The 288,358-nt window shown below is 37.3% G+C and overlaps 1 protein-coding gene across 1 annotated transcript; it reads right to left on the bottom strand.

Moving 5' to 3' along the window:
- Positions 1-92,971: 92,971 nt before the first annotated feature.
- On the bottom strand, positions 92,972-246,877 carry LOC131060196 (uncharacterized). Its single transcript, XM_057993343.2, has 10 exons — positions 246,509-246,877; positions 245,216-245,486; positions 233,053-233,135; positions 232,641-232,741; positions 231,908-232,003; positions 204,008-204,061; positions 147,355-147,503; positions 114,906-115,023; positions 93,643-93,730; positions 92,972-93,519 (listed from the first exon to the last, which is right to left on the bottom strand). The coding sequence occupies exons 1-10, from the start codon at positions 246,615-246,617 to the stop codon at positions 93,251-93,253; spliced, it is 1,338 nt and encodes a 445-aa protein (XP_057849326.1). The 5' UTR covers positions 246,618-246,877; the 3' UTR covers positions 92,972-93,250.
- Between the last annotated feature and the right edge of the window lie 41,481 nt (positions 246,878-288,358).

Raw genomic sequence — 288,358 nt, 5'->3', positions numbered from 1 at the left:
AGTTAACAGCTATATGTCCTAACTTATTGGAGGAAAAACACTTCAGAGGAATCTTACCTCTATATTTTCCAGTGCCTTTTGGAATTCTCTTGGCAAGAAGAGCTTCAAACTCCATTAGAATCTCCTCATCATCCATATCTTTGCTTGGCTTCAATTCATAACTAGTACTGACCTCTTTTCCTTTCTTGGTCGGTGCGGAGGAAACAGATGCTCTAAAGGTTGACTCGATCTTCTGAACACTACCATCATAGCTATTAAATTCATATGAAGACAACTTTGCAATAGTAGAGTCTAATGATACCTTGGTTTTGTCGATAGACCTTAGCTCCTGAATAGCGGCAACCCTGATTGCATAGACCGGTAAAAGTGATCTCAGAACTTTACTGACAACAGTGGCATCATCAATTGTTCCACCAGTGCTTTTTATCTCTCCAACCACTGTCTTGATTCTTATGCCATATTGTTGAATGGTCTCTCTTGTACATCAATTAACTCTACATCAGACAAGCTACTAATAAGGGCTTCCATGACTTGCCCATTTTCTTGTATCTCTCTTTTCTGATCATTGGTTAGAGTGCCAATAGGGATTACATGGGAATTCTCAACATAGCTCGAGTGTTGTGCACCCAAACTCCTGATGTATATCTTCATCGTGTCCTTTGATATTGTAAAGTTGTTCCTATTGAACTTAGGACCTTCCCTCTTCATCATTAAAACAGGATCTTTTGCCTCAAGCAATTAAGCTTATATCACCGAAGACCTAGATGAGCTCTAATACCAATTGATGAATAATGATGAACTACTAAGGTCCTAACCGATACTGAGAGGGGAGGTGAATCAGTACACACAAAAACTTTCTCAGATACTTTGACAAATCAAAACACAGATAACCGGTTGTCATATAGCGCTGGACTTAACCATGGCAATAACGGTTAAACATAAATACTTTAGACAATATTCAATAGATCTCAAATCTTGATGACTACTTCACTGATATAATCATGCATGAGTTGTATCAATAATATCACAGCCATTCAACACTGCATGCATATCTATCTTAACTATAATCACACAATCATCATATGAAAAACTCACAACCCATAACACACAGATTTTTCACGTGGAAACCCAAATGGGAAAAACCACAGTGGGAATGAATACCCACAAGCTTGTTTGTGAAATCTTTTGAAGTCCGCTCTGTTAAGAGCCTAGTCTAGTTAAAGACTTTACAATAAAGGTTCTATTAGGAAACGATCTTGTTAGGGATCACCCGGTTAAGGGATGGCTATATACCCTGTTACAGGTTGAAACCCTGTTAAGAGATACCTCGCTAGAGGATTTAAACAACTCAATGAACTTGAGCCGCCTGGTTAGAGGATTTACAGCAAAGCTTGTTAAAGCTAACCGATCAAGGGATTTACCTTCTGTTGAAATGATTAGAAGAAAATAGGTAAAACTCTGATCTGATAACAACACTCCTTGCTAAGGCAGATCCTTTTCAATTCCTCTCTTCTGCAATCACACTCTGCAGATTCCTCACTCAGGTTTGGCAAGTATCAAAACATGCGGACACAAACACAATTTTTGCCAACAACTATAGTAAGAAAACTCATCGACCTTATAGACAACAATTAGGTCCGTAGCATAAACCCTAAACCCTAAACATTTTAGGTTTACAATTACAAGAGGTTCAATCCTGATTGTAAAATACACTACATAGAATGAAATGATCTAAAACAAATCTCAAGTCATTCTACATCATCCAATCTTCACCGCATCTAGAAAATAGTACCCCATCATGCATTTTTCGCATACCTCTAAGAAAAACGCACATTCCTGAGGTAGACATTCAAAGCATTCGATCTTCACGCACAAGATCCTCGAAGAAATCCTTCACGTGCACATAGCTGGTGTGGCATCTTGATCCTTCTCCTTGTTCTTAACTATCTTGTCACAAAACATCATCGGTTGCACCGCACAAGACAAACCGGAAACCCTAGAGCTGAACTGAGACTACCAACTGGTAGTCACACTTAGTGAACCCTGACACCGGTCCACTCCATCCCAGTTGACCATAACCGCTTCCAATCTTCATACCAGTGCATATCGGTTCACCTGCTTGAGCACTTATTGACATCAATGACAACATACATTGTCAACGCTTCATCATATGCCAACAACATCATCATATCACTTTGACAAGGAGACACGTGAGTAGTTTTCAAAGACATCATAGACTCTTAGTTCATGGTTGTGTGTTGGATTCAAATTCTAAAACACCATAATCAAATAAAAATAGATGGGAATCCCACACAAAATTTGGTGTCGAAATCATTATATACCAATGGTGAACCTAGCGACTATCACCCATTGCAAATACCTTGTCAGATCTCCCAACATTACCCATTATAGGATGAGAAGTGGCCTACCTCTGACTACCTCTTGTAATTGATCTCTAATGACAATGAACGACTATGTTATCATGATGATTGCAAATGAAACATCCTCCTTTACCATATCCATGTCTTGGGGAAGGTGCACTAGATTAATGATAATTTCCTTCTTCTAGAAATATATGTGCATTCTAAGCAAGATGACTATGTTGCATGCATTTAGCACAATGTCAATTTTGGTCTCTAATGACTAGAGAGACTAAACCTTTCCTAGTTTAAGGAACTTGAGAATGCATCTACCTTTAATATCACTACTAACTTGACCTAGGAGGTAAAAAATGTACCCTAGATGATCTTACGAGTTGAGACTGAGTGCTTTGAGAATGCAATCATAATGGAGGTGGTTGCACTCTAAATCTAAACTCTTGTTTTACCTCCATACCCATAATCCAAGTTCTCCTCAATCAATCTCACCTTTTCAATGGTGACCTCCAATGTCTTAGGCTCAAATACCTGAACAAAATCACTAATTTGGGCATTTAAGCCTTGAACAAAATGTTGCACTGACATAGGCTCATTATCTACAGTGCTAGCAACGAATGATGAACATGTTCAAAGTTGGGAATAATATATGTTCCATTTGATAACCACATCAAAGAAGTGTTGACTATATCAAACCACAACCCTTAAAAAATATGACTATCATGCTTATTCAAATTTCCTGTTATATCCATGCAGGAAAAAACTTTACATATTTTGTGCCCCTTCAATGTGATAACCTTCAAGTAGCAAGGAAAAGTGAATCCATTGTGAAAAATTATGCCTAGTGTGGAGCTTGGATTCATAAGTGAAACCTCATGCTTAGCCATGTAATATTGAGCATTAGCAAAATGATACCTCAAATCAATGTCATCCTCATAGACTCTATTTGTCATCTCATGTCAAACAAAATCATGTGGACTATTGTTCACAAACATAAAAGTGTTTTCTTAATACCTTTTGTCAGTATCCTCATGCATCTCTTCTTCTATTTTTGGTTGCTCAACACAAGTTGTTGATCTATCAAGTATACCCCTTTAAAATCTGCCTCCAAAATTTATTATAACAACTATCTCATGGATGAAAACTACATCATCATGTAAAGATTGACCATCAAAATTTGAGAGTTCACTTTCTTATTGTACCTTTTGATCTTCATTAGCACATTGTCTCTCCTTAGTGCAAGTAATGTTGGAATCACTATGCAATATTTCATCCTTATGGATTTCCTCAATCCCTTCAACTGTTTGCTTAATCTTCATAATCCTTGTATTAGTTTCCTATTCTAGAAGTGTGGTTGTAGTAAATATTTGATTTTCTGCTACATATAGTGAGAAATGAGTCTTACTTAGTGTTACCTAATTTTGCTTTCAACTCAATCAAGTGGAGTTGGTAAAGTATTTGAAACTAAAAATATAAGGTACATGTCTAATTATGCTAAGTGCTTATATAAGAGATGATATCAGATGAACAATGGATTCAATGCAAATGTTTTACAAGAAACGAGAGTATGCATCTTTGCATAAAAGAATTTGTTTTCTTTATTCATGAATTCAAAAAGTATATTGTACCATACAAGCCATGGGAATATCTTTGATTAAATGTATCATAAAATAAAACTATACATTTGAAAATGAATAACATAAGAAAAGAATAGGGATTCATCATTGCTTGAATGATGAACCCCAAGGTTGAATTGTTGAATCTTTCTCCTTCCACTTGGATTGCTTTAGAAGTTGCTCTGCTGCCTCGAAATTTTCTGCAAGAGATGAAAAAGTGGTGTTAGATCTCAGGATGCCTAATCAGTTTATATGTAACATCAAAAAACATATAATTTACTCTCACAAGGCATTAGATCAGGTTATGCAGTCATTTCATGCATCAAAGAAAAGTAGAGAACCATCATCGTGATTCATCAATATCATATTTTCATTGATTTATGTAACATGTGTGTTCACTATGCAAGTACAGGCATGATATTCCTTATTGGAATACTTTACAGTCTACATTGGTATGTTAGATATCACAACATGTGGAGCAAAATGAGGCTCCCACAAGGGTTGAGCCCAACATGCTTCCATGTCACTATTGCTTCATCAAGCGAGAATTCACCATTCATAGTAGTGAATTGATGAGTTCAGTGTTATAAATAACAAACTTCTTCTCAATGGAACCATGTTGACATAAGAATGACCAAACAGTGATATTCACAAATGACAGTGGTATTCCAGCATGACAATCATGAGCATGAAAATGAATGAATCAGTCCCCTAAGATAGTGTTATTAAAATAAAAATCATTGTCAAAACCTTGAACATGAAAAGATTTAGATCTAAAAGGCATCATAAAGCAGTAAGAGTATTAGAGGACATTTTTTATAGACATAAAATGCCAAAAAGACAGTGATATATTACAATATTTGCAGCACTGCCAAAGACAATTTCTCAAATATAGTCATTATAAATTCAATAGGTCATAAAGGATAGTGGCCTATGGGTTCAGAAAGAAGAAGATAGCCTTAGTTCAGTTCATCAAACAGAATGAAGAATTCAGGGAAATCTTATTTCACGAGCACAAGCCAGATATAGGGACAATGAAGGTCCACAATCATATAAAAGCATACTAAAAGCTTATGAAATATAGAACATAGTCCATTGGAGTGAAAGGCATGCTACTAGCATCTAAAGATGGTCTTGTAGAGCATGACAAAAATACAATACAGTAAAAAAAAGATACAAAAGGCAATGATGATATTCTAGTGAGCAACATCTTCAATGGACAGAGAGCATGATACTCATGCCAAATATGCATAGGTTTATATTGAAGAACATTTAGGAGACAAAGAATCTTCATGGTACATAGAACACAAAGAAAACAATATCAAAATTCAGTCATGAGCATAGCAACCTTTCACAATAAAGGAAACAATCAAAAGATTTAATAACAGCTCTAATACACAAAGCCCTTAAATAATGTGTGACATTCAATGGAGGAAAGATGTATAGTCAAAAATATAAAATGTAGAAAGAAAAATACTTAGTGATGTAGAATTTATCAATTTGCTAAGTATTTTTTTTTCGCATATTCTATTAATTATTCAGTCAAAGGATGTAATCAAAGATCTATGAAAGTGCCAAGCATATAGAGGAGTTGAGGAGATTGGCCAACATATGGAGAGAATATAGGGGTTTCTTGAGTCAATTTAGGGAAGGTTAGTGCATTTTTAGTGTCTTTATGGTAATAAAGGATGCGGCTTGACCTTTTCTTCATGCACATGCCTTTTTGGAGTTGTTTGAGGAGCTTGAAAATAAGCTTTTTGAGTGCATTCAATCAAGGTGGTTTTTAGTTCCTATTTTCATGCAACTGCTTTGGAAGCATTAAGTATTGATCAAACTTCATTTTTGAAGGGGGTTCTTACTAGTTATTCCTCTTACAACTTGTAATTTTGAGAGTTCTTTTTGCAGAAGTGAAAAGTTTGTAACTCATTTTCAGAGATTAATCTACAATTGTAACACCTTTTTATCAGTAATAAAAAGTTTATGCCTTCTCATTTTTTTGATATTGTATGCTTAGTGTTGATGCAATTTCATGTGATTTCTCTTGTCCTTGTAATTCTATCTCATCTTTGCAGCTTTATACAGGAATACATACATATTTGCAGGTTATAAGTTGTGCAAATTATAAAATCAGTCTTAAGTTGTGAGAAAGAGTCTTTCTCCTATTAGGATTATGATTATTTAGCTTCTTATAAATTATTGATGCAAAGATTATGAATCACCGAGTTGTGAAAGAAAACCTTTGTGTTACTAGCTTTATTTTGTGTGTCTCAAATTATCATTTGGTGCATCACCTTAGGTTTAGAGTTTTAGTTTCATGTTCTCCTTCTTACCCTTTCCTCTACAAAAGATTAGTTTTAAGTAGTTTTAGGTGAAGTATCAAGAGGAAGCCGACCTTCTCCGGAGGTTCATTCTCACTGCAGGTTACCCACAAACTGAGAATGTTCCCATGCATCACTAGATTTTTGAGTTTACTTAGCAGGGTGCAAATCTGGGTGATAACATTTTTTGGCACACTCGGTGGGACTGTTTGAACTATCTTAGTTCAAAAATTTCCTTCTTATTGTTGATATTTGTTGTGTATGTCAACAAGTTTATCCTTTGGAGGCATTATTTCATACACTTGGTGACTCAGGAAAGAATATCTACCATTTTTAAGTAGATAAGTGTTGGTATGTACTTATTTTGAAAAATCAAAACTAATTTTTTTTCTTGCTATAGAAGAAGTTTCAATGAGTTTCCAATTCCTATGAATGCTTTATCATGTCTTTGTTTCATGGAAGCATGCCTTATCATCCTCCATTTCATAAAAAATGTTGCTCATACACTTTCTTTCCATCCATATGAAATTGAGCATAAAGTTGGTTTTAGCCCAAGTTCCTTAACAACAAATAACCAGCAGTTCAACATGCTTACCATCCACCAACCCTTGCACCAATATATCGGCAGCCAATATATGCCCAAAATCAATCTCAACAAGCATTTTCAATGCCAAGCCAATATTTTCACCTTCCTGATCAATCCCAAAGTTCTAAAATTTGGGGATTAGTGACATGAAGAACATATGGTAAAATTTCAAGGAGTAGCTGAATGATATTAAAAGACAATAAGAGTTTAACTTGCATTAGGATGAGTTGCTTTATTAAGTCCATCACCGTGAGAAAGAATTAGATGCAAAGGAGGAAATATGAGGAGGGTCTTGCAAGGGAGGTATCTAATGAAGAGGAAGATGGAGCTTTTACATGTCCAGAAGATAGAAGTCTCGTCAGCTCTTTACTTTTCAAATCCTTTTTTTTTGAAGAAGAGGTTCTCAAGTTTAAAATACCAAGCTTAAAACAAGGTAAGTTTCCTAAGTCTCCCAAGTTCAATATTCCAAGTTTCAAAAGGCATCCTTCATTACAAGAACCTATTCTTGAACAAGAACAACCTTTTGAAGAGGCTTTATTCTTTCAAGAAACCAAACCAATTCCTCAAGCTTCTTTGCCAAATCAGCCCTCTTGTCCTCCTATTTTTCTCCTTAGTGCAGATGGACCCATTGTTTACCAAGAAAGTTGGTTTAGCGAAATAAAAAATGAGGAGTTTTGAGGTTAAACAAGAGGATTCCTTTGTTGTTGGTATACCTTCACAGGAAGTAGAAGCAAAAAAATTGAACTTTTTAAAAGAAAATGATAAGCATGATGAGTCAGAACAATAGATTGAAGAACATGAAATAGGTGATAAGAATGAAATGCTAACTAGTTTTTTTGATGAGAATCTTGGGTTTGTGAATGAAAATGAAGAAAGTATGCTTGTATTAACATCAGTAACTAGTTTTGAACATCAAAAGGATGGAAAAGACTTTGATACAGTATTGGTTCATCAAAAGGAAAATGAAGACAATTTGAGTTTAAAGAATGAAAAGGCTAATACAAACAAGAAAAATGTCAAACCAAGCAAGATGGTAAAGAAGAGCCTATTTCTCAAAGTGTGGACCTAGATATCTTTTAAAACTTTCAAGAAAGTAATCATGAAATTGAAATAAAAAATGTTATGCACGTGGGAGCCAATGAAAAGTTGGATGAAGATATATTTTTCAATATCATAGAGGACTTTTGTGCTAGTCTTGATGCCAAGACAATTTTTCTTAAGGTAGAAAATTGTGAAGAACATAATGAAATGGAAAAATCAGTCATGGTTACACTTGAAAGATATGAACTACTTTCCAATCAGCAAGGCGAAGTTGAGGAAATGGATGATCAAATAGAGACCAAGAAAAAGAGTCCTATTGTTTTCCTATCAAAAGGATGCCCTATCAAGCATCTAGCCAAGATAGAGGCTGAAAAAAAAAATTCAATCATGCTTGCAATTAAGTATGAAGTTTCTACTGAAGAAGAGCTAACCCAGATCACTTGTTCACTTCAAAACAAGATTTTTTATGCTCAAATTTGTGAGGTAAGTAAACTTGTTTATGGTCTTGAAGATATATTTCATCTCTTTGTCAGTATTCTATCCAAAATTCATTTCTTCTTGGATGCTCATGACCATGTCAAACATTGTAAATTGAGAAGAATGGGCAACTATTTCAACCAGCCTGTGAATGGTTTTGTTTAAGTGATTTGGTATTTTGGTTAGTGTAGGTTAAGTTAGTTTTTCAAGTTAAATAAGTGTTTCCGCACATAGATTAGATGCACAGTTTTCTAAGTGTTGTTGTGCACAATTAGTTAGTTGTTTCTGAGTTCAGAAGGTGATAAGGAGGTGTTCTTGCTATTTCTTGCTTATAGTTCAATCAAGTAGATATATGTCATTCATAATAGTGAGTTTGTTAGTTCACTGTCACAAACAATACATGTCTATTCAATTGGACTATAAGAGATGACAGTAGTGCAAAAAGAAGTGTTTTTCAAGTTTTGTCAAGTCAGAATGACTATATGCCCAATGGATACGTTTGGGCAATTGGTCTAGGATTCTTAGCAAGCAAGCATTTAGCAAAAAACACCAAAAATGTTACCTAATTTTTCTTTCATCTCAATCAAGTAGAGTTGGTAAAGTATTTGCAACTAAAAAATATAAGGTACATGTATGATTATGTTAAGTGCTTATACAAGAGATGCTAACAGATGAACAATGGATTCAATGCAAATATTTTACAAGAAACAAGAGTATGCATCTTTGCATAAAAGAATTTACTTTCTTTATTCATGAATTCAAAAAGTATAGTGTCCCACACAAGCCATGGCAATAACTGATTCAATGTATCTTAAAAGAAAACTATACATTTGAAAATGAAGAACATAAGAAAAGAATAGGGATCCATCATTTCCTGAATGAAGAACCCCAAGGATGAATTGTTGAATCTTCATCTCCTTCCACTTGGATTGCTTCAGAAGTTTCTCTGTTGCCCCAAAATTGTCTGCAAGAGATGAAAAAGTAGTGTTAGAGCTCAGGATGCCAAATCAGTTAATATGTAACATCAACAAACATATAATTTACTCTCATAAGGCATTAGATTAGATTATGCAGTCATTTCATGCATCAAAGAAAAGCAAAGAAGCATCATCAAGATTCATCAAGATCAAAACATCATTGATTTATGTAACATGTTTGTTCACTATACAGGTACAGGTATGATATTCCTTATTGGGATACTTTACAGTCTACATCAATATGTCGGATATCACAACATGTGGATTAAAATGACGCTCCCAGAAGGGTTGATCCCAGCCTGCTTCCATGTCACTATTGCTTCATCAAGTAGGAATTCACCATTCATAGCAGTGAATTGATGAGTTCACTATTATAAATAACAAACTTCTACTCAATGGAACCACACTGACATAAGAATGACCAAATAATGATACTCAGAAATGACAGTGGTATTCCAACATGACAATCATGAGCATGGAAATGAATGAATCAGTCCCCTAAGATAGTGATAAGATCATAAAAGAAAAATCATTGTCAAAGCCAAGAGCATGAGAAGATTCAGATTTGAAAGGCATCATAAAGCAGTAAGAGTATTAGAGGACAATTTTGATAGTCATAAAATGCCAAAAAGACAGTGATATATTACTGTATTTGCAGCACTGCCAAACAGAATTCCTCAAATATAGTCATTAGACATTCAATAGGTCATAAAGGACAATGGCCTATGGGTTCATAAAGAGAAAGATAGCCTTAGTTCAGTTCATCAAACAAAAAAATGAAGAATTCAGGACAATCTTATTTCACGAGAAAAAGCCCGATACAGTGAAAATGAAGGTCCACAATCATATAAAAGAAGACTAAAAGCCTATGAAAGCTAGAACATAGTCCATTGGAGTCAAAGGCATGCTACTGGCATATAAAGATGGTCTTGTAGAGAATGACAAAAATACAATACAGTAAACAAAAGATACAAAAGGTAATGATGATATTCCAGTGAGCAATATCTTTGATGAACAAAGAGTACAATACTCATGCCAAATACGCATAGCTTTCTATTGAAGATCATTCAAGAGACAAAGCATCTTCATGGCACATAGAACATAGAGAAAGTGATATCACAGCCCAGTCATGAGCATAGTAGCCCTTCACGGTAAAGGAAACAGTCAAAATATTTAATAGCAACTCTAATACACAAAGCCCTTAAATGATGAGTAAGAAATTCAATGGAGGAATGATGTACAGTCATTAAGAAACTAGTAATTCATTTCACCTTGCTGTCATAAGGCCAGATCACAGTATTAAATAGAGATATCATTCTCAAAGGTTTCATAACAATAATGCATAGCAATAGAGGGTCATGAAGCTCACAAGACACCAAAAGAGACAAGAGATTCTTCAAAAATGATTAGGGCATACAAATAAGAAATATCTATTAAGGATTAAAGGAGTTTTTTTGTCAATCCCAAGGTTTGTTGACAAGTCAGTGAAAGAACAAAGACTCAAAGCAACATCAAGATTGCAGTGCAAAGAAAGATAGATATTGCTTGCAAATATATTTTGATAGTCATACATAATCAAAATAGAAGCTTCACAAAGATCAGAGTACCTGTGCAAAAGGATGTTAAGAGATTTATTGCAGACTAAAACCCTATGACAATGTATGGAGGTCATAACCAGAAGTCAAAAATGGAGTTTGAAGCAACATTATTATTCATTGTAACAAAGCTTACCTATAGCAGCATGAGTAGTGACAACTCTCTATCAAGGAAAGCCTCAAGAAACCCTGTGAAAATCTGAACATGGCAGTGCCTTCATCATGAAGAAAACAAAACTATAGAGCATCGAATGCAAAGATGAATGTGTGACTATGTTTTGTTTAGTGTTTGTTTTACCCTAGAATGATTGACAACATAAGGCATATTTTTGCCTTTGTTTTTGCTTCAAAACAAATACCTTTCTGTGCCTTTTTCTTTTGGCGTGAGTAAAAATGTAAAATGTAGAAAGAAAAATACTTAGTGATGTGTGAATTTATCACTTTACTAAGTCTTTTATTTTCACATATTCTATTTATTAGTGAGTCAATGGAAGTAATTGAAGATCTATGAAAGTGTCAAGCATATAGGGGAGTTGAGGAGATTGGAAAACATATGGAGGAAATATAGGGGTTGTTTGAGTCAATTTATGGAAGGTTAGTGCATTTTTTAGTGTCTTTATGGTAATAAAGAATGAGGCTTGACCTTTTCTTCATGCACATGCCTTTTTGGAGTTGTTTGAGGGCCTTGAAAATAGGCTTTTTGAGTGCATTTGACCAAGGTGGTTTTCAGTTCCTATTTTCATGCAACTACTTTGGAAGCATAAGTATTGATCAAACATCATTTTTGAAGGGATTTCTTACTAGTCATTCCTCTTGCAACATAATTTTTAGAGTTTTTTTTGCAGAAGTGAAGATTTTGTAACTCATTTTCAGAGATTAATCCAAGCATTGTAACACCTTTTTATCAATAATAAGCAGTTTATGCCTTCTCATTTTTCTGATATTGTATGCTTAGTGTTAATGCAGTTTCATGTGATGTCCCTTGTCCTTGTAAGTGTATCTCATATTGACAACTTTATACAGGAATACATACATTTTTGCAAGTTATAAGTTGTGCCAGTTATAAAATCAATCTTAAGTTGTGAGAAATAGTCTTTCTCCTATTAGGATTGTGATTATTTAGTCTTCTTATAAATTATTGATGCAAAGATTATGAATCACTGAGTTGTGCAAGAAAACCTTTGTGTTACTAGTTTTATTGTGTGTAAATCTGACATTATCATTTGGTGCATCACCTTAGGTTTAGAGTTTTAGTTTCATGTTCTCCTACTTACCCTTTCCTCTACAAAAGATTAGTTTTAAGTAGTTTTTAGGTGAAGTATCAAGAGGAATCTGGCCTTCTCCAGAGGTTCATTCTCATTGCAGGTTACCCACAACCTGAGAATGTTCCCATGTATCACTAGATTGTTGAGTTTACTCAGCAGGGTGCAAATCTAGGTGATAACACTTAGCTCATAACAAAGATCATCATCCTCTTTTTCTTTGTCTTTTGCAAACTTGATAGAAAGATCCCTATACATAAACAATTGCAAGTTATCAAATTTGATCTTTTCTAATGCTTCTTTAATAGTGTATAGTTGTGCACTAGCGACTCCACTTGCATCTCCTTTTTGTCTCTCCTTAATTTGAGTTTTCTAAATAAGATATTCAATATATTTATGAGAATCATCTACCCTTGTTAATAGTTGCACAATATTCCCCTTTGTAACAAATAATCGGTCCATCAAATATTGAAAAGCTAAAGGCCTTTTCTCAGTTTCATCAAAGTGACATGGGCTATCACACACTAAACTTTGATTTGTTTTCAAATTGTAGAAACATTAACACCATCAAACTCAACTATCTTAGTAGATGATGCCATGCACTCTTCATGTAGAAATAGTAGTACAACATTATGATCACACATTGATTCATCAAGGGAGTCCATGTCTTCACGAGATTTATCAATAATGATCTCTTGGTCACCAACAAAGAGTTTTTATACCCCTTACCTGTAGTAATTGATTCCTCCTCTATAATATCACTTTGCTATAAAATTGTGTTGGTTTTAACCTCTTTCCTACTTGCCCAAACTTATTTTGTTGACTTAATGAAATCCAGTTCTTTGATCTCATGAACATGAATGTATGAACATCTTCACTAGTGGAAGCATATGAAGAATTAGCCTCGTCCTTGATTTGAGAATCATTTGGACTAACATAAACAATTTCCTCTTTCTGAGCCTTGTGAAATGATGGCGTGAGAATACTGAAATTTTCAACATGCTCAACATTAATGTGCCTTAATTGAGATGTCTGGATTGTTAAAGGGACAATTTGTTTGATCCTATTTTCCAATGTCTCATAGAAACTTTTCCATTTTACTTATTCATTGGTGATTAGGCTTCCAAGGCCCTTTGAATGAAAAGAAAAGGTTGTCTTCTTATATTGTTCATGTTGCCTTCAAGATTTATGGCACTAGAAGAATTCTTTCCATTTAACTTTGCTTTCTTGAAGAAGAGCTATCGCAACTCCTCACGGTGGTCATACAATTCTCTTAAATTCTCATATTGTCTTTGATTATATTATTGCAATTCTAGAAGGCATTCAAAAAGATGCTTAAACTCCTCTATAGGCATTCCAAAAATGTTCATCTTTCTCACTAATATTACCAAGTCTCAACCTTAATTTATTGGAAGCAATTTTGAAATATGGTTTTGTTGATATCCCCTCAAGCTAGCAGTATGCACAACTTTGATACCATTGTAAAGACCTTTTCCATGTTTCTTCAACTTCTCACACCATTAAACCCCTTTTATCCTAGCTTATAAAGGTTTCAATATTGGTGCCCTATATGTTTAAGACTTACATCTTTTGATTATGAAATGATTCAACAAGGATAATAACAAGTTCTAATGCAGATTTTAAGGACAAGTAAGAGCATTATTACAAATAACCAAACACTTTAAGAATCAAGGGCATTCTGACCTATTTAAATAGCAGTGTGAAGGTTTGCATGAGTCTAAAAATGATTTCCTATAAGATATATAAATCAAATTACATTAATGCTCAAAGTTGTCAAGCGCTAGCATAAATTTCATTATGAAAATTTTAGAAGAATTGCATATGATAAGAAGAGAGTATGTTGTCACAAGATCGTTACAACATATAGCAAAGATCTGCTCCAAGAAAATGATGGTGCGAAGGAAGACTCACAACAACATTGCTTGCATTGGAATAGGAAGCCCACAACCCTGTAAAGGATTTCATGCCCACAGCTTTCCCATATCCGATTAAAGGAAATAAATAATCACACCTTAAATCAACTCCACAACTCCAATATCGATCAGATCAGCTCAAGTGCAAGAAAATGTGATTGAAGAGGCCTTCTCTAGTTTGTTTGTTATTCTTCTGGAGGTTAGAAACACACCAAATATTCATGTCCCACCTAATATCCACGAAAGAATCTACCCTCAAAATTAAAGTTGACTCCAAAAGTATTAAATTATTAGAGATTCATCAAATATCTTGTTTCTCCTTATTACGCCGAGAGGCGTTCTATACAATGTCAGCACATCGTGAAAGAAAAAAGAAATGGTTGATATTTCGAACAGTTACATATGTGAAATGGAGAATGCCAAATGACAGGTACAAACTCAAAGTGGTGGATGGAAAAGGTAGTTACAGACACATGACATTAATTGCATGTTATGCAGAATTTAAAACGTGTCAAAGTCCAGAATGGGAAGAGTGAGCTCGACACTTATAAAACAAACAAATATTACCATGACATTTCTATTCAACAGGGATAGCTGATGCAGATTATAACAGCAATAGCAGGTTTTCTTTTCAAATCTTCTCCAAACAACAAAATAATGTTTGTATAATTGCACTTTCTCTGCAAATCTAGAGTCACTGTAATTCATTCCGTAAGCAAATATATCAGTTTCAATTATTAATGTTACATCAGTGACTATTAGTTAGGTTTGCAAGGAAATCGATTTGCATGGTAAAAACTTGGGTTTGGTAAGCCCTTCATTTTATCTTCCAATGAGGAATTCCATTGATGACAGAAGATTTCGTTTACTCTTCATTTCAATGTTTATGCAGAAAATGGTGGAGTCATTTGTGTTAATTCTATCTGCCATGCAACTGATGTATATGGTTGCACTCACTCGCATTAACACCTCTAAGAGTCCGTTTTAATATAAGAGCCCACAGCACGAAGGTAAATTGTATTTCTTGTAGCCCAGAGTATTCTTGTATTCTGGATTTAAATTCTAAGGGATAAATCATCATTGCTAAGGATATTTGTTTGCACTTGGCACAACCATTTTGATTTTGAGGTAAAATGTCATTCAATCCAAGTTTTAATATTTACATTCAAATTTATGTATATATCATTTACTTGAAAAGATAAAAGGAAAATGAAATTATAAAATTACATATTTAGATTGTTAGAATTTGTGTTTGATTGGGCTTGTATTTTAATTTTACTTCATAGTGTGTACGCAGATTTATCATTTCAAATTTAGGTTTCTGGAATTTGATGTTGGTAATATGAGACATAAGTGTCTTTCTGGATATAGGTATTTACATATCTACAAGCTTCACTATTTTGGGCTTAGGATTTGAGACTTTAAAATTTAAAACGGAGGTTGGAAGATTGCGAGTTTTGAATTTAACATACAGATTGATAGAATGTACTCGGAATTTCGATACACGTGCCATATTGGGGTATGAAGATTCACTAAAGAATTTTGGAATGGAAGTTTTCTTGTGAGAAATACATGCAGCCATTCGAGTTTAGTGAATAAAGGTTGAGTAACGTTGTTGGCTCATTAGTAACGACCCATTACAAAGGGCCACAAATAACCAAAGAATTCTGCAAATCTAACTTTTATAGAAAAGTATTTTTGAATTAGATGCTTATCATTAATATATTTATTGTTTAAATTTATTTGCACATAGAAATTTTTAAAAAATCAATTGTTAATAAACTTATGTATTAATTTTTCACTCAAATAAAAAGGTTCAAGGTTCAACATTAATGTAATTTTAGCTTTCTTATTAAATTTGGTATCAACTTTAACATGAATAGATTTTTAAGGATAATAAAATATAACATGGAAATTTTAGAAAAAGCAAGTTAATTCTCAAAAAAATAGATGTTTCCATGTTTTGATTGAGTTAAGATCAAGAGTCTAGTAAAAATAAGAAATATATACAACTTAGTAAGTTTTACAAATAAATAAATAAATACAAAATTTAGTAAGTTTTAGGAAAAAATTATGGTAATAGGTTGTAGTTATCCCATGTTAATAGGGACTCATTACTCTGAGTAATTTAGAAAGAATGAGGAGTAAAGATCAAGAGTGTAGTAAAAATAGGAAATATATACAACTTAGTAAGTTTTACAAATAAATAAATAAATACAAAATTTAGTAAGTTTTAGGAAATAATTAGGGCAATAGGTTGTAGTTATCCCATATTAATAGGGACTCATTACTCTGAGTAATTTAGAAAGAATGAGGAGTAAAGATCAAGAGTGTAGTAAAAATAGGAAATATATACAACTTAGTAAGTTTTACAAATAAATAAATAAATACAAAATTTAGTAAGTTTTAGGAAATAATTAGGGTAATAGGTTGTAGTTATCCCATATTAATAGGGACTCATTACTCTGAGTAATTTAGAAAGAATGAGTAAAGATCAAGAGTGTAGTAAAAATAGGAAATATATACAACTTAGTAAGTTTTACAAATAAATAAATAAATACAAAATTTAGGAAATAATTATGGTAATAGGTTGTAGTTATCCCATATTAATAGGGACTCATTACTATGAGTAATTTAGAAAGAATGAGTATTTTATTATAATTAACAAAAGATCAAGTTAATTCTCAAAATAATAGATGTTTCCATGTTTTGATTGAGTAAAGATCAAGAGTGTAGTAAAAATAGGAAATATATACAACTTAGTAAGTTTTACAAATAAATAAATAAATACAAAATTTAGTAAGTTTTAGGAAATAATTATGGTAATAGGTTGTAGTTATCCCATATTAATAGGGACTCATTACTGTGAGTAATTTAGAAAGAATGAGTATTTTATTATAATTAACAAAAGATCACAATGTAGTAAAAAAAGGAAAGATGTAGAACTTAGTATGTCTTAAAAAAAAAGATACCAAACTTAAATAAGTTATAGAAAAAAATTGTGGTAACAAGTTGTAGTGATCTAGATTTATAGGAGTCATTACTATGAATAATTTGGAAAGAAAAAGAGTTTGTTATTACAAGTTGGAATTACCCTATTTATAAGGAGTCATTACTATGACTAATTTTGAAAGAATAATATTTTTTTATAAAAATTAATAAAAATGAAAACAAAATTATCTTTAAAATTGGATTTAATAATAGTAAAAAGAGTTCCCATTTCTTATTACCATTAAAGATGTAATTGACATGTGTTCTCATTATTAAAATCAATATAAATTATACATTAAAATTATTCAAATAAAATGATAAGAATAATAATATTTTAACTTAATAAGAAATAATAAACAATATGGGATATAATTAAAATAAATAAAAAATATTTATAAATTCAATTTTTTAAAAATTAGTTATATCTTTTATAATATTATGTATTCCATTACTTTTTTCTCTTGATAAAGATAAATAAAAAATGGACAAATTTCTCGAAACTTTTATTATTCTATTTTAACTTGATGGAAAATTGTAGATATTAAATGAAGGGGATACTTTTTTAGGTATAATTTTTTTACATCAATTTAATAGACATATTGACTCCTTTAACATAGATATTTAGGTTCATATGATTAAATTCCATACCCCTATCCCTAACCCTACCAATAATTCTAGCCATAACTCTTAACTCTTAACTATAATCTAAACTTTAACTCTAACCCTAATCCTATCCGTAATCCTAATTTAACCCTAACCCTAATGTAATTGAATCATAACCCTTCTTTTTAACCTAGATTAAAATATAATACTAACCCTAACTATAATATAATGCTTACCATCATCAAACCCTAGCCTTGACAATATCTATAATTTATACCTAATTGAACCCTACCAATAACCTAATCTTATCATAATTGAAACCTAACAATAGCGTAACCCTAAGCTTAATTATAACCCTAGAATTAAGCTTTATCTAAAACTTCAACCCTAATCTAAACATAATTAAATACTAGCCCTACTCCTAATTTAAACTTGGTCCTAATGTAATTGAATGATAGCCCTAATTGACCTCTAATCCTAACCCTAAATATGATTAAACCCTTTCAACAATTAAACACTAACTCTAATTAACTATAACCTTTAACCCGATTGTTCCCTAATATTAATTAAATTCTAGCCCAAATGTTAACCCTAATTATACTATAGTCATTGTAATTATAATCGTAAACCTAATCGTAACCCAAACCCTAATGCTAACAATGATGTAAACCCTAACTATGATCATAATTATAATCCTAAAGCCTATCTCAAACCATAATCCTAACCCTAACCATGATTTTAACCCTAAATCTAACCATAATCCTAAGCCCTAACCCTATCCATAATCCTAACAATAACCCTAAGCATGGTGTAAATCCTAACCAAAACCCTAACCCTAACTGTGATTTAAACACTAACATTAATCCTAATGCTAACCCTTAACCCTAGCCCTAACAATGATGTAAACCATAACCCTATCTATAATCCTAACCTTAACCCTAACCCTAAACAGAACCATGACATAAACCATAACCTTTAGTGTACTCCTAACTATAACTCTAAACCATTACCCTAATCATAATCCTAACCCTAAATCTAACCTAACCTAATCATAACCCTAAACCCTAACCCTAAAAATAGGGAATGACTATACAACCCTTAGGATGCACCAAACATCTATTACAATGTATTAATATTATATGAAGGGTATTAATAGCTTGCTACATCCTAAGGGTTGGGTAGCCATTTCCCTAAAAATAACCTTACAACTAACCCTAACCATGATGTCACCTTTACCCTATCCATAATCGTAACCATGATGTAAACCCTAATCCTAAACCTGATGTATATCCTAATCCTAACCATAACTATAATTATAAACCTAAACCTAACTATAACCTAAGCAATAAACCCTAACCCAAGCATAATCCTAGCCCAACCCTTAATCCTAATCCTAACCATAACTCTAAACCCTAACCCTAACCCTAACCCTAACCTAACATAACCTTAAACCCTAACCCTAACAACAATCCTTAGTCCTAACCTAAACCTAACTATAACCTAAGCACTAAACCCTAACCCAAGCATAATCCTAGCCCGACCCTTAACCCTAATCCTAACCATAACTCTAAACCCTAATCCTAACCCTAACCTAACCATAACCTTAAACCCTAACCCTAACAACAATCCTTAGTCCTAACCCTAAAACCTAATCCTAACCATAACCCTAACCCAAACCCTAATCCTAACCATAACCCATAACATATCCCTTATCCTAAGAGTAAATCCTATTCATAATCCTAATCCTAACCCTAAACCCTAACCTTAACCCTATTCTTAATCTTAAAACCCTGATCCTAACCATAATCCTCACCCTAACCCTGATCCTAAACCTTACTCTAACCATGATGTTAATCATGACCCTAACCTGAACCCAACCCTAAACTTAACCCTCTAGCTATGATGTAAAACCTAACCTTAACCATTATCCTAACTATGACCCTAACCCTAATCCTAAACCTAACCTTGACCCCAACCATGATGTAAACAATAAAATTAACTATAAACCCTAACCCTAACCCTAACCCTAATCATAATCCTAACCCTAACCCTAATCCTAATCCTAACGCTAACCTAACCATAATCCTAAAAATTAACCCTAACAATAATCTTGCCCTAAACTTAACCCTAACCCAAATTAAACTTTAATCCAAATCTATTCCTAACCTTAATCTAGCCCAAACCCTAATCCTAATTGATTTAAATAATACTAATTTAACCCTAACCTTAATGTTATTGAACCATAACCCTAATTCTAACCCTAACTTTGATGTAAACCCTAAACGTAATTGTAACCCTAACACTAAACCCTAACCATAAACTTAACCTTAACACTAAACCTTAACCTTAATTGCAATTGTAAACCCTAACCCTAACCATAATCTTGAACCAAAATCAAACCCTAACCTTGATGCTAACCCTAACCATGATGGTAACCCTAACCATGATATACACCCTAACCAAACCCTAACCCCATTCATAACACTAACCATGATATAAACCTTAATCGTGATAACCTTAACCCTGATCCAAAATATAATCATAAACCAAATCCTAATCCTAACCATATCCCCAATTATAATTCTAACCCTAACCCTAAATGTAATTATGCTTACTGTAACCCTATATTTACTATATAAACCCTAAACATAATTGTAACCTTGACACTAAACCCTAACGATAAATTTAATCGTAATAATAAACCATAACCATAACCATAATCGTAACTGTAAGCATAAACCCTAACCCTTACCATCATCCTAAACACAAACCGAAACCTAACATTGATGGTAATCCTAACCATTATCATAACCCTAATCATAATCCCTAACCCTAATCATAAACCTTACCCAAACCATGATGTGAACCGTAACCCTGATCATAACATTAACCTTAACCCTAACACTAACCATAGCCATAATACTCCTGATTAAATAATGTGTTATATCATCATTAAATAAACTTTAATAATCTTAGATTTTAGTATTTGCTTTGATCTTGCAACACATATATATTATAAAAATAGTCTAAATACATATATATAATTTCATATATCTCTATGTAATAATTTTATAATATTATAATATAATTTATTTTAACAAAAAGATACTATATAATTATATATTGATTTTTTTTATGATTCCCTTGTTGCGTCACACAATTGCCACTAGCATATATACCTTAAATTTTAATTTAATCTATATAAAATACGCCAAGAGATATCCTTCTCGAGACGCCTATTTTTAATGAAATTGCACCCTAGAGTCAAATAGGCACCTCTAAAAGGATATCTCTCGGCATATTTTATATAGATTAAATTAAATTAAAATTTAAGGTATATATGCTAGTTACTCCCAATAATAGCAAAATCCAGATAAAATATTCAACACAAACATTAAAACCCCCTTTATTAACTAACATAAACAAATCCTTAATTTTCTATCTCACGCCACATAATGGAAATTATAGCCAAAAACTAAACAAACCTTCACACCACAAATAGCTCTAAAATAAAACTCTTCCCACTATTAAAATGGCGTTTACTAGCAAGGCATACATAATTGATTAATCTCGTAATTATAACAAATCCACCTACAAACTTGTCTCTAAAAAGACTTCACAAATTTGATAAATACCACTAAACATTGCAAAATATCTGTGAGATATTTCTTGCAATTAGCTAGGGTCGATATCTCAATATTGAAACCAACAAACACTTAAGGTTTTCGTCCTAGGACACAAGCTTCAAGAAGCTCTCCGGATCAATATGAGAAATAAACCAACATGGCTTAAATGAACCTCTCATTGCTCTTTTATAGCCAACTAAAGAAACTATTCACATTCTTCTTTTAATTTCTTTCAAATTTCTCTTTTTTCTTTTAATTTCATCTTTAGCCTCATAAATAAATAGGCTATTAAATTTGGACGCAGCTATTCTTGCTCCAAAACGGACCTGTCGTACGAACGACATGCATCTGGAGCCCTATGTGCATACATCCCTCCCATGCCCATTTCTAGGATAGCGTGGAGGTGACAGACGTCGAAAAGTGATGACCGCAGACCGCATCGGGTAGGGGCTTGGTTAGGACCCGAAAGGCAGGAAAGGACAGTACTGCTAGTGGTGTGGGTCCCCCTGAAATCTGTCAACCTTTTGGCTCACCGCTCCCGTTCGCAGATGTCATCGTTCCTGTCCAAACAGTTATGACGTTAACGTTGCAATTCAAACAAATTCCCGCTCGAACCGATCACTTACCATCTTGAATTGAATTATATTATAGCATTATAATATTATTATATTATTATGTGGAGATATATGAAATTGTATATATCCATTTAGACTATTTTTAATAAATATTTATGTGTTACAAGATTAAAGCATATAAAAAATTGATATCTCTGATATACAAAATTGTAAGATATTTATTAGACTTTTATTTAATGATAGTTTAAAACATTATTTAATGCTCACTATTATGGTTACAGATAGGGTTAGGGTTAAGGTTAGTATTGTGGTTAGAGTTAAGGATTACATAATTGTTAGGGTTGTGGTTAGGGTTCACATTGAGGCTAGGGTTTGGTGTAGGTTTATAATTCTGTTTAGGGTTAGGATTTAGGATTAATGTTAGGATTAGGGTTAGGCTTAGTAGGGTTAAGTTTATGGTTAGGGTTAGGGTTAAGGTTACTATTGTGGTCAAGGATATGGTTTACATCATTGTTACAGTTAGGGTTAGGGTTAGGGTTAGGGTTAGGGTTGTGATGAAGGTTAGGTTTCAAGGTCAAGGTGATGATAATGGTTAGGGTTGGGATGAAGGTTAAGGTTTTGTTTAGCTTTCAGATTATGGTTAGAGTTAGAGTTAAGGATTCCAATTATGGTTATGGTTATGGTTATGGTTATGGTTATGGTTATGGTTATGGTTATGGTTATGGTTATGGTTATGGTTATGGTTATGGTTATGGTTATGGTTATGGTTATGGTTATGGTTATGGTTATGTTTCCATGTTAGGGTTAATTTTATGGTTAGGGTTAGGGTTTATTGTTAGTGTTTCAATTATGTTTAGAGTTTATATCAAATTTAGGGTTAGGGTTATGATTATAACTGGGGTTGGGTTAGGATTACAACTTGATTTATGATTATTTAATGTAGAGTTAGGGTTTAGTGTTAGGGTTAAGGTTAGTATTATGGCTAGGGTTAAGGTTTACATCATTATTAGGGCTAGGGTTAGGGTTAAGATAATGGGTAGGGTTAGCATCAAGGTTCGCTTTTGCTTTAGGTTTAGGATTATGGTTAGGGTTATGGTTGGGGTTAAGTTTATAGTTAGGGTTTTGGCTAGATTAGGGTTAATATTAGTCAAGGATTAGAGTTTAATTAAAATTGCATTTCAATTAGGGTTAGGGTTAAGTTTAGGAATATAGTTTAATAGGGTTTAATTCTAGGATTAGAGTGGAATTTAAGGTTAGGTTATAGTTAGGTTTCAATTATAGTAAGATGAAGTTTAGGGTCAAGTTTAGGGTTAGGATTATAATAGGGTTAGGGATAGGGATAGGGTTAAGGGTTAGGGTTATGATTATGGTTAGGATTAAGGTTAGGGTTAGGGATAAGTTATGGTTAGGATTTAAATAATGGGTAGGGTCAGGATTTACATCATGGTTAGGGTTGGGGTCAAGGTTAGGATCATGGTAGGATCATAGTTAGAAATATGGTTTTGATTAGGGTTAGGGTTTATGTCATATTTAGCAATAATTTAAGAGTTAAAGTTAGGTTTTGGTTGGTTTGGGTCATTGTTAGGATTATGATGAGGGTTAGGGTTTAGGGTTATGGTTATGGTTATGGTTTATGGATTATGTTTAGGGTCAAGGATTAGGATTATGGTTAGGGTTTACATCATGGTTAGGATTAGGGTTATGTTTAGTGTTTGGGTTACACTCACGTTTAGGGTTAGAATTATGGTTTAGGGTATGAGTTAGAGTTAATTTTAGGCTTATAATTTACATAGTAGTTAGGGTTACAATTACCATTTACATCATGGTTGGGGTTAGGGTTACATTTAGCATTTTGGTTATGGTTAAGGATAGGTTTTAATATAGTAGTTAGGGTTAGGGTTAACATCTAGGGTTGAGGCTAAGGAATATGCTTAGGTATATGGTTGGCTTAGGTTTACTTTATTGTTAGGGTTAGGGTTAGGGTTAGGGTTTAGGGCTAAGATATTGGTTTAGAGTTAAGATATAGGTTTAGGGTTAGGGATAGGGATAGGTTTTGGGTTATGGTTAGGGCTATGGTTAGGGTTAGGCTTTTGGTTTTGGACAAAGGATTATTGCTAGGGTTAGGGTTAATCTTTAGGGTTAGGACAAAGGATTGTTTCTATGGCTAGGGTTCAAGGTTACTATTAGGTTAGGGTTAGGATTAGGATTAGGGATATTGTTATTGTTATGATTGTGTTTAGGGTTAGGTTTACATCATGATTAGTGTTAGGGTTAAGATTAGGGATAATTTTAGGGCTGAGTTATGGTTAGGGTTCAATTAGGGTTATATTAGGGCCAGAGATAAGGCTATATTGAGGTTAGTGTTAAGGTTAGGTTATGATTAAGGTTAATATTCTAGGTTAATGTGTGGGGTTAGGGTGGGTGATCAGTTAGAATCAATGTTAAGATTAGGATTAGTATTCAATAAGGTTATACACATAATTTTTCATTTATGGTTAGGGTTTAATTAATTAGGGTTTTATTATGCTTCGAGTAAGTGTTAGGATTCAAATGTAGTCAGAGTTTAAGTATGAAGCATGATGTTTGGATTAGGCTCCTTCAATAAAGGTTGATTTTAATGTTAGAGTTACGGTTTAATTAGGGTTATAGTTATGTTAACCCAAAGGTTCAATTAGGGTTAGGATTCAATTTAATTTAGATTAGGGATACTATCAAGGCTAGCATTTGATTATGGTAAGTGTTTAACTATAGTCAGGGTTAGTATTAGAGTTCAATCAACATTAAAATTAGGGTTATGATTCAATTACATTAGGGTTAAGGTTAAATTAGGATTATACGTAATTGAGGGTTAGGGTTTGGGCTAGAATATGGTTCAATTAGGGTTAGGGCTTAGTTTATGGTTAGGGTTCAATTATGGTTAGATTATAGTTCAAATTATAGGTAGGGTTTAATTCTAGGATTAGAGTTAATTTTAGGCTTAGATTGAAATTATAGTAAGATTTTGTTTAGGCTTAGATTGAAATTGTATATTTTAGGACTACCTTTTAGTTTCTTTCCATTTAATGCTTCCTCTATTGCCATTTTTATTTTCTCCACCAGCATGAGATTTGACAGTGATGCTTCTTTGAAAATTATTATGTTCCTTTCCTTCCAAATGTGCCATACTATTATGGATGGTCTAGTCATCCATAGATCACTCCACTTTTAATTGTGTCTGGTTGGCCAAGAGAGAATGAAGTCAAAAAGTCTTTCATTTTTTACCGTAGCCCAATTTATTCTTTCAATGAACCAGTTCCAACAATATTTTGCCACCAGACAATTGAATAGAAGATGATTTGCCGATTCTTCATCTGCACAACACATAACACAACGATTGGGGCCCAAGATGCCAATAGTTTTGAGTCTATCACCCGTTAGGATTCTACTATGAAGAGAAATCCACAAAAAAGCCCCAACGTTTGGAAGTAGGTTGGTGCATTGATAAGGCACGGTGGACAAAAATATTTTGTATGCTTTCATTATATTAATTTTCTTTTGTTGTGGCTAAATTGCGTGTCCATGTGAGCTATATTGGTTAACTTCATGCTTTAATTGTCTATGCATAGTCACATTTTTGTGTATATAGCATGTATAATCCTAATCCTAAATATGCACAAATGGTTTAACATCAAAACTGATGGAATCTATCACACACACACACACAAAAAAAAAAAAAAAAAAAAATCATTTCTTATCTTTGATCACAATTGGACACACTAATATGTGCCCCAATATTCAATATCTTGGTGACAAATCTCCCCTCTAGTTAACATCACATGTTGTTGATAAGTGAATTCATTGTCTCATTTACACTCATCATGAATGTAAAAACTATAATCATGAGATTGATTTCTTTTGTTACATGGTGTTTTTATTTAAAGCTTTAGTATTATTTATTTTGAATAAGTCTTTCAATGACATAATCTACACTTGCTCTAGCCTACAAAATTTTATAGTTTTCCATAGACATAGCTAATAGAGATAACATGTAACCAATAAATAGAATCTAAACTTGTTATTTGACTCCTGAATGGATGCTATGACAATGTTCCTATGGTTTGTTTAAAGATCCTTCAATTTTGTCTCATTTAAGCATTTTCAAGGCAAGAAGTGTCATGTTAGTAGATGTTGTAAGTTTTGTTGAGTGTTTTGACAAGTTGAAGTTGTGAATACAATCATTTTCCTTCAAGCAATTATTGAATTTAAAACTTTCCTATGAATCAATTATATACTACATGTTTCTAATTTGAGTTGAGAATGAAATTTGATCTCCATTGAAGTTGATTGTGATTTTAGGATACCAAGTAGAATCTCAAAATTTTAGTGCATCACCTCCTAGGGCTAGTAGTTTTCAATTCAAAAGCAATCTTTCTATCATTTTCTCTTCTCAAGTGCAATAATTTTAGGAGGTTTTCCAAGGGAACTATCCCATAATATGGAGGTTCATCCTTATTTTAGGTCACTCATAGCTTGAGAAACTCATAGTTTTGAGGCAATATCTTCACATGCCTAGTGATCATATAGGTCCTATGGTGTGCTAAGGGATCATATAGTGTCCTATGACCCCTTATGACACCCTATGACCCCTTAGATGTCGTTAGGGGTCATATTGTGTCCTAAGGGTCATATGGTGTCCTATGACCCCTTAGGACACCATATGGTGTCATTATGTGTCTTATGTTGTCCTAGGACACCATATGAGAGGGAGGGGGAGGAGAGAGGGAGAGAATAAGAGAGATATACACCTGAGAGAAGGGGAGAGTGAGATAGAGAGGATGACAGGGAGAGACTTCATTATGTGTCCATGTGAGCTATATTGGTTACTTCATGCATTAATTGTCTATGTATAGTCACATTTTTGTGTATGTAGCATATATAATCTTAATCCTAAATATGCACAAATGGTTTAACATCAAAACTGATGGAATCTATCACACACACACACACAAAATCATTTCTTATCTTTGATCACAATTGGACACACTAATGTGTGCCCCAAGCTTCAATATATTTCTTTTGAATGAGTCTTTCAATGACATAATCTACACTTGCTCTAGCCTACAAAATTTTATAGTTTTCCATAGACGTAGCTAATAGAGATAACATGTAACCAATAAATAGAATCTAAACTTGTTATTTGACTCCTAAATGGATGATATGATGATGTTCCTATGGTTTGTTTAAAGATCCTTCAATTTTGTCTCATTTATGCATTTTCAAGGCAAGAAGTGTCATGTTAGTAGATGTTGTATGTTTTGTTGAGTGTTTTGACAAGTTGAAGTTGTGAATACAATCATTTTCCTTCAAGCAATTATTGAATTTATAACTTTCTTATGAATCAATTATATACTACATGTTTCTAATTTGAGTTGAGAATGAAATTTGATCTCCATTGAAGTTGATTGTGATTTCAGGATAGCAAGTAGAATCTCAAAATTTTAATGCATCACCTCCTAGGGCTAGTAGTTTTCAATTCAAAAGCAATCTTTCTATCGTTTTCTCTTCTCAAGTGCAATAATTTTAGGAGGTTTTCCAAGGGAAGTATCCCATAATATGGAGGTTCGTCCTTGTTTTAGGTCACTCATAGCTTGAGAAACTCCCCATGTTGTGCAAGATTACTGAGTTTTACATCTTAGCATTTGGGCACAATCCTTAGTAACAACAGCTTTTGGCACACCAAGTGGGATAGTTCGGATTGTTTTAGTCCAAGGATTTTCCATATATTGTTGATATTGGTATTTATATCAATGATATCTTCCTTTTGAGGCAATATCTTCACATGCCTACTGACTCTGAGTTCAAATCTATTGGTTCAATAGTCCAAGTGTTGGTATGTTTCAAAGAAAATCTATTTTAGTTTGATTCTCCGGCTCTTTGAATGAATAAATATGTCTATACTTTATCAAACCCTATTTCATGAGAGTGATATTCCTACACCATATTATCTATATTAGACCCACAACACTGCTAGTTTTATCCCAGCCAAACTTTCTACAACAAGCTATTAGCATATTCAATAAGCTTACCACCCACCGATCCCTACTCAAACCCCTTGGGAACTTGAATATAAGTGTACTTATCAAGGGAATTTGATTTGCAACAGGATGAGTGGGCTTATCAAGCCTATCATCATGAGAAAGATTTAGAGGCTCAAACGAAACAGTATGAATAATATCTTGCGGTGAGATAAAAACCAAGGAGAAGTAGATGAAGGTTTTTCTTGCTCAATTTTAGAGGTTGGAGACTTAATCGGCTCTTTCAATTCCTATCCTCAAACAAGCTACCTCAACTACAATAGATCATCTTATGAAAAAGAGGTTCGTAAGTAAAAATTTAAAAGTTTTGGGCAAGGTAAGCCTATTCAACCTTCAAGTGATTCTTCTAAAGTTGAAATCCCAAGATTTAGAAGCTTTCAACGCATGCAAGATGTTATATGTATGTAGAAAACTAGGTCATCATTCCCCAAGAGAAACCCTTTAAAGAGATGTCTCTACCTCAAGGAATCCCCAAATCTTATCAAAGTCCTTTTGCAAATCAACTTTCATTCCCTAGCATCATTTGCCTTTGTCCAAGAGGTCCTATTATATATCTAAAGAGCTATTTTGTTGAACAAAAGAGAGACTTTTTTGAGGTAGAAACAAAGTTATCTTTTGTCAATACACCTGCAAATGATGTAGAAATAGAAAAATTCAATTTATTGCAATAAAATGATATGTATGATGATATAGAACAATAGGTTAAAGAGCAAGGAAAAAGTGTTGATAACAAGTTTTTGATTGTTTTATTTAATGAGTTACCTAGTTATATTGAGCAAGATGATGAGATAATGCTTGTTTTGTTTAATGAGCTACCTTTGTATGTTATTGATGAAGAAGAAGATACATCTATAATAACTCAACAATGATTTTGAAACATCATCAGAATACAAATTATGTTGACCTCAAGGTGTTGATTCATCAATATTATGTTTTCTCTATCTCGGTCTCCCCTCCTCTCTCTCTCCATCTCTCTTTCTCTTATTTATCTCTTGTCTCTCCCTCTCAGTATCTATCTCTCTATACACTTGACTTAAGTGAAAAAGAGAAAGGGAAGGGGGGAGGTAGGGAGAGAGTGGGAAAAAGATACACTTGACAGAAGGAGGAGAGTGAGATAGAGAGATAGAGGTAGAGAGGGAGAGAGACTTAAGAAAGAAAGAATGGGAGAGAGAGGGAGAGAGAGAGATAGAGAGAGAGAGAGAGAGAAGATTCATGGAACATTGTTTAGGCACATAGCGTGTTGATGGAAGATTCGACTAACATAGCGTGTTAGTTGCTTTCACTGATTCGCGAACTGCGTGGCCGCCATTTCCTTTTGCCCCACGAAACAGCAAATTCGACTAACATAGCATGTTAGTAGATTTCGCTGATTCATGGGTTGTGTGGCCACCATTTTCTTTTGCCTTGTGAAACCTGTGAATTCGACTAACATGGCATGTTAGTCGCTTTCGCTGTTTCGCGGACTGCATGGCCGCTATTTCTTTTTCCTCGCGAAACAGTGAATTCGACTAACATAGCGTGTTAGTCACTTTCGCTGATTCGCGGGTTGCGTGACACAGACGAAGTGACTACATCAGGTAAGCATACGCCGATAAGACCGAAACAACCCGATAAGGAGAGTAAGGTTAGTCAATCGCGGTCATTCATTGCACCTTACAGTGACAAGTTAGTCAATCGTGTTAGCAACAAGTTAGTCAATCATGTTAGCGACAGGTTAGTACAGCGTGTTAGCGACAGGTTAGTCAATCGCAGCTCTTCATTGCAAAATTGACGGTGTAAACGTGCGACTAACACGCGTGTTAGTCGATCCGTACTGTCATTTTGGACCTAGAATAGACGCGTCCGATGCAAGAAGACTCATCGGGATATCTTACGCTATCGGAGAAACATTTTTAGAGTTGTGCCGATACTCGATGGGCAGAATGCCTCAAAGGTCAAATCTATCGGGGAGACTATAACTATCCGAAGCAAGGAAAATACGCTATGCCGACGCCCGATGAAGCAATCGGTGAAAGTTACGTCGATCAAAAATAAAGTTAGGGATGTCATCTAGCTTCAAAATGACAGTACGGATTGAGGAGTGACTAACACGCATGTTAGTCGCATGTTAGTCAATCCGTACTGTCACTTTGGAGCCAGATGACATCCCTAACTTTATTTTTGATCGGCGTAACTTTCACCGATTGCTTCATCGGGCGTTGACATAGCGTATTTTCCTTGCTTCCGATAGTTATAGTCTCCCTGATAGATCTGACCTCTGTGGTATTCTGCCCATCGGGTATCGGCACAACTCTAAAAATGTTTCTCCGATAGCGTAAGATATCCCGATGAGTCTTCTTGCACGGGACGCGTCTATTCTAGGTCCAAAATGACAGTACAGATCGACTAACACGCGTGTTAGTTGTGTATCTTACACCGTCAATTTTGCAATGAACGGTTGCAATTGACTAACCTGTCGCTAACACGTTGTACTAACCTATCGCTAACATGATTAACTAACCTATCGCTAACATGATTGACTAACTTGTCGCTATAAGGTGCAATGAACGACTGCGATTGACTAACCTTACTCTCCTTATCGGGTTGTTTTGGTCTTATCGGCGTATGCTTCCCCAATGTAGTCACTTCGTTTGTGTCACACAACCCACGAATCAGCGAAAGCGACTAACACGCTATGCTAGTCGAATTCGTTGTTTCGTGAGGAAAAAGAAATGGCGGGCCACGCAATCCGCGAAACAGCGAAAGCGACTAACATGCCATGCTAGTCGAATTCATAGGTTTCGCAAGGCAAAAGAAAATGGCGGCCACGCAACCCACGAATCAGCGAAATCTACTAACACACTATGTTAGTTGAATTTGTTGTTTCCGCGGGGCAAAAGGAAATGGCGGCCACGCAGTCCACGAATCAGTGAAAGCAACTAACATGCTATGTTAGTCGAATCTTCCATCAACATGCTATGTGCCTAAACAATGTTCCATGAATCTTCTCTCTCCTCTCTCTCCTCTCTCTCTCTCTCTCTCTCTCTCTCTCACTCTCTCTCTCTCCCATTCTTTCTTTCTTAAGTCTCTCTCCCTCTCTGCCTCTATCTCTCTATCTCACTCTCCTCCTTCTGTCAAGTGTATCTTTTTCCCACTCTCTCTCTCTCTCTCTCTCTCTCTCTCTCTCTCTCTCTCTCTCTCTCTCTCTCTCTCTCTCTCTCCCATTATTTCTCTCTTAAGTCTCTCTCCCTCTCTGCCTCTATCTCTCTATCTCACTCTCCTCCTCTGTCAAGTGTATCTCTTTCCCACTCTCTCCCTACCCCCCCTTCCCTTTCTCTTTTTCACTTAAGTCTCTCTCTCTCTCTCTCTCTCTCTCTCTCTCTCTCTCTCTCCTCTCTCTCTCTCTCTCTTTGAAGTCTCTCCCTCTCATCCTCTCTCTATCTCACTCTCCCCCTTCTCTCAGGTGTACCTCTCTCTTATTCTCTCCCTCTCTCCTCCCCCTCCCTCTCTCCCTTTCTCATTACCTCTCTCTCTCTCTCTCTCTCTCTCTCTCTCTCTCTCTCTCTCTCTCTCCTCTCTCTCTCTCTCTCTCCCTTTTTTTTCCCTTTTTCAAATTAGTTTTAGAAAATTTTGAAATGAATGATGAGATTCTTAATTCTTATTAATTGGAGCCATTGATGAAGAGGATTCAAATTGACTCACTTGAAGCTGATAATTATGAAGCATTGTGCATAAGTGTGTGAAAGAAGCATAATAAAAAAACAAAATCTTATCTCTAATATCATTTTGCAAATTATTAATGAAAAATATTTAAACATCACCATTAGTCATAGGATAAGCAATTTGTTAATGTAAATATTTGTATCTACCAATGAAATTAGTCACTGTTTATTTAACTCCTTTCTTACAATGCTTAAAATTAGTTGAAGTAATGTGAGGACCAGTATTTTTTTGAAAATGCTACACAAATGCATTAGACAATTTATGAAAATAATCAATTAATCGAGGCAAAGAACAAAACCATTACAAAGCTTTATACAGGTGAATAGTTCTTACATAATTCTATGATCATGAGAGAAATCACTAAACAAAGTTTGAAATGTTCTCACATGAGTTTAGAGGTCACCTTTTCCATTGTATAACTCAAAATAGGGAACATCCATGTATTGTGGGATAAGTGTGTGAACAATGTCATCAAAAAGTGGGCTAGCCATATCACATGTAGGAACATTGGATTTGGTCTGGATTAAAGAAGCTAATTATTATTGTAATGATAAAACACTTTGAGCCAAGTTATGTATAGTGGCTTCGATGGATGAGTTGGATTTGGACATATCTGATTGTGATGGAGGTGTGACATTGTGATAGGTAGGTGGATCGTTGGAGTAAGAAGGTGGAATATTATGGTAAGTGGGTAAAGGAGATGGTTGGGAAATAGAGGGAAGACTAATAGAAGATAGTATGCAGGAGTATTTATTTATAGGATTTCCCCCATGATTACATGTGTAGCATTAAGATTTTGTGTATAGGTAGCCATGATGGGAGATGTATATGTAGGTACATTAGACAAAGATGTGGGAATAAAATGTTCATCTTGATGTGGGAATAATCATGGAGGGGTTAGTATGCCTTCTCTTGGATCATTTTAAGCATATCTGGGCTATATCCTTGTTACAAGTGTGGTTGTCGTTATAAGGTACAAGATTGATGGTACATAGTTTAGGGAACATAGGGTTGAGGGTAGTGGTTGTATTGATTCCTCCCTCTATCTCTTCATCTTCCTCTTCGTAGTGGTCATATAGGATCTAGTCTCAAAATTAGTATATGACAATAGTAGGATAGGATAGGGCCCAAATAGGCTTAAAATGATCCAAGAGAAGGCATACTAAAGTAGGGGCCCAAGTAGAGTGTGAATCTTGTAAAGGATTACAATTTACAACACTATAGAATGATAGTAACATATCATACAAAAGTCTAATAAAACACTCAAATCAATAATTCTAATGATAGTAACTTAGGGATTAGCTAAGAAAGAAAACGCAAACAACAGGAGGATAATGAGGACCCAAGTCAAACTTTGTTACCACAAAACTAATGCGATTTATATCTCACAATCTAATTGACTCATCAAGAACCAAGGAAAACTAGAACATTTAAATATAAGATAACATTTGACAATAAATTTGAGTAGAAATAACTTGGGATTCATCGTTCTTTTTGGAAATATGGGGTGTGTATGCAAGGAACGCCATGTTTCTGTTGGAAATTGACACTCATTTGGTGGTTATCGATGCTTGATTAATGGTTTACTCTCCCTTTATTCTCTATATTTCTTCTCTCTCTCCCCTCTCTAGGTCTCTCCTATACTCTCTCCCTCTCTCTCTCACCTTCCCTCCTTATCTCCATATATATCCTTCCTTCCCTCCTCCATCTCTCTTCTCCTCCTATTGTTTCTCTCCACTCTCTCTTTGTTCTCTTGATCACTACCAATCCCTCCCAACATCTCTCTCCATACCTATTTTTATCTCTTATTTTCTTCTCTCTCTCCCTCGCCTATCTACCTCTTCCCTCTCTAGGTCTCTCAGTCACTACCTACCCACCTCTCCCTCTCTTCTTATATATCTCTTTCTCTTTATTCTTCCCTCTCTCTTCTTCTCTCTCCCTCCCCTCTCCGGGTAATCACCTCTCCCTCCTCGATATAGTATTTAGATAATAGGTTTTAGGATATAATATTTACAATATAAGGTACAAGATTGATGGTACATAGTTTAGGTAACATAGGGTTGAGGGTAGTGGTCATATTGATTCCTCCCTCTATCCCTCCATCTCTCTCTCTCTCTCTCTCTCTCTCTCTCTCTCTCTCTCTCTCTCTCTCTCTCTCTCTCTCTCTCTCTCTCTCTCTCTCTCTCTCTCTCTCTCTCTCTCTCTCTCTCTCACACACCTCTCTATCCATGAACCATGGTCTCTCCCTCCCTCTCTGTCTCCCCCTTCCTTACCCTCGTATATATCTTCCTCCCGCGCTCTCTCATACTCTCTCTCTCTCTCACTCCTCTCTCCATTGTCTATGTCATCACCTCTTCCTCCTAGCCTCTCTCTCCACCTCTATACCACTCCATATATGTCTCATTAGGCACCTCTATCTATGTCCTTGTATGTATGTGTCCCCTCTCTCTCCCATATAGGTATATAAGCTTGATGGAACATTGTTTAGGGTAGATAGGGTTGAGGGTAGCACGGTGGTATTGATACTTCTCTCTATCTCTCCATCTTCCTCTCTCTTTCTTCTCTATCACCTCTCTCTTTATTCTCTTTCACCTATCTCTCCCCTTCCTATGTCTCTCCATCCATCTCTATTTCCCCATTCCTTACCCTCATATATATCTTCCTCCCCTACTCTCTCATACTCTCTCTATTTCATCTATTCTAACACATGTTTTGCCTCTTATAAAGATACCTAGAGGGCAAGGGAGATTTTAGATAGCTAGATGAGAAGAGAGAGGTGAGATAGATAAAGGGGGATAGAAGAGGAGAGTTGATGAATTAGGAGAATGAGAGAGAAGATGAGGGAGAGAGAGAAAAGAGAAAGAGAGGGATAAGGAGGGGGAGAGGGAGAGGTATACATGGAGTTAGATACCTAGAGAGGTAGATAGGTGAGGGAGAAAGAGAAGGAAATGATAGAGAATTTAACGGAGAGACGGAGAGAGAGAGAGAGAGAGAGAGAGAGAGAGAGAGAGAGAGAGAGAGAGAGAGAGAGAGAACTAGAGATGGGTTATATAGAGATATAAGATACCTAGAGGGGGAGAGAGACATGAGAGACCTAGATAGGCAGAGGGAGGGAGGGTTGAGAAAGATGGAGGAGAATATAGAGAGGCTGGTAATGAGATATGGATGGATATGTACAGAGGTGGAGAGAGAAAGTGGGAGAAACCTAGAGAGGGGTAGAGAGGGTGTGATGGAAAGATGGTGATGTTGATGGTAAATAGAATAAGAATTAGTAGGGAAGGGGGAGAGAGATGTGGATAAGGGGTGAAATACATGAATCCTATATATACCCACTCCATTCCACTAGCACCAATAAAAAATATTTAAGATAAATTAAAATGACTCCTTCAACCCTAAATCTAGAACTTTATTGCATTTTATTTTCCCTAATTTAAACAATGTATACTTCATGATTTTGCCATGGATTATACTGAACAATATCATGTTTACTAACATGTGATAAACATGCAAGGATAATTACCTAACAATCTCATGTGTAAATGCCTCTATTACCTAACTTGAGGAACATTCTATTATATAAACATGTGATAAGCATGAAAGGTTTATACCAAATAATCTCATATGTAAATGCCTCTATTACCTAAAGAGGAACATTCTATTATATGAATCATCCATTTTGTATAACATCAAATGTGAAAAAAAAAAAAACACATCTTGCCAACCATGACCTAAGCTTGTGCATGTTTAAAAGATAGAATATGTAATTTAACCAATGACTTTGTGTTTACGATGTAATTTTATCACAAACCTACAAAAACATGAAATGAGGAATACACTTTTGTTGGGGTGCACATGCTTCTATTACCTGAAGAGGAATGTTATGGTGTCCAACCATTCATTTGAGATGACATCAAATGAGTTAACATTAAAATAAAATAAAACTATGAAGCCTTTGTTATTATTTTATTTGTGTAGACATTTTAAATTTAATTACATATATCTTGCATCTAGGTGTTCATAATTAGAATCATGATAGATTTTATCTTGAAATTTGTGAGAACTTTGTATCTCTCATGACTATTTCTCATTCTTTCTAGACTTTAATTTAGCATGTATTATATTTTTAGTAGTATCTCCTAGTCATCTTCATGATCTTATGTCTAATCTAACATACATGATTCCATCTTACCCTTCTAATACCTTCCTATAAATCATCTTGTCTTTGTGCATTTCTTTTAGAGAAGCGAGTTATCTAGTTCTTATCGTAATTTTCTTCTCTTCTCTTATTCTCTACTTTCTAATAATAGATCGTGAATTTAATCACAATCAAGCATAATGATCCAACTCAACCCGATCATAAAGAACAATAATAATAGAACCTCTTGGATTATAAAACTTGACATCAATTGTGAAACACAACCTAAGCATAATGCATAGCAAGAATATAAAACAAGAAAATCTCCAAAGGTGATTATAACACGATAATATTTGAAACAATCTTGTATTTCACAATAGTAAAAAATAATGAAAGCCGCTCTAGAATAGGGGCTACAGAACTTTTAAGCCTAAAGGATGTTATACCACTTAAATTTGATGTGGTAAACAACTCAAAATTCTCATTTAGAAATTTAATGTCTAAGCCCTCCCAAGAAAAAGTAACAATAGAAAGATTACCCATTTCGGAATTGTAAGAGTGGAACTGATAGGTTTTTGTCAACCATTGTCTAGTTGGTCTATGAATGACATAAAATATCGATTCTAGGTGAGAATTCTTGTAATGGGTATGTGCAAATGATGGGTCAAAAATGAGTGTGCGCCATCTCTTATGCACTGTGGACATCTTCAACACATCTCTAGTTGAAACCCTCAAAAGTATTTCAGTGATCAACTCATCATGACATTCCACTTGCTTTGCACTGCTTCCTACTTTCAGTCTGGGACTGCCCTCCATTTTCAACTCGCTCAAATAACCCTTCTTTTCTTTTCAATGCGGACCTTCTCCCTTGGAATAGAATAAAGAACTCTAAAAAATGTGTTATTCTTGGTAGAGCCCAAGCCCATGTAAGGGTTCGTTTAAGAGATCCATAATGTTTCTGAATCTGTGTTTAAAACAATTACTTTAGTCTAAACTATAACAATTATTAAAAAAGTTATGATCTAGTATAGACATTTTAGACAAGAAAAACTTATATAGAGACCCACCATTAATGTTTGATCTATATAAATGGGAAACTAACCAGCCGTTTACAACAGTGGTTTATGTGCCAGTGGAAGACATTTATGGTGGGTCGATGGTAAGTCCAATAAGTGGCGTTCACATAGACAAAGTCGCATGACGTTGGAGGCTTGCAACAACCGAACTGCAATATTCAATTCAAATTTCCCATGTTATTAGTACAGAAACATATCACAACTCTAATAGAGGCCGAAATCAAATTCTCCATAGTTACAATGTTTATTATAAAAAATGAGATTTTAGGCGTATTACCTGAATTGGGGATAAATTTTTTTTGTAGAACTGCTCTACAACTTGGTTGACTAAATCATTGGTGAAGTTTTTGCATACTTTGGCATCCTGAAGGCGACTCTTAATTTTGTTCCAGTTGTTGCTCTACTCCACTGCCCTCTCTCGTATATCTACGTATGGCCAAAGCTCATCTCTGTAAAATGAGAAAATAAAGACCAATTAATGATTCCATTGTCTTCGGCGTTTCAAATCTTGTTTCCCAATCATACAAGCCTTGCAAATGTAGTCTCCTGCTACAAAACCATTATCTGGAAAAGCCCTTGGTATCCCATCCACTCATTCGACGCTACACAATCCATGCCCGTTTCTTCCACACCATTAAAATAGCTCAATATGTTGGTCTGTGATCTCAACTTTGACCTGCAACATGGCTATGTTGGTCCGTGATCTCAACTTTGACCTACAACATGGCATAGACGAGTCATGCAATCTCACTGTTCCATCTAATGGAACTCCCGCTACATTATCAGTGCAAACGGCATGGGGAGCCATTTGGGGAGACATTCTCATAGTTGATCCGCGCCCACAATGCCACTTCCTATTACCCGCTCCTCATCCCTGGTCCTTTGACGATCGTGGACTATACAGTATTCCCTCACAGAGGAATTTCGTTGAACACGAGCAGGAACTTTTATTCTGCGAAAGAAATTCTGAGGATCATTAGGGCCATGAGCTACAACAAGCTCAACGTCTTCTACCGGCACATAACTTCTCTATCATTCAACCAAAACCTCCACCTCCAGATTATTTCTCTAAACCTTTTGGCTCTCTCTCGTCGGATGCAACTATTTTGGCAAAATGATCATTGAGGCGGGCATTTCAAACTGCATCCGGCATTTCAAATTGAGGTGGGCTTTTCAAATTGACGCGGGCATTTTCAAATTGACGGTGGGCATTTTAAATCTTTGGACATGTAGTCATGCTCGTGACCATGAGAGTGGCCGACAAATGTTAACGGCATTCAAATCTTTTCCGTCAACCGCAAAACGGCAACAAAACATGGCATCATGGCAGGGCATGCGATTTTGGAACTGCATCGTCACATGGCATGCCGTTTTGGAGCCAGAATAGCTACAACCATTAAATTTTCATGTTGATATAAAATTAAGTCTTTTAATAGCCTTATTAAATAATCAGAACAAGCCATCATTACATTTATTAATTTTTCAACAACTTAAATTCTAATCATTTAATTAAATTCTAAGATCCAAATAAAAGGGACTTCACATTTTCCAACACAAATGTGATATAGAGAAAATGATATTACACCATTTAGTGTACAACCTATAATGGCATTCAATATAACTTGAGTATGAATAACCTAATTGTCTTGTTCGAGGAGACAAGCTAATGGTTTCTTTTATCAAAATTAACATTAAAAAACCTAATACCAAAATAGATATAAATTTTTCATAAAGATTTTAAGGAGTCTTTATTTCTTGTGTTTGTGTATGCATAATACTCATTTGCTACTATTTTTAATATCATAAACTCCCTAATCTCATAAACATTACTAATGATTTTTTTTCATTCACTCGTAAATAATATAGTGCCATATAATACCACCACTTGTTTTCTCTACCTCTAACTTGTCACCCACTCTTCACATTCATATACAAGTCTATCAAAAAGAGAAGGAAAAAAGAGAAGAGAACAAGTCTATCAAAAAGAGAAGGAAGAAAGAGAAGAGAAGAAATTGTTGCATCTACTCACTTTGTTGGAAAGAAAATACAAATAGATCACACTAAAAATTATGAATATTAAGAAATTGAACTACTTTCTATATGGTGTACCAAGTTAAGTGGACATGAACTCTATGATTAAATAGATATAATTTAAAGTAGTTTGTGACTTCACCCAAAATCATAATAATTCACCCTTGTCAACATCATCTATATGCAAGTATGCTAAGTGAACCATTCATTTTTATGATAAATGTGTTCATGTGAACACTCATATGAATACATAAATTTAACTCAAAAACTGCACAATCAAATATTGATATAAATATCATAACCTTTCTAATTAATTGTGAGTTGCTCCCACTATATACTATTATATTCTCTAAATTCCCCTTCTAAAATCTATATATGCTAAATTTCTATAAAATATTGGACAATACATCCCATTTGTTAAAAGTCTTAATAAAAATTCTTAAGAAATTGAGGAAAAGATACGTGAGACTTCTTTTTAAATTGATTTCTTTATTTTAAGTTGTAACTTTAAAATTGTTGATGTTCCATGCCATCATCCCTTATAATGCCATTTGTCACATTGTCATCTTATGAAGAAGGTCCCATTGGTTTCGATTCAAATTTCATTATTTTCAATAGGTGTCAATTGTCTTCTACTAGTGTGTGCTCACAATTGCCAGATTTACCAACTACCATTTGTCATCTATTATATCAATATTTCTTAAATTTTTTGGTCAAATTGTTCACCAGCCGATATATTTATATCAGCAATACCTCAAAAAATGACAGTACAAATCCTACAAGGGACAATGGTACCTTAAATATATATGGAGTCAAAACATTAGATTATGGTAAGAACGTATAAACTATAATGATATCTAAATAGTTTTAAGAGATCAAAGCATCCACATCCTGCATCTGATGCACTAAAATAAGATTAGGTTCCTCGAAAAAATTTAAGAATTCAGATGGACAATAAATGTTGCCTCTCCAAAGGAGTTCATTTCCCTGACCAAAATAATGATAAGCATGCCAAGAGAGTCCTTACACAAAAAATCAATTGCCCTCCTACATAACTAAAATCCTCCCTATTTCAACGCTAATTGGAGATAAACGAGTTTTAATCATCCTACTTAAGAGTCATTTGGAAAGAAAAAGAATTTTGAAGTGGAAAATCATCTTTCCATCCTTCCTAGCATGGGACATAAGAAAAGGAGATTGGACTTAGAATTTTGGGCACCCTTAAAAAAAATTGTGAACAAAAGTGTATTGGCAACACCCCTAGAAAAAATAACTGGTGCTAATGGCTGAACTGCGGAATGAAATTGAAATCTCGGCTATATATTTTATTTTCCAATACATAAAAAAATTGCTAAAATTCCTCGAAAATTGGAAAAATATGTTTGAAAAAAAGGTACTGCACTTAGAGAGTATGGATTGACCAAGATAGCACAGTACAATCTTGAGATGTTTTACAAACTCAATCTGGACTGCTCATGATTAAAATAATAGCCATGTAATAAGATATGGAAAACCCAAGTGCATCCCAATGATAACCACCTTACAACTTGTTGGTTAATAGATTTTGTATCTTAAAATTTATAATCAAATGACTCTATTGTAAGGACACCCCCTGTTCTAGACCAATTTTTTGTGCCTTCCACCCACTGTAATTTTGTCAAACAAATTACTTGCAAGCTGATTACTGATTTTCTGATCTGATCTCAATTTGCAGATGTATATGTTTGTTTATTGCTACTCATTAAGATAGGACATAAGCGTATATAACAGTATAGGATCCAATGCACACATAAACTTATTTTATTACTGATAAACCTGAAGCTAACAGCAGATGTATCTATTATTCAAAACACCAGCAATTCTGAGAAATCATTAACAGCCAATGTCTAGTTCGATTCCATTAATAAGTAACAATAACACAATGTTTTGCATACCAATTTACTGCTCCAGTATGATAAAGATTATTAAGAATACAACAGCATATCTAAACCCTTGACTTTGCACCTCCAGCACTGTTAAGTGTATGGTACCCAGTCACTGCATTGCAGACTTGTATGGTTGCTCTCAGCTGCTGCTATGGCTGCTCTATGCTAGCACGGCAGATCACAGTCACTTCCAAACTTATATAATTCAGTTCTGATATGTTTTTTTTTACTGTTACAACACCTACATTGGGTTCACAGACCTGAATGGCAATCTCCAGTCATGCACAACACCCTAGTTGTGATTCCCAAACAGTAGGGCACTGCTGCAAGGAGTCCTGAACATGTACAGCAGTCTAGGGTTGCAATAAAACCAATGGAAATACTTAATCTCCAACAGCATATCAGACTTAACCCTTGGCACTCCTCATTTCAAACCCAAACCTCAGATTGAACCCTTTCCTGACAGCTGTAATATTGGCAAATGGAAGAAATTGATATCTCAAGCAATATGCTTTACCTTGAAACTCAATGCTCAGCAATCCTCCTCTGTTCACTGGAGATGATCACGTCACTGTAGCAGTTCACTGTTCACGCTACTATAGCGAATTCCCTGTGTGATTTGATAGCTGAGAGGGCTAAGATTATCTCCTCCAAACCAAACAAGTAATTTCATCATGCTGAAAGTGAGTGGTTCAATCTCTTTTATAACGTCCTCACGAGCTCTTACACTCGCTTAATCAATGTGAGATGAAACATCTCTTCATAAATAAGCCCCACAAAAGGACATAAAGGCCCTCCTTTTAAAATGACGTAAAATTAGGCCAAGGGGTACAATTCACTTAAGTCATAAAGTGATAATTGACTTAAGTAACTAAAATCAAAATATATTTCTTTTGAATATACCCCATCTTCTTTAATTAAATAAAGGCCACTTTTTACTTCCACTTTATTTATTTTCATTTGGCCTTTAATAGTCCCCTAATTAATAAATTAAAGTAACAATAAAGTTGAATATTTAATTTAACTTTATAAGTTAATAGCTTATCGTTACTTAATCAAATATTCTCGGACTATAGCAACAATTGAAATAATCATTAGAAACAATTTCATTGATAATGCTATAAATAGTAACTTGGCCAACTGATCCTGACGATACCCAGCACTAACTTACTAAAAATAGTATCTAAAAACCATACCAAATCATCTCGGAATCGCCTGAAACACAAATTGTCTAGGCCAAATATTCTTAAGATCCCTTTAATGTCCTAGTTAGCCTACGAGACCATGGAGAAACAGGCTAACGACAACATCAAACAACACATGCTAGAAAAGGGGACATTACAGTCCGCCCTTCCAAAAATTACTTGTCCTCAAGCAATTCCAATACTACCCCAAGATCACTACGCTGAACCAAACTGAAACTGAGTATGATCCCAGGGTCCCAAGTCAACCTAGGAAAACTGTAGCACCAACTACTATAGGCACTTTCCTGCAGGGTACCCGAACTAGAGACCTCTTGCCAACCTCCAACAAGAAAAGCAACCAAGCACTGCATAAACTCAGTCATCTCCTCACGAAACTTCTCTTCAAAAGGATCAAACTAAAAAACCATAGGAGTGAATTCCAGGATGTCAACATAAGTTGTCATATTCCTCTCAACTGTTGAGCTGCATAAGCTACTACCCAAAGTGATCTCAAGGTTCTGGATCAAACTCATAAGATAACCACCTTGCTGACACTGCGCTATTCTGAACATACTCAAATTTCACTCTCCTCTCTTGGAACCCCATAAATAAAACATCATCAAAACCAAAACTAAAATCCTTGAGAGAAGGTAACTTAGAAAAAACCACGTCAACAAACTCACTTGCAATCACAATATTGGGCAATTAAAAGAACATCGTGCTCAACCATATAACATAAACCCAGACATCGCTCCACATGACATGATGAAAATGAAGATCAATCACTATTACAATTTTGCAAACAGTCAACCAAGGAGTGCCTCTACTATCGCCAACTAAAAACATACCATCGACACAAAATCTCCAAGTATCAAGGGAAGGACCATGAAAACACCAGCCAACCCATCTCACTACGATCAACCAATCGTCATCTAAAAGATTGCCAACTAACACCATGAAATGATTGCAATGTCCCAAACTTCCCTAAGAGAAAGTGATGAATAACTGAACTATGCCCGGAGAATCTCCCATAGCTAGTTGTACTAAAGACTGCAAGTGCTCAAAACCAAACGGCCCCAAGACTGAGGTTGTCATAAATAGTGTGAAAAACATAAGACAACAACGAACAATCAAAAATCTCACTTAATAAGTAGGGGTCATGAGAATGTGCGTAGCTGAAAAGTCATCACCAATGAGAATATCTCCTCTACCATCAATTCTCAACCACATACTAATCATCTATTGGACTAGAAATACATACAAATTTATCTGCATGCCAAGAACCATAGTCCTGTAGGTGCTGATTGGAAAGTGAATAGCGGAACCTACACTGAAATTTTGCCCACAACTCCAATCCTGAATCAACAACTCACTGCTAGAATAATTGCACCTGGATCCCAAATCCTGTAATCAATCCCACTCTCATCACTATAATCAGGAAAAACTCCATCATCAAACTCGAAGAGTGGATTGACAAATGTCATATCAGCATCTACATCAAACAAGGGAGTATCAAACAGTTGATTACTATCATAGCCCTCATGCCTCCCCCAAACATTTTGCTGCTCCAAGCTCCTTATTTCAAATTTTATGCAACAATGTGCAAGATGATACTCCTTCTGAATGCAATCAAGCTCCTCCATTACTTGATTGATCTCCTTGGCCATTTCTCTATTCTCTTGTTCTCTAAAATGTTTGGTCTCATAGAGCTGGTCATTTACTTCAAGAAATGCCTTTGGGACACCTTTCAAAGCAAGCCCACTGGAATCAAGCTCAATGGTGAGATCACTAACCTCTTCCCTTAACTTCTTAGTCAGAGACAAAGTATCGTCTACAAACTTGGTGGCAACATCCCTATCATGTACCATATGGAAGTAAGTTGTCTTAATTTCTTCCATAGAGTTTTCATCATTTGCAAATCAATAAATGAAATATTAAGCTCATTTTGCCCTCTTGATGCACTATGGATTATGTTTTCAACTTGCCTATGTGTGCCATACAAACTCAATAAAACTTGCACTTCATTTTCAATGGATACCAAGAATGGTCTTTTCCAATCATGATCAAATAAAAGTGACAAATTGTTATTATGTTGCATGTTAAAATCAGAATTAGACTCATACCTATCATCAAGATCTTCAAAGTTGTCCCAAATCACCTGTGTGCCTCTCCCTTATCATTGTCAACAATCAACTGTGAATCCAAATCAACAAGGGCACTATGTCCATGCTCAAGATCAACATATTCCTCTGGATTGGTTGCCCCTGTGGATAGATTACTCCCCAACTCATAAGTACCTTACCATAAGCATCATACTGGAATAAGATATAGAATCATTACCATTATCTAGTTGGAGAGTATCAACATGCATTTTCTCACAATCTTTAGCTTCATTTGTTCCCATGTCTTCAAGACAACCTGGCTACCATGCTAGAAGCCTTTGTTCAAATTCATCTAGGGGTCTTAGGCTCTCACATATTAAATTTTCTGATTTTCCTCCATTTGTGGGAACAATCTTAGTATCTACATCACCTAATTCACTAGTTGAAACCATGCAATCTTCAAGTGAGAAAATTGTGACAGCATTATGATCAAACACAATATCAAGGGCATCATCTCATCATCATGATTATCAATAATGATCACTAAGTCTCCAACATAGAGGCTTGTGCAACCCATACCTGAAGAAACACGTGATTCCTTTTCTTTACAGGACATTATACCATTGAGATGAAAGGAAAAAACAACATTATTGTAGCCTACTATTCCTGCAGTTGTATCAACTTCATTGAATAGCTCTACATGTGCATTCAAAGTTCTTGTTTTGACGATTTCATTGCATTCATTTCCAATATGTATAGTGTTACCCTCCTCATTTTCCTGAGGCATTTTTGTTTTCACGGTATTAAAAAATAAGGAGTGTTTATTTAGTCTGGGTTTGTGTAATTCTTGATTTTTGTCTTGTTAAAGTTTTTCTTGAATTGAACCTCTCAGTTGAACCCCATCTAGGTTCAAGGTTCAATTTCAAATGAGTATGTTGTTGTTATCGGAAAATATGTATAGTTTAGTAATGTTAATCATTGATAGTTAGTTAGTCGACGGGTAGGTAGTTGGAGTCGTGACGGTTGTGTCGCACCCCTTCGGCTGTTATATATTGTACCACCTCCGGGTGTTGGAGACATGTAATGTTGACGACAGATTATACTATGAACATCTTTTGACATTAATGGAAAGCTTATTCTGGTACTTCTTTTGTATTTGCATTGTGCATTACTGTTCAGTTTCTGTATTCTTCTTGTTTACCCAGTGAGGTAAACATTTGGCGCCGCTGCCGAAATTATTCTGGGAGGGACGGGAATATACTACATGGCACAGGGATAATGGGACAACCATTGCCCGAGGGGATGAGCAGTAACCCTGACGAAGATCACCAAGAACTGTTTGAAGGAGAACGAGCACTCACAAAAGATTTCTCTTGCATCCTTCAGGCGGCCATCGAAACACACGTACGGAGGGAAGCCACCATTGAGGCTGTTCCAGAGGATGCTGTGTGGAGCGCGCTTGGTGTAAGCCCGGCGGTGAATCGGTTGATGAGCAATTTGCCTAACCTTTTGGCTCAAGCATTTTTGGCTCTTCAAAACCGTAGAGAAGACACCTACCGTGAGAACCGACAACAACAAATCTTACGAGAATTTCATGAGCGCCAGGATGACAGACGTAGAGAAGACTGACGAAGGACAAATAATCCTTAAATTGTGAAGGGAGAGAAATAAAGAACACTGTTAGAAGCAGAAGAATTATGTTGATTGTATACAAAAGAATGAATTAATAAGACGTGTTGTGTTTTGGTTTATGGGTTGTGAAATATGAAATTGTACAACAATTAATGCCCAATTTATTGAATAAAGATAGAAATAAGAAATTAGAAACCGACGAGTGGGAGGTTGCGCAGAAGGCTTTGATTCTGGAACAACGTGTAGAACGTAGACGGAGGCTGAGGCAACTTGCCGAAGGACGACCTGCCAAAGGGTTGCCCGAAGGGAACCAAGGAGGTGTCACGGAAGGTGCAGAAGACGAGGGGAATTTCTACGCGTCACCAGACTACTATAGAGCGAGAAGCCTCGAAGAGTTTCTAGAGGAAACTAGGTTACGGAGAGAACTAGTTGAAGAGACTCGAGATCGGTTCATAGACTTATCTCTCACGCCACAAAGGGAGGATCACCGAAGGGAGACGGGCACGAGTGACGACGAAGGGGAAGCTAACCTCACGGTAGGTACAAGGCAGAACACCATACCTTCGGTCACCACCACAAGAGACATCAGCGGCATCGGAGGGAGCAGCGCCGGAGGGCAGACACAGCCACAACCACCTCCAAGTGGACGACTTCCATCAATGGCAAGCAAACGGAAGTTGCCCAAATTCAACGGGGATAGCAAAGATGATCCCGCACGGCATTGCCATACATGCGAAACCATCTGGACAGCCAACGGGGTGACTGACCAGGATGAATGGATGAAGCAGTTCCCCGCCACACTGAGAGGAGTGGCTATTGACTGGTATTTAGACTTGGATAAAACTAGGGTAACTACATGGGATGAACTGAAGAAAGCATTCGAGAAGGAATTTTGGCTTCTCCGAGATGATAATGAGATAGTCTCCGAAATCTATGGAACAAAGCAAGGAAAGAAGGAGACCATACGGGCGTATGGCCGCCGGCTAAAGGAATTAGTCAGAAAGATGGAAAGCCAACTGGCTGATGACTTAAAGAAGCGGTGGTTTGTCGAGGGTTTGAACCCTAAGCTACGACGAAAGATGAAAATTGTGCCTCCGACATCCTACGATGATGCATACAACCGGGCCATGGACTTGGAAAGTGAAAATAAGACGGCCAAAAAGAAGAAGAATAGATCTTCGTCATCCTCTGAAGATGATACGTCGGAAGAAGAGAGTAGCAGTGATGAGAAGCCGAAGAAGAAAGTCACGGCCCTTCAGAAGGATATGGAACGGATGTTAAAAGAGTTTAAGACAATGAAGGGGACCACAAGCAAGGATGATGAACTGTGGTGCACAGATTGTAAGGAGAGCGGCCACACAAAGGGTGCCTGTCCCAAGAAGGCATTTTGTGACATCTGCCAGATCATGGGACATTCTATGAAGGAATGCCCATACAATCTGAAGGCACGTAACCAGCAAGTGCTCTTTACACATGAGCAGCCCTCCACATCGGATTCAAACAATAATGCATCTTCCGGAGGCTACAGAGGAAACCGACGAGGCGGACGGGGGAATAATAATAATTCCACTCGAAGCAGGGTCCAATACGATGCGAAGGGACGCCCGATGATTCAATGTAGGGCTTGCAATCAATGGGGTCATTTCGCACGAGAGTGTAATAACAATGACACCCCTCAAAAGCTATGTCGGTGGTGTGGCCCTGGTGACCATGAAGATGTTGATTGTCCGAAGTCTGGCCTAGCGGCCAATCTAATTGATATCGAAGGCAACACACGGGGAAAGAAGCCATCCGTGCTCTTACCCAAGGGCAAGCAAAGGAAAACTGATACCCCCATCCCCACACGAAGAAGCAGAGAATGGCGGAAGCAAGGGAGGAAATAGAAAGGGCCATGAAAGCCCAACGGGGAGAGACACACGAGTCATCTGGACCCTACTGCACAGACGCGGAGAGGAACATTGTACGGCAGATGCTCCAAATGGAGGTACCTGTGAAACTGGAAGACCTCCTACACACCATACCTCAATTGGGGACAGTGTTGTTGGGTACAAAGGTTGATAAACCCAAACCGAGACATACGGACGCTTCCATACTAGGAAGCTCGGCAACAAATCCAGCTGTACTTACCATCAACAACGGCCGACACCAAGCCGTGGTGGAAATGGGCATCTTGGGCACTATCCTGACGGATACTATAGTAGACGGAGGTTCCAGGGTAAATGTCCTTCCGGAGGACACATGGAAAAAGCTAGGAAAGCCCACTCTGTGGCCACCTACGTTTAATCTGTTGGGTGCAGACCAACATGGGATTAAACCCCTCGGCGTGTTGATGGCACAGCAAGTCACCGTGGGAGCACAACCTTTTGTGCTCGACTTCGTAGTCATTCCATTGAAATAGAAAGGGTATGACGCCATACTCGGAAGAGGATGGCTGGTGGCAGCGAAAGCAAATCACAACTGGAAACGGAATACACTCTCGATGGAGAGCGGAGGCAAGAAATTCACTATTGATCTCCGGACCCAGTTGGTGAGCGAGGAACTTGCCTCTTCCTCAGGATCTAAATCCGAAGGAGAGAATAACCCACAAGACGAAGGGAGAGAGGGGATGGACCCAAATGCCGAAGGCATATTAAAACTCGGAGGTTGCTGTTCGAAAGATGACACAGATTCACTAAATGGATTGTTCCATTGGCAGCAGGAGGACTATGAGATGTTCTCACCCTCCTGTAACGTATTAAGCGTCGAAAGAGAGGAGCCAGATCAATATCCTCCAAAATATGGGGAGTATAAGGAAGGAGAAGCTACAATGGACACTGTACCCGCACATCAATTTGGAAACAAGGAGGCCATGAAGTACGAAGAACCGACGGTGAAACCTTTGAATCTAGGTACGGAAATAGAAAAAAAAAAAATTCTGGTAGGAGAGGACTGGAACCCAGTGCTGAAAATGGCCGCATTCAAGATCTTCACCGAGTACAAGGATGTATTCGCGTGGACTTATAAGGATTTGAAGGGAGTCCCACCGGAGTTATGTGTTCACCGTATTCTGTTGGTACTAGGCGCAGTACCAGTACGGCAGCGACCGTATAGAATGAATAAAAACTATGCTGCAAAAGTACAAAAAGAGATTGAATGAATGCTAGAGGCCAAGATTATCTTTAGGGTGTAGAATAGTGAATGGGTATCCCCCATCGTAATATCTCTCAAAAAGGATGGTAACGAGATCCGGATTTGTGTCGACTTCCGGCGACTCAATGCAGTTACCATCAAAGATCCATTTCCCATACCATTCACGGACTCTATTCTTGAAGAGGTGGCCGGCCATGAAATCTATTATTTATGGATGGATTTTTCGGCTATAATCAGATATCAATAGCGGAGGAAGATACGCTGAAGACGACATTTGTGGTGGAGGACGGAGTATATGCTTACAACCGGATGCCCTTCGGTCTCTGCAATGCTCCGGCAACGTTCCAATGAATAATTCTCCACATTTTTGATAAGATGTCCGTGGGTAACTTCAAGGCGTTCCTAGATGATTGGTCCATCTACAGCGGGGAGGAGACGCATCTGAAGGCACTCGGAGAATGTATGGACAGGTGCCGGAGGGCACGACTCGCACTGAACCCTAAGAAATGCAGATTCATGGTACCTCAGAGTAGACTACTCGGACACATAGTGTGTAAAGCGGGACTTAAAACAGACCCGGATAAAGTTCGGGTGATTGTGGAGATGGAACCCCCACAGGATGTCTCAGGGGTAAAATCTTTTTTGGGACACATCGGATATTACCGAAGGTTTATAAAAAATTTCTCCCAGATATCTTACCCCCTGGATAACCTCACAAGAAAAGGGGAACCGTACGTATGGGGAACGGCGCAGTCGGAATCCTTCGACGAATTGAAATCACGACTGTTGGCGGCACCAATATTGGCCTACCCAAACTGGGACAGAGAATTTCATGTGCACGTCGACACCTCCAACTATGCAATAGGTGCAACATTAGCACAAGTTGGGGATCATGGGTTGGATCACCCGGTCTACTTCGCCAGTAGACTACTCTCGAAAGCTGAGAGGAATTACAGTACAACTGAACGGGAAGTGCTTGGCATGGTTTACGCAGTACAGAAGTTCCGACATTATTTGTTGGCGACACCCTTCACCTTCTATGTAGACCACCAAGCTTTGATGTACTTGGTGAATAAACCTATTATTCAAGGACGGGTGAGTCGGTGGTTGTTATTACTGCAAGAATTCACATTCAACATTATAGTACGGCCAGGGAAGAGCCATGTGATCGCTGACCAACTGTCACGAATCAAGTCTGGAGAACGAGCTGAGGGGGTGAATGATGATTTCCCGGATGTGCACTTATTCTGGATTGCGGTTTTACCATCCTGGTACACTCGTATTGGCGAGTACCTATCGACGTCCCAGTTCCCTCGAGACATGCCATCAGGGGAATGACGCAAACTGGTTCTGAGGAGCCGAACGTTCCAACTGATCAATGGACTCCTTTACAAAATGGGGACAGATCAAGTACTCCGCCAATGCGTGATGGAGGAAGAGATACCGGGGATTTTGAAGGAAGCACACGAAGGACCCGCAGGAGGTCATATGGGGCCGGACACGACGGCCAGGAAAGTACTGTTAGCCGGACTATGGTGGCCGACGCTACACAGCGACACCAGAGAATGGGTCGGAAGCTGTGATACATGCCAGAGGGTCGGAAAACCACTAAAACGAGACTTCATGCCATTAAACCCTTCAGTGGCACAAGAGTTATTCGAACGTTGGGGGCTTGATTTTGTGGGGCCTTTAAAAGTTAGCAGACCGCGGCGATGTACATACATTGTGGTAGCTGCGGAATACTTGACAAAATGGGTCGAAGCACGGGCCCTACCCGATAACACCGCTGTGAGTATAGCCAGATTTATTTATGAACAAATTATCACGAGATATGGAATTCCGCTTCAGATAACCAGTGACAGAGGAGGCCATTTTGTGAACCATGTGGTGAGACTCCTTACGACGAAGTTCAAAATTTTTCACTCCTTGTCCAGTCTGTATTACCCGAGGGCCAATGGTCAAGCGGAGGCGACCAACAAGATTCTGGTTTCGGTCATCTATAAGTCGTGCGGGGTAGAAAAGGAAGATTGGGAGGAGAAACTGTCGTCGGTGTTATGGGCATACCGCACCACTTACAAAGTGACGACAGGCCAGACACCCTTCCAACTAATGTACGGACAGGAAGCGGTAGTACCGATGGAGTTCATGGTACCAAGTCTCTGAATTGCTATCGAGAATAAACTTGGCGATATGGAGAGCCTGAGGGAGCGCCTATATGCCCTAAACAAGCTCGATGAATGAAGGCTGATGGCACAATGGGTGACAGATGTGGTCCAGCAACGAAGGAAACACTGGCACGACCAACACATTCGGCGGGTGAGGTTCACCCCGGGGCAGTTAGTCTTGAAATATAATGGACGGAACGAGATTAAGCCCGGCAAGTTCAAGGTCAAGTGGTTAGGCCCCTACATGGTCCGAGAGGTCGTAGCAAACGGATCCGTCAAACTCTGGACCCTCGACGGACAGGAAATTCCGGAGGTTGTCAATGGCTCAAAACTTAAAGTATATTCCAGACTCCACCGTGTGGTAAGTTTAAGACACGATTTTTTGATTTTTGCTTCCTTCAAACACGTCACATGCCGGTTACCAGAATCCCCCACGGACAGGCAGCGTGAAGCCACGAACAAAGTCTACCGTGCGGTGGGCACGTAGACATAAAACAAGTCCAAAGTGCAGTGGAAAACAGCGAATGCGAGAAGGGAACGCAGGGGGACAACAGCGACAAGTTTGGGTTTGCTCCTCCCGGTGTCTACCGCACGCCCAACGCACAGGCACATACAACAGTGGGATCACCTGAGGGGAATTACTTGGTAGGCATTTTCATTCATGGCCAACATTTTTTCAAAACGCGTATTTGCAATTGTGCTCCGGATTGTTTAAAACACGTATTCGCAATTTGAGGGCATGCAAATTGGAGGTGGATTTTAACCGTTCTGACCTACGCTTGTGTGTGGGAGTCATTGGCCATGGTCATCGCACAGCTAGAAGTGTAGCAAGTCTGCTTGGAAGTGGCAAAGTCATCTCGGTTAAGGGAAGTGTTTGATTGCTGAGCGTAATAGAACATTCTATGCCGACTCGTATTGGCGATTTGGGGGCCCCATTTATATTGATCTTTCAACGCGCGTCCTGGTTGGTACTGGTGGCGTTGGGCCATATATGGCCGCGTTGATAGTAGTTGGTTGGCAAGCGGAGTTATGACCACCTCCGCACGGTCTTAGCTGCCCGGAGGTAGTTAGCGGCTTTTGCAACGACACGGCTAAAATTAAGAATCAGTTAGAGGAGGAAATTAATGGAGTCTGCAGGAAAAAGGAATTAGAAAAAATAGTTGCAGGAGGGCAGCCACATGAATAAGGATAAGCGATTTCTCCCTTCGGGTGTACGCATAGCAGGTAGCACAATGGACGCCACGCAGAAGAGAAAGACACCACAGCAGCATGCCGCAAGAGGGAAGAACACATGGACTCCGCAGAATATCACCTTTGAGGGATTGAATGGGTCCGAATGCAGGAAGTGGTGGCAGGATACACCAGATGATGATTTGGTGAAGAAGAGCCTCTGGAAAGCAGGAGTGGAGTGGGCCATCCGAATGCCTGTGTTTGCTATCCGTGAGTACGAGGGAGCATTACGGTTCATGGTTGATACCTTTGATAGCCATTCACGGACGAGTACTTTTGAGTACCTTGGGAAGGATATCACAATATCCTTCAAACCTGCAGATTTCACTAGAGTGTTTGGCATCCCAGGCATACATGGCAAGAAAGTTGAATTGAAAGCTAAGAAGATGACGCGGGACGAAAAAGAATATTGGATTAAACTAGTGTCCCGCGACTTGACCAAGGCAGAATTGGATAGCATTATGGATGCCACGAAAAACCGTGGGATACGTAGGACCTTTGTTGCAGAGGGTCACTGGCGGTGTATAATGGATGTCATCAAGAGCAGGTTGATGGGGTCTGGTAGGGCATCCGACATCGCTCTCCCGCAGATCATATTGATGAATGAACTTCTGAATGGCGTTAGGTATGATTGGGCTACACTGTTATCAGCACGAATGTGTGAGTTCTTGATGATGGAGCATCGCACGTTTTACATGCCCCACTATGCCATAGGATTGTTTCTGGAGGCCACGCGGGAAGTAGTACCAGAGGCAGAATTGGAGATCCGACCGCAGGGACCATTGACAGACGGTGAGCCTCCTATCATGCATTGGAGACACCTTGACATTGGCCATTCTTCCGCGAAGCGGAAAAGGATAGCAGAGACACCCTCGGCAGAACCGGGTAGTGGGCGAGAGACTTCTAGCAGTGCAGAGGGTTCAGAGAATGAGGAGGATCACACGGATGATAGTAGCAGTCGGACCACGGAAGAGGGGAGGATGGAGCCCGCGAGGGAGCGAGTCTTGTTTGCGCCACCCTTGCTACCACTTGGCACACTTGTGAGGTCATCCACAGGAGTGGGAGGCACTTCGATTCCAGCTTTTGGGGAGGGCCGCACACCTGTTGTACTTGGCCCCATGGCATCACCTTCCACTGCACCACCTCCACAGGCTCGTGCACCGCCCACGGGACCGATTCTGGCCACGGAGGCACGTACAGAAGGCATGGCGGAGTCGTGTGGATCACCGCAGCGAGTAGTGGCAGAGGAGGAGCACAGGGAGGTGGTCGACGGAGAGCCTCAGGTGCAGTTGGACGTTGTGGGATCCGAGGCAATAGTGGTCGTGTCTGCCTCCTTGTTGGAGGAGCCCATGGATAGACACATTTTAGAGGTGGAGAGAGGCCCGAAGGTGATGAGTACAGATCCATCGGTGGTGGCTATGGGGAGTTGGCTGACCCGACGATTTCAGATGACGGTGATGCCACCAGTGGGAGCTGCTATATTCTCACCTCGGTGAGAGCCTCTGACGGAGGTGGTAGACTTAGAGGATTCATCGGGTGAGACACCGATACCAGCAGTAGGGCATAAGATAGGAGAAGTCGTCCCTGCTATCCAGGAGCAGGCGGGGGTAGAGGAGACACCTTTGTGCCAGCAGGATGCAGCAGTTTTGGTCCCACTCGAGCCTCCTGCACCTATATCGGGGTCCCAGCCTTCGGGGCAGGATGGGGAGGACATTGAGGCTTACTTAGTAGATATGGTGACGAGGGGTCGGCGAGTGGTGGCCACAGATCAGACGCGAGCTTTGCAGCAGGTTGTGGAGGAATTAGAGTAGGTCCTCCAGTTTATGCGGGTAGGTTGTTCGACAGCTTTTGCTACATGCTTTGAGTCACAGGGGTGGCCAGCTATTCAGACAGATGCGATGCTCGAGGCTTGGAGTGTGCCTCAGCCCGTCATGGAGAGTAGTGTGACGACTCTCGTCCGACAGATTGAGCAGGTTTACAGGGATGCCTACTATGCATTGCGGCAGATGCAGCATGAGTCTGCGGTCCGCGAGGCTGCTCGTGTAGAGATAGAGAGAGAGATCTCGCCAGACAGCAGGCTTCGTGGGTAGCCAAGAAGATGCAGTTGTTAGCACAGCTTGAGACAGCCCGTGCAGAGAAGGTTGCGGTTGACATCCGCCTGTCGGAGGAGCAGAGTGCGCGGAGCCTTGTACAGCATGAGTTGGATGTTGTTACTGCAGAGCGGGGTTTGTTGCAAACTCAGTTGGTTGGTATGACAGAGTCTGCGGATACCAAGGAGAAGGAGTTGTTGGAGGCTGCGCATATGGTGAAGACGGCTTTAGAGAAGGTGTTGGTGGTGGAGCGGGATGTGGCAGCACGCACTCAGCAGGTCTATGAGCTCTGCGCTCGTCTGGCAGCCCAGACACCGGCATCTCAGCCTTCCACTTCAGGGACGCTTCCTCAGCCCCCTCCTTGACTTTGTTTTGGCTGTCTATATTGTATGGGTTGCATTGTCTCCATTTTGTTGTTAGTCGTCGGAGACGACTTTCTTTTTGGGGGGGATGATGTTATCGGAAAATATGTATAGTTTAGTAATGTTAATCATTGATAGTTAGTTAGCCGACGGGTAGGTAGTTGGAGTCGCGACGGTTGTGTCGCACCCCTTCGGTTGTTATATATTGTACCATCTCCGGGTGTTGGAGACATGTAATGTTGACGACAGATTATACTATGAACATCTTTTGACATTAATGGAAAGCTTATTCTGGTACTTCTTTTGTATTTGCATTGTGCATTACTGTTCGGTTTCTATATTCTTCCTGTTTACCCAGTGAGGTAAACAGTTGTATCATGGCTTTGTTTTTAAAAGAGTTAAAGGTCTTTGTAACAATTGTCATTGAACTTGAACTATTGAACCTTTTCAAAAAGTTCAAGGTTCACGGTTCAAAGTTGAGAAAGTCGAGTCTTGTCTGAGTCATGTTCTTGTAACACGTAAGCTGCGACATTTTGGTGTCTTTGTCTTGGTTTGTCCTTGTTCTATTCTTTTGAACTTGAAATTTTGAACTACTTCTTGGAGGGTTCAAAGTTCAAAGTTCAAGGATTGTTAGCTTTGGACATAAAAGTGGTGAAGCATCAGCATGGAGGGAATATTCTGGTTTTAAAAGAACCTCGAGGGAATGAGTCACAATGAAGAGCCGTACTTGAGAATAATTATTTTAGGGAAGGATATGGAGGGAAAAGACTTGTAATTAATGAATTGTCAGAATTAAGTCTTTTCAGAGTAATTTGGCACGGATAAGCATGCAGTTACAATCATATCAAATCGTATGACCGATTTTTAAGCTTGTTCTCAAGATTTGCTTTATTTTTTTTTTTTTAAACAAAATACTTGCCTTCTTCATTTGCCTAGTTTGGTAAGTAAGGGATTTGCACAGACGATATTCTTTTTTCTTGTCTCTTTGGATTCCGAGCTCTGCATGAAAGGTGAGTTGAAAATCTTCTTCTCATCTTTGTGATTTCTTAAATTGGAAGTTGTGTTTGGTAGTTTAGTTGGTTCAGTTTGTCTCCCTTGTTGTTGTTTTTTTGTTGGTAAATCCAAAATGAGACCTAAATTTCCCAAGATAGACCAGAGGTCTTGGTTAGTTTGTACCTTGCCTGAGTTAGGGGATACTTTTTTCTCCTTAGTAGATCTAGATGAATTTCATGAAAGGGCACGAAATCCCATTGGTTCTCCCTTAATGCAGAAGATTCTAGATAGTGGGTTAGTGGAAGCGGCAACTTTCCCTTCAGTGGTGTCATGTCCTGAGTTGGTTCTAGAATGCATGAATAGATATGATCCTGTTGAGAGATATATAAGAGGTGCAGATGATGAGGTTCTACTTAGGGTTATTCAAGAGGTTGTTTTTGTCGTTATGAAAATACCTGAGAAGGAGCAATATGAGGATTTGACGGTGTGTAAGTCACGGGGACTTTTCTCAAAAAAGAAATCATTCTATAGGAATGTCATTGCTAGAAACTGGTTGTTAAAATTTCAAAGGGGAGGTTCCCGACTGCCAAGTCCATTGACCCGGGAACATCTAATCAAAGAAGTCATGGATATTGTCATTTTGTTACATAGAGTGAGGGGGAACCAAATTGCCTTTTATTGGGAAGATTGGATGTACTTTTTTCATACAGGTTATCTTTGGTGAGAGAAGATATATTGATTGCGCAGAATTGATTGCAGACAGGCTGCATGAGGGTTTGAGTTGCTTCGGTAACAAAAAACTTCTATACGTCATCATATCTCCTGTATTGCTTGGCATGTATTAGGATATGGTCTGGCTTGTATCATGAAGCATGGATGGATAATATGAAAATATTTGAATATCCCCCACATCTACAAACACAAAGGTCCTGTGAAAATTACCGTAAATTGCATGACATATTTCTAGGCAGAATGAATGGTGTACGAACTGAAGGGAAACATTCATAAAAGGTTGTCAGATGAAGCTATGCAATTGATTGGTACTTATGGCATCTTCTTCATACATTTTCCCAAGTTTACTTACCTAAGGGTAGGGGGTTTTGAAGGAGAACAATACAAGTTGCCTAGATATGCATTTGACAGGCAAATTTTAATGGAGATACGCAGGTAGCTGGCCTATATTGATACAAAGTACTAAGATAGACATCAAACAGGTGTCTCATTTCCAATTGAATTAACTTATTTCATTTGTAATAGTGTCTCTGATGCCTTGAATTTGGAATTAGAATTTAATAAATTAAATTTTCAATTATATGGTCCACAAGCAAATTTTGATGCCAAAGGATTCACCACTGCCCATCTGACATTGAGAAAGGATTTTATCCATGTTCCAAATATAGAGGATTTTTGGGTTGATTGTTGCGGTGAGTTTGAAGTTAGGAAGAGGACACATCAAAGGTTCACCCTACAGCAGGTCATGGCCTTTGAGTTGAAAATGAATATTGCTAATGTCAAAGATGATGAGAGTGAATTGATGGATCCTCAGTTTGTGGATGATAGGCAGAAGGGAGTCATTCCAGAAGTGGACTGGGAAAGAGATGAGGAGGACCAGATTCAAACAAGGACATTCCCAGTTATCAGAAGAATAGAGATATGACTAAGAGAGCGAAGAATGGGAAAGGGCTCCAAGAAAGGTTCAACCTTGTCCTTTGAAGTCCCATTGGCTAACTCCTATGATACATCTTGTGTTGTAGGATCATCCAAAACACAGACTAAAGTTAATCAGAGTGTTAGGCCGGTGGAAATAAAAAAGGAACCAGCTCCTACTAGGATCACCAGGGCCAGAACCAGAAGCGGAACTAAGAAATCTCATGTGTATTCAGTGGTAGTTGATTTGGAAGCCTCTCCTGATATGGATGATCCTTCAACTCATCCAGACTCAGAGGTGCTAAATGTTGATGATGCAAACGATGCTCAGCAAGTGGATAATTTGGTAAACACTGCTACCACATTGGTAGTAAGGAATGAAAAAGAAACCGAAGTTGGCTCTGATGAAACTTTTGTGCGCACTGGGCCCCTATGATTAAAAAATACTTTGTATAGAAAGAAAAGGATTGTAGTTCCAGTTTTGGTCCTGCTACTTCGACATGGTGAGCAAGTGCTTGGGGAAAGCTCCCAAAGTGAAGAAGCTGAAAACTATTTCAAAAATTGATTTTGATGCCGATAGTGGGAATTGGACTGCGGAGATAGCACACCCATTGACAGATGATAAAATAGAGGACCCTACAGCCCATGATTTTACTGTTGAAAAGGTGAATATTGGTACTGCTTCTCGGGCCACGGATGTTCTTCATCTTGAAGCTTCAATGAAAAATATCATAACTAGGACCTAGAAGGATGAAAAAGACAAAAAGGAACTAAAAGAAGCCTTAAGACAAATGGCATAATACATTGACACAATCCATGGACCAGATCCCCAACCATTGTCTGCACAACCAACACTCTTCAATCCTAAATCCCCTAGCAATCAGAAGTTGCTCACAGAAGTACAAAGTAATAAAATGGTGCATGGGGTGTTCCTTGAATGGTTGGATATGATCAGGAAAGAGGGAAAAGAATACATTTGGAATTTGAGCAAGGTGTATGATGATGCTAAAGTCATCTGAGAGTTGGGAAAGGAAAACACAACTTGGAAGAACAAAGAAGCCAAATGGGCCCAAACAATAGCTCACACAGAAGAAATTCAAAGGCATGGTGTAATGAAGTTCCTTGCAGAGAAGCCTTTACGGGGATTTGATGACAATGTTATGTACATCTGCAAAAAGAACATTGAATGCAGAAATTCGATAATAAAACAGGGCTATGAGGAATTTGTAAAACTCGGGCGAGAATTGTCTGAGTTGGTTCAAAACATGCTTAATGATCTGAAATGCATAGGGGTGAAATATATGAAGGAGGATGGACAAACTATTGACATTGTTGATGTCATAAGCAAATCCTTTGAAATGCAAATTGATATGGTTAAGAGTGCAACAATGGTCACCAAGAAAGATTTCTCCACCATTGCCAAAATTGAATCCTTACTATTTTTATGCATAGATCATTTGAACAATCATGTGGATAAAGTAAAATAGGTGTGTTGTGATAAGGAGGTTTGGCAACAACGGATTTTACATGTAGGCATTCTAAATGAACCTGTCATCCAGCAATTCACGGAGGCATTCACGGAGTGGAAGAAAGATCAAGTTGGTCGCCTGTTGCCATGAATGGATAACTATTCCTGTGTTTTCTTGTTCTCTGTTATGTTTAGTCAAGAAATGCTTTTATAAGTTAGTTTTTAAAACAAACTGTTTAACTTACCCTCGGGCAGAGTGGTGTAACTTTGTGGTTACCGAGTGGCTAAGGTAGGAATTTTAGCTATATATTTGGGGGAAAAGACTTAAAAAAGGTCCAATAAATTTTGAGAAAAAATAGTAGACTTTTGTTTTGGATATTGTGGATTTTCAATGAAGACATTTTATCAGTGAATAAAATTAGACATTTTCACCAACTTTCAAATCAGTGCGTTTGAATGTAGAAAGAAGAATCTCTGTGGGATATATATGTTTGTGTAGAATCTGTTGCTTCTTTAATTATCCACTTTTCATATGTCTATGAATGAATTTGATAAGTAATCCTTTCGTTAACTTTGTGTGGATGTTCAGATTCCCCTTGTCCTATGAGACATGAGAGAGACTCAATCAGAGTCCATGATTTTATTGTTTCTTTAATTAAAAATTCTGAGAAGTGAAGTTATTTTGATTGTAAACTGTGGGTTTACATATAGAATATTTATCGTCCTAGCATTCATGTGGTGTTGACTGATGAATGTGAAATGCCTTTTCTCACTTTCTGGTTAAAAGTGAAGTTAACATTTGTGTATGTTTAAAAATTCATTGAATATCATACGAGAAGTTGCACCCTTATGCAGAGGGTAAACTATTCATTGGATTACCCAACTGTTGGTTCAATTTGCCTTTCGCAAAACTAAGGGCATACATGAGTCATTCATTGTAAAATTAAGAAAGGCTAAATATGTTAACCAACATATAGATACATGTACATCTATGGAAACATCTTGGAATTCAGTCACATCTTTGTCATGAGACAAACTATTCTCTTCAAAATTTGAATTGATTCTCTCCTTTTCCACCAACTCTTCTTTATTCAAGAGAAGCTTCAATTTTCCTTCACATTTTTTATCACACTATTGACCAACCCAAACATGGCAATAGAAGGAACCCATTCTTGTTTGCAAACAACCAATATCATAGATACGATAGGCTGGGGTAAAAAATTACTTCCATTTATACACACAACCATAATAGTCTTCACAGCTGCGATAATCTCCTTTTCATGTTTGTTGCTAATCGTGACCAAGAAATGATGAAACATATTGTAGATCAGGTCATGCAATCCCAACTCTATCAAAAAGTTACTCAATCTGATTTTTGCAAAAAAATTCAATATAGCAACCCTTTGTGAATAATGAATATTGTTGAAGTCATCAAGATCTTCAAAACCATCCACGATTAGATACAATACTTCCTTCATTGTATCCTCATCACAAGGAACTTGAGGTGCCAAAATCCTCATGATTTCACTCAACAAGAAGTAACCATTAGTCTTATATCATCATTTGAATGTTTCAACCACTTTTATTGACTTAGGGAAGTTAGTGTTTGAACAAGAGTTGTCTGCAACGAATTTGAAGGTAGCTGCTCCACTAAACACAAACATCCATCTAACTCATTCAGGGTGTTGACAACCACATCTTTTGGTTGATGAGTATTGAGTGAAACTACTTCCCTCTTGTAGAACTTTCACCAACCAATGTCTCTCCTTCGATCCCATGTGTAGATCTGAATTTTTTTCCAATAGGATGGCAAGAACTTTAGCTCTGATACCACTGTAAGGACACCCCTTGTTCTAGACCAATTTTTGTACCTTCCATTCACTGTAATTTTATCAAACAGTTTACTTGCAAGCTAATTACTAATTTTGTGATTTGATCTCAATTTGCAGATGTATATGTTTGTTTCTTGCTAATTACTAAGATAGGACATAAGTGTATATAACAATATAGGATCCAATACACGCGTAAACTTATTTTATTTCTGATAAAACTAAAGCTAATAGTAGATGTATCTATTATTCAAAACACCAATAGTTCTGAGAAATCATTAACAGCCAATATCTAGTTCAATTCCATTAATAAGTAACAACACAATGTTTTGCATACCAATTTTCTGCTCCAGCATGATAAAGATTATTGAGAATACAACAACATATCTAAACCCTTGACTTTGCACCTCCAACATTGTATGGTACCTAGTCACTGCATTGTAGACTTCTATGGTTGCTCTCAACTGCTACTATGGCTCCTCTATGCTAGCACGACAGATCACAGTCACTTCCAGACTTATATAATTCAGTTCTAATATGTTTTATGGTTGTTACAACACCTACATTAGGTTGACAGACCTGAATGGCAAACTCTAGTCATGCACAACACCCTAGTTGTGATTCCCAAATAGTATGGCACTACTATAAGGAGTGCTGAACATGTACAACAATCTAGGGCTGCAATAAAACCAATGGAAATACTTAGTCTCCAATAGCAAATCAGACTTAATCCTTGGCACTCCTCAGATTGAACCCTTTCCTAGCAGCTGTAATATTGGCAAATGGAAGAAATCGATATCTCAAGCAATATGCTTTACCTTGAAACTCAAAGCTCAATAATCCTTTGTTCACTACTGTTGGAGATGATCACGCCATTGTAGCAGTTTACTGTTCACACTACTATAGCCAATTCACTATTCACGTTATTGTAGCTGATTACTATTCACACCATTGTAGCAATTCACTATTATTCACTGTGCATAATAGTCTTCTCTTATTTGCAAGCACCAAATAAACCCCCAGACTATATATTACAACAACATGGAGATTGATAGCTGAGAGGGATTTCGTCCTCAAAGCCCTAGGAAGATTATCTCCTCCAAACTAAACAAATAATTTCTTCAATCAACCAAGCATGTTGAAAGTGAGTAGTTCAATCTCTTTAATAACGTTCTCACAAGAGCTCTTTCACTTGCTTAACCAATGTGGGATAAAACATTTCTTCATAAATAAGCCCCACAAAAGGACATAAAGGCCCCCCTTTTAAAACAACGTTGTGAGACCAGGCCAAGGGGTACAATTCACTTAAGTCATAAAGTGATAATTGACTTAAGTAACTAAAATCAAAATATATTTCGTTTGAATATACCCATCTTCTTTAATTAAATAAAGGCCACTTTAAACTTACACTTTATTTATTTCATTTGGTATTTAATAGTCCCCTTATTAATAAATTAAAGTAACAATAAAGTTAAATATTTAATTTAACTTTATAAGTTAATACCTTATCGTAACTTAATCAAATATACCCAGACTATAGCAACAATTGAAATAATCATCAGAAACAATTCCACTAATAATTCTATAAATAGTAACTTGGCCAAATGATCCTAACAATTCCCAACACTTACTAAAAATAGTATCTAAAAACCATACCAAATCATCTCAAAATTGCCTGAAATAGAAACTGTAGAGGCCAAATATTCTTAAGATCCCTTTAATGTGTTGGTTATCCTATGAGACCATGGAGAAATAAGCTATTGACAACATCAAACAACACATGCTAGAAAAGGGGACATTACATCTATCACGCAAAACAGAGAAACACAATCTGACCAAAAGTTGGTCTAACAATGATCATTTTTGTTACCCTCTGAATTTTAATGTGGTACAACTCCCACTTATGAATTATATTTATGATTTTTAAATATATGAATTCGGGTATGCTTTTAACCGAAAAGCAGGTTAGGTGACTAATACTTGTCCATCACCATGTAAAAGGTACAAAATAATTTGAATGAACTAAAAATATCAAAATTGTTTTGAATATGTGGCATAGATAAATATTTCATTCCTCTTTCAATACACACATTGATGATTTCTAAGAGACTTCAAATGAAATCACTATCACCAATTTACAGCACATAGATCAAAAGTTCATAACAGTAATATGGAAATTATAATCAAAGATATAATGAACCTTGACAAATAAAATTTCTCCAATGAACTTAGCACACAAGATTAATCATTCGTAAAAGAGATTTTCTATCTCTTGCACACAGACAAAATATATCAGATTACACCATCAAAGCTTTCCTACTATATTACTTATCAGAATATTCCTGGAATTCAAATAACACAGTACCTACACTATTAGAAATTTGGACCCTTCAATAGTCCATTATGAGCATACAAATAGTCACCTAATCTTGTAATTGTTTAGATTATGCACCCAATTCTTTTAGACAATCGATTCTTAAAATAGTTTTTTTAATAAACATGAAACATTCCCTTTCAAAACATAAGGAACTTTTAAAATAAAACAAAGTCTTTAAAACACATTAAAACTTTTAAAAGAAGAGTTGCGATTGAGTTGGTGGTGGGACTACATTTGTTTGAGCTAGAGGTAGTGGTTGGGTAGCAACAACTCTATCCTTGAAATCTTTGTAGATCTTCAACACTAGAGACAATTTTGCATGTCCAGGGATCACTATGGACTTCAATCTAATATCACATGCCACCTTTTCAGCTTTAATTTTGTTTATCCTTTCTTGAAGAGTTGTAGGTTGCTCTGAGTTGCAATGGATGGTGGTGCTAATGTTTGCTAGCTTTTTGTAAATTTGCCTTTCCAAATGCATGTTTATCTGAAAGGGAATTGACAGTATTATGAAATTCTTCCTTGATCTCCAATACTATTTTTATTCTTCAACCTACAAGACATGCCATTAGATAATTTCATTATCTTTGCATAAACCTTATTCTCATCTTTCATATTTTTATTGATATCATAAACACATTGTTTGATCAATTGTCCTTTGAATTTTAGAGCTTTGGTCCACATACTACATCTAACATCATTTTGATCCACAAATCTTTTCAATAACAACACAAAAAGGATCTATAGCCATTATTTCAACTAGTTCAACAATTACCTTATACCATGAGGCATCATCTTGTTTCAACCCTATAATTTTAGAATGAATGTTCTTCATTAAGAGGACTAGACTATCATATACATTTTTCATTCCTTCTAAAAATGGAGGATCTTTGACACTAATATCTTCCATCCATTCTTTAGTAACTTTACCATAGGTTATATCCTCATGTACTTTACTGAGCATGGCTTGGACACTTGGAGAGGTAAGGTCCACACTTGTTTGAGCTTGATTGATTAGTGATACAGAAGGATCAATAAAATTATTTATGGAATTTGTCAAAACATCTATGTTCCCTTTAAGCTCTTTACCCATTTTATCTCTTTTTTATCTTTCCAAGATCCTACAAGAAATTGCCTAGAAATTGTGGTTCTCCCCTTCTCTGCTAAGTGGCCCTAGATCAACTCTTAAAATATCAAAGTCATCTAGTGTAACCTGGCTAGGATCTTTATCTTCTATTGGTTGGGTAATCTCCATGTAACACTTGCTGGTGTTCTCTTCCTCCATCATCCTATATATTTTTTTCATCTTTTTGATTGTAGGTATCTTTTGTAACAATTTTCCCACTATATTATCATCGGGCATCCTAAAAGGTACCATCTTCCCTTTCTTTGACAATGAAGGCTCCAACCAAGATGGAGCTTCTATGGAATATGTTGGGAGGATGTGCCAGGAGTTGAGAAATCTAGAGTTCTTCTTAGAGGAGGAAGTCTTATTAGTATTTTTTTTACTAAAGGGGAAACATGGAGGGGTCTCACGTTCTAGAGCTCCTGAGTGTGGCTCATCCTCTTCCATAGGATTCATATCTAGAATTTCCACATCAACATCTTGCTCTTTATTTTGAGTCACCGGAAGCTGGTAATGGGACAACCCCACATGGTTTTTTAGGTGTCTTATTTTTATTGGGGTCTTCTCCATCTCCTCTACCAACTCCTCCTGTTGTTATAGATTGCTATGAAGATAAACCTACAAGGGCAATCAGAGCCACAATACTTGTGGAAGGTTGTGAATCCACTGATACAATTCCTTTAGTATTTGTTTTAGTACCATCTCCCCTCTTCTTTGACAGTCACTCTTGTGTCCTCCTTAGAACAACAATGGTTCTAGTTTGCAGATCACTATGCTCTCTTAAACTCTAATATGTATGAACAATTGGTGAGCAATGAATTTGTGAATAATAGATAGTTTCAACTAAATCAGACTCACCATCATCAATGCCAGAAACATCCCAACCAAGTCTATATAATACAATTTGTCTAACACTAGATCTCATCCAACTCCTCTTTCTTACTTCATAGTCATATACACAATCTGCCCAAAAATCTTCAAGATGAGGAACATGATAGAAGGATGAGCTCAGGTGTGTGTTATTCTTGATGTAATTCTAACTGTCGAAAGGGGACCTTCTTTCATACTTGTTAATCAAAGTTTTAGCTTCAGGATAAATCCTCTTAGCAGTATCTACCTACAATTCCCTTACTAATCTCATAGTAAGCACATGGTCTATTATCCTAGTGTTCTTATAACTCTTTTATAATTGGAGATCTGGGTAGTAGTCATATATTTGGAAATCATCTTCAAATTATTGCACATGAGTTAATCCAAGCCATGGGCAGGTAGTAGCTAGGGCATAGAACAGATAAGAAGACATGTAGAAAGTTTTAAGGAAGTAAAAGCTTTATAGGATAGAATGCAACCTATATAAAATTAGATTGGCCCAATCCAAATATAGTTTCTCTAAACCAAATCACTTGCACAAAGAAAAACGTCCACTCTTCGAAATCATGTGCTTTCTCATTCCCACGCAACCTATGCAACAATACAACTATGTCTACAATTTCCTCTTTACGATGTGATTTATGTAGATTTCTAGGTAATTGGGATCCTCCTTTCTTTGGTGCCACCAACCAATCTTTCGCATTGATATTTTTGTATACCTTTTTCTTTTCAATGAAAAGACCATAAGACAAAGCAAAGTCCCAAACTGCATATTCTTCTCTCTCTGGCAATCTCAAACTAGCACTAATGGTTTCCCTATTTATTGTGATTAACAAGTGAATATTTGTCATCCTAATTTCTCTAGTCTCTAGATTATGATGGTTAACACACTCTAAAACTAGGTCTATGCATTGAATTGAGACTAGAAACCCAACTGCTTGCACGAGACCACTATCTATTAACTTTTGTGTGATTGGGTGCCTATTGGAACTCTTCCAAGTTAGTATGACCTAGTTTAGTATCCCCAGCCTCTAGCAATTGGCTTTCCAGGCTCGTTTATTACTCAGAGCCCTAATATTTATACTTCATTTTGTTTTGAGAAGGAAATTTTTTATATATTTTTTTTTAAAATTGGATTTCCTACCTTTCAAGTACGAGAGCTATAAAAATGCCTTAATTTATTTCTTAGTAGGGGTATATGAATTAGCTTACTGGTTTATCCACCAAACGGAAGTTGACAGTGCTCAAATTTGTCACTTTCCACTACTAAACTACGCTCTCTCATACTTCTGTTTGCAAAGCCCTAATTCAACTATGAATTTGTTTTGAGAAATGTGATTGAATTCACCCCAATTAACATATAAACCACAACATTAATTGGCTATCTACTCTTCTATGTTAGTCATCAATGCTTTGTACTTACAATAACGGTGTTGGCAATTCAAATCAAATTCCATTCTATTTTGGTTTTGGACTTCTTTACTTTATTTCTTTGAGTTTGTCGAGGCTTTCATTCATTTTGCGAACTGTCGTTGCTTATTATGGTTTTGCAAACCTCTTTTTCTCTAATGTTTTCATATTCTACACTTCTTCCATTTTTATGTTTCTCTTTGCTTTCCTCTTGTTGATAATTCTTTTGATTTTGAGAACTTCTCAAATTCTCAACCTTTTCATCTTGTTTCTTTCATTTGTCAATGATTTCTCCAATTTTGCTAACTTTAAAACCTTCTGATACTTTTTTACTTTCTTCTTTCAAACTTTTATTTCCTTATTTGCCCTTTTTACTTATGTTTGTCATGGTCTCTTTTAGCTCCATAAACTATGCCAACAATTTGGATAATTTGCGAGAACTCGTTTTACTGCCTTATCTTGCTTTTAGCCTTATCTTGCTTTTAGAAAGAAACGTTCATTCCCCTTTGCTTTACAAAACAAAACTTGAACCTTTGGCCCCTTCTCAACAAAATGACTCTTTATGCAAACTTTGTCAGTACTTTGTTGAGTTTTGAAAATTCTTTTAATTGCCAACATTAGAATGACTTTGCTTTAAGGTCATCGATGAAAAACTCTTCTTCATTAACTCGGTCGAAGGTTAGCAAGGTTTGTGAAACCTCATGGACAATGAAGGCTTTTAGGAGTTTAGGAAGTTACTAAACCTTCAGAAGTTACACATATAAAAAAGAATACCAACAAACGCAATTTATGAAGACCAAAGACTTGATGGATTTATTTAGGGCACTCGAATGTCTCGAAACATTATTTTTGCTAAAATAAGATGAAATTTTATGACCATCACAAAAATAATGTAACACAACTAGAATACAAAAATTGTATCCTTACACAACCACCTCTACAAAAGGGGATTCACAGATGAGAACACTTGACACCTCCTACATTGCAACTTCACCCCCAAAAAATTGATAAATGTTTATAAATTTTGGTATCTAACACATTGGGACATTCCAATGAGAGAGAATGATAATTATGCTCTCCTAGACACCAGATTAAGAGGCAAGAAGAGGTATTCATGGGAAGATTTAATAAAACAAATATAAAAAACATTATTTCCTTGGAAACACTCGATGGAAACAAATCATTAAAATACAAAAAGGTAATACGCTAATTAAGAATAATGTTTCTGCCAAATGTGCTTTTATCATGGATGTTATAGATAGAACATTGGTATGAGAAGATAAAAAAACAAAAGAATTTTCTCCTTTAGATTTCACGAAGCGAGGTGAAGTAAAATAAATTGATGTAGCCTTCAAAAGCAACCCTGTTAAATTGGGTTGAAGTATATATCAAGACTCATTGGGTAGAATCATCTTCACCTTTGCTAATGATATGGATAAAGCAATAAATAGTTTTTTTAAGGACCGTGTTACTAGCCCATGAAGTTGGGCATTATTTACAATTCCAATTATAAGATCATTCTGAGTGCGATCAATAAAGAAAGGTTACAGCTCCAGGGGCTCTTAAAAGAGACTCCAGCTCTGGAATTCCTTTCACTCTCCGCCTCCGAAAGGTTGATGTTAAGCAGAATAATAGATAAGAAGGGCCTTCCACGGTTGGCTTATCAGGGGAAATACCTGGGTGGGTTCTAGTAAATAGAGTTGGGAGGGTGTGAACATGTTACATCTAGAATCAAGTCTAGTTTCAAAAGGCAGGTATCAAATATAATTGTAATTGTGGTGTAGAAGTTCATCAAACATCAACTTCTATCGACCCAGCCAACGGACTAGACAATTTTTTTTTCTTAAATATATATAATGAGTTCTAGTTGTGTCTTGGGTTGCACGAGCACATTTGTGAACCATATATATTGAGTTTGACTTGTGTCTCTGGTTGGGCAGACACGTTTGTGTGCATGCACATGTACCCACACGTGCACGGGCAAGCAGGCCTGGGCAAGCAGGCCTGGAATTTGACAGGTTATATTACAACTAATAAAATTAGTGGACTGTAAGTATCGACTGGCTATTTTTTCCATAAACCGTATATATGACACTTAAAACTATTAATAAGCCGTAAAATATTATAATAGGTAATATATATTGATATATATTATTTTACAATGTTTATTATAAATATATGAATTTGTTTAGAATATTTAAAAATGGTAGGATTAAGATATAATTGTTTCTAATTTTATATTATTTTTATATGAATTTTTAGTATGTTTTTTTCTTATATAAATTTAGAAACTTTGTCAATTTAGTTTTTATTTTTTTTTAAATATCAATATAGAAACTTCTAACAATTGAAATGATAAGATATAATCATTTCTAATTTTTTAAAATATTGTAATAAAAAAATCTAAAATAGTTTCTATTTTTATAATAAACAAGATTTTTTGGTTGAATTTAGAAACTTACAAGTAAATTTAAGATTTTTTTTAGTGCATTACTAATTTATCATTGTTTTTTAAATTTTTACATTTTTATATGGAATTATTTCTTCACTTTAATTGAATTTTATTGGAACTTCAATTCTCTGAAGCTTAAAGAATTTATATTAAACTATTCACAAATTAAAAAACAATTGACACTTTACATTTTTTTTTAAACGTAAAATGAAAGGCATTAAAATTACTAAACCGTTATAAAAATTCATATGACAAGCAGGGGTGGCCGTCAGATTCCAGGCCTGCGAGCAAGTAATGAATAGTGTGGGTAGGCATGTGGGCATGTAGGTGGGTGGGTCACAAAATCTGCAACTCTGAATGGGAACAGAGAACAAGTCTCAACTTCAAGCCAACATTTATAATGGATACAAACCTCTCATGAAACCATTGAATTTCATAAAGCGGCGATAAGACCTAAAAAACAGATAAAACTAAACCAAAGAAATCAAGGCTCTTTAAATCTAAGTCATTCAGTAGGTGATTGCAGCTATGTGAGAGAGAACTGAATCAAGGAGCATCAATCCTGATTGTGGTACCAAATTAAAGGGTACAAATTCATAACCTTATAGTGGTGTGCATTCTATGAATGATCGCACCACATCATTCCAGAAGGTTGTTAACCGCATAATGTATCAGTTTCTATATGAGATGTGTTGGATCATTGAGAATATTATTGTTTCCTCAAAGAATAGAATGCAAACAACCCATTCAGGAAGCCATCTAAGGGTCCCAGGATGCAAGAACTCCTTATTCTGCCCAAAAATTTCAGTTTTGATAGTTTGACATTATGACAAACATTTGTCATGCAACCCTCTATTTTCTCATTTCTTGAGTTCTTAGTTCAATTTATGAGTTCTAATCTGAATTTTCTGATTTGACTTCTTGTTTGTTTGAAAGGGTTTTTGTGTGTTTCAATGCTTGCATGTTTTTGCAATGATGTAATGACAATATAGAAACATGATTGCAAGAAAACAAAATATATGTATGACTGAAAATATAAATCAGATTGTTGTTATTAACATGAAACAATCAACAAACCATTCCAAATTGAAGATTTGAATGACATTACATCATATCACATACCCAATAAACAAGGATGGTATCATATCAACCATGCACTTGGAGGAAGGTTGATTTCCATCATTATGTTTCTGGTTACAACCCAGTTCTAAGAATGAATGTTGATGAAGCCTTCAATGATCAATAAATTTCCCCCAAAGGGTTGCCATAATTCCTAGTGATTGCTACCCATATGATATTGATGTATAATGATATTTGAAAGGTATAAATGTTGCTCCAAACTCTGATTTCTGAACTGCAGACCTTGATATACAATCTGGTTATAACATGCTTGCCAAAACAAACCCTAAACACTTCCAAATGATGGCGGGTAGGCTAAGAATGGAGCATGGGAACCCCAAATGTGTCAATATAATGCCACAATATGTTGTCAAACCCTCTGATTATAGCTTGCAATGAATCTACAAAGGTCTGAAACACAAATCTGCACACAAATGAATGATACCCAATGTGTGCGGGAAATGAGGGCGACATAAATGTGAAAGTCTAGTTTTAAAGTGTCCACACACCAATGAGACTCTTGGTGCAAGTTATAGGAGCTATATTGAATAGATCAACTTCCCAAGGGGTGTCCCATTGTTCTCTATCTCACAGGATCCTTGAAGTCAATGTCTTTGCTCTCAGATCACTGAGTAAAGTGACTTAGGAATGACAACTCCAAGAACGAGTGATGTTTTCTTATAAGTATGAATGCATTCCTACAACATGTATAATATTGAAACTAGAATAATTTAAAGTAGTATGAATATGATGCTATGATAAAGATTAGTAATCCTATCCTAACAAGATATACTAGTCTAACATGGATATGCTATGATATTAAAAATGCTTCTAAATGTTTAATGTGTTTTAACAAAGAGAGGCTGGATGCTTAGTAAAAATGACTATAAGTTAGATGCATGAAACTTGGATATCTGAAAATGAGAGAATGAGAGCTCTACTAATAGGAAAAATAGGGCAATGGATGGTCAAGATTGGATAATCTTAACAAGGGCCAGGATTGAAAGTTATCAATCCATGTTTACAATTCTCACCAATGAAATGGTGACAATTGTCAACAAGAGACTCCTTGAGAGGAGATGAAAGAAGCATTAAATGCTTGAGAAGACATGAAGGTTACCTTAGGAGGTAAGGGTTAAGGCTAGGTTAGGGTTATCCATTGGATAAAGCTTTTACCCAAGGGATAAACTCTTGTGCAAGGGTTAATAGGATAACCAAGGTTAAAGCCATGAATGCTTGATGAGATCCTTGGGTTAGTTGAGGGTTGAGTTAGAGAGAAAGTCTCTAATCATGCAAAAAGGTTGAATTAACCATTAATGGTTATGTAAGAGTCTTTAATTGTTTGGAAGACTTTGAGGGTTAACTTGTTGAGGACATAAAGCCTTTTATGGTTTTCAAAGACTTTGAAGGCTTTGAGAAGTAACTTCCCTTTGCTTAGGGATGTGACAATATTTAGGAGATGGATTAGGCTAAACTAGAATTGATTAGAAGAATCTAGAAGGGGGTTTAGGAGGCAAGTGGGAGATGTAGGAAAATGCAAGTGGATGGAGGAGAATTTTAATTAAAATAAATTACTTTATTTCAACAAAAATAAAAGCAACTTGCATAAATACAAGTGGGGGGATTTAAATAAGTAAATTAGATTTATTTACTTGCAAGGATCAATTTAATTAAATGTAGATTTAATTAAAAAAGGGGAGAAAGGGGAATTAATTAAATATTTATTTAATTAAAGGTTAGAAAAGGCTTAGGTGAACTTAATTAAATAAATTGAGTAATTTATTTAATCAAATAGATGAATGCAAAGAAATTAATTAAATAGAGGAATGAAGTTAAAATGAATATTAAATATTCACTTAGGAAAGTGGTCAGATTTATACGTCTACATTTTGCCCCTCTTTGAAGTGACGTGTGTGCACATGTTGATTCAAAGAAAAATTGTCGGCTATGCTATCAAAATTTGATCGATATGATGTCATGTGTCGAGATGTTGATATGATACCCCAGATTTGATAAATGATATTGATGATGCCCCCTCGGGAGATGAATCAAGGATTTGAAAAATTTGTTGATTTGATGAGCGTTTTTAAATTAATTGCATTTTGAATTTTTTGACTGTGTTGAATGCACATTAATTGGCTCATCTCCCGAAAATGATGTTGATAAGGTAAAAAAATGAAAAAGTAAGGAAAATACATGCCCCACTTATTAACCTTGTTGACTTTTACCCTATAAAAAGGTAAAAAGTGATTTGATTCTTATCATTTGCACATTTGTCTCCTTGTGATTGTGACATTTTATCTCTGACGAAGATGTCAGTTCCATATGCTTCACACCGATTTGAGCGTGTTCATCACTACCGGAGGCCCGCCGTGTATGGCCCACCTGTAAGTGATCCAAAACTTTCCACGTTTTTGATTGATTTTTCCTGTTTTGATCATGTTTTTGATTTTTTGGTTTAAAATTTATCGTTTTAGCGCATAGGGGTTTTTACATAGCGCATACAATAGACAAGATAGCGCGTAGGGTAAACCTAGGTAGGTTAGCGTCCAAGTAGCTTTCTATAGTGCTTCAGTAGGTTAGGTTAGCACGTAGATCATTTTAGCGCATAGGGTTGATAGGTTAGCGCATGGGGTAGATAGAGTAGCGTGTCGAGTAGATTAGCGCATACGGTTAACAGGGTAGCGCAGTGGCAGAACCAGTTAGCACGTCGGGGGATTTAGCGCGTAGGGTAATGTTCCTAACACGTTGGAGGAAAAGGATAACGCATAAGTAGCAACTTAGCGCGTAGGAGCCCTGGTTTAGCGTGTAGGGTCCAAAATGGGTGAAAAGGGCTTGGAAGAATGCGTCGCGGGTCGAATAAATTAGGTAGATGGCTTAGGGGTTGATAGGTGCCTGTTGAGTGTTTTGAGATGGGTCTTGAGCCAATGTTTTGCCCGTTGTGATGATGTCCGATTTTTGATATGATGATTTGGAGTCTGTTGAAATTGCTTTCGATATGGAGTGTCAAGTTGATTGATTGTTTTGATGAGGATCCTGATTTTGATTTTGATGTGGATCTATGATTTTTGCCTTGCGATATGAATTTGATGTCCAATTTCTGATATGATGATTTTGGAGTCTTTTGAAAGTGCTTTCGATATGGAGTGCCAAGCTGATTGATTGTTTTGATGAGGATCCTGATTTTCGTTTGACATGGATCTGTGATTTTTGCCTTGCCATATGAATTTGATGTCCGCTATGAGTTCTGATTCTTGATTTCCGATATGATTCTTGATTTTCGATATGGTTCTTTTGATTTGCGATATGGTTCTTGATTTTTGATATGGGTCCTAATTTTCGATATGGGTCCTGATTTTCAATATGAATTTTGATTTTCGATATGGTTCTTTGATGTTGCGATATGAATTTTGATTTTTGATATGGTTCTGATTTTTCATATGGTTTTTATTTTATTTTTGATATGGTTCTTATTTGATTCTCGCGTTATGGGTCTTGAATTGCTTGCATTATGGATCTTGAGTTGCTTGTGTTATGGATCTTGAGTTGCTTGCGTTATGGATCTTGATTTTCGATATGGGTCAGATTTTTTATATGAGTTTTGATGTGATGCTTGCGTGATGGATCTTGATTTGATGTTTCGTTGTTTCAAGTTGATTTTGTTTTGATTGGATATATCAGATAGATGTGGGAACGGATGATGGACATTTGTTGCTTTGCAGGCATAGCTTGGCGCACTTCAATCGCGAGAGCGATTTTTGAGATTGTGGTCATTGATTACGCGTTTATCACAGGCTGATAGAGATGTGATTGAGAGATGTGGTTTATCATCCTTACTAGACATGCCTCGGTATATCATTAACTGGGGTTTGTTGACAACTTTGGTAGAGAGGTGGCATAGTGACACAAACACCTTCCACTTGGCTACGGGCGAGATAACAGTCACACCAGAGGACTGTTATCGCATTCTACGGATTCCTATCTTTGGGGCCTTGTTGCCATACGAGCAGACTGAGGAGGGTGGGACAAAGGCTCTCCGTCGCATCTTCCACGATAATCATATCAGTGGATATGAGATCCCCTGGCAGGAGTTTGTGGATTTTGATTATGCTTTGTTGCCCTTGGTACTAGCAGGTTTCATTGGTGGATTTTTGTGTCCCGACCGTAGGTCGAAGGGACTAACCATGAGATGGGGATTGGTGTTGGAGGATATGGTCACGCAGGGACGCATGTTCGCATGGGGGTCATGTATGTTAGCCCACCTTTAAAGAGAGCTTCACCAGGTGGTGTATCTAGGATACATTAGTTTATCAGCTGGGGTGACATTACTACAGGTGTGGGCATGGGAGCACATTCCTATAGCGAGGCCACTTGCAGATAGGTATAGGCCAGTTGGGCAAGTGTATGCTTATGGTTATACAGGTATAGTTGTCCAGCAGAAGCTGGTTAAACTAGAGCATTGGCAGAGGGTATTGGATGACATCGATACAGTCATTTGGAGACCATATATGGATTGTGAGGTGTGGGCTGAAGATGGGCTAGAGATGCCCTATGTTTATATGTCGAGATATCTAATCGGGCAGATGCCCTTTATCATCGAGCGATTTTTGCACAGTCGTGTTCAGTGACAGTATGGGAGACAATAGGGAATGCCATAGGGAGCATGTTTGTATGCTTGTCGAAGACAGGATGTGCCTGAGTAGGGACCCACTGTAGATAGTGTAGTGGTGGTAGAGGAGTATATGACACTGGTAGGCCTGATCTAGAATTGTTGGGGTCGTTGATGTTGGGATGACAGAGGAGTTCACAACGTACTTCGTGGCACATGCAGTGGCACGAATATTCGATCCTGCAGAGATGCTACCCGCTTCTGATGATGATGAGGATGAGCAGCCAGAGAGGTGAGAAGGAGTCAGACAGAAAGATGAGGAAGGAGAGGAGGTAGGAGATGGAGGTGGAGATGATGGAGGAGATGGTGGAGGAGGTGGTGGGAGAGGAGGAGATAGAGGGAGAGGAGGAGATAGAGGAGTTGGTGGATTAGATAGAGGACGAGGGGGAGATGGAGGGAGAGGAGGAGGAGGGCTCGTTCTTGGTACTGGTGGGGTTGGTAGGGTAGGTGCAGTACTAGTGGCGGTGGGTGGTATAGAGGATGTTAGGCGACCTGCCCAGAGGAGGAGATATAATGTTTTACCTCCATCGGTGCCTCAGACAGGGACAGGTATGGGTGGGACCACGACACAGGTACCCGTTCAGATTAGGGTACCCACCCATCAACATGATTCACATATTAGAGCCCTACAGGTCACAGTGCAGGAGCTACAGGCATAGGTGCTAGCATAGCAGCATCAGATTGCACAGATTATGGTAGAGCGGGATACAGAGAGAGAGCATCGAGGTCGGGCAGAGGATCTTGCTAAGAGATTGGAGAGAGCGACAGGTGGTGCCCCGATGTGAGACACGCTGAGGGAGATACAGTACACGGCCAAGGAGGTCGAGTACTACAGCCGTTTATATGAGGAGGTGGTCCCTAGAGATCACAGAGCTCCTAGCTATGTAGCTAGTCGATCTGCTCGCAGTCATATGGAGATAGAGAGTAGATGTGTTACGGGGCCTGCCCGACGTGATCCACCTGGTGGAGATCCAAGGGTTGGGACATCTGCTGTGAGACCGTTAGCCTCGGGACATATTCATACCTGAGAGACTTGTCTCTATTCTATTTTGATCATTTTGTTGTATTTTGACAAGCATGACATCCCTTGTACATTTCGACCATTTTTGAGATATATAATATATATGGCACCGATTTGCTCTGATCCACATGTGTTATTGATGATGATTGATGAGATGCATTGATATGATGATTCGATGATAATGATGTATGATTTATGATGAGAATGTGATGATGTGTGATTACTATGATTTATGAGATGTATCTTGAAAATGAGATGTATGATAATGATGATGATGTGAGATGTATCTTGAAAATGAGATGTATGATAATGATGTGATACTAATGCAAGATTTTTTTAAATGATATGCAGCTTAATGCAAGCTTAAAAATGATATGCAACTAATGCAAGCTTAAGAATGATATGTAGCTAACGATCAATCTAATTATGGCGATGTCATTCCTATTAGTCGCTTGTTTGTGCTCTATTTGTATTTGTCATCATTGAGCTTTTGATATGTTAAAAGTTTATACAAGCATAGTGGTATAATTGAACCATAATGACCTGAGTGAAACTTACATGGATTTTGATATTGCAAATGGCACAAGCATCGAGGTATAATTAAACCAAGATGACCTGAATGTTGCTTGTGTAAAACAGACAAGATTTAACCATTTGTATGCGCAAAGTGGAACAATGTCTTCACTAATATGTTTCCAATCATGTCTCGAGACAATATTTGCACCATACGAATGATTGCCTCACAAACAAAAAACTAAAAAAATATCAGATTCCTTTGTTGCTTTCTCTAGCCCAATGCATTTTCGAGTAGCTCAGGAGATCCAATGATTCAAAAATACAAAAGAGTCAAAACTACATGCTAGATGTAAACAAATAATAATTCAGAAAATCATCCATCATGTGTGTGTTTAAAGTTGTAGTTGGATAATGGTCTTGTTTTCTAGCCTGATGAGCAATTGTTGACATTGTTTCCTTAGCATGTCACGATCCTTGTTGTTTGTTGTCGGAAATATTGAAAGTGAGAGGAATGTTTCCCCTTAGTTACAGATATATATCAATGTGGATATATATATTGATCACCAAGCCATGATGGGGTATGATATGGATAATCTTTTCTGGATAATCAAGAATAGTGACTACGCTAAGTATGTCCGGGATAATGCTATGTGAATAAGTGTTGGGCGATGGCCATTAGCTGAGACTTGGATGGATGTAAAATATATGAGTACCGATAGATAAAGGAGCTAGTCTCTCACAAATAGCGCCTGTTGCCAGGTTTGCACTACTTGGTTTTATTGCACTTTTTTTTTTTTTTAACATTTTTCTGATTTTGGCCTTTTGTGTGCATTGGATGACTCAAGTGTAGAATTTCTTCATATGGATGTTGTTAGTTGGTTCATCAAGCACGTCCACTTCGGAGGTTGTTAACTGATAGGCACCTGATCTGTAGGCTGGTAGGATGACAAAAGGACCCAACCAATTAGGTTCAAACTTCCCCTTCTTTTCTCGATCCTGTTGATTTCTGGGATTTTCCTTTAGTACAAGATCACCGATTTTGAAATCCTTAGGGATGACTTTGTGGTTGTAGCTTCTACACATCTGCTGCTGGTATGCCTTGAGATGATCATAGCCATTTTATCATTTTTCATCCAGAAGCTCTAGTTCATGCAATCTGTTTACCCGATATTCCTCATCTGGTATGATGTCTTTCAAAGATACTCTGAGAGAGGGTATTTCTACCTCAAGAGGAAAAATTGCTTCTAATCCGTACACCAATGAATATGGCATAGCCCTTGTAGGTGTCTGAATGCTAGTCTTGTATGCCCAAAGTGCTGGATTGAGTTGTACATGTCAATCCTTACCCGCATCATTTATTGTTTTCTTGAGGATTTTTAGAATTGTTTTATTTGATGCTTCTGCTTGACCATTCCCCTGTGGGTAGTAAGTTGTAGAGAAGCGATGTTGGATTTTGAATCTTTCACATAGCTCTCGTACGTCTTGGTTTTTGAAAGGACGCCCATTGTCTGTGATGATGGAACTGGGAATGCCATATCTGTAAATGAGATAATTGAGAATAAATGAGGCGATCGGTTTTCCAGTTACTGTGGTCATCAGGACCGCTTCAATCCACTTTGTGAAATACTTTGTTGTAGTGACAATGAAATTCTGTCCATTTGAAGAGGAAGGATGGATTTTCCCTTCTAAATCAAGTTCCCACTGATAGAAAGGCCAAGATGTTGTAAACGGTTGCAGCTATTGTGCTAGTGCATGCATAAGATTGCCATGAATTTAGCACTTAGGACATTTCTTTGCAAATTGATACGAGTCTTTCTCCATTGTTGGCCAGTAATATCCTGTTCTCAGAAGTTTCTTGGCAAGAGTAGGACCACTTGAATGTGTACCACAGATACCCTCATGAAGCTCATGTAAGGCAGAGTCAGATTCATTATGATCAAGGCAACGAAGAAGAGTACCATCTAGACCTCGAAGGTAAAGGGTGTCAGCGGTTACAGTATAACAGGCGACTTGTCAGATGAAGCTGCACTTTTGGTTATGGGATAGATCGAGTGGAAGGGTATTGTTCTTAAGATATTCATAGATTATCTCGTATAGAGGGGAGTTTGAACCGGTTAAGGCATAGATAACCTAGGATACAGAATTGTCATAGGCTGGGGAAAACAATTGCTCTACCAAGAACTCATAACAACTCTGTTTCTCTAGAATTTGCAGCAATGAAGTGATTGTAGCGATTGCATCAGCCACTCGATTGTCCAACCTTGGTATTTACTCAAAGGTGATGTGTACAAAGTACTATTTGAAATCATCCACCATTCTCTTATAGAGAATTAGTTTATCATCCTTTGTCTGATATTCATCATTGATTTGATTGATGACTAATTGAGAATCCCCATAGACTCTCAATTTTGTGATTCTCCATTCCACAACCATTTTGATTCTTGTGACCAGGGCTTCATATTCAACGATGTTGTTGGTGCATGGAAACATCAGTCTATAAGATTGTGGAATTGTGTGCCCTTCGGGAGTGACGAACAAGATGTTGTCACCCGATCCATGTTGGGTATACGATCCATCAAAGTACATGGTCCATTGCTTGGTTGTGACAGTAAGGACATCCATGTCTAAAAATTCCACTTGCATTGGTTGTTTATCTGGTAGTGGTGCTTCAACTAGTTGATCTGCAATTACCTGTCCTTTGATAGCTCGATGCTCTGTGTACTGGATATCAAACTCACTGAGAATCATGACCCATTTAGCCAATCGGCCTGTAAGAGATGCTTTGTTGAGTAAATACTTGAGAGGATCATTTTTTGCTACTAGCTTGATTGTATGGGCTAGCATGTAGTGACAGAACTTTTGAGAGGCGAATACTACAGCTAAGAAAGCCTTCTCAATGAATGTATAGTTTATTTCATACCTAATTAATGTTCTGTTGATGTAATAAAATAGCTCATTCTTTGCCTTCTTGATCTTCTTGTGCTAGCAATGCCCCCAATGATACTTTAGTTGTTGATATATAGAGAATGAGTGGCTTCCCTGCCATTGGTGGTACCAAAACTGGTGAATTCATTAGATATTTCTTGAGTTGGTAGAATGATTCCGCACACTTGACTTCCCATCTGAAAAGTATGTTCTTATGTAGAAGATGATTGAATGGTAGACTTTTATCTACTAGTTGGGCTATGAATCGTTTGGTAGACTATAGCCGTCCTTGTAGAGATCTGAGTTGGCTAATGTTCCTGGGAGGTGGCATCTCCATGATGGCTTGTACCTTTGCTGGATCTACTTCAATGCCCTTTGCGGACACAATGTAGCCTAATAGTTTGCCTGATGTGACCCTGAAGACACACTTCTTAGGGTGTCTGACCTTGAATTGTTCCAATCTTTGAAAGATTTTATCTAATATGCCCAAATGTTCTGCCCAGGTGAATGATTTAGCCAGTAAATCATCCACATAGTCCTCCATGAAGGTATGCATCATATCATGGAAGATTGTAGTCATGGCTCTTTGATAAGTTGCCCTAGCATTCTTTAAGCCAAAAGGCATGACGTTCCAACAATACGTTCCCCATGGATAGGTGAACGCAGTTTTATCTTGATCCTCTGGGGCAATTTTGATTTGATTATAGCCAGAGAAAGCGTCCATTAATGATAACATTGTGTGACCTGCTGTTAGATCCACAATTATGTCGATGATGGGCAAAGGAAAGTCATCCATTGGACAGGCTTTGTTGACATCTCTAAAATCTGTGCATATTGTGATGCTTCCGTTAGGTTTTGAAACTGGGACAATCTTTGAAATCCATCCAACATAGTCTATAAGTCGAATGAATTCGACTTCTAATAACTTCTTTAGTTCATCTTTGACCAACAATGCCACATGTGGATTCATCTTTCTTAATTTCTGTTTGACCGGCTTAGCTCCTGGAGTGATGGATAAATGATGCATGATCAGGTTCGGATCTATCCCCGACATATCAGCATAGGACAAAGCAAAATTGATTTGCTTTTCCTTGAAGAAGTTGATTAAATCTGGTTTTTCTTCTTCTGACAGTGATTCGGCTAGGTGTATGGCTTTGACTGTTGTTTCTGTACCGATGTTTATTGATTGAGTGGGCTCGATCAATATGGGTGACCTCTCTTGGTAGTGTTCAGGAAGAGTGTCAAGTCTCCCATCTTTAGGTGCCTCAAAAAGGTTTTCACCTGCAGATGCGTCCTTTATTTTTACTTTTTTGTGATCTAATACTGTCATTGACTGGTTTTCAGTTTTAGACCCTTTGTTTCTTTCATTTTTGCGACTAAGAGACTTGGCACTCCCCTGATTGCATATATCGTTATTTTGTTCGTTGGTAGAGCACGTTTCTGGATAGACTGTACATAGTTACTGGACAATGGATTCATCAACTGGGAAAATGGGTATATCATGGTATTCAGGTTCTTCCCAGTCTATCAAATTAGGAAATATGAGCGGTAGAGAGTCATTTGGTGGGTGGAGATCGGTTGCGGTAAGTGCCATGATAGAGGTAGCATTATAGTTGTTTGGGATGCTGGTTAGGTTAATGATATTGTCAAGGTCTTCGATGGTATCATCTTTGATGTAGACTTGTTCTTATTGTTGTTGCTCGTTCTCCTTAGCCTCGTAGATATGTCGTGGTCCGAATTCAAGTGATCGAGACTTTGCGCCTAGTCCCTCCTGAGAAAGGGGTGTGTATGGATGGATAGTACCTACCTCGATATCCTCAGTAATATCTGCACAGCTACCCCATTCATATTCATTAGAATCAGTTTCAGAAGTACTATCCCAAAGTCTCTCACTGTTGTTGATAGGTACGTTGTAGGGTGAGAAAAGATCTTTAACAATTGATACCAGTTTTGTAGTTTTTTCCGATTCGAAATGAGAGCCTGTTTGTACCCTTTGCATTTGTTCATACACTGTTTCCCCTCGGGGACTAGGAATTTCTTCGGGTGGTGACTCTGCCTTGGTTTGAACAAGTTCTTGGACATGATGCACTTTCTTATAAGATGATTCTTCCCTTTGAATGGCCAGTTCCTCTTGTCGTTTCATTATTTCTTGCTCTTTTCTTGTCGTTTCAGTTGCTTGGTGTAGTGCTTCTTTCCATGAGTTTTCATTGTATTTCTTCTTTGTTTTCCACTGAGGTTTCTAATACTTATTTTGTTTTTGCCTATGTGGTATGTTGTGTCCATATCCCAGTCTTGTTTTGCCGCGTGAAAATTGTGAAGGAGGTTCTAGAGGTTTTCATAATGCCTTCCTGATGCTTGCCTATAGGTCCTTTGTCGTTGTATCCCATTTGTTGGATGATCTGGAATCCTTTTCCATATTGTTGTGTCGGTATGGCCACCTCTAGGGTAGCAGCTTTGACCTCTTCCTCATCCTTGTATAGCCAACTAAGGATGTCTTTCTCTTCTGATTCATTTGCTAGTGTGCCTAATTGGATAAATTTGCCATCAAATTTGGTGATGGGCTATGTTGCTTGATGTCTTGATGCCGAAGGTTGTCCATAAGATTTTGGCGATGTTGGCAATTTTGATAGACACATGGATTCAAAAGAGTATTCCCCCATGCCTTGATCTTTGAATTTTCATCTTTTGTTTGAAGTCTATGGATAAAGACTTGAGTTTTTCTTGATGATGATCGAATGTTGAGGAAGCTTGTGCCTGCCTGTTGTGTGGAACCAGACTGTCTTGAGCTGCCCCCATAGCATTGCAATGTTGAAAAGGGTTATTATCTGCAGATATGAAAATTTATTGTCCATTGTATGGGGATTTGATACACTGATGGTATGTCGAAGGCACTGCTTGCATTTCATGTATCCAAGGACGGCCCAATACAATATTGTATGTTAAGTCTATGTCCAAGACTTGGCATAGTGTCCTTTTGTATTGGTCCTACCTAAATAGGTAGTATTACTGTTCCTTTGGATGACATTTCTTCATCATCATAGGCCTTGATGGTGATCTTTTTGTTTGGATCAATAGACTGCTCGGAGAAGCCCAATGCATGAATAAGCTTTAAAGTACAGATATTTAGACCAGCTCCTTCATCTATTAACACTATTTAAACTTGATGTTTATAGACTAAGACTTCAATGTAGAGAGGAGTGTTATGCGGATGATTCGAGGAGACATCATCGTGTTCAGAAAATGTAAGGTTATGAGGCCCTATCATATGAGCCACCATGGCTTGGAATCTATCAATGGCCAGATCTTTAGGAACATTTGTTTCGACAAGTGCTTGCTCTAAGATGTCCTTATGTTTTGGCGAGAGTTTGAGTAACTCGAGTATGGATATTTGAGAAGGAGTTCTCCACAGTTGATCAACCAAATTATATTGAGTCATGGGGATAGTGGTGGATTTTGATGTATCCCCTTTCAAGACGTGTTTTTCAACTCTGGTGGTTACATTTATCGATGCATGGTCTTGTTTGTGCTTGATTTTGATGACATTTATTTGGTTGTCATATGTCGATATGTGATTGATGGTGTTATTGTATAGGTGATTTATACGAGCTCCTTCGGTATCATTTGATGATGAAGCTCCTCCCTTGTTGTAATTTGGAAGAGGATTTTTAAAGGCATCATTGTCACCATTTGTTTTGAGACCATCAACTGTCAAATCACCTCTATCGATCATGTCTTGAACGATGTTCTTAAGCCTCATGCAATCATTTGTGTGATGTCCTTTGTTTCGATGAAAATCACATAAATATGAGTCATTCCACCAAGGTGGTTTGACGTGGGGTTCAAAGTTGTTTATGGCTGGTAATGTGATGATCTTTTTCACCAAGAGTTCTCGAAACACTGATTCTAAGGTTTTCCCTAATGGTGTGTAGATGCGTGTATACGGGAAAGCATTGGTGTTACCTCTTTGGTTTGCATTATTCCCTCGGTTAGTGTTGTTGCCTTAGTTATTGGTGTTGCCTTGGTTATTGGTGTTGCCTTGGGTATTGTTGTTGGTGTTTGAAATTGAAGGTCCCTGATTGGTATTTTGTGAATAAGTGTTAGTGCCTTGAATAACACTTTTTTTATTTTTCCACCAAGGTGGTTTGACGTGGGGTTCAAAGTTGTTTATGGCTGGTAATGTGATGATCTTTTTCACCAAGAGTTCTCGAAACACTGGTTCTAAGGTTTTCCCTAATGGTGTGTAGATGCATGTATACGGGAAAGCGTTGGTGTTACCTCTTTGGTTTGCATTATTCCCTCGGTTAGTGTTGTTGCCTTAGTTATTGGTGTTGCCTTGGTTATTGGTGTTGCCCTGGGTATTGTTGTTGGTGTTTGAAATTGAAGGTCCCTGATTGGTATTTTGTGAATAAGTGTTAGTGCCTTGAATAACACTTTTTTTATTTTTATTAGATGGTGGGTTACCTGATAAGGCCAACACTGGTTGTTTGGACTTTACACTATTAGCATCAACTACCCCATCATTAACAATGTTTTTGTTTCTTGTCCAAAATCTGGATTTGTCTAAAGTGGTGTTGTTATTTGGATTGTTAAAGGGGTTAGAGTTTGACGAGTTAACTCCTTCCTTAAAGAACTTCAATGTTCCTTTCTTGATGCAGGCTTCCTCCACTTGGATTTCATTTTCTATAAACTTGGCAAAAGATGGGATGCATTGGAGTTTGAGTTGATAACTCATCTCACTATTTAGATTATCGATAAAGATCTCCATCTTTTTCTTTTCAGGCACGTCTCGAGGATATCTTGAAACCATGCGTCTCCAATGCTGAAGAAAAACCATGAATGTTTCATTGTTCTTTTGTTTGATGTTACATACATCCAACATGGTGATGGCATGTTGAATATTATAGGAGTATTGTGTGATAAATTTGTTTACCAACTCATCAAATGATCTGATGGGAGGTGTGAGTTTAGACAACCACTCCATTGTTTGCCCTCCTAAACTTCTTGGGAATAGTCCCATTAAGTAAGTGTCATCGTAAGAAAACTCTAGGCTTATGGTACAAAATTTCCGAACATGATCACGGGGATCACTTTTACCATCGTACTTGTCATACTTTGGTATATCTGTATTTGGAGGAAAAGGTACCATGTTCAATCTCCTATCAAAAGGATAAGGAAAGATCTCATCCAAGGAGTATCGAACCTTGGTTCCTTATTGCATGTCCTACATTTGCCTTTGCAACATTTGGATTTGTTGTGTAAGAGCAACCATGGGTGCATTTGTATTTCGAGGGAGAGCTTCCTCCCTTTCATTAAGATTGTCCCGATTGCGGGCATGGTTGTGTTCAGGGGTGTTGTTTTGCTCATGTATGATTTTCAGATCATGTGTTTCTTCTTCTCTTTGTTGGTCTTGATAGGAGTAATTTTTAGACCTTGTTCTAAAAATTATTTCGTCTACATTCCTTAAGTTTTCGATATCAAAATCTTCAGGAAGTCTTAACTCCTTTTCTAGTTAGCATGAGTAGATATTTTTCCTTGTCTGCTTCAATAAGTCTTTCCATGAGCCTTTGGAATGATGGGTTTTCTTGACACTCTTGGAGAAGTTCCTCAGTGATCTCTGTTTCGCCCATATTGGCATACTCATCAAAAGGGTTGGATAATCTACGACCCATACTTGATTCTGGTTGTGATTCTCTTTGTTTGTTTATCTGAGATTGAGTGACAACGAGCATTTAGTAAATTTCAACCGTGATGAATTCTTCGTTTTCTATGGGAGTTTTGGGTGGTGTTGGTAGTTCAGGTCGAGCTTCGTTATATGTGATACAGAATTGTGGGAATAAAGCAGGGTTGATCCTTGCTCCACGATTTAGGCATTGGTTGAATGTCGTTTTCTGAATATAAGCTCTGCTTCTTAAAGGTTTTTTGTCAAACTCGTTTGTTTTGCCTTGGATATATAATCGCATGTGACGCAAGAATGCACGATGCAATGCAAAAAGTTGGCGATGGATATAGAGAAATTTATTCCGTTTTGCAAGTGCCTTAGAACTGGGTTGTCTCTTCTTCAACTTAGTTTTGTGAAGAAGACTTGTTCTTCTCAAAATATGAGGAGTGGTCATACACGAATGATCAATGGTTGTCGTTGATGTTGGATTTGGATACTTCGTTTGAAAACTCAAGTTTACTTTATCGAGTAGAGGTTTAGTTAGATTTGCCTCCACGACAAAGTGTGTCAAATGATATGGAAACTTGATTTGACAACTTAAGGTTTAAACTTGGTATGTTGTTTGTGATAGAATCTGTTGGATGGTGAAACCTTGATCAATGTTATGATACTGCCTGATTTTGTTGGATGAAGTCTTATCTTGAGCTAGTTTAGGATTCGAAAAACTTTCTCTAAGGACGCCTTGTTGATTTTGGAATTTTTTTCTCCGATAATTTGATTCGGATTTTGACTGTTGAGTTAGACAAAAAACCTAAAAGGGTATTCAAGACTGTTGATGAAATTTTCCTAAAAGGCTTGATTTGCTCTCTGTTTTTCTTGGTTTTTGAAAATGCGCTAAAACAGAGACTGGATGCGCTAACAAATGTTCCAGATGCACCACAGAAGGTTCTCTATGCGGTAAGATGCCTTTCCTACGTGCTGACTCATATTGTTTGAAACTGACTCAGTTGGAAAAGTCACGCGCTAATGTCTCAATTACGCGCTACTGTTTAAGCTGAAAGCACTAAGGTATGTCTCTGATGTGCTAAGCTGGTGTTTAAATGCGCTAGACTGGTGTCGAAAAGCGCCACTGAAAGTTTTACTAGTGTGATACTGGTTATGTGCTAATGTGACTACTGAAAGCGCTATGTTTTGGTTGAAATACGCTACAGAATAGTTGAGACACGCTAGGAAGTTGCTCCTACACACTAAGCTGCCCTGATTTCTTTGCTTATCCTGTTTTTGGGGATTTTTTACTTCTGAAAAATAAATTGCAAACACAGCATGAAAGAACAAATTTTGCCTATGCTAGACAATTAGTGCATGTTCTATGAGGATGTGTTCAAATCCCCGATGTTTTCACTAGTTTAGATAACAAGTAATACAGATCAGGCAGACTCTTTATTCAAGGGTCATTAACAACATCATAGCCCACTAGTCTCGATACTCCATCAGCTCAAACAATCGTGTCACCCCGTAGAGAGCACCCATTTTTTTGTCTTTTGTCAAAAATTAACTCAAAGTGAATTGCTTCACAGTTGAGTAGCAGTTGAGTAGTTATCTTGGGAAATATATGGTGAGTGATCTTGGGGGCGGATTCTTCCCCACCTTTGCACTATGATGTTGAAAATGTTTGGATACTGACTCGGCTCAAAATTTCTAGTGCTAAGGTTCTTAATCAAGCTTTCGTTCAATCTTCGGTGATAAACTCTCTCGGGAAGCTTCCCAACCTTTAGAACAAAGGCTTTACGTATCTTAAAGATACTGGGGGAAAGCTAATCACTGAGCAAAACCGTTGAAGGGGACTTTCGTCAGACTCCACATTTGATTATAGTGGGTTGAAAAGCTTGGTGATAAAGTCATTTCCCACTTAAGTCGTTCCCCTCTCACCAGCCATTAATGGCACTCTAAGAGCAACTTGGGAGGGTAGGCCTGCTAAAGGATTTAAATGCTTGAAGTAAAGAAAGCATAAGAGTGATTTGGCTTTTTGGCCACCCAGTTAAGGGGAGAGCATATACCTTCCACTTTCGAGACAAAGCAAACAAGTTTTTTTTAGCTATCAAAGCAATGATTTCCTAACTTCTACTTGGAGATTTTGCTCCAAAAGGCATGGTGTTTTTTTTAACTTTGCATAGCAATGATTTTCTATCTAAGAATGGAAATCCTGGTCAACAAAAGAAATCGCGATTTTGATCAACAAAAGTAAAGTCGATAAGTGAAAATTATCCTTTTGCCCTTGCACAAAAACAAAGATGAGGTTCTTTTTATCCTTTGCAAAGAAAATCGAAAATGGATCATTTTATGCACCAAACAAAAGTGAAGTTCTTTTTACCTTTGCAAACTAAAAAAGGAAATTTGCTTGTTCTTTTTAAACCCAATTTTGAAGTGTTTTGGCCTAATCTTGCCAAAATGAAAAGGTTTGTTTTGTTGTTCTTTTTATCCAACAATGAAGTTCTTTTTAAAACCCAAAGAAAGATGTGGTAGATTTTTTAAACCCAAAAGAAAAATGAGATTCTTTTCAAACTTATAGAAAAGTGAATTATTTTTATCTAACTAGAAAGTTAGAGAGAATTAAAATTCCTATTTTTAACTTATTCTAAACCTGCAAGAAAATGGTTAGTTACCTGCAAGAAAAAAATTGGTGAAAACCAGAATCTAAGGTGGGGTCTTGCACAAGCCTAATTTTTTTTCCCTCGGTTACAATTTTGCATTTTCTCTGTTAAAGTCATGCGCTAAACTGTGGCGCAGATGCACTACAAGAAGTTATCGACGCGCTAATTAAAGGTCCCTAAGCGCTACATTGATTACCGGTTGCGATATGCTATTTGTTCTAATATGCAGGATAAAAACCATAACATTATGCACTAACAGAAAGTCTAGATGCACTAAGAAATGGGTCTTACGCGCTAAACAGTGTACCAGAAGTGCTAACAAAAGTTTCCAAAGCACTAATGAAAGGTTTCAACACGCTAAAACAGCTTTTCCGCGTGCTTGCAATCTTGATCCTGCATCAAAAACGATGTGATTAATGGGGTTGGGCCCCACGGTGGGCGCCATAAATGTGTGCGGGAAATGAGGGCAACATAAATGTGAAAGTCTAGTTTCAAAATGTCCACACACCAATGAGACTCTTGGTGCAAGTTATAGGAGCTATATTGAATAGCTCAACTTCCCAAGAGGTATCGCATTGTTCTCTATCTCACAGGATCCCTAAAGTCAATGTCTTTGCTCTCACATCACTGAACAAAGTGACTTAGGAATGACAACTCCAAGAACGAGTGATGTTTGCTTATAAGTATGAATGCATTCCTACAACATGTATAATATTGAAACTAGAATGATTTAAACTAGTATGAATATGATGCTATAATAAAGATTAGTAATCTTATCCTAACAAGATATACTAGTCTAACATGGATATGTTATGATAATAAAAATGCTTCTAAATGTTTAATGTGTTTCAACAAAGAGAGGCTAGATGCTTAGTAAAAATGACTATAAGTTAGATGCATGAAACTTGGATATCTGAAAATGAGAGGATGAGATTTCTATTTATAGGAAAAATAGGGCAATGGATGGTCAAGATTGAATAACCTTAATAAGGGTCAAGATTGGAAGTTATCAATCCATGTTTACAATTCTTGCCAGTGAAATGGTGATAATTGTCAACAAGAGACTACTTGAGAGGAGATGAAAGAAACATTAAATGCTTAAGAAGACATGAAGGTTACCTTAGGAGGTAAGGGTTAAAGTTAGGTTAGGGTTATCCATTGGATAAAGTTTTTACCCAAGGGATAAACTCTTGTGCAAGGGTTAATAGGATAACCAAGGTTAAAGCCATGAATGCTTGATGAGACCCTTGGGTTAGATGAGGGTTGAGTTAGAGAGAAAGTCTCTAATCATGCAAGAAGGTTGAATTAACCATTAATGGTTATGTAAGAGTCTTTAATTGTTTGGAAGACTTTGAGGGTTAACTTGTTGAGGACATAAAGCCTTTTATGGTTTTCAAAGACTTTGAAGGCTTTGAGAAGTAACTTCTCTTTGCTTAGGGATGTGACAATATTTAGGAGATGGATTAGGCTAAATTAGAATTGATTAGAAGAATCTAGAAGGGGGTTTAGGAGGCAAGTGGGAGATGTAGGACAATGCAAGTGGATGGAGGAAAATTTTAATTAAAATAAATTACTTTATTTCAACAAAAATAAAAGCAACTTGCATAAATACAAGTGGTGGGATTTAAATAAATAAATTAGATTTATTTACTTGCAAGGATCAATTTAATTAAATATAGATTTAATTTAAAAAGGGGAGAAAGGGGAATTAATTAAATAAAGTGATTTATTTAATTAAAGGTTAAAAAAGGCTTAGGTGAACTTAATTAAATAAATTGAGTAATTTATTTAATCAAATAGATGAATGCAAAGAAATTAATTAAATAGAGGAATGAGGTTAAAATGAATATTAAATATTCACTTAAGAAAGTGGTCAGATTTATACGTCCACACCCATCACCAAGTTGCTCTCCAAAACATGATGCTTAACCTCCAAAACCATAGCAATGTGTTTGTTGGTGAAAATATGTCAATTAAGCCTTCAAATTTGAATCAATTCGTCCTCCATCTACAAGATACTACAAATACTACAAACCCTAGCTAATATGACATTATCTTTTCAAAACCCTAGTTTGTTGTAGCCCATAAAACACCAAAAAGTACTGTAGCGAGTACCGTATCAACTACCGTAGCAGACACTGTAGTTGTACTATAGCAGCACTGTAGCAAATGTTTTATTGCAAAATATTCTTGAAGCTCCAATGTGAATTCTAAGTAAATCGACCTCAAGAAAGAAATGGGTTTTCATCCAATCTCCCAAAATTCTCCAAGAGAAAAATAATAAAACTAAGCGTATCCAAAAAGAACTCTTAAAGAGTCTTTTATAACTTTTCCAAAAGAGCTCACACACATCTTCAGCCAATGTGGGATAAATAAAACACTTCCCTTCTTAATATTCAAGTCTCCAAGTACTTTAAGTGAAAAGGAACTTTTAATTTTTAAATAACTTTTTCTCTTTACTCAAGTTCCACTTTAATAAAGTTAAATATTTTATTTATTTTTATAATTTAACTTTATTGATAAATAAATTAATAATCACAAACGATTATTAGAACTCTAGTAAAAAACAACAACTATCATCATCAAGATATTGTTTATGAGTTCACTCTCAATCAAGACCAAGCCCAACTGACTTACTATACATAGTAAGTATCTCACAAACACATCAAAATACATTAGAATCGCGAGTAGCTGAAATTGCCTAGCCAAATATCCTCAAGATCCCTTAAAAGTCTTGGTTAGCCTATGGGACCATGGAGAAATAGGCTAACAACAACCTTATACAACATGTGCTAGAAAGGGGACATTACACAGGAAAAGTTAATTTAAAAAATAGACCCTACACGTAAAGGTGGCTCATTGCATGCATCCATGGAGCTAGTTTTGGTTTGTCATTTCTTACTTTTTAGTTCAAGTTAACCAATCTCATGATGAAAGTACACATCACCTAAATGCTTGGGAAACATGCTTAGAAATGTGAATTTGAGAGAGTGATCTGTATGCCAACTTGAAGTTGCAAAGGTGGCATATTTTCTCTTTCAAAACCATCTCGATTTTTTGTAATATATACAATAAATTTATCTTAGCAAAATAACAATATTCACTTGGACTCTGACCTATAAGTACAAACTATTATTCACAAATTCTAGGATCGTACTTGTAAATAACATTTTCGTCTATCAGTTCTCTAGTCTTTTGCTTTCAAACTTCACCAAACATTCATGTCATTGCAATGAAGAATAAAATTTTTACCTTTTCTATTCTTGGTGAGAAGTATGAAATAGTATTGTCCAGCCATACATTGTTTCTTTCTGCATAACTTAATTATTATAACACTATCAACAAAGTTTAGCCTATTTTTCCAACTCATGAAGAGATAGTACTCATACACTATAAATGTGTAGACTGCTTCAATAATGTACAATAATAGTATATTGTGGCACGATGACTACTACAAATGATGGGACTACTTACTTCCCAGCATTGTAGACACGTCTTCTTCCTAATAACTCTGGTATAACATAATAATGCTCTAATCTCTCTACAACTCGTAATTTCACCATTTCAAATCTAAGAACATGCCATCCATATCCTAAGTTTCATATTGTTTGCAAATTATTTATGCATATGTGAACTCTGATTCATCACAATTACTAAATGGGTGTTAATTCCATAGCTGTAAAATCTTCATTACTTAGGACACCTGTTGAATCTAAAGTTTAAACAAAGTAAAAGATAAAGGCATTTAGTTAAAAAAATAAACAATCTGCATATTTTAATCTCATATCCCTAATAGAGTTTTTGTTTTGATGGATACAACCGGATGACATCTAGATATCACTATCTCTTCCCTTAAGCAAATTACAACATATGGAGTAAACATACATCTATTCTAAAAGCCTCCTTCAGCTGAGCTGTCACAAACAAGGGAAACTAGTCCATCAAAGTCATCAAGCTGTAAAACTTGGCCGAGATTTGAAACGTGTACAGCTGCTAATCAAGGTTACAAGACTCACCAGGCTCAGTGAGTCCCAAGACGAGCTGACCTTGACAAGTCCCAGAGAACCAAAATTGGCAAAGACTTGGCCTTCTAATCAAGTGAGCTAGTTGTTTAGCGAAAACACAACACTGTTCTAGAAATGGGACCTACTTAAGCAAAATTGTGACCTCCTGAAGCAAAAGTATCTCCCATCTATAGTTTTGTGTTTGTAACTCCCTTCACAACTAGTCACCCACAACAATAGAAGACTCTTAAAACTTGATAACAAAATGCCACTCCTGCCTGTGACTGGAAATGATGCCCTCCTTGTGCAAACATGACCAAAATATATAAATGCTAACATGACTAGTATTTCACATATCGTATCTTTGATATTTTAGTGCAAAACGCATGTCTTCACTCACATTTCCCTCACACACACGACCTGCTTGCATTTACTGCACAATTCAGGTCTTAGGAATGCCAGATAACAAAATAATAAGAGACATGAATTCGAAAGGAGTGCAGATGGAGTAAATAAAAAGTTTTAAATCCTTAAAAATCCTTGTATTCGATGGTTTTTTTTTTTTTCAATTTGCCAAGTCCAAATCTGACTCTAAGTCAAAGAATCAGCCAAACGAGAGTCTGAGCTCAGTACAAGTCTAGGGGCTCATGTTTAATTCTGATGCCTCAATAAGCTTAATAAGAGCTTGATTCATCTACAATGACATCAAAGTGTCCGTAAACAAAAAATCATTTTTGAAAAAAATTGACATGCAAATGACAAGTAAATGCATGAAATATGCCATGTTTTAGCTTTTGTGGAGGTGTTATTTTATTACTCCAAATAAAATAGAACCCTTGCCACTTGTCTCCAACTAGATTCACAATTTTTTGCATGCAAGATTTTAATGGATTTGTAGTCTTGGTGTTTAGTATTTTAGAAGAACATTTATTTTACAGATGATTCTTTTCTATTATAAGATATCTCTCAACATATTTTACATATATTTTTTAAATATAGGTATATTAGTTATACGCATAATCAAAGGAATATGCCATTTTATCACCAATTGAGCTCACACCCTTTGGTATCCCAAATAGAGTTTGACTTATGTGATCTATATATTATTATCTAACAGAAATGTCAATAAAATACTCGTCATTTGACTATGTACCATGTTTTTTTGTGGACCCTGATGGACATAATGGTGAGGGCTAGGGTACTCTATGGGGGCGGAGAGGGTCCAATTTCAAATCTTGAAAAGTATGCACATACAAGAAATTGGAGTACTACCTATCAACTTCAAAAAAATAATTTATCATGCATCAGTACCTGACATATTAAACCATCAAAGATTTGAGAAACATGTGAGGTTGTATATGAATTTTATTCACATTTGTTTAAATGAAGTTACCTAACACAAAAACAGCAAACATTCAAGTATTATTCAAGAAACATGAAAGAGTGTATATGAATCATTTTCACATTTGTTTAGAGGAAACTACAAACCATGTACTACTAATGAACAACATGGGCACATAAATATTCAATTGCCTTATAAGGTTCAAGAACAGAGAATTAGAGGTTAGCGATGAAATTTGAATCTTCTAAATAAAGAACGTTTTACGACATCACTAGAACAAACAATTAAGGGTTGAAGGTGAAATTTAATCTTAAAAAATAAAGAACATATGGGAGCTTCACTGGGCAGTTTCCACCTAGCTAAAATTGTGACACAAGTACACTTGATTGTTCTCTTCTTGAGGAACATTGATCATGAGCATCCACAGCAGCATGAAATGGTTCAACTTTCTCCTTTTTGAAGCATATAGAAAATTGTTTGACAAGATTCCACAATATCATGAATAATCCTAAAAAATATAATAACATCATCTGCAAATGTCTCCAAAAGCTATAAAAGCTTGTAGAGAAAGGGATCTCGTCTTCCTTGTCTCCTTGATACTGAGTTGATACGCCTTTGACTTCCAATCCTGCCAAGGTAACTAGAACATCAATTGGCAAACAATCTATCATGTGAACACTTACTACAACCTAACTATGAAAAGCTAACCATATTAACTTGTCAATAGATTAGAAGACATCTGCTTCATTACCATTTTCATGTTGAGGCAAATTCACCCACTCTTGGGGGCTCATGTTTAATTCTGATGCCTCAATAAGCTTAATAAGAGCTTGATTCACCTGACAAACAAAAAACATAAAATCAGCACACATGTTTGGAACACAAATGTTTCTCAACGTTCAAGATTAAAGACTCGCCTCTCATTATCATTTTACAACATTATCAAGAAAGGCAGTAGATTTTGTTTCCAACATTAGATGTTACTAGAAATCAGGGATTATGGTTATGTGCACACTTCAAGGTCTTCCCAAACGTACAAATAAAGGGAAATTGGGGATGTATCCCAAAAATGTCATCCATGGGACCCTGACATCTTGGGAATGTTTGGCCTCAACTGTCACCCATTTTTTTCTTTTTTCTTTTCAATTCAAGAGAGAACCTTCACATTTAAAGAGGAGCATGGGTAGCTTACAAGCCATTCTAAACCCCTTATGACCTTAATCAATCTTAGACTTAACCAAGTGCCCTCTAACACTTGCCTTGTCACAATCATTTCTGATTTTTGCACTTGCAGTTGAAGAGAAGGAAGAGAAAAAAATGAGGAAAGAAATGAAATATTTGCAGTCATTTTCAGCATTGACAACCATTTTCTTCATTCCCAAGGAAACCACAATGACCATGGCTGAAAATAGATACTGTTTTTTTCTTTTAAAAAAATCCATTTTCTTTTTTTGTTTTTGTCAAGATACTAGGGATATTTTTTTGTTGTTCTTTATTCAATCTGCCGTTAATTTTTTTTGCAAATCAAAACGAGCAACAATGATGATTATGTGGAGGGTGACAAAGTGAGTACAAACAAAATGAACCAAATATTGGGAGGCTCTTCTAAAACACATGTACCAAACCCTTTTGCATGCCCTTCAACCATTGTCAATAAAATTGCAAAAGGTCCATTAAAAACCCATAAAATCCTTGTTGCAATATGTCACCCTTCTGGGCAAAGATGTATCCATCCAATGGGAGGTAGATATTGGTTGGCATGTATGCAAAACTTATTTTCGTTGGAGTTAAAAATAGGGTTGCACACCATTTATTAGGTGTGATTAAACATGGGGTTAGGGTTTGTCACTCAACAACTTTGGAAGAAAGCTGAAATGATGAGGTTGGTCAAGGAAAGTGAGGCAAAATCTAGTGTACCTCTCTACAATCTATGTCAGGATACTCCAATGTGTCGTTTGCTGCTAAAGATGGTTCTCATAGTGTTGAATTTCGCAAGCACATGACGTTTGATGATTTTGTATCAAAAATAATTTATGCCCATGCCATTCTATTTCATATGGCATGCTCTCCATAGTTCAAATAAATATTGAAGAAAAGAACACAATTGGATCCTCATATACCCATTAGAGAACATAGATTTCATATCTCCCTCATTGACTCAGAATATTCAAAAGTGCACTTGTTGGAGGAGTTGAGCCAAACATATATTATGGCAGGTTGCTTCATTGCCAGGGATGGTTTGGCAGGTTGCTTCATCGTTATGAATGGACTAACATTCAATATTGGCCACTCATTAATATTATCGTTACATGTTCAGGAGGTTCATAATTTCATACAGCTATTGATTGATCTACAAAACACAGGGATGCAGAATTCTATTTTCATTTGTTGAGGAAGGCCAAAAAGGAGGTTGGGTCTTTAAGTGATGTGTTGGTTATGATTGACAAACAATATTTTGGACCCTGTGTTATGTTCATACTTTGAACAATGCTTTGAAAGGCACTAGGAAGAGAGACTAGGTGAAGATAGTGTTAGCCAAAGTTGGAGACATACAAATGTTTGTCTGTATATAGATTGATCAAAAGGGATTGACAGTATTGAACCCTTAGTAGGATCTCAACTAGAGATAAAGGAAGCACTTGCTAAGTTGCCCGCAAATCAAAGTAGTAGAGGCTCCAATCACTAGGGCTTAAGTCATCAACCCAAGTGTAATAATGGTGATAATCAAGACTTTTGTGAACCAATGGAGACAAGATATGCTAGCCATTTCATTTTGATAGTAGGATGTTGGAAGTGCGAATGGCTCTACAATCCATGATGATTTGTAGCGAGTTAGAAAGGTAGATTAAGGCAAAGTCAAAAGAAGGGAAGAAGGTGAAATAAAAGTACTTGATGACACTTGGTGGTCCACTCTGCAATAAAAACTTTAGAATGTATGTATTTTACCTTTAATTTCTAATTTTGAAAAACTTTAGCATTCAGTTTAAATTTTTCTTTTTCTTTAATTTTTTATTTGTAAAGTTTTCTAAATGTTTACTTGTATGTATGTTTGTTGTATCATATAATTAGTTGTGGAGGTAATCAAGAATGTTGATACAAACTCTCCTACCCATGGAGAGTTCATGAGGCCTTTGACAACATGAATAATCAAATGAAGTAAATATTTTATAATAGGGGACTAAATTACAATTCTATGAAGAGCATATTGGACCTTTTGTGACACAATGGTGGAACGCATTGAACACCCCACTTGTAAGGTCACACTATCCCACTTCCTATAACCCTTTTGTCGGTCTTCTAGTATGCAGTAATAAAGCATATCACGAGTCCTATCCCACTTCTTATAACCCTTTTGCGGGTCTTCTAGTATGCAGTAATAAAGTATATCACGAGTACAGAGTTCATACTTTTCATGATAGATGTTCTCATTCACTTATAGGCTATTCTACTTGTACCGCTATGGCTGTTGAAATAATCTTAAATGTGAATGGAAGATGTATAAAAACTATTATATAAGAAATGCATTCCTTCAATTTTGAGACAAATATCCCTAAGTATTGTATATCTCTAATAGAAAAGAGCCACGGCAAAATCATATAAAGTCAGTTAGACCCAAGAAATGTAGGGAATATATCATATGTTATAATTATTACTGTACAATAAAATAATTTAGCTTGAGAAGGGTTCCTTTATGTTTCCCTCTGTATCTATTATCTAATTATATAGGATAATATATGCAATAACTATTTTTATGGTAATTAGTTTTATCAACAATAATAATCTTTGACAGCAATAATATCATTTTAACATTTGATAGCTTTGAACATCTTGTTAGAGGGCATTGTGTGCTAATCCAACGTCACCTCATAATTTGCAAATTAAATATCTGTTCTTAGCTCTGCATCTAAACTTAGTTCCATGAGCTTGAAATCTGTCTACACTCTATGCTGCTCCCCTTGGAAAAAAGCTTCACAAAACATGATCCCTGATCTGAAAAATGAGTGCCATAACTTCTTAAAGATATTCCCATCCTCAAACACTTTTGCGTTGTTGTCGTCCTACACTACTTTGTGGGTTACACACAACATAAAATTTTGCAAGTGCAAGTTATCAATACATAAACATATTTTTATGAGAACAATTCGCATCTCATGCTATGCCTTATGCCATCCCTATCTGTGCCATCATTGCAAGGTTCGTGCAAAATAGATATGTTGGAAGAATGTTTGGAATATTCAATAAATATAATGTGGTGGTGTAAAATCATATCCATAATAACACTGGTAACCTCCCTGCCTACTCCAAAATGGTAATTTTTGGACAAAATAAGCATGTAGCGATTGGCATGTGAGATATGAAAGGAATGGATCAGTTCCACAGAATTTTGGGAATGGGGATGAGGGGACAACAGGGGACACATTTCGAGGACAGTAGTTTGTGTGTGCGCATGTGCATGTGGGCATGCATGTGTGTATGTGTGTGTGTATGTGTGTGTGTGTGTGTGCGGGTGGGTGAGAGAGAGAGAGAGAGAGAGAGAGAGAGAGAGAGTGTCAAGTTTCCATGAGTCAATGAACAACAATATAACAGCAGTAATGTGTGTGCGTGCGTGTGTGCGTGTGCGTGTGCATGCATGTGTATATTAGAAACAAGCAACACAAAAGTGGTTCTTTCACAAGAAACAAAGCTCACCCTTAACGAAGAAGAAAGCTTTACAAAGCATTGTAAGGGATGGAGGAGCATCTTATTTGAAGCTACGGGTGCATCTCAAAGAATAGGGATTCTATAGCACCCAAATAAAGTACACATCGGCATTATCAAATCATCAACAAACTAGCAAATGGCTATGGTAAGTAGTGTAAACTCTAATTTGAATTTATTTATTTTTAATATCTATGGCCCAACTAAGACAGATTAAAAGAAGCAACTATGGACAGAATTGAGCAATCAAATGAAACTTTACATAGAATTTGTGGAAAGCAACAATCTCATAGACTGTGTTCCATCAAACAGAAACTTTACATGGAACAACTACAGAAGTGGATTTGCTAATATTGCAGAAGGACTAGACCGATTCCTAATATCAGAAAATTGAATGAATTGGTCAAATATGCCAAGCTCTTTTATCTATCTGAATCCAATATCTGATCATTTCCCAGTTGAATTGAAGAAATAATGGAGGAGGCCATTGGACCGAAAAATGTGGCTAAGGCACCCAAAATTAATCCCACAAAAGAAAATATGGTGGGAAGAACCGATCAGGAAGAAAGGAAACAGAATGTTTCTTTTTCACAAGAAGTTAAAGAAACTCAAGGAGAAACTAAAATATAAGGAAGTATTCGGAAATATTTTCACAAAGAAAGCAAGGATAGAAACAGAGATAGCTACACTAAGTTAAAATGTCATGCAATCAGGTATGACTCGGCTGGAATATAACAAAGAGAAAGATCTATTGGAAGCCTGCCATGAAATTCTACCACAAGAGGAAACATATTGGAAGTCAAAATCAAGAGAAACATGGTTGGCTGAAGGGGATCAAAATACAAAATATTTCCATAATACGACCAAAATGGAACAAGGTGCAAACAGAATCAAACAGGTGAAGAGGGAAGATAATACTATCACAACTGACCCAACAGAAATTCAAAGAATGGGAATTATTCATTTCCAAAACCTATTGGGTGGTGAGGGGCAGGCTGATATACATAAGGATAGATTTCAGGAAAATATACCAAAGATCATTACAAAAGAAGACAATGATTTTCTGCAACAACCAACCACAATATAGGTAAAGAAGGCAATATTTGAGCTAAATCCAGAAAAAGCTCCAAGACCTGATGGACTCTCGGAAATAATTTTCCAAGCATTGGGGATGACATATGGCAAATGGTTGAGGGATCAAGGAAAAAATTAACAATTCTTAAAGATATCAGCAATACAAATATAGTGCTCATACCTAAAAATGGACATTGCTTATTTTTCTCAGATTACAGACCTATATCTTTATGCAATTCAACCTACAAAATTATATCAAAGGTAATGACCAACACGCTCAAAACCCTTCTACCAAAGATAATATCACAGGAACAGAGCAGGTTTGTACTAGGCAGAAATATAACAAATGGAATAATAATTGCCCATGAGGTAATGCATTCAATTCGAGAATCAAATTTAAACGTATTCTAGAACTTGATGTAAGCAAGGAATTTGACAAGTCAAATGGAGATTTTTTATCAAAATAATGGAAAAATTTGGATTTGATAAGAGATGGAATGAATAGATATATAGTTGTATATCCTCACCAAGATATTCAGTAATCATGAATAGCACGCCATGTGGCTTTTTCCAAAGCAGCAATTGGTTAAGACAAGGAGATTCGCTTTCTCCCTTTCTTTTTGTAATTCTAGTAGAAGCATTGAGTAGAGAAATACAAAGGAAGGCAACAGCAGGGCTATGGGAAGGCATTAAACTTTAAAGTAATGCAAAATTTTCCAGCATTTTCACATCACATGTTTACAGACGATAATTTATCATATGGAGCTCCAACAGTGAAGGAAGCACAAAGCATAAAAGACACATTAGAAGAATACTCCAAAACCTCAAGGAAAATAATAAACAATGCGAAGTCAAGCATCTTCTTTTTAATACCCCAAAAAAAATCCAAAGAAGAATTTGGATTCATAATAGAGAGGCTCTCATCAAAATACTTGGGAATTCCTCTATTTACAGGAGCAATTAATGGGAATTATTGGAAAGAACCAATAGAAAAGTGCGACAAGAAAATAGAGGCATGGAAGAGGGCCGTTGGTTAACTCTATCAAGCAGAATAACAATGTTACAATCAGTCATCTCAGCAATACCAACATAAATCTTAGAATTACTGAGTAGAACAAACCAACAGTTGATTGCACAACAAAGAAAATTTATATGGGAAGACCCAAATGAGAAGAAATGCATTCCTCTAATTGCTTGGGTCAAAGTGGTAAGAGATTATTGGGAGGTGCAAATATCCATGACTTACACTTGCACAACCTAGCATTAGGCACCAAATTGTCATGAAAAATGTTCAAACAACTGGAAGCAAGATGGAGTAGGTTTTTAAAAGCCAAGTAAGTACATGGACTCAGACAAACCAAACCGAATTTCAACTATGGCCAATCCGCCAAGGGGATCGGCGATATGGAATCACATAGTCAAGTCTAGGAAACTAATCACAAATCATCTCAGTTGGAAGATAAGGAATGGTGAGTCAGCCTCATTTTGGCATGACTCTTGGAATGGATATTGCTCTTTGGATTCCATCCCAGAGTTGGTCAACGTGATATAGCCAACCAAACAAGCTTATGGAGAGAAGGTGACCAATTACTTTACAGTAAAACATTCAAAAGGAATCATAAATATGGTATGGAAGGATTTTGAAATGGAAGAATCTGCATGTAGAGCTTTACTCAAAGCAGAATTGGACAAGAGAAAGATACACTTAACCAAAGGAAATGATGAGATCATCTTGTGCGCAGCTAAATCAGTAACCTACTCAGCAAAATAGGATATGTGGTGGCCAAAGCAAATCAAACAAACAGCTCATGGCCTAAAGACTTATGTAGGGATAGAAACGTTGTTTCAAAGGCACGCGCATTCGCTTGGACAGCTTTCATTGCAAAATCCTTACTAGAGACAGGCTACAAAAAGTGGGTATAGCTGGTCCCCAAAGATGAATTCTATGCAAAGAAGTGGAGGAAACAACAAATCACCTTTTAGTACAGTGTAAGTTCGCTCAGGAATGCTAGGCACACTTTTGTAAGAAATTAGAATGGAGTAGACTGCTTCAAAATGAGCTCTTGTTATGTCCCCTTCTCGCACCTAGCTCGGCTAGAGATTTTTGTTAGCCTATTCCAGAGTTCCCATAGGCTAAGCGAAATCAGTTAGGGGAACTCTCGAGGTGAGCTCTTGCAGTGTCTTATTGGAGTTTCCAACAACTTTTCTTTTAGGGCAAGTTTCTATTTTTGGTAGGTACTACTCATAGCACTGGGGTCCTAGCCTTTATCCCTCTTCCAATTCCTAAACACAGATTTCTAGTTGGGTCTTGGTGAGCTAAAATGCTTTTTCAAAGTTATTTATGGCTTCTGTAGGAGGTATGGGGATTAGGATAATGAAGATTTTTAAGGTTTTCTGATTTGGGTTTCCAGTTTTGGTTGTGGTATGCTCATTTTGGGTGTGTGAAATTAATCTGTAGTTTAAAGGTTTTCTATGAGTGCTGGTAATTTTTTCAGTGAATCTGAAGCTCTTTCAAGAAATATTGAAGACTGATTTTCTGCTCATAACCCCATATCAAAGGCTGCAATCATTTTGGGTATTTATTAAATGCATTCCTATCAGCTGGGCACTTCATTTGGATCTATCACTCATCATAGTTGGTGAAGAATTGTATTTTTCTACGAAAATCGCCCTATACAAGCACCAATCTTCCTTGCTAGTATGTGGGTATTCGAGAGAATATTAAATCTGCTTTTCTGAGTGTTGAAAAAGGGGTTGGCTTTGGAGGGTTTTAGTGCTGATTGCAAACAGATATTTCTGGGGCAGATTTGGAGCTGTTAGGTGACATTAATATCATTCCCAGAATTCAACCTTGACATGCTTGAATGCCTAGTTGGTGCTGGTCAAATTTCTGAGTATTCTCTTTCATTGTCAGGAACCTCTAACAGGTCTGCAATATGTTTTAAACCTGATTGTAATATCTTGAATGTGTTTATTAATGATTGAATGAAGAGTGCTAGTTATCAGTTCATTGTTCAAAAAAATTTATAGAAAAATATCATGCTTGCATATGTTCTACAACTTGAATGAAATCTGAAAGTATCAAACAGCCAAACTCTTCATTGGATTCATACACTTGAAATCTATCCCAAAAAAAAAAAATCAGCGGTGGGACATGTCAATGGTATCAGAGCACAAACCATCCTGCCAGCCTGTGTTGAACAGTCAAAATCAGATTTATTCTTCCTGTGAGTGAAAGGGCACAGAGATATTACAACAGGGAACAAAGGAAAGGACATTGGCAGCCCTCACCAGTTCCAGAGGGAGAAACAACTTCAGGGATATTAGACATGCATCACGAAACTTCTAGAGATGGTAATAACACACCAGAGAACATGGCAGAAAGAGGCAAGGAGAGAGGCTCGTTCTTTGAGCCCAAATACCAAAATGGGAAGGAAATTTGATGTTATGATTGATATGATGTCTCGATTGTTGGGAAAGTTTAATCAAAGTATGCCAAACAATACTCAAGGTAATCAAGATGCATCACAGAGTAACCAAACAAACAATCCGGTGAGCAGCTCTTCTAGACAACAAAATAATGGTCAAAGGTAGCCTACAGCAGCAGATTCCAGCATTCCTTCTAGACCACTCTAGCCTACTTTCATTCAAAGAGAGGCTCTTCAAACTGCTAACGAGACACTTCTTCCATTGGTTGATGAATTAAGACATGCCCATGTTGAATATGAGACTCCCCAGAGGCAATTCAAGATGGTCTAACCTTTAACGAATTCATGGAATAGAAGAAAAGAAGGGGAGGTGGTAGAACAGATTAAAGAGATCCAACTGGTCAAAGGGACTTACAGTATGCATTGGGGAAGGTCACTCTCGATCATTTTGATGGTGGTGATAAGTGTTCAGTAAGAGCTTGGGTGCATAAGTTGGATAACTATTTAGCTTTTAAACCCATCGCTGAAGATGAGGCAATTAAATTTGCTACCTTGCATTTGGATGGAGTTGCACACGAATGGTGGTATCATGGTCTTATTACCTTGGGTCAAAGGTCCATTACCACCTATGATGAGTTTACTACCAAACTCATTGAGAGATATGATAAAAAGGACCCCAAGGTGCATTTCAGGGAGCTTGCACAGCTGAAGCAGTATGGCACAGCAGATGCATATATAGTAGATTTTCAGAAGCTCAATGTTATGGTTTCAGGAATTATAGAGAAGAGATTGGTGGTGTTGTTTAGTGAAGGACTCATGGAGCCACTTAAGGGGTAGATCAAGGCATTTGACCCTCCAACCGTGCATGAAGCCATGAAGAAAGCAAGGAGTATGGAGTGGGCTGTCCCAAAATCTAAATTCCAATCTAAACCCTTTTCACACAAGGAGAAGAAACATTTTACCAAACATAGTAATCAGAAAAAAAAAAATCAGTCACTAGGCTTGATGGAGATACACTCAATAACTCGAAGAAGAGAAATTTGTGCTTCTCATGCAAGGAACTGTGGAACCCAGGTCATAAATGTGCATCAAAGGGAAAGGTGATCAAGATTGAATACTATTCAGCAGAGGAATCTTCATCAGAAAAATCAGACCAGCAGTCTGATTCAGATGAAAAAAGAGGAAGAAGAAACCGTAGAAGAGGTTGAAAAGTGTGAAGAGATTGGTGGGAAGTTAGCCCAATTACATATTTTGAAAAAGAACGAGTCCGTACGTATCAAATGTGTTCTTAATGGACAGCAGGTGGTGACTTTGATTGACACCGGGGCTACACATAATTTCATTCACGAGGAACTAGTTGCACATAGAGGGCTTCAGACTCAGGAGGTTGATGGATTCAAAGTGATGGTTGTAGATGGATTCACAATCACTTGCACCAAGATGATTCCACATTTGAGAATGCAATTAGGGAGTTATGAAGTCAAGGATGACTTCTATGTGGTGAGTATTGGAGATACAGATGCAATGCTTGGGATTCAGTGACTTCGATCTCTTGGTGAGATCACTCTTAATTTTCAAACCATGGAGCTGAAATTTAGATTAGAGGGTAGGAATGTGATCTTGAGGGGTATGTCCAATGGTGGATAACAAGTTGTATCTTTTAGACATATGGAGAGGATCATTAGACATGATCAGATTGAGTGGGCAGTCGAGTGTGTTGTTATGCCTACAGTGAGGAAGGAGGTTAAGAAGACATATCCACTAGACATTTAGGCTTTTCCTTCTAAGCGAAGCAAGGTATTCGGTAGCATCCTTCCAGGTAGGCCTCCTAATAGAGGCATTGAGCATGTGATTGAGTTAGAGGAGGAAGCTAAACCAGTCATCACCACACCTTACAAGCATCCCAAGAGGCACAAGGATGAGATAGAGACGGTGATCAACGAGCTATTGAGATGGGGCATATCAAACCCAGTAAGAATCCATTTGCTTCTTTAGTAGTTTTGGTGAAGAAGAAGGATGGAACCATGCGTATGTGTATTGACTGCAAGGCATTGAATTAAAAGACTATCAACAATAGGTACTCCATTCCTCACATAGATGAGCTCATTGATGAGTTACATGGAGCGGTCTATTTTTCCAAAATAGACTTGAGATCAAGATATCATCAGATTAGAGTCAACGAATAGGACATTGAGAAGACTGCTTTTAGGTGCCACTTTGGTCACTTCAAGTTTCTATTCAGGCCATTTGGTTTGACTAATGCTCCTACTACATTTCAATCATGCATGAACAAGATATTTAGGGAACAGTTTCATAATTGTGTCTTGATTTTCTTTGATGATATTCTCATTTTTAGGACATGGGAAGAACATTTGAGGCATTTGGACGAGGTGTTGGGTATTATTGAGAGTGAATCCTTGTTTGCAAAAGAATCTAAAGGTGAAATTGGTATGACAGAGTTACTTTATCTTGGGCACATAATCAGCTCCAAGGGAGTTAGTGTTGATCCAAAAAGATCAAGGCTATTGTAAACGACTGATATGCCACGAATAAATAAATAATACTTTGTTTTATTTAACTTTAAATAATGGCAATGTAATGAACTATAGTTCCCGAAGGAGTTGTTGGTAGTTGCTGGTGGTTGGCACTCTTAACCAACCGCCGAGTGATATATATATATATCATGTTGTATCTAGAGTGAGGGGATGGTAATGGTTGTACTCATTACATGTTTGGAATAGAAGATATATATGATTCTGCCATATGTTGTTGTGAATTCTGTATTGTTTGTGTTCCTGTTACATCCAGTAGTTAAAGCACAATCCCGTAGGGAATAAACATTTTGGTGCCATTGTTGATACAAACTCGGAGATCGGTAAGACGGCAAGCAATATGAACGCGTAATGAGCCAATCATTTGAACAGCAAGTACGTATAACTAAGAGTGACAACAAAGAAGTGCTAGCACAAGAAGCAGCACAGGAAGATCGATTGACGGAAGACTTGGTAGATCTGTAGGAAGTTTCGGCCACATAGTATGTGCTGAGGGAAGCTTGGGAGTGAGTGGTCCCTGAAGCCATGGTATGCGACGAACTGACAATGAACCCTATGGTCTTTGATCTTCTTGGAAGAATCCCAAGGTTGTTGGCACGGAACCTAATTGAATTGCAGGACCAACGAGAGGAAACTAACCGAGAGCAACATCAGTAACAAATACTACAACGATACGAAGAGATGACTCGTAGGGAGGAAGAAGAGCGGGATACTAGTAGACACCATACCCCCAACAATTAATGCCCCTACAACCAAATAAAGGCTGACATACCAAAAACACCCAAGAGGAAGGGAATGGATTGGTAAGAAGATCTCTTCGCCTGAAAGAGCAAAGTGAGGAGAAATGATTACAAGGAATCATTGAAGGTTTGGCGAGTCCAGCAAGAAGTAGGAGTCGAAGTAACAATCGAAGCAATAGTTGGGAGAGAGAAAGACCGCGTACGTGGAGTGAATTGGACGAGGTTGCCAAAAACTTGCCACTCCCAGACAACGAAGCAAAGATCTCGCCAACCAGGCCAGTAGCCAATCCATACACTCTGCTTCAAGTGAAGACTCTGAATCTAGTACCAATACCAACAACTCACTCGTACAGTCAATACGTGAGGAAGAAGAAAGGAACCTGCAAACAAAAGTTGTCAAAATTTTTGAAACAAACCTATACCATATCGAGAATCTGTCCCTCACCGAGCAACTAAGAATAGGGGGCCTGAGACGAAGACTTGAGGGAGGATAAAATATAGAAGTGAAGGTGACCAAGGTGTAGAAAACGTAAAAGGTGGATACGTAGAGAGCTTGCGCGTGGCTAAGAGTCCAAGAGAGGCACAAAAACGCAAATGAGAGCAAGATGGTCCCATCTGGTCAAATACACACGGTACCTTCCAAGTGAAGACAATGTTGAATACCCAAGAGACGCAAAAACTCCCAAAATTCACAAGGGATGGATCGGAGGATCCAGTATGCCATTGCAAGACCTATCTAACAATATGAGGGTCAAATGGTCTTATTGGCTGAAGGCCTTCCCAGCTACCCTATGGGGAATTGCCATCGACTGGTATATAGACCTAGAGGCTAAGCACAAGGTAGAATAGAGTGAACTAATGGACTCAAGAAATGATGGTTTGTTGAGGGATTGACTCCTTCCTTGAAGAAAAAAATGAGGGTTGTGCCACCATCCTCATACATCGATGCTTACAATCGAGCGATAGACATAGAAAGCAAGAATAAGACATCCTAGGGAAAGAAGAAGACCAGTGATGATGATAGCATCGGAGAAAGCAGCAACGACAAATCAAAGACTATGGAGGGATATGTTGCAAATGATGAAGGAGCAACGACAAATCAACGAGAAAGCAGCAACATATCCCTATGGAGGGATATGTTGCAAATGATGAAGGAGCTAAAGGAAGAGAAAAAGGATAATAAGGATGGTAAAGAGTTGTGGTGCACCAACTACAAGGCAGAAGGTCATACAAAGGCTACTTGCCCAAAGAAGTCATTACGTGGCATCTATCAAGTATTGGGACATTCCATAAAGGAATGCCCGTACAGTCTCAAAACAAGAAGCACACAAGTGCTCTTCGCCCAAGGGGAACAAACAACCCCTCCGGCCACACCTCCAAAACAAACTGCCAACTCTACTACATCTCCTAGAGGGTATCGAAATAACAAGCGAAGGAACCAGAATAGCAATAAAAACACCCCACGAAGGAGAATATAGTATGACACAAAGGGTAGACCCATGATCCAATGTTGAAGTTGCAATGAGTGGGGTCACTTCACGCAGGATTGTCAAAGTGGACAAAGTAACAATGCAAGGTTGCTATGCAAATGGTGTGGACCCGGAAATCACGAAGACAACAACTGCCCAAAACAGAAAGGGGTCAATATGCTAGATGTGAATGAGCTAGATGACGAAGTACTAGTGATTACCAAACTCCAAACTAAGAAGACAGTATATCTTGACCCTCATATGAAGAAGGAAAGACTTTGGGAGGCTAAGGATGACATTGAACGAGCGATGGCAGAGAAAAGGAGGGTGTCGAGCGAGGCCGCAGGTACTCCACTATGGCTTAAGTCAAAGAAAACTATCATGAGACTGATGTCGCAAGCCACTGTACCTGTACAAGTATCCAATCTTCTGCAAACCATGTTGCAACTGAAGATGGCCATCACCAACGTAGTCGGTGATAACGTGGTCAACCAAGAGCATAACAAGCCAATAGAGAAGCTAACAGGCAACTTGGCCACTGACTCAATGTGGCTGATGGTGGGCATTGGAAGGAAGCCAACCGTAGTCAAAATGGAGATAATGGGATGCAAGTTGGCAAACACGATCGTCAATAGAGGCTCTAGCGTGAACGTACAACCAAAGGAAACATGGAAGGGGCTTGGCAAACCAACACTCTGGCCACCGACCTTCCATCTGGTAGGTGCTGACTAGCACGACATCAAACCACTCAGGATGCTCATGGCACAAAAGATCACTATTGGCACTCAACGTTTCTTTCTGAACTTTGTCGTTATCTCGCTGGAGAAGGTGTAAGATGCCCTTCTCGGAAGAGGTTGGCTAAACACGGCGAAGGTAGACCACAACTGGAAGAAAAATATGCTCTCCATCGAGAGTGATGGGAGGAAATATGTCATTGACCTCCAAAACCAAGCAGTGAGCTAGGAATTGGCATCAGACTCAGAGTCTGAAGGTGGAGATTTCAGGATGGAGGAAGAGAGTGCAGTGTACCCAACAATGAAGGGGTGCTATAACTTGGAAGTTGCACGGAGGATGAGACATGTTCTCTCAACGAGTTGTTTCATTGGTAGATGGAGGACTATGAAGTTTTCCACCTCGAATGCAACATGCTGCAAATCGGAGAGATTGAAGAAGTTGATTAGGAGAATGCCACCATGCCCTTGAAATACAAAGAGTACAAGGAAGGGTGTGGTTCGTACAAAATGAGGGAGTGGTACATCGCAGCCAGACAAGGATTGTTGTACGAAAAAAGTTTCATCCGAAAGGGAGAGTGTTGAGGATACCTTTCGGATAGCGATCTGGACAAGTAGGTTTCCTACAGACGAAGTGATTGAGGAGGTTATGCAAGTTGAAGAGGAAGAGCCTACAGAGGATTTACCTGTGGTAGAGGATGTCCAAGTTGCCAATGATGTATCCTTAGGGCATTGGGTGCAATTGGAAATTACAATGATGATGATGACAAGACAATCCAGACATATAGTGACGAAGTGGTCGTAGTTGGAGTAGCAGTGGCCAAGTCAAGTAAACCAAACCATCGACGCCAAGTGTGCCCACACCATCAGCGGCAATGTGCCCACACCAACAGCGGCGAGTGTGCCCACACCATTGATGGCAAGTGTGCCCACACCATCAGTGGCAAGTATGCCTTCACTATCGACACTGGTAGAGGTAGGGTCGAGTGTGTCAACACCCTCGACAGGGACACCCTCAGCACACTCAATGGTGAAACCCTCGAAACTCTCAATAGTGGCACCCTCAACAATGACACCCTCAACAATGGCACCCTTGGCAGTGACACCCTCAACAACGACACTTGGCAGAAACACCCTCACACACAACACCCTTAGTGACAGTGATACCTTTGACAGTGACACCCTCGACCATGGAGGTGACAGTGGCCGAGAGAACCGTACCTTCGTCGAAGGTGAAACCGTCGAAGGGATTACCCAGAGGACAGTGGCCGAGAGAACTGTACCTTTGTCGAAGGTGACAACCGCTGAAGGGGTTACCGAGAGGAAAATGTTTGAGAGAACCGTACCCTCTTCGAAGTTGACAACTACCAAAAGGGTTACCGAGAGGACAATGGCCGAGAGAACCGTAGTGGCACTTCTAGGCATGGGCACAATTGGAGCACATTTGAGGCTATTCACATGATAAGGCACAAGAAGTTGGCTAAAATGTGTTTGAATGACCTCACTTTTATATAGTACAACCCATAGTTGAAAAACTCGGACTCGGCAATGACTCGGCTGGCTCAAAATTTTCAAAAACTCGGGAAAAAATCGGCAAAACTCGGCAAATTTATCGAACATTTGAAAATATATTTTTTTAAATATTCTTAAAATACACATACATACCGAATTTGTATATTCTTAAAGGATAAGCAACATGGTGGTGATAAGAAAAGAGTAAAAATAAGAAAAATGCTAGTTGTGTAGTCAATGTTGAATGCAAAAGTAAGGGGAAATTTCATTGTTCTTAGAGTGAGAACTCATAAAGTGTTGGTATTGATACATAACTCTTATTATTATGTGATAATGGCATAATAATTTATAGTTTTGAACTTTTGTGGTTGCACATTTCAATACGTTATTATAGTTTCAATTTGCATTATTTTTGTGCTTGTGAAGTGGTGACAAACTGTACCCACGTGAAAATCATTTGCCGAATCGATTGCATACAATACAATCAACAACATACAACTTAGGTAATGCACATTGCAAATCGCATTACAAATAATACGAGTTCGATTCATGCCCTAATCGCGTCATGTTGTTTCCCGCATTGTCCACTACTTCTTATTAATTGTGTCTTTATTTTTCCTCCGTCGCGGCCAGAAACCCATAAAAATGTCTCGCGATTTTTAGGTTATGGCTACTTAACTTCCATTTTGATTTTTTTTGTCAAGTTTTTCGCAAGTTTGATGCGATTTTATGCGATTTTTGTGGGTTTTTATCGTCGTGAGCCAGGTTTAAACTTGTCAACGAGTATTTAAACAAGTGACTCGCGGCCAAAAATGGCTCGCGAGTCCGTGGAAAAATCGTTGAGTTTTTCAACCATGGTACAACCAATGACTATGAGCTGAAAATATGGAGGAAACGCACAAAGTGATTGATGGATTGTTGAGGATGTGGAATCCATGTTTTTTGTATGATCATTAATTTGGAGTAAAAAGCAACAAAATGGACAAAAAATGTTGGCCACGCAATCATTGAGAAGCCTTAGTCAAAGAAGAAACTTGTAAACTATTTATAAAAATTTGTAAATTATAACCATATGACACTGATATTCATTGAACAACTTTATGATCTATATATCATTGTGACACTATGATGTAAATTGAAAACCTTTATGATTTACAAATCATAGAAGAAAAATATGCCTAAAGAACATTACTCATGAGTGAACACAAACTGACAATCATAGCTCCTAGGTCAAACTAGAATATCGTTTTTAATTTTTATGTTTGACTAGATTTTTCAATTGAAAACTTGTGATTTTTCTCTTTTTTTTAAGGGAAAAAAATGCTTTCTATTGAATAGCCTACATTCTTTTCTTTTTTTTTTTTTTAAAACTCTGTCATTTGTCTCCGTTGGTGTAATTAATTATTCATGTTGGATATTATTACACCTTACTTAAGTTTACTTAGGTACATGCATTTCATAGTAGTTTGGGTATGAGACACTTGGGTGTTTGTGCCACATTGGGATAGTGTGTGTAGGAGAATTTCCACCTTTTATGGTGTGATCTTGTTACTACTTTATCATATCCACTTATTGTGGAGTGATAATTCTACCTTCGGTGGGTGATCCACCTCATGTGGAATATTTTATTGTTTCTCCTACCTACCACACCTATTTCCTACCTACCATTGTTTCTTATTGAGCCACATGTCATGTTTGTGTGCTCACATATCCATATAGCCTTGCCTATATAAGTAGGCTCATATTCATTGTATGTAACGATTAACAATTGATGATCCAGTTGATCAGTATTTTCTTGATAGAATACAATTTATTTCTATCATACATTTTGATCTCTCTTATTTGTGCTTTCCATTGCCTCTAAATCTTGGCAAAATCTCACAATTTCATTTGTCATATTTTTTCCATTACAAACCCATGTAAGTGAATTCCATTTTCACATTCAATTTATGTCAATGCCATGAAAATAGAATCCTAGTATGCTATAAATGAAGGAAAACTTGCTTCTGTTCTTTACATTCATTTCTATGCTTGTTTTACAAATTTATGCATTTTTTATTAGTGTAGCACATCCTCTAAGTGCGCTTTTGGAGTGGAGTACATTTAGCACATTGTATCACTTTCACATGAATGAATGAAGGTGGACCCTAATAAGATCAAGGCAATGGTAGAATGGAAGGAACCTAAACCATCAAGAACCTAAGGAGATTCCTAGGACTTACAGGCTTATACACATGTTTGTCAATGACTCTGGCTGCATAACACATCCACTAAAATCTCTCTTAGAAAGAATATATTTCACTATAATGGAGAAGAAACAAGAGCCTTTGAGAAGTTGAAGGAAGTTATGTGTACCACTCCAATTTTAGCCACTTTAGGTTTCACCACAACTTTCGTTAAGAGCCTTTATCTACTTAAGCCCATTTATGAGAAGGAAATGTTGTTATCAAGCAATGGTACACTTACTTGATACAAAGACACTTCAAAGTAAAAACGTCTCATGATTGTTTGAAATACTTCTTGGAACAGCTACTATCCTTTGAAGAACAACAAAAAAAGACCCTAAAATCTCATAGTATGATTTCAAGATCATTTACCAAAAAAATTCTTTCAAGAAAAGAAAACACAAGGCATCACTTTGTTCCATTTCAATACTACAGGCACTAGGTTGAAGATACAACATTAGACAGGGAGCAAGATCAGGATACTTAGCATTTCATTCAGCAACTACAGAAAGACCCTAATACATATGATACATTTATGTGAAAATCTAACTCTTTGTGAGATAATAATTGGGCTGTCTTTACAAGAAATCAGTCCTGATGAACAAGGCCCTCTCTGGAGCTTCATGTATCTCCGGTGGACACTCAAGTACCTTGACGATGTCACAATACATAGCAGATAGCACCATATCTTTTAGAAATAGGTCAGAGGTGCTGTACAAAAATTGTGGCAGTGTATTTGGTGTGTCAATACCAAAGGTGAGGAAATCAAGACATTGAGTCTCCTGTGGGTCTCATCAGTTCCTAGTCAAAAAAGGGAGGTCTCCATTAGATTATCAAGACTTGAAGAGAAACATGTCGTTATGGTCATGGTGGATGGTCTTACAAAATATTTCCATTTTTGTGCTTCCACTCATCCTTTTGTAGCAAGCACTATAGCAGTAACATTTATAGAGTCATTTCAAAAGTGATCCCATATTTACTATTCACTAGTCATTTTTGGACTGACTTGTTCTCTTGTGTACTCAACTAACTCATAACTTTTCTTATCAGCCCCAATCCAGCAGGTAAACTGAGATTGTTAACAAAATTCTTGTAGAGTATTCTTTGTTGTCTATAGCATTGAAAAATCAATCCTAATTGGTTAATTGGTAACCAGTAACAGAATGGTGGTTTAACACTTCCTTCCATGCTGCTTCTGAAATGTCCCATTTATGGAAAATAATCCATATAATCAACCATCCATCACATCATCCTTGAAAGTCCAATCAAACATCACATTCAACACCAACAATACGTACTCTATAGGCTCAAAGACAACTTGGCCGTGATAATAAACAGAATGAAACACGAAGCTAATCATCATAGAAGCAAAGTTTGAAGAAGGAATTTAGGTCTTGTTGACGTTATCCTTGAAGCAACAACAGAAAGACACATATTTGTGCCCAAATGTTATGCCAAGTTTTGCAGATAATAGAATGGCATATAAAATGGAGCTACCTCAGTCTGCAAATGTACATCTGGGTCTTTTAGGTATCACATTTGATGAAAGTGACTGGCAACAAAATTCCAATATTGACAAAGATAGAAGAGCCAGATGAAGAAGAAAGGATCATATTGAACCTGAAGAGCAATTCTTCAAACAGGGATTTAAGAGGCTAAAAAACTAGGGCTATCACAGAATACCTCATCATGTAGAACATACCAAAGCAAGATGCTAAGATGGAAAGTGAAGGCTTTATGTAGAAGCATCTGTATTAAATTACATTGAGGACAACACTTATTTGAAGGGGAGGCATTTTGTGCCCTTAGTCTAGTTGCATCTGGTTATGAAGTGACTGAATTGTGGCACGCATAATCATTGATAATTAGATTCAATAATTACAAGAGTGGTTAGCCTAAATGGAATTTTGGAGTAGCTGTAGCCTGCTTATGCGATAAATAGTGTTTTAACTTATGGAATCATATCTACAAATATTGTTCTCAAGGTTGTGAAGGTTACCCCCTCAAAGTAGCTACCTTGACATTCAGCATTCTTTCATTCCTTTCACCTATATTGCCTGGACCATCTCTATTCTAGTCTAATTTACAAAGTATTTCTGCTATTTTGTTTTGTGCATTATATTGATTTACAAAGTATAGTTGTCATTTTGTTCATTTGATATAATAATTTCATTACATAAGAGCACATAATGTTGTTAAAAAGGTCTATGAACTTGTGTGTTCTGAGCTTCAACAACATTCTTTGGAACTTTAAAACGTGATCAAGCTCTACCATCATGTGAAGTTCCATGAAACCAACAAGAATAAAGGATTCCTTACACAAGGTTGAAGTTGGTATATCCCATCAAAAGAATTTTCTAGATATTATTGAAAGTATGCATTCCATTGAAACAAGTGTCAAGAAGCTCACTAGCCTTCATTACAAGTGAGTTGGGAATAAAAATTGGCAATGCAATAATAAAAGAGGATAATTTTTAGAGACCCTTCAAAGCATACTTGATCTTCTATTATTAGGAGAGTTGAACAAGGCATTGCTTCACATATATGTCTCTTGGCCTGGATGGGTTTACATGTGAATTCACAAAGCCACATGAAATTTTGTCATACTCCTTAAGAGTGCATCAAAAAGCTATGAAAACACCACCTCTTGCGAAGAAGCTCCTAAATCAGAATATTCAGTGTAAGTCAGCTAACCGATGAATAATTGGGATTGGCCTAGTCTGGCTTCACTTTTATTATGATAATATAATCCTATTTTTACTATGATAATAATATCCCATTAAATATGATCAAGATGAGAAAAATCTAGGTCAAAAAACATTTCAATAATGTTGCAAATGATTGGATATGTTACAAAGGATGTCAAGGTGATTGTATTCTTAGTTGAATTTTCTCCTTAGACTCCTTTCTAAGATTGTCCCCCACTTTGAAGATACACTGATATTTCCTAGTCAAGTGAAAGATTAATCACAGTAAAGGTTGTCACCATGATTTATATTAACATGGTCAAAGATATGCAAAAATAGAAAGAAACTCATGCACAAAACTTTTGTCACTCACACATGCAAACTTTGTCAGATAGAGGATTTCAATAATAAAACATTGAAGATGATTGTGATGGTGATTTTTAACTTCCGCTGAGACCAATAATGTTCATAGGACCAATAAAAGAACTAACTATTTATCTTGTAGTGCATCACTTCTACGAGATCCCCTTTTTTCTTCATATCAATTAATATGTTTTGAAGACTATTAAAGTAAAAGCATGAAAAATTAACAGAGAAAAGTATTCATCGTCAATTTCATTGATACTTTGATGGAGTGTGAGGGTTTGTTCAATACCTGGTTTCACTTCCAAAAAGTTTTTGATGCACTTAAGATTAGCAATAATAGAGAAACAATCAAGAATATAAAGTTTGGGTTTGATTTCTTCCTTGTAATACCTTAGCTGTTACTCTGTTAGAATTTCTAGTGTTGCTTGCCTTTCTTGATATGTAAACAACATTGTAAAGTTATAATTTGTAGAGAATCAAAACCATGTCTGTCTGAAAGAAGTTAAGAACGACAATTGTGAAGTAGGTATACCGCTTCAGATTTTTCATGGCTAACTAGATGTCCCCCATGAAGCTCTATCATCCTTGCTACTGGGTGTAAATTCTTTGCAATCTTCCTTCCATGTCTCACATGTGCAATAATATCATCCCTGTAATATCAGTGAAAGAACCTAGTCAAAAAGTCATAATAAAGAAGATACCATCGTAAAGGATATCAGCCATAGTGAGCAAATCAACTAAATAAAAAGAATTAAGTAATGTCACATTAAATATTGCCAATCACTATAGACACCTAAAATCATCCTAACATCATACCAATGTCATCCTACATAATCACATCCCATGCTAACATTTTTGTCATCATATTTAATTAGTCTAATTCCCTACTAATTAAACAATTACATTATTTAATTGATATGCATTATCATCAGCTAATTAAATAAATATCATTTAGTTAGTCTAATACAATGTCATAGGTAGTTAAATAATTTCATTTCTACCTCACAACAAATTAAATAACGTTAATATTTAATTTCTTCAATTTCCACTTCACATGGATAATTAATTAAATAATATTAATCTATATTCCCTACACCATTTTCAAAAATAAATGACCCACTAATTGCTTTTCCCTTCCACTCTAGTTAGCAGCTAATTATTTATGACTATTCCTATTTTTGCAGATTAAATCTCATCCCTTCATCCTAAACAAAATTAAAGAACCTTTCATCTTCTCCTTGATCCAAGCAAAATCCTCAGATTCATTCTCCATCTTTGATCTTCCAAACAAATCCCCACCATTCATTCTTACTCTAAAAAATTATAAATGGAGGTGCAAGTTCCCCAAAATGGATCCACAATATTCAATAGGTACATGCTGCAGGGATTTCTGTAATGTCCTCTTATGGGATGATCCTTAATCTTGCCCTAAAATCACAAGTTTGATTAAAATAAGAAATCTAATATAGCCCAAATTATATCTTTACCAATAAAATGTCTTTAGCAAGATAAATCATTGTTTAGGTCCTACAATCATGTTAGACAATATTTGAAATATAATTCATAAGATCAATTATATCTATTAGGGTAAGGGATCCAACAACATATAAGTGCATATATATCAATAATCATCTTAACCTATTTAGATAAATCATGCAATAGCTTTCTGAACTTTTAAAACCAAGCATCAATAGTTCCATTTCCCATAATCAACCATAATAGGGGTAGGAGAAGAAGAACAATAAGGTGCCCGGAGTTCGCCACAACTAAGCCCCAAGGGCATGGAGCATCCAACCAAGATAACTCAACCCCTTGGCCCCAAGTGGCAGGAGCTCTTGTCCATCCAACATGAGGTGGTCTACTTCGAAGGGGAACAAGTATCTGTTCTCCCACTCATGGCTCCACAATAACACACACAAAGTGTTCACCACGACTAAGCCCAAGAGCGCAGGTCATCTAACCAAGAAACTAGACCCCTTACACCAAGTGGCAAGAACTCTTGTCCATCCAACATGGGGTGGGCTACTTAGAAGGGGAACCTCGTATCTACTCTCCTTATTGAGACTCCTCTCTAATCCTTACATGATGGCTTATGGGAAATTGAATTGAATAAATAAACAATTATTAGATTAAATACATTCAAAATATTGAAAGATTATATAGAAAATATTATCATTATATTGCATACCACAAAGATGATTAGGACACAAGACTACTGTAAAACAAGATTATTGTATCATGATTGTTGATGCCTGTCTCAGACTGATCTCTTTAGTGAGTGCAGATTACGATTTCTGATTGTTCGATATCCTTCATAAATGTAGGTTCTAACTTCTATGTATGAGTATTTCTGCTCTTCTTCAATGCCCACTCATAACCTTACTAATTCAAGCTTCTTATTGTAATCAGACCCTGCTCTTATTTAGTTCAATTTCTAGTTCCTTTTATTTTCCTTTTGATCCTCCAGCTGATTTTTGCACCTTCCTTTCTTACTTCATTTATACCTTCATATCTACTTGAGCAGACCTATCTCTTTGAAAAGAGATATCCATTCAAAAGGGCCATGTCTCTTGTTTCCTACCATTTGAAAGCAAATAATCCCATATTAATTGCTGCTTTTAATAATTGTTGTTATGCCCTTATCTTATTAATTTTCCTTGCATGTTTAAAGAAAACTAATCCTAGTAAATCCCTCCTCTAAATAAATCGCTGCCTTTTAAATGCACCTGAATCCTTCCTTAATCTACTCGACCCTTGATTAAATTGTTAAATAACCCTAGTAGGCCAATTAATCTAAGTCAGCCCTTCATGCATTTTCTGTTCAACTAATCTTAGTCGACTAATTAGTCTTAGTCGTGTTGGTGTGCGTTTTATCACCCACCAAACACAGAATAAAATGTCCAAGGACACTCTATCCTCTCTTGATCAAAATCACTGCATATGCTACGATTGCATGAAGATCATATGGCGACTCCAAGGTTTATATGTGCGAACAAGCGGCTTTATGTTGGATATAGCTTCCTTGGTGATGTTTGCTGAAACTACAAGGGGACTTACACTCAAATTATGTGTTTCAAAAATGAGGACTTGGACAGATTTGACAATAGATTTCATCCTTTTGGGATTTTCAATCTTGGATTTTGAAAAAAAAAAAATTAACTGAAGAAGGGGAAGGGTTGAGAAATTCTACTCTGTTAAATTTTATGATCAGATTAGGTAGACAGTAAATCAAACAAAATTGCACAGAGTATACCCTAGGAAAACCTTCCTCTTGAAGGTGAAAAACCCAGCAATGAAGTATGTCTTTATTATCTCAACTATGTCAAGTGACTTTACAAAGAATTTGCTTCACACTTGAAGCTATATATGAATGGCAACAATCCACAAAAGAGAATATACAATCTGCTATGAAAATCAGTCTTCCTTAGTTGATTCACAAACCGCTGTAGATAGTCTTCTATCTGCTGTAGATGAATATCAACGGACTGCTGAGTGAATGATATGAACTGCTGTAGATAGAACACAATCTTGATGAAGATAATATGTATACGATCTGCTTGTATGTGAAGGAGAGATACCGATCTGCTGTAGAAGATCACGAACTGCAGAAGAATATTAATATGCTGATCAAGGAATACAATTCGCTTGTATGTTGATTTGATGCCTTGGAAGTGAGAGGGAACTGAACTATATACCCATGCATGGATGATGCCAAACAACATGTCTCCTCCAAAGGTCGACTTCTTATTAAACAATTATGTCTCTTCATTAGAGAGCAGTTATACTTCAATCAACACGTCTCTTAAACCAAGGGTGGCAGGTTTATGTTTGTTTAATTACAAGGTTGGCATAATATAGAAATTGACTTTATTAAATGTGTAAGGCCGACAGGCCATTCACACATTTATTAGCTATGTCGGTCCTGAAGGATCCAACCGTAGCTATAACCTTAACACTCACTCTTAGCTAGGGAGGAATCCTTCTCAATATCTGAGTCACATAGTGACATCCACCATGGCTACTCCCAGAGGGTGGGTCCATTATGGCTACTCCAATGAATGGAAATGCAAATGAACACAAGTGCTCATCACGGAGTCACTCAACGTGATGACGTTCACCATGGCTACTCCCAGAGGATGAATAAGAACAAGTGCTAAGTCATGGAGTCTCTCACATGACATCCACCATGGCTACTCCCAGAGGGTGGAACAAGGGCTTTCACCTCAAACTTCTCCCTCACAGAGAAGAATGCATTAACAAGGGCTTGCACCTCAAAATTCTCTCTCACAGAGAAGAATGCATTAAAATACATCTCAAGAAGTCACTGATGCTAAGACTCCCTCTCAACAAGAGCTTCATTCTCCACAACTCCAAGCTTGTCTCGAAAATGCACAAACTTCACTGTGGCAAGAGGCTTGGTGAGAATGTCAGTTGTTTGTCCCTCAGTACAAATGTATCTCAACTGAATAGCATTCCGCTGTACCATATCTCTGATGTAGTGGTACTAGATCTCAACATGCTTAGTTCTATCATGGAATGCTAGATTGACTGACAGCTTCACACAACTTTAGTTATCACGATGAATAGTGGTAGGCTCCAACGATTGTCCAAACAATCCTTCAAGGAGCTTCTAAAGCCACACTACTTTGCGAGTTGCCACACATGCTGCAATGTATTATGCCTCTATGGTGCTCAGTGCCACTAAAGACTATTTCCTGCTACACCAGGAAATCATAGCAGATCCCAAACTGAAGCAACAGCTAGAGGTGCTCTTCTGATTAGTAACACTCCCTACCCAATCAGAATCAAATAGCCTTCTAGATTCAGGTCCACACTGGAAGAATATTTCAAGCCATATCCAATTGTGCCACGCAAGTATCTCAAGATGTGCTTGGCTGCAACCAGATGTATCTGTCTAGGTTCACACATGAACTGACTAAGTGCACTCACTACATAGCAAATATTTGGTCTAGTGTTGATTAGATACATCAAGGATCCAATCAACTGGTTGTACATACTAGGATCCACAAGATCTGAACTAGCTGCAGCTTCCCTCAATTTCTTCAAGTTAGTTTCCATCGGTGTAGACATAGACTTGTAATCTAACATTCCAAATCTCTTCAAGATGTCAATGGTGTATTTTCCTTGACTCGGGATAATCTCATTAGGCCTCTGCCATACTTCCAAACTTAGAAAGAAATGCATGAGTCCTAGGTCCTTCATCTTGAATTCTGAAGTCAACTACTTCTTGCATCTAAGGATGAGATGATCTTCCCCAGTAACAAATAGGTCATCAACATATAGTACCAAGATCAACATTTCACCATTGAATACCTTGAAGTAAAGAATCAGATCAACATCATTCTTGCAGAAACCCAAACCCACTAAGTATTTGTCAATTCTTTCATACCATGCATGAGGAGCCTGCTTAAGACCATATAACACTTTCTTCAATTTGCATACATGAGACCAAAGATGGAGTACTCGCAGAGTACTCAGCGAGTTTTTCAAAACTCGCGAATTTTTTTGCTCTACAAGTATTTATGACTTTAACTCGCACAAAAACTCATAAAAACTCTCTGAGTTTTTGGTGAGTTTTTCACAAAAACTTGGCGAGTCTTTGAAAAAAACTCCTCTGCATAAAAAAAAAGACCCAAACATGTCAAAAAATTGTCTATTTTTTTATTTTCAAGTCACTCTCATTCTCTTCATTAGAATATATACATGAAATATAACATTTAAGTATAAGTGACATTTCAATATGTCTTTGTCCTTCCTTATACTTTAAGTTATATTTCATGTATATATTGGCAAGATGTTTGAGAATGATTTCAGATTTGTAGGAGTTATAATGCAAATTCTAGGTTTTAGAAGGTTTTAGAAGATCTTTTAAATTTTCAGACAGTCAAATTTCAATAACCAGTAGACTCCTATCAGCATAAGTCACATTTCAATATGTCCTTTTCCTTTCGTATATTTAAGTTATTTTCATATATATATATATATATATATTGGCAGGATGTTTGAGAGTGGTTTCAGATCTGTAGGAGTTATAATGCAAATTCTAGGTTTTAGAAGATCTTTTAAATTTTCAAACTTAGTCAAATTTCAATAACCAGTAGGCTCCTATTAGCATAAGTCACATTTCAATATGTCTTTTTCCCTTCTTATACTTTAAGTTATATTTCATGTATATATTGACAGGTTGTTTGAGAGTGGTTGCAGATCTGTAGGAGTTATAATGCAAATTCTAGGTCTTAGAAGATCTTTTACTTTTCAGACAGTCAAATTTCAGTAATTAGTAGGCTCCTATCAGCATTCTCTCGCTCTCTCCACCTCACTCACTTTATCTGACCCGAATACTAGACCTATCTATCTTCTTGTCACTCTTCCTCCATCCCCTCTCTCTACCACTCTCTATCTCATTCTCTCCTCTCTCCTCCAAGATCTAGACCTATCTCTCTACCTCTCTCTCTCACCCTCAGACCCTTGCAAGGGGTGCTACGCTCAACCTTATTTTGGCGAGGTGGAGGAGGCACATCGGACTCCTAGGACTAAACCCTCTAGTTCTATCTCTCCCCTATTTTTCACTAGAGCTAAGCAAAGGAAGATGTAAAATGTTTTGATGTAGTATTTACTTTTAGTTTTAGAAAAACAATTTGCTATTTCATTTTGTTTCAATCTATTAGCCACCAGCATTCCATAAGAGGATGCCATTTTGTACCCAATTTGCGTTTAAATCAATCAAATATATCTAGACTTAGCTTGTTTCTTTTGTGTTCTCATTTATTGACTCATTGGATGCATCTCCTCACTAGATTTTGCAGAAAAAATGCATTTCTAATTAAATTTAAGCAATTTAAGTTGTCGAGTTTTTGCCGAGTACTAGCCGACTTTTTCCCGAGTTTTTTTTCAGGCCTTGACGAGTTTTTGCTTTTGGCGAGTAGTTCAACTATGCATGAGACTCTATCCCGTGAACCACGAAACCCTCAAGTTGCTCAATGTAGACCTCTTCCTCAATCACACCATTGAGAAAAGTTGTCTTTACATCCATCTTAAGTAGCTTCCATCCCTTAGTTGTTGCAATGGCAATGATGGTCCTGATGGAAGTATAGCGAGAAAAAGGAGCAAATGTTTCTTCATAGTCTATTCCTTCTTTCTGAGAGAAACCACGAACCACAAATCTAGCCTTAGATTTCTCAATGCTTCCATCAACTGCATGCTTAATCTTGTACAGCCACTTGGAAGATACAACTGACTTCCTCTCAAGTCTAGGAACAATATCCCAAACATCATTCTTAATAATGGATTGATACTCTTCATCCTTTGCATCTTTACATACTTGTTGTTTTGAGGCTTCCTCAACACTGGAAGGTTCAGTCTCAATAAGATTACACATCAATGCAACATAGCTAGACAATCTCTGTGGTCTTTTACTTTCTCTGAATGTGCCTCTAGGAGCTGCAAACTGTTTTACCTCCCGCATAGTGTTTCTTGCCCAAAGAGGTCTCTTCCGGTTCACAACAATATCTCTAGGCCCATAAGTAGGATCCAAAGGTTCAATTGGATCATCATCTGCTACAGGTTCAATGGACTCCCTCTGAATCTCATGAGTATGATCAATGTCCATGTCTTCAGGAGTCTTCGGATTTTCATCATCTATCTCCATGCAAGACCCCTTAGATTTTCTGAATGCAATATCTTCCTCAAATGTGACATCTTTGCTCACTTCTATTTGCTTCTGACCGGGAATGTAAATACGGTAGGCTTTAGAAGTTTCCTTGTAGCCCACAAAAATTCCTCTCTTGCCAGAAGGTTCCAACTTGGTTCTTTTGTCTTTGGGTATATGAACATATACTAGACAACCAAAGATCCTCAAGTGACTTACATCAGGCTTAATCCCTAAAAAGGCTTCTTCTGGAGTCATATTCTGCAATATCCGGTGAGGACATCTGTTCTGAACATACACTATTGTTCTAGAAGCATCTGCCCAAAGAAAGATTTGAAGGTCTTGATTATGGATCATGGCTTTTGCAGCTTCAACAATGGATTTGTTCTTTCTTTCTACAACCCCATTTTGCTAAGGGTTGTAAGGGACACATAACTCCCTCTTGATCCCTGCCTCAATACAAAAATCACGAAAGCTACCAGAGGTGTACTCACCTCCATTATCAAACCTTAAAACTTTAATTCTTTTCCCAGATAAGTTTTCTACTTGAGCTTTAAACTCTTTAAATCTACCTAGGACTTCATCAGACTCTTTAGACCTTAAGAAATAAATCCAAGTCTTCCTAGAGTAGTCATCTATGAAAGTTACATAATACTAAAAATCCACTTAGGGATGGAATTGACATTGGACCACATAAATCTGAATGTACAAGATCTAGAATTTCTTTAGACCTACTTTCACTACTATGAAATGGTCTCTTAATATTTTTACCCATAGCACAACCTTTACAAGTACCATCATGTACATGACTGAGTTTAGGAATACCTTTAACCATCTTCTCTAATGATGGAAGAGCCCTAAAATGTAGATGCTCAAGTCTTCTATGCCATAGTTCGCTAGAACTGGAAGAATCATGTAGAAGAGCTTGAACAGGATGAGTGGAGAGCTTATACAAACTCTCATGACAATTCTCAATCACACGAGTAGTCTTGATGCTAGAGTTCTTTGGCCATGCAAGAACTCTCCCTTCTGAAAATGCAATTTGCTAACCCTTATCCTCCAAGGCTGAAATAGATACAAGATTTCTCTTGATTCCCGACACGAATAAGACATTACTTAGGTGAAGAGAGACTCCAGATTCTAGGTTGAGTGATGTAGCACCAAATCCTCTTACAGAATAGCGTGCATCATCTCCAATGATCACTTGGAGATTAGACTCCTCCACCAAATCTAAAAGATGCTCCCGATAGCCGATGATGTGTCTAGAAGTTCCACTATCAATCAACCAGGTATCACTATCCGTAGGAACATTGCTTGATAAGGTAGATATGAAGAGGAATCCATTAGAGTTATCTTCAGCTTCCTTCTGAGTTGAGACTTCATTAATGTTCACCATCTGTTGCTTAGGCCTTGTCAAACAGTCCCTTGCATAGTGACCAAAGTTGTCACACCTAAAGCACTAGATGTGAGAGAGCTCTTTCTTCTTCTTCTTTGAATCAGGTGCAGAATATGATCTCTGATCTCTATTCCTTTTGAAGTTACCCTTCTTCCAATTCTTTCCTTTCTTGGTAGATTGGTTGGAAAGAGCAAGAGTGTCTTCATTTTGAGAACCTTTGACAATTCCCCTAGCTGCCAATCTTGATTCTTCTTGAATGCAATCTGCACGAAGACGATCAAACTTAGGCAATTTGGATCTTCCACTTATACTTTGAATAAATGGCTCCCATGAATTAGGAAGGCCATTCAATGCCAACATGACAAAGTCTTTATCAATCACTAGATCTCCAATAGCGCTTAGTTGATCCCTCAGGTCTGAAATCTTCATGAAGAATGACATGACAGATTCTCCTTTCGCCATCTTTACTTGATGAATTTGTTGCCTCAATGCAAGAGCTCTACTTGTGTTGTTAATCTCATATAGACCTTCCAAGGTCTTGAACATATCTCTCGCGGTTGTCATCTTGGAGATGAGAGGCACTAAGAGATCCCTTACGAAGTGGATCAATGTCTTCTTTGCTTTTATGGCATTCTTCTTGAATTGAAGTTTCTCCTCTTGATCTTATGGCTCGGATAAGTCTTTTATCCTCCACAAACTGAAGAAGACCATTTTCTTCAAGTGCAATAAGCACTCTAAACTTCCATGAAGTGAAGTTTAATGCGCCTTCAAGCCTATCCTCAACTTTAAAGTCGTTCACCATTTTCGAGGCTTTGAAGTTTCTCCTTGAAGGTGAGAGATGAGAGAAAACTTCTCAATTGCTTGGAAATCTGATCACAATCTTACTTCACCGTGGCTCTAATACCATGTTAAATTTTATAGATTAGGTAGACAGTAAATCAAACACAATTGCACAGAGTATACCCTGGCAAAACCTTCCTCTTGAAGATGAAAAACCTAGCAATGAAGTATGTCTTTATTATCTCAACTATGTCAGGTGACTTTACAAAGAATTTGCTTCATACTTAAAGCTATATATGAATGGCAACAATCCACAATAGAGAATATACAATCTGCTATGAAAATCAGTCTTCCTTAGTTGATTCACAAACCGCTGTAGATAGTCTTCTATCTGCTGTAGATGAATATCAACGGACTGCTGAGTGAATGATATGAACTGCTGTAGATAGAACACAATCTTGACGAAGATGATATGTATACGATCTGCTTGTATGTGAAGGAGAGATACCGATCTGCTGTAGAAGATCACGAACTGCAGAAGAATATTAATATGCTGATCAAGCAATACAATTTGCTTGTATGTTGATTCGCCTTGGAAGTAAGAGGGGACCGAACTATATACTCATGCATGGGTGATGCCAAACAACACGTCTCCTCCAAAGGTCGGCTTCTTATTAAACAATTATGTTTCTTCATTAGAGAGCGGTTATACTTCAATCAATACGTCTCTTAAACCAAGGGTGGCGGGTTTATGTTTGTTTAATTACAAGGTCGGCATAATATAGAAATCGACTTTATTAAATGTGTAAGGCCGATAGGCCATTCACACATTTATTAGCTATGTTGGCCCAGAAGGATCCGACCGTAGCTATAACCTTAACATACTCTAACCTAGGAAATTCAAGAGACGGTATTGACTAAGGTGAAATGAACCACACTTTGGCTCACCAACTTAAACAACTTAACAAAGCAAGTGTAATCTTCAAGGGTTTGTGTTTATGATTTTCATATCCAAAATGATTACAATCAATTCAAAAATATGTATGTAGATTGAACTTAGGCATCCACAAAAATGGGCTCAAACTAACTTTGCACAATAAATAGAAATCATCTTGCATTCATCTAATAACTTAAGAAACTTCCATTCTATCTATTGAAGAAACTGGAAACCATGCAACCTACTTAGACAATATAGATTTCAAAGCCAATAAGTGCATAAGAAGCTTTATTATCATAGCAGTCTATCGCAACAATTTCAGAAAAACCTCACTCTCAAAATGAGAGGAGGAAGTCTTATATAGGCACTTTGGAATCAACGAACGGTCGAGATCAAACAGAGATCAATGGCCCAGATCAAAACAACAAAGCCCTAATTATGGTTTCCAAAACTTATCAAATTAAACAAATGAAAGCAATGCATGTGTCATTTGATGCTATCTTCTAGGAGAATGTGCCCACTTTCCTTTTCTATGGTGGCATATTCAATGAATTTGGACACGAGGATTACCCTCTCCCATGGTGACATGTGGCAAGTTGCCTATCCTGTATTCGACCATGTCCAACTCATCTATACATGTGGCAAAAGTGCTTTCCCTGTTGGCAGCCTGTGTCTGAAAGTTGCCATTAACGAAAAAAAAGGGTTGATGCCTTAGTCAAATTTTGTTTGAGAATTGGCCCTATGAGACTGAATAAATTCTCCTGAATTTTAATTTTCAATGTTTTTGCCCCTATATCATTTTCTCGCACTATCTCCTATTCAAGCACTTATGCTGCTACAAGGAAAATCTTATCTTGAATTTCTCTTACCACTTTCTCCACCTCAGCACAATCAACCTCTATTTTCTTCAAGATTTCAACTCTTGTTGTCAATGCAAAGTACCAAGCAATAAAGTCATAGACATCTCCAACTTCAATCACACTTCCATTGACCAAATCTTGCTTGGGGTCCTCTCATTACCTTCAAGCACGGAATTATTTTACTTTGAATGTTCTGAAGGTCCTCCCACATTTCAGACATATCTTGGATTCTATACAAAAAGGAAAATGTAGACTCATATGCTGACACCGGGTTCTCCACCAATATGGCGGCTTGATCTATTATATCTGAAACCCACCCTTTAGCCTCTCCAATTGTAATTTTCATCTCTTCGAAATCTTTGATAGATTCTTGCAGAAGGGCTAAAGGTGGAGCAACTGTTGTCTACTCTCGGGCAATGGGATTAATCAAGTGCTACAGATATCTCTTCAACTACTCATTCTCAGTCTTTAGTTTTTCTTTCTTTTTGATTTCTTTTCTTAGTCTTTCCTTGATTGTCTTGACAAAATCGTCCAATTCCTGGACCTCTTGCACCTTAGTGGTTGAGCCCAAGTCAATGGTTGTTATATCATATTCTTCAGGAGTAATATCTTCCTATGCTTTGTTGACCTTTGACACTTCCACCCAAATGGATCTAAATCCTCCATCATCTTTTTGAATTAAGGACAACTTTTTGGCTCCTTTCCTTTCTATTGTTTTGTTTAATCCAACCAAGAGCCCCATTGTGTCATTCTCCTTTTTTTTTCCACAAGCGCCTTAGCTTTCGTCCTTTCCCTCAGTCAATCAAGAATTGTTGATTGTTCCATGCCTTCATCCTTTGGATCATCATCGATTCCCTTGAGTGCTGAAATCATACCATCTAGAAACTCCCCTTCAGGCTCGGTATTCTCTAACTCCACAATCTCTGGCTGAATGAGTTTCAACTTCTGTTCCTTACAAATAGGAGAAGGAATTCCTATTTCATCTTCAAGTTCATTTTCATCCATTGGAGGCTTGTTCGGAGCCATGGATGAGGCACTGATGGTAGAATGGGCCTGATTTGGCTTTTGTCGCTTGTTAGTAGTCTTTTCATTTGCAATTTTCTTTCTCCTTCCCTTGGATGAACTCCAAATTGTCTCCTTTCTCTTTTTGGAACCTACACTCTTAGCACCCTTGGGATTGTGAGACATTTCATCATGGTTTGAGGAAAATGACTCATTATCTCCCATCGAATCATATGTGAGGAGTGTATTTCTTGCCTTCAACTCATTGGTCTTCTAGGCAGCCCACCATTTGGAGTATTCGACCACTGGTCTCATTAAATCACCCATGTTCGCCCTCTCAGCATCTGACCAATCTACTAGAGGAAGAGGCTCCTTTTTTATATCTTCATAGCATAGTTGAACACGTTCATCATCATCATCTTCTATTTGATCAGCTACCCAGAAAATTTCAGGTCAAATCAGACTTAGTGGTATTCTTGACCACACCCTCTTTCTTATTTCAAAATTGCCTGCAGCATTGGCCCAATGGTCTTCAAGGTCGGGCCTATGTTCATATCTTCTTCCATTCACAAACTCCATACGGTGAAAACGATCAAAGTAGGCTTGTAAGCCAGTAATTAGTACATAAGTCTTTTTAATGCTTTAATAGAAAATAATAGTATTAAGTTGTTTCTACGGGTAGTTAGTTGTCGGACGGTTGGTGGCCTAACCAACCGCGAACTCTTTATATTGTAAACTTGTAGCACATTGTAAGGACATGGTATTGGGAGAGGAATATGATATACACCTGTGTTACCCAAATCTATTCGGGTATACTGTGTTGTGCGCTATTGGTTCCATGTTAATGAATGAATTGTGATACTTTGGTATTGTACATTGTATATTGATGTTCCATATGCTACCACCTGAACCACGGAGGCTACTAACATTTTGGCGCCGTTGCCGAAGTCGAACCTGAAGGTCTGAGGAGGGAAAGCTGGCGGGATGGAAGTATAATGGGTCGTCCATTCGACCAAAATATCCTGGTGACAGACAGTGACATAGAAGATAACACGGAAGTAACCAGGGAGGATCAGTTGACACAGGACCTGATTCACGCGTGGGACGTTTCCGTGGACCGGTACGTACAGCAAGAAGCGGAACTGAGCGCTGTCTCGGCTGATACGGTACGGGCAGAACTCAACGTGAACCAGGCAGTACATGATCTCCTGGGTAGCCTTCCAAGGTTGTTGGCACGTGTACTAGTGGAACGTGAAGAGGAACGAGAGAACACACGAAGAGAGCAACGCAGGCAGCAAGTGCTCCAACAGTATAAAGAAAGGAATCAAAGGGAAGAAGAACAGAGGGACTATACACAACGACGAAACCGCCGCAATTCCAAAAATTAATGCCAAATACACTAAACAAAGATCGAAACCGAGAAGCCCCGGAGGAACAAGAAGGGAACCAAGAAGACATAGTAAGAAGATCCCTGCGGATCCAAGAACAACTTGAGAGGCGCCTGAAACTCTACAAGATAATGGAAGAAAGAAGGAGCGTGGCGGAAGGTTCTCAACAACATACACAAGCGTGGGACAAGAGTCACAACAGCCCAGAGGTATCAGGTAGCAATGATAATTGGGAAGAAACAACTGCGCCAACCAAGTCATCCAACAATTCTCAGGACAACTCGGGAAGTACACGGAAGATGGCACATAACTCCGAAAAACAGAAACTCCCCAGATTCAATGGACTAGGATCGGAGGATCCCGCCCGCCACTGTAAAACTTGTGTCACCATATGGCAGGCCATTGGCAAGGATGATGAGGATAACTGGCTAAAAGCATTTCCAGCCACCCTGCGAGGTATTGCCATTGATTGGTACACGGACCTACCCATCACTTCAAAGGATACCTGGAAAAGACTTCCTAAGGCATTTGAGGAGGAGTTTCGGCTACTGCGGGACGATGACGAGATCGTCGCGGAAATATACAACACCAAACAGGGCAAGAGTGAGACGGTACGGTCCTACTACCGCAAACTAAAAGAATTAATTGGCAAAATGGATAATACCCCGGCCGACGGGTTAAAGAAGCGATGGTTTATTGAGGGTCTGCAACCATCACTGCGGAAAAAGATGAAGGTAGTACCCCCATCCACTTTCATGGAGGCATACAATAGAGCAATGGATATTGAAAGTGAGAACAAGACATCAAAGGGCAAGAAGCGTACAAGCGATGAAGATAGTAGTGATCAGGAGAGCGAGGAGGAGTCACGTACAATACAAGCACTCAGGAAGGATATGAGACGGATGATGCGGGAAATGAGAACGCAAAAAGAAGAAAGTAGGGAGGGCAGAGACCTCTGGTGCACAGAGTGCAAACTGGAGGGACACACAAAAACCAATTGTCCAAAGAAAGCTTTTTGTGACATCTGCCAAGTGTTGGGACATGCTATTAAGGAATGCCCCTACAACTTGAAGGCTAGGAGTGCCCAGGTACTTTATACTCAAGAACAGGCAACACCACCCACTACACCCACCAAGAACACAAACCCAGATGCGTCACCAAGCGGTTATAGGACCAGCCGGAGGGGGAGTAACAACAGCAGCAATAATAATACACCACGGGGTCGCATCCAATACGATGCAAAAGGAAGACCCATGATACAATGTCGACGATGTAACGAATGGGGCCATTTTGCACGCGACTGCCAGAGTGGTGTTGGGCAAGGAGGGCTACTCTGCAAATGGTGTGGGCCGGGCAATCATGAAGATACGGAATGTCCAAGACAGAAAGGAGTGAACATGTTGGAGGTAGTACGGCCGGAACTAGACACACGGTGCCCAGAAGTACTAGCCATTACCCGATCTCATACAAGGAAACTAATATACCCTGACCCAGGAACAGAGAAGGGAAGACTAAAAGAGGCACAAAGAGAAGTAGAAAGGGAAATGAGTGAGGAATGGAGAAAGCCAACACCCAACAAAACCACCAACACCATACGAACCGACTCCGAAACAACCATAATGAAACAGCTACTGAAAACCACGGTGCCGGTCCGCGTAGTGGATCTGTTGCAAACACTACCACAACTACGGATAGCTATAAACCAAGTGGAGGAGACCAAGAAGGAGGGGAAGATGACGAACCACAAGGAGGAAATGGAAGGAAGGAACCACGCAAAGGAGACTAATGATCCTATGTTGATGACAGTAGGGGTAGGCAGGACACCAGCCGTAGTAGAAATGGAGATTCTCGGGTTCAGACTTACTAACACCATCGTGGACGGAGGGTCTACGGTAAATGTGCTACTTGAGGAGACATGGAAAACCTTGGGGAGACCGACACTCTAGCCGCCAGCCTTCCACCTCGTAGGAGCCGATCAGCATGGCATCAAACCATTGGGCACGCTTATGGGCCAAAAGGTAACTATCGGGACACAACACTTCTTTTTAGATTTCATGGTCATATCATTGGAGCGGAAGGGATATGATGCACTTCTGGGAAGAGGATGGCTGGTCACGGCCAAAGCAGACCACAACTGGAAAAAAAATACCCTTTCCAATGAAAGTGAGGGAAACAAATATGTCATTGATCTGCGAAACCAACAAGTGAGTCAAGAAATGGCCTCAGATTCTGACTCGGAGGGGAATACCATAAGGGAAAAAGGCGAGATAGAGCCCAATGAAGAAGGGGTGCTCCGCCTCGGTAATTGCTCAGAAGACGAAACAAGTTCTCTAAGTGGACTATTCCACTGGTAGATGGAAGATTATGAGATCTTCCAACCAGAGTGCAATGTATTGGAAATCCTCGAGTTAGGAAACGATGGCACCTACCCGCCACAATTTGCGGAATACGAGGAAGGAGGGGCAGAAGTAGATAGCACACCGGCACACCAATTTGAGAAAGAAGTGGTACAATACGAGGAACCAAAGGTTCAGAGCACCAACTTGGGGGATGAAAAGGACCCAAGAGTGATAATGGTCGGAGATGATTGGAACCCTGTACTAAAGGCAGCCGCGTTTAAGATATTCTTGGAGTATAAAGATGTGTTCGCCTAGACTTATAAAGATCTGAAGGGAGTACCACCGGAACTATGCGTACATCGAATACCTTTGATGGAAGGGGCAAGACCTGTGCGGAAACGCCCCTATCGCATGAATAAGAACTATGCGGCCAAGGTACAAGAAGAAATAGAAAAAATGCTAGACGCCGGGATCATTTTCCGAGTGCAAACTAGTGAATGGGTCTCTCCCATTGTTATCTCCCTGAAAAAGGAAGGAAACAAGATCCGCATTTGCGTGGACTTCAGAAGCTTAAATGCGGTAACCATTAAGGACCCGTTTCCGATACCGTTTACTGATAGCATCCTCGAAGAGGTAGCAGGGCACGAGATTTACTCCTTCATGGACGGTTTTTCAGGCTATAACCAGATCAGCATTGCGGAGGAGGACAAACTCAAAACCACATTTATTGTGGAAGATGGAGTTTTGGCGTACAACCGTATGCCATTTGGGCTATGCAACGCCCCAGCCACTTTCCAGAGGATCATACTCCACATCTTTGACAAAATGGCCACTGGGAACTTCAAGGCCTTCCTGGACGATTGGTCAGTATATAGTGATAAGGAAAACCATTTGAGGATACTGGGAGAATGCATGGACCGGTGTCGACGAGCAAGACTGGCACCCAATCCCAAGAAATGTAGGTTCCTAGTGCCACAGGGGAGATTACTCGGCCACATAGTCTGTAAAGCAGGGTTAAAAACAGACCCACATAAGATCAGAGTTATCCTCAACATGGATAGCCCAACAGATGTTACGGGGATCAAATCCTTCCTTGGCCATGTTGGGTACTACCGACGGTTCATTAAAGGATTTGCAGAAGTGTCCCTTCCACTTGAACACCTAACAAGGAAAGGGGAACCATTTGTGTGGGGCAAGGAGCAGAACGAAGCCTTCCAAGAACTCAAAACCAGATTGGTAAGTGCACCTATTTTGGCTTAACCAAATTGGGAGAATAAATTTCATGTACATGTGGACGCTTCTAACTTTGCAATTGGAGCCATCTTAACGCACCCGGGATCCTCAGGCTTAGACCACCCAATATATTTTGCTAGTAGGCTACTGTCAAAAGCAGAAAGAAATTATAGCACCACGGAAAGGGAAGCCTTGGGAATGGTATATGCAGTGCAGAAGTTCCGCCATTATATTTTGGCCACCCCATTCACATTTTTTGTGGATCACCAAGCACTCATGTACCTGGTGAACAAACCAGTTATTCAAGGACGGGTAAGCCGATGGTTGATCTTGCTTCAGGAATTTACTTTCAATGTCGTGGTGCGACCAGGGAAAAGTCACGTAATGGCTGACCATCTGTCTAGAATAAAATCCGGGGAGCCAGGAGAAGGAGGAGTGAGCGAAGATTTTCCCGATGGCCAATTATTCAAGATAGCGGTGTTAACTTCCTGGTACGAGAAACTCGGGCAGTATCTTTCTACAGCAACATTTCCAGGTGACATGAGCCCAAGCAAGAGAAGGAAGCTCGCACTAAAAAGTACCACGTTCCAGTTGATCCACGGGCTCCTATATAAACTAGGTCCGGACGGTATCCTGCGAAGATGTGTCCTAGAGGAAGAAATTCCTGGAGTCCTAAGAGAATCTCACGAAGGACTAGCCGGAGGACATATGGGGCCAGATACCACGGCACGGAAAATTTTGTTAGCAGGGCTCTGGTGGCCTACACTTTATGCGGATGCGAGGGAATGGGTGACCAGCTGCGACACGTGCCAAAGGACAGGTAAGCCACTCAAACGAGACTTCATGCCCCTGTTCCCGTCCCAACCACAGGAATTGTTCGAAAGATGGGGACTAGATTTCGTAGGACCTATGAGGACAAGCAAAATACATAGATGCCACTACATTGTGGTGGCTACAGAATACCTCACCAAGTGGGCCGAAGCCATAGCTTTACCCGACAACACAGCCTTGAGCACCGCCAAGTTCCTATATGAACACATTGTGACCCGGTTCGGAATACCCCTGCAACTCACCAGTGATAGGAGGGTACACTTCGTCAATCAAGTGATACGCAATATGACAACAGAATTCAAGATTTTCCACACATTATCTAGTCCATACTATCCCAGGGCGAATGGCCAAGCGGAGTCCACCAACACTAGTATCTATTCTCTACAAGACGTGTGGAGTAGAGCAAGGAGATTGGGAAGAGCGATTACCAGCAGTATTGTGGGCCTACCGAACAACGTACAAAGCGACAACTACACACACCCCCTTTCAGCTTATGTATGGACAAGAGGCAGTAATGCCAGTAGAATACACTGTGCCAACCTTGCGGATAGCGGTACAGAACAGATGGGGGGATGAGGAAAGCCTAAAGGAAAGACTTATGGCATTACAAAAATTAGATGAGCGCCGCCTAATAGCCCAATGGGCCATAGAAGTGGCTCAGAACAGAAGGAAAGCTTGGCATGATAAACATCTAAGGCGGATGAAGTTCTCGCCAGGACAGCTGGTACTCAAGTACAATGGTCGGAATGAACTCCGACCAGGTAAATTTAAACTTCGATGGCTAGGGCCATACAAGGTAAGGGAGGTGGGAAAAAATGGAGCTATTAAATTGTCCAACCTGGATGATAGCCCCATCAAAGATCCAGTAAATGGATCAAAACTAAAGATCTACAGAGAAAGGGAGTCCATAGCCATTAATATGATGACCATTAAAATGGTGGTGATTGAAAAAAAATAAAATAGCCAATTTTCAAACAGAAATAAAGTGGCACAAAGAAAAAATGAAGAGAGAGGACAGAGAGAGAAAGAGAATAAGAAAAAAATCAAGGCGGAAGTATTTAAAAATAAAAGACCAAGGCAAAATATCAAAAAACAAAACCAAAAAAGTAAAAATAATAACGCAAGAAAACAATAAGAAGGCGGAGGCCACGCACAAGAAACACATTGTACGCGGGTTACACAGGGTGGAAGAAAGAGCACGCAGCAAGGAGAGACAAGCGCACAACGGAGTAAAGGGGACCGTACGCGTGTAGGAGGAAGGAGTACGCATGCAGGAAGGCAGACGTGGGGACGAAGGCCTACGCGTGGAAGGCGTACGCGTGGAGGAAGGCGGGCACGGGGACGAAGGCGTTCACGTGAAAGGAGGAGGCGTACGCAGCGGCGGGAGGCAGGCGTACGCGGCAAGAACGAAGGCAGCCGCGGGGAGAAGGGTGTACGCGGTGGGAAGGAAGGCAGCGGGGAGAAGGGTGTACGCAGTGGGAAGGAAGGAAGCCGCGGGGAGAGGAGCGTACGCGGTGTGAAGGCAGGCGTACGCGGCGGGAAAGGAGGCAGTCGTGTGGAAGGTGTACACGGCAGGAAGGGCCACGTGGAAGGCGTACGCGGCAGGAAGGAAGGCAACCGCGTGGAAGAAGTAAGCGGCGGGGAAGAAGGTAAGGTACGCAGCAAGGCAAAGGAAGGCGTACGAGGGAGCTGGGGCGTAGGACACAGCACCAGCGGCACAACATGGAGCAGCAGCGAGAAAGGGGCGGCACTTAGAAACAAAAGCACGCAACCACCAGCTTATACAACACCTCAGCCTCAATCATAGCGTATAGGCCCACAGCCCTCGGGTACATCACCATACACGCACAAGATGGTGAAAGGGAGTCATGGCAACCCTAAAAAGGGAAGTTATGAAATAAATTACAAAGCTAGCACTTCTAACAAGCAAGCAATGACCATGCCAGGAATCAGCAAGAAAAGCCAAGAAAGAGCATCAGAACAGGTGAATGTAGAGAATGTCACGTTTGAAGGAGTAATTGGAAGCGAGTGCAGGAAGTGGTGGGAAAACAATGAGGAGGACCACCCCCTAAAAAGTTCATTAAAGCAAGCAGAAGTTGACAAAATCATTTTCATGCCCATCTTCAACCTAAAAGAATTCGAGCCTATACTGTGTGCCATGGTCCACGGATATGAGCAGGACAGACATAGATCAGTAATTGACTATTTGGGACAAATAGTGGTCATTTCTTATGCACCCAAAGAATTCAGCAAAGTTTTCGGCATTCCCAGTAGCGGCGATTCAGCTATGAAACCATCAGCCAAAATGCCTACAGAAGAAAAGAAATGGCTACTGGAGCATATCTGCGGCGACGCACTCACAGAAGAGCAATGGAACAGTTTATGGCAGAATAGCAATAGAAGGCGCCTGAAGAAATCTTACCTCACCTCACCAGAATGGAGATGTGTCCTGGATATCATAAAGAGTAAGTTAACAGCAGCAAGCAGAGCATCCGATGTTGCAATATGGATGCTACGCCTCATGCACGGATTGAATAATGGCAAAATTTATAACTGGGGCAGAGTCCTTTCTGACCGTGTGAAGGAAGCCATGCTCCTCAAACACAAGACCCTATACGTGCCCCATCACCTCATTGCCCTCTTCTTGGAAGCATTGAGAACTCAAGTGGCGTTAGAAAACAGAGGAGGATTTGTGGCCTCAAGCCAAGTGGAGCCCTACAAGCCGGCCATGTACTATTGGCTACACCTGGACACTTTTACAGTAACCACAGAGACAACACCAAAGAAAAAAGCAAGGCTAGAACTGGCAGGAAACTTAGAAGATGGAGGAGAAGAAGACAACAATTCTGAGGAAGAGGTAGATACAGGGGGAGAAGAAACATACATATCATCTTCAGAAGAAGATGAAGGAGAATTCAGGATGGAGCCAATGGGCAGGGAACAGGAAGGAGAACACGTAGGAGGGTCACGGCAGGTAGGGACAGAGAGCCGTATGGAGGGCATACCAGTCGTACCAGGATGGGGAGTAAGGAAAAAGGTACTCTTCGAACCAGCACAGATTCCCACCACGGCACATTTGGTAACTGGACTCACAGGGACCCCATCTCAGTTAGTAGACTTGCGGGGACAGGCTGGAGCCCACACCCTTCATATAAGCACAACTCGGGGCGTAGAAGCGGCTAGAGCTGTTGCATTGGTAGTAGCACCCATAACTGACCCACTTGCAACCATGGAGGTAGGAAATACCGAAGGAGGAATACACAGTGAAGAGCCAGAGGGAGACAAAGGAAAGGGGACTAAGGAAACAGACATGGAGACAGAAGCAGACAGCCTGCTAGCAAGATTCCAGATGGACATAGAGGTTCCACCTCCTTCACCATCATTGGGGACTGATCAGCAGGAGAGCCAGAGGATTGAAGGAATCGAAAAAGGGCACAGTACGTCCTCACCAGCACCAGCAGAGGGAATCCAAGAGTGGGAACCAGTTGCACAGAATTTTCTTTCCGAGTTGGAAGTAATGAGGGCAGCCACGAAGAGGATGATAGATCAGTCTCGAGGGTCTGATATGCCTGCTATAGTAAGAGCAGCGGAAGCACTACTGGCGTTTATGACAGAAGGCTGTGAGAGGGAGTTCTCAGAGAACATTAGGAACCAAGGTTGGCCTGACACGGGAATTCCAGAGATAATAGCAGAATGGGGAATACCACGGATCCTTAGTGAACATACAGAAGGTAATCGGAAAGTAATGAGAACTCTCACTTCCATAGAGCAGACCTTCCGTGCTACATTCTTACAGCTCCAAAGGATGACCTGGGAAGCAAACAGAATGGAAGGAGCCCATACCTTAGCCCTTCAGCGAGAGAGTGAGCTAAAAGAAACGATCCAGGCTATGGAGCAAGAAATGGTTCAAGAGAGAACCATGCGATGCGAAACAGAACGGAAGTTGGTTGCCTCCGAGAAGGACCGAATGGATGCACTCAGGCTTCTGAAAGCCACTCGAGAGAAGCAACTTCTTGCTGAGAGGGACCTAAAGATACTCCGAGAACGGACCACTACGGGAACAGGGACGTCCTCTTGTCCCTCTAAGTAGATATTTCTTGTTAATTGCTGTAGTGTTCGTCTGGAAGACGAACAAGTTTGGGGGGGGGATGATGTAAGCCAGTAATTAGTAAATAAGGCTTTTTAATGCTTTAATAGAAAATAATAGTATTAAGTTGTTTCTGCGGGTAGTTAGTTGTCGGACGGTTGGTGGCCTAACCAACTGCGAACTCTTTATATTGTAAACTTGTAGCACATTGTAAGGACATGGTATTGGGAGAGGAATATGATATACACCTGTGTTACGCAAATCTATTCGGGTATACTGTGTTGTGCGCTATTGGTTCCATGTTAATGAATGAATTGTGATACTTTGGTATTGTACATTGTATATTGATGTTCCATATGCTACCACCTGAACCACGGAGGCTACTAACAAGGCTCTTGATTGGTAGAGAGAGAATGGATACCATTGTATTTCCTTGCCCACATCTGCTGCAGCCTAGGCTGATGGACAAGACTCTAACATTTTTCCTTTGGAGAAAGGAAAAGGAATTCCAGCCTTTTGCATGGCTCTCTGGACACTAGTAAATGTCTCAAGCTGCCTCAAGACTTCCAACAACACCATCCCATTGGTACGATACATTGGGAGTTTGTACGGGCATCCAGTGAATCCTTAAATTGGTGAATATGTAATCCTTGGATATTGAATATACCAATACCCATATTGGCTGATCAAGTCCTTGGATTCTTGTGATAGCCTCTGGTGCATGCCTCCTTGCAAGGTTCTTGTGATATACATGAGAAAGGCATCATTGGTTCACTTGAAATGATATTTTTCTTCTAAGTGTAGTTGCGGATAGCAATCGTACACACTAAACTGATTCTCCTTATTTCCTACCACTCCCCTGCAAACCAAGCCTTTGTACCTATAAGTCCTTGTGAATTCATAAATGACCTATGAACTCATATAGAATGACCTTGTTCTTTCTAAATTCGTTAATTGTTCATCAATATTGTCACTTATAATTTTCGCCCAGTTTATCATTTTGACGCTAGTTGTGACTTCATTAATAAAATAGTACATCCAAGGTTTGAATGGTGAACCCTACTGGCTGCCCATAACTGTGTTCAATAACAAAATACGATCCCCAAAATCTTCATTCAAGTACAGTCGGAGAAGCTTCTTGGGCATCTTCCCGTGGTGTTGTCTTGGCTTGTCTAACCACAATTTGTTGATGTTTATCTCACAATCTTCAGCTTGGTCCTCATATATTATTGTGGCCTCCTCTTTAGTTTTGTAAACGGTTCCATGATATTCTAGAATGCCAAAGGCTTCCCTGATGGCAGCCTCTCCCAGATTTGCAAGAAATCTCCTATCCGGTGCCACAATCTCCCTTTCCAAAGAGTTGTAATGCTTAGCACATTCAACGATTAATTCATTGCATTGGACTGCTGGAAGAAATCCAGCTGCTTGAACGATCCCGTTTCTCATCATCCTCCTAGCAATAGGCGTAGGCAACTATCCGCCGAGTCCATGCATCCTCCTTTTGAACTCTTTGAGATCAATGTGTCCAAGGTTGGTATCACCAACCTTCTTCCAGTTTGAAGACATCTTCGATTCAGGTTGGGAAGCTTTATTTGCTTGAAACTTCATTTGTGATTTCTTCGATGATCTCGCTTCAGCTGTCATCTACAATCTGCAAAACCAAAACATTAAGTTAGACTCCTTACTTTGAGTGAAAATCCGAAGTTTGGATGGAATTATGAGCTCTGATTTTGGCTTCTTTCACACTTCAGCTTTTCAACATTTAAGTTTTCAGATTAATTACAAGCCACAAGTGTGAAAAAGCACTGTGAAATTGATTAGGACTTAGTGAAATTTAGCAGAACTTGGTCTGATTTGAAAGTTTGGACTGAGAATGATCTTTAAAAACCTGAATTTGGATAAAAACTCAGTCTGAAAATCTGAAAATTAACTTGAGAATCAGACTTAACTTCTGCAAAATTGACAAAAATCAGACTAAGTCCCTGAAAACTTTCTCCAAAACTTAAAAAGCGGATCAAAACCCTTAGAGAAATGCCTTGAACTTTTATCAAAACGTAGAAATTGAATCAAAATACCCGTCACCTTAGAAATTAGACAAGAAATGGATGAAAACTCTCTGATTTTAATCTTTCAATGCCTTGGAATCCTTCAAAATACCTCTAATCTGTGCCTTCTACGACCTGCTCTGCAAAATGTGGAATGTTTGAATGAACGAATGAATGGCTAGCTCATTCATTATAAGCATGAAGTTCGATTTGCATATTAGAAGTTTAATCTTGTCTTTCTAATTCAGTTTTGATTTGATTCCCTTCTTCTCACATTTATCAAACTTGCGACACTTTTTAAAAGAATCAAACTGCCTTGTTTCCTTTTAAGTTCAATCTTCTTTCACCATTTTAGCAAATTTCTATCTTCTCTCAAGTCGAACTTCATGAATTTTCCTTGGCTAATCTCAAATCATATTCTTTCCCAAATCGAACTTAGCATTTTGCTTCCCAAATCGGACTTTAGAATGTTTTATGACAGCCTTAAATTGGACTTGGAATGTTTCCTTCCCAAATCTCCTTAGGCAGTTCGGACTTCATTAATTCTTTTACAGCCCCAAATCAGACTTCATGATTTTCTTTCCTAATCCAAATCGGACTTCATCATATTGTAAAAAAAATCAGACTTAGCATGTTTTGACAGCTCTCCAAATCGGACTTTATCATATTGTTTACCAATTATCAAATCTGACTTCACACTTTTCCTTACAGCCTCAAATCGGACATCATTTTTTTCTTAACATGCATGGATAGGAGTTAGAACATTTTGTGACATGATCTCAAGGCGGACTTTATCTGATTTTGGATCAGACCTTATGAACTCCATGATCAAGCTTTCTCCTTTGGGTGAACTTTGGATAATTTGAAACCAAATTCATGTCGGATTTTGAGCATTTCATGACTTGAACTTGATCATTTCAGATCGGACTTTGAGCAGTTCATGACTTTTCATGATTACAAATTTTCTCAACTTCTCAAGGAATTTCCCTTCGTGACTTGAACAAATTTTGGACATCAATGCTTTCTGGATAAATTTTTAATTTGGATGATATTTTCCCCTAGTTTTCATCCCGGAGACACAAAATTTGCTTTGGGAACCCAAAACCCCATGACCATGAGCTGACTGATCTAAACACTAGAAAAAGCGAGAATCCCTAGAAAATAGCAAAAACTAAAAATAGAAAGTTCGGAGATTGATCCCAAAGTGCCTAAAACAAAACTTCCTAAAAATAGGAAAAAAACAGAAAAAAGAAAACTTTCTAAAAAGTCCAATTTGACCTCTAAGCAATTGCATTTTTTGTCCTTCGGGCTCTCTAAGCCCTTGGATGGTGTCTAAACATTGTCCCGATCATGATTCTCCTAATGACTTGATGACCTCTTGAAAAACTCCCAAAGGCTCTGACTCTCTTATTGAAAGGTTTGGTGACTTGAAATTGCGACGCTCCAATGAAACCCTAAAAAGCAAAAATACGGGGGGTCCCCATTTGCAATGAGGCAATGTGTGAAAAAGGTCACAACAAGTTAGCCCTTCTACTTCTGCTCTTGTTCAATTAGCCTTAGTCAGCCTTTTGTATTTTCATTAATTACATCACCTAGGGTTATTTGGGATGTCAGCCTCCTTTGAGGTTCTATTAATTTTTGTCTAAACTTCAATTATTAAAGCTACAATTTGATTCACAAGACAGGGGCACGACAGTCCACCCTTCCAAAGATTGCTTGTCCGTAAGCAATAGTGGAATGATCATGTAGAGAGTGTTCAAAACTTCAAGATGACTCCAATAGAAAAAGGCTTGATGTATGCAACTTCTAACATTTTTGGGAGTCTAATTATTAATCCATCTTCTGCTGCGCTACTCTGATATTATCACAAATTGCAGATTTGAACTAAGACTACTTTTAATTTGAATGTGAGTCGTAACCAATTTGGGAATTGGCAAGGTTTTTAATTTAAGATGAGTTTTCCATATATTAAGATGGGGATTAGAGATTTGAACTAAGACGACTTTTAATTTGAATGTGATTCATAACCAATTTGGAAATTGGCAAGGTTTATAAATTAAGAAGAGTTTTCCATATATTAAGATGGGGATTAGAAGCATGTCACACATCTATGACCTTTAGTGCAATTTGTTCTCAGATTCTATAACTAGACCATTCAAAGAGTTTCTCTCATTGATGATAGACCATACATAGAATAGCTATCTAGGGTGAAATGGTCATACAAAATAGAGATCTTATGATGTTAGGAATCTGTTTGCTGAATCCTAATTGTTTGTGTGATAGCTGTACCTTAATACAATTGTAATGTTATGAGTTGGATTGTTTGATGTTCATAAAGAAGCTTGACATAGTGACAGATCACTGTGTACAATCTGGTTCTGTACCTTATTAGGTTTCAATACTTGTCTCAATCTTGAACATGATCTTAGTAATGTTTCATTATATGTGATAGTAGTAAGCAGATTTGGTAAATGATAAGTACTGTTAGAGTTAGAAAACGGAAGCGCTTCCAGAACCAAGAGTGTCATGTATGGATTAAGACCGTGGTAGTGGAACATACAATACCCTAAATAATGTTTACTCCGCCATTATGCACTGTGCATGATTGGTGTACAGAGATGTATAGTTTTCTTGCTCCATATGTTGTCGAATGATTATACTAAAGTCAATAGTTAAGAGATCTTATGACAATTGGTGAGATAAATTTCTCAAAAATGTATAGAGGGTGTATCATATACAGTACATGAAAGATGTTTGATATTGATAGGTCTAAGTGATGCTGTGAAAAATTAATAATAATAATAATTACAAACATGATGTCAATACTGTCTATATAAAGAATGTTTGAGCGGTTGTTAGTTCTACTGTTCTTGGCAAGGTTATTGATAAGTTTTAGTATTGTGTTTGTCACTGGTGTGCCCTAGAGGATGGTACTGTTATTATAGACTGCTCCTCACATGTTTTTATAGTTATTGTCCTATGACTTAGTACCTTGCTATTGCTTGTCATGAATATATTGTGAATGGTTATTATTCTCAACATGTTTCCTTTCACATTTTATAACAACTTATAGGCAACTTACCATACTCCTCAAGCATTTGTATTCTCACACATTCTTCCTTCCTATCCTCTGGCATACACCCTATAGATTTCCATGGCATGGTCATGTTCACCTGTCTCTATGTTGTTTTTACTAGTGTCTTACCAATGTTATTGTGGGACTCGTGTTTGCAGAGAGAAGGGTCTTGATAATCTAAAACATGCACCGCGTTTTCATTTGAATGAAAGAATATGGCTATTGAAATATTTATAAGTAAACACTCATGGAATCAACTTTGTTAAAAACATATTAAACATGATGCAAAGCATATTCAAGACAGAAGGTATACAGTAGGAAGACATATACATCCATGAAGTAATCATGCTGAAAACACGACAAACATGGGGCAAACACGTAGGATATGAAGCATACGTACACAACACAGCATACTTCAGATGGGTATACATATAAAACACACATGGAGTAGAAACCCATTTGGTATGAAACAAACATGTAAAGCAAGATATATACACATAAGGCATAAAATCACACACATCAATACATGTAAGGCATGAAGTATGAAGTATACACATGAATACATGTAAGGCATGAAGTATGAAGTATACACATGAATACATGTAAGACATTAGGCATACACATAAAGCATGAAGTATACACATGAATACACGTAGGGCATGAATCATTCACATGAAATACACGTAAGGCATGAATCATACACATGAATGCATGTAAGGCATGAAGCATACACCAAATTACACGTAAGGCATGAAGCGCACACATAAATACACACAACGTGTGAAGTATACATAAATAGACATAAGGCATAAAGTGTACATATAAGGCATGAAGTATAAATACATGTAGAGCTTGAAGCCATATAAATACATGCTAGGCATGAAGCATAAATGCAATGATGGCCAATTTGATTTTATTCTATGACTTACTTAAGAAAGGGTTGAATAGTTAAGCCTAATTGTATGGTGGTTAAGTAGGTTTGTCCCTCATGGTGGCAGGATTAATGCTCTGATACCAATTGTAATCTCCCCTTTTGAGATGATCCTTAATCTTGCCCTAAAATCACAAGTTTGATTAAAATAAGAAATGTAATAGAGTACGAATAATATCTTTACCAATAAAATGTCTTTAGCAAGATAAATCCCGATTTAGGTCCTATAATCATGTTACACAATATTTGAAATATAATTCATAAAATAATTATTTGGATTAGGGTTAGGAATACAACAACATATAAGTGCATACATATCAATAATCATCTTAACCTATTTAGATAAATCATGCAATAACTTTTTCAACTTTAGAAACCAAAGATCAATAGTTCCATTTCCCATAATCAACCATAATAGCGGTTGGAGAAGAAGCACAATAAGGCGCCCAGAATTCACCACAACTAAGCCCAAGGGCACGGAGCATCAAACCAAGATAACTCGACCCCTTGGCCCCAAGTGGCACGAGCTCTTTTCCATCCAACATGAGGTGGGCTACTTAGAAGGGGAACTCATATCTACTCTCCCACTTGTTGCTCCACAATAAGGTGCATGAACTGTTCACCACAACTAAGCCCAGGAGTGTGGAGCATCCAACCAAGACACTTGACCCCTTGACCTTAAGTGGCAGGATATAATGTCCCCATTTTTGCGCCTTCCTTAGCGTCAGTGTTTTTCAAGGAATAGCCTATCTAATTCGTCATCATAGGCTAATGAGTTGATTTGGAGGCCATTCAAGGTTCTTCAGATGACACTTTGGGTGTCATTTTCTTGTGTTCTCGTTTCCAGTACGTTGAGATATTTGAGATTTACATTCCAGGGATCATTTAGGCACTATTTACACTCATTTATCATACTTAGCAAGTCACATGGACGTTGGGTTGGACCTTACTATTTATAGTAAACCATCTGGATGGTCAACAGGCACTATGGTTACCCCTAGGGTGTTGGCAAAATTAATTAACTGTTTTTATATTGGCTTTAATTGGAGTTTATGATTTATTTATTATTGTTAAAGTAATGACTTTAATAATATTAAATATCAAAAACGACTTTATAGTTAATGTGTTAAAGTTTGGATCAGATTTGATATGTGAGTAGTTTTATTTTTTCTAATACTTGATTCACACTAAGCTATACGACAATGAACTCTTGAGTGCAGGTTGCTGCTTATCTGAAGGGAACACAACTTAATTCATAAAGTATTTGCAAGACTGCTAAATGAAGGAGATCGATATCTAATGGCTTGCACTTTCAATTACTGTACTTACCGATTAGAATCGAACTCCATCATAATATATACCTTACGGTATAGGCATGTCAATGGATAGACATGCCCCTACGTACGTGGAGACATGTCGATGAATAGACATGCCTCCACGTACGTGGAGACATCTCTCTTCATTGAGATGTCTCTTAACATACCGAAAATCATAATCTGATTTGCAAGACAACGATTCTCCTAATCGTTTGTTATCGGTTTAACAATAGACAACGATTCCTCTAATCGTGTGTTATCGGTTGACAATAGATAACGATTCTCCTAATTGTTTGTTATCGGTTTAACAATAGACAACGATTCCTCTAATCGTTTGTTATTGGTTGACAATAGATAACGATTCTCATAATCGTTGGTTATCACTGTTATCTGCAAGTAACGATTCTGTAATGTCCCCTTATGGGTTTAGGGATGCTTTAGCCATAATTAATCAATTTCAAGATACTTATGACTCAGACTGAATATATTAGGAGACAACTCCACCTTAACATGCATCAAATCAATGATATTTCGCAAATCAATCAATTAAATATTCATAAATAAATTATTCGTCCATCAAACATCCCTAGTTCTTAATGTAAGTATCAAACCAATTGTAATGTCCCCTATTAGGAACATCTCCTTCCCCACTTCTTAAATACTGATAGTAATAACATGTTTTAGACTATACGTATACTAATTTCTTATGTATTATGAATATATATATGAAATTAAGTATGACTGTCATACATATTGCAGTCCATATTAATATTACTATTTATTTTGCATAAGAACATTATTGGGCTTCATATATTAAGCATACTTATTAAACACATCCCCATGCATACCACCAAGAACAAGGATGTTACTGCCTGTAACTTAATAACAGTTCTGATCTGATTTGATCCATGGTGATCCTACTAGATGTTTCTGATTCCTTTCCTTTATATCTCTCAATGTGAGGGAGAGGTCACACCTCTTCATCATGTATGCCCTTTGGCAAGAGACACACCCTTTCACCATTCTCTTTGATAGAGTGCAACTCTTCATTATTTCTGCCCTTTGAAAGGGACACAACCTCTCATAATCAGATCTGCACTTATTATTTAAATCAGATCTGCACTTCTCATTTCCAAATTATCCCCCCCTCTCAAATGAGGTTCTCTTCTCCCTTTTATATCTCATTGTTGAGGGAGTCACAACCTTTCCTTTCATTTCTTTTGACTTTTCATTAACTTAATTAATTTTTAATTAATCATATTTAATTATATTTAATTATTTTACTTTATATTTTAATTTAATTTTAAATATTTTAATTTTATTATTATCATTTATTATTGAATTTTATTTCAAAGTGGGGACATTACAGATTCTCATAATCATTCTTGAAGGGAGATCGACTATTGTCGATATACATAATCGTACTTGTTCAAATGATCGGCCCATTACTCCACCATGCCTGTCACCACTCTTGGGTATTCTCAGATCTCCAAGTTCGAATCGACAACGGCGTAGAAATGTTTAGTCCCTACGAAAGTGTTCCTTAACCACACAAAGTAAACTATACAAGTAAACAGGAATGTAACAGTACACATAACCAACACAACAGTTCAGAAAGCAACCATCCACATATGACCAAAATGATGTATCTTTATTTCCAAAATATGTAATGGTTATACAATCTTCTCTTGTTCCTGATGCAATTAAGGAATACATACTACTTGGCAAATGGTTAAGAGAGCCAACCTTCGGCAACTACCAACTATCCAAGAACAATTATTCACTGCATTGCCAATTATTCTTAATCAAAAAATTATTTATCTACTTGGCAAAACTGCTGCCAAAAATCTTCTCTTCGTTCAATTAACCTTTGCCTTCGAACTAGAAAGGTGGAGGGCATTTCACATGAATCCATCGACCTAGATAATATTGATCAATATGGTGAATGGATTGTCGATGAACAAAATGATGATGATGTCCTCCTTACTGAAGAAGATCTTGCAGAATTGGAGAGAGGAGCGGCAGAAGAAGCAGAAGCCACAGGAGTGGATGCAATAGAGGAGAACGAAGACACGTTTGAAGAAACAATTCATCATAATTTTGATATCGTGGCACCTTCTAGTTAGAGGCATGAAAAATTGAGTTACATTAGGAGAGGAAAGAGGAAGATGTAGATTGTATTTGATTGATTTTCTCATTTTGACATATCATTATATGTAAACATTTATAAAGTTATGATGCTGTTATACATTTGAAAGTTTGAACCTATGAGTATGAATTATGAAATTTCAAATGTTGAGTGTTTGAAGATCATAGGACGTGTAATATTTGAATTATGACAAATTGATAGTCAAATTAGGCTTTTATGTTCTCTAAATGCATTGGTTTCTTTTTATTTCGTAAAACTACAATTTTCTTCTTTGTCAAGTCCTATCCTGAATTTTTAGCCGAGTCCATGCTGAGTCCCCAATCCTATTTTGGTCTGTTGAGTCTGTGCCCAATCCAAGTCCTAAAACTTTGAGTTGAAGCATTTAACAATCAGGGATAGTATCATAGGGTATTTCAGTATATGTAGATGAGATCTCATGTTCATTGACGTGATATTTGGTGTTTGAGACCCACTAAATGATCTCCTACAGAATGAGGTCATGAGAGAGTCCTGTAGTGAGTTATGGATGACTGCATGGGAAACAATGCAATCACACATGGGCGATTATGGAATACCTATGTACCTAAATTAGAATTTGTTACATTGTTTGACCAAGAAAGGATATCATAATGAGGTGGTAATAAGAACTCTTCTGAATGTTGTGAACCTTGCACTATGCCAACTTGTCATTTATGATGATATAGGTTAATGATTAAGATTTTTTGCGAGATGTTTATAATTAACTTTTCTGCTATATTTTATGCTTTAGTCAGCCATAAAGAAGAGATACACTATTTGGATTTTTAGTTTTTGAATGAGCATTAATCAGTGTAAGATAATTAAGTGTTGGTGCAGAATTTCCATTCATTGCAGTTGAAAAAGAGAATTATATAAAATTATTTAAGGAAATTAGGGTATTAGATAAAAAAAGGTATACTCAACCTGCCATGGATAACTGCAATATGAATACCAGCTGTTTGGATAATTTCATATTCACTGGGTGTCATCTTGTGGGTCCAACATGCATTTGCATGCCCATCAAAGCCATGTTTGATCTGCATACCACTTTTCGATATATTTCTCACATACTCCTGCACACAGTTAGTAAACCATTTTTTATCGATATGATCAAGAAGAAAAAATCTCTGGGAGTACTGAAAATAAAGAATTGAAGCAGAATATTTTCCAACTGTTCAAGAAGAAGGCAGTCATGGAATGATTTGAAAATACGAAATGAAGCAGAATCTCGATGGGCAGTCTCTTGCTTATGCATTTTTTTGCATGCACTATGACTTTTAGAAAAAAAGTATTCCTTGTAAGAAAGATCTTTGCCTATTTGCATGTGAGGGAAGAGCTAAATATTTACCATAAAAAAAAAAACTTTTAATTACTTAAAAATCACTTTGAAACCAAGTCTTTTTCACTCAGAGTAAGTACATAGCTTGAGGTGATAAAAATGCAATGGTTTATAGGTATGTCGAAATCATTCTTAATCATCCTTCCATAACGGGAGTAACACTCCCAAAATGAAGGTCAAAAGGAATGACCTCAAGTACTAGATCATTGAAACTTTCATCGAGGAGACTAGTGTGCAAATTGCCTAATAAAATGCTACGTGCTTAAATGTTGAAAGTTGAACTGGGTAAACTATCACATCCAATTTTTATGTAGTATACACCGATAGACAAGGCTAGCTGCAAGGCCTAGGTGAGTTTGACGGAAGAGATTCCCCTCGGTTGTCAAATCCAAGCTAAAGGACAACCTCACAAGGAGAATTTATCAATTTAAAAAAAAAAAAACACAAAAGCAAAGAAAAGGCTTACTAGAAGTGTATCGTATCTTGTTAATCAATAGTCAGAGCAAGCAAAATAAAGTTATATCAATGGCTTTCCATCACATCTGCCTAGTATTTTAAGTTATCAAAGGAAAAAATTAACTGCAAGCAGCCTGCACATCATCAAACAAGGGAGCTTCTATAATTCCTTGAGATACGAAAAGAAGAAATCCAAGCTTCAGCCCATAAGCAACGACAGCAGATAACAAATGGGCAACATTGAGAAATAGAATGCTATCAAAACATGGTTTAACAGTAAAGAAGATAATTTTGGAAGCTATTGACCGGACATAAATATTGCCTAGGTGAAACGCTAGTACGGATTACTCTAGCAAAACCTGCAGAGGGGTAAATCCCTTCAAGAGGAGAAAACTAAGTCTTCTGCAGCAGCAGTAGCATTTGCAGACAGTGTACCCAGATTGGTATCATGTCCCCTAAGTGGCTGCCACATTTGCATGGAAAACACCTATAGTAAGTCTTGCCCACAATCAGAGTGTCAGCCCTCTCTGACAGCCACAATTAGTGAAGCTGCTCTTGCAAACTGGCAAGTTGAGTGCTATTCCATTCCTGTCAAGTGTCAAGTCATCAACTTCAATGATTAAAATGTTTTATGCTCTTATTAACCCAAGTATGAGTAACATCTTCGTGGCTCCAAAAACAGTGACAAGGTCTAGCATTCGGCCAGCGACAACTAATGAGACGGAGCATCAAGTTGACATCCAAAGTTAACGATAATTTTAAATGTTTTATTTGGCAATGTAGCTTAGACCTTAATGGATTCTTAATGACTTTTGATCTTCATGTGACACCACGAGGGTCCCATAGTGTAGTCATAAGTACAGATCAATATTGTTGCATAGAGCAATAATGGATTTTTTCTGGCAGCATTTTAATTTGCACAATTTGGTGTAACGGAAAACAGAATATATGAGTAGTAGAGCTTCTCTTTGAATAGGAAGGGGAAGTTCTCTATAAGAAAAAACTAACCTAATTTGAACAATATATACTTGCTATTTACATGCTAACAAAACTGAAGACGCGTCCCCTTTAAATTCACTTAGGGCAAAAGGCTGACACACAATTCAACTTAAGCCAAAAGAGTTTTACAATTTCGACTAAACGTCTAGAACTACCCCACTTATGCTGTTTAGTTAAAGAAAAAGACTAAACAATACAAGTACACACAAGGATAAGATTGGTTTGAACAATACAGAAGACTCAGTAAATCAGATGATGAGAATGGCATATAAAGTTAACAAACCCACTTCACTACAATTTGCAATACAAAGCTTGCAAGTTAACAGTAAAATACTAAAAGCTCTTTAATTTACCTTATCGCCATAGACAAAGGACATTAGGAGCCAATCAAAGTAATTGCTTTCAAAGCTACAACTACCAACTTAATGACTGCTATAATACAAATCTCTCAATAATTGTTAAGTGATACTTAGCCCATAAAAGCACAATAACACATAAGATAGAACACTTCAAGAACAATTTAGAGGCAAGATGGGCATTACTAAATTCTACTGAATGAAACTAAATTTTGAAGCGCCAATACTAAACCCTAAACTATGTGCCAAAAGTACTCATTTATAAAGTTTAATTTACTAAACTACTGCATGAAAAATAAATGAAAAAGCTAACTAAAACATCTAATCCAAGAATGAACTGCTTGCATAGATTACTTCAAACTCACTACAAATCTCATCTCTTGCATGATAAGAAATATAAAAAAGGACCCCTCAAAAGCACATCAAGCTAAAATTTGAGAGAGAATAAAATAGAGTAGACTATGAACATCTCCATCTAAAAGTAACCTACTCAAAATATGCTCTTCTCCTTAAAAACACAAATGGCTAAAAATGGTGTATCTTGGCAAGCAGCTTTGGATAATAATTTTGATGAAGTCTAACGAAATTTTCTACTATAGCCTAGCAATTTCTTTGAAAATCCCCTTCAACCCTGACATTTTGATGTTTGAATCAGAAAACCTTTCTTTGGCAAACCTACCAGGAAGCTGCAACTTCGATGGCTCTAATAGCTTTCCTTTGATGACCTTGCATCAAATCTTAACCAAAAATATGCAACCTTTAGAATTCTGAAACATTTAGCACCCATTCCTTCTCTAAATCTGAAAAATATCTATGTACTTCCTAACGACAATGATTGAAGCGTTGATATTAAAAATGGTGCTAAATGTTGATGATATAGCTTCGGAACTCATCCTTCTATCGATCTAATTAATAAGCAAATAAATAAGCCGTGGCTATATATATATATTTATTTGGAGCCGATTTTTGTGAAGAGGCGCTTCATTAATGATCACCACCTTTTGTAAGTGATATGTCATTTTACAAGAGACCGACGTATCTTGGAGAGACGCATTGTTTGGTAGAGTCCATATCGTCTAGTATTTGTAGAGGGCACTGCTCCCTCTATCAACATAAACAATTCATTAAGACAAATGCGTACTACCACAGGGAGATCGACATTGAGTAGCAGATCGACATCTCTTTCATCAGGCAGATTGTGATTAAGAAAATATATCATTCATTGTATAATTGCACCTAGGAGAGGTGCTATTCTTATTGTTTCATATTAGCCAAGTGTGTGGCTAAATTGTAAAGCAGATTTGCTGCTCCTTCATTTATTATATAAGAGATATAATTGTTGCTGGGTATTGACTGTGTCTTATTGTTCATTATTGCTTTATCTCTGTCTAACTGAATTCTGATCATAGAAAAAAAACATGGTATCAGAGCGGGTCTAACCAAAGATCGTGATCAGAATTATTTAAACAGCAAAGTATTCTTCTCTTAGGGCATCTATCTTTACATCAAAAATGGTGAATGGACTCAAGGTTGAAGATAGGCTTGATGGTGCGTCTAACTTCACCTCTTGGAAGTTTAGAATTCTAATTGCATTAGAAGAAAACGATATTCTCGAGTTCATAGAGAAAGAAGTACCCAAGCCTTCCGATGAGACTAAGAAAACACAATGGAGGAAGAATGGCACGAAGGCCAAGAAGATATTAGTTTATTCCGTGAAAGATCACCTTGTGCCTATTATCTTCAAGTTGAAGACAGCTAGAGACATTCAAAACTTTGGAGGGATTATATGAGATCAATAACACCAGCAGAGCCCTTGCTTTAAGGCAACAACTTCATCACATCAAGATGGCTAGAGGAGATTCAGTCATCTCCTTCTTCATGAAGATTACTGAATTGAAGGATCAACCATATGCCGTTGGAGAGATAGTTGAAGACAAGGACTTAGTCATGTTGGCACTTAACGGTCTTCCTCAATCTTGGGAGCCTTTTATCCAAAGTATCAGTGGAAGATCTAGGCTACCAAAGTTTGATTGCCTTTGAGCAGATTGCATCCAAGAAGAATCCAGGTTGGCAGCAAGAGGTATTGGTTGTAGCTCTCACAATGAAGACAATTATGTTCTTGCTACTCAAACTTCAAAGGGAGAAAAGGAAATTTCAAGAGGAAGAGAGACAGGAAATCAGATGTTGCTCTTGAATCAGAGAAGAAAAAGGATCTCTCCCATATTCAGTGCTTCAGATGTGACAAGTATGGTCACTATGCTAAAGATTGTCCAACAAGACCAAAGCATCATGTCTCTACCGCGGATGTGGATGATGTCTCTCCTCTAAAGGAATCAAGAGATAACTCAAGTGGATTTCTATTCATTTCAGCTCTTTCAAGCAATGTCCCAACCGACAGTAACACTTGGTTGATTGATAGTGGTGCTTTACGTCAAATTACAAGATATCGAGAGCATCTTTCTGACTTGGTAGTGTTGATGTGTTTTTTATGCACATGCAAACATAGAATAAAATACCCAAAAGTATCTTATCCCCTCTTGAACAAAGTCTCTCAAATGTTGAAGATTCGCTTAAGGATCACCTGAGACAACTCCAAGTTTCTTGTATGTCAGGTCACGGCGTATGGATAAGCTCAATGGTTTGATGTGATTATGCTGGAATCACAATGGGACTTACGTTGAATTGTTGAATGCTTGAATCACTGGAACTTGATCATCTAATGTTGCAAATGTGTGATGCTTTTTATCCTAAACTAGCTTGAGTTGATAAAAAGGACAAAAGGAAAGGATTTAGGAAGCCTATTCTAATCCTAAGAATTTAAGAGAATGGGTGAATGATTTGATGGAATCCTACTGGGCAAGGTCTCACCATCAACTTGAACAATTTGACACAAGCTCAATGCGATCTTCTAAGGGATGATTCAAAGATGTTTAAATCATTACCATCAAACATTGATTACCATCCAAGTTAATGCATAAACAATGGATGTATAACAATTCGAAGTTAAGCTCATCTCATTCCAATTGACCACGCAAGGCACACTTACAATCAGCAAGAGGCTAGTGGTATGGACTAAACATATTCCACACAAATGCATTCAACAATTTCCTCCACTCAATCTAATCAACATGAAAGTAAATTGAGAAGTAAAGACCATGCAAATTGTTGAAGTAACAAATCAAATTCACCATAACTTCAATGATATCAATTGCTCTTTACAATAAGGTTTTGACAACAATCTTTGCTTCTTCCTAATCTAAACTCTATTCTCATTGTTATTCACTATTCTATTCCTCTATTCTATTGCTATTTTCTTACTATTATTATTCTATCATTATTAACCTTTACAAATGAAGAGCTTGAGCCTTTTATAATGCTCTTTATACAATTCAATGGCTCAAATCAATTTGAGATCAATGGTCGAGATTTTACAATGCAAACCCTAATTAGGGTTTGTTACAACAAACTCTATTCTGGCCAATGAAATAATTACAACACTTTGACACGACCAATAGATAATAGGGGTAGGTGCATTGGAGTTTGTGCCATCATGGACAAGTCAGGTACATTGCATCTAGACATGTTGATGTGGAACTTCTTTGATTGGTGGAGGCAGTGACTGGGATGCCACCTCAACTTGCTCTCGTATTTGGTAGAATATCATGAAAGGATGTTGAGAGATATCTCTTGATACTCAACATTAATCACTTGCACAATGTGATGATGATGGGAAGCATTGATGTAGTCGAGTCATTCCTCCATCCTCACCTACTTGCCTTGGGGTGATTGTATAACTTCTCCTTCGCACTCCTTTGATCTCTTCATGTCTCCATGATGTGGTGAGACTTGAAATTCCTCTTGGGCATTCTCGTGCTTGTAAATGAAGTTTTCTCCTTTGCATGGTGGTGTAGATCTTACAATCTTCCTCGTTTTGCTTTGCAATCACCATCATTGATGTTTTTGTATTTTCTGTTGAAGTTTTCCTCTTGAGGATGTCTTCTTGACCTTGACATTGAAATTTCCTCCCTACGACACTTGTTTTGATCCTCCTCCAACTTGATCCCCTTGATTTCTTTCTTCATCTCTGTTGTGACGTTTTCACACATCGCCCCATTGCAAATGGGGACCCTTGCTTTTTTGCTTTTTAGGGTTTGTTTTTTGGTCTTTTAGGGTTTTGTTAGTTAGCCTTTGCATTATGAGTGTTGTCGGGGAGATCAATAGGATAGCAGGTCCTGCTGGAGTGAAGTCCTGATCCTGAAAATTTGGCTAAGTCTGAAGTCCTGATCCTGAAAATTTGGCTAAGTCTGAAAGTCCTGATCCTGAAATTTGGCTAAGTCTGGAATGTCCTGATCCTGAAATTTGACTAAGTCTGGAAACTGAAAAACCTCAAAAAACTAGATTTTGCAATATAACTCCTCGAGGTCTGAAACCACTCTCAAACATCCTGAAAGTATATATGGAATATAACTTAAAGTATAAGAAAGAAGAAAGATAGAAGGAAATGTCACTTATAAAGAAGAAAGATAGAAGGAAAAAATGTTATATTCCATAAAAATTATCCTGATAGAGAGTTCGAAAAGTCAATTTTCGCTCCTGTCCTTCACTGAGGATCCAGAGCGAATTTCGCTCCTGTCCCTCTCCAAGGGACCAAGGCGAAGCGCTCCTGTCCCTCACCAAGGGTCCAGGGCGAAAAGGCTTATTTGAGTCATTCCTGACCTTGTTTGGTCAAATTGGAACATCAAAGGCATGGTGAAGGACGAAATGAGCATGATAGAGCATCAAGACAAGACAATGAAATGATGAAGTTTTTGCCTAGAAGGTCAAATTCGCTCCTGTCCCTCACTGAAGGACCAGAGCGCTTTTCTTTATGTGCACAATTTTTAGACCTTTTTTGGACATTAACTTTTATTCATAGCATGAAGTAAGGTGAAATCTTCCCTAGCAAAGGAATTTCGAGATAAAAAGTGAAGCATTTTGGCCTAGAAGACAAAATTCGCTCCTGTCCCTCACTGAAGGACCGGAGCTTGAATTTCAAATTTGCACTGTTCTTGCAGGATCAAGACAATTTTATGATTTGAAGAGACCAAGGAAAACATCATTTATCCATTGAATATAATTTGGAAGGCTAACAAAGGACAGATAAGCTTGGATTTGCAAATTCGCTCCTGTCCCTCACCAAGGGACCAAGGCAAAAAGCTCCTGTCCCTCTCCAAGGGACCAGAGCAAAGTTATCAAAATTCATTATTTTTTGCCTTATTTTAGCAAATCGCACTAGATGCCAAGTTCGCCAAAAAACTTCGAAATATTTTTAAAAAATTCTAATTAAATTGGCATTTAATGAAAAGCGCATAGCATTTAATAATTAATTTTGAGCCTTGGAAAATCGTTTTTTCTTATTAATTGAGGCATTTCGAAATTAATTATTATTAATTTAAAATTTAAAAAAAGGAGCGCTTGAGGTATCTTTTTTTTTATTGCTTAATTAAGTCGGCCTCTTCCTTTTTAGTTTTATTTATTTTTTGGCCTATTTTCATCAAGTCGGCCTATGGGGAGGTGAAATGGTGAGCGCTCTATATATTTGGGGTGTGTTTTTCATTATTCAAATCATTCACTCATTGTTTCAAGTGCGATTTGGAGAAGCAAGGAAGGAGGTGCGAAATCTAGCTTGTGTGGAGCGAATTTCTACCAAGTGTGGAGACTAAGGAAGGCGAAGTTCATCTTGAAGGCTATTGGAGAGGCGTATTTCTTGCTAGTTTGGAGGATAATTTCCAGATTTTGAAGACATTTGAAGGCCAATTTCCAGATTTTTTGAAGAGGAAGGTGGAGTTCTTTTCCAAGCTAAAGGAGGTGCATTTTATCCAATGGAGAGCTTTGATCTACACTTTGCCTAGCAAAATTCATCTATTTTTACATCATTTCTTAGAGTTTAAAACTCAAGAGGAGGTATGGCAAAATCATCTTGACACCCTTATTCAAGGTTTGATTTTTTAGACATTTTTTGGAAAAATCTAAGTATTACATGGTTAATTAGGAAATGATAACTCAAGATTTATCATGAAGTTTCCTAATTAAAATCTTGAATCTTCCTTTTAAAGTTTAATTTTTAGATTTCAAGATATATTACTAATTTTAATATTTTGTGTAGGCATCAAATGGAGATCTCGGAGTTGTAAAATCAAGCCAGATCAAGGACGGTCTCCTCCAAGGACGATCAAGCAAGGACAAGGGCGACCTCCTCCAGCCTAGCATAGACAAGGACGGCCTTCTTTGGACTAACGTCATCAAGGGCGACCTCTTCCAATCCAGCATTCCAAGGCGAGGTACATCAATCATCCTGCACATCAAGGACACAAGAAGTTAGAACAAGGGTTCGTTGAAGAAGCAGATAGTTCCAGATGAATTAATTAAAGCTAGCTTATCAACAACATCAAGTTGAATATCTACCAAGTTACAAGTGTCAGACGAGGTGGCATCCTAGTCATCACTTCTCCAATCAGTGTGGTCCACCTCAGCATTTCCAGATTCAATGTACCTAACTCATGGAAGGTGGCACAAACTCTGATGTACCTACCCCAGCTATCCATTGGTGGAATTTTCTAGAGAGGACATGTGTCCAAGCAATACAATTTTATCATTGCTCAAGCATTAAATGTTATGTAATGGTTGTAACAAACCCTAATTAGGGTTTTCATTGTTGAATCTTGGCCATTGATCTCGAATTGATCTAAGCCATCGAATTGTATTGAGGGCACTATATAAGCCCTGGCATTTCATTTTGTAAAGGCGATAGTTAGAGTTAGAATATAGTTGGAAGCAGTTAGAAGACAGATAGAGAGTAGTTAGAAGGTGATTAGCTAGTTGATAGAATAGCAATTAGAGTAGAGTAGAGAGAGAAGGTGAAGATTGTTGCCAAGATGTTGTTGTAAAAGACTTGTAACTTCATTGAAGAAATGGTGAAATTTATGGGTCGATTCGACAATTTGCATGGTCTTTATACTTCTCATATTTGATTTCAAGTTATTAGATGAGTGGAAGAAATGTGCTTGATTGATGGTGGAATTCGTATATCCATACTACTAGCAGTTTGTTGATTGCAGACTTGCCTTGTGTAGTCAACTGGAATCATTCAGCTTAAGCTTAACTTCAATTATCGCTTCTTCATTGATATGCATCAGCCTGATGGTGTCTATGCCTGCAGTGATGATTTGAACATCATAAAGCTTTCCTTCGAAGATCGCACTAGCCTTGTGGAGATGATCCTGCGATGTCAAAACAAGACCTAGTTAGAATTTCATCAAAGATCATTCATTGCTCCTACATTTTTAGTATTAGAATTAGATCCTTTCCTTGCCCTCGTCTTTTTTTCCTTTTTTCAAATCAAAGCTAGCAAGAGCCTGTGTTCCAGCAATATTCAAAGCAGAGCAGACGTTCAATCATCAAATGTAAGTCCCCTTGTGATTCCAGCAAATCACATCATAGCACAGAGAGCTTATCCACACGTAGAGACCCTACATACAAGAACCTTGAAGTCATCCCGATTGAACCTTTTCGCGACATCTTCAGCATTCGGAGGCTTTATTCAAGAGAGGATAAGGTACCTTTAGGTATTTTATTCTGTGTTTGATAGTGTACAAAATACACGTCAACAATCTCCTGCAAAACAAACAAATGAGCATCAAACACACGACATATAGCCTCCATAATCTCTTAATTTGATATGATTTCTGATTTTATGTGATTTGCAGGTTTGATAAGAGGAGGTCAAATTGGAGCAAACTTGCTCATGATGAGAGGCAAAGGAGGCTTACATCATTTCATCACTTCTCTACCAATTGATTTCTTAAGATTTAGTTTTCACGTGCAGAATTGATCATATCACCTTCATTGAATGCATTGAGGATGACTTTGCTCCAAGATGGAGGCAAAAGAAGAGGATTTTGCTCCCAATAAGGGGCACTAGAAGTTCTCTCAAACCTAGTCCAATTCTGCCCTTCATCACTTCAAGTTTGAATACTTTGTCATTCATGCAAGTGGAGGCATCAAATTAACTTGGAAGAAAGCTCTACAAGCAATTTCGCTCCTAACCTTGGACATATGAAGTAAATTTCGCTCCAACTAGGGAGCATTTGAAGTTGAAATCGCTCCAATGAAGGAACAATTGAAGTTGCCTACAAAACGAAGTCTCACTCTCTAATGACAATTCAGATGCACTAAATCACACTCAATCAAGGCTTTAGAGGTAAATTCGCTCCAAAGAAGGAGCACTTGAAGTGAAATTCGCTCCAAAAGAGGAGCACTTGAAGTGATCTTCAAAATTGTCATTGAACTTGCTTTCACTCACTTCTCTTCATTCTATGGGTTCTAACATTGAGTCTTTCAACCATTTATTGATGAAAGCATGACAAACTAACCTTAGGGAAGGCCTCTAGAGGAATTTCGCTCTGAGAGTGGAGCACATGAAGTAAAATTCACTTCAACTAGGATGCACTTGAAGTTCGCTCCAGAGTGGATGCACACGAAGTTCACTCCAAAGTGGATGCACCTAAAGAGACCCTCAAACTTGCCTTTCATCATCTTAAACTCAAAATTGTTCTTTTCTGAGCATATGAAGACATCAAATCGGCTCAAGGAAATGATCTGTAAGCAATTTTGTACTTTATCTTGGGCAAATGAGGCAAATTCACTCTCAATTAGGAGCACCCGAAGTGAAGTTTACTCCATGATTCATGCACCTGAAGTTCGCTCCAGAGGTCATGCACTTGAAGTTCACTCCAAAGCTCATGCACTTGAAGTGAATTTCAAATCAAAACTAAACTCGCTCTCAATCACTTTTCTTAGCTTCATCGACTCAAACCTTAGGTCTTTCAAACGTTAATGCATGAAAACCTGTCAGACTCACCTCATGGACTGCCTAAAAGGAATTTCACTCCTATCAAAGAGCACTTGAAGTAGCCTTCAATTTAAGTCTTGCTCATCTTTTATCCATTTTGACAATTCAAATACATTGAATCATGCTCATTCAAAGGTCTTGAGGTAAATTCGCTCCAAGGGAAGAGCACAAGAAGACGTATGAATGAGCACAGGAAGACATATGAATGAGCACTCAAAGACGTATGAATAAGCACTCGCTCTTGAGAGGGAGCAAAGGAGATCTTCATGTACTTAGTCTAATTTTGCCCTTTCAACCTGCAACTAACCTTCCTTACCTACTATGCTCAGATTAACATCACTTGACCTCTCCTTTCTAGCATTTTGCTACTGCAGACCTTGACCAATCGAGCTAACAACCACTTGCTCATCTCATAACTCTTCATTTCACACCTCACACAAGGCTATCCACCTGACTCCTGGCTTCTTGACCATCTTTACCTCTTCAATGCAAAGGCTAATAGCTAAGGATTCTAACACTACCCTGAAAAGCAGAAAAAAGTGGGGGTGCCCATTTGCAATGGGGCGATGTGTGAATACCTCACAACAAGTAGAAAGAGAAACCAACTTGAAAGTAATAATTGAAGATGATGCTTTCTATTCAGTGAAAGGTGTTGGAGCCACCTCTCTTCATCTAGATTCCGGCATCCCTCTTCATTTTAGCGATGTCTTGGTTGTACCAGGTATCAAGAAGAACCTTGTATCAATTTTAGCTTTGGAGGACAAAGGATATCAAGTTGCATTCTCAGAAGGGAAAGTTATTGCTTGGCCGAAGAACTCTAGCATTAAAACAGCTAAGGTGATTGGTGTTCACCAAGAAAGTCTATATAGACTTTCTACTAGCCCAATTCAAACATTGATGCATGATTCCACCAGTTCGAGTGAGCTATGGCATAGGAGACTTGCTCACCTTCACTTTAGAGCTCTTCCGTCCATGGAGAAGATGGTTACCGATCTTCCAAAACTCAGTTAGGAGCATAATGGTACTTATAGAGGATGCACAATAGGTAAGAATACCCTTAGAATACTAAGGGTCCTTTTCATAGTAGTGAAAGTAGATCAAAATGTATTCTAGATCTTGTTCATTCTGATTTGTGTGGTCCAATGTCTGTACCATCCTTAAGTGGTTGTTGGTATTATGTAACTTTCATTCATGACTACTCTAGAAAGACTTGGATTTATTTTTTGAAGTCTAAGGAATCTGAAGAAGAGCTTGAGAAATTCAAAGAGTTTAAGGCTCAAGTCAAAAACTTGTCTGGGAAAAGGATCAAGGCTTTGAGATTTGATAATGGAGGAGAATAGACCTCTGGAAGCTTTCGTAATTTCTATATTAAGGCAATAATTAAGAGGGAGTTTTGTGTTCCTTACAATCCCCCAACAAAACGGAGTTGCAGAAAGGAAAAATAGATCTATAGTTGAGACAATCAGAGCTATGATCCATGATCAAGACTTACAAACCTTCCTTTGGGCAGAAGCATCCAGAACTGCAATGTATGTTCAGAATCGGAGCCCTCATCGAATATTGGAAAATATGACTCCTAAAGAAGAATTTCTAGATGTAAAACCTGATTTAGTCATTTGAGAATCTTTGGTTGTCCTGTTTATATTCATGTACCTGAAAATAAGAGATCTAAGTTAGAACCATCTAGCAAGAAAGGAATATTTGTGGGTTACAGTGAATCTTCAAAAGCCTATAGGATTTACATTCCAGGACAGAAACAAATAGAGATCAGCAGGGATGTCACTTTTGAAGAAGATGTTGCATTCAAAAGATCTAAAGGTTCATACATAAAGATAGATAATGAAGATCAGGAGATCCCTCACGACATGGATGTTGATCATACTCCCGAGATTCAAAGGGAGTCTATTAAACCTGAATAGGCTATCGATCCAATCAAAACTTTGGAACCTATTGATGGTCTGAGAAATATTGCCATAAGTTGAAAGAGAACTCTATGGGCTAGACAAACTATGCAAGATGCAGAGAAGCATGCAGCCCCTAAAGGCACATTTAGAGAAAGCAAGAGACCACAGAAGTTTCCTCGATATGTGGCATTAATGAGTCACATTATCGAGTCTGAACCTTCGAGTGTTGAGGAGGCATCAACTCAGGGAGTGTGGAAAGATGCTATGACAGAAGAATATCAGTCCATTCTCAAGAATGATGTTTGGGATGTTGTAACTAGACCAGAAGGGAAATCAGTTGTATCTTCCAAGTGGCTTTTCAAGATCAAGCATGCATCTGATGGAAGCATTGAAAAATACAAAGCAAGAATTGTGACTAGAGGATTCTCTCAAAAAGAGGGAATAGATTATGAGGAGACCTTTGCTCCAATTGCACGCTATACATCCTTTAGGACTATTATTGCTATTGCATTAGCTAAAGGATGGAAGCTACACCAAATGGACGTAAAGACAGCATTTCTTAATGGTGTAATTGAAGAAGAAGTGTACATTGAACAACCAGATGGGTTTGTGATTCATGGAAAGGAATCTCATGTATGCAAATTGAGGAAGGCATTATATGGCCTTAAACAGGCACCTCGTGCTTGTTATGAGAGGATTGATCAATACTTTATGAGCTTGGGATTCTCCAAGAATGATGCAGATTCAAGCCTATACTTCAAGGTAATTGATAGTGAGACTCTAATATTGGTTCTTTACGTTGATGACTTATTTCTTACTAGAGAAGAACATCTCATTGTCAAATGCAAGGAGTTAGCTTCTGAGTTTAAGATGAAGGATTTAGGTCTTATGCATTACTTCCTAGGACTAGAAGTGTGGCAAAGACCCAATGAGATTATTCTAAGTCAAGGGAAATACACTATAGATATCTTGAAGAGATTCAGGATGTTGGATTGCAAATCTATGTCTACACTGATGGAAACAAATTTGAAGAAATTAAGTGAGTCTGCAGCTAGTTTAGATCTGGTAGATCCCACCATGTACAGGCAATTGATTGGATCATTGATGTATCTAGTAAAATACTAGACCAGACATTTACTATGCAGTGAGTGCCCTGAGTCAGTTCATGAGTGAACCAAGGTAAATTCATCTAGTTGCAGCAAATCATATCTTGAGATACTTACGTGGCACAGTAGGATGTGGCTTGAGATATACTTCTGGGGTAGATCTGAAGTTACAAGGCTACTCTGATTCTGATTGGGCCAGGAGTGTAATTGACAGGAAGAGCACCTCTGGATGTTGCTTTAGTTTGGGGTCTGCCATGATTTCTTGGTGTAGCAAGAAGCAGTCTTCAATGGCTCTAAGGACTACAGAAGCCGAATATATTACAACATGTGTAGCAGCTCGAGAAGCAGTGTGGCTTCGAAAGCTCCTTGAAGGTTTATTTGGACAATATTTGGAGCCTACTACTATTCATTTTGACAATCAAAGTTGTGTGAAGCTATCTATCAATCCAGTGTTCCATGACAAAACAAAACATGTTGAGATCAAATACCATTACATCAAAGATATGGTATTGAGGAAAGCTATTCAGTTGAGATATATTTGCACTGATGATCAGACGACTGACATTCTCACCAGGCCTCTCTTTGTGCATTTTTGAGACAAGCTTGGAGTTGTGGAGAATGAAGCCCTTGCTGAGAGGGAAACTCAGCATCAGTGATCTTTTGTGATTTGCTTTAATGCATTTTTCTCTGAGATGGAGAAATTTGGGGTGAAAGCCCTTGTCCATCTCTGAGACGGAGATGTGGTTCTTTCCACCCTCTAGGAGTAGTCATCGTGGATGTCATGTTGAGAGACTCCATGACAACATCACCTTGAGAGACTCCGTGATGAATTCTTTGTACTTGTGTTTTTCCACACATGGGAGTAGCCATGGGGGACATCATGTTGAGAGACTCCATGATGACATCACGTTGAGTGACTCCATGATGGGCACTTGTGCACATGTTTCTTTCCATACATGAGTGTAGTCATGGTGGACATCATGTTGAGTGACTCCATGATGATATCAAGTAGAGTGACTCCGTGATGAGCTCTTTTCCACAAATGGGTGTAGCCATTGTGGGTGTCAGGTTGAGAGACTCCATGACATTGGATATCTTGAAGAATTCCTCCCTAGCTAAGAGGGAGTGTTGATGATATAGCTTCGGGCCTCATCCTTCTATCGATCTAATTAATAAGCAAATATATAAGCCATGGCTATATAAATATTTATTTGGAGCCGATTTTTGTGAAGAGGCGCTTCATTAATGATCACCACCTTTTGTAAGTGATGTCACTTTGCAAGAGGTCGACGTATCTTGGAGAGACGCATTGTTTGGTATTGTCCATATCGTCTAGTATTTGTAAAGGGTGCTGCTCTCTCTATCAACATAATCAATTCATTAAGACAAGTGCGTACTACCACAAGGAGATTGACATTGAGCAGCAGATCGACATCTCTTTCATCAGGCAGATTGTGATTAAGAAAATATATCATTCATTGTATAATCGCACCTAGGAGAGGTGCTATTCTTATTGTTTCATATTAGCCTAGTGTGTGGCTAAATTGTAAAGCAGATTTGCTGCTCCTTTATTTATTATATAAGAGATATAATTATTGTTGGGTATTGACTGTGTCTTATTGTTCATTATTGCTTTATCTCTGTCTAACTGAATTCTGATCATAAAAAAATAGAAAAACACTAAAATGACAGAGATGACTTGCTGAAAAACCCTTTTTGCCATGCTTTTTTATTTAGATGAATTTGTTGTTCAACGGCCACTGTATAACTGAAATGGTAATTGCTTAATTCAATTATGAAAATGATAGTGTACATATAGGCAATTACAATACAATGTTTCTAAATGAAACAATCGTAAACAAAAACTAAAATGGAAACTAACCAAATAAACTAAACTATCCTAAATGACCATTTAATAATATAATATTACTTTAATACCCTCCCTTAACTATCATTCTATCAACTACACCAAGTTGCCCCCTAAATTTTACAAACTTGTCCCAGCTCAAAGACTTGGTGAGGATGTTTACAGTCTAATCCTCAGTTGGAACATACTGCAATTGGAGAGATCCATCTTCTCCAAGTTGTCGAATTAAGTGACAATGAAGCTTAATATGTTTGGTGTGCTCATGCAAGATTAGATTCTTGGCGAGTTTCAGCAACCCTTGATTGTCACAAAACAAGGAAGGGGGACTTGCTTGAGACATTTGTATGTCAAGAAGCATCCTTTGAAGCCAAACTCCCTCACATGTTGCTTTGAGAGTTCCCTGTATTTAGCTTTAGTTGAGGAGAGAGCTACCACCTACTATTTCTTACTGGTCCATGTGACTACAAACATGCCCAGACTAAAGACATACCTAGAAGTAGACTTCCTATCATCAACAAAACCTACCCAATCTAAGTCTGTAAAACCAATCAGTCGAGGATCTTTGCTTCAGATGTATAGAATGTCAAAGTCAGGTGTACCCTTCACATATCTCAATACACGCTCCACTGCAACCCAATGTTCTACCTTAGGGGCTGTCATGAAGCAAGATATGTAGCTCACAACATAGCTAAAATCAGATCTAGTGGCTGTGAGGTAGATGAGACTGCCAACTAGTTGCCTAAAAGTTGATTCATTCACCACAGGTGAATCTAATTTGGTTGATAGTTTTAGGCTTTCAACCCTTTCTCCATAGGTGTAGATGAAGGTTTGCAATCATTCATCTTGAACTTATCCAGCAAAATCTTGGCATACTTTGACTAAGAAATAAAGATATTGCCACTAGTCTGCCATACCTCTACACTGAGACAATAATGCATAAGTCCCAAATCTGTCATATCAAAAGACTAGCACAAATTTTGTTTGATCTGCTCAATCAAATGGGTTGTACTACCAGTAATGATCAGGTCATCAACATAGATGACAAGAAAAAGGATTTCACTACCAATATTCTTGACAAACAAGTTGGAATCCAAAGGACTCCTCTAAAAGCCTTGACCAACCAAATATTAATCAAACATTTGATAGTAGTTGAATGTAATATTCTTCTTGAAGTTCTCTTGAGATTTTCCTTGTCCTTTCTGCTAGAAGGACTTGCCTTTGCCTTTGTCCTTATCTAAGGCTTTGGCGAGGAATCCCTATTTAGTGGAGAATATGCTAGTGTTGTTGTTAAACTATTGTTTCCATCTATCTAGCTGCAAAAGCCTGTTGCAGAGGGCAAGAAACTTGAGATCAACACTAGTGGAAGTAATATTGAGTGACTCAATAAAATACTTGTAGGATCAAGGCAGGTTTTTCAGCGTAATCACCACCATGTCAAATCCTCCATTTTGCGACCAGTAACTTCCAGTTGATTTCATATATCCTTGGTCTTCGTAAGATGCTCTTGCAGAGACATCTTATCATCCATTATTATGGATAACAACATGTTCTTTAGAAAGAACGCTCAGCTTTTGTCAGACGTGTCATGGAGGTCCTTCAAATGTTGCCAGACCTTTGGAGCGGTCTTACTAGCCGAAACTTGAGGGAGTTGATCATCAGTGACAGATAATTTGATGAGCATGACTGCTTTCCGATCGCGCTCATCATATTTATCTTGATATTTTCTGACTCCTGAAGGTCGAGTTGTAGTACCCAAAATGACTTCATCAAGGCACCGATATTCAAAGATAGTTAGCATGCGTTGTTTCCACATGTTATAAATGCAGCCATTGAATTTCTAACCGCTTTGTAGCATAATGTTTGTTAGAGAAGCCATCCTTCACACTTTTCGATGCACAAAAAGTCACACGTGACTGCAAACTTTAAAAACAAGTCAAAAACTAACAAAGCTTGTTGTGGGCACGGATCCCAAGGTGCACAGATCCCTCTGAGCAATTCAAAAAGTAAAACCCTCATTTTTAATGCAAAAAATAATCAAAATCATGTTGCAAAAAACATCAACTTGCAAAGAAAGCAAACCCTAGGTCAAAGGGACTGTGTTGAGAACCCACAATTTATCTTGAAAATCATTATCAAAAAATCTTCAAACCCTAGCATGTAGGGCTGAGAAAGACCCAAATCACAGAAAAACAAAAACTTTAGCACCTGTAACAAACCCTAGCCACCTCACCAAATCCACAGAGAAATTCAACGATTTTGGTTAAAAAATTGTGCAACGACCTTGGCATAAGAAAAATTCTCGTTGCACGGGAAAGAGGAAACCCACATCGTGAAAAAAACAGAACGTCGAGCCGAAAAAACACAAAGAACACTCTGCTAGCATGAGAATGAAGAGCCCGTGGCCAAAAAACGCAAGGAGCACGCGATTCAAACAGAGGTAGACACGATCTCGCAGGAATAACAAGGCGACGTAGCAATAATTTTTGTCGACCATGAAAAAACTCTTCTGTGATTGTTCTTCAGCAAACTTAAACACGTGAATTTTTTTTAAACCCTATTGCGTGATTTTTTACTTATAAAAAACTCTGTGATTTTGCCTTAAAAAACCTTCTGCGATTTTTATTTTGTAAAAAACCCTTGTTTGAAAAAAAAATAATTTGAAAACTACGTTTCAGGATACCCACAAATTTTATCTTTTTAAAAAATTCGCCAAAAAATACTAAATGGCTCTAATACCATGAAATGGTAATTGCTTAATTTAATTATGAAAACAATGGTGTACATATACGCATTTATAGGACAATGTTTCTAAATGAAACAATTGTAAACAAAATATAAAATATAAACTAACTAAATAAACTACACTATCCTAAATGACCATTAAATAATATAATATTACTTTAATAATAAGAACTTCCAACAGTCAATAGCACTGCTATGGCAGAACTCCACTGTCTAACGCCCTTGATGGTCTCAACATCAAAAATGACTGTCCAAAACTGCTGATCACTGATGCTTAGAAAAAAGAATATCAAGCCCTGTTGTTTGCTGCTGCTTGGAGTGAAGTTTGTTTGCAAAACAACAGAACTTGACACTTTTACTTATGCATAAAATTTATACTAGCCTTGGTGCACTCATCTGCTAATTTTGCTATAAAAACAGATTTCTTTGTATTTTTTGGGTAACACTCTATTTATAGCAGTGTTTTAACTTGAATATGAAAAGCCATGATGTATTTGGGAGTGGATGCCACGTCCTATATACACCAAAACTACTCTTTAATTAGTCAGTCGGTCATCCTATAAAGTGTGCACCTATGTAAAGGAAGCTCGAACTTTTACCAATGAAATTCAATCAACTACTCTTTAATTAGTCAGTCGGTCATCCTATAAAGTGTGCACCTATGTAAAGGAAGCTCAAACTTTTACCAATGAAATTCAATCTGCTTCTATAGGTGCACATCTATTCATAGTAGCTTTGATGACAAACTCACTCTTCATTACAAGGTGTGCATATATCGATTGTGCCTGATAATGTAATTCTGTCTTCTAAAAATTCAAAGTCATTTTTCCTTATATAGTTGTGTGACGTGTCCCTCACAATGGAACATGCCCTTGGAAAATTAGACGCCTTCATCTTTGTATAGGCACACCCCTCACAAATCACATGAATCCTTATGATAAACCAGCTTCATTCTACCTTATATTATAGTGTAAGTTTTTTCTTTGAGAGGTCAAACTCTGCCTCATATGGGTGCACACCTCTGCATGCATTCTCAAACTTTTTTGTTTAAATATTTTTTTTCAATCAAGTGCGCACACCCATGCATGTAATTTCTAAGTTTGGAATACTAACTTTGCTAGTCCTTTATCCAGTGTGCACCTCACAATGGGAAATCATCTTTCAATTTAAAATGTCATTTTGCTTTCTCAAATTCTCACCTATCTATGTGATTTTGATCCTTAAAAAATAAGCCTATTTTGCCTTATACAAGTGCATCCCTCACAATGCATATCTTGAATGTGATTTTAAAACTTGATTTTCCCTCACACAGGTGTGCACATTATAAAATAAAATTGTTTTTCTTCATAGAAGGGTGCACCTTACAATGTAGCCACAATTTTAGCTGATATTCTCCATTCACGATTGTGATGTCCCCATCCAATTTTTAAAACCAAACAAACAAACAGTTATTTGGGAGAAAAGCTCCTTGTATTATCTTTATGAATGGCGTGGATAAGGATAGTGAATAAGCCTATGATTTATGACAAGGGCACTATGTATATTAAAGACAGAGAGAATCATTTGTGACAGTCAACCTCACGTAATAGTCAATTTTCTAAGGCAGCAAATGATCAACAATGAAAGTCTTGGTATTGCCGATTTCATTGAGAATAAAGGAACTTGAAGAAGTTTATTACTACTTCATCGAGAGAAGAGAGGGATAGGACAACTAACTTGAGTGCAATGCATATTAAACATGTATGTGTTAAAAGAAAACTCTTCCCTTAAAGGGACTCGACAGCCTATTCTTGATGCAACAACAAGATTACTACAGGCAGCGATTATATGCAGTAATTATTAAGAATGCTGGTCAAAGTGCAATTCAGTTATGAGGATGCAATTCATAAGAGAACAGCAATCATCTTAATCAGCGATTAGTTAACATTCGTAAGGCATAAGATCATTAAGACTATCGGTTTCAAGGTGAGTATTGATATGTTTATCCTTAATAGGCAGGTGATCTTGTAAAAAAGATAGAGATTAATATTAAAAGACAAATAAAGATAACAAAAGGTGCGATTTGGTTGAATAAACAAATTGTTCAAAAAAGTAAACAAACAATTATTATTAGAGTGAAGGGCAGCGATCCATAAATGAAAGGATGTCTTTCTTAGAAAGAATGCATCCATTCTGAAAAGGTGTCTCTCTTCAGTTTAATTTTAAGATATAAATGAAGATTGGAAATGTGTGGCGTAGGGAGTGTGAAAAACTTATCTTATTTTATTCTATTCATCCAGAATTGGATCGCTCATTTGAGGAGTCACCTTGTGGCACATTTGGTTGCATACATTTAAGGATAACAATTCAGAAACAGTACCACCCCATTGCATAATTCTCAAGAAAATCAGTAACAGCAATTATAACTATATTGCTAAAAGCGATAGTGTGAAGGATTAACAGCATATTGATATTGCCAAATCAGAGAAGGCTACATCCTATTGTATAACAAGATCATCTTGCATAATTGTTTCCATCATATCAGGCATAGCAGAGATAATCATTGTGAATTGCACTAAGTGCAGATATAAAGATCAATTCATCTAGCATATATCAAATTGGCCAATCATAAATAGCAGTGATATTGATATTAGTCATATAATATATCTTGTTCTTGAAATAATATCTATATATATCTTATCAATTACATAAGTTTATATTCATAAGTGGTTTCATAGAACATAATAATCAAGGCTTAAAGGAAAGAAGTCTCTTGCAATTGATTAAGGTAATAGTCCCAAAATTCACTAGTTATCCTAAAAGGGAACGTTACAATAAGTCTGTCCTTGATAAAGGAATTGCAGTCCTCAACCTTTAAACATACTTTCATTGTTTGGTTTTGTTGCCATGACACAGGTTTGTTGTTTTGTTTTTATGTATGAAAACTTTCACTTCTTACTGAATTACTTGATAACCCCATTGTCAATCCTACAAAGATGGTTAAAAGAGAGGGGAAAAAACCACAAAGATGAAAGCAAACCCTTATACATTACTCATTGTTTATTGAGAAGACAAGGGTTAAACTTAAAATTGGACACATTAAAAAAAATTATGTGGGTACAAACATTAAATATCTGGACCACAACATACATTGGTGTCATAGGATAAACTCAAAAATCTGTAGTTGATAGTAGGTTGGTACTTTATCAATAGGGCAACAAATCAAAATAACTCTCATCCCACCAAAGGCAAGCACACTAGAACACCTAGACAATGATAACACAATATCAAATCACAAAAAGAGGAAATACAATACAACGACGTCACAAATTGTGAAACACAATACAGCATAACATGAAAAGAAAACAATACTTCTTTTATGAGCCAAAACAAAGGGAAACAGAATGGGTCATACAAAACCATTTACAAGCTAGAAAAAATAGCAACCTCTCCTTGTAAGTTGAGATCTCAGTCATGGTAGCACACGGGCTTACAAACTGTGTGAAAGATCTGTTTGTGAAGAAAAGGCTCGGAAAAACTTTGAAAAGTATGCAAAGAAAAGCCTGATAAGGATTCAAAAATGCCATGTGATATAAGATAATTTTCAATCTCATAGGAATTCAACCATAAATATTAAAGATACTCTGTTTGCTTATATCTTTCAAAATCCTATTGCAATAGCGCATTTTCAAAAATGATAACACCCTAATACTTTTCTAGGAACATTTTCTAGTAGGGCTCAGTAATTATTGCTAGATGTTCGACATCTACTTTCTCATCAATACACATAGGATCTATTGAGATAAGGATGAGTTAAGCCTCAAGAGGAAATAAACCCACCCTCAAGGTGTTGTACAAAACTATCGAGGTATGGTAATGAATCCTCCACATAGATTTCCAATCCAATGAGTACCTCTAGAATTAAATTATCTTCAAGAAGAAGATCATATTCTTTATCTAACTATGGTCCTCCATTGACATCACCACCCTTTTATTGTGAACTTCTTATCTCCCCAACAAATATGAACTCAAACTGAAGTTCCTCAAAATTAATGCTCATGGGATCTAGTGGAATTAAAGTTGAAACCTCTTGATAGAGCAAAATATCTTGCTCTTTTGGCAATGGAATTATATATTGAACAAATTATTAATTTCTAGCATTAAATTTTCTATTTTCATGTCTTTAGTAAATACAGTTGATACAGGAAAAGTATGCACTAATCCTTTGTCAACACAAAATAGAATGCTAAGTATCCTATCCTCTCTTGAATAAGGAAATCCCTGATGCTGTTGTGAATGATCAAAGGGGGCAACCTCAAGGTTCCAACTGTCAGGTCTTGACAGTTTAGGATAACTCAGCGATTGATGTGTTTTCCTAGTAAACACAAGGGAACTTATAGATACAACAAGCTGGTCTACATCTGTTGATGCTTTGAATCTCAAGCTAGGAAAAATAAAAGCAAAAGGGATAGTGTTTAGGAATCCTAAGGACAATGGTAGTAATGATTGATGTTGTGCGTAGGCAGATTTCCAACAAACTAATCCCTGCTTAGCCAGAGATATACTCGCAACTCCACACAGATAGTGCAAGCTCCAAGGGATGAAAGGATTTTTAAACTATGGATATCCATTCAAGCACCCAATTCTGGCGTAGCCTGAGACAAATACCCACAATTGAACTAAGCATAGTTTTGGGTTCAGACTAACCATACACAAAGACCTACAATCGGCAAGCCCTCAATGGTATGAACCTGAAATCACATCAAATACCCTCACATTTCACCACTAAAATCACTGAACTCTAACTCTAACTAACCAAATGAAAACAAACCATGCAAATAGAAGAGAACAAATGACAAACACCATACTTCAATGTTCATTTATTTGCTTCAACTGTCATTACAACAATTTCTGCTCAGCAATCCTACTTTACTTCTACTCTAATCTACAAACTACCTAACTATTCTAACCTCTAATGATCTAAGCCCTTACAAAGAGAGAGACCCTAGCCTTTTATAGCCTTTTACATTTTGGATCAGTGGCCAGGATTGAAGCTATCCAGTGGCTCAAATTTTGCCTTCTAGAAGCTTGGCATCTTTAACACATGCCTAGTAACTCCCATAACTTCCCAACTGCCTTCTCAACCACTTCCTCAGCTACCTACAACTGTTTTACATCAATTTTGCAGATAAAGTAGCTGAGAAAAATAACTAACTTGTGTACCCCTTGTTTTGCATTGAACAGGGCCCAGAGGTAGCCATTTACAATAAAGCACTGTTTTAGAAAACAACTGATTTATTAAATCTCCTGCTGTGCATTTTTTGAGCCTACATACTCCTGGGTAGCATTCTGAGTGTTTTGTCCATAGTTCTGCAGCATCACCAGCTTTCAATCTTGTGCTCTGGACTTCAACTTGTTGTTGGTGGTTGTAGGGTCTTTGTTGGCCAACGGTTCTATCTTCAATTGGTGCTCCAGACTCCCTCTAAATCTAGCGTCACGTTGTCACCCCTTGATGTGTGACTTCCTCTTTGCCTTATCATCTTTTTCTTATGATTGAATCTGAACCTGAAAAGAAAATGCCACAAATAAAAACCAAACAAATAAAACAATACCTTGTCTTTTGCCTTGGTCACGTTTTGGTGGCAATTTTGTATTTCTTTTTGGTTTTATTTTCGGCATTTTAGGAGGATTCTAAATTTTGTTTTTGGCTAAAAGGCTCGAACTTCATTTTTGCTTTGATTTTGAAAGCACTTTGGTGTTAAAATGCCCACGACTTTCTTTTGTTTGCTTGAAATGAGCCTTTACAGTATTTTGTTCGGCGTTGAAGGTTGGGACAAACAAATCGTTTTAAAAGTCGATGTTCAAAAGAGTTTGAATGCCCAGACTGGGCTTCGGTATTTTTCACGGCCCTTTAAAAGGCAAAAGCAAAAGCGTTGTAAAAGCATTTAGTCTTTAAAACCCACGAACTTCTCTCTTTTTAAAAAAATGACTCCCCTCCATTCTTTTTATTAACGAGCTTGGGATATTCATCGGCCTATGCAAGGCGACTTTAAAAAGGGTCCTAGTCCTTTTAAAAAAGAGTAGGCAAACTTTAACAATGCACTCCCATCTCACTAGCCCCCCCCCCCTCTTTTGGGTATATTTTTTGATGCATGAGGGCAAAATGTGAAAAGACGATATGAAAATGGCCTCGATTTAAAACACCGCCAACTTTATTCTCATTCACCTTGATCTAATTTGGTATAATCCTTGGTGTTTTAAGGCTCAAACTTTATTTTCATTGCCTTGGTTTTGGAAGCACTTTGATGGGTCTGAGAAATACAATCTCTCAGAACCCGATTTGGCCTTCCCTAAGCATCAGATTTTCGACAATATTGAGCACGATGGCGACTTGTGATTTTAGCCATCCTTCGTGCCTGTGACTTGCGATTTTGAACTTATTTTCGAGCTTACCTTTCAGTCGGTGTATTTCTAGGCTCTTCGAAGGTGTTGTGAAAAGTGTTTGGTACTAAAATATTTGAACTTCATTTCGATATGGAGACTTTTGACGTTTTTGTGGTATTTTGGCGTGTGATAACATAAGACAACAATAATCCTCTCTTCACCGAAGCCCTAGGAAGATTAATTTAATTTTTCTTAATCATTAGTCACCTAAAGGTGAAATTTCGGTCTTCCTACGACAAAGAGAGAGAGAGACAATCACATTTTGGACCGCCATGTTTTAGCATCAATCAATGATTTTAGATCAACCTTGTTTCCTAGCATGAACACTGTGGAATTTTCAATGTCTTTGGCCAGAACAAGAATACAAATTCCGGATATTTTCGGTGAAGATAGGAGTTTTGGCAGAGTCGATTTTATATTACAAACCCCCCCAGTGTTTGTTAGAATCACATTTTTACTTCAGATTTTGGCCGTATTGACACCTTTCGCAAGTTTACGTCCCCGATTGACAGGTTGACCAAGCTGAATCTAGTGATTAATTCGTCTTATTTCTTTACCGCAAAGTTAGCCTATCACTTGCAATGACTTGAAAAGGAACATGGTCTAAAACAACGTTTTACTATGTGCAAAAATCCGCTTACCATAATCTGAAACGGAACATTGTATAATACAATATTTTATTATGCACAGAATCATTTTGGCTTTCAGCATTAACGAGGATCTCTTGAAGTGGTGTCAAAATACAAATATCTTCGCCCAGACTTTTATAATAACTTAGTTGGGATAAATGCAATATGAAAAGGATACAAGGGGGATGGAGAGATCTTTATACTTCAAAACAGGTACAGCAATGCGAAGTTGTGGGATTGGAAGACCACCAATGTCCTATTTGATTAGTGTGTCACACAAATGGTATTATATGGCTGCAAGGTATGGGCTAGTGAAACATCGAGTTCGAAATGGAGGCAAACAGAAGAAATCCAAAAGCATCTTATCACTAGCAATTTCAGAATTAAAGCTTCAGTTCACTATGAAATTATCCTTCATACTTATCTTGTTTTTTTTACTTTCCCTTCTTCAATATCTACAATGTCCACAAAATTAAAACCAGGTTGGAGGACTTCATAATATTTAATTTCCAATGGAAGAGACCTCTCAAAAAGTTAATTTCATCCTTCAAGCAGGATTGTAACTCCAAGGCCCCTTCATAATTCAGCACTATGATTGGTACCTCAATTTCCACCTATTGAGTGTTCTTCATCAGAGTCTGAATATAATAATCCTTCAAATGAGGCTATCTCTTCTCACACTACCTAATTCTTCAAATTTATTACATATTTCCAACCTCTATTTTCAATGGCCAACAAATTCTTTTTCCATTTAGGGTCACCTTTGGCTTCTACTAACCAACCTAAGCCCAATAAATGCATCATAGGATTACTTTAAAGAGATTACCACAAAATTCAGGACAAATGGTTCGTACCAATAATTACCTTTTGTGCCATGAGAACTCCCAGCAACTTTATGATGTATTCATCTAATCCTACCAGCTAGAAGGTCGGTGCTTAGCTTGTAAGTTTCCCAAGACTCCTCCAACTCGCCTCTAGAAGAACATTCACACCTAATCCACCATTAACAATGGTATTGGTAAGTTTATCCCCTAGCATCTGCATTTGCATAACCATAGGTTGGTTGGCTAAGTTCATCATGAGACGCATAAAGTCTGTTACTTGATCACCTAAGAGAGGAGGTTCCACAATCAATTCTTTTGTTTCAAGTGACACTAGGTGTGAGTGTGTACTCTCAACGTCAATAACATTGGTAGTGATAGTCTCTTCCTTTCCAAAACACTACGTGTGAAATCCATCACCTTTATGGGTAAAGTGGCTTGCAATACTTGCCTGGCAATAGCCTTATCAAAAATAGTTTTTTTCATTGCTACCTCCATATGTGACCGTCACCCCTCTTCAAGCATTTCTCTTCCAATTTCCTCTCATTCCAACCAATATTTGCTACTTTGTAGGTGTGTCTAGGCATTCAACTCTTTTCGTTTGGGATCTCATAATGTAATAGGATGCCCTATTCTATAAATCCGGATGACTGTGATGTCGAGAGTTTGCCCCTGTGGTTCAGTTGAACCTGGTGCGTTTATTGTGTTTCTTTGCATTCGTTCAATTCTAATATTTTCAAGTTCAGTGAACTTAACAACCAATAACTAATCAAATGAACATTGATTGCTAACCTCATTCAATACTGCTGAACTTTGAAAATCAGAGCATATAAACAGCATAAATGAAAATGATTCTATTTTTTTTTCCCAGCATTACAATAAACTCAATATTGTCTTTTCCCCTTTGAACACAATACTAAACTTCTTATTCGGGTCACATGAGTCAAATACAAATCTACAAGAGATCAAATAGTGAACCTGGAAATGTCTGCAAACTCCACGCCAAGGTTCAACCTGGACTGCAAATTCACAATCAGCAGCTCCTTCAATATCCTCGACCAGCCCATTCATTACACGTCCATTCCACAGTGCTGATATTATTTGCTGTGCACAAACTGGATGTTACCATTCCATATTTCCCTGCCGCTCCCTCCAATCTCCAACTCTAATCACAGTGTATAAGCATTAAGGTGGTTTGCTCCAGCTGGCCAACTATTCTTAATGTCTCCTGTCGACCTTCCCAAACTTCTTCTAACGCCCAGCAATACTCCTGTAGGTAGCGTGGTTTCTCGTCTAGTTTTTACGCCAACACTGTTGTAGCAGCCACGTATGAATTACTATGCAATCTTCAGTAGCTGGGTCTATGCTATTGTCAAGACTCTACATTCAAGTTCGAACTGCCTGATGATTGACTTCCAGCACTGTATATAAGTAATCTCCAGCCTAAAACCTGCGACTTCCACTTCAAGTCGTTTTCTCCTTTCAAGTCGTGCAATCTAAAATTAACTACAGCTCTGTAGCTGAGTATTCCCAGTCCCTATTATTCTGCAATTTTTCCCTACTGACCCAAGTAATGCCAAGATACTCTTCCACAGCTAACAATGGGGCCCTGTGTATTAGTCTTAATGTACTACGATTTACTCTGCTGGCTATCACCTCAGTTCTATGGATTTCTTGGGACTGTCATAACCAACTTGCAGTATCTACACCACTAAATGCACTATGCAATATCCACCTGAAACACTATTCGACTTGCAACATCATTTAGAGCTAGAAATCAAGATGAATACCTTTCTTATTTCTGCGATTTCTCCAGCAAGCTCCCATAGTTCGATCTGGAACTTCTTATGCCCTTCAACTCCTTCAATATCAATTTTTGATTAAAGATTTCCTAAACCTGGTCATTCACAGGGAAGAGAAATCTCACATCTGAGGGATTTCGTCCCCAAATGCCAAGGATTTTTAGAACTGGATCCAGAAACACAAAATCCAAGAATACTAATTTCCAAGATAACCTCTTCAGCATTAAAAGCTCTCATTTATAACTTTCTTTGCACAAATCCCAATGCACCATAAATGTGGGATAAAAGAAAGTTGTACAATAAAATATTATTATCCCTTATGTCTCCAAAATGAAAGGGAACTTTTAATTTTTCCCTTTAAACATTAGACCCAGCATTAAATAATCACTTAAGTTAAATATTTAAATTTAACTTAGGAACTTTTAATTTTATCGCCTAATTAAATAATAGCTCATTAAATTGGCGAACCTAATGAAGAATTAAATGCACCAAAATGCTGACATCCAAAGATGCATCAAATATTTCAAGTCACTAAGCCGCAGCTAACTTACTATAAATAGTAAGTATCTGGAAACCCTGTCAAAACACCTCCGATTGGCCTGAAACTGAAATCCCCTAGGCCAAATCCCTCACTAATCCTTGCAAAGTCCTGGTTAGCCCTAGGGATCAAGGCAAACGGGCTAACGACACTTCATCTGATGATAGGCTAAAATGGGGACATTACACATAATTGTCATTACCTTTTTACACCCACTACATGAACATCAATCATATTGATGTTGGCTTGTTTTGGACAATTAATGTCTTTATGGTCCTGAGGACCACACCATTAACAAAGAAGTCCAGCAGTAATTTAATTAGTAGGGAAATCTCTTGCAAAATGACCCAACTTATTACACATCTAACATTGTACGATTGGTCAACATTGGCCATCGTACTCAATTTGACTTCCACTTCCACCCATGTTTTGGCATCTATCATATCTTCAGTTTCAATACTTGCCAAGTGACACACTTGTAGATGCAATATAAATGCACCATTATCTCTTCATGACTAGGGTGGTAGGTGGTGTTTTGGCTCCTCTTGAGAAAAAATTACTTAAGCACTCTTCTTATTTAAATTGTATGGCCAATCCTTGACTAGGTGGCCTACAACATGACACAATTTCACAAATCATCTTCTTTGGGGCATCAACTTTAGTGTGACCTACTTTATAGTCTATACACCAAAGGTCTCTTCTTCTCTTGTGCCATTTATCTCTTCCATCATCTTCATCATGTCCACAAAATATTACAAAGAGCTTGACCCAATTTCACTTGACTGTCACTCGAAGAATCATGGACTTCACTTTTCCTCAAGTAGAAAGATGTCTTGTTTTCACTTTCTATCTCCATAGCATGGTAGTAGAAGAAGAAGAAGAAGAAAGAAATTATTTTAACATCCACGAGGCTAAATATAGCCTATGGGACAGATCCCTTCACAAACCAACTTCTGCATTTCAACCCTTTTCTTGTTCAAAATGATGATGAGAGCGCCTAACTTTTCCACACACCCTTCATTGAATATATTGCCCCAAGAACTGGCTGCCAAGGTGCTTTCAAAACTGTGTCTACTGGCTTTGAAAGCGTCACACTCAAGAATGAAGTGTTTTTCTATTTCAACTTTACCTGAAGTGCAGACAATGCACACTCTTTCCTCCCAAACTTCTTTAGGTCTTTTCCAACACCTAGTTTCGCAGCGAAATTGATGAGAATTAGTTCTTAATTGAGCAATGAGAATCTTGGCTTTCCATGATATGTGGGCCCCTATATATGCTTTTTAAAGAAGGTTACGAGAGGGATTAAAATCTTCAATGTAATATTTTTTCTTCCTCCCTAACTCTTTATTCCAAGCACGCTTGTAAAACTTATCTATAACATAAGCCTTTATCTCCTTATTGTTTGAAGGGCACGTGTTCAAGTATATATCCCATTTTCTAAACCATTTGTTGTTTTGTCGCATCCAAGTCTTCTTTCTTTTGCATAATGTGTCATTGAAGACGATCTTAGGCCATCGACCCTCTTCCATATGTTCAACTCTTTTCAAACAACTTATGAGTCTCACCAAAGCAATTGCTTCTATAGGTACAGCCCCTACTTCACTCAGCATGATATCATTAGGGACTGAATTTTTGAGTTTGAACTTGTTTGTAATCATGCGTTTTTGAATTTGTTCAATTTGTTTCACTGTGAATCAGAAGTGCTACTGGCCCACACTTTGCAACCATAAAGAACAACCGGAAGCACTAAAAGCCCAAAGAGAGTTTGGGTGGTCTTCCAATCCCATAACTCTGCCTCTCTGTATCTATTTTGAAAAGCATAAAATGCTTTCCAACCTCCCAACATACGCTTCTTTCTGCAACCTTCCCAACTTAGATTTTTGTTAAAATCAATACCGAGGTACTTGTCATCTGCCACTTCTTCATGAACACTGCATTCAAAGAAGAACTTATGTTGATTCTGCTTTCTTTTGTTGGAGAAAACCATCACTTTCGTCTTGCTAATGTTGACTTGCATCCCCACTATTCTACAAAACTGCTCAAGAGAATGTAAGTGCTATTGTAAGCCAAGAGCAGACCTAGCAATCAAAATAAGGTCATCCGCATAAAAAAGAAGCCATGGATGGGTATTTTCTTTATGAGCTCTAGACTACCAAACCCATGGATGGGCATTTTCTTCTTCTTAAAAAGCCTTTCAAGTGCTATTTGGAAGGTATTACAATTTTTTTGAGTTAGCAAAATTCTGCCCTTTGATGGAGAATGCGGAATACATGTGGATTTCCTCCCAAGCTGATCCTTTTTAGTCCACGAGAAGCTTAAATAAATCAGTTTATGATCAGATTTCAAATCCCAGAGTTGTTCGCCAATTGAAACTTCCTCCAATTTTTCACACAAACTATGTGAACATATGACATAATCCACTACCAATGCGCCATTATAAGTATTACAAGTAAAATTGCCAGACCTCACCCATCTAACCAAACCGTTGCATATGACTAAATAGAAAGACCCACATAAAGTAAGCAGTTGCTCCCCAAAAACATTCCAACCTTTGTTATCTTCTGAGACCCTAGCCCACTGATGAATACTTTCTTCCGTGAGCCAAATGGGATTGCAATCTTCCTTACAACAAAGAATGTTGGATTGTTCACTTGCTGTCCTAGCATTAAAATCCCCCACCAAAAGGACTTCCCAAGCTGAGAAAACTCTGCAAGATCCTTTTTTTAAGCTGCAAAAGGATCTTTGTGGTCAAGACCTCTGTTCTTGTAAGTTTTAGAAACTTGAGGAGCAAAATAGCATGCTGCAATACGAATGAGATTACCATTTTCTGCAATTTTAACCCAAATGAATTGTTTATTTGAGTCTTCTCTTTCTAACTGAATCAAACGACCTGCTTTTTCCTTCACTAAGATCATGATACCTCTATGACCTTTGACATTCCCTGTTGCCTTGTTCCACACTGCCATCTTCAAATACCCTTCAAACAAAGGTGTCTTGCACCCCTCATGCTCATGCATCTCTATGAGAAATAATGTCTCTACCCTCCGCAATAGGTCCTAACCCAGGCCCGCGTCCCCAAGGATAACCTCCACAATTCCAACAGACTAGACTTAGAGAAACCTGGGTAATTCTTGATTGCTATTTATGTTAGCATGCAAGACTCAAAGTTTAGTCTACCTCCCCATTAGCCCATATTGACTTTGTTGGCACATTTTCTACTAGAGGGTTAGTTGCCCCTTCTTTGCCACGAACTAGTTGTTCTGCTTTAAAATGAGGCCCAAAAGAGGCAATAACTGCTTTTCCTTTATACAACTAGGCTATGTTACCCTCATCCCTAGCTGTTCTAACTATTGACATTTCCTCTCTCCTTTCCTCTTGCTGCCTAATAGTTAAATCCTCTTCTAGAGAAAAGAGGGAGCCCCTTAGAAGTTGTTTCTTACTTAGAAGGACTTGCTTATTCTAAGTGTTTGACATAATGACCTTAATGGGTCTTGTTCTTTCATCACTGAGCTTACCCACCCTCCATGCTTGGCAAATTCACCCTTGCCAACGCAACTTGTCTTTTAAAAAGTCGCTAACTAGATCAAAAGTGCGTTCATTTCTCCCATAGTCCTTCACACCTTTAATGATTATGTTTGTTGCTCTACCTTGCCTTTCTTTGGTATCTTTGTCTTGCATACCTTCACTTCGAATGTTTGTTTCTGCTACTTTATTAGCAGAATTGCTAACAACTTGTGTCCAAGACTTGTGATTTTTAGTAGAACCACTTGCCTTACCTTCTCCTTCTGCTTCACCTTCCCTTTCTTCTACTCCATGAGTGTTTGCTTGGTCACTTTCCTTACCTACAACCTGGGGCGCTTCAAATTCAACACGTCTCTACTTACTACTGCAAATTCTTTCGTTGCTTGCCAATCAGCCTTCATGTCTTGCCATTCATTCTTCCCAACTAAAAGAGCATCTTGCAACAGCGCTAATTGCTCTTTTAAAAATAGCGCTAGTTGTTCTTTTAAAAACTTATTACTTTCAGTCAAAGTGTGATTAGCAATTGTTAAAGAAAGGATTTTTTGATCCCTTTCTTCCCCTTTCCATTCCAAAACCTCCAACCTCCTCTTGGCCCTTAATAATTCTTGAACATACAAATCAGATGACCAAGTGAGAGGTGTGGAAAAGGGGCTGTAAAAGGTAGAATCGTCGAAGTCCTTGCTGCCTTTGGGTCTGCTGATATGATTACTCTACCTAGGAGATTGGGTTCAATGTTGCTTATTCCAAAGGGACAAAATGCTTTACCTTGACAATGTTTTTTCCTAGTCTCTTCCCACCTTAGACGGGCACGTCTACGTTTCAAAATACCCCAAAATTGTTTAGTATTGACCCAAACCCACTTCCTTGCCCTGACCGAAGAACCAATTTTCACTTGTCCCACAAAGTTTGTTTCAATACAATTTGAAAGATCTTGTTCGTTTATAATGTTTGAAGATGAAAGTAATTCCATTGCCATGAGCAAGGAGCAAAATAAACAAGATAAAAAACAAAGCTAAAAACCTAATAGTGTATGGAAGACAGCTAAAAATAATAATAACTTATTGGTAAATGAATACACTACAGCCCACTACAATATTTGAGAAATATACCTGTCCCTCTATCTATTATAAACCCCTGATTCCTGCCGAAAGAAGTGTAGGGCCCACAACGTTGAAGTTGTGCCTGCCTGGAGTTTTTCCTGCCCTTGCTAACCACGTTGTGCCTAGACCCACGAATGCCACCACTATTTGGAACAGCAGCAGCAATCCTCAATCTCTGCTTGCCTGACTCTGCGTGAAACACAGAAAGTGTTGTTCACTTTGTCGTTACCTGTGATTTGAAGAATGCCCCCTCAAACAAAGCATCTGGGGTTGCATGAGTGCAATCTATGTAGGGACGCTGCGATACAACCCTCCTTGTAAATTGAGCCGCGACAAAGAAGGGTGGAACACGATGAAATGGCTGCCTTATTTGTAAATTTCTAATGCTTTCCACTGACAACAGCCTTCAGTGGACATTCAGAACTACACCTCTCCAATGTTGTGTGCCACCACCTCCAATCGTCTTCACCGATCTTCAACCCTGGTTTCCTTTGTATATGAACCCCGGTTTCCTCTCACACTTAATGTTTGGGTATTACCGGTTAACCTTATCTCGTCGCCGACATAATATATGTAGCTGTCATCAGGACAAACATATCACTTCTAAGCAACCGAACTGAATTGGGGACCATATTAACCCTTCCATGAACCATCACATTTTCAGCCCATCAACTAGTTTATTCTCAAGTTTGCTTAAAATTCTTTGACCCTCCTATTGTAAGCTTGTTATTTATATTGTTGGTATTTCCAAGTGATTTCTTAAGTTACTCTAGGAATTAGCCTTCTCCCTTCAACAAGAACTTGAGACCATTGGCCAATTGACAAGGATATTACAACAAGATGGACAATCCTTCTTCAATTTGGGCTCTACAAGACCCAGGCAGGTTAACCTATAGCACTACTCACAGATTTGCAACATACTAGACCGGTATTGCTTTTAAAACAGATAATTCTCAATGACACAAGGTTAACACGAATAAGCAACTCAAAATTGGCCCTATTTTGCTTATTTCACAAGATATTGGCAACAGGATTCAGATTTTTATCACAAACAAAGTAAAATGAAAGAACAATTACTTGAAAGATATTGTGGTTATTGATGGTTACTGAACAAACATATCATTAGATCAATGTGTTATTCATAGGCACAGAGTCATGTTTCTGACAAACTGACAAGAGTCACGTTTAAATTCTTGAATATAAATGCCTTACAGATATATTCTATCATACTTTCCCCTGAATCATACTTAAACAATCGTATAACTATTCCTCAATTGTTGTAATGTACTACCAAAATTCAATTTCTTCCTTAAAGAAAACCTAAGCATCACATCACACATCTACAGAAAATCCATAGAGACAGTACCATTCGTCTTTAACAAATGAAAGCATAAAATTGAGAAACAACAATTATGAGACAATTCATCAGAATGTTTCTATTAATTTCCATACATGTAACCATCCATATATCAAAAAAAGGTAACTCTGTATCAAGAAAAAACGCTCCTAAATCATTTTTATATTATATTTTTCAGAGCCCCTACAAAATGGCCATGAATTCCCTTTATAGAAAACAAGGGAGCACAAAGCTTCCGGCCAATACTATATCGCATGCCACCATCTAACTTTATCATCATAGACTGAAACATGACAGTTACCTTGAAGAAAAACGAGGATAAGGAGTATCATAGCAAACCATGATTCAAAAGGAATCAGTGCCCTTTTCATTTACAGCCTCTTTAATCAATCACATTACAAACAAGAGACAGTTTAACTAAGTTGCAACAGAATTTCACGAAAGCAAAAGAAAAATCTCCAGCTGACAGAAGTACCTCTCATGACTCATATCTCTCTAGAAAAGAAGCTCTGACAAGCATCCATATGTGTGTTGTATGAAGGAGTCACTATAGTTGCATTCACTTTATTCAATATCTTGGCACTATACTCCAACTTGTACAAGCCACTTACTTGTAACTGCAAATTTTCCACCACCCTATCAGCATCGTCCAGAACTTTATCTAACACCTTGCGGAAAAGGCAAACTCTAAGTTCTATCTTCCACTCATGTTTTGTCCTAAGATCTCCGCCTTCTTTTATGAATGGAGGGAGGGGAGTGCCTTGTAATTTGGTGAATCTTATCAAAGCTTGTGTAATATATCCATGGAATCTGCGGTGATTGTTTAGCAACTCATCAGCTTCAGATAGTATGGGCTCTAATTCATTCAACATATCCCTCCATACTTGAGCATCCTGACCACCAACAAATTTGATAACTCATACATGCAATGAAATAGTTGCTGCTTTTGGAACAAGTGTCACATGGTAAGTTTTAATTGGATCTCTACTGCCTGTTGCCTCTGCATAACATGAAACAACTCCTGATATCTTGTCCATGTGATTTGTAAATAGGGTAACATCTGTTCAACCCTACTCTTGACATAATCTTGGGCCCATATGAGCCTATTCATTCTAAGATCCTTCTTCAAACACATTAGCTCATGTTGCAACTTTAACACCTATTTTTCAGCCTCTTCTCTTTTATTTCTTTCATATATGAGGCTAGTCTGCAACTTTGAAATGGTGTTCTCATCCTCCAACAGCAAGCCCTTTCCTTTTGAAGCTCCTAATGCTTCTCTTAACTCAATGTTCTCTCGGGTAACTTGTGCAATTGTTTCATTCAACTCCTCAACCTTGGCCTGAGTAAACAAGGCATTATTCACATTTAAGTCAGCTACATCACTAGAAGGAATATCCTTAAGCCTGTAAACCATAAACTATCCTATTACTTCGTTCATATCACTAATCAACTTTGGCCTTTGTCCCTCAAGATACATGCACCATGTGGAAAGAGTCTTATCAAAAGGTCTAAACTCTGAACCAAAACAGAGCTTATCATATCCTTCATCTGTGAAGCTGTATTCAAATTTCTGATCTCTCCTCAAATTATCAAATATAATATTAGAAGATGATTCCATCCCAGGAATGATCAAGCATCCAGCTTCTTTAAGCAATTGCCTCCCCTTCTTGGGCGTCATTTGGTCAAATTCCTCCTTGAGCTCTGCATAGAACTTCTTGCTACATTCATCCCGCTGCTCATTAGGAATTTCTTTTAATCCCCTGGCAATTTCCTTTCCTTTCCACTTGTACATAAATAATCTAAATTCCTGAGATTTAATGAATTTATCATCAGATATAAAAGACTCTTGAGCTTTTCTTCTCACATCTTCTGTCAAATAATTACTTATTTGAATCAAATCATCATTATTATCATTAGGTGGAATGTAAGGTTGCAACCTTACTTCTTGGGTTACTTACATTTCCTCTTGAGATTTGCTTGTACCTTCACCTTCCTGAGATAAATCAGCACATGAAGATGGTGCTGGAGACAATCTGGCCAAAGGAGAAACCTCAACTGTGTAATGTCCCCACTTTCTCAATGACCTGACAGAGTTGGAGATTCACCTGTTACCCATCTCCACAAGTGAAGTTTTGTGTTTGGAGATGAGTTGTTTAGCCAAAGGGTACAAAGACTTAGTCAATTTTATGACTTTGGTGGACTAATAAAGTAACTTTATAATATAAAGTTATAAAAAGGACACTTTTTCTAAAAATAGAAAAAGTTAAGTTATAAGTTGTTTTAAAATGACTTTATATGCACCTCTTGGCTCATATTCCTAAGCAACATATTATTAGAAGGTGGCCCCACTTTTAATGATGAGCTGACCCCTCTATTGAGGGTACCTTTATGAGAACCTAAGATTCCATTGGAGTCTTCTAGATGCCAAGAGGAAGTTCGAATTAGGTTTGGGAGGCACAAGGAAGCTTGTACATGCAAATCTGGGCATTGTGTTTTTGGAAATTTTTATTATTTTGCTCTGCAATTTGCTGCCATAGCAGGTACAGCAGGTTTGGAGACGAAATCCTTCAATTTTGGGCAGGTTGGACGAAACCCCAGCCATTTCTATCAAGTCCTCAGGGAAACCTTCAAACCAGGTCTAGAGGACCATTTTCAGAGGGTATGCATGATTATTCTACAATTTCAGAGGTTAATATTCAGATCTGGGCGGTTTGTTGGCACTTTCCAGCAGATTTGTAGCATCTTTTGGTCAGTCGTACCCTTCCTAGGGCAATCGTACAATCCTTAGCTGCCTAGAGATTCAAATAAATAATTGGGAGGGTTTTTGAAGCAGTAATTGTTGTTAAAATCATTGTCAAGGCATTGCTAAGATAATTTGGCAATCAATTTGGACAAATCTCAGCACATTTGAAAGCAATCAGCAAATTAGAAGGGTTTTGGAAGCAATTTGGGTGGAGTCTCCTGCAAGTTTTTCGAATAAGCTTCAGATCTCCTATCTGATCATCAATTTGTTTTAGATAATTATTATTATGGTGCATAAACCTCATTGGAGGAGTTGAATTGCATTGGAAGCTATTATTTTTGCAAATTATCAATAAAACCCTCATTCTAGGCTAGGCATGGGACCACCTGGTATGCAACTTTGTTCTCTCTAGTTAATGAAGCTTCCAAAATTTGCTTTTATAGTTGTTAAAAATTTTCAGAATATAAAATTCTATTTCAGTCAGTTCTTTCATTGTATTTCTTGCATTCATTTCCATACAAGGCTTAAAAAACACAAAAAGTAGAAACAATTCAAAAACCAAACAAAATTCAATCATCCTTATCACTAGTCAAAGATTAAGTTTTGAAACAATAAGCAAAATCAGATCAGATTTTAGTTGGGGATCTTTCAAACTGGTCCTCCTATTGCAAAAGTTGATGGACTTGGGAATGGGAGTGGAGGAATAGATAGGTTGGCAAGGAGAACAGGGGCATTCTGAATAATCTTTTCCATGCTCACTACCCTATCATGCTCATCCGGGAAAAGACCTTCATAAGAAGGGTCTTCCAACCTTTTCCTACTTTCAATCTTTTGTACTTTGAAGTACATTGGTCTTCTTGCCTGCACTTCTTCATAAGAATCACAATTCCTCATTAATTCTTCTTTTAGTTCAAACTCATGCTGAACTTTCCCCAATGCCATTGCCCTCTTAGCAAAAGTGTAATACTCTTCCGGGTCAAATTCCCTAGCTCTTAATCCTAGTGGCAAATGAAAAGACATAAGCAACTTAATAGCTTCCTCAAAACCTTTATTTGAATTGATTTCAAAATCACCAATTATTAAACACATGGGCAAGAAGGATCCCTTTTGGCTGGTCCTAAAAGGAGCTGAAGCTTCATACATTTGCCACACAATCTCTAAAGAAGCCAATCTATAGGAAACTATGAATGGTAAAATATGTGACATTCCCTTGAATCCATACACCCTGATGTATGTATATTGCTCATCCAAGTAAAAGTTGGCCCAATTATGGTCAATATTTACTTTGATTTCCTGTTCCTTCCCCTTTGGTCTCAATAAATTCATCACTTGCTTTCTCAACCGAGGAACCTCTATACCACATGCAGCATACACCTTTTTGACAAAATACTGTTCAAACACAAGAGCTTGAGAATGCTGATATCCACTATCCCAAATAGTAGTCCACAACTGGATTGGCATCTTAACACCTTTCTGAACAGTTCTTTTTTTAAGAAAAGGACTCCATACACCAAACTTTTGTCCCTAAAATAATATCATGTGCATCAGCAATGAATACCATTTGAAAGTAATTTTTGAACCACCCCATTGAATTTTTACTAGTGACTCGTGCAATGCATCTGCAACAAATTGGGGGTAATCATAAAACCTGTAATCAGTCTCATTTTGCACATCGCAAGCAAGCAGCATTAACTCCTTGGGCATCATAGGGTCCCCACTATATCCTAATACCTGACAAATTGCATAGTAGGTCAATTCAAAATATTTATAGAACAAATCCACCTTGTATGGGAGCACCTCATTTCTAGCAAACTGGTGCAGGTTATCTCCATACCTAGGTCTATGAATAGGCAACTATTTTCTTCTGAAGAGCCCTTCTGTACCATCATACTCAACCTTTAGGTTTTCCAAATCATAGTTTAAAAACTCGTGGACCTGCCACGGACTCACGAGTCCAGTGACACCACGAGCCGACTCGCCGAGGTTTTGAAAGGCAAGTCCTGGTGAGTCATTTTCAAAGTCTCGCGAGTCATTCTAATGGACTCACGCGAGTCAAATACACAGAATCGCAAGTCAATTAGACGGACTCGCGCGACCCAGTAATGACGCCCAAAAACGTTAAAAAGTGTTTGTTTTTTTCAATTTTTTCATTCATTTGCCTTTCTTTCTTGGTGAAAACAGCTTTGTAGGGTTTGAAGAAGAAGAGCAAAGAAGATTAAATCAACAAAAGAGATCTAGGTAAGGATTTTTCCTCTTTTTTTTTTCATTTCCATGTTTTAAAAATCAAAAAAATCTTGAAAAACAAGGGGATATTTTGCCAAAAAAAATTCTATTTCCTTTCCTAACTTATTTCCTTATATTTTTTTCTAGTTTTTTATTGCTATTTTTCCCAAATGATTCATTATCATTTTTATTGTTGATTTTCCACAAAACCCTGCTGATTTTTTTATTTTTTCATGTTAAATCAGCAATGGCAAGTTCAACTCCAAGGGCAACCCCAAGGCTAGGAAGACAAAGAGATAAAGCATGGAAATATGGGATTCTTAGAAGCAAAAAGGGGGAAGTCACTTGCACCGAATGTACAAAATGGATGACGGATGGAATCAATAGATTAAAATACCACCTTGTACAAATACCTGGATTTGGTGTGGACGAATGCCCCAATACAACTCCTAAGATTATTAGAGAGATGAAGGCCCTTCTTGCTCAACATGATATGCAAAAGGAAGAAAGGCAAAAAACAAAAGAAGCCATGGCAGTTGCAATGAATCCCACATTGTCCACTCCAGCTCCCATTGGTCACACTCGTGGTCATCAGTCACTTTCATCTTTTGGTGACAATGAGGGTGAGGCTAGTGCCACTCTTGTTAGAACAGACCCTAAATGTTTTGTACCACGCAATGTTCCAGGTGCACAACCTTCACTTGAAAGTACAGGATGGAATAAAGAGAAGCATGAACAAGCAAAGATAGCAGCATCAAACTTTTGGTTTTACAATAATATACCTTTCAATGCAGCAAACAATGTGTATTGGGAAGGTTTGGTTAATGCATTAACAGTTGCGGGTAAGGGGTTTAAGACCCCAACAGGTTATGACTTCAGTGGGCCATTGCTAGAGCAATTTGTAAGAAATACACAAGTTGTGGTTGATGATCAAAAAAGATATTGGAAGAGAAAAGGATGCAGCATTTTACCCGATGGATGGACAGATGGACAAAATAGGACTCTTCTCAACTTCTTGGTGGCTTCAAATGGTGCAATGGTATTCATAAAGTCTGTTGATGCCTCAAATGAAATAAAAAATGCAGAGACTTTGTGTAATCTATTGGATGGGGTGGTTCAGGAAGTTGGAGTTGAAAATGTTGTCCAAATTATCACGGACAACGCAGCTGCATATGTATCTGCAAGTAGAATGCTTATAGAGAGGCATCCTACGATTACATGGAGTCCTTGTGCTACACATTGTTTGGACTTGATGCTAGAGGACATTGGGAAGATTACATGGGTAGAGAAGGTGGTTGAAGATGCAAGAAGTGTCACCAAATTCATCTACAACCATACTTGGGTGCTTGCTTTGATGAAGAAACACACAAATGGCAAGGACCTTGTGCAACCAAGAGTGACGCGATTTGCTAGCCACTTCATCACTTTGGAGAGCATTCTTAGTGCCATTCCTCATCTTAAGCAGATGTTTGTGTCTGATGCTTGGTTGGGGTCTGCATATGCCAAAAAACTTGAAGCAGAGAAGATTGTAAGCATTGTTTTTGATGAAGGGTTCAACAAAAGTAGAAAGGAGTTGACTGCAGTAAATAACAAACACAAAAGTAATTTTATACAAGATAATCTATTTGCTGATTTTATTTTTTTGGGGTTAATTCTGTGCTAATTTAAAATTTGTTTTCATTTCTTTAGGTGACAGAACCTTTGGTAAGGGTTCTTCGTATGGTGGATGGAGAGGGCATGCCAATGGGTTTCATTTATGAAGCAATGGATAGGGCCAAATAGGCCATTTCACATTACTATCGTGGAAATACAAGAAAATGTGAAATCCTTTGGCACATCATTGATTGTAGGTGGACAAACCAACTCCACCAACCGATACATGCCTTCGCCTACTTCTTGAACCCGAAGTTCTACTTCTCCGATTCATTTAGGGCTGATGAGGAGGTCATGGCAAGTGTTATTGCATGCATTGATAAGATGACACCTGATGCTGAGTTGAGAGACAAGGTTCTTAAAGAGTTGGAGGTGAGATTTGACATTTGCAATTGCTCTATCTTTAATTATGAATTTGGAAATGTTCATTATTGAATTTGAGTGACACTTTGACTATCTATTTATGAATTTGGAAATGTTCATTGTTCAAGATCTACTGCAATTCCTAGGGTTCATGGGGGCCTATCTAATGTACGGAGCTCAACCTAAGGTGGAGGAAGGAAGAGCCCATTTTTATATCAAATGGTATGATAAACCAAAGTATTTGATTATGTACCGGGTGGCGAATTGAATTTGAGTGACACTTTGACTATCTATTTATGAATTTGGAAATGTTCATTGTTCAAGATCTACAAGAGTGCAAAGGGGAGACTCTTCTCATCACAACTAGCAATTGATAGGAGAGGAAAACAAAAAACAGGTAAAAAATTAACTTAGTTCAATACTGCAAGAAAAAAATTACAAACTTGATTGTTACATTTTTCTCTCAATTCTAATATTTCTAAATGTTTTTTGTCGATTTATGGTGAGAGAATTATGGTGTTGGCACGCCTAATCTTCAAAAGATAGTCGTTCGTGTTTTGTCTCAGCCATGCAGTGCTTCTGGGTGTGAACGAAATTGGAGTGTATTTGAGAGCATTCACACAAAGAAGAGAAATAGATTGACACAAAAGCGGCTCAATGATCTTGTCTTCATTCGGTACAACTTTCGCCTTCGAGTTAGAAAGGTGGAGGGTGTTTCACATGAGGCCATTGACTTGGATGAAATTGATCCATATGGTGATTGGACCGTGAATGAATAAAATGATGGTGATGATGTCCTCCTTACCAAAGAAGAACTTGCAAAAATAGAGAGAGGAGCATCACAAGAAGCAGAAGGAGCAAGATTGGAGGAAATGGAGGAGGATGAAGATGAGGACGAAGATGAGGACTTTCATTTAGAAGAAGAATCGTCTCACCATTTAGATACCACAACACCCACTGCTACTACTTCTAGCTCAAGGCCTGAAAAATTGAACTATATTAGGAGAAGTGAAAAGAGGAAGATGTAGTCTTCTCTTTAGTTTGTTTATTGTTGTTTTCACATTTGGAGTTGGACATATCATTATATGTAATTTTGTAAACATTTATAAACTTATGCTGCTATTATACATTTTAGAGTTTGAAACTATGAGTAATGTGTATGATTCTATGAGTATGAATGATGAAATTTCAAATATTGAGTGTTTGGAGATCACATGACATGTGTAATGTTTCAATTATGGCTCTTATGTTCTCTAAATGCATTAATTTCTTTATGCTTTTTTGTAAAACTACGGTTTTTTTTTTTGGCAGTCTTTCACGAATCCAAGTCCGAGTCCAATTTTTGGGTTTGCCGAGTCCGTGGCAAGTCTGAGTTTTAAAACTTTGTTCCAAATCAATCTTTGTATCACAATCTCTACAGTCTTCTAGGCCAAATACCTCCAGTATTGTATCTTTGTTGATGACTAACAACCTTCCATTTATGGCCCTAATGTATTGGCCTTCAGCGTTGTAACATTTTGCTAAAACCTTGATTAAGTCTACATTGAGAAAAACATTAGGAACGACTAATCTAGCCAGTCCTAATCTCCATGGATTGCACTCAGGAATTGCAGAACCGACTTCATATAAAAACATTTAAAAATATGGTGCCCTCTAATTTTAAAATAAGTTTCCCTACAATCAGATTCCTTATCAACAAACCTCAAAACACCAGCCCCTGTCTTAGGTCTATAAGATGACCCGGGCAATTGAGCAATTAGGTCATCATGAAGGCTTTTATCTTTATTTTGTCTCTTGGCTTTGAGTTCTACAGACTGTGAGCTTTTCGAAGGGGTAAACATTTCCCAAATTGACTCAAGATTACCCTAGACCCTGACAATACTTCAACTAGGGATACACTTGATTCCTTTATCAAGCTCTTCGAAGAAAAACTAAAGAGATGGTTAACAGAACTTACTAAATTTTGCCTACGTTCTTTGATCTTTATGGCTGTTGGACACCTTCACGACCTAGTTTCTCAATTCCACACCAAACCCTTTCAATAATTCGTGATCAAAATTGTTCAAACTCAAACTAACCAACCCTTTTTTCATAAATGAAATTCGTGTGAATAATTGTGGCACAAACGGGGTTTACACAAGTTTAAATATGCACCGTCGATCTCAGGAAATTGATGGCAAGCGGTGAAATTCAAATGTCCATAACCGAGGAAGTTGTCAGTCACGTCACTTGTTTTGTCACTTTATTTCATTCCCTCAGCGCTCGTCAGGATCACGAAAGCTATTTTGGCGAGGCCCGAGCTGACATGTTGGATCCTACTTGGCCACCAACATTCCGCTCACTCTTCCTTTTCTCGGGACTCATTGAAGTGGAGAAAACACATTCTTCGAGTTCCGAGTATCCTTTTGCTATAGCCGCAATATCTTTCTCGGATACTCATTGAACATAGAACACAACACTCACTGAGTCCCGAGTTAACGATTCAAGTATGTGTTGTCCGCCACATCAGTCAACAGCTCAGCACAAACACAATCTCTCTATTGATCGAGGCCCACCTTAGGATAATCGAGGCACATGACCAATTATAAACCCTTTAAGTAACATGCAGAGGGGACCAAAACCTAATCGACCTAGAACACAGGAAGACCATGACCAAAGCAATGCAGGCCAAAATAATTTCCCATTAAAACCATGACCGGTAAGGCTATTTTCAAAAAGAAGCGGCTTAAACAATTTTAAAAACAGCGGGAAAACCTAAATCTAATCCAAATGAAAGAATTTGCCCAAAGCAGTCCTAACATATACCTTATTAGATATCATAGATTTCCACATCTCATTATCATCTCTCAAGCATTTGAATTCTTTCTTGAATGACTTAGTTTGTTTACCCCATGTAGCTTTCTCAAAATTTAGCTCGCTATGTGGCTGGAAAGAAACTCAACCAATGTCGTTGACCCATCTACCCGTTTGCAATCCATATGGTAACGCACGTACTAAATTGCAAAACAAGATCTTCAAATCTATCCCCAATAAACTTTGGTAATATTTGTTCCATGTTTGCCCTCTCGGGTAAATGGTTAAATGCAAAAAGTAAATGCACAGAACATAACGGAAATACATTAAATAACCAGTCTCTGTATTAATTCAACAGTCCATGTACATCAAGTGCTTATAACATTACATTTGACACGACTATCATGATCCACTTCGAAGGAAAGGTAAGCAATATATAATACCCGAAGGGGTGCGACCAACCGTCGCGTCCAATTGCCCTTCGGGACGATTAACTAACTGACCGCCGTAACTCATTATTACCGACGACAACATAAACATAATATGACAACATAACATAATGATTATTCCCGGCAACATTCCATAGGAGATAAAGTAGGTGGATAACCCATTGAATTTATCTAAAGTGACCCTCCAAATATAGTCCTCTAGAAGGTCACTGTTGGGCATTCCTCACTCATATTGAACATGTCCCTATACTCAACCCTTCCTTTAGCAGTCATACAAACTCTATTCTAGTAAAATTAAATTCCCCCTTCAATATTACTCCCTCCTATCGCTTCAGCTTGCCCTCACATTACTAGTTGTGGATCTTCAATTAGTACTTCTTTTGTTCCACTTTTATTTCTTTCATAAGCAATGTATTCCTCTTTTGTGTACACTGTAGACATTAGTGTTTCAACTCTTCCTCAAAGTCAAGGATTCCTTCTAAGGGAAAAGAAAAGGCTCCATCAAATCTTTTATGTTACTCAATCTGCAAGATCTACACTTCCTTCCTCTTAAAGGGACATTTGCTAAGTGTATCTTCTCCAATTCTGCACTTGCAGTTGGCATATGGTGTTCTAGTAGAGATTAAGCCCTTCCTCAATTTCAGCTAAAGCTCCTACCCATGCTTCAATGTTGGCTAACATTCCATAAATGTGGCCTTGATTTCCTATCAGAGGCAACTTTTCAGAGTCCTTATCTTATTTCTTGTTGTTCTAGTAACTAGATAGATAGTTGCTTAGTTTGTTCCACTCCCTCACCACTTTGTATTTTTTTTCATGCCTTTGTTTGGAATCAACTGCACTTAATTAATTGAGGTTTGGCATCATTCCTTTGATCTTTCTTCTTCACAATGACCCCTTTCCTCATACTGTTGTAAGATTTCTTCATCAAAAGCTATTGGCTAACATTTCCTTTAAACTACTGTTTGTTTACACTTATACAGTCATTAACAACAAAAAATAAGAACTTACGACTAATGCCAACAAAACATTAATAAACCGATAGTCTACATCAGAAAAATCTATATGTTAAATTGTAGAAGTGTGCCTTCTTCCAAAGTGAGTTCCACTCTCTTTCAAATGTATTTCAATTAACCCAAAAAAGATTTGGACTATAATTAACTTATTAAAAGTCCTTCTATAAATTTTGTAAATATGAGAGGCTTCCTAGGACCTATAATGGTTACTACCAACGGTTCATGGTAAACTTATATGGTCACAACCACAATCATTGCTTGGAAAAAGAAAGATGAGAATTTTAATGTAATTAGAGGTGTACAATGCATATCGGATGTTTAAGCACAAGATCTCCTACTTTGTAAAAGCCTAGGCGAAACAAGATTGTGGTATGGCTAAAGGATCTAGAAGGATCTTTAACTTGGGAGAGGAGAGTGAATGCATGCAAATGTTGTAAGCTTGTAAGATCTTGCATTCGCTATCCAACCATGCAGTTATCGAGGAGATGCAGCAAATGAGGTGAGGAAATTGGAAACTTAACAAAGAAGCCCAAAGAAGATGAAGCACTAACTTTTGTACACTAGCACAAAGAAGCTGGATTAGGTAAGCAAAGATGCACCACCAACTTGACCCATTACATACTACAAGCGAAGACTCCAACAACTCACCCCACTGATTTCTCACTTCCATCTTATGAATTATAGTTGACAGGGCAAGCATTAAGTAGTTGTCAATTAAGAGTGCCAAGTGGGATTTTGTGTCCAATCTATTCTTGTAGGATGTGTCAAGTCACACAATATGGTGTACAATTAGTTAAAGAAGGATGTTGTCACCCTTTTGTAACAACTCACCACTGAAAAAAAAATTGATAGTTTTTTTACACTACTTTCATGGAACAATTATGACAAACAGTTTACATGCATGTGTAGGGAATGTTTCTGTTTGGAACTGATTTAATTATCCTCAACCTAGAACCAAATGCATTGCATAATTTAAATTCATGGAGACCATTCTTGGACAAGAACAGAAAATAATATATCTTAATTTGACAATCTGCTGGTACAGGAAAACATATGAAATATCATTAATTTTCTGACCTTAAAGATTACACAGCAAATGAATTGCGTCAGCATGCTTCAAAAACTCCAGAGCTCCACCAGATAGACTGTCACGTTTCCAAAATTGCCTCCACTCACACATTGCAGATGGAATGATCTTCACACTTCGGGAATCTCTTAACAGCAGCAAAGACACTGAAAGAAAGACCTCATTTCCTCTACAGATGACAATCGACCTTCCCACAAGCCTACACTTGCAAGCAAGTGTATGATGCTTCACGCCAGCCTTAAGAGAAGTCAGCCAGCTAAGAAATTGCCCAGATTTAACTCCATTTCAACTGGGTAAAGGTCTTCAAATCCCAGGCCAGTCACCTTCATTTTGCCCCTCAACCCTAAATATTTAATGCAAAATACTTTCAACCTGTTCAATTTCAGTCATACGCCCAGTTTGATGTGATTAGGGAGACTAGCATGAATTAATCAGTTACTGGCAAACCCTTGCCGACAGTTTAAAGTCTGATAAGCATTTCAATCTACTCCAAAACCCCTACATTCAGCAACCTGAATCAATTCTACGCCTCAATTAACTTTCATCACCCAGCTACAAATGTTCTTTCATTCGCCCAAGCAAAAAGGCTACAAACTCCATTCCCAGATAAGAGGAACCCAATGTCAACCATCACAACCAATCACTGCATACACTCTGAAAACTGAAAAGGAACCTGCATTTAAAATACCTTGAAGATCCTCCTAATTTTTTATAAATCAAAAACCTATAACTTCAAACACCCCTCCAAATCAATTCTGGAATCACCACAAATAAGCACCAGCATATAGACTCTGGATGAGCCTGTCAACAAACACCCAGGGAAGATCTCGAACCACCATGGATCCTATTCTCCATTAAGTTTTTCGTCTTCAAGAAGTTCTTGGAAAAAACCCCAGCAGCGTACTCTTCACACTAACTTTCACACATAATCAAATGAGCTCAAAAAGACCCCTTTTATATTTCTCCAAATCCAAACGCACCTTTATGAAGTCTAATGTTTGATAAAATAAAATATTTCCCTTTTCCTCGACATGATTCCATGAAAGCCAAAGTCACTTTCAAAATATCATATAAACACTTAAGTCTATTATAAAATCAAAACATTATAACCTAAGTATTTATCTAAAATAAACCATCTAAGTTGTGGAAAACATGGCCAAGCTACCGGATGTACAAACTGAGAAAGCCAAAGTGAAACCGGTGCCACAGGATGATCAATGTGGAAACAGTTACTAAAAATCAGTGTTCCACCGGCGTTGGGGACGGGGGACAGGGGGACGCGGGGATGGGTTTCCGTGACGGGGGACCAAGGGCCTAAGCTTGGGGACGGCGGCGGGGGGTGGTGGGGTGGTGGTGCTGATATGGTTATACATATACATATAGTACTTGAAAAACTAGTTTTGAAAAGATGTATGACAGTATAACAGTATAAGTATTACATTTCAAATGAAACTATAGGAAATTTGAAATACTAAATCTAAATACCAAGATTTCTTCAATGCTAATTGCTACTTGCTAAATAAAATTTGACAAATGAAATTGTCAAATTGGAGATTTCTATTATATCGAAAAAGGAAAATATGAATATCTTATGCCATTGCAAAATAATAAAAAAGATGATTACATGATTCATCATTACAATGAGTAGCCAAATACAAATACTAATAGCAATAGCATTACAAAAGAGACTAGAGTCAAAGACAAAATGACAAAACTCACTTTTTTTTTTTAAATTAATTTTAAACATTGCATATACGTGGGGGTGACGGGAGACGTCTAGGCGTCTCCCCATCCCTCAAGAGAGGTCTGCACGTCTCTCGAGGGACAAGGAGATGCCCAGACGTCTCCCAAGGAGACGTGGAGACATGGAGATGCTTGGGAGACGTGGAGATGTCTCCCAGTCTCCGGCGACGCTTGGGTGGCGGTGGTAGGACGGCGGGGGACGTCGCGTCCCCGTCCCCCCGTCCCAGAGATGTCCCCGTCTCTGAGACGCGACCAGAAAGGGGGGGACGCGTCCCCGTGGAACACTGCTAAAAATAGCTCTCGAGGGACAAGGAGATGCCTAGACGTCTCCCAAGGAGACGTGGAGACATGGAGACGCTTGGGAGACGTGGAGATGTCTCCCCGTCTCCGGCGATGCTTGGGTGGCGGTGGTAGGACGGCGGGGGACGTCGTGTCCCCGTCCCCCCGTCCCAGAGATGTCCCCGTCTCTGAGACGCGGCCAGAAAGGGGGGGACGCGTCCCCGTGGAACACTGCTAAAAATAGCCATGGGCTCCAAGAAGTGAGGAGCACAAACCAAATGGCAAAAAAATCTTTAAAAGCATCACCGTGAATCTCACCGACAACAAAGCTCAATGCCATAAATAGAAATGCCAAAGAAATTGAACTCCAACTGCTCCAAAAATAGTACCCACATTATCCTATGGGAACTTGAGGAATAGGCTAATGGTCATGAAACTGACTAGGCTTAGAGAAAGAACATTACACCTTTCCAAAAAACAAGGTGAGAAATGATAGAGCCCTAAAGATTATTGTTTGCATAAATGACTAAAAACTAAAAACGGCTTAGGTGGACGATTAGTTTGATGTTGAGCAAATGTAAAATTACTCACGTAATCCAACTTTGTAGCCAACCCAATTCCAACTTCCAATTGATGAATCAATAGAGTTGAGTAATGAGAATATATAGTTCAAGAATTATTGAGAGAGTCAAAGGTCTACATGCAAGCTATGTTACCGATTTATCCCAACAACCTCCCTTGCTCAACTATGATTTGCTCCAAATCCTACTCCAGGTCAAATGTAGGCAAGGGTGCAAGAAAAGGTTGATACTTCGTTTGTGGGTTCATCCCCAAAGAACCCACATTGAATCCATGACAAATTCAGCAATGAATTTCTCTATTTTTTTGTCAAAAACAAATTGCATTTTGCAAGGCTTGTCTATTTTCCTCATCATGGAGCTATGGGACAATGTTCCTACACAAATCCCCAAAATATATAATGACAACAAATTGAGTAACAAATATAATCACAACATTGGGTTTTTACCTCATCTTCAACCCTTGCATTTTACAATTCAAAGTCAATCTTGATGGACCCAAACTGTTGATGATTTAAATAAAATTTGACAGCACCAAGCATTTACGAAATTTAATATAATCAAAACATTTATTATACCTTTAATAACAGGCACTACACATCTTTATATAATTGTATTTTAATATGTATAATGCCTTAACGTAATGTTAGCACCCTAATATTGTTTTTTTCATTTTAATATATACATGAAAAGTAACCAATTAGCACACTATATTATGATTACAATGTAATGTTAATTAATTTGTACAATTAACAATGTATTAATGTTATTATTCGTTATTTATGATTTATAGGATATTATATTAATTTTATTATTATTGTATAAAGTCCATGACTATTTCCGTACACAAAATATTAGGAAATATCAAATATGCATATTGCCTTTAATATTCCTGATTTAAGCCACAAATATATGTACATATTTACTATTTTTATATGTTTTTATATGGATGAACCCAAAACAAACCCAACCTCAATTTTTTTTATTTTTTTTTACTAAATCAGTATCAAGATCAATAATTTAGTGTGTAAATAATGATACCTACAGTAAGCTAGGAACGTGATGGATGAGGTAGGTGTGTCTCATCGACAGCTAGGGAAAAGGTGTCAATAACATGTCCATATAGCCCTACACATATTAGGATGACCACTTACAAATCATTATTAACATATAGCATTGAACTTACATCTTTAACTCATATTGAAACGCAAGGAATATACCACATTCTTTAACCCAGAAATAGATTAGCTCAAAAGAACAATATTGCTACTGGAATGCAAACAGAGGCTGAAAACTCAAATAGCAAAGTGACAAAGTTTATTGAAAATTTTCATTTTGAAGCAAACAATATGTAAGGCCTTCCCCAAACCAAGCTTTGATTTACTTAGTTGACCATGTTTGACCTATTAATAAATGCTTTATAATTCAATAGAATGGACTGTGTTAGGCAGATAGGTTTGTGAGAAAAATAATTGAACCAAGTTATAGAGTTATCGCACCTAGTGGTGTACTTTTGATGTGTTATGAAGTTGAAACCCTAAAAGACCCATTGATTTGATAATCTTGATTTAACGTATGTCAGCTATGTCTGGATGTAGAACTTATATGATTCTGTGATTGGGTAACATTTATGAATGTGGATGCTTCATTTATATGCTTTATAGATACAGAACTCTAGATGATCCTAGAATAGGATAAATTTGAGAGGAGGTATGTCATTATTGGATTTGCAGGACTTTACTATGATGATAGGAATAGGAATGCATGTTTTAATGAATGGATAAAAATTATGTGAATGACAATAACTGTTATGTGGAGTTATTTGGATGAAATATGTATTGGTTGATAAATGTATATTGTATGCTGAGTGGTTGTAGTGCATTATTATTCAGGTGTTTTATATTATATTATTTGGAAAGTACTAATGTGTAAATTGAGTTGCGCAGGAATTATCCATGTGACCATGGAAATATTACGGAGAACCAAACCTAGACTTATGTATGTTCGTAAGCCAGGGGTTGTCTATTTGGAGAGACAACACCCCGTTTGTGTTGTATTTTATTTGTAACAGTATATGCTGCATGAGTGTTAAGTGTTATTTAAATTTAATGTGTAAAACCCACAAGAGACGATTTCATGTTTTAATTTGTAAAAGTGTTTTATTTGTGTCACTTGACACGTGTGGATTTAAATTTAAATGTTTTATTTTTGTCTCTTGGTGGGAAAGTGTTTAACTATAGTTTTTTTTATAAATAATATAACGTGTTGTCATAAATGCTTTGGGAAAAGAATCTTTGGAGAGGTCAACATATGTTTGACCCGAAAATAAACTTTAGAGGGTTTTAAAATGGGTTAAATGAACACCTAGGGGTAGTTTAATAGGGTTTCCTAAAGCCCATAAGGTATACCTAGGGGTTAGGGGTAATTTTAGGCAAGTTTCTACTTTTAAATGATCTTTTTGACGCTTTAAAAATTGGCTTTTTTGAGTTGTGCGAAAATTGAAAATTAGAAGTTTAAATTTAATTGAGATTTTTCCTATTCGAATGGGAGTCTTTTTCCCATTTTGCTTTACTTTCCTTTTTGGTTTTTAGAAACTTGTGAGAACTCAGAGAATGAGCTTCTTAAGCAAGAATTGAAAAAAATTGAGGGTAATCACCCACTCTCCATTTTTGGAGACAAGAGAATTTTGTAAAGAAAAGATAGAATATTGGTTTTTGAGAATTTTAGTTAAGGGTAGAAAGAGAAGAACCGTGGAATTGGGCTGCTCATCCTCAACAAAATTAGACTACCTTTTGGGCAGATTAAGGTTGGTCGTATTCATCATATAATGGATTTCTTATTGTATGTGTTTGTAAGTAATGTTGTGAAAAAGAGAATTGTTTCCGTGCATGATCTTTTGGAAATTTATTTGGTATTTTGTTTTATACTTTGTTTTGTGTTTGGGAGTAATCAAGATCTCCTACTCTTGGGAGAGAGGAGGATCTTGTGGGTGGTAGAAGTGACAGCCCTCGAGTGAGAGACTCTCGTTATGAGAGCGATCACAAGGGAATTTGTGTGACCCTTGCTGCATGGCTTGTTTATGCATTGGGGGTCATAAGGAGGGAAATAAGGCATGAATGCCTTGGGGGGGCATAAGGAATAAAGGGCTGATTATGTTATACTTGATGTATTTTGTTTGCCATGAGGTGGCTATCTATTTGGCCATACTTGCAGTCTCCTCAGGGTACTTGGTCCACTACCACCCTTGAAAAGACATCACCAATGTGTGGTGCAGTGTAGCCTAGGTTGGGGTTGTGTTTGAGTTGTATATTTTTCTGTCTTTTGTGTTTGCATGTTTGTTGCCTGTCTAGGGCTTGGTTCTCCGAGCTCGGGGGTGGCTACTAGTTAGCCTAGGCTGGGAGGTGAGCACTCCATGGTCATAGCCTATGTTTTATTTGCAGGTTGTTGGAAGAAAAGAAAAAGGACAAGTAAAGATTGCGGGTTTCAGAAAATATTTGGGAATTGGAATGTTTATGTTTTTAAGTTGCAACATTGTAATAGAAAAATTATGTCGTATCTATTTTTTTGAAAAGAGAGGTATCAAATGTTTGTGAGAGCCTCATTTAATAGAAATGAGAGATCCATTAGTATTGAAGGTTTACTTCATATTTTAATGTACCTTAAAGAGATGAAATATTGTTTTATGCTATACAAAAGAAATGAGTCTGGATTTAGCTCCTAAAGTTTTTCTATACTTTAATAATTGCAGGTTATACAATATTTAGGAAAGAAAAATGAAATTTATTTTACCCCTTTATGCATATGAAATAGATTAAGGAAATAAAGAAATGATTTAATGATTGCATGCATGTTGTTTTCGAATATGAAAGTTCCAATTTAATTCCTATTGCATGGCTAAGTTTAAAAGATTCTAGATAAATTAAGTTGCAGAAATTAAAATCGCATATGTATTTGCAGGAATTTAAGTCTGGAAATTTAATAGTCTATCTAGTTTAATAATCACATGTGTGTAGTTGCTGTTAAAATTTTCGTACTCTATTATTTATCTTTTTGCAGAAAATAAAATCTATACTATTCTTAGTGAATTTAATTCTGATAGTTACCTTATTTTTGGCAGAAAGTAAAACTATATTTAGATAAATCTAAATTATTTAGCCTATTTTTGAATAAAGCAACAAGGTTAGCAAAGAAAGAAATAATTTAAGTGCATTCAAACTATGCTTATTTAAGTTTATATCTTGAATATATGTATATAAACAGAAAGTATATATATACATATATTTATGTATATTCATTTTTTTTTTTAAAAACATATTTGTATATATAATGCAAAGATATATATATATATATATATATATATAAAACTTATAAAAAATATATATATAAAAAAAATAATAATAATAAATAAATAAATAAATTTAAAAAAATGGGGTTTCGAGCGAAGGGCCAAAACCCACTGTGTGTGCACACAGTGGGCGGCGCCAACGCCGACACTGTGTGAACACACAGTGAGCAGCCCATGGACCGCCACTATGTGGGCACACAGTGAGCGGCGCTCGCGCCGCCACTGTGTGAACACACAGTGGACGGCCAGCAGACCGCCACTGTGTGGGCACACAATGGGCGGCGCCCGCGCCACCACTGTGTGCGCACACAGTGGCGGCCGGGTAAAACCCCCGCGCCACTGCCTCTCCCCTTTAAAAAAATAAAGTTCAGCCGCTCCTCCATGGGTTTCGATTTTGATCGGCCCTGCAATGCGAGAAACTCAAAGTAAAACCCTGGCCCGGGTAGGGCTAGGGTAACATGAGAAAAAAAGAGTTTTTTTTTTTTTGAAGAATATATAGGGTAGTTTATAATTTACATCTTAAGTTAGGGTTGCATGCATATTTTATAAAGCTAAAACAAAAAAATAAATAAATAAATATTTTAATATATATATATATATATATATTGCAATATATTTATAGAATTTGAAAATATGGATGAATAGGGCAATTTTTAGTCTAAATACTTTTATAAACTTTTATATGCTTTTGAGAATCAAATGGGCATATTTTAAAAAGATGTATAAATTTTAAATGTTCTGGAGTTCAATCTTATGAAAGATTTGGATGAATTTGGTAAATTAATTTTGGAGATCTAATTGGATTTTCATAAATAGATGGAATTATTAAATAAAGTAATTAAATAATTAATATAAGAGGATAGTGTAGGGGCGTAAAGATTAATCCCTCTAAGCGGACTAAACCTTGTGAACCCTATTAACCCAAGAGGGAACTTTTATTAGGTAAAATTAATCATCTCATTGATGATTGGCACTTTAATTGTAACGGCTCCATTTGATAATATTAACGCAATTAAATAGGTTTTAGTATTGATTTCTTAGAAGCCAATTTCTTGTAAAAATTAAGTATTAAGGAGGAACGTAATTACAGGATGGAGGAAAAATTGATATGTAATTAATATAGAACCAAGTAAATTATGTTAATGTCTAGTTAAGAGAAATGGTTTGATTTATGTTCTAATATTCGCAAACGAAATGATAAAGACTTTGGAATGAATTTTAATATTCCCTTATAAATTTTATTCGCCCCACTTGATATTAGGAACTATCGTAAATTGTTATGATGGTAATTAATATCAATTAATAATTTGTTAGAACCACATGTTAAGTTGTCACAACTATTTAAAGCGAATGAATGCATGTAATTATGTGTTTTAAAAAAAAATTGTCGGTTGTGTTTTGCCCTAAATTTTGGGCATGACACAATATAATACATGAAAGAGAAGGACAAGAATAGATCACAGCAATAAGAAATGCAGAAACTACTACCAACACAATATGATGACAGCTATACAAAATCATTTCCATGATGAAAATGTAATATGCTCCCCTAAGAAATATGAAACGGTGTTCCCTGGGTATTGTACCCCAGGGTTAGAAAAGTACCCCATGCATCCCAATATCCCTGAGATATTAGGAAAGCTAAAGATGTCTGCAGCATCTTAGGAAAAGGGGCATCCCAACAAATGTAACACTAAAACGAGGATATTACTTTACTAGGGGAATGCATCAGTGCCTTTGGCAAAGGAAAAGCAAATATCCTAAAAGAAAAACACATATTTTAGACAGACTATAACTGATAAATCATCACTCAAAGAAATCATTAAGGTCAAAGCCACAACATATAAATTGTATCTCCCACATCAAGGGAAACATAAAACCAATTCTCAATGCAGACATTAAACATAATGTCAAATTAATGGTGAGTGCTTAAAGTACATCTTTCATGAAAATGTCAACCAAGAGTAGGTTCTTCTTTCCAGGCGTGAGATAGTTCCTCACAATCGATTAGGATTGTATGAATGAAATATGGGTTGGTTAAATACAAACCAATCAACAATTATCAGTCTAAACAATTTTATGTTTCTTGAAACTTTACAATGATCAATATGTTTGCTTGTTATTAATACATTCTTTCGTAAACTGCAAACTGCGATTAAAGAATTTTCATGAGTGTGCATGCCATGTTCACAGAAATCACAAATTGCAAGAATAAGGTAGTATTAGCTGCATGCCAGAAGTCCACTGATTAACACAGTTGCCTACCCCACACTAAGGAAGAAAGAATAAATGGAACAGAAAACATTTGAAATCATTTAGTAAAGACATTACTGCCCATATTGTTGATGATAGCATTTTTTATTCAACAGATGCAAAAACAATTTGTTTGACTCCATAATTGGAGTAATTAGAAGAAATAATTTATCTTCATCGACAATAGTGAACCATAGGAGTTACCTGATATAAAATTTCCCTTCTTTTCACATTTCCAATATAAGCTTCAAGAAACTCCTACATGTAAAAGAAAACCATAAAAATGAGGCAGTAAAAGTCATTTCTATTAGACATAAAAGATTAAGTCAGAATGATTGTAAAAGAATAATAAAGACCATTTCAGTAGGAAACTTGGAAACACATTTTTGCATACTGAAATCGATGAGATATCCAATTCATTCAAATATACATCAATAACAAAAGTATTCATAAAATGAACTTATACAACACATAATAACTCTCTTACCCCAAGATTTTAATAAAAGGGGATGAGGAAAAGTAACAAGGGATAGGGTTTAGTGACAAGGAGAAGACTCCCTCCAGAATGTGGGAAAGAATTAAATATTAGTCATAAGTATGCAATAAATATTTAGAATTAACAAAATGAAAGAAACGTTAATGCAAATATATAGGCATGCACCGTGTCATTTTTTTTATTGACTGGAATAAATATATCATGAATCATGATACATCATATTCATAAATTACATTCCAAAATTTATAAATTGTAATAAAATTCATCTCGTTCTCATTAAAATGATGAATATATAAAGGAATCATCATATTCATTCACATGGGACACCAAAAAATACACCATTCCTACATGTAGAAATTCAAAGAAATGCACACTATCTTTTGTTCAAAAGACAAGACAAAATTGCTTTGGCCTCACTAGCTTGATCAACACTAACCCTTTGAATCATTTACAAGGGATGCAAGATAGACCCAAGTCAATACCGAAAAGCATTGAAATAACGCCCAATATTCAAGTCACCAAATTTAAATTTCAACTTTCACACGTCCTTTCGTTCGCCATTTGAGCGAACCTATTACACATTTCATGTGACATGTTGCTATGTCGTGGTGTTTAAAGCCATCATTCTGCACTTAATTTCATATAGTGGATTGTTAACACATACAATTCTAAAGAGAATTACAGATACCAAACCAGCATCACCATCATATCTAGGACATCTACATATCTGCATATGTTTTTATATTTAACATTGTCACTAATTGATCTATGAATGGTTTTGATCATATTTAGTTCCAATATTTTCCTCCTCTTTGGGAGCATTCAATACTATATAATCAAGTCAAATTGAACATGATAGGCTCTACCTCGTCAGCATGTAAAGAATTTTGGATTTCCTAATTCCGTAGCTCAACTTGTTGGTCCCTATAGGTACTTTAGAATCTTATCTATAAGTCGATGATAACTTCTATTTGTATATACTTCTACACCCTCTTAAAGGTTAGCTTCTTATTCCTAACAGCACAATTGATAAAGCTATCAGTGAACTGATTTCTCTCAACAGTTGGTATGCTGAAAATATGTAATATTCGGTGGATGCCAAACTGATGAGTATATGGGACTCCCTCTTCCTATATTTTCCATCATCAAACAGGTTTTTGTAGTCAGCAATTAATCTAGATCCATAACAACTAAGTATATGTTAAAAGCATGAAGAAAACTTCCCTTAAATTGCTTACACAAAGAATATAGTATAGATGCATCCTTAACTAAGTTAATGTCCAAAACCAAGTCATTGAACTTCCATAACCTAAAACATGTGTTAAATAACCCCTATACCTGCTCCTATCTTGTGCGTATGAAGACCAGTCAATGATGAACATGTTTGCAGAGGACGCCATACCCTTATATATGTTTGTGCAAACATAAGTTTAAAAATCTTGTCTGGGGGCTCTCGGATTGGCTTCTTCAATTAAACCAATATCCTTTCAATATTGGCTGCATCATTAATTGATTGAATTCCAAAGCCCACTAAACGGCTCATTATCCATTCTATTAGGTTTCTTTGAAATCATACAATTTGTTTGACTTTGTTCATGATTTTCGAAGGCCGACTCAGACATCATTTTGAGCAATGTGATTTCTTAATACTTAATACCCATTTTTTAAGTTATCATCACGTGTAATGCTCTCTCCTTAAAAATAAATTAAGGTTAAACCCTCCAAATCATTTGGTAATCCCATAGAGAGACTAAAAAGTATGCTTTCAGTAAATTCAGTTTTAAAGGAAGTTAGAAAGGAGACACAGCTGTAAATAGCCACTACAAAATAAATTCAGCAATAAGACAGAGTAAGCCTATAAGACTCAAACAAAAGTTCATCACAGCCTTTTTCCTAAGAAAAGGAAATTGCAAGGTAAGAAGGTTGCCAGTTAAATAATTAATTAATATTATTACAAGAAACTATAATTAAACATCAAAGGAGATGTGAAGAGTTATGACTATTAGAGAAGAAAGGTATTTAAAAAGAGACAAGAAAGGAGAAGGGGATATTGTGAATACATTTTATCTTTGAATTATTACTCCTTGTGGACTGCAGACTGTGGTTCAAAAACCTAAGGACAAAACCCCTCTAGCTTAGAAATGAGAGGATGAAAACCCCCTATTTCCATTGCTGAGTTGGTGGATGAAAACCCTTGATTGGGGCAGATTTCTGAGACATTCCAATGAAGATAGATCACCACAGATTTGGCTTAAATTAAAGCAGATACAAAGGATAAGTTCAATATTTTTTGAAGTATATTATAAGTATCGCATTTAAAATTAGATTAAAAAACTGTAAAAACTGCAACTTCTGGGTTAGCTTCATATTTATAATTTATTGTGAGCCCAGATATATCATATCTAGGAAAAATTTTAAAAAATTAAGTGGGATATTACGAACAGTATCAAAGTTGGATCTTGCCAACCTGTGAGATGCTCTTCCTATACAATTTAATGACAAAGTCAATAGATATCATCAAAGAGAACTTAGCAAAACTCAAAATCAGTTTTCTAAGCACAAAGTGACAGAGACTCCCTCAAAATTTGAGGCAGAGGAAGCAAATATGGATGGAGAGAAAGACAACTGCAATTATGCAAATGAGATTGATAGAAAAGTTGATCTTATGTTAGATATGATGGGACAAATGTTACATATGATGCATAACAAACAAACACATAATAATTCCAACAACCAATATAGTAAGGCAAGGTCTTTTGGAGCCAATAACAAAAACAATAATAAGTGGAAAAGTCACACAAAGAACCAAGGGTGGGTCTGCTGATTGACCTCTTTATCCTACTTTCATTCAAAGGAGAGTTCTCATTGGAGAAACACAAAATTCAATGCAAGATGATGTCACCACCAATTATAAAGAATATAGAAAACTCCCTACAAAGATTCAAGAAGCAATGTCTCTCACAAATTACATGAATATGAAGAAAGGCAATGATGGATCAAGAATCCAACCTGGACCAAACCAACACAAAATAATCTTCAATGAGCTTTGGGTAAGTTAACATTATCTACATTTGATGGTTCTAATAGATGTATTGCTTGTGCATGGGTGCAATTGCTGAAACCTATGACCGAGGATGATGCCATCAAATTCACCTCCTTACAGCTCACCAATGTTGTACCATGGTTGGTCACCCAAGGTCATGGTCTAACAGATGCATATGATGAATTTTTCAACAGGTTGATTGAAAGGTTCAATAGAAAGGATCCTCAAGTCCATTTCAGAGAGTTGACCCAATTAAAAAAAGGAATAGCACAAAAATATGTAGATAAATTCCAAAAATAATCTATAATGGTGCCTAATGTTATGGGAAGAAGATTAATTGTCCCTTTTGTCGAAGGGTTAACCGAACCTCTTAGCGGTTTGATTAAGGCATTTGATCCATTGATCCTTCAAGAGACTATTAAAAACGCTTTGAATCTAGAAACTTTGGTGACCAAGAATAAGTTCATTTAAAAAACCGCGTCTATAGGGCTGAATATGAAACCTTTTCAAAAAGATTTTTCTCAAGTAAAGGCATTACCATCAAAGAGCAATTTCGATGAACTAAACAAAAATGAGCTCCACCAAAATATCATAAGTTTTTCTTATGGTAACCCATGGGAACCTAGACACCACTATTTGGAAAAAGGCCTAGTATATTACATAGAAGTAATGTCTAATGAGGAGGAATTGGAGCCCAAAGTGAGTAAATATGATCCTAAATCAAAAAGTAAAAGAAGCTGAACATTCAAGGGGTGCACTTGCAACCAAGTCAGATGCTCCTAAATATCATCCTTTATCAGTACAAGGAGTTTTGTTGGGGCAAAAACTTACAATTCTAATCAACTATGGAGCAACACATAGCTTCATTGACTGAAGATTTGATTGCTAGAAGAGGGTTACAAATAGAATATTTCAATGCATTCAATACTATAGTGGCTGACAGTTTTAACATTCCATGCACTAAGTAAATTCAACAATTGGACATTGCTCTTGGTAGACACAAGATGCAAGATGACTTCTATATGGTCCACATAGAAGAAACCAATGTGGAGCTCTTAGAATCATATCAACAAAAAGAATGGAGAGGTGTTTTAGGAGTGGACAAGTAGCATGGGCAACACAGTAATTAGTAACTTGTATAGCCACTACAAGTAAGAAATCTTATCATATGGATATACAAACACTCTTGGACAAGCACCACATGGTTTCCAAAGACATCAATTCAAGATTGTCTCTAATAAAGGGTTTCAACAAATTATAGAACTAGAAACCAAAACAAACCAATAATTACCACTCCTTAGGCATCGAAGAAGATTTAAAGAGGAAAATTGAAGAGACAATTAAGGAACTTCTGGAGATGGATCATATTAGGCCCAATTCTAGCTCTTGTCATCTTCAGTTGTCTTAATAAAAAAGAATGATGGAACTAAGCAAATGTGCATAGATTTCAAGGTATTAAACAAAAAAACTATTAAAAACAGATATCTGATTCCTAGTATTGACAAATTGCATGGGCCAGATCTAGGTATCATCACATACGAGTAAGGGAGTAGGATGTGCATCAAACAGATTGCTAAAGTCATTCTGAGCTATTCAAGTTTTTAGTTGTGCCCTTCCGTTTAACAACACCCCTACCTTCCACTAATGTATGACCATGTATTCAAAAATCAATTAAAGAAGCTTGCATTAGTACTATTTGATAATATTTTGATGTATAGCAAATCATGGGAGGAACATTTACAGTATCTAAAATGAAGTTTTGGGAATACTTGAGCAACAGTGTTTTTTTATGCTAAGGAATTCAAATGTGAGTCTAGGTTGACAAAGACTCTATTTAGGGCATGTTATTAGTGGTCAAGGAGTGTAAGTCGGTCAGCAAAAGATACAAGCCATATTAGATTGGCCCAGAAAGACAAATTTAACTCAGTTGAAAGGGTTCTTTAGGGTTCTTAGCTTTCGTAGAATATTTGTCAAATAATTTTCTCAATCAATTGTTCCATTGACAGATTTACGTAAAAAGGGAGCATTTGCACAGACAAAGACAACTCAATAGGCCTTCGACAAACTTAAGAAAATATTAAATTCATGTCACATACTAGCCAGTCCAAATTTCTCACTTCCTTTTGTTCTAGAATGTGATGTCTAAAGTGAAACGGTTGGAGCAATATTAATGCAAAAGGGACATCCAATAGCTAGCTTTCAAAAGCTGAAAGTTAAAATACATTAATAGGAGTTATTCAATCTAATATAAGGAGATGCTAGCTATAATGCATGATCTAAAACAATTTTGGACAAATATTTGGTTTGTGGAAGGTTTGTGGTCAAAACAAATCGCAATAGTTTGAAAGTCTTTCTTAATCAAAGAGATCTAAACAATAGTGTAATAAAAAATGGGTAAGCAAGATTCAAGCCTACAATTTTAATCAAAGGTAAGAATAATGTAGTACCCAATGCTCTATCAAGGAAGCCTCAATTATGTTCATTATCGAAGATTTCTCTTGATTGTAAAGCTAACATAATAGTAGAATATGGAAAGAATGCATTTGCTACTAATATTTTGGAAGGAAAGATCCATGATTAAATGTATATAGTAGAAGACCTTATTCTATACAAAGGCAAAATTTATCTTATCCCAAGATCGAAGGTAAAGGGTAAGGTTTTGAAGGCTGCACATGACACACCAGTAGCAAGACATCAAGGTTACTTTAAGACCTACCAATAAATTAGGGAGAGATTTTCATGGAAGGGTCTCAAAGAAGATGTTCTTCAGTATGTTAGGGAAAGGCCTTATCTGCCAACAAAATAAAATAGAACATGTCTTTTTTGCAAGAATATTACAGCCATTACCAATTCCTAAAAACTAGGAAAGTATTGTTGGAGTTTATTACGGGACTCCCTAAGTCACTACATATGTTGTGGTTGATAGACTTACTAAATATAGTCAATTCTTTGCCATATTTATGGAGCTTGAGGTGCCTCAAGTAGCCAAGTTGTTTTTCAAAGAGATTTTCAAATTACATGGTTGCCAAGAAATATAGTAAGTGATAGAGATAGTTGCTTCCTTAACTTATTTTGACAAAAACTCACATTTAACAAAAATTGAATTATTCCTGAGTACCAACTATCATCCACAAACTGATGGACAAACATAAATAGTCAAGCAATGGTTTGAGCACTATTTCTAGAATTATGTAGCCAAGCATCAAACAGCTTGGGTAAAATAGCTTTATTTGGGGGAAACTATTATAATACTACATATCATGTGTCCATCCACCTTTCAAGGTCATGTATGGTCATGATGCTTTATCCTTTGTGGATTTGGTCACCATAGATAATAGAGTACCAGGGGCAAGAGATCTAGTTAAGCAAAGCCATTAAATTTTGGAATCACTCAAAGAGAATCTACAAAGAGCACAAAATCGCCAAAATTATATGTTGATCAGCATTAAACTGAAAAAACGGTCAAAGCAAGAGAAATGTTCTTCTTGATGCTACAATCTTATAGAAAGTTTTCCCTAAAAAGGAGTGGAGTGGAGAAATTGTAACCAATGTTCTATGGTCCCTATAAAATCAAACAAGTTAGGGAAGTTGTATGCAAAGTTAAATTACCAAAAAATAGAAAGATTCATAATGTATTTCATGTCTCCTATTTAAAATGAGAATTAGGACGTCAAATAATTCCTTCATTAGAGCTAACTCCACTGGATGATGAAGAGAAATACGTTTTGATTCGTAAGGTCATTATAAATTTTAGAGAGAGGAAGATAAGAAATAAAACAATGACAAAATATTTGGTTAGATGGAAAGAACTTCCTAAAGAGGATGGTACATGGGAGAGTGCGGAAATTAAACATCCTAATTTATGATTGTTTGAGGACCAACAATCTTGGGAAGGGTGGTGTTGTGACGTTTTCACACATCGCCCCATTGCAAATGGAGAACCCCACTTTTTGCTTGATGTTGTAGTTGTCTTAGCTTAGTCATCTGGCTTGGCAATAATTTTGGTATCTTTAACCTCTTGTTTGTAAGGGGATGCAATGCCTTGTCGTCAAGATGTGATCAAGTTAGGTAGTCATGCAGTAGACAGGTCTCCCTTTCGATTGATTTGGATTCTTTGCAGCTCTTAGTGCTTAGGCGATAAGTGAGTGCCAAGATATTCATCAAATGATGCTCCACAGTCCAACCTTCAAAGTCTGGTCAAGGTGAGTCTTAAGGTGTGATGAACAATCAAGTAAACAACTAAGCACCCTTAGGTTAGAACGTAGAATCGAGAATTGATCAAGACTAGGTGGATGAAGTTGAGGGAAATACAAGAGAGAACAAGTCAAGTTAATTTTCTTGGAAATCCAAGGATGAAACCCTCACAGTGACAGAATCAACCTCAAGAAAGAATGAAGTCCAAATGTCATAGTAATTCTATGAGTGCCCAAAATCCACAATTGGGGAAATTTCATGACTTGGTGGAATCCACAATTATGAGGTGAGACAGTGACTTTTATCCTTATCATGCCAGAATCCATGACTTGGATGTTCACAAGATCAAGATAAGTGAAGGTGGCAAAATGCAGTGTTTTCCCTCCAGGATGATCAATCAACTGAGATGAGGTGCTTGATGAAGATGATTCAATACTTGGAATGATTATGAGAAGCAATACAACACCAAGTCAACCTTACAACAATGATATCTCCCACTTGGTGAAAATAGTGAGCTTAAGAAGTGAGAGTGAGTCTATCCACCACCTCAAGGAATCCACGCCCAGGCAGAATCCACGACATGGGGACCTTGAAAGTGATGAAGCGAAGGTGGAATTGAATGAAGTCATCCTTAGAATCTTCTGAATTTGCAAGTATAAGCCTTAGATGATCAACTTGAGCAAGTAAGAACGAAGGCAGCTTGAGGTGGAAGTGATTGAACTTGTCCATGAGTGGAGAAAATCCACGACCTTGCTAAATCCACGCCCAAACAAAATCCACGACCTAAGGGAGTCCATGACATGAGGATCTTTGAAGGCAATAATGATGAGTAGGAGTTGTGCTATCCCTAAGTCTTGATGAGTGATGCTAAGCTTGTTTTGAGGTAGGTTGAATGAAGAAATATTGATGATGAGGGTGAATGATGATGATCAATCCTTGAATTGGAGAATGAAGATCAACAACATGATGAGGGTTAATACAGATGCAAAAGCATATGGATTTCAAAGAATCGATGTTGTTCAATTAATCAAGGAGACAAAGCTCCTTTAAATAGAGTTACAAAGACGATGTTTCTAAAACAAACAATTGTTAACTAGAGCCGAAGTTAGAAACAACTTAAATGACCATTAATAACACAAAGAGAAAGTATTATTCTAATACCCTCCCTTAATGGTCATCGTTCTAACTACCAAGAGAAATAACAGAGAAGGTTGCCCCCTTCTTCTCAGAACACGCTGCAACAGAAGACAAGAGCCTGCCACTGACTCTGCCACTTGAGATGAGTCTACCACCAACCCTCCCAAAAACTGCAGAACTTTTGGAGATACCCAAAACAACACCATCCGTCCAACCTAATGTTGGAGAACTGTTCCTCCCTATAACTAGAGATACACCAAGAACAGTTGTCACGATTTTGAGGAAAAAATCGACAAACACTCCAAACTATTGCAGATGAGCAAGATGCCCAAAAATAGACTGCAAACAAGAGACTAGTGCAGATGTTCGAACAACAACTCCAAGTGCGACTAAAACAAACTGCAGCAAAGTACAATTTTTGAGGAAAAAATCATAAACCCTACCATGATTTTTTTTACAGGGACAAAAAATATTTAAAAACCCAGAGACTTTTTTTAAGGGAAAAAAATATTAAAACCCATCAGAATTTTTTTCAAGTAAAAAAATATTAAAAACCGAAACAAACATCGATGCCCATAAGCCATCTTCATGCTTTTCGAGGCACGAAAAACGAGGTACTCAGAAGATGCTAAGTGCACAAAACCTGAGGTATGAGGTTCAATGCACTGAGACAAGTCCAGGCACAAATTCCAATGCAGAAAATAGAGGTAGATACAAGTACAGACTTCAAAAAATAGATGAAGTACGACTGGCACAGATTTCGAAAAAAATTTACGACTGACCCAAAAAAATCCGAAGACAACCCAGAAATCCTTGCGAAAAACCCAGAAAGAATCTGAAATCAGAATTGAAATCCACTAGCACGAAATTAGAGGCACGGAAAACAATGCACCCACAAAATTCTGAAAACAACCCAGTTGAGCTCTCGAAAAACCCACAAAGAATCTGCAATCGAAAAAAAACTTCGACTTGATCTGAAGGGTAAAAACCCTAATTGAAAATGCAGATTTCCGTCCAAAAATGGCAGAAAAAAAATTTGCAAGTGGAAAAAATCGCGTCACACGCAGAGGATTAATGGCGTCGCGAGATGAAGGTCTGGTTAAAAAAAATCCGCCACAAAAAACACGAAGAACAGTAGAAAAAACCGCCTGAAAGAAAACCCTTTAGAAAAAAAAAATTGAATTTCGAATTCTGAAAAAATCACAGGCCCTATATTTGTTTTTTCAATGATGAAAAATTTCATTTGAAAATTTTTTAAAAAAAGAAAAATTTTCTCTCCTCTGATACCATAATACAGATGCAAAAGCATATGGATTTCAAAGAATCGATGTTGTTCAATTAATCAAGGAGACAAAGCTCCTTTAAATAGAGTTACAAAGACAATGTTTCTAAAAGAAACAATCGTTAACTAGAGGCGAAGTTAGAAACAACTTAAATGACCATTAATAACACAAAGAGAAAGATATTATTCTAATAAGAGTGAATTATTTGACTAGGTGTCGGAGTTTACAAGCTTGAATAATGACGATTTGACTAAGTGTTGGAGTTTACAAGCTTGAATGATGATGATTTGACTAAGTGTTGGAGTTTACAAGCTTGAATGATGATGATTTGACTATCCATGGACTCAAGGAATCCACGTCTCACCAATATCCACGGCCCTAGAAAATCCATGATGGGCAAGAATCCACGACTAGCACAAATCCACACCCAAAGCAAATCCACGACCTAGAAAAATCCACGACTTAAGCAAATCAGACCTAAAACATGAAAAATCAGGAACTCGAATTAGGCCTCAAACCTTAAAACATTACAAAATCAGACATGGAAATCAGAGATCAAGTCATCATTTTACCATCATTTAGGATGCATATTAGATTGGGGACTAGTCAAATGTGTCTATATCATGTGTTTGATAATATACTTGTTTGTTTTGCAGACAACTAAGGAAGAGGGTGAAGGAGCAGGTTACAAGCATTTCAAGGAAACATTGAAACAAAGAAGGAAAGCTCTCCACAACACTTCAGCAAGGTGAGGAAGATTAAACAATGCAAGAGAAAGGACTTCACAATGGGAGCGATCAAGCAAAGCAAGGAAGCGGATTTCTCTACATGAAGAACACTCCAACATTCATCAACTTTGCAAGGAAAGAATAAGGGATCATCATCACAAAATGAAAATCTGTCATGTCCCATCCTTGATCATTATATATATGATTATATCTTAAATGAAACAATTATTATTACTATTAATACAATAATTATTAATGAATGCTTATTTGAAATTTATTTACTTATTAAATATTATTATTTAGTTAATATTTATTAATATTAACTACTAATAATATTCTTGAAGTATTCAAATAAAAATAAATTAATATTATATTATAAACATAATTTATATATTATAAAATTTAAACATAACTGTAAACACAATTTATATATTTAACTAGATATGAACGATTTCATCCATATAAAGTTAGTCAGAAGATGGCAATTTGTTATACAATCGTTTCTCAAATTAATCGAACAAAGACATAATTAACATACAAGCAAATATACATAAGTCCGATTCATTATAAGAGGAAGTTACTTAAAGTTAATTGCCATTAAAATAATAACTATGAAAGACTGATTATCCAAAGGAACAATTAGTTACAAATAGATGAGGATTTGTTTAACATCTATTTTCAAAGAAACGATTTATTATAAGAAGACGTGGAGTAGTCAATATCACGACTCATGAAAAGATTATATCAATGATTGCTAATAAAGAAAGATACAAATATTAGTTACGCTTCTTAATTGGCACAGGATGATAAAGGATGTCTCTTCGATGATCAAAAGGTTTGTCTCATCATGTAAAAGCATATATATGAAGATTGAAACTAAAGAAAGGAGGGGGAGGATGATAAAGGATGTCTCTTCGATGATCAAAAGGTTTGTCTCATCATGTAAAAGCATATATATGAAGATTGAAACTACAGAAAGGAGGGGGAGGAGACGATGGATCAAAAAGAAATGTTTAAGTAACACGTGTGATTTAATAATATGCAGCAAAGGTATTTCATAATGCACAGTGAATAGACCAGACTTTGGGGAAATTCGTGGGGATATAAATAAAAGAGGTTTATGTATATTCTGACAGTCATAGTAAGTTATGGGCAGAAAACACCCTTGTTCTTGATGGTATGTATGTTGATGTGCTTAATATATTAAGTTTGGTAATGTTTTTATGCAGAACTTAATAGTAATACTAATATAGACTGCAATATGTATGACAGTCATTCTTAATGTGGTATACAGTGGCAGACCAGATCTGACATGTCTGATCTGTCTGCTCTTAGAGCCACTAAATATAGTTAATGCTTTTAGGTAGGGTTAGAATTAATAATTTATATAATAGGTTATTAGCTAACACGTAAATTATTGGTAATATTGTTTAATTCATTTACTTATTTATGTATATATATACTCCAGTCAGAATAAGGAATAATATAAGGGTTATAAATATAAATATTGATATACTAATAGATATTAATATAATAATTATAATTACTATAATATCTTTTAGAAACTGCTCTGCAGTAATACATAATAATCCATGTATCTAGTATTTAATATGTAAATGATTTATAAATGAATCAGAACAAGATTAATTGTTTAGTATGGTAAGAGATGTTACAGAATGTAGGTGTAAATAGATATAACTAATAATATTTTAATATATATGAATATAATGAATAGTTTAATATATATATTAATGAATATAAATAATGAACATCCGAATATGTTAATTTAAGGTTCTTAGATGTTAATGAATATGTATGAACATAAGTAATTAATACATATCAATGAAGAGTAGGAATATATGTTAAGAAATAAATGTGAATATTGGATAATGAACATTTTTAAGAATATATGTTAGGAAATACATGTAAATCAGGAATATGTAAATGTGGATTGTAGAATGGAAAATAGTAATAAAATGCAAAAATGTATTATAAAAGTGATTACATGATGGAGGCTATAGGGGGGAAACTCCCTTAGTCTAAGGGAGGGATTATGATAATCCCTAGGGCAGTATATATACTAAATATCTATATGCATATATATGGCTTGGTTGACTAAGTTCATCCAAGAAAAGACGGATCTGGCCAGTCCCCTCTGAGGACTTAGATGATGAGATGCATCATCCAAGGCAAGGAATTGACATATGGTCTTACTTGAATGGCTTGGGTGTAAGAAATTACACCCAAGACAAGAATCGAATTAACCTTCGATTTCTTGGATGGCTTAGATGTAAGAAGTTACATCCAAGACAGGAATCGAATTAACCTTCGATTTCCTTGATGGCTTGGGTGTAGGAAGTTACATCCAAGACAGGAATCGAATTAACATTCGATTTCCTGGATGGCTTGGGTGTAAGAAATTACATCCAAGACAGGAATCGAATTAACCTTCGATTTCCTGGATGGCTTGGGTGTAAGAAGTTACATCCAAGACAGGAATCGAATTAACCTTCGATTTCCTGGATGGCTTGGGTGTAAGAAATTACATCCAAGATAGGAATCGAATTAACCTTCGATTTCCTGATATGGCTTGGAACCAAGATGGGTTCCAAGAAGGTGAGCTCCACAGCCACCTAAGGACATGTCCTAGTGCTGCACTTGTATCCTTTTTAAGAATTGAAATTAGTGTTAATTAAATAATTGAACTTTAATTGCAAATTAGATTAGTTATGTATATATTTTGTTGTGTTCTAACAATCTGTTTTGCAGGACAATGATCTCTAACTAGTAGGGACATTACAGTGGTATCAGAGCATAATCTTGCCATCCTGTGGGACTAAACTACAACATTGCTCTTCAATATGAGTGCACTTTCCAAATGAATATTCCATTCCTTACAAGTGTATGCTTTCTACCTTGCGAATTTTTGTGATTACTAAATTTATTCTTCATATATGTTCCCTACCTAGCGGGTATTCACAAGTGTATGGCTCATCCCATACGTATATTCATACAAGTTTCATACCTTGCCATGCATCATGTTCTATGTACCTATGTACATGCTTCCTGCTTTAAAGTCTATTTGTGTATGTGCTTAATGCCTTACTTGTATTTATGTGCTTCACATGTATACTTCATACTACATGTATATGTATTTGAAAGCTTCTTTCCCTAAGTAAATAATTGACAATGTAATTACAATAATGTCGTAATTAAATTGAATTCTTACCCTAAGATTTCAGTGTTTTGATTCTTCACCTTTCTCTAATGCTTGCAAAGATAGGGAGTGTGTGGGGGAAAGGCAGAGTAAATCGGTCACATGGCGAAAATGCCCGAAGACGGGTAGCAAACCTTGAGGGAGCCGCATGTAGACTGTGTCATGCGCCCTTGGCACAGTTAATCTACCATCTTGTAAGGTTTACCGGAATAGGGAAGAGGAGTTTCATGAAATCTATGGGAAGTGAATCAAATAACAAATTAATATTATGTTATGATATGTGGTTCTACTTTTGATTGATCTAGAATGGTTCCAAAGATATGAATTGATTGGCAAACATGGGTCAATCTAATATGCTTTAAATTACATACTCTAAGTGTACCCTTCATATGTGTACTTATGTTTCCTTCGCACTTGTTTACACCATAAGGACATTTCTTATGTAGGCTTAATACTTGCTGGTGTGTATCAGAGTGTATTGCTCATGCTTTACGTTCTTGATGTACATTCATGTACTTCATTTATGACTTGCAACCATTCAATGAGCGTTTGTTTCATATGCTTTAAAAATGTTTGTCTACCTTGAATAAATGCTCATATATTTATATATATGCTTCATGTCCTATATGCTATATGCATATTCATATGAGTCTTTCACGCCTTATGTGTATTTATATGTATGACTCATGTCTTATGTATTCATGTGTATTACATGTATTTAGGGTTTCATGCCTCATGACCTTACATGTATTGTATGTATACTTCATGTATATTAGGAAATGACTCAGTTTGAGAAAAATCGTCAATTGCTTGAGGACAAGCAATCTCGGGAAGGGCGGACTGTCATGTCCCATCCTTGATCGTTATATATATCCTAAATGAAACAATTATTATTACTATTAATACAATAATTATTAATGAATGCTTATTTGAAATTTATTTACTTATTAAATATTATTATTTAGTTAATATTTATTAATATTAACTACTAATAATATTCTTGAAGTATTCAAATAAAAATAAATTAATATTATATTATAAACATAATTTATATATTATAAAATTTAAACATAACTGTAAACACAATTTATATATTTAACTAGATATGAATGATTTCATCCATATAAAGTTAGTCAGAAGATGGCAATTTGTTATACAATCGTTTCTCAAATTAATCGAACAAAGACATAATTAACATACAAATAAATATACATAAGTCCGATTCATTATAAGAGGAAGTTACTTAAAGTTAATTGCCATTAAAATAATAACTATGAAAGACTGATTATCCAAAGGAACAATTAGTTACAAATAGATGAGGATTTGTTTAACATCTATTTTCAAAGAAACGATTTATTATAAGAAGACGTGGAGTAGTCAATATTACGACTCATGAAAAGATTATATCAATGATTGCTAATAAAGAAAGATACAAATATTAGTTACGCTTCTTAATTGGCACGGGATGATAAAGGATGTGTCTCTTCGATGATCAAAAGGTTTGTCTCATCATGTAAAAGCATATATATGAAGATTGAAACTACAGAAAGGAGGGGGAGGAGACGATGGATCAAAAAGAAATGTTTAAGTAACGCGTGTGATTTAATAATATGCAGCAAAGATATTTCATAATGCACAGTGAATAGACCAGACTTTGGGGAAATTCGTGGGGATATAAATAAAAGAGGTGTATGTATATTCTGACAGTCATAGTAAGTTATGGGCAGAAAACACCCTTGTTCTTGATGGTATGTACGTTGATGTGCTTAATATATTAAGTTTGGTAATGTTTTTATGCAGAACTTAATAGTAATACTAATATAGACTGCAATATGTATGACAGTCATTCTTAATGTGTATACAGTGGCAGACCAGATCTGACATGTCAGATCTGTCTGCTCTTAGAGCCACTAAATATAGTTAATGCTTTTAGGCAGGGTTAGAATTAATAATTTATATAATAGGTTATTAGCTAACACGTAAATTATTGGTAATATTGTTTAATTCATTTACTTATTTATGTATATATATACTCCAGTCAGAATAAAGAATAATATAAGGGTTATAAATATAAATATTGATATACTAATAGATATTAATATAATAATTATAATTACTATAATATCTTTTAGAAACTGCTTTGCAGTAATAAATAATAATCCATATATCTAGTATTTAATATGTAAATGATTTATAAATGAATCAGAACAAGATTAATTGTTTAGTATGGTAAGTAATGTTACAGAATGTAGGTGTAAATAGATATAACTAATAATATTTTAATATATATGAATATAATGAATAGTTTAATATATATATTAATGAATATAAATAATGAACATCCGAATATGTTAATGTAAGGTTCTTAGATGTTAATGAATATGTATGAACATAAGTAATTAATACATATCAATGAAGAGTAGGAATATATGTTAAGAAATAAATGTGAATATTGGATAATGAACATTTTTAAGAATATATGTTAGGAAATACATGTAAATCAGGAATATGTAAATGTGGATTGTAGAATGGAAAATGGTAATAAAATGCAAAAATGTATTATAAAAGTGATTACGTGATGGAGGCTATAGGGGGGAAACTCCCTTAGTCTAAGGGAGGGATTATGATAATCCCTAGGGCAGTATATATACTAAATATCTATATGCATATATATGGCTTGGTTGACTAAGTTCATCCAAGAAGAGACGGATCTGGCCGGTCCCCTCTGAGGACTTGGATGATGAGATGCATCATCCAAGGCAAGGAATTGACATATGGTCTTACTTGAATGGCTTGGGTGTAAGAAATTACACCCAAGACAGGAATCGAATTAACCTTCGATTTCCTGGATGGCTTGGATGTAAGAAGTTACATCCAAGACAGGAATCGAATTAACCTTCGATTTCCTGGATGGCTTGGGTGTAAGAAGTTACGTCCAAGACAGGAATCGAATTAACCTTCGATTTCCTGGATGGCTTGGGTGTAAGAAGTTACATCCAAGACAGGAATCGAATTAACATTCGATTTCCTGGATGGCTTGGTCCTGGATGGCTTGGGTGTAAAAAATTACATCCAAGACAAGAATCGAATTAACCTTCGATTTCCTTGATGGCTTGGGTGTAAGAAGTTACATCCAAGACAGGAATCGAATTAACCTTCGATTTCCTGGATGTCTTGGGTGTAAGAAGTTACATCCAAGACAGGAATCGAATTAACCTTCGATTTCCTGATATGGCTTGGAACCAAGATGGGTTCCAAGAAGGTGAGCTACACAACCGCCTAGGGACATGTCCCAGTGCTGCACTCGTATCCTTTTTAAGAATTGAAATTAGTGTTAATTAAATAATTGAACTTTAATTGCAAATTAGATTAGTTATGTATATATTTTGTTGTGTTCTAACAATCTGTTTTGCAGGACAATGATCTCTAACTAGTAGGGACATTACAAAATCAACCTCATCAATGAGCAAACACAAGTAATAGAATTGTATTTCAAGGATGAATGATCAACACCTTCAAGGATGTTGAATGAAAGATGAAGAAAACAGCAATGAGCATACAAGATCAAGGTCAAGAGCACATGATGAAGGATTCCAAGTTGAAAGGTGAAACACATCATAGGGCGGAAATCCCAAAAATGAAGAAGGATAAGTGAAAGTAATCAAATCTGATAAGATGATGCAATTTGGGAATATCTCTCACCATCATCACATTCATCAAGGAGCTATTTGAGATGTTGAGTATCAAGAGATAATGCTTAACCACAAACACTTGTGATGAGTTACAAGGTGTGCGAGCAATTGAGATGGCAACAACTCACCTTCATAAACCCAATCACATCACTCCAAGTCAAAGCATCCAAATTCAACGTACCTAATTCATCCAAAAAGAAGGATAACTACCACATGTGGAGGCACAAAGTTCGATGTACCTAACCTCATCACTCATTGGTCAACATTCAAGGAAAGACATGTGTCCTAAAATGTAATCAAATTATTGGTCAATCATTAAATGTAATGCAAAGCTAGTTGTAACTAACCCTAATTAGGGTTTTATCTTGTAATCTTGGCCATTGATTTGGATTTGATCCTAGCCATTCATTTGTAAAGGGAAGTCTATAAAAGGCTTGCTCTCCTCATTTTGTAAAGGTTAATAGACAATAGTTAATAGTTGCTAATCAATAGTTAGCAATAGAGTAGGAGGAGAAGCTAGAAATTGTTGCCAAGGCATGTAAATAAACATATTTTTCATTGAATTTATGGTGGATAGTGATGTTTCTTCTACATATTGCATGGTTTCTTATAATATCCTTAAATTAGATAAAGTTCATTGGTCATGTTGGATGTTTATTAAGATATTGTGATAAATTCCTTTGTTCATTATTTTTGTGGTTTGCTGATTGGTAAGTCATGGTGCAAAGTTAGCCTGAACCTTATTATTATACTAAGTTTGATCATGGATACTCATTCAAAATTGCACAAGCATTGGGTATTTGGGTGAGGTATTCACTGTAATGTCCCTACTAGTTAGAGATCACTTTCCTGCAAAACAAATTGTTAGAATGCAACAAAATATATATTACTGATCTAATTTGCAATTAAACTTCAATTACTTAATTAAACTAATCTCAATTCTTAGGTAATAAAAAGGATACGAATGAAGTATTGGAATAGATATTGAAGAACGTTCATTCTTCATGGATCAGCGATTTTGAGGCTGTGAAAGATCAGCTGAATTATTGCAAACTGAGAGGGCTTCACACATAAGTTTTCAGGTGTTTCATCAGAGGTTATTTGTTTTAGTTATTTGCAGATTTGGAATAAGGAAGGAGGCAATACAGTTTAGAAGCCTCATTAGCAGCATTCTTTCAGTTCAATAACCAGCCGTAAAGGATTCATCGCTGGCCAACCAATTTGGTTGGCACGTGGGGCTCCAAAAAAGAGGCATTTTGCCTAGGAGGTTGGAACACCTACCCAAAGTTCATTTTGAATGCACAATTCCCAACGCCTAGTCCTTTCAAGCTATTCTACCTACTTTCTGGCTCAGAGAAATCATTTCCTGGACTTGTACGGCCATTTTGGTTAGTTTCCCAGTTTTGGCTGACAAACACCAAATTTCTTCATTTAAAATAAGCTAAGGACCCACGAGTATGCAATTAGCAATAGGTTTAATTGTAGCAGGTATCTTATTCATAATATAGTTGCAGTTGCTCTCAATTTTAGTTCTATTTGATTTTATGTGCAATTCTTGCCTGGCACATGTGTTATTTTATGCTTTAAATTTTTTCAAAAACCTTGAAAATCCAAAAACACAACAGCAATAGCATTTCAAGAGAGTTAGGACCAACAGGGTTCTTACAGTTGTATCAGATCTTTGATCCTGCCTTCGTAGAGGGTTAGAAATTCTTATGCATCAACAACAGACTGGGCCTCACAGGTGTTATACATGCAGGAGACCTGGTTTACAGGGTGATCCTATTCAAATTGAAGAGATAGCCTTGGAAATTATGGGGGACAAGAATGATGGTGAGCCACACAGAGAGGTTGTTAACAATGAGGACCGAGAAGCTGAAAATATTATGAGGGGTCTTGTAACAGGGCAGCAACAGGTGGCAAATGTGTTGCAGCAGTTGACTACAGTCATATAGCAAATGATTGGGTCAGGGGGGCATAATCAGAACCAGGCAGAAAATGGAAGTGTTGCTGGTCGCCTAAGGGCAAGAGTGACACCCACACATACCTATGGCAGGTCTACAAGCCCAACCTTTGTTAGAAATGAACCTGAAGAAGAGGATGTGGCTAAGGGGGAAGATGAGGTAGCCTTAACAGTTAACGTGGCCACACTTCATGATGAATGGGATCCATTACCACCAAGAGTTAAGGAACATCTTAACTTTGACAGGTTTACGAGTCAGAAGAGGGAACACAGCAAGAAGTGGAATTGGAATGACAGAAAACCTTGGAACAAAACTAATGATCTCAAATATGCAATCAACAAGCTCATACTTTCTACTTTTGATGGCAACGGTAGAGTTACAGCCAAAGTTTGGATTAGCAAGTTGGATACCTTCTTGACCCTACGTCCTATGTCAGAAGAAGATGCTATCAAGTTTGCAGCTTTGCATTTGGATGGGGTAGCCCATGACTGGTGACACCATGGGATGGTGACTTTGCATCATGACCTTATTACTACATACCAAGAATTCACTAACAGATTGGTTGAGCGTTTTGATAAAAGAGATCTAGAGTTGTATTTCAGGGATTTAGCTCAGCTGAAACAAATGGGCAGCTTGGAATCTTACATTAGTGAATTTCAGAAGCTTTCGGTTATGGTAACTAACATCTCAAAGAGAAGGCTGGTCATTCTTTTTGTTGAAGGTCTTTATGAGCCTATGAAGGGTTGGATTAAGGCTTTTGATCCCCCTACCTTGCAAGAAGCCATGAGGAAGGCACGTAACATGGAACTTACCGCTCCTCGTAGGAAGTTCACTCCAAACAACTCAAAATCGTCCTCATCATTTAATGACAGCAAGTCTAATCCAAAGAAATCAGAAAATGTGGACCAAAAGAAGAAGTTTGCAGCACCTTTGGATAGGGAAACACTTAATGACTTGCGTAGGAAACTGTGTTATCATTGCAAGGGCCCTTATGATCAAAACCATGATTGTCCCCTCAAGCCTAAGGGTCAAAATAGGCATATGGAGTGGTTTTATAAGGGAGAAAACATGACTGATAACACAGTCCAGCAAGCTGATCAAGATGATTCAAAGACTAAAAATTCAGAGAAGGGAGTTGAAAATGAAGGGGTATTTGATCTACAGGAAGCTCATATGTCTAGCATGCAAGGAGAAGGTTCTTTTAGGTTGCGTGGACTCTTGGTTGGTCAAAGAGTCATTTCTCTACTTGATACAGGTGCAACTCATAGTTTCATAGATGCACAGTTGGTGGAGAAGCATGGGATTCAAACTCAAGAGTTTGAAGGCATAAGGGTGAAAGTTGTTGATGGTAATGTGCTGACTTGTGATAGAATGATTTCAGACTTACCCATGAAACTCAATAATTATGAATTCAAAGCTGATTTTAATGTGGTTAACATGGGAAACATGGATGTGGTCCTTGGCATGACGTGGCTTCATGCGATAGGTGAATTTACACTCACCTTAGAGATATGGAGATGAAATTCAAGGTTGATGGAACTAATCATGTTCTTAAAACTATCAAAGCCAGCAACTTAAAATTAATCACTCTTAAAAGAACGGAGAGACTTATCAAACATGACATGGTGGATTGGGCAGCAGAGTGTAAACTAATGCCTACTTATGAGGAGCAACATAAAACACCTTACCATTCAGATATTCAGGAGCTTAGAGTCAAGCATACAAAGGTGTTTAGTGGCACACCTCCTGGTAGGCCTCCTGATAGAGGCATAGAGCACATCATTGAGCTTGAAGAGGGCACCAAGCCCATCATGATTACACCTTACCGACACCCCAAGCAATTGAAAGATGAAATTGAGAAAACCATCAAAGAACTAGTAGCAATGGGACACATAAGGCCGAGTAAGTCTCCTTTCGCTTCATCAGTTGTTTTGGTGAAGAAGAAAGATGGCACACTTAGAATGTGCATTGATTACAATATGTTGAATAGAAGGACGATAAAGAACAGGTATCCCATTCCTCGCATTGATGAGTTGATAGATGAGCTTCACCAAGCTTGTTATTTCTCTAAAGATTGACTTGAGGACAGGTTATCATCAGATCAGTGTCAGGGAGAAGGATATTGAGAGGACTGCATTCAGATGTCATTGTGGACACTATGAGTTTTTGGTTATGCCTTTTGGGTTAACCAACGCACCAGCCACTTTTCAGTCCACTATGAACATGGTCTTACAGTCTCAGTTGAGGAGATTTGTTCTGGTTTTCTTTGATGACATTTTGGTTTACAGTAGAACTTGGGAGGAGCACCTGGTTCACTTGGTTACTGTTTTAGGCATACTTGACAAGGAGCCTTTTTACGCCAAGGAGTCCAAGTGAGTGCATTGGGAATGGCAGTACTTTTGTATTTGGGTCACAAAATCAGCAGAGAGGGAGTTCGCATGGATCCTTATAAGGTTCGTGCCATTGTTGATTGGCCTACACCTGAGACCTTGACTCAGCTCAGGGGATTTGTTGGTTTATGTGCCTTCTACCGTCGGTTTGTTACTGGTTTCTCACGACATGCCGCACCACTTACTGATTTGATAAAGAAAGGTGCATTTGTTTGGACACCTCTGAGTGTTTTGAGAAGTTCAAGCAATTGATGACTACATGTCCAATTCTAGCTTTACCATATTTCACCAAACCTGTTGAGCTTCATTGTGATGCATGTGGAGAGGGTATTGGTGCAGCGATTATGCAGGATCGACATCCTATAGCTTTCGAGAGCAGGAAGCTTAGGAGTCCTGAGAGGAGCTACAGTATTTATGATAAGGAAATGTTGGCCATCATGCATGCAATGGCTAAGTTCAGGCAGTACTTAGTTGGCAGCAAGTTTTGTGTCAAAATTGATCATAATAGCTTGAAGCATTTCCTTGGACAGCGGGATCTAAACGAGTGTCAACAGAAGTGGGTCAGCAAGTTACAATCTTATGATTTTGACATCTCCTATGTCAAAGGGACTCAGAACGTTGTTGTTGATGCCTTATCTCGCCGTCCCCATTTGAGCTCCATGGCAGTTGTTTCTGAGGATTGGAAACACTTGATTACAGCAGAGTATGCCAAGAATCCATGGGCCTCTGGTATTATTGATGGGACAATACAGGACAGCAGGTACTCTCTTGTGAATGATCTTATCATCTACAAAGAGAGAATAGTTTTAGTCCCAGATTCAGATATGAGGAACACGGTATTGAGATCGCTACATGATTCACCCATGGCCGGTCATCCCGGTTACTTTAAGACCTATAGGCAGGCACGGGAGAGATTTACTTGGAAGGGTCTCAAATCTAATGTTCTCCAGTATGTCAGGGAGTGTTCTATTTGTCAACAAAACAAGCAGGAGCATACTTTCCCTACTGGGTTACTTCAGCCACTTCCTATTCCTGAGAGGAAGTGGGAATGCGTGTCTATGGACTTTATTACAGGCTTGCCGAAAGTTCAAGGGAGAGATAGCATTTATGTGGTAGTTGATCGGTTGACTAAGTATGCACATTTCTTTCCGATCACAACTACTTATTCAGCTGCACAAGTGACCGATCTTTTCTTTCGTGAGGTATTCAGATTGCATGGTTTACCTTGGAGTATTGTCAGTGATAGAGACAGTAGGTTTTGGGTAACTTTTGGCAGGAGTTATTCAGACTATGCGAAACAGAGCTCACTCCGAGTACTAGCTACCACCCTCAGACTGAGAGGCAGACAGAGATTGTCAACAAATGGGTGGAGGGATACCTGCAGAAATACATTTCTAGGCAGCAGAAGGCTTGGGTGAAGTGGTTGCACTTTTGTGAGTATTGTTATAATTCCACTCAGCACATGACTATTCAGATGACACCATTCAGAGCTTTGTATGGTTATGATGCTCCTAGTTTTTTGGATTTATTGTTGAGCGATTGCAGAGTACCGAGTGTTGGGGAACTATTGCAGGAGAACCAAGATATCATGAGCGCTCTTCGTGAGAACATTCAGAAGGCTCAGAATCAAAAAAAGCAATATGTTGATCAGAGGAGGGTTGAGAGATCTTTTGAGGTCGAGGATATGGTGTATCTGATGCTTTAGCCCTATAGACAGTCCTCTCTTAGGAAGAAGGGCTCATAGAAACTCAAGCCACACTATTATGGGTCATTTAGGATGGTCAGGCGAGTTGGCGAGGTGGCTTATGAGTTGGAATTACCAGCAGATAGTAAGGTTTATAATGTGTTCCATGTTTCTCGCCTCAAGAAGGCATTGGGACAACATATAGCTCCTTCTTCAGACTTACCACCCTTGGATGATGAGGGGAAGTTGATTTTAGTACCTGAGACTGTCATAGAGACTAGAGAACGTCATCTTCGGAGGCGGATCATCAGGAAATTTTGGTTAAGTGAAGAGATTTGCCGATAGAGGATGCTACTTGGGAAAGCAAGAGTATTTTACAGCATCCAGCATTGAGTTTGCTTGAAGACAAGCAAATTCAGGGAGGGCGGACTATAATGTCCCCACTCTAGTCAGTCCCTATGACTGATGGGTTAGCCTATTATTTTGGACTCTCGTAGGCTAACATTCTGGATAGAGAGTCTCTGTGGTAGTTCCACTTCTTCAGTTCAGTTCCAAGGCCTTAGCAGTTGGTGTGTGGGCTTAGTTGAGGGATTTACTATTTTTAGTAAGTCAATCTGGCAGTTATGCTATTTTTAGTCAGGGCACCTGGACACATGGGGGTATTCAGTGTTGACTCCAGCTTCTGACGGCTCAAAAGACTGAATATTGAAGGAGATATTAATATTCTAGTGTTTACGTTAATTAATTAACTTATAAGGTTATTATAAAATCATAAAGTGACTTTAATACATTTTATAACCACTTAATATTATAAAATGATTTAATTAAAATCACTTAAGTGAAATATGGCGCCCAAGTTGACTATAGAGTTATGCAAATTGATTAAAATACATTTTAATGTATTTAAAATGCAATTAGGCATACATATTGGAAATCGTGCCAATTGGGGATTATAAGGGATTTGGAAGCAATTCAAACTCCATTATTGATTATTTGACATTGCTTGTATTTTCTCTGTGGATTGTCTGACACGGGTTTCAGAGGGTTTGCTATTAAAGAACGTTCATTCTTCATGGATCTGTGATTCTGAGGCTGTGAAAGATCAGTTGAATTATTGCAAACTGAGAGGGCTTCACACAGAAGTTTTCAGGTGCTTCATCAGAGGTTATTTGTGTTAGTTATTTGCAGATTTGGAATAAGGAAAGAGGCAATACAGTTTAGAAGCCTCATTAGCAGCATTCTTTCAGTTCAATAACCAGCCGTACAAGATTCATTGCTAGCCGTACCAATTTGGTTGGCACGTGGGGCTCCAGAAAAGAGGCGTTTTGCTTGGGAGGCTAGAACGCCTACCCAAAGTGCATTTTAAATGCACAATTCCCAACGCCTAGTCCTTTCAAGCTATTCTACCTACTTTCTGGCTTAGAGAAATCATTTCCTAGACTTGTACGACCATTTTGGTCAGTTTCCCAGTTTTGGCTGGCAAACACCAAATTTCTTCATTTAAAATAAGCTAATGACCCACGAGTATGCAATTAGCAGTAGGTTTAATTGTAACAAGTATCTTATTCATAATATAGTTGCAGTTGCTCTCAATTTGAGTTCTATTTGATTTTATGTGCAATTCTTGCCTGGCACATGTGCTATTTTATGCTTTAAATTTGTTCAAAAACCTTGAAAATCCAAAAAACACAACAGCAATAGCATTTCAGGAGAGTTAGAACCAGCAGGGTTCTTACAATCCAACACCCCAAGGGACGAACACTACAACATAGCTTTTTACGTCCTCTCAATGGTTGTGTAGGAGAATAATTAATTTTAAATTGTCCTAAAAGCACATTAAAAGACAACTTTGATTAATTATTTATAAAGTGAAGGTTTAAGTGACTAAGTACTGAAATGTTTAATATTTAAATAAATCACTTTCAAGGTTATTGTAATTAATTAAATTATTAAAGTGATTTTATAATGCACTTTTTGTAAAGTTCCCGGAAAATATTATTAAAGGAGGTTGAAGGCTCATTAAATAAATCACTTTCAAGGTTATTGTAATTAATTAAATTATTAAAGTGATTTTATAATGCACTTTTTGTAAAGTTCCCGGAAAATATTATTAAAGGAGGTTGAAGGCTTATTTGTGATATACAGAAGATTGAGAGCTTGTTACTTCTCTACAGAGAAATCTTAGATTTGAGCTTAAGGCCAAACCCTTGCCTGCAGAACGAAAATCCCAGATATTTATTGGAGCTGAGGATGGAACCCCTTATGCTTATAAAAGTGACTCCACACAGGGATCAACAGGGTGCTGATTATTGGAATGGGGACGAAAACCCTCGTTCATGGTGCATTGGTTCTTAAATAGATTTCCAAGTTTGCTTTTGGATTAAAGATTAAATTTTGAAATTTGGTGAAGTCTTTTAAAAATACAAATTTCAGTAATTTACAGAGATTTGGATTAAATCAGAGTTAATGTTTTGAAAATAGAGAATCCATTTTTCTTGAAATCAGTGGCGATTGTTTTACAGATGGAAGTAGAGGCGATAAAATGAAGACAAATTAAAAATTCATTATATTCTGCTGGGCAAGTTAGGAAGGTATCCATCGGAAGGGATTTAATATTCTTCTTAGTCAACCATCTGCTGAAGATTAGATGATGGCAACAGGGCATTAATTTATTTGGTAAATTTGGGAATAGCTGGCTGCTAAGGTTTGGCGAGTAGCACAGGTGGACGATTTAATTTGGACTGATTATCAAGACAATGTTTTTGCTCAGAACTTAGCGCTAGGAAACTCCATAAAATATTCAATTCTTGGTAAAATAGAAATGTGGGAAAAATTTTTGGAATTTAGCGCCAGGTCACAGACAAAATTGCAGGATAAGGTCAAAATACAGGAAAAGACAAATTCAGCTTTGAGGAGTGTTTCTTTCTGCCAGCATGTATTTTTGGAGTTTTGTCCAAACAGGCGCCTCATATAAGACAAAGGGGAGACCTTTTACTCAGGAAAGTGACAGGTTGAACACGGAAATTGTGACCCCTTCACTAGCCACAAGACTTGAAGGCAGCCGCTCCACCTTGAAGGTATTTCATGCGATTTCATTGCTGACACTTTTTATGAGCTAAAGACAAAAAACAAGGAGGACGTGAGCTTTAAGGACGGGTTTCTCATTTCTGCACAATAGCAGGCTTCTTGGAACAGTTTGTGACCCTCAAAGAGTTGCTTTAGACTCTAGAAGAAACCTGTATTGTGTCTGGTACTTCTTGCTGCAACGTGAAGTCTTGGGACTGACTGGTGCACAGAATAAGGCTCAGAATTCTGAAGAAATACGAAATACATTATTGTTGGGGCATGCTAGAAGTTTGTAAATCTGAAACTGGCATCAAGGTTGGTCTAAAATAAATTATTAATCATCTCTGTATTTAGTTACAGACTTCTTCCCTGCCAAAATCTCTGTAATCATCATTAACAGCAGATGTGTTGAAAAATAGTTTAATCTGTTGATTATATTGTTGCAATCATTTCATGTGGGAGTGTAAATGCATTGTTAATTGTGTACGTATCCATTGCAACCTCAAACACATAAACCTGCGAAACAAACCTCATCAAATGCATGCAAACAATTTGGCATAATTGCTCCATTGGAAGAAGTGCCAAAAAGAAAAATGGGTTGCAAAAATCAGGGGTAGAGCATTACAGAGGGTTTGCTTTAAAGGAGTCGTCCAATCCTAGGGCCCATATTTCTGATTTTTGTTTATATGCCATCAAAGCATGAAAATAATGTCACATTAACAAACTTTTACTTCTATAATTATTGCCTTCCATTATGCACGTGTAGTTTGGAAAGTGATCTTAAGGGGATGCTATAGACACTACCATACTTGTACTAGTATATGATTGATAAATCCCATGAACTGTTTTTTCTGTCACTAATGAACATAAATATAATTTCAACTTCAGATTTATAATTTGAATAACCAACAACTTTACTCTACTCACAAACATTCTAATAGCACCAATTCTTTCATGCCTGGGCACTAAAGAGAATTAACTTACAAATATTTTTGCACTTAGGCACAAAAGATACCAAAAACGCTAATATTTATTTATTACCACTAAGCAACAAAGATAAATAAAATTGCAAAACTCAGAATGATTCAACCAAAAGTACAAACATATTAATTTCCCATCATGAGTTTCTAGTCTTAAAAGCATGTCAAAAAGCATAAAATCAAGATTGCCAAATCTTGGATTTAATCACTCCCATCTGTACAGACTTTACCTTTGTATAGTGAGTATCTAAATCAACATCAGCTCTTTCTTCTGGAGTTCTTGCTTTCAAGAAACGTAATATAATGGAAATCATGGTGCGGTCAATCTGCAATAATAAGATAAATGAATATTCAAGAATCGCTATATTTCTGGAGCAATCCACATTACTATTTCTGATTAAAAAATTTCAGTGATAGTTTGTGTTAGCATCTTAATTTGTTCCCCTTAATCTCATGGAAAGTGCAACTACAGACTATGGAAATGATAAAAGGAACAAGGTAAACGAAGTTCTATAAGCTTTATCCATAATGGATTCCTCTAATAATGAGGTTTGATTGCCTTCAAAGAAAATATAGTAGTAACTAATAATTTCGTGGAAGCAATGGCTGGAATTCAATTTATTTTCATTTACCATTTCTTGGTTAATTTTAATGCCTCTAATAAGAAATTTTATCCCTATTCTCATAAAATTGATCCCATATTTACAACTTCAAAGTACAAATAACTGATAGCCTAGATTCCAACTTTATCATGATAAAATGCTTTCATCTAGACCTTGTACAATCAAGGAATCTAATAAAATACATAACAAAGATAGAGGCGGAGATACTACTCTGTCAACCCAAATTCAATGTACCAAATTCGAGGTTTATTCCAATCTTGGTGTCCCAAATTACAAGTTGTACATTTACTCCTACTGCAACAAAATTATCTTTTAGAGTTTCATGATAATTGATTATCACCTTAGGAAAACATTCGAAGCCTCCTCCAGTTGCATTAAGTAATGCCAATGATGAAATTCTAGTAGGTTCAATTGCTGCCAATTTGCATGCTATCATAGCCCCTGCTCTGGCGAGCATTTAATGCACAATCCACCACTATGGTCAAGAAAACAGTCTTAAAGCAACAATAAAAGTTAAACATGTAACTCAAAACCTCTCAAGCACTATGAAATGAAGAACAGGCTCTCTTTTCTATCTTCTCAAAAATCTCATCATACATTATCCAATATCATAATGCCCAGTGTAAAAGACATTATACAGTCTATTGATTATCTTAGCTTATAGTGGTTGGTAAGATCTGCAGTTTATATAGCTTTAAAAAATTTATAATGAAGTAAACTCTACAAATCACATTGGTTGTCTAACGGCTTACCCATAGAATGACCAAAGACATGAGCCTTCTTCCAGCCTAAATGATCTAATAAAGCCAAAGCATCCCTTGCCATAATAGTTGTTCTGCAATGCGTTGAATATTAGTGAATATATAATTAAACTAGTTCTGCAATGCGTTGAATATTAGTGAATATATAATTAAACTAACTTCTACATCTTGTTAGCTAAACATAAGCCAAACACATGCTAACATCTAAAAGATCTAAAGTAGAAAATGGCTTTAAATTACACATAAAAAATAGAATGCACATCACAAAAAAACAAAGCATCAAATAGGACCATATCCTCCTAAGTAAGAAGTAATCACATGTCTGGTTGCAATCCAGACTCAGTTTCCACATATATTTCCTAACTATCAATAACTTTGCACAAACCATGGTTGCTAAAACCAAAACCTGTGAAAACCCATGCTATTACTGTCCCTTAAAGAGCCTTCAAGAGTGATCTGACATCTTACCTTCCCAGGTGGATGTGTAAATGTCTAACTAACTTACCGCAAGGCATATGTGGCTATCTACAAAACCAGACATTGACAAATAAGACTTCCCTTTAGTAGACAGGCTGATGCAGAGGAATAAGGCAAAATGAGTAGTTTGTCTTGGTTTCTTCTCAAGGGTTTACAAATGGCACCATCCAATGGTCCAATCTCCAAGACCTTCCAAAGGCCTTTCAAGCTTGTCTCTGATCCTTCCCAAGGATCCCCACAACACTGACAACTTGAATCAAATGAGGAGTTTCCCAATCACAACTCCAACTACCCTTCTTTACCAAGCCTACTCACTACACCAAACCCTCTACCAAGTGGATTTTTGAACAAAGGTGATTGTAGAGATATCTATGGATTTTTTTGAATGTTTGGGATGAAAAATGAAAGGTTTATAAACATTCAAACCAACCCTTTCAACCCCTAATCAGAAATGCCCTTAGCAACCTAGTGGACAGGGCTACAAGGAATTAGGCCTAGTTTTGCTATTTTTTTGACTTCATTTGAATTTTACCTAAACAATCCCAAAAACAAATTGGATATTCTAATACCCTTTTGGAAGAATCAAAGGATTCCAAAGAATTGCATCTGGGTTTGGTCGGAAAGTATCTTAACCCCAATATGGCCTATTTGCCCTTCCCTAGGTGGTATGGGGTATTCGTTATGAAAAACTTCACCAGTCAAAATGGATTGCAATAAAACCTTTTGGAAAAGGTCTGCACACGTTTATGGGTCACTTTAATGCCAACTTGAGTCACCGTTTGGTCCACCTTCATTGGTTTACACACCCTTTTACCCCTGCACAGACTTGTCACATAGAGAATGCCAAGTCTAGGGCATCATCTTAAAAATAGAATATCACACTCCCTGCTCTCAAAACCAAGTGAAACAATTAGTATACATGTTATTTCATCATTCCCCAAAGTTTCAGATTTTTCCCATGGTGGAATGATGAATTATGGCTCTTTTTGCATCCAATCCCTAGGTTCTAGGGCTTTTCCCAGGCAGCGGCGGTATAAATTCAATAACTTCTTTATTCTGATGTTTCAGAAGCCCACACTAGAATCAAATGAAAGATAAAACACAGGAGCACATTTCCCAATTGTTCAGACCATGAATAGATCCGTACAATCCCGTACAAAACTGAAAGAACAGCAAAAATGCAGTAAAATGACAGTTTTTTGATAGTTTGAAAGCAAGAATTCTTCTTCTTCAACTCTAAACGAGCCATAGTGAGTTCCAAAGGCTTATATGATGCCTTGGAACAAGTTACAACCTCCTCCAACAGTTAAGAACAACCCTTTAACCGTTGGAAACCACTTTTTGAATAGTGTGTCAGTGTTGTCTAATGCAACATGACAACTTTTGACAACAAAGCAAAACATGGAACATGCCTTCATGATGACAATATAAAGTGGACCTATAACCCATATATGACCCATAAACACAAAAAAACATGAATTAAATGCCCAAATAAGGCCTTTGACCAAGTTGACCAATCTTGGTTGCCTTTGGGCTTATTACATAGAAAAATTGCTCAAACACAAATGTAAAGTATTAAATAGGACCTAGCCATCAAAGGCCCATCCTAACACATTATTGGACACCTTACAACATATGTGGAAGAAGGTAAACTCCTTTGTGGTGCCCTTGCACCACAGGCTTACAAACAATGTCCTAGAACCATTAACTAATGCTAAGCCACCATTCTCTGTAGTCTTACAATATCAACACATATGCTTCAAGTCCTCTTGCCATGACACTAAATAATGGTAAATTGGAAAGACCATATCTAGCTAAATCTGTGTTTGTTAGAAAAACCTTAAACAAGAACTTGCCACCAATGAGCTCTAAGCTTCGAAATACAAATTATAAACCATACACCATGAATCCTTCATCTCATATACTTCTCGTCCATGGGGTTGACTGCCAGGAATTTGGCTTATTGGCAAAGTTGAATTCAGGTTTGACACCTGAATATAGGATTGATTTGTCGTGGATACAAACATGATCCCTCCACCTGTGTTCAACATTCCTATACCTACCATTTATAATAAGCATTGACTAAAGGTTAGCTTGTCGACTTTCTTAGATAAAAAAATCTTGACATAACTCCAAACATTTCCCGAATTAGTTCTGTAATGTCCCCTTCCAAATTTGCCCTAGAATTTGCCCTAGTATCACAGTTGCAACATGTTAGGGTTAGGGTTACATCTTTACCAAGAAAGAGATCTCCTTAAACAAAACAATCCTGGATTTGAATCCTGCGACCATGACTGTGTTACCCAAGGATGCATCCTGTAATGTCCCCTTATGTTAGTTCTTAAGAATTTGGGATAATTAACTCAGAAATCAGTGACCAGAGACTTCTTCTTGTCAAGGACACGAAACCTTATGAACGCTGATAATAAATATTTAACATAATGGTAGTATATCAATCCTGGAACATATGCTCAGCATATGTTAATACAAATATTATATAGACTGTAAATAATACTGGACTGATCGAATGTAGTATATCTGCTGTCTCAGATATGACTTTGGAAATTAAGTAATGATAGGGCAATCTCTACAATATGGCAAGTTCTCTGCTCCTCCGCCGTAGTGATGTGAGATAGGCTATGAGACTCCTTTTGATTTGATGATGGCAAGAAGCTATGAGGCTGTGTCTGCTCACCCTTTGGAGAAATATGCGAATACAGTGGTGTCGTTTCTGATCTCCCACTGGTAGTATTAACTTAATGTCAATGGCTGTTGCTTAGTCCTGCAATTGAAGCAGGAATCCAAATAGCAAGTCTTCTATTTTCTATCCAATGCCCCTTGAGAGTGAGATCGATTCCATTATATATCTAATGGACAGGATGGTTGAATTTCTCCTTGGGAATGGACACCTCTTTACTCTTCCCTAATCGCACCTTTCTAGATGATCATTAGTATGTTTACACTTATACAATTCCTAATCATTGTTCATTAATTCCACCCTTTAACTACTTACTTATTGATCAGATTTTTGCTTAATGATCAATATACCCTCGATCTGCTGATCCGTCTTCCATTGTGGTGATGATATGTTGCTTCTATATCATCGGGTATGATGAAATAAATGATTGATGCATATAGGAATTCCCCGTCCTTAGAATCATGAATATCGATTATGAGATGTATACGTCTGCGTATAAGAGTTGCCTCCTTTGCAATTTCGTCTCTTCTCAGAGACTTCACAAAATTGATGAATCGTGTCAAATCAGTCCGGTGCTGACCAAGGTGGGAACATCACACATCCCCGGTCCTAAATCCCCCGTCCCCGTCCCAACAAAGGACATTATGGTGATGCATCGTAGAGGATATCATTTGCCTTATAAAATGGTGCCCGGCCTCTCCAATAGAATTTCTTTAAAGGTGTTAGGAACTTAATATTATTTTGGATCAAGAACACAGTTTGAGAGCATGATATCCTTCATCCATAGATGCATTTCAATTTCTTATTTGATAATGGACCATACCATAACTATGTCAAAGTAAGAGTGTCCCCATGGGTGAAATGATCATGCTAACAATACATCATAAAATGGAGACTTTAGGTATTTATTAATTAAAACTCAATGACACCATTGTTCAAGAGAGTGGATTGTTATGAGTTTGACTGCATAATTATTTGTAAAGAAGCTTGAAAAATTACTATGTTCCATCATACTTGTGCTTTATTTCTTACAAGTTTTGATTATGGTGTTAGTGATGTCTTCATAATCTACGTAAGCAGTTTGTGAAATGATAAGTATTGTTACTTATGATGGCAGCAATGAGGAAACCCTAAGTGATGTTTCACTCCATCATTGCATAAGGTACATGATAGGAATACAAATATGTCTAGGTTTCTTGCTTTTATAAGTTGTTGGATGGTTATGTCTAAGTCAATACTTAAGAGATCTTATGAAAATTGGTGAGATAAATTTATCCAAAGTATGTGGAGGCCATAACATTAAGTTTTGATCCCAATAGATCTAGAAAATGCTGTGAAAACTTGATATCAATAAAGTTTGTACAAAGAATATTTGATACTTATTGAATTTCATGTTGATATTTGTAACATGACAGAATTGCCATCTAACTTGGAGACTGAGATGTCTAGCTATGGAGATGCGTTTGGAAATGCCCAATAACTTCCCTGTATATATGACATCAAATTCTATAAGCTTTAGGTTTCAATCAGGTTTATTTCAAGAGGGGACTACTAAGTCTAGGGTGTGCTCATGAGGATGGTATTGTTATTACATCCTGCCCATCATATGATTTTATAGCTATTATCTTATGACTGAGCGCCTTACTGTTTGTGAGTAGTTATTATTCTCAACATGTCTACTTATTATACTCATTAAGTTCTTACACCCTCACTTTATGGTGCTTGAACATCAGTTTTCTCATTAATTCTTCCTTCATATCCTTTGGCATACAATAAGCCCAAGAGTGGACGCTCACCCTCTTGGCCTCGGTGGGCAGGCAACATGAACATCCACCGGGGTAGCCCACTTAGTGGGGTGCTTGTACCTGCTTTTCCCATCTATGTCTCATCCCCCAAAAGACAATAGCCATCACTGTAAAGTCGGATAGAAGATCGTAGTGGGGGATCCTTGATTGTCCTATCTAAGCCCAAGAGTGGATCTTTGCCCTCTTGGCCCTAGGGGTAGGCAACAGGGACATCCCTAGGGTGGCCATTTAGATGGCAACCTTCAAATTCCCCTCTTTTCTACACCTCCTTCCTTCCATACCTGATGGAGGTCTGGCACAGAATTATTGCACACATATACATTCAATAGCCAGTCATATATATGTATATATAGATTGAGATAAACATTAACAATAACACATAGGATGCAAGTATTAGTAGATGTAGTTATATAGATCTGTATAGTTATAAGTCTGTTGCTTCCTGGTCTGGACTGCAAACTATCTGTCTTGTTCCACGGTGACAATTGATTCTATCTGCAGATATTGATAGATAAGGACTTCTGTTTTGATTTGATGTTTTCCCTCCATCTAGGGTCTGCTTTTAATTTCCGAATTTTATTCCAAATTTTGAATTCTTATTCCTTGATTGATCCTTGTATACGAACTGGATTTTCTGACCTGCTGATTGGATTTCTAATCCAAATCTATGTCTGTCCCCAATGGGTTGTTGCTTCCTTTTATATCCACCTTCCTATCTCTTAATAAGGAGTCACACCTTCATAATGAGTCACACCCCTCCATAATGGTGCACTGCCTTATGCTTATTTGATAACCGCTGCCTAAGTGTTAATCTTAGTCTGCCTTCCCTAAATAAAACCCAGCAGGCCATATTTAGCATTTAAAATGAATTGCTATTTTATTTCTTCCAATCCCGGTCGGCCCTTTTAATAAGTTGCTGCCATTTAATTCCTGTGGGTAGGGTCAGCCTTCTGTATTTATTAGATCACCCAGATTTAACTATATACATCTATGCCTAGGGTTTATTATTGCAGCGACTAGGGTTTGGTCTAATACGGGGGCATGACAAGTTCTCTCGATCATAATTACTATATACCAGGCCTCACAAAGATCTGCAATCTCACATTTTGACACCTTATCTCAGCATTCAGACGCCAAGATAATCTGATGGTTGGCCTCAACAAGATTGGAGACTAAAGAAAGTATTGTGTAGTGATGCACCACAATAAGTTAGCAAACTGCTCAACAAGTTTCCTTGAAACTGCTCTTTTTGAGCATACTAATAAACCCTTATTTAGCCAACTCAAGCAATTGAAATCCAGCTTGGAGGCTCCCACATGCCCCCAAAGGCATATGTGTTAATAATTTTCCTCCTCTATTTTTAGCTTGCAAAATTTCTGGTTTAATTATGAACTTTCAACTAATTTGCTTGATCAAATTCCATTTTTTAATAGACTTTAACTGATAATTATGGGCATTACTCACAAAACATCGTCTTGGAAGTAATGTGGCCACCATCTATAGATGGAACCCATTACGATCAAAAAACAGCTGTGATATGGACCATATACATACCTCCACTACTATACTCTCTAACCTTGGACAAATATCTGACTTGAGGCCATGAATCATACCATAATCAAAGCCTACAGATTTATCCAATATAGCTCTCCTTGCTAGTGGGATCTGGTCCTTTGAAATAATGAGATGCAAAATATGACATGATTTTGGATATTTTACGTCTCCTTTTTCAAAACAATAGGCTCACAGATTAGACTAAGGAGGTTGTTTGTACTTGTCGCGAGGTGAAAACAGTATTTGGGCCTTGTAAGCTGCTGAATAAGACAAAACAATCAACCCTTTCCCTAAATACTATCATACCATTTCAAGTTGGTTAACTATTAAAGGGGTCACTTAAGCCAAAACTATTGCATAGTCTTTAAGGCTACCACACAACACTTGATCGCCAATAATTTTTTGAATCTGCTGTTAGCTTCTTGTGTGGGCTGTGAGCTTGAGGAGGGGGTTTAAGCTTGGTCAAAACGATTATATCCAACTCCTGGATGTCATACCATTCAAATATGATAATTTTTGCCATTGCTACAGATATCATTGTTAAGTGTTTCAGTGCTTAAATTAGCATAAACTGCAGCAACTTATTTGATTTCCAACTACCATATCTGGAATTTTTCTCTTTATCATTATTCCACTACTTGATCATGAATGTGGAAATACTTCGCATTATGCTCAGTTATACAAGAAGTTTGTGTTTGCAAGCAGCTATAGTTAAACATCTTATGAACAAGAGAGTTGAGCTTAAAAATTACTATCAATTGTTCCATCTTCTTGAGCCTTGCTTTCAATTAGTTTGCCAACCATTCGATGAAATGACTCCTTGCTCAATGATGGATACTTATTTGACGTAATACTTAAATTTGGTTATTGAAGTGAAATAATCGCATATCTTCCAAATATTGCAACACTAGATGGATTACCATCAATAGTTGTTTAATGATTGAAGATCCTGAATGGTTCACTACCAGATCCTTGTACTTCACTATCATAGATCTTAGTCAATTTATCCACCGGATCATCTCTTTATTTTTTATACTTTCTGCTATCTTGACATATATCAGAATTGAGTGATTTAGTCTACCATTTTGGCATTGACACAATTCCAGTTGCACTCAGCCAATTTGGTGTGATCGGACTTTGTGTTTCACAACCAACCATTTTTGATTGATTAATTCTATGACTTTGCTTACATTGTAATTTAGTCAGCTAACTGCCAGTATCTTTTAGTGTAACTCTATGTTACCCTGAGTTTCCGGGACAGGGGGAAGGGGGGACAGGGAAACGGGCTTCCGGGACGGGTTTTTTTTCCCGGAGCAGGGGACAGCAGTATATATATATATAGGGAAACCTGAAATTTATATAACATTGTAACATAGTAAACATTCATCATAGCAACATGATAAATTATAACATTCATAGATCAGAATCTAGATTCTAAATCTAAAATCCTTGAATCAATGATCACTCATCAAATATCATATGAAGTTTCATCATCCTCTTCAAGATCATACTCTGACTGTCATAATAGAATTAAAACCACAAAGATATAAGCTGCACTTATATTATGGCAGAAAAAAGCAGAGAACAATAGTGAAAAGCTATTATGTGACCCATAACGATAATGATGGAAGAGTCTTTCTCTAGCTATGATGCTGAAAACCTCAACACACATACAATTAAATTGATTACCTTCATGTGTACTTTTGAGTATTGCAGAAGAATTCTAGGAAGAATATAAGCTGTTACCATTAGAAAAAGTCTTATTGAAAGACTTTGAATATTGTGATGATTTGCTAATTAATATAAATTTCAAAATCCGATAATTGGAGGAAATATTATAATACACGGCTTCATCAAATCTAAGTGTCCACATGTTTCTTTAATTTTATTGTAATATCTCACACCACAGAATTCAAACAGATAAAAGAAAAAAATCGAATAACAGCTGATATTTCAGTTATTTGTTTGATCTTGTGTGAATAAATTCCATTTATGTTTTGTAATTTGTTGCAATGCAGATACTGAAGAACACGACTAGTTTTTTATTATTCTTTACTCCATTGTTTATGAAGCAGGCTGTAATGTTTCATCCCAACCTTCAAAATCAAATGACCCCAAAATGCCAAAACATGGTAAAGCATATCCAATTTCTGTAATAGGAAGAAAAAAAAAACACCATCAATATTATAGACGATTAGGCCATAGGGAAAAATGATCAATTTCCTCACCATCCACACAATCATCAAATTTTACTTGTAAAACAGTGGTTTAAAAGGTTTGCTAAACTTGTACCAGTTGAGTTGATATCAGCTGAAAATGCCTTCCACTTACTTAAAATAAATACAGGTCCATGTGAAACAAGAAATGCAGTAGATGCACACCGATTAGGAATCTTTTGTATTCAAATTGCTGTCTTCCCAAACATGTTCACGGATTCTAGGAGCTAGCGATATGGTGATGGAAACCTAAACTAATATCTCCTTTGAAACCATGATCATGCTTATATCTTTGTGGTTTTAATTCTATTATGACAGTCCAAGTATGATCTTGAAGAGGATGATGAAACTTCATATGATATCGCAATCGCTTTCGCTTAATGAAGTTTATGATCATATGAAGTTTCATTAAATTTTTAAATCGCTTTCATTAAATTTTTAAAATAAAAAATTTGCAGATATCTCATACTATTGCAGCGATATTTATTATTAAATTTATGGCTATGACTATCGCTTTCATTAAAATAAAAAATTTAATAATAAATATCACTGCAATTATTAAAAAATTGGTTTTTAATGCCTTTGCCGCCGAAAACGGCCATCCATCCACGAGAAGGTCAAGGGCTGGCTTGGCCATCCCCAGCCATCCCGAGGACAGTCAATGGTCTCTGACAAAATCGCTGACCATTTCCGAGTTTTCGGGACGATTTCTGGAAATTTTACTAGATCGGGGACGGCTTGGAAACGTTTTTGACCGTCCCCCCTCCCCGAAACTGTTTCCGTTTTTGAAATGTGTGCCTTTAGGGTAGAAACGTGTTTCCAGGTAACACTAGTGTAATTCAATTGTTCTCATTCTAATTTCCATATGCTTTCACCAAGCCCACATTAGGAACTTGGTGATCAAAAAGAAAAGAGCTACGATGCAAGTGATCGTAAGAATATCTTTTGGATTTGAGCAAAACCCTTGTGGTGCTTATTACAAGATAGGTCATAATATCCACCTCTTGTAGATGAATTAAAAGTCAATCCTGGTCAACATCTAGTTTGCATCCTAGTTTGCTCTAATTGAACCAAATGTCAAATTAGATGACTAAGTTCACCAAATTCATACTGTAAATTTACTATCAATCACCTTCAATCAATAGGGTTAACTCTCAGATTTCATCCTACTTAGCCAATAAACAAGCACCCATATAATTCAATTATAAGCTTCATTTTGATGTTGATGCATTTTGTTTGTCTCTCAATTGCTAAAGTGTCATACTGTTGAATTCTTAAGACAATAGCAGGAAAATTTAATCTCAAGAATAAATCGGCAAACCAACAAATAAAGATTTCTCAAAAAGTTGTGATTTAACTGGAGAAAAGTTGGTTGGGGTTAATGCTTTCCAAAAAGGGAAAAATTGATTAGCATGAAAATCACAAAAAAAACTAAGTTTAGTGTTGGGGTTTATAGAAAAAAAAAAAAAAAAAAATTGGCTACCTTTTTAATATCTAAAATAAGGGTCAAATTTTGGATTGAAACTGGCAACTAATAATTTTGTGCAACTTTTGGTGTTGTAATCGGTCAAAAAAATTGTGTTTTCAGTAATATAATTGCCAAAACTTAGCCAAGGTGGCTTATTCTGTAAAATGATTTTCAAGTTGAAAAAATTGGCAAATTAGGCAAGTGGTAAGAAATCACAATTTCTACTACCACTCTTAAGACTTCTCTTGGGTGAATTTTATGTATCTAGGAGGCCCTTGAGTAAATTTAAGTTTCAACGATGTCTATATAGGGAATTAAACCCTTTCCCTTAAAGTTTCCTTGTCTACACGTCTTTCTTCAATACTATATCCAAGAGGAATAAGACAAATTTAAAGCGTTTGTGATCCACCTTTAGAAGATCTACTCTAAACTCTCAAATATCTCAAAGACAATTCAAGCAAACCAAAAAAAGTTGATTGATTTGAAGATGATATCTCATCAGTTTGAAGTTGGTATCAAATGATTGCTTTTACTTGGACAAAGAATATTCAATGACACGGCACATCACAAGAAAAAAATATTGTAGCATATGCCCTAAGCCATCACTAAAATAATTGGAAACAATTGTCTTTTAGATTCGTATGCATTCTCATCTTAGGCTTGGCATTATAAAGGCATCAAATTGGCAAAGTGGTGATCCTAAAGTTATATGAAGACAACATCGTGAACAAAAAGGCATTGATGATTTATCCTTACAATGCCATATTGAATTCCCAATCACCTCTTCAAGTTCGTAGAGAATTTAATGCCACTGTACACTCTTCTAGTACTTCATACTTTGTTGCTAAAAAGAGGTTACTTTATTGTTAAGTACAATGGATTCCACATCATCAAATGAAGCAATAGGTTCCTGACCTGTCATATGAATTGAAGTCTCATGCCTCTACCCCTGGGAAAATTGATGATAATTAATAGGCACACAGATAATCATTCATGTCCAATTTTGACTATTGTAAAACTGTCCCATGATAGTATATATATATATATATGGAGTAGACTTGCTTGCTGAAATCCCACTTATTTTCTATGTTGTCCATGTTCACTAATGTCCTCTCTATAAATCATCTTGAACATTAAAATTAAAATGCTTTGCCCACAAGAAAACATGAATGCCTATTGTTATTGGATGGACTGACTGAAAAGATCATATTTTCATCACAAATACTCTAGCGTTGTGGTTATAAGAACGATATATTTATGACCCCTCCTTTAATTTTTCTTTTTGAGAAAACAGTGTCCTCTACTTTCTTGAAAATAACTCTTAATTTGATAGCCAATAATATCATATGAATATCTCCATCTTAGAATAAGTTCTCGTATCAGGAACCTAAGTGAACATCTTATGATACCCAGACAAGATAACTCAACCTTATCTCTAGGCATTCACTCTTCCACTCAAAACCCAGTTGCACTAAAAAGAACTCGTTCTTCTCTATATATCAGACTTCTACCGATGCAATGTATTTGATACTGTACTAAAATTGTCAGTGAGCTTTGGAGCCCAAACAAAAGTCATGGCTCAGTCTTTTTAGTTGTAGGCTTCTAAAATAGCATACCATGACTAAAAAGTATTCTACCCTCTAGAATGCGTGACTGGAGAACAGACAAAAGAATGTTTAACATAAATTGTATGAACAAAATGGCTATCTAAACTGAGAGATTTCGTTGTCTTGACATTTGAACTGGACTTAAAGAATGTCAAAATAACATGTTTAATAAAATGACAACGCGATTCTGCAGGCCAAATATAGTTTCAGCAATGGCGACATTTTGTTTTTTAAGCAAATAACCATCAATTAATATTCTTATGCCTAGCTTTACGTCTAGTTTTACACTTGGGTTTCTAATGCCTTGATGGGGATTGTACGCAACTTACGAATAATAAGATCTATGCTTGGGCACAGTGCTCTGCCCAACACCTCGGTTGTCAAAAGAGCAGACCTGGATAGAATTCTTTGGGAATACTGTTCCAGAATTATGCACCAACAAATCTTGCATTTCTGGAGGATACTGAGTAAGAGATCCGTTTGAATATTCCCTTTTATTTCCATCAATATCCTTGGCGTGAGATGCATCTTTGTTTAGAATGTCAACCCCTGTTAGCCCTTTAATCTGTGGAGACCAAGAATCATGTGTACCAGCCAGGCCTGCAAATTCATGTATTAAAAATCAAGTAAAGAGTTGACTTGTACAAATTTACTTATCCAATTAACATAATATTATAAACAAAAAGAAAAATTCAATTCATTCTAAATAATTTGAAAGTAAATGCTAGTTATCATTAGTTTGAGCATAACCTATTTGATGGTGTTGCCTACATTGGCAACTTCTTTAAATCATTTCAGTGGAGAAAGCTTGTGGTTTGAACAATTCTATAGTATGTATCTCCAAATGATTTTATTGTTAGATCAATTTTCATAAGGATAAATCTGATTCATAAATTGGTCCCAGCAGCAAGCTAATTATTCGACAGCCATTTTTTTTATTAGACAACTACATGACCGTCCAGTCGGAAAGCCATAGATGGAGAGTATTCATCTGCTCGACCAACCATAGGGATGAGCATGTATCCTATGGCAATGATGCTGCAGGTTAAAAACCCGGCAGACATATCCCAAATTAAGCGATATGTCTCAGTGATAATCAGGCTGAAAGACGTGGTACAATAGTAGGCTTGCAAAGAATTCCTTGATAGAAGATTCCCTCATCTTCATTGATCAGGACCTTCAAGTATAATAAACCTAAGGGGCCACCCAACAAAAAAAATAAAAAATAAAATAAAAACCAATCCATGATAACATGTGGAATTCAGGTCAATAAGGATGAAGTGGAAGCTGCAATCTTTGATTTCATTGCGGACTGTTTTCGAAGCTTTGGGCAATGTGGAAGCACTGGACGTATAAAATTCCGAATGAAACACCCTTTTCCTTTGGGACTACTGACGAAAGAACCAAAAATTCATTTATTGTAAATTAAAAACCCACGAATACTGGATTGCAGTGCTGAGGATTCCAGGCAGTCGTATGAATTAAATCTAGTTTTGGAAGGAAAAAGAAAAAAAAAAATTAAAAATATGTGACATTGGGTGGGTAAAAGAAGAAAAAGATTGTGAGACATTGGGTGAGTAAAATGAAAAAAAGATTGTGATACATTAGGTGAGTATTATTACCAATGACGAGGAGGACCTTGATGTCTCCCTGACCGTATTGCTCGTAGTATATCTCTATGCCTTCATTAAATTTGTCCTGCTGGTATTTGCTCACCTTGCAGTAAGGCATTGTTTACAATAATCTGGCACAGAATTAGTGGCCGATGGGGATGAAGATGGGTAGAGCGCGAGGAAACGAGAACAGGGATGAAGAGATGGGTTGGCGGGTATTTATTCATTTTTCATTCATCTATTTGTATGGTAGATGCTTCTCCCTGTCTCTTTACCAATAGCAATGCCCATTTCTTACTGCACGTGGACAACGCGGAGAATGCCTTTCGAGGGAGGTCGGTGGTGAATGCGATGCATGTATGGGACGGATTCTTCACTCGGATAAGCCCGCCCCACGATCTTGACTTCGCCCGTCCACCTCAATTCTTGATTAAACTAACTTCTATATTTTTATATGAAAGTATGTGGAGATATCAAATTTAAGTAAGGAATTTATTATTAGATAAATTAAGATTAAAAATAAAGATAAAATGAGAAAAATAAAAATATTCAATTTCACAAATTTATATATAGATATATATTTATCATAGAATCTAAAAGTTGGTGGTAATATAGGTGATAGTTGTAAAGGAACCAACTTTCTTTTGAGATTCACTAACTTACGAGCAATCTACAAGTTCAAAAGAATTTTCATGTTTCATTAGGTTATTGAGCTTGTAACTCAAGAAGGGTGCAAACCTATGTGATAAACTTAGCTCATCCAATTTTTGACAAGTGATTAATACAATAGAACCCTTACATCACTGCTTTTCATTGGGAAATGGAGAAAGATTGCTTAAAATGGAAACTAAGACTAAGAGGTGATGCATCGTAAAGATATTTAGACATATGTTGTTGTTATGTATACACTAGATATCATTCTTGACTCAGCTATATTTACACAACTCAAGCTCCAACATACTTATGTATTAATGTTTCATGCAAAGGTAATTTTTTATTACAATCCTAGGAGGAAGAGAATGAAGTGTTTTTTGTAATGCCCCTACTAGTTAGAGATCATTGTCCTGCAAAACAGATTGTTAGAACACAACAAAAATATATACATAACTAATCTAATTTGCAATTAAATTTCAATTACTTAATTAACACTAATCTCAATTCTTAAAAAGGATACGAGTGCAGCACTGGGACATGTCCTTAGGTAGCTGTGAAGCTCACCTTCTTGGAAACCCATCTTGGTTCCAAGCCATACCAGGAAATCGAAGGTTAATTCGATTCCTGTCTTGGATGTAATTTCTTACACCCAAGCCATCCAGGAAATCGAAGGTTAATTCGATTCCTGTCTTGGATGTAAATTCTTACACCCAAGTCATCCAGGAAATCGAAGGTTAATTCGATTCTTGTCTTGGATGTAATTTCTTACACCCAAGCCATACAGGAAATCGAAGGCTAATTCGATTCCTGTCTTGGATGTAATTTCTTACACCCAAGCCATACCAAGGAAGACCATCATATATGATCAATTCCTTGCCTTGGATGATGCATCTCATCATCCAAGTCTACCAGAGAAGACCGGCCAGATCCGTCTCTTCTTGGATGAACTCTGTCAACCAAGCCATATATATGCATATAGATATTCAGTATATACTGCGTACCAAGGATTATCATAATCCCTCCATTAAGCTAAGGGAGTTTCCTCCTTATAGCCTCCATCATAAAGTCACATTATTCATATTACATTGTATAATTCATTATCATTTTTCATTTCATAATTTACGTCTATATTTACATACTTTTTAATCATCTTTATTGATCCTATATATACATAAATATTATGCATGGATACCTATATTTATTGCCACATACATATAAGTAAACATTCAATAATATATATATATATATATATATATATATATATATATATATATATATATATATTCGTAAATTAACATATATTCAGAAGTATTCCTTAACGTATATTCAGAAATATTCTTTAATTCATCATCGCTCTTTAAATTCATAAGTTAAGCCTACAATTATATTTTTCTTCATTCTCATTATTAATCCTACATACATATGAATTTACTGCATACATACAACATTATAATCATTTATACTTTTATAATATACATCATAATTATAATTCTGCAAAATGATATTGGGAACAGATTTATCGAAGAAATACTATTATATCTATTTGTGTGTGTGTGGTACACACCTCGACACACAAATACATACATGTAGCACTCAGCAGTACCTCCCTTCATTTCCTTTACCGTCCTCTCTCCCCGCAACAGTAACAAATCCTTTTTTCCTCCATTCCCCCCTTCCATCACAATGAATGCCTTTGTATACATTAACTTGAGATGATAAGCCGCATTGCATAGACACAACTCATGTCTACTCATCATCGCCTCCTTTCCTTATACAAATCGCATCCCTTCATGTGGCTGTCATTCATAATTGGTGTTTGACTATGCTAATAACTCATTATTATTATGCCTTTTCCTAACTTAACCACCGCCAATATTTTTCTAATTGCCTATTCTCCTTAGATAGCCTTGCCTTCTATATTGCTATTGTAACATCTCCATATTCGTATGATTTGTCGGACCTTTCAATAACCGAGTGATTGTATTATATTTATTGAGTTTTCCACTCTCACTGATCGTAGTTCGATTATTGCCATTATTATTGTCAAGTCATAAGGTTTATTAATGAGCATCTGCGGATGCATAATATAGACTTGAAATTATTATTAGTATAGTCAGCTTGGATGATATATCGAGCTCCTAATTTGGACGTAAGTAAATATATATTCATATGTAATGTCCATTCTTCTTGCACTCTGGAATTATGTCTTCCTCAATGTCTCCAATCTAATGACCATCTCACGAATCACCCACTAGCCTTAATATTGTTTATTATTTATCCTTCTATTCATCGATGCTTACCAGACCATGCACTGAATAATAATATAGATGATTATCTTTTTTCTAAGCCTTTACGACTAATTGTTGTCATCCGCAATGCCCAACATCAATCTTAATCACACCCTTTCATGGCATAACGAATGATTGGTGGCATTACTTGACATATCCGGTGCTTTTAGGAGTTGTTCCTAGTTGGTGTTGACAATCGATATTTATCCATCTTGTATAATTCTTAGTTGATCCGTATTCATTGGAGATTATATGATATTCTTCTCTAATGTATATGTGTAACGTATGTGAGGAGTCAGAGTATCTTAAGAGATATATCTATTCTAATTGATTGGCAACTTCTTGTCATCAATGTTCTATCATCTAGGTTGTCGACCTTTAATTAAATCTTATTATTCCTTCATTGTATATGGGAATACGTTGTCTTTCATTCCAAATGCAAATCATATTATTTTGATTATTGAACCCCTAAGAGTGAAATACGACAACTGAGCGGAAAGCTATCTCATGAGTCTCCTTAGAGTGTCTGATACGGTCTTTAATTGTGATTGTTGACTATACAATTAATGTTCCTGAATGATATAGCCGAGAGTTGTATTTAACTCATTTATATTATCTTTTATTATTATTATTATTATTATTATTATTATTATTATTATTATTATTATTATTATTATTATTATTATTATTATTATTTTTATTATTATTTTTTTCTTCTTTTTGTATTTTAATTGTATTATTATTTATTATTGAATATATACATTATGTTGATAATATATAATATTTAAATCATGTTCATAAATAATATTTAATTAATGAATTTTAAATAATCATTCATTAGTAATTACTATATTAATTAATAATAATTTTTTCTTCATTTAGGGTCTCTCTCTTTCTCTCTGTATATATATATAACGATCCAGAAGGGAACATGACATTTTCTTCACGAGTAGAAACTATTTTTATGTTAACACAAAGCATAACCTACACTAGTCATGCTTTTCTGCCTAAAAGAGTTGAAGATAAGACATTCATTTGAGGATTATAACAAATTTCATAGAAAAGAAAAAATAATTACCAAATTTGTACACAATACAATAGGTTGTTGAAGCTTAAAATGTTGATATTTATTGACTTAAGAAGTTGCAACAACAATACATGTTCTAAAAATTGCCTCTAAAATGCTTAAATGATAAAATTACATTGTTGTTTGGTCACAAAATGACTAGCTTTTAGTTACAAAACAACTTTTTGATAGAAAGAACCTCAAAATTTACAATATGTAGTAGAAAGAGAGCAAGAACTACCTCTCTAATTGCGACTAGGTGTAGGTATAAGCCTAGATTTGAGTCCTATAAACTTCCAACCTATAATCACTTCATGAAAAGACATGTGGCCAGAAGTTTATGACCTAGTCCACCATTTTCGAGCACTACAAAATATCCTTATCTTTGCCTTGAATGTTGGAGCTCCTAGGTGGCATTGAAGGAGGAGACTAACCTTTTCCAACTACAAATAATGAAAAACATGCTTCAACAACTATCTTCTATGTTCTAAATATCCTCAAATTTCTCAGGACTCTCTCAAATGACCTAGATTCCCTCCAACTACTCATATATTCCCTCCACCTACCTCCTAGCTTAACAAATTGTTGTTAAATGCCTTCCAACTACTCATTTCTTATCCAAGACTATTATAATTGTCTCCTCCTTTCTTCTAAGACACGTGGTAGTATATTAGAAATGGCAAAATTTTCCTAAAGGAGTAGGAGGTTTTCTATGTATGAATTTGGCACTTGTTTAATTTCATTAAAATCCCTTTAGATTCCTCTTTCGCACTCAAAATTTTTATACTTACCATCTTCATTGAGCATGTCATAAAGGTTTTTTCTATGTTGGTTGGTGAAAATCCCTTGTCTTAAATGTCCACCTTTAACAAGCTTTTGTGATTTTTTTGCGAGGACTTCATTGGCTATAACCTTCACAAGACTATTAGTAGGATAAGAATAGTGTCCCCACTGTCAATCTTTCACTTGGCAACACTCTGCTGGACTGCTTCTAAACCCTTCTTCATAATTGACTATGTTATCTTATCCACCTCTCACTGTCAATTGTGCCTCCATGACTATCACTTGTAGAATCTTTAAGAACTATCATCTTGCTAATTTGCCTTTGCACTTAACTATCCATCTCTAAATTATACCACCTTTTGAGAGAAAGATACCTCCTTGTAAGATAGATGCAAACCTACCACATTTGTCATTAAGATTTAGAGTACAATTCTTCCAAGCCTAGACCAATGGCATATAGGACAACATTATTCTTTCTTTCTCATGGATTTACATGGGGTTTAATATCTTTGTCTTGGCTTGTTTAGATGTTCACCCCATTAACTTCTCTTGTTGACTCTCCTTATAGCAGCATATGTTACCTTATCACTTCTATTGACTATCTTGTTTTACCTCGTATACTTGGTGTCCTGTATATTTAGAAGCATTGTCATGGAAGGAATATCACATTGTTCTTACTATAACATTTATACTATCACGCATTTCAAATCTACCATGTAATTGTGTTTTTGACATCTTCATTGAGGACATCATCAATTACCTTAGACATAAGAGAAACTAGCATTATCAAAGGTAAAGGCTTAAGATTTCTCATATCCTCAACCATAATGACATAAGATATACAATCATTCTCGTGGAATATCAACCTATGATCTTTTCTTGTGTTTAGAAGATTTTTTTTAATAATTTATTTCATGTCTTCAACAGATACTCGATCACAATGCTCCAAGCATGCCTTTAGGACTGTCATAAACAATCTATCATGGACTGCTAGGATATTATCTTATACATTTGCAATAAATTTCTCCTAACATCATTTTGTTGGCATTACATTAAGTTTGTTGGTATGATGATATTGAGAAGGTTGTTGGAGATTGATGATATAATTGATAAAGGTTGATTATTGTCTTAATAATATTATTTTGTCATTGATGTCAAGCAATTGATTTTCTGACTCAGTGTGATGTTGCCATATCTTAAAGAGTATGTTTTGATGAGTATAAAGATGTCGGTAAGTGACACAGAAAGAATGTGAAAATGAAGGGGAGTAATAAGTTATTCAATGGGCAACTATTACTGAGTTAGACAGTGATGAGATTATGTTATTTTGATTGTTTTGATGTCCTATATATGTGTATTCGAAGACTGAATAAGAAGGAGAAAAGATTTCATGCAACAGAATGAGTAAAGGTTTGATACTGTTCTATTTTACCAAGCAAGGAGCTAGTCGGTAAACACCAAGGTTATCAGTGTCGGTTAAAGAAGACAGAATGTCTATCGAGTAAAGTTCAGTATTTACCGAGTATCAACCGAGTAGTAACAGAATGCATTGGATGAATAAATACATTATTAAATGTAGGATGCCAATGAGCTGGAGATTTATAGAAGATTGGAATGTCGTGCAAGAAGTTTGTTAAGGATCAACGGCAATGAAAATTCAAGAGTTAGATCTACAACACAGATTGAACGGTCATAACCGAGCACAAGTACCAAGGAAGGTATACAAGTTTCAAGGCAAGATAAAACATTTTTCACTTCGAAGGATTCAATGAACCTAGTCAAGTTTGAAGATCTGATGGCTAAGATTAATCATGGGAAATGTGATTAAGGAGATTAAGCAGTTAGGAATTGCTTATAAATAAGGAAAAGTTGATGAACAAAGGATGTGGGCAAATAGAAGAGCAGTGATACTGCAGAGGTGATTACCGAGTACAAAAGATTGAAGATCTGATTGAAGAACAGATTAAGAAGCCCAGCAAGGAGGAAGATAAGTCTTTTGACAAGATTATTTTGAGCACATAGAGTCTGCTTTAACATTTCAGATGTGAAGTTGCAGATATATTTTATTACTGTTATTTATTTTTGTAAGTGACAGGAAATTTCTTAACCGAGTGGACCTAACAGTCTTATTTGTAAATCCACTAGGAAGGTAACATTCTGAATGAGTGTTTGAAATCCTTTGACAAGGTCACTTCTAACAAAGTGCAAGATTCTGATAAATCTGAGGGAAATCCCTTGACCGGGTCACATCTAGCAATGTGTTTATGTAATCTTTAACAAGATTGGCTTTTAACCGAGCATACTCTAGAAGAGTATATTTTCTTAGTGGGTCCGAAATCCCACTGTGGTTTTTCCCTATTTGGGTTTCCACGTTAAATCTAGTGTTAAATGTGTTTTGTTGTTTCAAGTTTATCAATTTATGAGTTTGAATGATTTACAATCATAGTTGCATATCAAGTAAGTTCTACCAAGGTTGAATCTGATGAATAGTTTGAATTGTGAGTTTATCTGATTCACCGCCTCCCCTCTCATCTAACTAACACATTTTACAAAACTCTTAACTCGTCTTACTTTTGACATACCGTGATACTAGGGAAAAGAGGTAAGAGCAGTCATTTACCCCTATGGTAAACTAGAGTGGCATCTTTTCAATTAGTCTAATTATTGGCATCTCTTTCAGTACTTACCAATGACCCTTCCTAGTATATATTCTCACTTAAATGCCTTTATAGATTCTTTTGTAATCTCTTGGATCTTTTCATGCATTCTCATGAGATCACTATAATATATAGTGGCTTTTGACTGATGCATAAATATACATTGTATTCTTCATTATGAGTCCATGAAAATCCCCATAAAACCTCAAGCAAACCAAACAAAACCCTAAGCTTATGTGATGATTTGTCTTTGTCATTTTGAGCTCTTCTTGTATGGGATTGTTTTTATATCAGAAGCTTATCTATCTTTCTTATCACAATTGTTATGTTCCCTTTAAGCATTGTCATTACACTTAAGAGAAAATATTGTTTTCCATGACACTATAGGTTCACATTCTCTTTTCCCCTAGGCCTACCACTATGATGGCTTTTCTTTGCATGATTATGGATCAAAATCTCTATCTTATTGTTTTCACTATTCTTCTTTCATTTCTCATAATGATACTACTAATGTTACCTTCAACTTGGAAAAATAGACTTACATGCTTTGTGCTCCTCTCATATACTTTTCCTTAACTCGTTGTCTTCACAGTTTGACTGCCCATTTAACCTTCATGATTGTCATCTTAGTGGCATTGTACACTTCAATCCTATGTACTTTACATATCATTTATCTTCATCATGATTATATCATGCATGCTTAAATATTTTATACTGATGACTATCTCTTCTCTCTGTCATACAATATTATGGACTAACATTGCCTCATGATTTCCTTGGACAATCATATTTAATAAAGGGATTGTCCTTCATCTATTTGGTTCCAAATGCAAGTATATTTGGTTATCACATGAAACATAAAACCCTAGATTGTCATGTCTTTGATATTGTCCATGTGAATTTTATCATGTGTGTGGCTCTTTGGTAGACTATCATCTATCATTGATATCATCAAGAACTATCCTCTATTTGCATGTTCATTGTCCACTTTCAGACCCCTTATGTTCATTGTTCTTTTGAAAACTTCCATAACAATGAACGCAATTTAAGATCTTTGACATCCTTCTTGGCAAGACAACATGTTTCTATCATTCTAGTATAATTTTTTTCTCTTTCAATAAACCTCTACCCTCCAAGATGATCACTGACCCATATCATATTTGCATTCATATAACCTATCATCTTATTGTCACCACACAAGCTTCTCACTGTTATCAATATCCTCATCCTTAAGTCCTATTTCTTTCTTGGCTACCACACCATTTCATTATTTCCCTCACATGATATAACAAACCCTTGAATGTAAGATAGATATTTGTATACTATAAACCTGAGGTTACATCAATTGTCAAGGTAACCATGAGCTATGATAGAGATTAAAGATGCAATAACAAGTCTTCAAATTCAAAGGGAACTCATATTGTTAGCGACAAACCAAGAGTGAAACAAAATAATAGTCCATGTGATTGTAGCAATTGTGTTGATAATGAAATGAATATAGTGAATCTTCACTAGTCATCTTTTGTATTGTAATTATTGACATTGTGCTTTCTTCCATGTAACTATGAATTGTGCATTGTCCATTGACAGTGTGCATGCACCTTACACTTGTGGTATATGTACAATCATACATTTAACTAATTTGGATGCATACTAAAAATGTAGACTAATGTGGCACATATTGCCTTATAACGTTCCCTAAGAAAGATTTTTTGACTATTCTTCCTTTCTCATTAATTGTTCTATGTTGTACTTTTTAATAGTCAATTGACTATCATATAGATTGTCAACCTTTTGGATTTTGATCCTACTATCCCTACATAGTTTGACCTTCTTGAATTGATATTTTTTCTTCTCATTCCAAAATAGTTGTATTAATTTTAACTAAACCAGATTTATCATACATAGATTGAGACAAAAAGACACAGACTCATAATAATCTACAACAAAAATGAGGAGTATTTCTTTGGTATATAGAAAACATCATGGTCTTGACAATCAAGCCACATGAGGAGATTTTGACATTTAAAACTCTATTGTGACTGTAATACTTAGTTTATTGTTTTCTTACTACAACAATACATAAATTAGTGTCAAGATCTCCTCAAACAAAATAAGTATAAGGTCATACATGATATTTTGTTGTTCATAATAGATATGGTGTATCCTCTTAACTATACAAGGATTGCAACAAAATAAAACAACAAACCTACCTCTTTCTCCTGGGATGAACACGCGAGTGATGATCAATGTTTACTTCATTAAATCTTGCAACCTCTTCTCCAAAACTTCTCACATTGTTTCATTACTCCTTTACCTCTTTTTGATGTGTATAAAATTAGAGCAACAAGGTGTATCCTTCATGGACCTTGTTAATTCTATAAAAACAAAATATGATGACTTCTTCCACCATTACATGCCCTAAAACTCCCTGGGAGAAACTTCCAAATAAGGTTTAGAAACTTGACCAAATGTAGTTTATTTTTGCCTCTTGACTTTTTTTCGGCTAAAACCCTTAGACAAATATTTTGATTCCAAACATGAATTTAGACTCATAAAGTTCCATTAATTCAAACATGTATGGCCTTGTGAGAAATGTTTTCTTTTTTAATCCCTAAAAGACCATGTATTTTAATAGGCCAAGGTACTTTAAAATACATCAACACTACCTTAGACATGTCTAATGATTTTGTTTGAAATGTTTGAAAACCTTTTTAACAAGAGAGATATACATAGAATAAATTTAATGAATGAATTAAATATTTTAATGACATCCACATGACTAAATAATCTATCAGACCAAGAAAAACATCCTTGATTTATCTTCAGACTCTTTTGACGTTAAAACTCCTATTAATTTTGACTAGGAAGTTGGTCATCTGGTTAATATTATCTTCCTCAAATAGTTGATGCATGTTGTCAACAATCAAGCCATGTTCGTATTGAGTACAAATATCCTCATAAGTCATGCATTTCATGATGAAGTTTCATTATGTTTCCACCACCCCCTTATTGTAGAATATGTGATCTCTTTCTTCTAAAGTTTCTTTGGGTATCTTCCACCTACTAGTCTCACATCTAAGATGATGCAATCACATCCCCAATTGTGCAACTAACAACCTTGCTTTCCCTTTAATAATTTCCCCTAAATATGTTTTTCCACCATGATTCTTAGTTGGGTTAAACTATTTGATGTAGTATGTTTTGTTCCGCCTAATCTATTTGTCCACATGGAAATTCTAAACTTTTCAGTTGTATAACTTTTTATTTCTTCATTGGTGTTAGGACATTCTTGAAAATTGATGCCCCTTTTTTTCATCCGTTGTTGTTTTGCTTCATCCAATTTGTCTTCTTATAGTCTATCACCTCCTCCATAAGTTCCATTTTGGCCCAACGATGGTTATCCATGTTTTCAACCTTCTTTATATAATTTACCATTGGGGTTATGGTCAATGCACCCAATGGAAAAGTTCTTAAGACAAAGTAATTTCATATGTAACCATAGTTTTAACTTTGAGATTTCTTGCGATTATATGTTTCTAGATTCTTTCTAGATGTATCAAACTACAACTTGACATGATGTTTCCCCACACTTCACAACCTTAAAGGAAAACTAGCGTGAATAGCAAACCAAATAGGGTTTTCTTGGTTTTCTCATCCCAAAGTTCAACTTGTAGGCACCTATTTTAAAGTAAGTATGAGGATTTCCAACCTCCTTATATCATTTTTGTTCTACAAGTCTCCCAACTAAGCTTATAGTGGAAGTCAATCCCAAGATATTTGTATTCTTTAACTATTTCTAGCGATTTTCCTTCAAAAAGAAACATAATTTTCTTATCTCTTAGATATTAAATGAGAAAGTCATGATTTTGGTCTTAGTGATGTTCACTTGCATATCAACCTCCTAATAAAAGTGTTTTAAGGCCTTCAGACTCAATCCATGATTTTTTTTTGAAATTAGGATAAGATAATCATCATATAAAAGTAGTTTCACCATGTAACCAGCAAGCTGGATACCTTCCCCATCTGTCTTGCTTAACCATGATTCCAACTTATCAATGTACAGACCAAATAGTGTGGCAGATAGAGGACATTCCTTCTTAACTACAATGTTACTACCAAAACACTTAGACATACCTTCATTTGTTCTGATTTTAGCTCTAGCCTTCTCATATAGTTTATGCACAACTACTCTCGTTATCCTCAATTTTGGCTTGCTCAAAATTTTGGGATAACCCCTAAAAAAAATTTCCAATTTGTATCCCATGTGTTCTAAGCACGTTGATCAAGGTAAAATTTTGTTGTCTTTGTTCGTGACTTGGCCCTCAAGAAATCATCTTAATTTTAAGTATCAATTTGTCAATTTGAAAGATTTAGAAAAATACCTTTCAGGAGTTAGTTTTATTTTCTTTATTGAATTTGGTGTCAAATCAGGTCCTAAACCCGATTTTACACTTGTCTAGGGGTTTCTGGTGTTAAATCGAGTCTTAAACCCGATTTTGCACTTGTGTAGTTAGTCTCGGTGTTGTTCGGATCCATAGACCCAAATTGCACTTGACTTGGTGTAGTTCAAATCCATAGATCCAAACTGCACCTAACTTGGTGTAGTTTGGATTCATAGACTCAAAGTCCACCTAACTTGCACTTCCCCTCTTTCTTGGTGTTGGTCAGGTCTATAGGTCCGACATACACCATGATCTTACTTTTTGGTGTAGTTTGGATCTATAGACCTGACCTCCACCTATTTCATCAAATGCATTGTTTAGGTGTAGTTCGGACCTACGGATCCAATCTACACCAACGATATGTTTTACCAAAGTGTAGTTCAGGTCTGTAGGTCCGAACTACACCTAGTTCTGTTGTTCCCATTTTTTATGTGCAGTTTGGGTCTATGAACCCGAACTACTCCTTTACACTTAGACTTGAGTGTAAATCGGGTCTACGAACCCAAATTACACCAATTACACACACATGTAAATAGGGTTCGTAGACCCGATTTACACTTGTTCTACTTATGTGTGTGAAATTTGGAATTTGTTTCTGAAACACAAACACTCAATAATTCATTGCATGCATGGTTAGTTGATCAAAATCAATGAATGTAAAACCATAACAAGTCGACCTATTGCCTCCTAAAATATGCGAGTATAGATTTGCTCTCAGATTTATCTAAGCAATACCGGTGACTAGACTACACCAAGACAAAGGATTTAATCTATATGAATGCAAGATTAAGCTATATGAAATCTAGATGCAAGCAATAATTATCAAGTTATATGATTCTATCAAGCTAACATGATTAAGCTAATATACAATAAGCTAAGATGTAATATTCTCAATGACTCTAGAGCAAAAGCAAAATAATAACAATAAAATCTCTAGCATCTTTGATTGAGAGGTGAGAGCCTGAATTTATAGAAAATCCAGAGAGAAAGCGACGGTCAAGATTGATTGTTGATGAGCGGTCAAGATTCTCCCAAAAGTAGCACAATCCAGGTAATTTGATGTGATTGGCTACTTTCTTCAGATTTGAAGGATATAAGATTGAGCTAAAATTGAGATAAAATCAGAAAAACTGATTTATTCCATTTTCCTTTCTTAAAGCAAGCTTTCTTTGATTTATTCCCTTTTATGATTTATTCCCTTTTATTCAATTTTGCTCCTTTTTTTGAAATTTCTTTTTCAAATTATCTCAAAATAATTCCTTTTTTTTATTTATTTAAATGGAAAATTAATTTATTAATTAAATGTTAGGGTATTTAATTAAATAAATAGGATAATTGTTTAAAGAGATTTTAATGATTTATTTAATTGAAAAGATTAATTTGCCACGCGACATTGATGATTTAGGAATTAATTAATTAGGTGCTCAAAATTGATTTAATTGCCTTTGGTTAGAACTTTGGTGATGTAATCGAGATTAGGGGCACAAGGTTTAGATGACCATTTTTAGGGTATTACATTTTCCCCTCTTTGAATTGATGTGCAAGCAACACATTGATTTAGAGAACAGTTGACGTCGAAGAGATACCGGTAGTAAACTTGATGGATCACGAACGAATGAAGAGAGAGATATTCATCTTGATTTAAAGCGATGAAATCGAACAGATTGATCAAAGCGATACCGATCCTGAAGTTGATTGAACTAGGATCGATGAAGTGCGAAAATACCAATCTTGAACTTGATGGATCAAGAAGCAGGTATCGATCTAGAACTTGATTGAACTAGAATCGGTTGAGCGAAGAGATAATATCGATTCTGAACTTGATTGAACAAGAACCGATTAGTAAAATAGAATGTCCATCTTGATTTGATGAGATGAAACTGAACACCTATTTGGATTGAGTGTTGATCACTGTCAAAAGACTCTTTAAACCCTTGATTAGGCTTAAATGAATAACGAGCTTGATGACGTGTGATGAAAGTGATTACCATTAAGAGACTGATTCAAATGAAGACAATATCAACTTGATTTGGTGCGATGAAACTAATATATGCCCCTAGAGAATGATTTGATTTGAGGAACCTCAACTTGATATGATGCGATGAAGTTGAGATGCCCCTAGCAATGAGGTCTTGTTTGATGAGATTTGATTGATGTTTGATTAATATTTGATTGAAAAGATTTGTTGCTCATCTTTTGATGAAGATTTGAAAAAAAATAAAAAATGCTCGACCTTTGATGATGTAATAACTGATAATGATGATGTAATAAGTATGCCCCCTCGGGAGCGAAATCAAAAGATGGCGAGATACCACAATGATTTGAGGCAATTCAAGTGATAAAAAGATTTAGCGATGATAATTTGAGCACGGAGAATGATTTAAGAATTTATTTGAGATAAATTGAAGGACTTACGAGTTCATTAGAAAATATTTGCACGCAGAGTGGTGCAAAGATTGACCTGAAGATGAATGTGCCAAGTGGTCAACGTTGTGAGAATTTGATTAGAAAAATGATGTCTAATTTCGATTTTGATCCCGAAAATGGACTCAGGATGGTCAATTTAACTAGGGGTACAAATTTCATGTCAATCGGAGCAAGTTTGAAAATTAGGGTTTCGCCTATATAAGGGGTTGAAGGAGTCATTTTCAATTCATTTTTACCTCTCAAATTCAAAAGTTGAAAAAACCTTCGTTGAAAGCAAAATGGCCATTCCAGTGCAAAATCACCGATTTGAGCACCAGAGACGCTACAACCGACCCCAAAACTACGCTCCAGCAGTAAGTCATCGATCTGAAGCCTCGTTTGATTCAAATTTTGTGCATTTTGATTGAGTTTTTTGTACTTTCCATTGTTTTAGGTCATCCTAGGTCGTTTAGTCATATGGTAGAGTAGGTTTTTTCGTACGAAAAACTGCTAAAAATTCTTTACTTGTATGGGCGAGTTAGATTTGTTGTTTGGTTGTTACCCTTGAATCGTACGACTATATTCATGAAATCCCCTTTAGTCGTATAGTTGCTCGTACAAGCTTGTTTACTTGTATGGATAGTAGATAATTATAATACGAGTTGTTGTATTTATATGTTTACTCGTATGGAAAACAATGAGCATTTTGGAGGGTCCAATCATCAAAATTTGATTTTAATTGTTGTTGATTTAGATTATTTAGCACTTTAGACACATTATTAGGTCAAAGTTGATTGCGTAATAATGATATTTCATTCAATTTGCAGGTTTAGTTGCTACATATCTAGTTTCAATGGACATATCCTCCCACGATGAGATTAGCTCAACAATTGATAGACACACAAAGGGGTCATATTGGTTGTGTGGATTCAGATGGTTACTGGAGATGTCTGATATCCATGTGAATCACAGATTACTCATAGCCTTGGTTGAGAGGTTTCATAACGAGCATAACATTTTTCACTTGCCGACTGGGGAGATGGCCATCACTCCCGAGGATATATACAGGATTTTGATGACTTCATTCGCTGGAGACAGGGTGGATTATGATGCCACTCCATGGTCGGGGATTGAGGCGCTAAGGGGAATATTTTGAGATGTTACTATCTTGGATCGTTCCATCACTTGGAATGATATGATGAGTAGATATGGAGAATAACTCCCTCTCACTTGTGTGCTGGCCGAGATTACAGGTTGTTTTGTGATGTCGGACAGGGGTCAACAGGGATTCCTCTGTGGATGGGGCAGGATGCTGGAGAGACTGGTTACTCACCCCATGAGATTAGGGTGGGGTTCATGTTTATTGACCCACATCTACCATGAGATGCACGAGATCACCTATAGAGGGGCGAAGAGCATGGTGGTCAAAGTTTTGGTATTATAGATATGGGCATGGGAGCATATCCCAGTGTACAGGCCTATTGTAGATGATACCCGACAGGATGGGCAGCCATTTGTTTATAGATACACAGGTTACATGACACAACCCCAATTGGGGAAGACTAACTACTAGAGACATCAGTTAGATGATTTGATAGTCGTCATTTGGAGGCCGTACAAGGGTTTAGAGCCATGGGATTACTGGAGGAGGCAGCGGAGGGATATGTTCATGCCCTGACCACTGATTGGGAGATCCTCAGGGATCGTAGAGCGATTTGTTGTCAGTCAGGTCCTGAGGCAGTATGGGAGACAACAGGGCATGTCTCAAGAGTTCACAGTGTATGCTCGATTTGCAGATGAGGAGAGACATGGATGGGGGCCTAGATTATCATATGCCCTTACAATGCAGGAGCTAGCAGGGATATAGACACATAGCTGGGATTATTTGGAAGATGTCACAGATGCAGGGGTTACTCCCCAGTTCAGAGATTATTTTCATAGACATCCATTCCTGAGATTCATAGATCCAACAGAGTGGGCACCTCAAATAGATGAAAGTAGTGATGCCCCAGTGCATGCACAAAGAGATGCAACACCCAGGAGAGTAGGAGGAGACTCGAGTGCTATCTCGAGAAGATCACCCGTTATAGGACTATAGTGGAGATAGGGAGAGGGAGGATCACTTGGTGCAGTGGGAGGTGATTCAGGTGGTGATACCGGAGTGGAGGCTAGAGGTGATGTGGAGATGGGTGAGGGAGAGGGCCCTGGTGATGAGGAGGCAACTCGACAAGTTAGGCAGCGGATGGATGAGCCAGCCAGCGAGGGTGATATACCTAGAGGACAGACGCCACAAGATGTCATTCGTGCATTGAGAGGAAGACTTAGGGGTTTGCAGACATAACTAGCAGTATCACAGACGCAGATAGCGGAGAGAGATCAACAACTTCATAGCATGAGAGCAGAGCATGATAGACTCCAGCATGAGGTGACGTATTAGACGAGCAGGGCATCTTACTATGTTGTAGCTTATAGTGCAGCGGTGCCAACGGATAGGCAGGTGGTGCCCTATTCAAAATATATGGCAAGACCTGAGGGAGCTAGTGCGCCAAGGTAGGATTATGTACCAGCATTGCATCCCCCACCTCCTCCTCCATGTGATGAGGAGTAAGAAGAGAGTTAGTTTTGATGTCTCACGAGATTTTGTATCCCATTTTGGACGTTAGACACTTCTTTCTCTGATGACATTATATATGACATTTTGAGATCATTTGTACCCCATTGACATTGAAATTTTTAAAGATATATATATGAGACACATTATTCGACTTCATTATACTGTGTTGAGTGATGTAGGATGATTCATGAGATGGTTTCAATATGCTTTATTCTATATGATGTCTTATATGTATGCATTTCCTTTACAGTATGGATGTATGTAATGCTGATGATCATGAATGTTTTTTCGTTTTCATATGCAAATAAATGAATTAATGGATAATAATGATTCTGATGCAAATGTGAATGCCATGTTTATTTTTTTCTTTTTCAATGTGATAATATGGATGCAAATGAATATGCAATGGATTCGTGGATCTGCTCATGTATGCGACTAACATCTCGTGTAGGGATTGTGATGGCAATACACAGGTACTCAATCATGCCAAAGATAATGATATGCACTTAACCACTTGGTAGAGAAATGATGATTGTTTCAGATTCAAGCTTCATTCAAAGGAAAGAAAAAGTAAAGTTATCATGCTGAAATTTCTTGAAATGCACAAAGCTTAGTATGAATGCAACCTAAGACTTTAGTCAGTAGATTTGTTATGCTATTTATCATCACTGAGCATTTTAAAATGTCGGAGATAGACAAAAGCACCAAGGCACAAAGAGCCAGGATGACTTGAATGTCATGTCCTTTTGATTTAGCAAGCGAACATAAGCACCAAGGCATAAAGAGCTAGGATGACCTGAATGTTGCTTGCGTGCAAACACACCAAACAAAGCAAAGTTCCTTTTTTTCCACTATGCAATAGTGATTATCTTGTCCATAATGACCCTTTTATCGTTCTTATCCTAGGATAGATTAAGCATGAATTCAGATTGCATAATAGAGAAAGTTACTCAAAACAGACAAGGAAATAGTTCCAACCTCCCTATAGCATACAAATAAACGGAGTCAAGGTATGTATGGCAATTTCACCTTGATGTGAAAGCACTTATCACAGACACCCAGTTTATGAGATGATTCCAAATCATCGAGATCATTCCTTCAAGTAGAAAATAAAGAAAAGTATTATGCCCCCAACCCTTGCTCCTCTTAGTCAAGATAGACTTCCTTGAGTTACTCAGAGGGAATAATAAGTGAAAACCAATTTAAAAGACAACATACAAAGAAAATTTCAATCATAGCTCAAACAATTTTAATGATTGTTTTCATTGTTCTTGCTTTGTGTGTTTGATGAGATGTCAGTGGTAAAACCCTGCAGTGGTTAGGAGACAAGTAACTGACTTGGATTGGATGACCCAGTACTATCGACATAAAGATGACTTGGTTAAACTGCTTAGGACATTAAGATTGATCAATTGATTGACCTAAGACTACAACGTCGATCGGTTTCAAGCCATGAGGGTTCCAAGAGGAACCAAGGTGTCACAAAAGCAAATAAAGGATATGTACAAGCTAAAGCAAAAAATGTAGGAAAGCGGGAAATAAAGCAGGAAACGTCAGATTTGCATCGATAGATGGAGCACTTTAGTACAAGAGGCGCTTGTTTACCAGGTTTTCACCTTGGCAGAGATTCTTTTTTTTGTTTAAGGACTTTTTATGATTTTTAGGGTTTTTTTCAGGAGGTTTTAGCTGTATAGGTTGCTGGAGAAGAGAATGCTAAGTGTAGAATTTTGGGTTCAAAATTCCCTTTTCGTTCTTGATGCTATTGATTTTTAGGATTCTCTCTCAAAACAAGGTCACGAGCCTAAAACTATTTGTGTCAAACTTTCTTGTTATAGCCTCTAGACATTCTCTCCCGGTAAACTCTCAGATGATCGAATGCCACTTGCCAACGTTCATTCAACAACTCGAGTTCTTGAAATCTAGATATTTTGCGATCTTCATTAGTGATAAGACCTTGCAAAGAAACTCTGAAAGAAGGAATTTCAACCTCAATAGGCAAGGCTGCTTTGATCCTATACACCAAAGCAAAAGGTGTAGCCCCAATAGGTGTTCTGATGCTTGTTCTATAATCCCATAGCATTGGATTGAGTTGCAGATGCCAATCCTTTCCAGATTTATTGACTATCTTATGCAAGATGGTCAACAACGTTTTGTTAGACACTTCAACCTGTCCATTACCATGAGGGTAGTATATGGAAGACCAATGTTGTTTGATTTTGAACTTGTCACAGAGCTCATCTATATCCTTATTTTTTAACTGCCCCCATAGTCAATTACAATTGAGGAGGGGATTCCATACCTACAGATGATGTAGTTAAGAATGAACATAACCACTTGTTTGTTGGTTGCTTTGATGAGCAAAACTGCTTCAACCCACTTAGTGAAGTATTCAGTGGCAGTTATGATAGACTTATGTCCATTGGATGATGAAGGATATATTTGGCCAATGAGGTCAAACATCCATTGTTGAAAAGGTCAATGTGTGATAAAAGGTATGAGCTCCCTTGCTGGAGCATGTATGAGATTGCCATGCAGCTAGCATTTTTGAGAATTTTTAACAAATTTTATAGTATCTTTTTCCATATCTGGCCAATAGTAGCCAACCCTTAGCAGTTTCCGAGCTAGAGTTAGACCATTTGAGTGAGATCCACAAATACCTTCACGGACTTCAGATAACACACGTTGAGACTCTTCAATTTATAGACACCTAAGAAAAGTACCATCTAAACCTTGCCTATATAGATCGTTAGTGATGATGACATACCATGAAGCATTACAAATTAGGTTTCTTTTCTCATTGCGAGTAAGGTTATCAAGGATGAATTGGTCACGTAAGTAGGAGTAGATACAGTTATAGAAAGACGAGTCATGCCCAATGATAGAACATACCATCTGGGAATTAGGGGAATCATGAGCGGGATAGCGAAGCTCTTCCACCAAGAACTCATAGTGGAACTGTGTTTCTTGTAGTTGTGGTATAGATGCCAATATAGCCATAGCATCTATTGCTCTGTTTGTTGATCTAGGAATCTGCTGAAATGAAACAAAGACAAAGTATTTCTTAAAGTCATCAACCATTCTTTTATAGGGCATCAGTTTTTCATCTCGAGTTTGATACACATCGTTGATCTGGTTGATTATCAATTGAGAGTCACCATAGATGTATATCTCAACAAATTTTGATTCAATAGCCAGTTTGATTCCATTCACCAAGGCTTCATATTCTGCAATATTGTTGGTGCAAGGAAAGAGGATCTTGTACGCTTTTGGAATTGAGTATCTTTGAGGAGTAATAAAAAGGATCCCAGCACCAGAACCTTATTGAGTAAAAGATCTGTCAAGAAAGTTTTCCAGGATCGCTGAGTATGATACATTATGAATTCATCTGGAAATTCTATGTTCAAAGGTTGATTATCTTCAAGCGGATTGTCAACAAGTTGATCCGTAATGACTTGTCCTTTTATATCTTTTCATTCTACATACTTAATGTCAAATTCTGTGAGTATCATAACCTATTTAGCCAATCTCCCTATGAGTGTTGCTTTGCTTAGAAGATATTTCAGAGGATCAATCTTAGCAACCAATTTGATAGAATGTGCCAGCATGTAATGTATCAATTTCTGTGAAGTGAAGACCACTGCCAAACAAGATTTATCAATGATAGTGTAATTCATCTCATAGGACACCAACGCCCTTCTTATATAGAATATAGCTCATTTCTTGTTGTTCTCATCCTGTTGAGCCAAAAGTATCCTTAGTGATGTGTCAGTGGCTGATATATAGAGAATCAAAGGTTTGCCTTGATTAGGTGGCATCAAAATGGGTGGATTGGAAAGATATTCCTTGATCTCTTTCAGGTGTTGTTCACACTCTTCATCCCAGTTGTATGTAACTCCTTTCCATAATTCTTTTGTGAACGGTTGAGCCTTATCTGCTAGCTAAGAAATGAAGTGTTTTATTGATTGGAGCCACCCTTGTAGAGTTCTCATTTGACTTACATTCTTTGGAGGTGGAATTTCCATTATAGGTTTAACTTTTTTTGGATCAACTTCAATCCCTTTTGCTGAAATAATAAATACTAGTAGTTTGCCAGATGTAACTCCAAATGCACATTTCTTAGGATTTAGTCTAAGTTTAAACTTTTCCATTCTATCTAAGATCAGACCCAATTTTGGGAGATATGTCGATCTTTTCATAGATTTGACCAGGGTATCATCTACATAGTCTTCCATGTTTTTGTGCATCATGTCATGAAAGATTGTAGTTACAACTCTTTGATAGGTAGCACCTGCATTCTTTGAGCCAAAGGGCATGACATTCCAGCAAAGAGTTCCTCAGACACATGTGAACATTGTTTTCTCCTGATCTTTAGGTGCGATTTTGATTTGTTTGTGGTAGAAAAATCCATCCATTATAGAGCACATTTCACAACTAGCAGTCATGTCCATTATCATGTCAATGTTAGGTAGTGGAAAATCATCTTTTGGACATGCCTTGTTTAAGTCTCTGAAGTTTGTGCAGATGCGGATTGATTTATCAGGTTTTGAAACAGGGAAAATGTTGGATATTCACTCAACATAATCAATTACTCAGATGAATCCTACTTTAAGTAATTTATCTAGCTCATCTTTAACAAGAAATGCAACATGAGGATGCATTTTTCAGAGTTTTTTGACAGGTTTGACTCCAGGAGCAATAGAAAGATGATGCATTATAAGGTCAGGATCCAGACCCCGCATATCAGAATATGTCCATATGAAGTTGATCTTTTTCTCTATGAAGAAATTAGTAAACTCTTTCAATTATTCCACTGATAGGGATTGAGCCACATGTATTATATGTTGAATTTCCTCTTCTTCAATGTTCACTGGTTGTGTAGGTTCAATCAGTATTGATGATCACTCTTAAATGTGATTAGGCAAAATATCAAGCAACTCACCTTTAGGTGCCTCAGGGAGGTTTTCGCCATCAGATACGTCTTTTATTTTTACTTTTGTCGGTTTTGATACCGCCACAGTGTGGTTTTCGCCATTAGAACACTTTTTTTTCTTCTTTTGATATTTGAGACTAAGATATTTGCCATCCGCTTCTATCATGTTCACACTGTTTGTTAATCGAAGAGTTCATGGGTTCAACTGCATTAAGGTAAAATTCTAAGGCATAGTCGTTGGAAAAAGTAGGGATATCCATGGGTTGGTCTTGTAGGGTATAGTCAATAAGCTCAGGGTATACCAGGGATAAAGATTTGACGAGTTCAAGGAAATTCACAGTATTGTCATCACAACCTTGGACCGTCAAGTTGATTTCTAGAAGACTACCTTGCATTAGCATCTTGAGACCGGGAAGAGTCATAACATGATTATCAAATCCTATGTTAGCGCTTAGAGAATCTAACCCAACAGACCTACCACTAGACCCTTCTCCTACTTCAGACTGGACTACGTATTGTGGTTCAACAACAATAGCTTCTTCAAACAAAGTTTCAACATTCATGAAAAAGTAGTCATAGTTTGGTGTTGAATAGGTAATGTCATAGATGGAGCTCATTTCAGGTTGATCAAAGTTAGAATATGAAGCATCTGACTCCTCTTTAAGCGAATCAGTAAAAGCATGCATGGTATCAATATGAACATATTTTATGTTGCAAGTTCCTTCTTGTTCTGGTTCAATGATAACCTGTAGTTGACATACTTGTTCACATAGCCTTGATGACTCTACTAGTTTTCGTCTTCTTTCCCATTCAGCTTCTTCTAGACTAATGACCAGTCTTGCTTGACTAGCCTCTAGTTCTTCAGTTGTGTTCTCATACCTGATTTGTTGTCTCATTAGATGAAGATACAATAGGTGAGTGATTTTCCTTTGCTTTCTCTTTTCTTAGCTGATGCTCATAAGCTTCTTGTCTTTTTAATCCAACTTGCTCTAGTTCTCGTTGTAGCTTCATGTGTGCTATTTCTTGTGCTTCATTTATAGTATCATTGGATTCTTTAGGATTTTCTTCAATAGATGCATCTAATAGAGGTTCTAGACCCCATTCATACTCATTTGAGTCTATTTTTTAATCTTCTTCTGGCATCATTCATGTATATGTGACATGAATGTTTAAAGGTGCAAACATTTATTTGTTTCTTTCCACCCGTTCTCTCATTTCTTCTGGAATTTCTACTTCTGGTCTTTTTCCTGCTGGTACCTTTGGAACTTGGTTATAAGCTTCTTCTTGTCTTTTGATCGCCAACTCTTCTTGTTCTTTCTCATATTCTTCCTAAGTTTGTTGTCTATTTACTTCCTCTAGTGTTTGATGCGGCTAATAAGATTGTCGCTTTTGACTTGATGGTTTATCTAGATGGTACCCAAGTATGGTTTTGTCCTTTGTAGACTTGGTTTGTAGCTTGATGCGTTCGGTAATTCCTTCTTGAGGTTTTCCCAGAGGACATGTACCTGAATATCCCATCCATTGGATTATCTGATATCCTTTACCATATTATTCAAGGGAAATTTCACAACGTTGCACTTCTGTATCTTCATTTTCCCCTCTATAAATCCATTTGAGAACAACTGCCTCTTTTGTTTCATTTGCAAAGGAAGCAAAGGATTGCACAAAACTACCATTATAGATGATGTTTGCAGGTGAAGTTTGGGGTTTCATAGCTTTAGATGGTTTTCCCTACTGTCTAGGTGATGGGGGAAGAGACATCAGTGAAAGTATAGGTTCTATCTTGTATTCCCCCATGTTAGCATCTGTGATTTTTTAGTTTCTTTTCTAAGTCCTTCATCATAGATTCTAAACTCTCAGCTAGAGAGATTGCTCTATTGTGAGGAACAAGATTATCAGCACATTGTTTTAATGAATTGCAAGCGTAGCTGGTATCAGTAGGAACACTGACCTCAACTCCATTATAGGGAAACTTCAAGCACTGATGGTATGTAGATGGCACCACTTGCATATCATGAATCCATGGTCTGTCCAACAAAATGTTGTAAGATAAAGGAAGGTCAAGCACCTGACATATAACATCTATTTCCACGGGTCCTACCCTAATTGGTAATAGCACTAGACCCTTAGAGGTTCTCTCTTCATCATAAGCTTTTATTTTTATCTTCTTTCTTGGATCTATATCATTCTCAAAAAATCTGAATTGTATGAGTAGATTGTAAGTACAAATGTTCAGCCCAGCACCTCCATCTATCAAAACATGTTTGACTCGGTGTTTATAGATCATGGTTTCAATGTGTAATGGCTGATTATGTGGATGGTTCAAGGAATTATCGTCTTCTTCAAAGAAGGACAGGTAGTGAGGTGAGATTAGGTTACCCACCATAGATTGAAATCGATCCAGATTTAAGTCTTTAGGGACGTTGGTAGCAAGAAAAACTTTATCCAGGATCTCTTTATAAGCTAGAGCGATTTTCAGCAGTTCGAGAATAGAGATTTGAGCAGTAGTTCATTTTAGCTATTCAATAATGTTGTAAATAGAAGAAGATAGTGAAACCAACTATTTAGATGGAGAAGGCTTAGCAGTGATTGTAGTTGGTTGTTTCTTTGAAGATGTCGACAGTTTTGATGATGACGTTTGATTGAAAGATGAGAAACCAACTCCTTTGAGAGTAACTTTTCCTTGAGCATGGGTCACAACATTTGTAGCTCTCGGTTTGTTTTTCTCTTCTTTGACTGTGATTACATTGCAATTCTCTAATTGAGAAGGTTTAGGCATGTTGATGACATTATTGTCATTGGTGTAGTCACACAAATCTGTCCAGCTTAATTAAATAAATATTCGCTATTTATTTGATTAAAAATCCAATAGCTATCAGTTAATTAAATTAATACTTAATTAATTTATTCCCAAACATTCTTCTATTAATTAAATAAATTATTCAATTTATTTTAATTAATTCATTAAACCAAATTCAAATCAATTAAATAAATAAAGTCTATTTATTTAATTAAATCCCCCTATTCCTCTTTTAAATAAATTAAATAAAAACATTTATTTAAATCATTATCCCCCCCCCCCCCCCCCCACTTGCATTTTCCTACAAATGCAACTTGCACACATTTATTGAAATAAATGAATTTTTATTTTTAATAAAATCCTATTTTCCCTCACCCACCAAATCCACTTGCAAAATCTAATCCCCTTCTAGATTCTTCTAACCCCTTCCTAATTAGCCTAATCCATCCCCTAATTATTGTCACATTCCTAAGCAAAATGGAGTCACTTCTCAAAGACTTCAAAAGTCTTTGAAAAGCATTTAATGCTTTGTGTGTTCAACAAATTAACCCCCAAAGTCTTCCAAGACCACTAATGGCTCTTACATGACCATTTATGGCTCTTACATAACCATTTATGGTTATTTCAAACTTGTCTCCCCAAACATTTATTGTTTTGACCATATTCATCCTTTTCACATTTGCATAAGAGTTTATCCATTGGATAAAAGCTTTATTCTTTGAATAAAGAGTTTATTCATTCAAACTGACCTTGACTTTAACTCCCAAGGTCATATCAAGCATTTAATTCTTATTCCCTCCCCTCTCAACCTATCTCACATTAACACTTGTCATCCTGGGATTGGGTTGAAATCCCTCACATGGATTTGAAATCATTCAATCCTGACCCTTGTTGAGATTACTCAATCTCAACCATTCATTGCTCGAGGTAACCCGATCACAATCAAGGCAACGAGAAATAGAAATTGAAGAAGAAGAAGAGGAAAATATCAATGAGTTTCAAGAAGCACTTGGAGGAAATGCGAATGACGAAAACCCAAGTACTCCTACTCCTGCAACAATAGAAAGGGCTCAGCATAACCCTCTCTTTAACAGACTGTTTGACGAAATACTCAGGAGCAATGCGGATGCTCACTTCTTAAAACTCGCTCAAGAAGGAGCAAAACTCCCCTCTGACTTTGATCTTGCCCAATTAAGACAAGCATCAGAAAGACAAAGTTGCCATGAAGAGGAAAGAGGTAGAGATCCCATCAAATATAACATTCCTTGAGGTAACCCACCACCTCCTCCTCCAACTAAAATGGAGATGTTGCGGCAACAAGTCGAGAATCTCGCCCAACAACTTCATAGTGGTGTCAAAACTAACCAATTCTCACTCAATGACATCTGTCCCTATCCTTTTGATAGAAATCTTTATATGCCACCCTTTCCACGAGGATTCAAAACACCCAAATTTGAAAAATATAGAGGAAAGGGAGATCCCCACGATCATGTCAGAGAATTTCATTCCGCTTGCCTCGAAGTGGCATATGAAGACACATACCTAATGCGCCTTTTTCCCCAAAGCTTGGGAGGAACAACCACATCATGGTTTCCCGACTATCAGGTGGCATTAGAACATTTGAGGAACTTATCCAGAAATTCCTCGCTCATTACTCTCATAACATTGAACGCGACATCACCATGGCTGATCTATGCAACACCAAACAAAAACCAGGTGAACTATTCTCAGTATTCCTGCAACGATGGCGCCAAATGTCTAGCAGACATTCTCTTCAGTTACCTGAACGAGAACTAGTGGAAATATTCATTTCCAACTTAAACGAAGAAATGGAATTTCACCTGGATGTCAAAGACACAGACTCTTTTAATGATATGATCACCAAGGGTTTGAAATGTGAGCGGGCCCTCATCAAGAAAGGACTCATCAAAATCTATAATGAACCAAAGGATGGTCCTTGCCCACGCTTCAATAGCAATAAACCAAGCTTCTGGAATAAAAACAAGAATATCGTCAACGATGGGGTTGTGGATGCCCGGACTATCCAAAATGCACAACCGGTGGTTTGGTTTGCAGGACAAAATCCTCCACCTCAGAACAACACAAATGTTCCTTCCAATCAAGGTCACATCACATCTCATGATGAACCAAGACCTCGTCAGCAAAAACAGAAATGCACATACACTCCCTTAGGGGAACCCATTGAAACAGTATTGCGACAACTTATTTCTCAAAATTTGGTCACTCTCCCTAAAACATCAAACTATGAACCTCAGGTCAAACCTACATGGTGGAGAGATACTGAACACTGTGATTTCCACCAAGGGAGAGGACACAAGACAAGTAATTGTCACCGATTGAAAGATCTTATTCAGGATCTTATTGACCAAGCAGAAATTGAAATTGAAGGACATGACCCAAAAACAACAAATAATGATCATTTGATGTTCAAAAATCCACTTCCATCACAAGATCAAAGGGGTCCTTCCACTTCTAGGCAAGGCATTGATACCATGGATTATACATAGGCTGCGTATAATTACACTGTAAATCATCTGTATGATGCCAGTGAACAAGTTGCAACTATAACCTTCAAAAATCCCAACTCAAATTGCAATGTTGTTACACGACGTGGCAAGGTCACCATATAGGTAGCTCCACAAGGCACCACCTCCATCCTAAAGTAGTACAATCTTGTGGAACAATTATATAAAACGCCCACGCTTATATCCATTTTAGAGCTCTTGCGCCTATCGCCATCTCATAAAACAATCTTGGATCAAGCACTCCAAGAGGCGTCAGTCCCTGCAAACTTGAATACAGACCAATTTCAAGCCATGGTTGGAAGTCTAAAGTCATCACCTTGTCTCACTTTTTCTGAAAGTGACAACTCTTCCTTCCAGCAACCTCATAACGCTTCGCTACACAATGAAGGCTTCATCAACCAACACAGGATCAAGCGAGTCTTGATCGATAATGGAGCAGGCCTAAATATTTGTACACTATAGTTGGTCACAACATTGGGATATGCAATAGAATCAGTGGATCCCCATAAGAAGATCACAATCAAAGCCTATGACGATGCAGAGCGTTCCTCCAAAGGAGTTGTGGTACTACCAATTCAAGTGGGCCTTGTGGTAAAGCACATCATTTGTCAGGTTCTGGACCTTCCTCTACCATACAATCTATTGGTAGGAAGACCTTGGATACATGCCATGCAAGCCGTTCCATCTACCTACCATCAATGTATCAAATTCCCACATAACGGTGCAGAGATCACAATCATGGGCGATGCAAATCCCTTTGCGTATTGCCATAATATCAGCCATCAACCAGAGATTACTGTTCCTAATAATAGAGAAGCCATTTCCTCCACATCATATATAAGTCCCGCCTCTCTTGCCAGTTCGAACACCACTATACCAAAGCAAGAAAAGCTTAAAATGAAAATAACAGAGGAAGGTCCTGGGGAATACAACTTGAGTCAACTCTTTTGTGTGGGACAAATGCCCACTTCTCCTAGAACACATGGTAAACCACAACAGTTACTCCAGCAACCACTAATCACGCCAGCGTGTGCTTTGACGCCTTTCATCCTTGGAAAAAGTCAAGAAGAAGAAACCCAAGATGAGGACTTAGTGGGATGGATCTATAAAGATCCCATCACCACTGATATACCGCAAGTTAAACTTCCTACGGATCAGTATGGCAAAGGTCTCCTCATTATGAAAAGAATGGGGTATGATGGTCAGAGTGCTTTGGGCTATTGCAAACAAGGACGACATGAACCTCTGCTGCCAGAATTAAAACCCAAAGGTAATACAGGCCTAGGCTTTGAAAAAGAGATCTCTTTTAAACTCAAATTCAAAGGAAAACCCAACAAACCATTATGTCAGCCTACTGCCAAAAGGACACCTTTCATTATCAAAGCAACATCAAACACCATCACAACTGCCCCACCGAGGCTTAGAATCCCAACACAACCATCACCAATGCCACTCATCCCACCAAACGAACCAGTAATCCCATCAGCAACACCATTAGCAGCAGCAACTGTATCAGAACCCGCAACAGCATCTATGGCACCAGCAGTTCCAGCAGAAGCCACTGAGTCAACACTGCCAATACTCCCTGTACCATATTCTTTTATCCCCATCGACCTTCCTGTAGCACCAATCACTACAAAGGTACATCAACCAATCACACCTGCAGTATTTAACTCAAAGGACATCCCAGTATGGTATAGTAATCGGATGCTGGAAAGTGACTCAGAGACCGACTCACATGAGTGGGAATTTGATTCTGTTCAGCTTAATACTTCAGATGAGGAAGACACATCACTACCTCCACCACGCAAAGACATCCCTGTTTACGGAGAAGCACAAATAAAGACCACTTGGGTTCCTAAACTGGAAACATCTTCCACAGACCCTACGTCTCATCCTATGCCTGATTCTGATAGGGAGAGTACCATCAACGACCTTCACCATAACGTCTTAACCCTCACTGATACATCTAACGCACTTAACCTAATCGATGAAGTAATGCCCATTATCCACCCTAAACTCATCGAATGGAACCAACCAAATCCCCCATGTCTTGACTTCTTCCAAAACGATGAGCCCATCATTGACTTTTTGGAATTAAGGGATAACCTACCAAGCGAGGATCACAAAGCTGGATTCACCATTGAACTTAATAGCGCAGCATACTTCAGGGCGGATGCCAAACCTTTCAGCTGCAATAATATAACAATAAAACATGGATATTCTAGTGAAAACAACACTGTGACACTGTTTGATCCAACAAAAGTAAAAAGAAAGAGCATATCCAACGGTGAAAACCTCTCTGAGGCGCCTGAGGATGAAGGGTTTGACATTCTCCCTGCTAATGCACAATAGGAACGATCAACGATTCTCATCGAGGAAACCAAAGAATACAATGTGGGGACTCCTGAAAATCCTCATCTCATACATCTGGCATCTCTTCTCACTCCAGAGGAACAGCCTAAATTTATAGAATTCTTCCAAAAGCGCCAGATCAACTTTGCATGGTCATATGTAGACATGCCTGGGCTTGATCCTGATTTAGTCATGCATCACCTAACCGTAGCAGAAGGAGCCAAACCTGTCAAGCAGAAGCTTCGTAAGATGCATCCTCAAATTGCAGTGCTAGTCAAAATAGAACTCAAGAAAATCCTAGATGTTGGTTTCATTAGACCAATTGATTATGCAGATTGGATCTCCAACATTGTACCTGTCGACAAACCAAAAGGGGGCATCCGCATTTGTACTGACTTCAGAGATCTAAATAAGGCATGTCCTAAGGATGACTTCCCCCTAACAAATATCAACATCATAGTGGATCTGACAGCAGGACATGCCATGCTTTCACTCATGGATGGCTTTTCAGGATACAATCAAATAAAGATCGCACCAGAAGATCAACATAAGACAACCTTCACATGTCCATGGGGCACATATTGCTGGAATGTAATGCCTTTTGGTCTAAAGAATGCAGGAGCGACCTATCAAAGAGAAATGACCACCATCTTCCATGACATGATGCATACTATGATGGAAGATTATGTGGATGACTTACTAGCAAAATCACTCACCAGAGAAGGGCATCTCCACGTCTTAGATAAAATATTTGGTAGACTGGAACAATACCATGCTCGACTCAACCCAAAGAAATGTGTCTTTGGAGTGACCTCCGGGAAGCTTCTAGGATACATTGTCTCAAGCAAAGGTATTGAGGTCGACCCAGCAAAGGTAAAAGCAATCATGGACATGCCACCACCAAAGAATATCAGTCAGCTAAGGACATTACAAGGGCGACTTCAATCCATTCGAAGATTCATTGAACAATTGGTTGATAAGTGTCACCCATTCACACACCTGCTACACAAGAACATCCGCTTTCAGTGGGATGCCAGATGCCAGCAAGCATTTCAGACGCTTAAAGACTATCTCATGAATCCACCATTGCTGATGCCACCAGATCCAAGTAGACCGTTGTTACTCTATATATCGGCAACAAGTACAACATTGGGTGTACTATTGGCACAACATAATGCAGAAGGAAAAGAGTGTGCTGTTTACTACATCTCTTGCACACTGGTGGGCTATGAACTCAATTACACGCCTATTGAGAGAGCTTGCCTAGCAGTAATCTTAGCAGCCACTAAACTGAGGCACTATCTGTTAACACACAAAGTACAACTCATTGCAAAGATTGATCCACTCAAGTATTTACTCAGCAAAGCAGCATTGACAGGTCGCTTGGCCAAATGGGTGATGATTCTAAGTGAATTTGACATCGAGTATGTCGATCGTAAAGCTATCAAAGGTCAAGTTATTGCATATCAGTTGGCCGACGCACCTCTCATAGGTGATCATCCTCTCATTTCCAATTTTCCTGATGAAGAGATATTCATGATTACAACAACACAACCATGGAAACTATACTTTGATGGTTCGTACACTAGGCACGGCTCGGGGGCAGGCATTCTGTTTATCACACCTCAGGGTGATAGTATCCCGAAGTCTTACAGGCTCACATTTCCATGCACCAACAACATCGCAGAGTATGAGGCCTTGATCACAGGACTCAGGCTAGCCATACAATGGAAATTACAAGAACTGCAAGTATATGGCAACTCCCAACTGGTCATTCGACAAGCAACAGATGAATATCAGACCAAGGATGATAAACTCATGCCATATAAGCAAATGGTGGACAATCTAAAGACATCATTTACCACTATCACTTTTGAGCAGATACCAAGAGATCAGAATCGAGCTGCTGACGCTATGGCTACCATCGCATCTCTACTAGATCTTCCACATAATTCAACACGCTACGAGTTCTTGGTAGAACAGCTTTGGATTCCCGCTTATGATATCCCCGAATCTGAAATGATATGTCGCCTTGTCGGTTCTGAATCCCCATGGTATGGTGAATTCTACACCTATATCCATGATCACACCCTTCCTCCCAACCAATTGAATAACCAACGTAAAACCTTCATTCGCCAAACTGCTTGATATACCATTATTGCCGAAACCCTATATCGACGCGGTCTTGATGGTACTCTCCTTCGATGTCTGGAACCAGGTGAGATAACAAAGGCTTTGGAAGAAGTCCATGAAGGAATTCATGGGACTCACTCAAGTGGTCCGTCACTAGCCAAGAAACTCCTACGCAATGGATACTATTGGCCATCTATGGAAAAAGACTCCTACTACTTTGTCAGAAAATGCAAGAAATGTCAAGTTCATGGCGACCTGATACATGCACCAACCCAAGAACTGCAACCAATCACGACACCATGGCCTTTCTGTCAATGGGGTCTTGACCTTATGGGTAAGATTCATCCATCTTCATCCAATGGCCATAAATTCATTATTACCGCCACCAAATATTTCACAAAGTGGATCGAAGTTGTTCCACTTACCCAAGTCACCGGCAAGTAGATTGCCTCATTCATCCTCAACTACATCATCTGCCGGTATGGTGTGCCCATGTCCATCATCACAGATAACGGTCTTCCTTTCAAAAATCAGGATGTCCGTGAACTTTGTGAGAAATTTCATATCCAACACCGCTTTTCCACTCCCTACTACCCACAAGGCAATGGTCAGGCCGAAGCATCCAATAAAAACATATTGAGGATCCTAAAGAAGATAGTCAATGATGCTAGTCGTGATTGGCATGTTCAATTAAATCCAGCACTATGGGCATATCGAACTAGCATTCGAACCCCTACAAGCACAACTCCCTACTCATTGGTCTATGGTGCAGAAGCTATCTTACCTATTGAAGTCGAGATCCCATCACTACGGGTTTCCTTGTACAATCTAATAGATGATGAAGCGTACAGAGTCTCACGCCTCCAAGACTTAGAGTTACTCAATGATAAGCGACAAGCTACATAGAATCACCTCAAAGCCTATCAGCAACGCATGAGTAGAAGCTACAATCACCGAGTTAGATCTCGTACATTTGAGGTAGGTGATCTTGTTCTCTGAGAGAATCCTCGCAACCAACCAAACAGAGAACATCAGGGCAAGTTTGAATCAAACTGGCTGGGCCCATATGTTGTCACTGCTGTATTCAGGTCCGGGGCATATCAGTTGGCTACATCAGAAGGAGAACCGCTCGCAGATCCAATCAACAACATGCACCTCAAATGGTTTTATACCTAAGCTGTACAGAGCATCAGGCTCCCCTGCATACCAGAAAATACCAAAAACATTCAGAAAAATGTCCTGAAGAAATACAAAAACATTCAAAAAGAAAAGAAAAATCATGCATCCAAACGGTGAACAACCACTCCGGTGGCACCTTGGGTAAGTGCGATGGTGAAACCTGGCAAACAGGTGCCACTCGTAAAGACAATGGCTCTAGTATCTTTCAGATTCGTTGCAATCACATTCATACATACACACATCCATCCATCCAAACCATGGCTTGTTATTTGATCTGCAATAAAGAGATAGTACTTCATGCGTCTTGCATCCCACTTTTTCATAGTCATGTCTAGACTTGGGGGCAATACCTCTCAATCTAGTTGATGGAAGTGGATTCTATATTACTGGTGATTCATTGGCAAAAAAACATTCAAAAATGTCTCACAAAAAATCCAAAAACATTCAAAAATGTCTCACAAAAAATTCAAAAACATTCAAAAATGTCTCACAAAAATCCAAAAACATTCAAAAATGTCTCACAAAAATCCAAAAACATTAAAAAAAAACTGTTCCACAAAAGTCCAAAAACATCGAAAAACCATCAAAAATCAAACAAAAACACGGCAACACCTTGTACATACTCATCCGCACAGATACAAAACAAACATTGACATAATACTCACACAATGACCATTTACCAATCACACCACACAATCAACATCAACAAATCGGAAATTGTCTTTCAAACAAGGATGCATCCTTCCTTACCAAAACAAAGACAAAAGTGACGTTTTCTTTGACAAGAAAATTATGTTAAGCTATCAAATACTTGGTTGATTTGTGAGTACAATCATTCGTTTATCTGTATCGGGATCTTTCAACATTGTTTTGTATCATTTGCGCATTATTTCCGATGAAGTTCTGGGGCATGTACTAATGGTGTCTATGTGGGAAGTTCACCAAGCTACGTGATCTTATGCCAAATGCAGTCATGGATCATTACAACTTGCTGACTACAGCGTATACCTCGACCATATGGGCATGAACCATTACCAAGGATCCTTATTCTTTATTCTTTATGTATATACTGTTTGTTTGCAGGTACAATGCTCTTCCTTTGGTTCCTCCTACCTCATCCAAACTGGATAAAGGTTTTTATCTCTTAGTACGGTATGCACTTGTCTCAAGATATGATCATCCTAAGATCAAGGAGGACGATCCAAGTCATGCATGAATGGAGATAATCCTTGTCTGTTCCGCAAGCAATACTATGGTCGACTTGACTCTTATATCAAATCGTTGGTATTAACTTGCTATATAAAATCCATGTAAGGAATACTCAGGTCATCTTGAATCATTATGTCAAGATGCTTGTATTCTCTTCCAACATTTTAAAGCTCAATGATGAAAATAGAGCACTATGGATCATCATTTCATCTCATCTATTTATATCTTGCATTCCGTTGCATATCACCCATCCATTCATTTATTCATATGTAGGCTTTATATGCAAAAGTGACCATTAAAGCTGGTCTTGGATACAATTACGACCGAGTACTCTGATACATCATCAATGCATCATGCAAAGTCTTAAAAACCTTGCATTCCTCATGGTCATATCATCATCGCATTTAGTTGCATCTTTCATTAAGTACATTCATGTCATTTTTAACTTCACATTGCATATAGTTCATTTTTGACATTAGTTTTCATTAAACATTTGCATCATTACATCAATCATAAATAATTAGATTCATTCGTGGGATCAAATTGTCTTTAATTGTTTTAAATCATTTACTAGGCATTCATTTAGTGTCAATTATCCATCATCATTTCATCATCCTTTATCATTTCTTATTGCATACATTCATTTATAGTTAAAAGGTGCATTCATCCATTTATTAAAAGTATCTTATTATGCTCATTTTAGGATTCGTTCACATTGCATTCATTATCCTCTTTTTTAATTGCATTAAGGTGCAGTTATTAAAAACCATAAGTTATAGTATCATCACATTATCATTTTTACTTAAAATCATATTTAAGCGTTTAGAATCATAAATCCATTTGTTTCCAAACATTGGTTCATACCATTTTATATATATCCATTTTACATATGCATTCATTTAGGCATTATCATATAAAATCATTCATTCAACCATTGCATTAACATCATCTCATCATTATATTGCAAAAGGAAACATCAAAATATTGTTCCTAACTCATCATAAACATACATCATCATCATGGCATCACATACATAAAGCATTACATAAAAAATCAAACAAATCATACATATATAAACCTGCATTCATATGTCAGTATCCCAGCATCATACATCATCATAAAAAAACATGCATATAAGAAACATCTCATCAAATGCATACATGTACACATATCCATCTAAGCAATAACTCATCATCCTGCATAAACATCCATACATATCAATTGCATATCATCAAAATATGGGATCTCCTCATATATATCATCTCATATATCAGAGTACAAAGAAGTCTACATAATCGACTACCAAGAGCCATCCAAGATACAGTCCAAAAAATAAACAATGATACAATACATATATGCAAAAATGCTCTCTCAAATGCCACTCTGGCCAGATGCTGTCCCACCACCTCCTCCACCTCCACCTGCTCCACCACTGGTTCTCGCACCACCTGATCCATCTCTCTGTGGAGGCCTCATCGAACCACCACTCACTCCTGCATCCCCTGATCTCTCCCTCCGTAGAGGACCCATCACACCTCCACTGCTCTGCACCCTCTGTGATCGCTCTGATCTGGCTTGCCGCATCTGAGAATAGCTAAGAGCTCGCTGACTAACTGGCACCACCTGTTCATATAAACCCCGCCAGTAGTCTATCTCTGCTTGTGCTCGTCGCATCTCCCTCATCACCTCCCCCGTAGGCCCCTATGCTCCTACTCCCATCCGGACTCTCTCCTGCAGCTCTGCCAATCTCTCCACTGCACTATCCCTCTCCTACAGCACCACCACCAGCTCTGACTCCCATGCAAATAGCTGCACATCCCTAGCTGCCACCTCCGCCTCCAAATCCTCTACTTGGGTCTGCAAATGAGCTATCATGTGATCTCGAAGATCTTTAGTGGCTCCCTCCCCGGTATCCATCGCAGCCTCACCCACACCACCCTCTCCAGTAGCTCCCTCCCCTCTGTCCATTGGGATCTCCCTCTCCATCCCCCTCCCACCCAGCCGAACTCCTCCCTGTATCAATGGTCCCTATGCTATCCGTAGAGGCAGTCCACCTCTCCCTCTCCGCTGAACCCGCATCCCCAACCCACCACCTCCTCCACCTCCTCCTCCCTCTCCTCCTCCACCTGCCCTCGGTCCTCAACCTCCTGCCCTCCTCCGTCTTTGTCCCCTCTCATCCTCAAAATCCGGGATCGGCTCTGCTGGATCAGATATTCGTGAGATCGGGTGCATTGCCCGGTACTGCATGTACTCATCTGACACTCCTACATCCATGACCCTCGATCGTATATCCCACGGTCTCACCTGCAGCGTTCAAAACTCTGTCGGTGCTTGATCATATGGTAGCACTGGCCCCCATGCATACCTCTCCCGAATCACCCGAGCATACTCTCCTGATCCACTAGGCAGTCCCTGCTGCCGTCCAAACTGTCTCAGCACTCTCCCGGGCACCTATCTCTCCACATGATATGAGGTCCTCCCAATGAGGAATCGGGTAATAAAAACATAAGGCAGTGCCTCTGCATCATCATCCCATGGCTCACACTCCAGGTATGGTCGCCATATCACTGCATTCAGATCGTCCAATGCCCGCCGCCACCACTCTAACTTCCCCAGGTGGGGCTGACTCATCATGCCACTATACATGAACATATACGGCTGATCTGCTGCATGGAATCTCAGACTCACTGGTCGAGTCACTGGTAGGTGCTCCCAGGCCCAAATATGCAGCAGCGTCACTCCCACTACTAAAGAACCCCTCCCCCGGTAAACCACCTCATGGAGCTCCTGGTACAGGTGCGCCAGCACGTACGACCCCCACGCAAATCGAGTCCCCTCGATAATCATCATCTTGATCACCTGTCCCCACCCCATGGCCAAACCATGTGATCGCCTGTCTGGACAAAGAAGTCCTCCCACGATACCTGATAAGACTGCTAGAAGAGGCTCATATAACGTCGCTATCTCCTCCCAGGCAATCGAGCCATCATCAATAAACACATCCTCATCAAAAATCCTCTGAACTGCAAGGGTCCCCCAGGATCTTTCATATGTGACCAGCTCCCCTCGAATCGGAATCCGCAAGATGCACCACATATCCTCTAGGGTCACTGTCATCTCCCCCTGTGCCAGATGGAAGGTGCACGTCTAGCTGTGCCACCGCTCGGCTAATGTTGTGATCAATCCGTGATTCATACAAATCACGGGCATGTGCATCACCTCATACAATCTGGTCGCGGCAATGCAATTAATCTCCGCCTTTGTCAATCGATCCCGCAACCCCTGTGTCGCAGGATGTCGCTCGCGTAACTGCAACACGCCTAGCTCCTCCTGCACATGGACATTCATCAATCATCATCAGTTGTTTTGTTTTCAAACTTTCTTAAAGTTTCAACCTAGACTATCAACAGATACTTTGATCCAGTATCTTCGGGTCTCAACAGGTAAACAATCATGGCAATCTAGACTTCAACAGACATTTATCCTAATGACCTAAGTCTCATCAGGCTGCTATGGTTCAAAACAACTCCCACTTCACATCGCCATCCATCCATCCTTGGCATCGAGAGATTTTTCTTCATCCAAACTGGGGCATCTTTTTATCCTATAACAAAAGTGCTATTATACCAACAAAAGCGCTAGTTTCTCAACAATAGTGCTACAACCCTAACAAAATCGCTCAATCAACTATCCAACAACGCTCAAACTATAAATGCGCTAAAACAACTACACAATAGCGCTAATCAAAATCAATCACGCTCAAACAAGCCCTCAATAGCGCTTATTAATCAATAGCGCCTAAACTTGCCTACAATAGCGCTAAAACATTTCAAAAGTGCTCAAACAATGGGGCAATAGTGCCATTGCGGCACAGTAGCGCTAGTTCATGGAGCAAAAACGTTAAAACCATAGTTCCAGCGCTCTTGCTCCGACTCGACTTGGACTCAGTAAAACACCTATAAAAAATGTGTAAAAATTCAAAATTCCAATTTGCGTACCGCTGGTCCGTAGTCGTCTGGCCGCTGGAACTGTCAGACTCGCTCAAATCTGTGCTCTGTAATCAGTATCGGCATCTTGACTGCTGCTCGCTCCTCCAAAATGTCACTTTCAGAGCTCTGGTTTCACACTGGTCGCGGTCACAAATGATCCTGTTTCCATCCCTTTCACCCCATTTATACCCTTCGCCATCACCATAACTTCCCCCCGCTCACCGTCGTGGTCCCCGTGAACTTCCCAAGCCCCCCATTTCTCCATTTTACCCCCATTGTCTTCTATTTTTCACCAGTCTTGCTCACTTCTTCTCTCCTAACACCCTGCCAATTCTCATTCTTTTTCGAGAGATCGCCCGATTTTTTGAAATTTTTTGGCCCATCTCTCGAGGGGGCATACCACCTCTTAAATTTACATTTTATGGGGCATTTCTTCACACCAGTTTTCTTTCTTTCTTTGAAACGACGCGATAAACCGCACCGTCTCAAAGAGGGGCAAATGTAGTCACACAAATCTGTCCAGCTTAATTAAATAAATATTTGCTATTTATTTGATTAAAAATCCAATAGCTATCAGTTAATTAAATTATTCTCAAACATTCTTCTATTAATTAAATAAATTATTCAATTTATTTTAATTAATTCATTAAACCAAATTCAAATCAATTAAATAAATAAAGTCTATTTATTTAATTAAATCCCCCTATTCCTCTTTTAAATAAATTAAATAAAAACATTTATTTAAATCATTATCCCCCCCCACTTGCATTTTCCTACAAATGCAACTTGCACACATTTATTGAAATAAATGAATTTTTATTTTTAATAAAATCCTATTTTCCCTCACCCACCAAATCCACTTGCAAAATCTAATCCCCTTCTAGATTCTTCTAACCCCTTCCTAATTAGCCTAATCCATCCCCTAATTATTGTCACATTCCTAAGCAAAATAGAGTCACTTCTCAAAGACTTGAAAAGTCTTTGAAAAACATTTAATGCTTTGTGTGTTCAACAAATTAACCCCCAAAGTCTTCCAAGACCACTAATGGCTCTTACATGACCATTTATGGCTCTTACATAACCATTTATGGTTATTTCAAACTTGTCTCCCCAAACATTTGTTGTTTTGACCATATTCATCATTTTCACATTTGCACAAGAGTTTAGCCATTGGATAAAAGCTTTATTCTTTGAATAAAGAGTTTATTCATTCAAACTGACCTTGACTTTAACTCTCAAGGTCATATCAAGCATTTAATGTTTATTCCCTCCCCTCTCAACCTATCTCACATTGACACTTGTCATCTTGGGATTGGGTTGAAAGCCCTCACATGGATTTGAAATCATTCAATCCTAACCCTTGTTGAGATTACTCAATCTCAACCATTCATTGCTCCATTTTCCCTATAAATAGAGCCCATTTCGTCATAATCCAGATCCTGAAAACTTGTATGCATTTAACCTATAGGCATTTTAGAGAGCATTTAGCATAGCAAACTAAAATCTTGTTATTTTGGTTAAAATCAATCATTTTTAAATAGCATCTAGTATTTTAGCTTTTCATTTTACATTTTGAGCAAAATACTCAAATCTCAATCCTCCATAAGCATCCATAGTGCAAAAAGTTGCTGAGAGCTACACTATTTTGGAACTTGGAGAGGAGAGGAACAAGGGAGAAGGAGCTAATAGCATGCTAAGAGGCATTTGGAGATGTCTTATTATCTTTGTGTCATTTGTTAGATATATTAGCATGATTTTAGTATCTCTTTTGATATGCCTGTTTAGATTAGTTTTTGATTGACTAACACTAACGGTTTCTTGTGTGTGTGTAATTTATCTCAAACTAACCTTGTCTATTTTGCAGAGCATCAGTTGGTATAGGTGTAATTTATCTTGGCACCTCTCTTGGATTTAGAGGAATCTCCTTGCTCATAAGTAGGCAAGGGATCTTTGAAAGCTTTGTGATCAGAGTTGGTTGCATGATTCCCAACAACATTTTTTCCATTATCAATAAGGTCTTGAATCTCATGTTTGAATTTCATGCAGTTATTAGTTGTGTGACCCTTTTTTTGGTGATATTCATAGTAATCATTTTCCCTCCACCATTTGGGTTTGGTTTCATGATCATATGGTTTGGAGTTGTCAGGCAATATGATCAGATCATTTGCCAACAAAGTTTTAAGAGTTATTTCATAGGATTCTCCCAAAGGAGTGAAATCACGTTTAGGCTTTGAAATCCAAGGCTTATCTTTAAACCGCTCTTTCGATCTCTTAGGAGGGTTTTCCACAACACTTTCAGCAGCTTTGAGGGCTTGTGTGCCACTGGTCAGATTAAATATTGTTGGTTTTGGTTTTAGTTTAATAGTATCAACTACTCCATCGTTCACAACATTTCTATTATTATCTTTGCCATATTTTCAATATTTGTTTTTCTCTTTAGAACTAGAGTCATGTTGTGTTTCCTTATAAAGTGAGATTTCTCCTTTCTTCACAAGCACATCTTCTATTTTGAGAGCACTGTACACCATCTTATTAAATGAAGGATGTACTTGAATTTGAACATTATATTATAACTCAAGAATCGGATTGTTGACAAAGATGTCCATCTTTTCAGAATCAGGGATGGGTCATGAATATTTAGGGAAAATATTTCTCCAACATTGAAGGAAAGTGAGGAAATGTTCTCATTTTCTTTTCTCTATATTGCAGAGGTCAATCATGGTGATTGGATGACCGATGTTGTAGGAGAATTGTTGGAGAAATAGTTCGACCAGCTCCTCAAAAGATTTAATTCCCGTAGGCAGTTTTGAAAACCACTCCATAACTTGTCCTCTTAGACTTGTTGAGAAGAGACGCATAAGATATGTCTGTTCATACATAAATTTCATGCATAGAGCACATAATTCTTGGACATGGTCTTGAGGATCCGAGTTGCCATCATATTTGTCAAATTTAGGAATTTCCATTCTTGAAGGAAATGGAGGCATGCGAAGATCCTTGTCGAATGGAAACGGGCAGATTGTGTCCAAGGAATACTGCACAAAAGATTTATCTTTGCCTTTCATTTCTTTGATCTCAGTTTGCAATGCTTGAAATTTTTTGGTTACCAACGACAGTGGTGTCTCTTCTTCTTTAATGATAATATTTTCAACGTTGTAATCAGCGGGAAGTCTAGCTCCTTGTTTAGCTAATTCTAGAAAATGTTCTTCTTTTTCTCAGGCCATGATAATTTTTATCATTTTTCTAAAATCCTTGTCCTTTTGACATTTAACTATAGTATCTTCTTAAGGTTCAAAATCACTAGATGAGGCATCGCTATCAATAGCTTGAGTGCTAATGTTATCTTGACCACTGCGTTTAGAAGCTTCTCTTTGTTGTCTTTCCCCAGACATATTGGAAGGTAAAAGGTTGATAAAAAATTGGTTGGCTTGATGACAAACATTTGTCAAAGATTGGTTGTTCTTGAAAGAATGGATTAGTTTGCAATGAGAAAGACTGCCTCTTACTTTCGTCAGAATTTTTATAAGAGCTCTTGGTTCGAACAGGCATTTACAATTGATGTGATTGAGAACTAGAAGTGATACAGATGTCAAGATCAAATCGAAGCTAGATGTTTGTTTGAGGTGATGATTGGATGAAGATATTGAGACCAAGTCTGGTTTCAGGAATGATCTATCCTGTATAAGACATGATCTAAGTGGATCAATTTGATCAGATTGATGGATGATTGATTGAACCAACTAGGATATAATCGACAAAACTATGTAACACAACGACCATGGCATACTATCAAGATGCTATGCTC

The sequence above is a fragment of the Cryptomeria japonica genome, chromosome 3 (assembly GCF_030272615.1).
Source record: "Cryptomeria japonica chromosome 3, Sugi_1.0, whole genome shotgun sequence".
In the NCBI taxonomy this organism is placed as follows: Eukaryota; Viridiplantae; Streptophyta; class Pinopsida; order Cupressales; family Cupressaceae; genus Cryptomeria; species Cryptomeria japonica.
Note: the sequence above shows the minus strand (reverse complement) of the source record. Positions and strands in the feature narration are given on the sequence as shown.

Excerpts from the sequence above, each read along its gene's own strand:
- LOC131060196 (XM_057993343.2), bottom strand. The coding sequence starts at position 246,617 with ATGCCTTACTGCAAGGTGAGCAAATACCAGCAGGACAAATTTAATGAA. Across the intron at positions 245,487-246,508 it reads CAAGGTCCTCCTCGTCATTG|GCCTGGCTGGTACACATGAT; the intron begins GTAATAATACTC and ends ATGAATTTGCAG. Across the intron at positions 93,731-114,905 it reads GCCATGAAAAATCTGAAGCG|GTGAATCAAGCTCTTATTAA; the intron begins GTATACCTACTT and ends TTTGTTTGTCAG.